This window comes from Pinus tabuliformis, chromosome 9 (genome assembly GCF_031772625.1).
Source record: "Pinus tabuliformis cultivar Carrire ecotype Pingquan chromosome 9, CPIR1, whole genome shotgun sequence".
In the NCBI taxonomy this organism is placed as follows: Eukaryota; Viridiplantae; Streptophyta; class Pinopsida; order Pinales; family Pinaceae; genus Pinus; species Pinus tabuliformis.
In genome coordinates this window covers 1595675157-1595963514 of record NC_142307.1, presented here as the reverse complement: position 1 = coordinate 1595963514, position 288358 = coordinate 1595675157, and the positions used below count along the sequence as shown (strand labels likewise).

General features: G+C 38.2%; 1 protein-coding gene across 1 annotated transcript; it reads left to right on the top strand.

Annotated features, from left to right (window-relative positions):
• Positions 1-98001: 98001 nt before the first annotated feature.
• Positions 98002-266766, top strand: PP7 (serine/threonine phosphatase 7). The gene is made up of 5 exons (XM_089441187.1): positions 98002-98792; positions 136953-137447; positions 197225-197371; positions 265433-265540; positions 266341-266766. Exons 1-5 carry the CDS (start codon positions 98316-98318, stop codon positions 266413-266415), a joined length of 1302 nt encoding a protein of 433 aa, XP_089297313.1. The 5' UTR covers positions 98002-98315; the 3' UTR covers positions 266416-266766.
• The last annotated feature ends 21592 nt before the right edge of the window (positions 266767-288358 follow it).

Sequence of the window (288358 nt, the reverse complement as noted above, 5' to 3'; positions counted from 1 at the left end):
TTGAAATAGAAAGTAAATTCTTGTGCAAACCTAGAACAAAGAGAATGTTGTTGAGGTGGATGTCACTTTCGTCTTCCAGATTTATGGAGGTTGATCCAATACCTTTCATGGGATAGCTCTTGTTGTATCCAAGTTCCACTGAATAAGCAGACATTCCTTTTGATAAGGTCTTTAATATATTGGAATGGCCAATCATGTGCCTTGATGCACCACTGTCAATTACCCAAATGTCTTCATCTTGAAATGTGCCAGAGAAAGTCGAGAAGAGACCTTCATCCCATTGATACCTTATTTGTAGAGAATAATAAATTCCATGATTCCTTAATACCTTTATTGAGATGGCTTGCAATCTTCTTGATGAACTTATTCATTGTAGAGGAGATCTCCATGATGCCCTTAGCGAACCTTAGCTCTAATACCATGTTGAGAATTCAATAGGGTAGTAAGTATGTTAATTCTCTTAACTTGATAATTGTTTGTGTTACCTTTTTACAAATTATATTTTTTCCTTATTAGGACAGTGTGCGATAAATCAAATTACCAAAACAATAAGAATAATGACATAGTATATAAGCTGCAAGGCAGGGCCAACACCCCTCCTCTTGAGGGAAAACCTGTAAACCTCTTTTCTTCTTATAGATTCTTAAATTGATGAATACCATTACCTAGTCACTCATACAAATACCCTCCAATATCAAGATCAACTTGGCCTCCTGCTGTAGTGCCTTCAACCTCCCTCTGTAGATCTGAAATTCTGACACACAGCAACTGCTGCAACTGTTGATGCTCCTCTAGAGACTTCTATCTCCCTCAAATAGCCTTCTATTCTTCTTTGTTTGCCTTCCCTTGAGACTTACTGCTAATAATGTGCCCTAAGTGACTATCGCTTGCCTTTCCTTCTTTATTTCCTTCAAGATCAAACTAGAGATAGACCCAACGCATAAACCCTAACTTTGACTTTCACAAGAGAGATAGATCTAGCCCAAGCACTTCGACTTCCTCCTCTTCGACTTCTTTCTTTCTCTTCTTCACACCCTCTTCTTCAACTTGTTTCTTCCTCTTCTTTGCATAGAGAATGAGATGAGTGAGTGTGTCTAATGGAAGACGGGTTCCTCTCTAATATAGGTTCTTCTAAGGGTGGGCATGGCTCTTCATGTAGGCTGACTTGATCTTGGAGGTATTTTGACACTTTAAAGACAAAATATTTTTTTCTTTACAAGATACAATGTGCCCATAGTGTCTTCAATATATGAAAATGACTCTTAAACCTAGGACAAACCCTAGAAGCATTCAATGGGTGCTTGACCTATAAAATAAAATAACTTGTAATGAAATTCATGCTCCAATAATAATAATTTCTTTATTATTTACAATATTACATTTCATACTTATGATGATCGATCCTAGCTACACATTTTTCAACACCCTGCACCCTCCCTCCCTCCCTTGAGCATAGATCGTACTTGGGAAGCTCAAAGCCTTCCCTTTGTCCTTTGGACTTGCACATGTTCCATGACTTGACTAAATTTTTCCTTGAGCACATGAGAACTCGATGAAGCCCTGAAGCCTTCCCTCCTTAGTCCTTCAGCCTTTCAAACTATGCCCTTGTGCCCTGAAACTCCTTTCACCGTTTTGCACCAAAAAGGCATGAACAATAAAATCTTCATAAAACATGGTAAAGTAGGAGATTTTAAAACTAATAGTTTCTCATCATGAGTGATTGCAGAGAAAGGTATTCTAGGGACATCATGGCAAGGACACATGAGTAAGATCAGGCAAAGAGAATAAACAAAGGAAGCATGAAAAGAACCAAGAACACACCTGAAACATGATCATCGAAGCACCCTAAAGACTTCAAAATTGAAGACCCTTTGGAGGGTGAAAGCACTATGATCAAAAGATGAAAAAAGATAAAATACAATGGAAACTATGTCACCACTAAATAAATTCCATGTCATTAGTCATTGTCACTCCCATTCATCCAAGATAGTGATGTGTCTAGTTTCATCATATGATGATGTGGAATTCAAGATGTATTATTGTAATCATTGTAAAATACAAACAAGTAGAAGTCCAAGAGTCATGGAATTCCAGAGGACATGTAATATCAAAAGTCATAAGTAATTCCAAAAGTAATTTGGAACACCAAAGGTTGCAGAATTCCAAAGGTCACTAGAAAATAGAAATTCAATTGTCATGAGGATGTGAAAGATCACTCCTCAAGTTATAAATAGATCCTCATTTCTCATGTAAAATATGCTTAACCTTGGCTTCTCCCATAAGGAAATAGAGAGACAAAGTTAGTACTTTTGGGGAGCAAGAAGTGGCTCTAACGCTCCACTATTGGAGCTAGTGTTTTCCATTGTATTTATGTATCTTTGGACTTTTACTTAATATTGAAGCCTTCCAAGCCAGCATGTTTCCACACATGGATTGTGAATGTTTCTGAGACTATTCTTTGGATTTTTTTGTTTCATGGTTGCGTTAATTAGTACTGAATTATTTGAACTATTCTGGTTACTTCGGTGCTTCTTGTTGGAAATATGTTGTAATGATAATAATTATCACCGCATATATATGTGAACTATTTTTCTTGATGCTAGGAAAATCTTTCTCTTTCTGTGTGTGTCTCTATTAGGGTAGTATTATTACTTCTCTCTTAGAGGGTCACTTTATTTTTTCGTCCGTAGTGAAAGGACTTAGATATATATGTAATTGGACACTCACAAGGCACACTTGCTTTCTTTTCGAAGGCACATATACGATTCTCTCTCTTGTTGACAGCTAAATCCAAGGCATATCTTTAAGATAATGGAAATCAGGTCGTATCTCGAATGGGAGTCCTATACCAAACAGTGTGAGGTCTAATTGGGACCACATAGTGGGGAGACCCCTTAGAATGTTGGCAGGTGAAGCACTGTCAACAAGAGGTGAAAAATTTAGGTTCAACCTCCATTGCCACAAATGGTGAATTTTGGGGAATGCCAAACCTTCTCACGCATGTGGATCCAAAATTAAAACTTGGCCCATTCACATTGTTAACTAGTTTTTATGGAGTTTGAACTCTCCCTATAAGAAGAGGCCATGGGATGACATTCCAAGAAAGAGAAGAATAGTAGAGGTATGTTGCCTAAATGTTCTTAAAGCTCCATTTTCTATGAGCCATCATTTTGCAAGAGCATATCTACCATCTATGTGTTTGGTTTTTCCATTCAAGGAACCTGATGTAGTCCTTGGATTAGAGATAGGAGGAGACCCAAGGGAGCACAAACATGCCCTCCTAAGGAGGATAGGAGAGGGATCATTTGATCAAACTTCATCTTTTATGATGTATCTCCAAGGCCACAACCTTATCCATTGTTAATAAGAGAGTAAAAGCTTGATCCCATTTATTCTTTCTTGTCTAATTTATTTATTTCTTGTTCCTCACATATTTGTTCATTTATCTTCCATGTTGCAATTTTATTTTCTTTAATGGAATAACTCTAGTACATTATGTAGTATTACAATCTAAGGCTACAAAAAGGTTATTTTTTCTCACTTCAATGGAAAATATCCCATTACATATTAACAACTATATTGTTGTTTTCAACCATAGTTCTCATTCCTTGGTTGTTTAGAACTTCTTCTCTCACATTGCTTGTCTTGTAGATGATCAAACTAGCTTGCTTGTGTCTTGGAACCATTGTTTTGGCCTTTCATTTAATAAGATTTATTTTTTCCATTACATGGAGGGTTTACATGATTGTTGACAAAACAACCATGCAAGTTGTGTGGAGGAACCATTTTTCACTCATGAGATTTGCATAATTGTATCTACACAAATTCTCTTTTGTGCAACTTGTTTCCTTTTTTGTAGTTTTTTTTTTCAATTTTAATGTTATTAAGGTGATAGATAGAAATTTTATGCACCATGTATCCTACAAAGTCCATCTTGTAATTTCTTTCCTACAACTTAGAAAGACAATCTAAATTGGTAGGGGGTTAAAAAGAACCATGTTTATAATCCTTTCCATGTGGATGGTTGCCTAAAAGCATTTGAATTTGTAGCTAGATTTTTTCAACATTAATAAATTTTTTGGAGATAAATGAGCCTTTGTAATATTAATATGCTCTCTACCTCATAGATCAAGTGATCTTGGTACATGAGAAAGGTGCAGAAGGCCCCTCCATCTCCCTTGTTAATCTAAAAAACATACTTAAGAATTAATTAGTTGGAAAGTAACACACCCATAGATGTGCACGCCCTATTATTTGTGTAAGGCTACAACTCACATCTAGTGCTTAATTAAGTCTACAACTCACATCTAGTGCTTAATTGGGACGCAAGTAAAGGAACACACAATATTTGTATGTCTCAATTTTTCTCACATGTGATTGACAAAAATACTTGCACACACAATCACTCACGCATTAAAATTTCCATGAAATCTTAAAGAAGGCTCGGGTTGAGCTTTCACTTGAAAGTATTAGAAACCCATGGGGAAGGAGTCATGGTGTTTGTTGCTAGTTTTGTGCTTTGGTCTTTTGTGATTTGTTGAGCTTAATTTGTGATTTTGTTTATGTATGGTGCAAGGCCTTTCCACTTTGTTGTGGTGTCATGTTGTTATTGGTTTTCATGGTATTCTTCTTGTTTGTTTCTTGTGATTGCCTTTTAAGTTTTGAGTCTTGGTAATTGGTTGGGAAATAAGAAAGTTGATGGAACTCTGGGAGAGTTGTGTGGAACCCAACAAGTAATGAAAGAATCGGATGAAGCTAGTGCATGTATAAGGGAAGCTTAAGGCAAGCTTATGACATCTAGTTGGATTGGTTGGGTCCATTGAAGTAAATGGGCAGCGATAGGACAATCATGAGAAAGGTAAAAAAAAAAGGGTAAAGTAAATGGATTTGAGGTTTCAGATGACTTGGCTATGTTAGGAATTATTGTTCTTAATATTGTGCATGTTGTGCATGAATAAAGAAAGTTCTCTTAACCTTGGCCTTATGATATCTACTAATTATGTTATGATTGTGATTGCTTTATGCTAATGTTTATATGCATATATGTATGTATGTACATTGTTATATGATAGGGTCATCAGGGATCATGATTGTTTTATGTTGATGTTTATATGTATATATGTATGTATGTATGTCGTTGTCTGACAGGGTCACCAGGGATCATTCTTGTGGAGGAATGATTTCTTATGCAGGTGAATGGCATGAAGAGGTTCCTGGTTTATGAGGAATCAAGTGGGAAGAGTAGTCATGACAAATATACAAGGTCAGTATCATGTGGATATGAATTGATATTGTATGATTGTATTACACCGATGTTTATGTTATGACAAGTAATGTTGAAGGATACATCAATGGAATGAAAACAATGTGCTTTGCAACATGTGAGGATAAGCATGGATTTTGGAGAGACACTAGAAGCAAGGTTGCTTGGTAGAGGTAGTATGGTTTTGGATGTCCAATTATATTGTTGTGTATTCAGTTATTGTACATATGGTGATGTGTAATGTTGTATATGTAGTATTGTGTACATATGATGTTGTATGCATGTTGTATATATGGTGTTGTGTGTATATTACATATGCAATGTTGGGTATAGATGGTGTTATGTACATGTTGGATATGCGGTGTTGTGTACATATCGTATTGTGCACATGTTGGATATGCAGTGTTGTGTGCATATGGTGTTGTGCACATGTTGGATATGCGGTGTTGTGTACATATGATATTATGTACATGTTGTATATGCAGTGCTATGTACATATGGTGTTGTGTGCATATTGTACATATGCTACTATGTACATATGGTTTTATGTGCATGACTATACATGTGGTGTTGTGTACATGTTGTACATGCGGTGTTGTGTGCAAGTTGTGTTGTGTGCATGTCATGCATGTGGCGTTGTGTACATGCGGTGTCGTGTACATGTCATGCATGTGGTGTTGTGTACATGTGGTATTGTGTACACACTATACAAATGGTGTGGTGTACATATGGAATTGTGTACACATTGTATCAGTGGTGGTGTGTACATGTGATGTTGTGCACATATTGTGCAGGTGGTACGGTGTGTAGGTCGTACTATGTACATGTTTTACATATGGTACTGATGTACATGTGGTATTGTGTGTATGTCATACATGTTGTGTTGCGGGCATACGATACTATGTATGTGCATTATGTAGTCGTGGTATCGTGACATGTGTATTCATTGTGTTGTACTTTGTGTATGTATATGTATTGTGTTGTATATCGGGTGTAGGTGTATGAGTTGTATGTCAGGTGTACGTGCATGTATTTCAAGGTGTTGTATGTCGTGTGTGGGATGTACACTGTGTGTATGTGTACATGGTTGAAGAGAAGGAATTGGGTGTTTGTCTGGTGTTGTAAATGATCCGGTGTGTGTACAAAAAGAAAAAAGGCAGAAGTAAGGATCGATGAAGGATAACTATTAGTATTTTATTTTAGTTTTATTACACATATGACCTATGATTCTGATTTATGATAGTTGTATGTGATCTATGATTTTGGTTTATGATGATTGCATGTGATTCATGATTTTTATTTATGATGGTTGTGTTTTGAGCTAACCTAATGTGATATGTTTATACATGATGTTTTGGTTAAAAATGCTAGTTTGACTTGTTGTGACAGGAAGAGAAAATAATTGCAAGTATACCTTATTGACGGGCCATCAATGAGGTATGATTTGAAGTTGTTTGATTTTTTAGAATCTAATGGAAATTATGTGCTTGGTATAGGAAAGCATGAAATGCCTAGTTGGGTGGTCGAAACTAACGACAAGCATTAGCAACAACAGTAAAAGAAATTAGAACAGGCAGCAGTATGTTGGTAACGCATTCAGGAGCAGGGCCATTGTGGGACACTAGTACCCAATAGTGTCCATTGATTTCCATGAGCATGCTATGATTGATATGATGGTTTTAAGGCAGGGATATGCCTTGGTTTTAGGACCTTCTAATGCGAGGAAACCTTTCTGAAGGATGGACTGCCTGGGATGGGTGTGCCAGCGGAAATTGGAAGGTGTGTGATTGCACAGAAGGGGGTGACCAGATTTCTTGAGGGATTGTGTAGTAGAGAAGGGAAGGTTAAGGATATATTTGTTTTGGTCATTAAAATTTCCAGATGGAATCAAATGCACATTGGGAGTGTGCCCTGGAACAATGAGGCAATAACTACTGAGAGGACAAGTGGCGTTGTATTGTAGCGTTGGACATTGGATGCAGATTTGATCTTGCACTGGATTCTAGACTTCCTAGGAAGGAGGTGAATCCTAGTATTACTTTGAGGGTGGAGGTGTGAGCCTTTGCATTCCCTTATTGCAGATGCAGGCATTGTATCCTTTTATTTGTTGGTTGAGCAAATGTGCATATGTGTATATGTGTGTATTATTATAAATATTGTATCAAAGTAGATTTATAAAGCTCCATAGACAATATGATTATTTGTTGGGTGAAGCAAATGTGTATGTGTGTATATGTGGTTATTATTGTAAATATCGTAATGGGTTGTGTTATAAATCTCCAGTAAACAGTATGATTGTCATGTTTCAACAATGGTCATTGTAAATACTACAGCGAGATGTGTTATAATGCTCCATGGGAAGTATGTTTGTTTTCAACAGTTTGTTGGTTTATAGGTGTCATTAAACACCGAGGACGGTGTTCCCCCAAGGGGGAAGGTTCTATAACATCCCTGGTTAAAAATCCATGTAAAATGTATATAAGACCACGATCATGGGACATGTATTCCAAGTTGAATGATGGGAAAAACATCCTAGTGAGTGTTCATTTTGGTTTATTATGGCTAAGGAAATTGTTAACGGCAATGGCAAAGGATTTGAAAAGTCAAAATGGCATTTTTGGCACATTTATTTATGAAAATAATGGAAATTAGGAGAAAAGGAAGGTGAAAGGTCACAGGTTGCATGTGAGGAGGAAAATGAAGAAAATAGATGCCTTATTGATAAAAAGGCTTATAAGGATCAGTTGGAAGGCTTTTTCTCAGGCTTGGCCAGTGTAAGTTTTTTTTTTAGTTCAGTGTTGGAGCTCTCATTATATTCTCTCTCTCTCTCATACTCTTGGGCACACAAAGTTTTCTTGGAGCAATCTTGGAGAGTGTGGCATACTTTGATGCTTGGAACAAGAAGGCAAAGGAAGAGAAAGAAAGCGTAAGAGGACATAGGGATTAGCAGCTACAGTGGATTTTGCTTGCAGGTACCGAGTTGCATGTATGTTTTCCACACTAGTTTTGGCATGCAGGGTATATGCACATGATTTCTTGGTTATGATTTGTCATTGGCATGGAGGATTTTCTGGATTGGCATTGGATTTGTCTAGCCTTTCCATTTCTGGGATAGCCATGGTGTTGTGAGTTCATTTCTTTGTTTTTCTGGTTGGTTCTCATGTTTCATTTAGCTTGGGTTGAGTTATTAGTTCTTGGAGCCTTTGTTGGACAAATGCTCTAGAAGCCCTATAACGGCTTGGGTTAAGTTACTAGTCTTGGAGCTTTGGTTGGACAAATGCTCTGGAGCCCTGTAACAGCTTGGGTTGACTTATTAGTCTAGGAGCCTTGGTTGGAAAAACACTTTGGAGCCCTAGATGGTTTGAGTTACTAGTCCTGGAGCCTTAGTTGGACAAACACTCTGGAGCCTGACAACAATTGTGGGCTGAGTTACTAGTCATGGAGCCTTGGTTGGACAAACGCTCTAGAGCCCGGCAGCAGTCGTGGGTTGAGTTACTAGTCCTGGAAGTTGGGTTGGAACAAACGCTCTAAAGCCCTAGACAACTTGGGTAGAGAGCGATCTGGTGATGGTTTGTGATGTTCGACCGTGAGGTGGAATCATTGTTTGATGGGTTGAGGTGGTTTGGCCTCTGGAAGCCTTGGTTCAGTTTTGATGGATTTTTCCATGAGATCCCACATTCATGCTTGGAATATGAAACAGAGGTGACTGGCTAAAGAAAGATTTGGCTCAGCCATGTCTATGGTCGGGTGCTTCGTGGAAGTCCAAAACCTGGTTGGCATTTACATCATTAATATGAGGTTATTTCTCCTTGTTAATTCATGAGTATTATATTGGTTTATATGCGGACTATATAGTTGTTCTATGCTTATCATATCTATTATTATTATGTTGGTTATGAACATGTATTATGATAGTGGCTATGTATGGATTTCATCATGTTTTTACTTATAAATGAATGAACAATGTATCTATGGCCTAATAGATGAAATTGCAACTAATGTGTTAAGGGATGAATGCTTCTTAGCGATTCTTAGATAACTATGAGACCCATGTGCTCAGTTATGTTGTTAAGACCTGTAACTTTCATATTTGTAACATATTAGATGAAATGTATGTCATGTCTAGTAGGGGTCCAGTCTAGTCCTTGTTGATGTTTTTGCAAATGTATCTTTGTTCTACTATGAAATTTTATTTTGGAAGGTGTCATTGAGTTATGGGCAGTGACCTGGGCTCTGGGCCTGAAAACGTGGCACAAATCCCGAAGACTCAGGCACATCACTGGGAAAAATGTCCTTGGAATCTCCCTTGTCCTTGATGTGGGGGCATCTGGAGCCTCCTAGATGCACCTTGTTCAATAGCAAGGGAGCAGGGATTTGATGCACCAAAACTTTAGTTGGTCTCAGTGGCTAGTTACCTGAGTGGTTGGGATGGCTCCTGGGAGTTCTATTGCTGATGTGGAAGGTTTGTGTGATATGTTCCACTAGTTCCACTTCCTTAACTGACACATAGGGAGTCGAATCATAGCATAGTAACTTCTTGTCACATGTTTACCCCAGTTGGTCGGTTACTTGGGTAGATGTGGGAGGAGGGTGTTACAATTTCACTCTTCATTCATCATCGATGAGGGTTTATTTTTCATACCCTCAATCAGTAAATATTGATCTTTTAAAATCAGTATATCTTTCATTTGTGATTTCCATAGGGAAAAATTAGCCCTGCTCAACTTCTCCATATCAATTAATGTTGTCGTCTCCATTCCTAATTAAATTTATGCCTCAAAAATCAAGACACTACTTTAAAAATTTAATTATTACTCTTTTTAAAATAAAAAACCAAAATTGATATCTTTTAAAAATTATTTATATTTTGACTTCTTACTTTCTTTCCCTTTTCAAAATCTAAACTTTATTATTTTTCATGACAATTATAAAACATATATAAAAAATCTAAACTTTATTATTTTTCATGACAATTATAAAAAATATATAAAATATCCACTTCCTTCATAAAACATATATCACGTTTCCACTTTCTTAATAAAAGGTAGAAAGAAGTCTTATGACAAAATTTAAAACAAAAGCATGAAAGTCATTAAGTTCGAATTGGAAACCATTGTTGTGTGACAAAATAATCCATTGTGGTGACATGCATTCCGCCTTCCGGGACCACGTCAATGCTCTATAATCTTCAGCGCTGCAAATCCCCTACGCTTCTTCGCAGGCTTTTGCATGAAGAATTTCAAGACCTTCCACTGCTTCCTCCGACACCAAGGTCAATATATTCAACTATACTTGAGGGTTCTCCATTGCTTTGGCTTGAATTGTTGGAAGTAATGCTTCCATGTCATCTGTAGTTCTCATTGTGATTCCCTAGGCATCAGTCTAGAAGGTGTTGATTCCTATGTAGTGAGTTGGAGTCATGATCTAGATGTGTCGAAGTCAATGTGTTATGTCTTATATATATGTAATTGTTGTGATTAATAAGATCATAGTGTGTGATTTGTGTTGTGAAATTTCTCTTTGTGCTTATCTCTCAATTTCTAACATGGTATCAAAGCTCATCTGAGCCTGACTCTCTCACGAGAGGGCTTGGGAAAATGGAAATATCCGGGGGTTGATCCATAAGATTAGTGTGTACATAGTAATAGTAGATTATTGCATTCTATTTCTTATGTGTTTTGTGTGATATTTCTATGTAATGTGTGGGTATCTTGCCATTAGATATCATTGGATCATTTTTGCTATTCAGAGAATCAAGTGACATTTTCATACGTTGCGTAGTTGGAATTGGGTTTCGCTTCAGAAAAGGCCAGGGCTTTTCTAAAGCCGTTGTCGGACCGGAGCCGAGATCAAAACGTGGTGTGGAGGCGAATCAAATCTCATTCCTGCACATGTCCCAGTGATTCACCACTCATTTGCAGGTCTTCACAGCACACCATTAGATCGGAAGATCACAATTGTAAGGATCAATCGATGGGCATTGGTTTAAGGATGGATCTACCAAGGCTTCCTATATATGGAGGTTGGTCTCGCTTTTTGGTTCTGTGGGACGAAATCTCTGCATCAGAACTCGTTTTCTACTTTCTCATGTTACACGTTGCGTGTTGGGATTTTCTGATAATTCCAGAACAAAAATAACTGAACAGAGAATAATGCTCTGTTTCTTAACACAGAGAAACCAAAAAAAATTGTTTCCAGAGGACAGAGTTTTACACACAAAAACTTGTATTCATTAACAAGACTGTTGTTACAAAATTCTTCCTCTAACAGAGGGATTCTTCTAAATAAAACTAGAAAACTTTTGACCAACAAGTGAAACCCAAATCCTTAATCAACTGGAGCCCTCTGCCTCTACATTGTTGTGCATTACAAAAACACTTTGTCTCTGCTTGCAAATTTTACACTGCTGTGTGTAAAGTTATTTTTCTTCTTACATACACGCTGTTGCGTATTACATTTCATATTCTCAACCAAAACATTGCATTCGCACTGTTGTGCATATTGCTTTTCATATTCAAAAAAAATAGGATATATCTTTTCATTTTTACTTGTGCTACTCTCGTGAATAAAAAAAACAATAAAATTAAAAACCTTTACCTACATTTACCAACCACAGTAAATTTCATTAAATGCTTCATTGATAAACCTGGCCGTCAATGAAAATTTCACTTCACGTCAAGTAATAAATGGTTCTATGGTGCAGACCTATACATCGAACCTTGATATCAATCGGACGGTTGTCAGCAAAATCGCACGACCCTTCTTGCCGCACTTTACGCGCCGGGGAAAGGTTGTTTTGGAAAACTGCTCACGCCACGTGTCAGCCTATGGGTGTGATCACTGCCCTTGGAGAATTACCAGCATTCGGTAAAAGACTGTGGGGGAACTGGCAGTTTTCTGAAAAAGAACGTTGCAGTTGAAATTATCATTTCAACACTCCCCTTTAATTTCAACTACTGGGTTATCAGTCATACCCAAACATTTCCTCAAAAACTCAAAACTTTTCTGCCCCAATGGTTTGGTCAGAATATCTGCAACCTGCTCCTGAGTTCTGAAGTGTTGTAAAACAATTTCTCCATTGTTTACTAATTCCCTGATGTAATGAAACTTTGTGTCAATGTGTTTCGTTCTCTTATGAAACACAAAATTCTTGGATAATGCAATAGCTGAGCTATTGTCACAAAAAATCACAGTTCCTTTTGCTTGCTCTTGGCATAAACTCCTTAACATCCTTCTCATCCAAATTTCTTGACACACTGCTGCTGTGGCTGCCACATATTCTGCCTCTGTTGTAGACAACGCTACAATGGGCTGTTTTTTAGAAGCCCATGAAATGGCTCCTGAACCCATGTGAAAAATATAACCGGATGTGCTTTTCCGATCATCTACACTTCCAACCCAATCACTATCAGTGTATCCAATTAAATCTGAACATTCTGAAACAGTATATAAAATGCCAAACCTTTTAGTACCTTTAACATACCTCAAAATCCTTTTTGCTACCTACCAATGTGCTTATTTTTGCCTCTCCATGAATCTGGAAATCAAACTAACAGCATGCATTATATCCGGCCTAGTTGCAGTCAAATACATTAGGCTGCCAACTATGCTCTTGTACAAACTAGGATCAAAATCCTTGTTGTTGTCCTCTTTGCTGAGTTTTAATCCCATCATTGTGGGAGTGATTGTTGCTTTGCTCTCCTGCATATTAAATCTTTCCAACACTTCATTAACATATCTCGCTTGTGAGATAAAAGTCCCATTTCCATTTTGTTCTACTTCTATTCCTAAGAAGTATCTCATCAAACCCATGTGAGTCATTTCAAATTCTTCTTTCATGACTGTTTTGAAATTTTCAATAAGGTAATCATCATTACCTGTGAAAATAACATCATCAACATATAACACAACAATTAGCATTTTACCATCCTTTTCTTTGATGTAGAGGGTGGGTTCTCCCTCACACTTTTCAAATCCATTTTCCAGTAGATAGGAATCTATCCTATTGTACCACACTCTTGGTGCTTGCTTCAGCCCATAAAGAGCTTTCTTCAATCTGCACACTTTGTGCTCTTGGCCTTTCTTTTCATAACCTAGAGGTTGTTCAATGTAAACCTCTTCCATTAACACTCCATTTAGGAATGCTGACTTCACGTCCATTTGGTAAACTTTCCACTTGTTTTGTGCTGCTATGGACATCACTGCTCTCACAGTTTCCATTCTAGCAACTGGTGCGAAAGTTTCCTCATAGTCTCTCCCATACTGCTGCTTATATCCTTTGACAACAAGTCTTGCCTTGTGTCTTTCTATTTTGCCTTCTGCATTACTCTTGGTCTTGTAGACCCATTTAACTCCAATTACTTCCTTTCCTTTTGGTAGTTCAACTAAATCCCATGTCTTGTTTCTTTCTATGGCATTGATCTCCTCATCCATAGCTTCTATCCATTTCCTATCCTTAATTGCTTCTTCGAAATGAACAGGGTCATCAACATGACAATATAAAGCAAACAAAGAGTTCATACCTTCATTTGCTGCCTCTTGTTCATAAATTTAACTTAAATTTCTGAACTTCTTACCTCTTTCATTTGGTATACAAGTGCTTGAAGAAGCACTTCAATTTCCTCCTTGTGGTGTGCTTGGAGAAGCACTTTCATTTCTCCTCAAGGGTGTCTCTTGCTGCCCTTGTGTTGGTGCTGCTGTTTGGGGATGTATTTCAGCCATCTCCTCATCATCTTCATCATGTGACAAAGAGTTTTTAACATTCACTGTTTTCTCTATGCTTCCATCCCAAGCTTCCTCCTCAATGAACTGAACATCTCTACTCACAATAAGCTTCTTGGTGGATGGGTTATACAACCTATAAGCTTTGGATTCCTCACTGTATCCAATGAAAATACATTTCTCCCCTTTGTTGTCCAACTTCTTCCTTAGTTGATCTGGAATGTGTGCATAAGCCACACATCCAAAAACTTTCATGTGGGTGACTCCTTGCTTTGTCCCACTCCATGCTTCTTTCGGCACTTTGTTCATGACTGCTTTTGTAGGGCATCTATTCAAAATGTACATTGCACGGTGTACAGCTTCAGCCCAATAATCATTTGGCAAATGCTTTGCCTTTAACATACTCCTCGCCATATCCATGATTGTCCTATTCTTCCTTTTGGCAACTCCATTTTGCTGCGGAATGTACCTAGTGGTAAACTGCTTGTGAATTCCATTCTCTCTACAAAAACGTAGAAATTCTTTGGAGATATACTCACCTCCTCTATCAGTTCTTAGAGCTTTGATATGCAGCCCGCTTTGGTTTTCTACAAGTGCTTTGAAATTGCAAAATCTTTCAAACACTTCACTTTTGTTCTTCAGGAAATAAACCCAAGTTTTTCTAGTAAAATCATCAATAAGTGTTAGTATATAGTGGCTGCCTGCAAGTGATGGAGTTTGCATCGGTCCACATAAATCTGAGTGGACAATCCCTAAGTGTGCTTTTGCCCTTATGCTTTTCCCAGATGGAAAACTTTCTCTGTGTTGTTTCCCCAAGATACAACCTTCACAAAGGTAGTCTGGTTTCTCTATCAATGGTAATCCTCTTACCATTCCTTTTCTATTCAACAAGTTAAGACCTCCAAAGTTGAGATGTCCAAATCTCAAGTGCCACAACCAATTTTCATCTTTTGGTTCGCTTTGGAAAGCCTCTTGTGTCACTGCTGCTATTTCTTCTCATTTTTTAAATATGCTTTCATTCTGAGAGGGAACATCCAGTTCCTTGTCATCTTCACTTCAGCAATACATTGTTTGCTGGGTGTTTTATCCATGATGGTGCATACATAATCAACAAAGAAAACATTGTACCCCTTTTGAACAAGCTATCCAATACTTATGAGGTTACATTTCATTCCAAGAACATAATAAACATCTGCTATGGTTTTCTTTTCACCTTTCTTTGTTAAGACATTTACTTCTCATTTTTCCATAACAGAAACTTTATTATCAGTCCCCAGTGTGACTTGTGACTTCACACTCTGATCTAACATAGAAACAGGGCTATGTTTCCTATCATATGGTTACTGCAACCGGAGTCTAGAAACCACACATCTTCACTCTTTTCTTCAGCCATATCATAGGCTAAAAACAAATTATCTTGGCTGATATTTTCTCTAGTGAAATTTGCACTAGTTCTATTACTCATATCGTGCTGCTTCTTCCTACATTCATTTGCATAATGCCCATATTTTTTACAATAGTGACATTGGACATTGGATTTATCATACCTTTGTCCTTGAGCATGATGTTGTCCACTTTGTTGACTGTTGCCTTAGCCTTGGTTCTAATTTGGATTGTTGCCTCTTCCTTGAGCATTTGCTGAACTGTTTCTTCCACCTCTGTTTTGGCTTCTGCCTCTTCCTCTATTGTTTCCTCTGCCTTGAACTCCTCCTCTTCCAAAGAACATCTGGGTCTTAAAGGCATGCTCTAGAGATGAGTTTTCATTTCTACTCAATCTCTGCTCATGTGTTATCAGTGATGCATGTAGTTCATCAACTGAGAAGTTTGTGAGATCCTTTGTCTCTTCTATAGTGGTGATAATCACATCAAACCTTGAGGGTAGGATCCTCAATAGTTTCTCCATAATCCTCTTTTCTTCAAGAATCTCTCCATGATACCTTATCTGTGTGACCAGACCAATCACATGTGTGAAGAATGAGTCAATATTATCTCACTCCTTCATGTAGAGAGTCTCAAAATCTCTCCTCACCAACTGTAGTTTTGTTGTCTTCACTTTCTCCATGCCTTGATAGGCTATCTTGAGAGTTTTCCATGCTTCTTTGGATCTCTTGGCTGCTGCTATCCTTGGAAACACACTCTCATGCACTGCTTGATACAAAAAGTAGAGGGCTTTAGAATCCTTCTTCTTATTGATGTTCAATAGATCTTTCTCTGCCTTAGTTAAATTATTAAACTCATTTTCATCTGCTGGTTCTTCAAAACCATCCTCAACAAATTCCCATAAGTCTTGGGAAGCAAGCAAAGCTCTCATAGTTATTGCCCAATAGTCATAGTTTTTTCCATTAAATTGTGGGAGCTGAGTATTACAGATACTCATGCTAGTGCTGGCTCCAGCCATCCTTACACTCTTAACTATGCTTCAAAATACTTTACTTTGTATTTAAAATAACTGACTGTCTTCAACAGTAACACAAAAAACTAACTTAAGAAATACCTTGGATTCTTTCTTGTCTGAGTCTTCACTCTGCTGGAGAAGTTGCTGCAACAAGAAATCCTTCCTGCAGCTTCTTTGACACCTTCAAAGAGCCTGGACAAGCTCTGATACCATGTTGGGAATTTCTGATAATTCCAGAACAAAAATAACTGAACAGAGAATAATGCTTTGTTTCTTAACACAGAGAAACCAAAAAAAATTGTTTCCAGAGGACAGAGTTTTATGCACAAAAACTTGTATTCATTAACAAGACTGTTGCTACAAAATTCTTCCTCTAACAGAGGGATTCTTCTAAATAAAACTAGAAAACTTTCGCCCAACAAGTGAAACCCAAATCCTTAATCAACTGGAGCTCTCTGCCTCTGCACTGATGTGCATTACAAAAACACTCTGTCTCTGCTTGCAAATTTTACACTGATGTGCGTAAAGTTATTTTTCTTCTTACATACGCGCTGCTGCGTATTACATTTCATATTCTCAACAAAAACATTACATTCGCGCTGCTGCATATATTGTCTTTCATATTCAACAAAAACAGGATATATCTTTTCGTTTTTACTTGTGTTACTCCCGTGAATAAAAAAAACAATAAAATTAAAAACCTTTACCTACATTTACCAACCACAGTAAATTTCATTAAATTCGTCATTGATAAACCTGGCCGTCAATAAAAATTTCACTTCACGTCAAGTAATAAATGGTTCTATGTTGCAGGCCTGTACATCGAACCTTGATATCAATCGGACGGCTATCAGCAAAATCGCACGGCCCTTCTTGCCACACTTTACGCGCCGGAGAAAGGTTGTTTTGGAAAACTGCTCATGCCACGTGTCAGCCTATGGGTGTGATCGCTGCCCTTGGAGAATTACCAACATTCGGTAAAAGGCGGTGCGGGGGAACTGGCAATTTTCTGAAAAAGAACGCTGCAGTTGAAATTATCATTTCAACACTCCCCTTTAATTTCAACTGCGGGTTATCAGTCATACCCAGACATTTCCCCAAAAATTCAAAACTTTTCTGCCCCAATGGTTTGGTCAGAATATCTGCAACCTGCTCCTGAGTTCTGCAGTGTTGTAAAACAATTTCTCCATTGTTTACTAATTCCCTGATGTAATAAAACTTTGTGTCAATGTGTTTCGTTCTCTTATGGAACACAGAATTCTTAGATAATGCAATAGCTGAGCTATTGTCACAAAAAATCAGAGTTCCTTTTTCTTGCTCTTGGCATAAACTCCTTAACATCCTTCTCATCCAAATTGCTTGACACGTTGCTGTTGTGGCTGCCACATATTTTGCCTCTGCTGTAGACAACGCTACAATAGGCTGTTTTTTAGAAGCCCATGAAATGGCTCCTGAACCCATGTGAAAAATATAACCGGATGTGCTTTTCCGATCATCTACACTTCCAACCCAATCACTATCAGTGTATCCAATTAAATCTGAACATTCTGAAACAGTATATAAAATGTCAAATATTTTAGTACCTCTAACATACCTCAGAATCCTTTTTGTTGCCTGCCAATGTGCTTCTTTTGGCCTCTCCATGAATCTGGAAATCAAACTAACAGCATGCATTATATCCGGCCTAGTTGCAGTCAAATACATGAGGCTACCAACTATGCTCTTGTACAAACTAGGATCAAAATCCTTGTTGTTGTCCTCTTTGCTGAGTTTTAATCCCATCATTGTGGGAGTGATTGCTGCTTTGCTCTCCTGCATATTAAATCTTTCCAACACTTCATTAATATATTTCGCTTGTGAGATAAAAATCCCATTTCCATTTTGTTCTACTTCTATTCCTAAGAAGTATCTCAGCAAACCCATGTCAACCATTTCAAATTCTTCTTTCATGACTGTTTTGAAATTTTCAATAAGGTAATCATCATTACCTGTGAAAATAACATCATCAACATATAACACAACAATTAGCATTTTACCATCCTTTTCTTTGATGTAGAGGGTGGGTTCACCCTCACACTTTTCAAATCCATTTTCCAGTAGATAGGAATCTATCCTACTGTACCACGCTCTTGGTGCTTGCTTCGGCCCATAAAGAGCTTTCTTCAATTTGCACACTTTGTGCTCTTGGCCTTTCTTTTCATAGCCTATAGGTTGTTCAATGTAAACCTCTTCCATTAACACTCCATTTAGGAATGTTGACTTCACGTCCATTTGGTAAACTTTCCACTTGTTTTGTGCTGCTATGGACAGAACTGCTCTCACAGTTTCCATTCTAGCAACTAGTGCGAAAGTTTCCTCATAGTCTCTCCCATACTGTTGCTTATATCCTTTGACAACAAGTCTTGCCTTGTGTCTTTCTATTTTGCCTTCAGCATTACTCTTAGTCATGTAGACCCATTTAACTCCAATGACTTCCTTTCCTTTTGGTAGTTCAACTAAATCCCATGTCTTGTTTCTTTTTATGGCATTGATCTCCTCATCCATAGCTTCTATCAATTTCCTATCCTTAATTGCTTCTTCGAAATGAACAGGGTCATCAACATGACAATATAAAGAAAACAAAGAGTTCATACCTTCATTTGCTGCCTCTTGTTCATAAATTTCACTTAAATTTCTGAACTTCTTACCTCTTTCATTTGGTGTACAAGTGCTTGAAGAAGCACTTGAATTTCCTCCTTGTGGTGTGCTTGGAGAAGCACTTTCATTTCTCCTCAAGGGTGTCTCTTGCTACCCTTGTGTTGGTGCTGCTGTTTGGGGATGTATTTCAACCATCTCCTCATCATCTTCATCATGTGACAAAGAGTTTTTAACATTCATTGTTTTCTCTATGCTTCCATCCCAAGCTTCCTCCTCAATGAACTGAACATCTTTACTCACAATAAGCTTCTTGGTGGATGGGTTATACAACCTATAAGCTTTGGATTCCTCACTGTATCCAATGAAAATAAATTTCTCCCCTTTGCTGTCCAACTTCTTCCTTAGTTGATCTGGAATGTGTGCATAAGCCACACATCCAAAAACTTTCATGTGGGTGACTCCTTGCTTTGTCCCACTCCATGCTTCTTCCGGCACTCTGTTCATGACTGCTTTTGTAGGGCATCTATTCAAAATGTACGCTGCATAGTGTACAGCTTCAGCCCAATAATCATTTGGCAAATGCTTTGCCTTTAACATACTCCTCGCCATATCCATGATTGTCCTATTCTTCCTTTCGGCAACTCCATTTTGCTGCGGAGTGTACCTAGTGGTAAACTGTTTGTGAACTCCATTTTCTCTACAAAAACGTAGAAATTCTTTGGAGATATACTCACCTCCTCTATCAGTTCTTAGAGCTTTGATATGCAGCCCGCTTTAGTTTTCTACAAGTGCTTTGAAATTGCAAAATCTTTCAAACACTTCACTGTTGTTCTTCAGGAAATAAACCCAAGTTTTTCTAGTAAAATCATCAATAAGTGTTAGTATATAGTGGATGCCTGCAAGTGATGGAGTTTGCATCGGTCCACATAAATCTGAGTGGACAATCTCTAAGGGTGCTTTTGCCCTTATGCTTTTCCCAGATGGAAAACTTTCTCTGTGTTGTTTCCCCAAGATACAACCTTCACAAAGGTTGTCTGGTTTCTCTATCAATGGTAATCCTCTTACCATTCCTTTTCTATTCAACAAGTTAAGACCTCCAAAGTTGAGATGTCCAAATCTCAAGTGCCACAACCAATTTTCATCTTTTGGTTCGCTTTGGAAAGCCTCTTGTGTCACTACTGCTATTTCTTCTCCATTTTTTAAATCTGCTTTCATTCTGAGAGGGAACATCATGTTCCTTGTCATATTCACTTCAGCAATACATTGTTTGCTGGGTGTTTTATCCATGATGGTGCATACATCATCCACAAAGAAAACATTGTACCCCTTTTGAACAAGTTGTCCAATACTTATGAGGTTACATTTCATTCCAGGAACATAATAAACATCTGTTATGGTTTTCTTTTCACCTTTCTTTGTTAAGACATTTACTTCTCCTTTTCCCATAACAGAAACTTTATTATCAGTCCCCAGTGTGACTTGTGACTTCACACTCTGATCTAACATAGAAAACAGGGCTATGTTTCCTATCATATGGTTACTACAACCGGAGTCTAGAAACCATACATCTTCACTCTTTTCTTCAGCCATATCATAGGCTAAAAACAAATTATCTTGGCTGATATTTTCTCTAGTGAAATTTGCACTAGTTCTATTACTCATATCATGCTGCTTCTTCCTACATTCATTTGCATAATGCCCATATTTTTTACAATAGTGACATTAGACATTGGATTTATCATACCTTTGTCCTTGAGCATGATGTTGTCCACTTTGTTGACTGTTGCCTTGGCCTTGGTTCTGATTTGGATTGCCGCCTCTTCCTTGAGTATTTGTTGGACTGTTTCTTCCACCTCTGTTTTGGCTTCTGCCTCTTCCTCTCTTGTTTCCTCTGCCTTGAACTCTTCCTCTTCCAAAGAACATCTGGGTCTTAAAGGCATGCTCTAGAGATGAGTTTTCATTTCTACTCAATCTCTGCTCATGTGTTATCAGTGATGCATGTAGTTCATCAACTGAGAAGTTTGTGAGATCCTTTGTCTCTTCTATGGTGGTGACAATCACATCGAACCTTGAGGGTAGGATCCTCAATAGTTTCTCCACAATCCTCATTTCTTCAAGAATCTCTCCATGAGACCTTATCTGTGTGACCAGACCAATCACATGTGTGAAGAATGAGTCAATATTATCTGACTCCTTCATGCAAAGAGTCTCAAAATCTCTCCTCAGCAACTGTAGTTTTGCTGTCTTCACTTTCTCCATGCCTTGATAGGCTATCTTGAGAGTTTGCCATGCTTCTTTGGATCTCTTGGCTGCTGCTATCCTTGGAAACACACTCTCATGCACTGCTTGATACAAAAAGTAGAGGGCTTTAGAATCCTTCTTTTTATTGCTCTTTAACAGATCTTTCTCTGCCTGAGTTAAATTATTAAACTCATTTTCATCTGCTGGTTCTTCAAAGCCATCCTCAACAAATTCCCATAAGTCTTGTGAAGCAAGCAAAGCTCTCATAGTTATTGCCCAATAGTCATAGTTTTTTCCATTAAATTGTGGGAGCTGAGTATTACAGATACCCATGCTAGTGCTAGCTCCAGCCATCCTTGCACTCTTAACTATGCTTCAAAATACTTGACTGTGTATTTAAAATAACTGACTGTCTTCAACAGTAACACAAAAAACTAACTTGAGAAATACCTTGGATTCTTTCTTGACTGAGTCTTCACTCTGCTGGAGAAGTTGCTGCAACAAGAAATCCTTCCTTCAGCTTCTTTGACACCTTCAAAGAGCCTGGACAAGCTCCGATACCATGTTGGGAATTTCTGATAATTCCAAAACAAAAATAACTAAACAGAGAATAATGCTCTGTTTCTTAACACAGAGAAACCAAAAAAAATTGTTTCCAGAGGACAGAGTTTTACACACAAAAACTTGTATTCATTAACAAGACTGCTGTTACAAAATTCTTCCTCTAACAGAGGGATTCTTCTAAATAAAACTAGAAAACTTTCGACCAACAAGTGAAACCCAAATCCTTAATCAACTGGAGCCCTCTGCCTCTGCACTGCTGTGCATTACAAAAAAACTCTGTCTCTGCTTCCAAATTTTACACTGTTGTGTGTAAAGTTATTTTTCTTCTTACATATGCGCTACTGGGTATTACATTTCATATTCTCAACAAAAACATTACATTCGCGCTGTTGCGTATATTGCCTTTCATATTCAACAAAAACAGGATATATCTTTTCGTTTTTACTTGTGCTACTCCCGTGAATAAAAAAAACAATAAAATTAAAAACCTTTACCTACATTTACCAACCACAGTAAATTTCATTAAATGCTTCATTGATAAACCTGGTCATCAATGAAAATTTCACTTCACTTCAAGTAATAAATGGTTCTATGGTGCAGGCCTGTACATCGAACCTTGATATCAATCGGACGGCTGTCAGAAAAATCGCACGGCCCTTCTTGCCGCACTTTACGCACTGGGGAAAGGTTGTTTTGGAAAACTGCTCATGCCACGTGTTAGCCTATGGGTGTGTTCGCTGCCCTTGGAGAATTACCAGCATTCGGTAAAAGGCGGTGCGAGGGAACTGGCGGTTTTCTAAAAAAGAATGTTGCAGTTGAAATTATCATTTCAACATTGCGATGTCTGGCATCGGAGATGGATACCCTGGGTTCCGTGAGATCCAAAGCAATGCTCCATAGAAGTTTTAAACCAGGAAAGTGTGATAGACATTTCTTTATATTTTTAACAGAAACTGTGTAAGGACTCTGGACACCACATATCTCCACAATGGTATGATAGTGTCCACTTTGGGCCTAAGCCCTCATGGATTTGCTTTTGGACTTACCCCAAAAGGCCTCATACCAATGGAGATATTTGTCCATCCTTATATACCCATGATCCTCCCCACCTCTAGTCAATGTGGGACTTTGGTCGTATACCCAACAATCCTCCCCTCGAACAAAGGACCATCGAGCCTCCCCGCAAACAATTATCCATCCGTCCACTCTCTACTAACCAGGATTCTTCGCTCTAATGCGTTGGAAGCACACACCTTACATGGAGCACTACCTGCCTCGAGAGCTTGCTCTATCCCAGGTCAACTCCTCTTCACCGTGTTGGGACCAGGACACATCCATGAAGAATCCGGAGCACACCGCCTGTCTAACCGAGCTCATCCACGGATCCCATCGTGATATTACCGGGGCCCACCACCTTCGTTCAGCGATCCGAGGATTCATCCACTTGGCTAACTTCGGGGCATGGCTCCGATACCACTTGTAAGGACTCTGGACACCACATATCTCCACAATGGTATGATATTTGGGCCTAAGCCCTCATGGATTTGCTTTTGGACTTACCCCAAAAGGCCTCATACCAATGGAGATATTTGTCCATCCTTATATACCCATGATCCTCCCCACCTCTAGTCAATGTGGGACTTTGGTCGTATACCCAACAAACTGGATTTAAATGAAAAGACTCTTGCAATTCAAGATTAGACGGAAGAACTGTTGGAATCATGATAATATGATCTGTCATTGGTGCAATATGTTTGTGTTCACAATAGATGGAGATTTCATACGCGAATCGATCACAAGGAAAATGTTGTGTTTGACGTAGTTGATAGTGTCTCCTATGGGATTCATTGTGAAGCTTACTTCAGAGAGTTAGGTCGCAGCGAGATCATGGAGAATTGTTGGTTGTTCCTGCAAAGTTTTGAGAAATTGACTCTGTGTTTTGTTGAAACCAAAATACAGTCCTGCAATCGAGGAAGCAAAATTGGATCTATGGAAAACATATTCTAGTCTTCATTATGCAGTGGGTCCATTCACAGATCGAGGGACATTCATCTCATGCACAGTGAAAATTTTGGTTTGAATATCTTATGGCTGCGGAAGTCTGTGCTACTCCAAAAATCGCAGAGATTGCTCCATCAACTTCAAGTTTTCTGATATTATGTTCAAGTTGTGGTGCGAGCTAAAGTTGAAATTTTATTATTGTTATGTGTAGTATTAAAAAAAATAAAAATGTGAGATTGTTTTGGTGTTGTGTGTTTTAAAAGGACTGATGGTTCTTAAACTGGAAGCCCCGGTGTCCGAAACATCAATTCTTGTGTAAGGTCAAGTTGTTTGATCAACTCTTGAGCACATTCAGTATCCAGACCTCCATCCTATCAACTGGCGGATAACCAAAAGCAAAATATTCGACATATGGTGGTTGGTCCATAGGAAGGCTCATATTGCAGAAGCCCCGACGAGCCGAGTTGTCAATATTTTTGATCCTACAAAGTTTATCAACGATGGTCAAAGGTAGTTACGTTTTAAATGGAGGTCAAGTGGCAGCTCGAAGATGTGGTGGTGAAAGAGAAGTGTTTGTGAGATTCCAGAGTGGATGTGAGTGTTGATGAAGACTAGCCATACAAATATTTATTTATTGTTGTAATATGTGTTTTCATGTTATCCATGTAAGCATTAAGGGAGGGTGTTGGAAGTAATGCTTCCATGTCATGTGTAGTTGTCATTGTGAGTCCCTAGGCATCAGTCTAAAAGGTGTTGATTCCTATGTAGTGAGTTGGAGTCATGATCTAGATGTGTCAAAGTCAGTGTGTTATGTCTTATATATATGTAATTGTTCTAATGAATAAGATCATAGTGTGTGATTTGTGTTGTGCAATTGCTCTTTGTGCTTATCTCTCATTTGCTAACATGAATGACGGCTTTTGTTTCTTCTTTTGACGACTTTGATACCAGTTGTTAGAATACAGATCAACATGATACTAGTTAGAGACAACATAATACAAGACAGAGATCAAACAAACAATGGAGAAAAAGTCACAGGATTTACATGAGATGGCAGGTCTTGCCTTACTTGCATGCTCAGACAAAGGCAAATTACAAATATATAGATGAGGAGAAAAGCTCTAGAATTATCTACATGTGTTTTTAATGACTACAAAATAAATGGATGGTGGACAATCAGTTGCAATTGACATGGATGGTGGAGTTAGTTGAAGAAGTTAGCGTCGATGTGGTTGATGAGCATAGGCAATGTTAACTTCATTGAGTTCACATCTAACACCACAAACAAATCTTAATATAGAAAGTTCTGGCAACTTTGTATTTTACCTATATATATTATTTTTAAACAAATTTTTAATATATATATATATATATATAATTTTTAATAAAAAATATTTTTTTCCACATCTAACAAACTTATGCATAGCTTAGATTTTGAGTTAAGTTTTATGGAAAGATTTTTATATTAATTATAACATACAATATAAATATTTTCAGCACAACAACATGAATATCTAAAAATGATATTAGATTTCTATATATTTATTGGTTCTCTACGAAATAGTGGTAATATTTAATTTTAGCTAAATTTTCATAACAATTTATGATATAAGAACAATTTGTTTTTTTTAAATAATTTTACATAGAATGGTGCACGAATTCTTAATAACATTGTTTATTACTATCTCATGAAATGAGAATTCACCTTAAAAGACATAACGTGGATCCTTATTACTAAAAAGTACACACGAAGGCATACAACCTTGAGCCTTTTATAAATACACAATAACAAAGCTTAAAACATCTTCTCCATAAATAAAGAATAATGTAACGCTTCTTTAGTAAATATCAGTTTAAACTCATTTTACTTCGTAATATGATTTACATGGTAATCATGTGTATAGATTTGGACAAGGAGTTGTCTTTAGTGCGATTTTTTTGGAGATTCCGGTGCTGGAATCCGGTGAAAATTTTGATGTGAAATCTTGATTTGTGTTATTTAGACTAGTTTTTTTATTGTATATATGGATTCAGCATCATGAAAAACCCCTAGGGCATTTCTATTATGCAGTGTTTACCCATCAATCTTATGATTTCAATGAATTCCTGCCGGATTTTAGACCGGAAAATCCATCGGAAAAGCTTCCAAAAAGTCGCGCTAAAGACAACTCCTTTGGACGAAGGGAATTGTCTTTAGTGCGACTTTTTGGAGATTCCGGTGCCGGAATCCGGTGAAAATTTTGATGTGAAATCTTGATTTGTGTTATTTAGACTAGTTTTTTTACTGTGTATATCGATTCAGCACCATGAAAAACCCCTAGGGCACTTCTATTGTGCAGTGTTTACCCATCAATCTTATGATTTCAATGAATTCCTGCCGGATTTTAGACCGGAAAAATCCACCGGAAAAGCTTCCAAAAAGTCTCGCTAAAGACAACTCCTTTGGACAAAGGGAGTTGTCTTTAGTGACTTTTTGGAGATTCCGGTGCCAAAATCCGACGAAAATTTTGATGTGAAATCTTGATTTGTGTTATTTAGACTAGTTTTTTTACTGTATATATGGATCAGCACCATGAAAAAGCCCTAGGGCACTTCTATTGTGCAGTGTTTACCCATCAATCTTATAATTTCAATGAATTCCTGCCGGATTTTAGACCGGAAAAATCCACCGGAAAAGCTTCCAAAAAGTCGCGCTAAAGACAACTCCTTTGGACAAAAAGAATTGTCTTTAGTGCGACTTTTTGGAAAGTTGTCTTTAGTGCGACTTTTTGGAAAGTTGTTTTTAGTACGACTTTTTGGAGATTCTGATACCAAAATCTGATAAAAATTTTAATATAAATTCAACCATATCACATGTCCCCATTTTGAAAAAGCATAACGACAACATCCATTTTAGTGTATGAGAGAGACATGAGAACAAACGCTGAATGGACCACTGTCCCGAAAACCTCACAAAACGTAATTTCCAAAAATATTATGGACGAATGTGTATGAAATTTCGTGGAATGGATGATGACAGGGAAAGTTCCAAGGAATACAATATGCACTGAACCCACAGTTATGTCTATCTGAATATGACATAGGTTTTTTTCGCTTCAAAAATGTGACATACATTGATTCGTAGGACCACCTGCTACAATACGCTACACAACTCCACTCTTATATAGTAAAGAGAAATCTGTAAAAGAGTTTTAACCTATCACATCTTTGGCCTCCGTTGTAACTAAGGTTGGTAAAGGTTGGAATTTCAAAATAGATTTATTTGTTAAATTTAGATTTTTTAAATAAATTTAATTTTAAATTTGATTCTTTTCACACTTCCTCACCTATCTTCACAGATTCAACAAAAAAAAATCTTCATAATTTTATATTTAACAAGCAAATCACTCCCACAAACCAACAATTTACTTATCAAATTCCAGAGCTGACTTCTTGAAGAATAAAACTTTAATTTCTCAGATTCCATGGCTGATTGAAAGAATAAAGCTTTAATTTCTCAGATTCCATGGCTGATTGAAAGAATAAAGCTTTAATTTCTCAGGCTCCATCGCTGGCCGGAAGAATAAAGCTTCAATTTCTCAGGAAACTCGACTAAGAGCCACTTTTCTACTTTTTCCATAGTGTCTTTGTTTGAATTCTTGTCTCCTCATTTTTTTCAATGTGTGTAAAGTAAAAAAAAATAAAAAAATAACATTTATAAGATTGAAAATAGCTTGCCTTTTTTTTTAATAAAAAATGCGCAGTGGTTTTTTATGAAAAAACAATATGCCATAGTATTTTTTGAAAAAACACCTTAGAAATAGCTGTGTGAAAAAATATATGCGAGAGAAAACTTTTATTTCGCGCAGATCCTATCTTCACACATACTCGGCTTCATATACTTATTTTTCTATACAATTACTTCCGCAATTACATTTTTTCTATTAAAAAAAATCTCTATCAATAAATTATGGCAGTTTCCCTGGTTGAAATATTAGTGGGATTCAACGAATTAATATAGAAGACCCGCCCGGACTTTTGATCGGAACCCCTTCCGGATTCAGAAAACGGCAAACAGTGAGAGTTAATAAATGGATAAGTTTATTGAGATTGGAATTGTTTGGATAGTCAAAAGTGGTCGAAATTTGGGTAAAAAAATTTCAACAAATCTTGCAGAAATAGTATTTAAATCATGTTTTTGAAAGTGGAAATGGGTTCAGCGCCATCAAAAACCTCTGGGGCATCCAAAATTTTAAAGTTTGACAACTGACTTACAAAATCTTGAAGTTTGATCACTATAACTTGGTTTTATAAAAATCCCTGCTAAAATTTATTAAAATGTTCCCTGAATTTCCAACCTTTTCGAGAAAAACAATAAATGATATTGCTACTTGATTTATAAATGATAATGCTAGTTGATTTTTATGATTTTATACACTAAATTTTTAACTAAGGTTTTAATGAAATCCTAAGAAATCTATGACTTACCTTGTACACAATAATTTTGTCTTTGTAGATCAAGTATGAACATATGTGTTATATGCAATGTATAAATTTATAATTTATAAATTTATTGAATTTAAATAGAAATATTGGTTTACGTGGATATTTTTTATTGGGATTTTGAGTAAATATAAAACTATAAAGATTAGCATTTTGTATTATACAAAATAACATGTTGTTATTATATGTTATAAATTAGAATTTGGTTGGGTTAATGACTAATTAGAAATTGAAAATAGAAGTGTATATTTTAAAAAAATATTTGCACACACTTAATATATGAGTATCATGTAACTTATGGTGTAATTGGGTGTATGGATGAATACAAAAACTCTTAAACGGTGCGGCTACTTGCTATTCTAAATATACAACTATGTGATTTGGTCTAATACATGATTTTATTTGTAACAGTTTTATTGAAAACAATTTTTTGAAATTTTTGATATTATAATTATCTATTTCAATGATTTAAAATATTGAAAATTAATATATTTGAGTATTTCTAAAGGATATATTTCCTAATTTTTTCTCTATTTAATTTTAAACCTTTTTTATAATGAATTGAATTCGAATTAAAACTCAGTAGCTATTGTCTGATGGTAAATGTTTACAACGATCATTATTCTTTTTACAGAAAAAAATGAAACAAAGTTGGGGAAGAAAATGAAACAAAATTAAACAATAAGTTAAGAGATTGGGGTTCTATGTTTTTCATGCCATATAAATTTTGTAATTTCCTTTACCAACTTGCTTATGACACTTTACTTTAGTTTTTTCATTTTCGACTTGCAGGGAATCCGAAATATATAATATATAAAATATTTGTCCACGTGTGCTCTCCTTGTATTAATCATTACTGTGAATTAATCATCCCAATGCCTAAACTGTGTGTATTGTACACATTTAAACACCTCGTTCCTTTCTTAATCAAATGCTGATGATAGTATCGAGATTTGCTTGAATTGGTGTATCCGTGGGTGGAAGCAATCAGGAATCTGCATGGAAAGCTAGAGCAAACCCAGACTTGATAGGTTTAACGGATCGAGAGCCAGAGCCAGTAATAGAAGCAGCAGTTGAAATAGCAGTTTCTCTGGTTGATTCTTAGCTTGATGCAGCTGCTCTATCCCCACATATCATTTCAACCGAGGATAGGGAGGTCGTGGGTTAGTCGAAGCTCAAAAATCTAGCAGAGTATTCACAGTATTAAATATCACCTTATTTGAATGCATGTAGATTATTAGATTGTTATGGGAAAATGCACTCATTGCAATGGTGTCTCTTGAGACCATGATGAATTATATAATGCTGCTGTTACTATTTACAAAATTAGCTTTTTTCCTTTTAAAATGATTTCGTTATTTACTTCAATTTAATCTTCTCAAAATAAAATGAAAATAAAATGATGGATATTTTATCTATCCTACGTTATTAATAGTGTCAATGTTAGAGCACTTATTATTAGTGTCAATATCAAAGCACTCAATAGAATGGTCATTTACAAAATTAGTCTTTTTTTCATTTTAAAATCATTTTTCAGGCACTCACAAATAGGAAAATAAAAATGCACTCCACCAAGGATATTATGTCTCATCAAAGTGCTAGGCCAATAAGAAAGTTCAAAATTAATTTTTCAAAAATTATAAAATTGTTTTAATAATTTAAGAAAATGCGTAAATAAAACAAAATCCGAAAACTTTGGTTATGCACATGAAAATTGTCAAAATTAATAAGGGTTCTCGACAAACTAATGCACCGTAAAGGGACTTTGACTACAAGGCAATTGTTATAGTGTAGGTTTTAACCCCGTACAAAAATTACCTGCATACGAATTCTAAAACACAGAAAATAAACAATGTGAGAGCATAACACATAAAACACATATACACAGAGATTTTCCCTTGGATCCCAAACCAGGACTAACAGCTTGATTTTTCATTATGTTCCTTTCAATGTTACAATACATATTTATACATGCCGAAGCATCCAATACCATGGACTGAAAACCGTCGCGTCCAAAACCATGGAACAAAAACCATCGTGTCCAAAGCCATGTGCGAAAAACATACACAAAATCATAAGTAGGTCCGTCCAACTTAATATAGAGTCCAAAAAAAAATTCCCAGGGCGCTGCCCCGAACCCCGTAGAGAGGGGCTACCCGCCCCCATCAAAACCCCCTCTAACCCCCCCACTGTGCAATCGATGCAACGGAGGGGGGGCTCCACCCCCCGATTCACTACATAGGCCAGTCGTGGAAAGAATATAACACAACCCAACATTCTCTCACTTGTTGTTTTCTTTCCGCATGAGAGCTTAGTTATTTATCCAGCCCTAAAACGCACATTGTTTCTCTACACCAAGAGAACTTCTCAGAGCTCACAGATTTTGTCAATGCATCTGCAATATTCTTCAAAGCGTCCACCTTTTTGTCTTCTATCATATCCCTCACAAAATGATACTGAACATCAATGTGCTTTGTCTTTGAATGATAAGCAGTGTTCTTTGCCAAGAAAATTGCACTTTGGTTGTCACAATCTATCCTTATAGCTCCCTGTACTAACCCCATACTTGAACACAATATCTACAACTTCCTTACTTGCATGAGTGGTTGCCATGTATTCTGCCTCTGTAGTTGATAATGCCATTACAGATGGTTTCTTACTCGTCCAACTGACTATGCCTCCAAATAGGTTAAACACATACCCACTTGTAGATCTTCTTTAAACCAGATCTCCAGCCCAGTCTACATCAACAAAGCCACAGATATCCAAAACTCTATCCAATCCTGGTCTTCCTTGGTACTACAAACCATAATCACTAGTGCCAGGCAAATACTCGAAAACCCGCTTCACTGCTATCCAATGCTCCTTTCCTAGTTTTGACATAAACATGCTCAATACTCCCACTACATGTGTAATGTCTTGTCTAGTACAGACCATCACATACATCAAGTTACCGACTGCACTTGCATATGGAACACGGGACATGTCCTCTTCCTCTTCTTTTGTCTTGGGACATTGTTCAACAAATAACTTTACACCTATAAGAATAGGAACCTTCACCGGTTTACTATCCTGCATATCAAACCTCTGCAATATTGTCTCGACATACTTCCTCTGGTCTAACCAGAGCTTCCTCTTTTCCCGATCTCTTTTAATTTCCATGCCCAAAATATAGTTTGTAGCACCAAGATCTTTTATGTCGAAGTTGGAGGACAATTGGGTCTTCAGATCCTGGATAATTTCTTTGTCATTTCCAAATCGCAACATATCATCCGCATACAAGACCAGATATATAACACGGTCACTAATTAATTTAAAATACACAAAGTGATCTGCTTTGCTTCTGGTAAAGCCAAGTCCCCGTATAAATGTATCAAATTTCAGATACCACATCCTTGGTCACTGTTTTAACCCATACAGAGACTTCTTTAACTTGCATACCAGTTCTTTCTTACCCTTCACCGCAAAGCCTTCAGGTTGCTTCATGTAGATCTCCTCTTCCAGATCCCCGTGAAAAAATGTTGTCTTCACATCCATCTGTTCTACCTCAAAATCAAAAGCAGTAGCAACAAATAACAATAATCTAATAGAGGTTATCTTAGCAACAGGAGAAAAAATATCACCAAAATCAATTCCCGGCACCTGGGAATAACCTTTTGCTACCAACCGAGCTTTGTATTTCTCCACCTTTCCTTCTGCATTTGTCTTCTTCTTGAACACCCATTTGATGCCAATGGGTTTCCTTCCAGCCAGCAACTCCACCAGATCCCAAGCCTCATTTTTGTGCAAAGATACCATTTCATTAACCATGGTCTTTTTCCAAAGTTTTCCATCCTCTGAATCTACTGCTTCCTTCACAGTTCTGGGATCATCATCAGTAACAGATAAAGCAAAATTTGAACAGAAAGCAGATGGACTATACCTTTTTGGCTACCTTCTTTCTCGAACTCATCTTCTCACACCCGAAGTTTGTGGCTCTTCATCTTATAATTTCTCCTCTGTTGTAGAGTATGATTCTTCCTCCTTAAGCTCAAACTCTATCTTCTCAGGTTCCTTTGGTTGGACTTCATATTTAATAACATTTTTCACCTCTCTGAACACCACATCTCGGTTGTACACAACCTTCCTTGTTACTGGGTTCCAAAGCTTATAACCCTTTAAACCATCCTTATACCCAATAAAGATGCACTTTTCAAATTTACTATCCAACTTTGTTCTTTTCTCCTTTGGAACATGTACATATGCATCACATCCAAATACCCTCAGATGTGAAAAAAAGGGTTTCTTACCAATCCATACCTCTTGTGGAGTCTTATCCTCCAACGTTGATGAAGGTGATATGTTGACCAGGTAACATGTTGTCTCCACCGCCTCTGCCCAGAATTCTTGTCCTAACCTGGCACCATTGAGCATGCTTCTTGCCCTTTCCATCAACGTCTTGTTCATTCTTTCTGCAACTCCATTTTTCTCAAGTGTGTATTGAGTAGTCTTATGTTGTGCTATACCACACTTCTTACAGAATTCTTCAAATTCCTTGCTGCAAAACTCTCCACCGTTATCTGACCTCAACACCTTTATCTTCTTCTCTGCCTCGTTTTCCACCAGAGCCTTAGATTCTTAACCTGTCAAAGACTTTACATTTCTTCTTAAGGAAATATATCCATGTATTCCTTGAGAAGTCATCTATAAATGATACATAGTACATAGACTTACACAGTGATGGAATCGTCACAGGTCCAAACACATCACTGTGCACAAGCTCTAATATCTATTTCGCCCTCTTACCACCAGAGGGGATACTCACCCGATTCTACTTCCCATATACACAATTTTCACAGAAATCAAAATCCAGAGCTATTACTCATACCTTCTACCATACCTTTACCCTGAAGTATTCGAAGGCCCTTCTCTCCAATATGTCCAAGCCTTTGATGCCACAGCATGGTCTTCTCCCCAGAGACCACTAGATTTTCTGCTCCACTTTCAAGAACCACAGAACTGTTGCACCCATCAACAACAGTGCTACCTTGCAGCTTGTACAGAGTTCCAATCCGAACTCCCCGCATCAATACCAGTTCTCCCCGAACCATCTTGCAGGTATCCTTCTCGAACACTATTTTTACACCTGCATCATCCATCTTTTTTACAGAAATCAGATTTCTATCCAATGCAGGAATATGCAGAACACCCGGAAGTGTTCTAACCCTTCCACCTTTCAACTTCAACTTTATTTTTCCGTGACCAATGATTCTAGCCTTCCTATCATCCCCTAAGAAGACATCACAACCATTGTATTTTGCATACTCGCAGAACCACTCTCTATGGGGAGTGAAGTGAAAGGATGCACCTGAGTCAATCAACCATGCCTCATGATCTACATGTGTACTTGAAGAAGCCAAGTACACATCCCCACCTTCATATAAGGTGGTTTTCACCTCTGCAGAAGGAGCATCATCAAATCCCTTTCCTTTGTCAGGAGCTTTAGATTTACAGTCCCTTTTGTAGTGCTCTTCCTTTCTGCATTTCTAGAAAACCACCTTTACAGGTTTTCCTGGAGATTTAGATCTCCCACTTGATAACTTATTTTTGTTTATGTTCTGGGACTGTCCTCGTACAGACAAGGCATCACCATTATGGCTCTCCATATTTTTCCGTCTCATCTCCTCCGTCAGCAAAGATGAGACTATTGCAATAACCAGACTATCCCACGAATCTGGTAGAGAACACAACAAACTGATGCACTTATCTTCATCTGAAATTTTAATATCAACAGATAATAACTGACTTACCATAGTATTAAATGTGTTCAGATGTTTTGTCACCAAATATTCATCTGAAATTTTAATATCAACAGATAATAACTGACTTACCACAGTATTATATGCGTTCAGATGTTCTGTCACCGAGTCTTCATCTTTCATCCTCAGGTTATACAGTTATTTCCATAGGAATAGTTTATTCACCAGAAACTTAAATTGGTACAAAGTCCCTAACTTATCCCACAAAGCCTTTGTCGTAGCTTCCCCTAATACATTCATCAATACTGAATCTGAGACACACAATCGTATTGTGCTCTTAGCCTTTCGATCCAACTTCTTCCATTCTTCATCGGACACTCCCTTTGGCTTAGTACCCGGATCTACCGCGATCCACTGATCTTTATCCACCAACAGATCCTCCATCTTGAGTTTCCACAACTCAAAACTCTGACCATTAAATTTCTCGATCTCTATCTTTCGACTGCTCGCCGTCTTCTTTCACCACCAGAATCGATCCCGCAGATCTGCCACTGAACAGGGTATACCACAGGCCCGAGCGAAACTCCTTAGCAACAAAGGCATCCCCTTGAAGCCAAAATATCTTTTATACCAAATGTAGGTTTTAACCCTGTACAAAAATTACCTACATACGAATTCTAAAACACAGAAAATAAACAATGCGAGAGCATAACACATAAAACACATATGCACGGAGATTTTCCCCTAGATCCCAAAACCGAGACTACCAGCTTGATTTTTTATTATGTTCCTTTCAATGTTACAATACATATTTATACATGTCGAAGCATCCAATACCATGGACCGAAAACCATCGCGTCCAAAACCATGGACCAAAAACCATCGCGTCTAAAACCATGTTCGAAAAACATGCACAAAACCATAGATAAGTCTGCCAACCTAATATAGGGTCCAAAAAAAAATTCCTGAGGCGCTGCCCCAAACCCTGTAGAGGGGGGCTACCCGCCCCCCTCAAACCCGCCGGAAATGGGGGGTTGCCGCCCCCCTGTGACCCCCCCGCTGCCAATCGACGCAACGAAAGGGAGGCTCCGCCCCCCTTTAACCTCCCGGTTCACTACGTAGGCTAGTCATGGAAAGAATATAACACAACCTAACAGATAGTCCCTTTCCAAGGCGGGGACTAAAAATGCATCACTCCTAAATCACATGTGATTTAGCACTTCCTTTAATGACCCACAGGAAAAGAAGGAAATGCATGCCTTTAAAATCACTTGTGATTTAACACTTCCTTTAGTGACCAACAGGAAATGGGGGATTTGATAGTGCTGCAAAAGAGTTTGTTTAGATTTTAATGACTCAATATGGCCAATTCCAGATGTGATTGTTCAATAAAAAGATTATTTGACTTTATGACGGAATGTTCAAAATAGTCTTTGAAATATGCATGCATGCTACCTATTTGTGAACAACCAAACAAATGAAAACATGACTAATAAACTAGCTTTGAGGGTTAGCTCAATTGGTCAAGTTCCCATCGTTAAAGCACCTTTGCTATTGAGAAGTCACAAGTTCAATTCTCTCAACACTCTCGAGGTTGGGCCCCATGGTTGAGCCGGTAGGAAGTGATCCCTTCGGATGGATCTACCTAGTACAAATATTTTGTAGGTGTAGCGGCCATCAATCTCGTGAACCACATAAAAAATAAAAATAAAAAAACTAAAAGTTCAAACAGTGTTACAAGGACGGCTCAAGCCAAAAAAAGATTCATTTGAGGGTATAATAAAAACCATCAAGTGTCAACAACAACACTACGAATCCATTAAAGAAATTACTTACACCCGACACAATGATCTTCCTCCATTTGTGTCCACATCCTACATTTTCAAGTTCTTTCCTGGCATGACAACATTTTAACAACCTTTCCATCAGACCATTTTGTTGTTGGACAAAAGTAAGTAGTTGGATGGGCAGAAGCAATGCAATGTTGGAATATCTATGAGAAAATTGTACACATCATTAGTGTTTGTGATGCGTCCCATGAATTTATGTTCAATCCTATTGATAAGGTTTAATTACATTGAAGCAATCAAATTTCAAAAATTATGCTAGATTTGATCTGAAAGAGAGGGATACAGAGGCAAACTTCAATTTTTAATAGGGGGCTTGTAGAGGGAAAATTCCATAAAGCTTTAATAAACTGCTTAGTGTGGTCAATTCCATAAATTTTCCCTATATTATTGTGCTCTATGTTATATTTCTTTGTGTGTGTTTTATTTTATTTTTAAATGTTCATTTCATTCCTCGTATAACATGGACTATTGACTTAATAGTTTTCTATTTCCTTAACATTTTTTCCATGGTTTTCAGGTCCCAAACTTTTGGGGTCATTTTGAGGTCGTAAATGATGTTTCTTGGCAATTTGGGGGGCCACAAGTTGCCATAGCATGCCCTAACCTTTGTCAAAATCTTTAGTCCTCGAATAGTTCTTTCCAATGAGCTCTTGAGAAATTGATCTACTAACTAACCACATCGGGGTCCACAAGTTATTTGGTGCTTCATCTTCTAGAGTTGGGATTTTGGACTTCTATGGTTTTTCCTTTATGTTAAAATGTCATTATTTCAGCATCTTGTAACTACTCTTGGTAAATGCAGATAGCTTCCATATCTCTCTTTGTTTAGAAATAACTACTAACATTCTATCATATTTATGTTCAACAATACTCTGTTATTTTCTTTATTAATAGAAGTTGGGTTTTGACTATAATATTGTGTTGTCTATTATATTTCTCTGTGTATGAGTTTTATTTCCTTTCATTTCATTCCTTGTAGAACTTGGATCATTCTTGTAGTTTCCACTATAATTTGACCATGTTTGATTGTGGTTCTCACATTACCATAATTAATACATTTAACCATTTTACCTTCCTAGATTTTAGTGGTTTACTTCTTTTTTAATCATATTTTTTAATTTTATTAATACATACGTGTGTAGGGGGCAGGGGGATGGAAAAATATGTTGTAACAAAACTACAACAAAAATTGTCGCAGGTGCTACAATATTGTAGTGTCTCAATGATATATATATTGTCATGGATATCCCATTAGACAATTTCTCACAATATATCTATGAAAAGAAACCAAAATATAAACTATGAAGGGTTAATTCTTTTGGATTCCAGATTTTTTATTATTGTTTTGTGTTTATGCATGCAATAGATAATATGTGGAAAACAAAGAATAGGTAAATACAATCACTTTGAAACCACAATGAACACCAAGATATCCTTTAAGAAACCCTTACAGGAGAAAACCCAGTTGGAAGGTGAAGTTGCTCTACTATTTTTTGTTTGAAATGAAAATGATGCAAATACAATGGAGAAGGAAGTCCCTTTGGAGTTTCCTGAGATCTGTGGTCTATGAGCTGCTATAGAACACAAACACCCTTTGTTATGTTCTCTCTCTATCCTCAATTAGCTACTCTACTCTACCATGGTAAAAAATGCAAGCATATAGAATGAAACCTCTTTTCCTCCTAGTGGACTAATTATAACGTAACCCAATAGTCAACTGGGGGTTAGATTTGACCTATTCAACCATCAACATGGGTTACAGCTCAACCCTTCTAGAGTCTTCTTCATAGTCCCCATGTGGCTAGCCCCTTTTCCATGAGTAACAGGACTAACATGTCATCCTCTCAAATCACGGCGAACAAAATAGAAATGTCAACATCCAGGAGGCATACCTTTTGCATACAGACTTTGTTTGATGTGTTTCTTGCACCGTTGGAAATGTCTTTCAATGTAGAATATCGCTAGGGAATCTCATGTAAGTGAGAGTTTTTAGACCCCAAAAAACTTCATTTAATGCCTCTAATTACCTCCGGAAGGTTTCAAAACCCAATTCACAAAAACTAAAATTCACTAATAAAAATGGCCTTGTAAACTAATTCCTCCACTTTCTCCACTCTGAAAGCATCGAGATGGATGAAAAATAATATAACGATCCAACCTGGATCATACCTCCCCATTTTGGAGAATTTTGGTCCCCAAAATAATTTACTAAATGAGGTGAGGAAACTTTCCCTCTGCCTTCTCTTTGGAGTACCTTTTAGCCTTGCCTGGAAGTTATCATTTCAACCCAATCTACCAAAGGTCATTCTGCCATGTCTTGTAGTTCTAGACATCTTCTGTAAAATTGTATTCTTTATCACTTTTGCCTAAGCATATGACGATAAATCCTTTATGGAAGTGTTGTAGCGGCTACAACCATCCTCCAAAATTTTGCCTTAGCTTTGTTTTGGAGCCTCCCTACCAACCATCCTTAGCATCATGTCTTGCACTTCCCAGGTACTTATGCTTTCAGTTGAGATTTTTTTGGCTTAACAGCTTGTGTTTGCTAATTTGTTTTTCTTTCGCCCACAAGCTGACCTCCCATGACTTGGTCTCAAACTAGTTCTTATGCTGACTTAGAATACTGCGTAGTACTTGAGGGAAACCATCCTTACTCTCCGAAATTGTGCAATGCATCCTGGCAGCCTGCATTGCTCTGTAGAATTGCGCACAGAACACAGGCTGCCTTCCCCAAGAAAATTGTATAGAGCAGTCCATCACCAGGGTTTCTCTCGGGAATTGCGTAGTTCTGAATGACAACCTTGGCTTCAGTCTAGAAATTGTGCAAAGCATGAGGGGTAGCTAGAGCCACTCAGCCCAGAAACTGCACAGAAGTATCTCCTTGGCTTGTTGTCCATTGCATGTGCCCACATGTTGATCGATTTCCTACAAAACTGTGCAATATTTCCTTGCATGCATGGGCAGCTTTTCCCGAAAAAAGGAAAAAAAAAACATCTCTATATATTAGGGATCTATTTTTAGCAGTTGGGAGTTACATGCAAAGTCGTTTTAGAAACCTTAACAAGTGTTGTTTTTTTCCTAGATTTGTGGCATGCATGTCATAAACCTCGATCTTGTCAAAACTATTTATTCAATGCCTCAAAGTTCATTCTTGACTTTCGATCTTGGAGCTCTAGCATTCCCAGTGAATCTAGGAACCTTCGGCAAACTCATCGCATCTTTATCCACGTAAGTTCGCTTTTTATGTCTTTTGCTATTTTTTTGTCGCTTTTCATATTTCAGTTTGTGTGAGTGTTGTTTACTTGATTTTTTTGAACACCTGTTGTCATTTTAATGCATGTTAACTTGTAGAAGTGTTGTTTCGAGTTTTGCATTGTGTTTCCCTGATGTCTCATGCATGACACTATTTCTGCACTACGGTCGTCATTACGGCGACTTGCTTCAAACACTTCATTGTTTTCCCTTTCATTGAATCCTGCACTTACTTTGATCACGTGCATGTTTATTCACTCATGGTTGCACGAACTTTGCACATGCATTTATTCCTTAGTGATTTTCAGTCGCTCGTCAGCAGGTTTGCACTACCTTTCCCGGCTTTCACTGGGCATTTTTGGGGTGGAAGGCTCTGCCTTGCTCCCAAGAATTGCATAGAACTTACGTCCCACTAGCTTCCTAGGCTCTGGTCAGCGCAGTTTTGTGAGAAAGAACCCCAGTTGGCCCCCAGGTTGCGCAATGCACTTTCCCAAGCAACAGTGATGCTGACTGAAACTATGCATTTCTCAGTTCCAGTCCTCAGCAGGCCAAGCTATACTATGTTCTGCGCAGTTTCAACGGACAGTGAGCTCACTAGCAGCCTGGACTGTGCTCTGCGTAGTTCCAGCTATCAATCTCCCAGCCTCTCTGAGACAAAACTATGCAATTTTCCCAAGCAGTCAACCAGGTGTGTTGCATGTCAGTCCTCAAGTTGCTTTTGGTTTTCAACTGACATTTGCTTGCCATGAGTGTTGCTCTGTCTCCTAATATCACAGGTGTTCATCAGTCTCTCAACATAATAGGTACAATGGCTTCCAAGAGAGCAGGGTCAAAGGACACCATTGAAAGCACAATGGGAGATGTAGTCGAGCAAGTGTCTATGATCTTGCCCATCTATGAAGATAGTAAGTTGTTCATAGACAAGGATATCAAGATCACATCGAAAGAAATTAATGACTTCTTTTCAGGCACCTTTGAGGAGAATCTGGAGGACCGTCGATTCTATGTCAACATACACAAGTCAGGCTTGTAACAGGTTACATGCAGGTATCCTGGATTTCCATGCACGGACATGATCCACTGGATTATCTTGTACACTGATCGTGAGACAATGGTATTGAGCAGTATCAATGTCTCACGATCAATGGTGTTCGAACCCTGCGGAGATCCCCCCTTCGGCGATATGTGACGGCTTTGCCGTATCAGCCGACTTCGGCCGTATTCTGTCTGGCTTCGGCCTTATTGTATTCTGGCTTCGGCCGTATTCTGACTGGCTTCGGCCATATTGTAATCATGAGGGCTTCGGCCATATATGGATTTTCTCTCTGAAAAAAAAATTGAGCAGTATCAATGTAACAAAATTTGTCACCTTCAGGACAAAGGAATTTCAGTAGATGTATCATTTGTCACAGTCGGTGAATAGAATGGATGCACTCTTCACCAATCCCAGCTGCAGCGCGAACTCAAGAGACTGATCTTGAAGCGTTGGGTAATAGAGTCGTTTAACATTTCCCTAGCTTGGGTTGGGCATGGACACCTTCAGAACACTTTATGAACATTTATTGTAGGTTGTTCTCCGAGTACAGCTTTCGCAGAGTCATATTGCAACTATCAGACCACTTCGTCGCCACGGTGTACATGATGATCTTTGAGCAGGATCTGCCTTGCATGTCATAGGCAGCGATGGAGGCATTGGTTAACATAGCAGATTGGTATGCCTCACTCATTGGCACCTTCATCCTAATGTACAGCGCGGAGAAGGCTCCGCATGTGTTGCCTAAGTTTGCCACCGACAAGCTGGTCATACAAGAGGTTGCATGCCACACCTCGACAGATTTGTTAGTGAGACTGCACAGGAAGAACAAGGCACCTTGGCCTGCTCTTCCTTTGCGGATCGGGTTGTATTAGGTCTAGAGCGTAATTCATGTTGAGGCCGAGACGGAGGAATTCAAGTGATTCACCTTCGGCACCAGAACTTTCAATCCATATGACCCTCGTTGTTTAGTGAAGGGCCACTGTGCGAGAGTGTATCATCCTTGGGTCCACGAGGCATGTCAGTGGCCTGAGGAAGACCAATGGAGATATTGTTATAACTCCTCAAGGCTCAATGAACCAATCAGAATGGTTGTAGAGTGGTTAGCAGTGCACAAGGCAGCAACACTTGAAAGAGCAGCAACAACATCCGCAGCAGTGAGCAACATACATGCACAAGACAAAGGCAAAAGGATGATTAACGACAGCGCAGAGATAGAGCAAAGTTGCAAGTTCAAGGAATATCCACTTGTAGAAAGAGAAGATTTGGAGATTGAAGCAAAGAGGCGAAAGCACAACAAGAGGATTGCGCAAAGGAAGAGCGAGTAGCAGAGACTAGAATAAGCAGAGAAGAAGGAGGTGGAGCAACAACTGAAGGAAGAACAAGAGCTGCACAAAAGGGAGAAGGAAGCGCAATAGGAATGGGAACAACAGGAAGTGCAGTTTGTACACATTCATGAAATTGCGCAGATACAGGTGCAGGAAGCAGAACAACTGGCAGATAATAAACGGGGTGAGCAGTCGCAAGAGCAGAACTTTGCTCAAGATATTGAACGGATGTTGGAACAGATGGACACGAATATGGTTCAACCGATACAAGATCAGGATACAGATCTCATGCCCAAATAACCAAAGTTCACTCCATAGTCTTCACCAGATCCGAAATCAGAGCAAGTCCCAAGTGATCAAGGAGACATTGTCATCCTTGAGGATGTTCTGGAAATAGATGTGCACAACATATCCTTTGACGAGTCACAACACAAGGTTGTGTAATCATGGAGAGTGCCCACCCCAGATTTCCATGCATCTCCTGCACATTTTCAAGAACAAGTGATCATGTCTGATGTGCATAGAAATCCAATTGCATTTGCCGATGCTACAAAGGCATATGTCGAAGCCACCGGCTCAAGTGTGAGATTCTTGATATCTGAGAATGAGCGCATGATTAAGGAATTGAAAGCAGCGAAGTAGAGAGAAGAACAAGCTACAGCATCCGCCGGAGTAGGGTTGAAGAAAGCGATACTTGATAAAGTATCGTCTCTTGAGATAGTCATGCAGAAGTTGTACTTTAGATATGGACAACAAGGTATAAGGGAGCCCCGTTGTATTTTCCAAAGATGATGAAGCCAAGGGCAGTGGAATTAAAAGCGCACATCCAGATTTAGATACGGAACTATGAGGAAGTCCTGCAGCTCATCACCAGTTTAAAGGCTTCACATGCACATGTGTTCAAGAGTGTGGATGTCATCGTGCACATGCACGCAATCCCTTCTATTGACACACTCACCTAGGCAAAAGAAAAGAACCAACTCCGATTGGAGCTCGACATGTACTTTGAGCAATTGATGTGTATTGCCACCAACACAGATTTGCAGATGAGCGTAGACACCATGCACAAGTATGTCGTTGGTTCGGCTACACTCAATACCATGTTGCGCATGCTACATGACGAGTTGGACAGAGGTGCCAAATCATTGTACTCAGATGCTACGGAGGCAAGAGTTCGCTTCCAAAAAGATGTCACCACAGAGTACGCAGACACCATAGCAGACTACCAAGCTAGGCATCAATTCGCCACCAACGACCACTAAGAGGATGTTGTTGAGTTGATCTTCCCACAACTGTCTGAGTCTCATCGATGTCTTGTATGGCTTACTCAAGCCCATTTTTTGTCTCACATGGGTACATGTGTAGAATGTATTATAAACATGATGTAAAGTGAAACTCTAAGTGTTAATAGTGGAGTGTAAACAGTCATGTGTAAGTTGAAGAGTCGTGAGGTTAGTTCAAGAGTCACAAAGGGAATGTCAAGGGTAACCCCACCCTTTGCTATATACATAACCTCATAACTCATTGTACAGGCTTTTGGGAGCAAACCTTTTGCTAGGCATTTCTTAGAGAGCACTTGGAGAGTATTGTGACAAGCCTTGGCTTCTCCACAGTGCAGAGCAAGCACATCTCTTTGGAGGAGCAGGCGGTGTTGACTGTAACATTCCACTATTAGGGCTAGTGGTTATCATGGTTGTATGTATGGATGGAACTTTCACTTTATATAATATTATAGAGCCAAAATGTTTCATACATATGTTTTTATTGTATTTCGACTATTCTGGTTACTTTATCATTGTATGTAGTTTTACTTATGCATTGATGTATGGACTATTTCGTATGCGATTGTATGAATCTTATTGAAGCATGTTATTGGTTTAACTCATCACTTTGGATTGTCGACCATTCTGCTTTCCAGTTTATGGTGTCATTCAACTCGTATGTTCCTTTCAAGCTGCGTACTATTACAGACTTCTAAGGGACACACTTCTTTTCCCCCTCCATGTATTAGAACCTCCCCATGCATCTCTCTTGACTCACTACAAAGTCACACACTTGCTTTCGACAAGGATATCTTGCTTACCTCTACACACTATCACAGTCAAGGCATAGCTTTACTACCCATTGCTCCAAACGGTCTGAGGTCTAGTTGGGACTTTTTACTGGGGAGATCCCTTGACATGTTGGCGGGTCCAGCACCGTCAACAGAAAGGTAGGACCTGCTCCTCTCCCTTATCCAACATGGAAGTCTCATAGAGTTTGGTGTTTTTCACATTTACGATTGAGTAAATGCACATGTATGGGGGTAGATTGAGTATGTAGGCATTACCTCTGACCTTTTCCAATATCTCAAAAGGAACATATCACAGAGCCTTTATTTTCTTACTAGGACCCTATAGGCTCTCCTTGTTCAAATGTAACCACACTCTATCTGCCACTCTGAATGATGTCTTTGTTGTGTGTTGATCAAGCATGGCCTTGTATTTTTCTTGTGACTTCTTCACTGCCTCCTATATATGTAAATGGATATGTCTGATCTTCTCAACAATTTTTTATATTCTTAAGGCATCCCTTGTGAGGTCATCCCTCACTACTCCTTACTTCCCATATACAACATCTAATGGTGAGAGTGGAAAATATCCAAAATAAGTCTTAAATGGTGACTTACCATTTGACATGTGGACTACTCTATTGTTGGAGTGTTGTATGTAGACTATATTTTCATCCCAGGTCTCTAGATGCTTCTAACTATAACCCCTCCTAAGTTGTACCAAAGTCTTGTTGACTACTTTTATTTACCCATCCGTTTGTGGATAAAATGCTATAGAGATCTTCAGTTTTATGTCCATATTTTCCCACAATGTAGTCCAAAATGCATTGAGAAATATGGTGTCCATTTTTGAAATTATGTTCCTTAGTATTCCAAAGTGCACCTTCTTGATCATTCATAAACCTACCAAAAAGTCCATGGAATTTTTTTTCCAAGGATAAATGGGTACCATTAAGGGATGGTATAAACCTTATTTATTGCTACTAGGCTTGTTATTACAACAAAGCATACATCCTCCAGTGAACATAGTTACATATTCTTGCATCCTAGGCCAATACACATAGCTTTGCAAATTGGAATTGTCTTCCCAACACCAAAATGTGTTGCAACCTTGGAGGTGTAAGCCTCTCTAATCGGTTGCAGTCACTCACCTTTAGGAACACATATCTTATCCAACCTACAGAGTAACTTTTTCTAAAGATGATAGTCAATTGTGCTATCACCATCATCCATATGACTCTAGCCCTGTAGCTATCGATACACCTCCTTGAAGTCCTCATCTTTTGTCTATGCCTATTTTTATGCATAATGGGTGAAAGACTCCATGTGCATTAGAGTTCCCAAAGCTATTATTTTAATGTGGGTGGCCTTGAAAGCATGTCAGTCAACTTATTTATGATTCACTTCTTATACTTTATCACTAAAGAAATTTTTTGTAAAAACCCATCCATTTATAATGCCTAGTCTATTGTAACTCACCTTGGGCCTAAATATTGTAGTGGTTGGTGAACTCTATGGATGATTATCTCATTTCTCATTAGATAGCATTTCCTTTTTTTGACAACTCATAACAGGGCATAGATCTCCTTATTATAGGTATGGTAGTTGAGAACTATTTTGTGAAACACTTCAAAATAGTAGCATACAAGCCTTCCTCTTTACATCAAAACCACTCCCATAACATACCCACTCACATCCCTCTCCACTTTGAAGGGGTGATACAAGAACCGATGCTTGACTGGTTTTCTTCTTCAACCCTTCAAAGGCCTTCTGTTGACCCTTCCCCCATTGAAAACTCTTTCCACCCATTACTATGGTATGGAGTGGTGTAGATAATTCTAGAAATGAGGTTGCGAATTTCCTCAGGTACAATGTTATCCTAACAAAACTCTCATCCTCATAAAAATTTACAAGCACCAACCACTTCATGATGGCCTCCATCTTAGTAAGCTCTATGTTGAGCTCCCCCTCCACTAATCACATAGCCTAAGTACACCAAATATTGTTGTGCAAACTCACATTTCTTGAAATTTGGCAACAACTAGTGCTCCTTCAAAGTCTCTAGCAATTGCACCAAATGTGAGATGTGTTCCTCTTAGGTAGCATTATATATTGGTATATCATCAAATAAACAATAACAAACTTAATATATTATATGGTCACAATATATCATTCATTATCTCATGAACATAGTTGGTGCATCGCTTAGACCAAATGGCATGACTAGCCACTCATACAAACCTTGTATGATTTTGAAGGTGGTCTTCCAAGTATCTTCTTATTTGACTCAAACTTGGTGATACTCTAATTTTAAATCCAACTTGGTGAAGTATTTTTCTTGTTGCAACTCATCCAAAAAGTCATCAATCTTAGGTAATGGGTACCTATTCTTAAGCATAATATTGTTTAACGCTCTGTAATCATTGAACATTCTCCAAGTCCCATAATTTTTTAGCACAATCATTATTGGTGACCCACATGGTGAGGAACTTGGTTGAATGACACCTTACTCTAACAATTGCTACAACTACTTCTTTACCTCATTTAATTCTATAATAAACTGCTTGTACAACTCAATCTTTAGCAATAGAGAGTTTGGCAACAATTGGATCTCATTCTCCACTTCCCTTGTAGGTGGTATCTGTGAAAATTCCTTGAATCTAACACATCAGAAACCCCTACAGCAATTACTGGTTTACTATCTCCTACTTGTTCTTTACATTAACAAGTTATTTAATTGCATAAACATCGAAGTAAACACTATTGCAGCCTTCACAAATATACATATCATGCACTGAAATAAGCTGAAACAATAACACAAGGGACACCGTTATTTTTGGACAATCGTCCTCAGAAAAACCCAGTGCGGGAAAACTGGTGCAGCATATAGAGGGTTTGTATTATTAAGCAGATTTCGTGAATACAACTAGGGTGCCAGAAATGTCTCACCCAACAGAGAATATCCTCGGCAATAGTACCTCTATCCGGAGACAGATATTCCGAAAATTCAGCAACCAGATGATCAAACCCCATAGCGACTCTGGTTGTTCCCTATGCTGGATAGCGAAAGTTTCTCCAAGCACTACTCTAGAACTATGTCACTCCTTTCAGGATCTGCATCTTCTTCTCCTATCTTAGGAAATGATGATTTGCTCCCAGCCTGCCCCACAGAATCTCCCAGTGCTACCTCTGAATCCCTCTACGACTTTTGCGTTAGCCTCTACGGCTTCTACGTCAGCCTCTATGGCCCTCAGCGTCCTCTGCATCAGCTCCTATGGCCTCTGCGTCAGCCCTTCTTGGGCTCGCACTGTCTCTCCCGAAACTGTGTTGCCTCTTTGCTATGTATTCTTCAGCCTCAGATGAAAATCCCTTGTTGAACTACCCCTCACTGCAACTATGATCACTAACTCGATTTCCTCAGCAAACCTCGCCCCAGAAAATCAAATTCTTGATCTCTCTTGGTGTGTCTCCAACTAACCCTCAAGCCTCCTCTTATTCTTTTCCTATTGATGATTCAATGGCCGAGATTAAGTCCCTAATCAACAGCTAAGATTAGAACTGGCTTGATCCTCGTCACTTAGAACTTTATCACCCATATTTTATTAATACACATTAATATTTTTATTTTCCTAAGTTTAGACTTAGGAACTCATTAAAAATATTAATTATTTTAATAACTCTTCATCCAGGTGGAATTTCTCCAAATGATTTATGGGTCTTGGAGATCTCATGTGCCTTAGCCTCTCCACCAATTTTCAAGGCTAGAGCACATCCAACACTACCCAAAATCAACAGTATCCATTTAATCTCTTGGAACACTCCCCTTTATGCTTGTAGCAACTCTTTCAATTGTTTTTTATGTTCCTTAGTGCACCCCCCAGGGATGCATTTACTCTCATGAACTCTTTTACAAATTGATTTTCTCTTAATAATAATAGAACATACTTCTTGCTAGAAATGATCAATTTCTTAGCTTGGTTGGCACTTACCAATGAAATCATTGACTTGGCCTTGTGTGCATTGATGATAAAGGATTTTTCGTCCTTGATGAGGCAGTATTGGTTGGATTTCCACATGAAGATTGCATCTCGCATGTGCATATAGGAACTCCCAAACACAACTTGACATACATAAAGTGCTTCATTAATATAATCAACAGTAGTAGAAAATTTTACTTTTCACCATTTCATTACCTTGATTTCTACACCCTTGTTTACCAATACCAATGGATATGGACTAGGATGATCTCAAACCTTCAATCCTAGTTTGTTGACTAGGTTTGTTGCAATGAAATTTACCTGTGAACTTGAGTTGAAAAGGACATCAATATCTGTCTTCTGGACTTGTATTTTTATATGGAAGAGTTCAGTCATATCCTTCTCTTCTTGTTGACAAAGGCTACTCAGATTCACCTCCTTTTGTACTAATGTGAATACAATTTTCTCATCCATGTTCAAGCTGCTTTCCACCTAAATACTCAAATTTATGGCTATGATATTTTTCTTCTTCGTTTCCTTCTTTTGTTTCTTTTGGTTTACCTCTAGAAGTAATTCCAACACTTCTCCTATGTGTGACCATCAATCTTGCATCAGTTGTTAGGATCTTTGCACTAATGTGCTTGGGTTGCAGTGTTCTTGTCCTTCCCCCCATTCCAATTCTTCTTCCATCCTTGGAAGTTTCCTAGTGTTCCTTCTACTTTGAACCACTTGACTTCCATTTCTTCTACCCTGTGTTTTTTAGGTACTATATTATGTCTATACACAAGCCTCATTCATTGTTTTGGGTTTGAACAATATCACTTGCTTTCACAGATGGCTATGTAGACCCCCCAAATACTCAAGAAGTACATCTAGGTTCTTGGAAGAGATGCCTAACATTATTGCCATCTTCTTGAATTTTTAAGTGTACACTTATACACTCTACCCCTGTCCTTGCCTTAAGTAATGCCACCAGATCCACTAGTCCTCTACATATATGATAGGGTAGAATTGGGACTTTATGAGAGTTTCAAAGTCCTCCCACTTAGTTAGTGGAGGATTCCCCACTAGCTAAAGTGTTTTGGTGTGAATTTCACATCAAGTAAAGGCATGACCCTCTAATTTCAAATGAACAAATAACAATTTATGTTCCTCATATATGTGGTGAACACTAAAATAATTCTCTAATTACTACAACCATTGATTTAATTTCAAAACATTTATCTCACCTTGATATAACTTTATGTACACCTTTGCTTCCATCTTGAAGAGATACTATTAATGGTTGACAACACTTGAAATTGACTACTTTTGTGGGTTCTTTCTTGGACTCCTTTAGATCTTTCTGATCTCTTGATTTTCCCTCTAATTTAACCCTTGAGTTGGAACCCCCGTCTTCTCTAATCAACATAAATTTACTAGTTGGAGCCGCCATGATGAGGTTCACATTATGGTTTACATCTGCAACTTGTGATTCTACTATGCAGACCTCTTCTCTACCAAATGTTGAGGGTTATCATAAAATGATTCATCAGCCATAGGTGGATGTTTTGTGCAATATTTAAGGATATTTATAATTCCAGGCATCCTTTTCCCCATTTTTCCTCATTTGAACCTACAATCTCCCTAGTACAATGTCACTCCCTTTGATAAAGAAGCAATCTTTTCTTTGACATATTATTATACTATTTTCTGTTAAGTATTGAATGAAATGATGCTTTCTTTGGGATGACTAACTAGGGTATCTTTGGAAGAGTTCTTCAAAATGTTTTTCTTCCAGGTTTTGCCATAGCTATTGATAGCCATAGATGAACAGTTGTTACTATTCCTTGTTGTTACATGGTTTGAGTTATTGTTACACCTCGATACACCCCGAGTTTCTCATTTTCTGTTGTACATGGTTCGAGTTGTTGTTACACCCCGGGTTTGTCATTTTCTGTTATACATGGTTTGATTTGTTGTTACGCCATCAAATTGTTGTTACACTGCAAATTGTCAAGACTATAGCTGCTATTTTCAAAGACAGTTGTCAAGGGCCGCATAAAGTAATTCCACGCAGACAGTTAAGAAGATCTGAGCAGTTACAATTGTGTCTAAACAAGAGTGGTGTAACCACAACAAATCTTTATTGAAATAGCTTGTAACAATTTATATCTTTTTATTATTTCTGTTAGCTTAATCAGCATGAGAATTGCAGATTCTCATGACTGATTCGTTTTCCTAATTTTGGGACTCTATAAAGACTTTATAAAAAGAGCTTAGTCTCATGTGAAGGGGGACGAACAAAACAGAGACAATACCGACATTTTGATCTTGTACTCTTCAGCTATTTTTAATATAAGCATATATAGTGATGTTACTGCAATTTCTGTGTTGAATTATTAACTAAGTTTTCGTTTCATTCATGCACCCTCCTAGGGAGGAAGGGCCTCCTCTTTAGCAGGGATCACAATGTGGTTAGGATATTTATTTATTTCATGTGTTAAGTGTGGATTTATTAGTCCGTTGTACATGTTCATTGTGGGATAGATACACTTCTACTTCTAGATTTATTGTGTGCTGTTACAAAAATTAATCAATTCCATGTTATTTAATTCTTGTTATATCTTTAGTTGATAGTGTATGGTGTGCCTATATTTATTCTAAAGTTTTTATGAAGTGTGGATTATTTCCTTGCCGAGTGTGTTTCATTTCTACAGTGTTCCTTTTAATTCCTACAAGTTTGTATTTCCATTCTGCAAGAGTATTTTAATTTTTGCAAGCGTGTTCAACGACATCTTTTCTGTTTTACCTGGTTGTTACATGTATCAGCACAGATAGTGCAGACACCTTTGAAATAAAAATACCTACCCTGGTTGATAATTAATGATTGTGGTTTAGTTACTTTAAGAAGTGATAAAATTGACCAAACATTTTGGCGTCGTTGTTGGGGAAGGTTGTCAATTGATACAATCAGCCAGCACTTTCTTTTGAATTTCCTTTTGATAGAGTGTTTCTAATTTTACAAGCGTTGGGCGGTAAGATGAGAGGTAAGAACCTACGCATCGCTCTAATATACCTGAGCGGGCTCACCACTGTAATAATTAGGACACTTAGGGTGTGTAAATTTTTTAATTTCCTTTTGGTAGAGTGTATTTACTTTTATAGATGTTGGGCGATAAGACAAGAGGTAAGAACATGCGCATCGCTCTAATACACCTGAGCGGGCTCACAATTGTAATAATTAGGACACTTAGGGTGTGAAAAAAATTACACATAGGGTCCATGTGTAGAATGTATGAGTGAAGAAGAAGAAAAACGTAGGAACTCTAATAAATCTATAGGGAAAAGGGGTCACAAAAAGAAAAATATCGATCAAGGGAGAAAAGCGTTCATTCAAGAATTGATCTCCAAAGAAGAAAGAATTCAGTCCACACCACATAGGGACATGAGAATCATTTACTTATATTCGAGTTTTTAGCAGCCTTGCACATCCTCATCTTTTGCCTCCTTTTGTCCCAAATAAATTACTAGCCAAAGAAATTGCCTACCAAACAGTTGGTAATGGTTTGACTAAAGTGCTCAAGGATGCCAAGAAAACTATTTGGCCTCCTTTTCCTATTTCTTGTGGTACCTATATGTTGGAAAATTTCAAGCATGCTCAGCTTGAAATTGACCAAATCAAAGCCTTTAGTTTTCCAACCATCCCAAATAGGCAATACGATCCCAATGGTGTCACGAAATATGTCACAGCACAAGCAAGAATCAGGCAGTTTTCAAGCAAGCCTGATAAATTCGATGATTTATTTGAGATGGTTCCAGAGTATTCTATGGTTGAAAATTTGGCGGCATAACGTCTAACTCCCAAAGAATTGATTAAGTTCAATCAATATCGTAATCAGAGAATAACCCATCTGCCAGAAATTTTGTTAAGACAGTCTCGACAGAATCCTGAAGTTTCAAATACATCAACCTCCTCTTCGAAGAATCCAATTATTTCCCAAGTCTCAGAGATAGCTAATGTAGCTATTAAACAAATGATGAAATTCAAATAAGAAAACAAGTTGGATGAAGTGTGGGAGGAATTTAATCGTGTCTTATCAAATGAAGAAACTCGAGATGTAAATACTATAGTCAACAAAGAAATAGAGCAAGATCTAGAAGCTAAAGGGACAACCTCATTCACTACTGAGGCTCCCAAAAATATTATTGTTCCCGAGACTCCTGAAAAGACTATTGTTGCGGAGGTTTTTGATAAAAATATTGTTGTTGAGGTTATGGAAATTATGTAGAAATTTTGAATAATATAACACTTATTCACAGAGATTATCCTGATTATACACTATTTGTGGAATGCATGCATAATACATAATCTCCTCTACGTTGATCATCAATTTTGCGGAATTAAAAACAATGAAACATCAATTGCATGCGCACATTAACACAATATGTAATGGGGAAAGCATACAGCTAAAAACCCCGCACTATCTGTATATTATAATGATAGAGAACATGTAACAATACATAGTACAATACTCCTCACAAGTACTCAGTACTATCTCCACCTGTTACACACAAACTAGCTTAGATCTGAATCAAGTCACAGGTTCAAATCTCCTCTGATGTCTGCCTGCCTCTACTGCGCAATCCAATGTGAGAATGGGATGATCCAATCTCATTTTCCTTGGCAATCCTCATTGACAATCTCCATCATTGATTGGGCAAATCTCATGCACAGCTATAGTCACAACTGATAGTAGTCTCCACCTCTAACACATGTCTCCACTGAACTATCCATGCACTGAGTTAACTGATGTATTTTTTAGTTGCTTTATGAGTTAATAATGAGTGAATGAATTAATAATTAATTCACATCACTCATCACTAGTGTATTTGCAATTAGACTAAATACAACTAGTTCAACTAAGTCAAACTGAACACAACTCCATCAACTCCTCAATCAACTCCACCAAACTCAATCACTTGAGTTCTAACTGAAGTCCATCATGCAATAGCTCAACTAACCCATAAGAAAATCGTATTTCCTTCTAGCAGTTGCATGTGCCACATCCGTAGCTCAAACTGAAGTGCTCCAAGAGGATAAGATAATGTTTATAGTCCAAATATTATTAAGAGCTAATAATATTCGACTATTTTATTTTTAGACTGACAATCTAAAAATAGACTCCGTCCATATGTCTAAAAATAGAAGTCCATCTATTTTTACCAGCATGACCAATCATCCACAAATAGCATCCTGCAACTCATAGACCATGATCCATATGTCTAAAAATAGACATAGTCTAAAAATAGACTTTGCGCCAAAAATAGCCTACGGGCCCACTTAATGAAGGCGACTTCTTTTCACTAAGCTCCATCATCTTGTTGCATTTTCAACACTCCCTCTCAACAAGATATGGATTATCTGCAACCCCTATCCTGCAACTCTGGAATGTTCTGCATGCAACACATTTGCCCGGTCCACTTGCTCCAACAACACTTGGAACAAAAGCACTCCCAACTGACCACTCCGTTGGGCTAGGAACATACTCTGATGCTGAAGCTCTACCTGTTGCTGACAAGTGCTCCCTCTCTGACATCTGCGCTACTGCAACATCTCCATGCATCTCGCACCATTTCACACTTCTCTGTGCCACCTAGCACTGTGCAAAACACTTATGCCTCTCGCATTGCTGCAGCCTGCTAGCTATGCATTGTCCTGGGATTCCCTACACTGTCGCTCTCTTTGCTGCTCCATCTGCATCTGTCTCTACCCAATCAGTCAGTTGCTGCTACTCCATATCGGGGCTCCCGTAGCAAGATCTCATCCAAGAGGTTGGGTACCTCAAGGATCCTGCCCCTCCTCCTTAGGACGATCACTCTATATTGCCCCACCTCCTACCTGGAGGTATGGCTGCATGTGATCCCTCAGCCCATCTAGCTCGAATTTTCCCCCTACTGGAGGTCTCTACATGAGTAGATGTCTCTACTCGATCTCCTCTCAGCTTCCCTTGTTGTGGCTGCTCCACAACCTCCTAAAGCTGCTGCACCAATCGTGGCTCCTCCACAATCGTCTGAGACTTCTTCTGGCTCTGCATGTTGAGAGGTAATATACGCTCCCTCTCAACCACCAAGTCTCCATCAGTTGCCTCGCTACTCAAGGCTTTGCATGCATCTTGAACCTCAAAAGCATACAGGTTCTTGACCCGTGAACCAATCTGCTTCACTTGTCTAGTGATGATGTGTCCAAGGAAAACCTTTCCCTTACCGAAGACTACATCATAGCCTCTGTCTTCCAGCATCACAATCGACACCAAGTTTCTCTTTAGTCCTGGTACATACTTGACATCGGTCAAGGTAAGGCAAGCTCCATGCTCCCTCTGAAAAATAACTGTGCCTACACCTGAGACACTATACTTCTCATCATTACCCATCGCTATGAGTATCTGGAGATCTTTCTCCTCCAAAGTACTGAACAAACTCTTGTCATCGGTCATGTGGAAAGAAGCTCCACTGTCAAGAAACCAACCACTTCCCACCATGGATGAAACCATGCATGCAAAGAGTATGAAATCCAACTCAAACTGTGAAGCAAGTGCCTCACCTTCAGATCCTTCCCCGAATCCATTCTTGGATTTCCTCCATGGACAATTTGCAGCATAATGGCCCACCTCATGACAATGAAAGCATCGCACTTTCGATTTGTCAACCTTCTTCCCATCATTGGAAGAACTGGATTCTGAAAGAGAACCCTTCGCCTTCCCCTTCTTTGCTTTGGCAGCCAAAGCGCAATTTTCTTCATCAGATGCCTTTGATGAAGATCCGTCCTTGGTATTCCACCTGATCTCCTCTTGCACAAGATCAGACCAAAGTCTCTCCCATCCTGGCAATTTCTCCCGACCATTGACAGAGTCCTGATAGGAATGCCAACTCTTCGGAAGACCAAGGAGAGCCAAGCTCACCAAGTCCTCATCATCGACAGTCACCCCCACACTTCCCAGCCCATCTTGGCATTGGATGAACTTCGTGAGATACTTGGGCATACTGTCTCCATTCTCACACTTAATGTTTCTGAGTTTATCCTTGAGCGCCAACTTCTTATGGTCGCTCTTGCTTTGGAATAAATTTGTCAATGCTTTCCACATCAAGTATGGAGAAGCCTTTCCATGCAGGTTGGATACAATGTGATCCTTCATGCCCTCCAACAGAATCCTTCGACACTTTAATGTCTTATTTTTCCAAGCCTCAACGTGAGCAGCATCAGTAGGCTTTGGGACCTCAGCCTCTATGAACTCCTTCAACCCATTGTCATCTAACACTGCCTCCATCCTGTCTTTCCATGCAATATAATTCGAGCTGCCTTCAAGAGCATACTCCAATCGCAATCCGTTGAAAGACATTTCAACTTTGACACCAAGAAAACACTGCTGCAAATTTGAATTCCACCAGCTCCAAACTCAACCGCTTCTGATCTAAAATTCGTGAGAACAAAGTATTTCTCGTACAGAGATTGACTTTATGGGCTTTTACTGGATATCTCACCTTCCAAAAGAAGGATGAATCCAGAGGCTACCTGGCTCGATTACAAACTCTAACTAAATAAATAAAATGTAATCACTTTCTGAATAATAGATCTGATGATCAACTTCCCCTCTAATACCATGTAGAAATTTTGAATAATATAACACTTATTCACAGAGATTATCCTGATTATACATTATTTGCGGAATGAATGCATAATACATAATCTCCTCTACGTTGATCATCAATTTTGCGGAATTAAAAACAATGAAACATCAATCAATCGCATGCGCACATTAACACAGTATGTAATGGGGAAAGCATACAGCTAAAAACCCCGCAGTATCTATATATTATAATGATAGAGAACATGTAACAATACATAGTACAATACTCCTCACAAGTACTCAATACTATCTCCACCTGTTACACAAACTAGCTCAGATCTGAATCAAGTCATAGGTTCAAATCTCCTATGTTGTCTGCCTGCCTCTACTGCACAATCCAATGTGAGAATGGGATGATCCAAGCTCGTTTTCCTTGGCTTGTACTGCGCAATCCTCATTGGCAATCTCCATCGTTGATTGTGCAATTCTCATGCACAGCTATAGTCACAACTGATAGTAGTCTCCACCTCTAACACCTGTCTCCATTGAACTGTCCATGCACTGAGTTAACTGATGTATTCTTTAGTTGCTTTATGAATTAATAATTATTGAATTAATTAATAATTAAATCACATCACTCATCACTAGTGTATTTGCAGTTAGACTAAATACAACTAGTTCAACTAAGTCAAACTGAACACAACTCCATCAACTCCTCAATCAACTCCACCAAACTCAATCACTTGAGTTCTAACTGAAGTCCATCATGCAATAGCTCAACTAACCCATCAGAAAAGCGTATTTCCTTCTGGCAATTGCATGTGCCACATCCGTAGCTCGAACTGAAGTGCTCCAAGAGGATAAGATAATGTTTATAGTCCAAATATTATTAAGAGCTAATAATATTCAACTGTTCTATTTTTAGACTGGCAATCTAAAAATAGACTCAGCCCATATGTATGAAAATAGAAGTCCATCTATTTTTACCAACATGACCAATCATCCACAAATAGCATCCTGCAACTCATAGACCATGATCCATATGTCTAAAAATAGACATAGTCTAAAAATAGACTTTGCGCCAAAAATACCCTGCGGGCCCACTTAGTGAAAGCGACTTCTTTTCACTAAGCTCCATCATCTTGTTGCATTTTCAACAAATTATCCCAACATTTCCTACTTCGGAGATAGTCCTAAAAATTGAAGAAATCCCTCCTTTGGATGTATTTTATAGTCCAAAACATAAAGCAGTAATGAGCAGGTCAAGGAAGAAGAGAAATATGGAACAAGCACAAGCATTAGTTTCAAATGAGACTCCTTTTCAAGTTCTCTAGAAAGGAGCCCAAACAACCCCTGACGAAGAGTTAAACAGACTTTCACAGTTTGCAGGAGCTTATGCTAGTGCTACTATTGATAAAGCAGCAGAAATTCAACTACTTCTGAAGGAAAAATACCATAGGATTATTCAGTTAGAACAAGATCTCCAAAATGAAAGGCAGGTGATTGAGAAACAATGGCAAGCAAACCTTGTCGAATTATAGAAAATTTTTAATGACTTAAAACTACAATTTGAATTTGAAATCAGAGACAAAGATGCACAAGTACAACAACTACAACAAAATATTAACCAGTTGAAGGAAAATCCAGAAATAAATGAAGTTTGAAAGGAAGCAGGAGAACTGGATACACTCCTTACAAAGCAACAGGTTGTCTTTTGTCACAAATTAACTTTAATTCATGATTTGTGTAAGACTAGTGATTCTTTAGTTAACCAGTTGTCTGATCTGCGGACATTCCGTGAAGAAATTGATGAGAAATTATTTAAGCATATAGATTGGCAAGATAGTGTTGAAGGAAGATCAGTTGATCTTCCTCAAATCGAAGAATCTCAAAAGGATATCATTTTCGGTGAATATGATATCAAAATGAAACAAGCAGAAATGGCTATTATCAGAGCTAGAAATCTTGCTTCAAACTTCACTGAATATATCAGTGATACCTTATTGCAGGCCAATCTAGGAATGCCCAAAGGACACCTTTCCAGATATCAAAGCTCTGAAACAGTCATGGCAGGAAACATCCAAGAATAAGGTCGAAGACATCCAAAGTTTATCAAAAGTAAACCTTGAAAGTTATTGGCATTTCTTGGTGAAGCCACATAGTCAATGGCTAGTGTTGAGGTGTCTCTCTAATGCAATGACTCAACTTCTTCCAGCACTCAGTGATGCAATATTTACGGGGCAGATGTGCATGCATCTGATTCATCCCCCCCAACTAAAGCCAATGACAGACATATGTGGACTCAGAGAACGAATGAAGAATCAGCCTGAAGCACAGTCATGAATTTCTTGTTGCAACAGATTGCTATCTTTATCTTTTCTTTATTTTAGCTTAGTTTGTTGAAGATTTTCTGAATAATTTTATTTAGTTTACTATTTTTGTAATATTAATAGACTATTTAAACCCCTTTCATGCATTTAGAAATGGGTTCTGAATTTTTTATAGACAACTTTGAACTTGCACTATTGTTTAAATCCAAAGTTATCTAATTGAGAAGTTGAACCAGAAGCTATCTTTTTTATGAGCAGAGTACTGATGTATTGGGTACTATTATCTTTATATTGCTGCTATGTTTCATTAAGATAGATAGTGAATTTCTTATAAGTTATTTCATTATATGAATGCTTTGAAAACAGTCAAACATTGTCACTATTGATGTGTAGGATTGTATCATTTGTGATTGTATATGAGATAACAAGATCTTATATGTGATTAAGTTTTAATCAACTAAATTAATTAACTATTTAATTAATTTAGTTTATCTTATTTGTTTTCCTTTCATAAAGTGTTTAATGATCTATATTGTTGCATGATTTGTGAAATCTTTTTATGAATCACATATAAAGAGATATTATTCCCGAGAAGTAAGTAGAATAAGTTTATTTAGTAATATCATATTTAGCTTTTAAATCATTCTATTGGTCTCATTTTGTTTTTATTATTCTATTATATTTCTTTAAACGGGAAACTAGTCCCTTTATCCCTAGTCGGACCCAACAATTCCAACGGAAAATGAGCTGCCGTAAGTTCCCGACCGGGTGCTATTCCCCAATGTTGAGGCAAATATTTTCCAACCTTCAATAGGCCCTTGCCAACCTTGTTGCCAAGATTGGTTTTGGGGTTTAGATGGCCAAGGTTGCCAAGGGAAGGGTGTGTTCCAATTAATTTGAGATGAATGTGCATAACCTTGAAATTCTAAATTAGGTTCTTGCATCATACTAGGTTGACTAGGCTGGCATAGTCTTCTTGGAGCTACATAACATAGCTGCTTTGGCGATTGACTTGCTCCATTGTCCTCTTGGTAAACTTCCTTCAACCTTGGTAACGATGGGAAACATTTAATAACATGTGATTCTTCATGGGCAACACAAATCTCAACATCTTCTTTTTCTTCATCTTTCATTCTTAACATTTCTACTTGTTCGCTTAGATTGCTAAGAATTTATGTTTTGAAGTCATCAAACAAATTTCCAATTTTAGCTTGACTTACCGATCTTGATGTTGGTTTACTTACTCTTTCCCTTCCTCTTGATATGTGTTTGCATTTCACAAATTTCTTTAAATGATAATTGGTACACATCACCTCTACTCATGAGATCAAAGAGATCAATCCACTCATCCCTAATTGTTCTAAGTAAGATATATTTTAGTGTGTCAGGTCCTAAATGATGTATTTTCCCCCTCTTAACATTATACATGAACCTCTCTATTAGATACTCAAGGCTCTCATCTTATTTTTGACTCATTCTAAAGATTTGTTCTTTAAGATCATGATCTTTATATTTTTCTAGAAATATCTTTTGCATATCATTCCATGATATTAATGAATTAGTTTCTAAACTCATGAACCATTTAAGAGCTCTATCCTTCAATGTGGCCACAAACAGTCTAAACTTTTGAGTGTTTAGTAAGTAGTCATAAGATCTACAAAGGATTTCAAATTCATAGAGAAAGGTTTTTGGATCCTTTGACCTTATACCATGGAAGTTGGGAAGGAAATATGGAGGGATGTTATTCAAATGAACATTTATATCAGTATCTTGAATGGGAAATCCAAGAGGATCTTCTTCATTGTTATCATCTCCATCCATTTCTTCTATCTTCTCTGCTACCTCTTCTTCTTCTACCTGCAAAAGTGGACGGTGATGTGATTCTTACTACACCACGTGATCACATGATGGGGGTTGGTGTTGGAGAAGTATTTTTTTTTTTGAATAAGAATGCTAATGCAATGAAATTTTCTGTTTTTGAAATGAAATATGTCTAATGCAAATATTTTTTGTTTTTGCAGAAAATAAAAGAAATGAGTCAACTAGGAAAGAAAATAATGCATGCTTTGACACCTCCCCTCCAACAATGCCAAAAGGTGATGAGCCACAGTATTGAAACAAAAATGATGCAACTCCCAAAGCCACCAACTTAAATTATCAACCTGGGGTTCATACAAACTTAAGAGGTGTCGGCACTATATGTGCAACATACAATGTGTCGTTATTTCATTAATATGTTGTAATGGATTGAATGTCATGAAATCAAAGCCTAAACTAATTACAGAAATGGAAATGTTACTTTCAAAAGAAAGTAATCCTAGGCAAGAACAACAAACTGTAATTGAAATCCTAAGAGAATGAATTCAAATAAATAGGCCTAATCTACTTTATAAAAAAAACATATCGTAATTGGTGTTTATTCTTCCTCAATCATGGATTTAGAGCCTAGGGATTATGATTCAAGCCTAAGAGACAAAAACCAAGTTTTTGCAACAAATCTGGTCGAGTTTCACGTGCTACATGAGGTTGCTACAGGTGAAACATAACTGCTACAGGAGGAGATAATTCGCCGAATGACAAAGTAAATCAAATGAAAATTGGATGGAACAAATTTTGTTATAATTAGGATTTCTTAGGACTCCATTACAAGTGGAATCACTCCAAAATACCCCTGTTAACACATGCTAAAAAATAGCAAAAAATTACTACTCTAAAAACTAGAAATTCAAGAACTAGTGAGCTAGTTAACCTATCAAATGCCTAACCTAATCAAGTGAAAATGAATTGGGGTAAATTTTGTTATTAACTTGAATGTTTTTATGACCTAATCCAAGTGGAATCAACTCAATTGAATTTCATTAACATGTTCTAAAAAATAGCAAAAAATTACTATTTTTTGCTACAAGGGACTTCCAAAAATTCTAGATTTGTGAACTAGTAAACCAATCCAAGTAGCTCAATGATGAATATGACTTTTAAAAGATATTTTAAGTATGCATCATATTTGTGACTCTACAACTAACCTGCAAAATAACTCACTTCAATCATTTAACCCAATCCTACAGCAAAAGAAGCATCAATACTGAATGCAAAAATAGGAAAAACAAGAATAAGATATGCATGTGAATAAGAAGTGTAAAGAATAAAAATAAATTAATGGCTCTCAGGCTCCTGGGATGGCCAAGCACAAGGATACTCGTATTCCTATGAAGAAGACCAAGCTTTAGAAGCTAAAAATGGCACCAAACTTCATTATTTGAATCAATCCAAGTACATCCCTGTTAGAAATGAAAGTGGAGCAGCAAAAATACAAGTTTTCTCCACTAGAAGACGAAGAAATACATGCCCCTAGAGGTAATTCGAATTGGTACTTATACAAAATGATGATGAAACATTCTCCTTGAAAGGAGGAAACTTTCCCCTCCAAAATCCCTCAAATAATGGATCTGGTTCCCAACACTAGGAATTTGCATTAAATGACAGGGAACACATTCCTAGATTTTCTCAATCATTGGAGTTCCAGAATTTGTGCAATAATTTCATAATATCCTGTTGATTTATTATCCAATATTTATCCTCCTATAGTAGGGATAAATTCCTTAGATTATCTCCTCTTCCAAATCTTCATAATCTACCCAATATTCTCACAATATTCTTCAAAAATAAATAATATTAGGCACATAATATGAAATCATCTCTAAACCTTCCTAAGAACACACTAAAGCAAAAAAGCATTATTAAGTGTAGAATGAGAGGTTTAATATAGCCTTCAAGTGCCTAGGAAATGTTATATGGGCCTTAATTTGTGTCTAATTTGTAGGCCCGTCGTGCCCATTGTTGACATAATCAAGGAGAATAAGCAACCATTTAAATGGACTATAACAACTGATAAAAATACTGAAGCAAATGATAACTAAACAACCAATATTAGCATTACCAGATTTTAACAAATGTTTTCAAGTTGAGACAAATGCAAGTGGAGCTGCCCTAAGTCAAGAAGGAAGGGAAATTTCATATTTCAATGATAAAATAAATGAATAAAGGCAAAAGTATTCCTCTTATGATAAAGAGTTCTATGTTATAATTCAAGCTTTAAAAAAATGGAGACGTTATCTTATGGCCAAAGAGTTTGTTCTTCGTACTGATAACCATGCTCTTTAGTTTATCAACAGTCAGGCCAAATTAAATCAGAGGCGTGCTAAATGGGTGGAGTTCTTGCAAAATTTTACACTTGTCATCAAGCATTCAAGTGATAAATCAAATAAGGTTGTTGATGCATCAAGTAGAGTAAATTTAATTTTGCATGAGTTTAAAATTAGCACTTTAGGATTTTGATGAAATGAAGCAGATGTATAAGGAAAATGTTGATTTTAAAGATGCATATGTTGCTTGTAAAAATCCAGTTAGTGGTTATAAAACTCAATGGTTGAGCTTTATGCTGCAGGAAGGATTGTTATTTAAATATAGTAGATTGTGCATACCCAAATGTTCTATGAGAGAAAATCTTATCAGGGAAAAGCATAGCAAAGGATTATTAGGATATTTTGGGTAAGATAAAATTTTGCTCATTGAATGCTTTTTAATTTTTGGCCAGGCATGCAAGCTGATGTGAAAAGGTTTGTTGCAAAAAGTAGGATCTGCCAGCATGCAAAGGGAAGAAGTAAAAATACAGGTTTATATCAACCATTATTGATTCCTACTAGGCCATGAGATTCGGCAAGCATGGACTTTATATTGGATTGCCAAGGAATCAAAGAGGTAATGACTCTATCCATGTCGTGGTTTATATATTCTCTAAAATGACACATTTTATACCTTGTAGCAAAATTAGTGATGCCACCAATGTTGCCAATTTGTTCTTTAAAGAGGTCGTAAGGTTGCATGGATTGCCTAGAAGCATTGTATCTGATAGAGACACAAGGTTTGTCGATCATTTTTGGAGAACATTATGGAATAATTTGGGTACTAACCTTAATTTTAGCTCAACCTATCACCCACAAATTGGTGGGGAAACATAAGTTGTGAAAAGGAGCTTGGGAAACATCATAAGAAGATTGGTAAGTGAAACCCACAAACAGTGGGATCAGGGTCTTTCTCAGGCTGAACTACACCCAACAGAAGTACAGGTATGAGTCCCTTCTAGATATTGTATGGAATGCATCCAAGGGGAGTATATGAATTGAGGAATTTGGGAAAACAAGATATAAAAAGTGCAGAAGGTGAAGAATTTGTAATGAGCATGCAAGAATTGCAAGAAAGAGTTAAGAAACAACTACAGGAAAGCAACAACAAATACAAACAAAGGGTTGATTCAAAGAGAAGGCGGTATAACTTTGAGATTGGTGATTTAGTGATGGTACATTTGAGGAAAGAAATATTTCCTAAAGGAACTTACAACAAGCTAAAACTCAAGAAGATCGAACCTTGTAAAATTTTAAGGAAATTTTCCTCAAATGCTTATGAAGTGGAGCTTCCAAGAAATGTTGGTATTTCCCCAATTTTTAATGTTTTTGATTTGTATTCCTTTCATGGAACAAGAAAATTTTTAGATGATGAGTCTTCCAGTGAAGTAATCAGACTGTTGAATGGCAACTCCAAAGGAAATTGAAGGGCTAATAGATCGAAAAGTAGTGAAGAAAGCTACAAGAATATAATACTTCCAGTATTTGATGAAGTGGAGAAATCAGCCATTGGAGGATGCTATTTGGACAATTGTTGTAGAGATATCCAAGCATTTCACAAATGTTCAAGGGATCGTGGAGAATTTCTTTCCCCGGGAATCTGATGTAAGAGCATCTTACCCTTGAAATTGGAAAAAAAAACAAATGAAATTTGGAAGGAATTAGATTCTTTTATTTTATCAGTAAATTAGTCTTGTTTTAGTTTAAGGATCGAAAAGTTTGGATAGGAATGATGTTAGAAAAAATTAAGAAATCTTATCCACTTTTGTGGATATAGATGGAAGTAGTTTTTTTTATTAAGTTTAGAAAATAGACTAGATTTGTAGAAGGAAAAATCTGAAGAAAGCTAAGATTTTGGAGAAAAACAAGGAGCTTGGATTCCTTTTGGAAAATTCCAACTCATCCAAATTTTAGTAATTTTAGTAATGATAGAAGAAGAATTAGATATATGATTATCTATGAATGTATGTACTCATTTTTTTGCAATTCAGAAGAAAATAAAAAAATATATGTTAGAAATTTGTTGGAGGTTCTGTGAATTGAAAATGTAATTTAAAAGTGAGAATGATTTAATGTTGCTTGCACACTCCAACCATTAATCTTGTTGCAGGTCAAGCAGGATCTGACATAAAACTAAAACAGAGTTTGTATTGCATATTTGAATAAAAATTCCCTTGTAGGGTTGTGTCTCATGTTTTGGATGTTTTGTTTACATGTGGTATAGTTCTCTCATATTTTCATATGGTGCAAGTCCATGGAATTTTAATTTATTTATTTATTTTTAATTATTGATTAGGTTTTTAAATTTATTAGTTGTTATAGAACCTTTGTGGATGAGAGGGTATGTATTTAGAATTTAGAATTTGTTTGATTTAGAATTTTTTATTTTATTTTTTAAATTTGAGTTTCTTCTAGATATATTTTGGTGGTTAAGGGTATATGACATTACCTTGATTTGGTTATGTGACACTATCTTACATCACTCTAAGAGGCTTGGCTAGCTTTCTCTTATTATAATTAGACTGTGCCTTTTCATTTAAGGTTTGCTTATAACTTTGCCTTGAGATACAATTTGTCAAATGCAACTAACTCTTACTCAATCGAGTTCAGTTAATAGTTGGCATTGGTCCAACCGTGACCTTTTAAACATCCCACTAATACTCTTAACGCTTAGTCAATAATTCACTACTTATCCAACACAAAGGAAAACAAGGAACAATGACATCCAACAATCATAAAGAATCCACAACACATACAAAGAGTCCATAATACACATGTATAAGCGGTACCCAAGGTAGGTGCTTTAACTTTATTATATGGAGAGTGTCTTTGATATAAAACAAGGGAGTTGTAGCCTCCTATGTGCAACTCTATTATGGATGTAGAATGAGTTTAAGGAAACATTATCTTATGCTTACTACCCAACAAACTTGCATAATCCAACTCTTACATCAATGTTTAGCCCTGCCTCCTATAGATTTTGTCTTTTTCTTCTTCTCTCTTAGCTAGTGTAGTTCACCATGTTGTGTCTAACCTTAAATTTAGCACAATCACAAAATCTCTTTTACACTCCTTGTGAATCAGTGAATCACTTATGCCTTAGAACTTTTGAGGTGTCCTTATTTTATATAAGACTTCCCTTGCACTTGCAAGCCTTTTTACTCTAAGGTGGACCCAATCGCCATCTATTAACTTTTTCATTTTGGTACCTTCTCCATCAATTATTTGCATTCAACAAGTGTGTCTGACAATGCACCCAAGTGCACCCATGATCGCCCAGTTATGCCCAAATGTGTATAACTATGGGCAAGTGCATCCAATGGACGTGTTCCCAAAGAGTGTGTCCCATTATTGCACTGTGTTGATGCTTGTGGATGAAGGCATCTCTATTGTCTATGGGAACCCCCAAGTGTGGATTGACCCACTCTTTGGATCCACATGTTGTGTAAGCACCTAAGCCAGTGAAATTCTCTATCTTAATATTGTCTATCATGCATAATGCTTGTAGATTGAACTAAGTCATTTTCCATCACCTCCAATTTGCCTTCCCTTATCAACTTTCCTTTGAAGTTTCCATTGGTGTGTCCAACTAGTGCGAGCTACCAAGGTTTGTGATATGCCTAGTGTGAGCAAGAGAGCTTGATACATCCATGATGCACTTTGCCATCATGTAAAGGTGCTCAAAACCAACTCTTCTACCCATCAACCTTATGGCATGTCCATCCATACCAGTCAATAATCACTAAGGTGATCATGCAACAAAATTATATAAAACTAATCAAAATTAAAACTTTATAACCAATATTTTTTATTTAATTTTTTTAATACAAATATATATTTTCTCACCAAAAATCTTCAAAATTAATAAATTACAAAAAAAAAATCTGTTTTTCTCATTACAATATCTTTGATTTTTATTTTATTTTATCTAAAATCACATATCTTACCAAAAAATCTATATAACTTTCAAATGATAGATTATTAAAATTTCAAGATGTTATGAAGGATCACAAATTTCATGGATGGTGGCTCATGACCCATCGTTAAAATTTCAAAATATTAAGAAGGGTCAAAAACTTTATAGGTGGGTCATCTTTGATTTGATTTTAGATTTCTAATGTTATATGTGTACTATATAAAACTTTTACACATGTAAATTGTGTCATTTTAATATCTTTTCAATACAATGATTTTACATATATAGGAAACAACAAATCAAATTATTAATTTTAATTAAAAGTGAATTTGTATTTGTAAAATATATTTACAAATAATTGTTGAAAATAGCAATAAGAAATGTTAAAAATAGCGTTGTTATAGATAGCATTTCAAGATATATTCCAATTTTAATTTGTCCTTGAATTAAAATTTGAATTTAGTCTCACCAGCTATTTGAAAAATAATTAATTAATTCATCTTGAGTTAATTAGTTGAAGAAATTCAAACATAAAGTCTTTGTGAAGACATGCAATAGTTATCCCTTTGATTGAGGAAGTTATCCCTTAATTAAGGAGATAAGGATGAGTTGTATTTGAGTTGTAATTAGTTAGCTCAGTTAACTGACTTAAGTCCAGTTAAATTAGTTCCAAACAGTTTGTGGAACTAATTGTGAGTTCAGTCAGTTAATGCATGCAACTAGTGTTCTCCAGATAACTGAATATTCTCTCATAAATAACTCATACATGTCAGTTCAGGCAAAGACCCACTTGAGATTAAAGGCAGGGACAGTGTACTATTAGTTGCTAGAATATTCCTATGAAAATATCTCTTGCATGCAGAAGGAATTCATTCCTTGTGGATTGCGCAGTTACGGTCAGAGCAGTGTGTGAGGCGAGAATCACACAGGTGGCAGCTAGAGGACCCAGGAGAAATTGCGCAAGGAAATAGGAGGCTTGGAGGACTGAAGGAAGGCATATGTGTTGTCTATTTTGTCTATGAGCAGCAGTGAGGGATTGTACTAAGAGCTAGATATCTTGAGAGCTAAAGCTTTGTGTAATCCTGAGATATTTCCACTTGTATGATAATACAGATAGCGGGGTTTTAGGCTTTCCCCAAAGTATTCTTCTGTGTTTCATGTGTGATTGAATTTTCTTCTCTGTTATATGTGTTCTATTTGATCTTGCTCAGAATCGGTTAAGCTTCCGCAAGTTTGATTGTAGAAGTAGATTAAGTATTTTGCTTTAGTACATTGCATAATCAATTTAATCTATAGTGAGAATTTACATGGTATCAGAGCAAAGGTGATCAGAGCCGTGAACAACATATTGAGAAGGGAAAAGTTCGAAGTTTGAAGTTCTTGATTGTAGGTACAAAATCGATTTCTTATCACATCTCAAAGTTCACCAATAGCGTTCAATGGCTTAAGACTCGAGTATGCCCTTGATGGCAGCTCAAATTATATAGCATGGAAGGATCACATGGAAGTGGTATTAGAAGACAATGGTTTGAAGGACTTCATTAATCAAGAAGTCCCCAAGCCAGCAACAGCTAATGCCCAAGAATTGGCAAAATGGAAGAAATGTGTGGCGAGAGCGAGGAGAATTCTTCTAGAGGGAATTCGAGACCATATTATCTTAAGTTTCCATGGGAAGGAGACTTCATTTTCAATGTGGAAGACATTGAAGGATCTATATCAGAAGAACAACAAGCAGAGCAAGTTGGCACTGAAGGAAAAGCTTTAGGAAATCAAGTGTGAAAAGGGCGACACGATCTCTACATATCTGAACAAGCTCACCACCTACAAAGATGAGCTTGGAAGTGTAGGAATCATGACAGCTGATGATGATATGGTGAGTCTTGCTCTCCTCAATCTTCCTAAGAGTTGGCATAGCTACCAAGACTCAGTGAATGGAAGAGAGAAACTGCCAGATTAGGAACGACTGTGGTCGGATCTGATGCAGGAGGAGATTAGGAGGAGCACCAGAGATGGTTCTTCATCTAAGCATGATGATGAAGAAAATCTAGCCTTAGCAAGTAAGGCGAGGAAAGGGAAAGGGAAGGCTTCCCATTCCAAATCGAGTTCTTCCCATGGTGGGAAGAAGATTGAAAAATCTAAAGTGAGATGCTTTAATTGTCATGAGGTGGGCCATTATGCAACTAATTGTCCATTGAAGAAATCCAAGAAGGGATCCTCGAAAGGATCAGATGGTGAGGCACTAGTCTCACAGTTCGAATTGGATTTTACCCTCATCGCATGCATGGTTTCATCGATGGTGGGTTGTGTTTGGTACCTGGGCAATGGAACTGTTGGGGTAAAGTGATTGCCTGTCATTTAATTTTTCAACCCAGGGATTTTGTAAACTTGTGAAGCATGCGTGCATTGTATGTGCTAGAAATTGTCTTTTAGTTTAGATCAATTTAATTACAAAATAATGAAAACGAGTTCATCTAATCTATGAAATCAAATAATGAAAATGAAACCCAACTAACCTGTGAAATCAAAAACAACTAATGTATGCTTAGTTACTCCAGCATTCAATTATGAAGTATTACCTTCTTGAGATGATGTGTAAGCAACTATTTATACTCTAACTTCTAATGTCCTAGAAAAGCAAGTAAAGTGTGCAGAAAATAACTCGGTAATTGCATGTATCGAATATTCAACCATTCAATCTTGAAATATGATTAAATCAATTTCTTAGAATGATCTTTAGGAATATCAGTTAATGCAATTAGATGAGGATCTTAAAAGCAAATATAAAAGCATGAAAAAGTAAAGCTCAATGATTGCATAGGTTGAACATTCAATCACTCAATTTGAAGTCACCTTCTTGGCCTGATCCTTTATTCAATTATACAATGAATTGATAGTTTGATCTAAGAAAGTAAATAACAGAACATGAAAGGAAACTAAATAACTATGAGCCCTTGCCTCAAACTTAATCCAATTAGAAAATACATAAATCTTCCCTATTGAAATGTTTTTAGAAAAGCAAAGATTACACAGTCATTCTAAAACTAATACTAAGAAAGCAAATGAACTTTAATCTATAAAAGCAATTAAATCTCACAATCATTAGATGGCCATTCCATTGGTGTATGAGAATGGCAAATGAAGAAGCTCCATATGCAAGCAAAACTAAATCTTCAAATCTCCAAGTATAAGTTCAAAATTCTCTATTAAAAACATGAGCATTTCTCCCACTTTACACATGCCTTTCAAAGGAGAAGGCTCTCCTATTTATACAAAAACATAAGAAGCTACCCTATTTAATGAAGATCCACTAAAATCTCATATAGTTACAACCAAATAGCTCATAATGAGAGACATATCCACTAAGTGTCTCATAGAGTTCTAATCCAAATAAGAAATGATGAGACACCTCATAGAGTTACAATCCAAATAGGACACATATACTTCTTTGACCTTTATCCAAATCTCCTTTGAAGGGAATTCGAATTTGAGCATTGGAGGCCACATAAGGGTGCCTTGGAAGCTTCCAAATGACCTACACATGTCATGAAACTCAAGCCACATATATAGATACATGAAACCATGTTAATTTCCTAGTTTTAATCATAAATTCACTTTAAACACATAAAATAAATAACTTTGGTAAATAAGGATCCTAACCCATATATTTATGAAAATGGTGGCTAATGAAAGGTTATATGGTTATGGAGTTGCGACATGTGAGTGAAATGGTGGCGATAAAGGTGAAAGTGAATGTCATTTTGAAGACATTTTGGAGGCCCAACAGGAGCCTCATTCCACATGACCGGCGACAAGAGTTTATTCAGATGGGCATCGAGATGGGCAATGATGGAAAGTACCGTGTTTCAGGTGAAGGTACGGTTGTGTTTCAGAGGGAGCATGGAGCTCCTCTCACCCTGACTGATGTAAAGTATGTGCCTGGACTGAAGAAAAACTTCGTATCGATTTCGATGTTGGAAGACAAAGGTTATGATGTAGTCTTCAGTAAAGGAAAGGCATTCCTGAGACACATAGCCACGGGTCAGACCAAGAGGATTGGGATTCGAGTGAAGAATCTCTACAAGCTAGAGGTAGATGATTGTGTGGCATTGAGTTCCAAAGCAGAATTGGTGCATAGCCAAGATATTGGTGAGTTATGGCATAGAAGGTTGGGCCACTTGCAACATGGGGCCTTGAAGATAATGCAGCAAATTTCTACCGAACTTCCCAAAGGTAAACTTGAGCAAGTGGACACATGCAATGGTTGTACCTTGGGTAAGTATGTGGTGATGCCTCGAAAATCACTGCATCAACATCGGGGAAAACCACCCGGTCCGGACCTTAAAAGCAGCTCCTTTTGCGTTTGGTGTGGTAGCTCCGACTGTATATAATGGGACCAATTTCCCAATGATCTATAAATGGGATGGATAAGTGATTGATTTTCTAATATATAATGGTATTGATGAATGATTTATTCTAAAATGCAATAACATAAATAACTAATCTATCCCGGGAAGTCTTTCTCTTAGTGCAATTTTTGATGGTTCTTATTGACAAGTAGGCATATAGATGACTCTACTTATAAACAAAAATATTCATTCATATGATAATTACCTTGTTCAAGTAGTTGAACAAAGTAATAATTAAATTGTTATCACACTAATCTTTATATATCATTGACATATATATATATATATATATATATATATATATATATATATATATATATATGAAAAATAACAATTCTTAAACATTCAATAGTGATAAGTGAAAGAATTGTTGTAAGAGCATATACATATATCAATAATAGCAAAATTAAATAAATGCTGGTTCACATAAAAGCATGAAACAAAAACATAGATAATAGTACCATATGTGTTTGAGTCTTCTCCGATATAAATCGCATTCAGATCCCGCTTTTCAATTTGGAAACACTTTCACAAGAAGCAATAGTGCATATCACATAAAAGTGTTCTTCATTAAAACGCAGAATTCAGGTCCAGTTTTCATAAAAATAAATATATTGGAAGTACAGTAGTGCAACTTCCAATCCAAGTCTTAATACAAAAAATTGAGGACCCTTTCTAAAACATGAAAGGGTCTATAAATACTATCTAAACTAACAAACTATGAAATAAAAATTTTATGTGTTGGTATTAACCAAATCACAGAAATTGTGATAATCTTCTCAAAATAGGCATGTTGTAGTCGGTCAGAGTGATTCACTGTTTTGGCTAACTATCTTGTGTTATGAGCTGGCAAATGGCAAGCATCGGTTGCAGTTCTGGCGGATGACTCATGCGCGAATGTAGCTGGGAAGTGTATGTGGCATCAGTAATTTCAAGAATCATATAACCGATTGCATCGGTGAGGCATTTCATCGCTGTTCGCTGACTGTGTGGTTTAACAAGAAAAAACCAAAAGGTTTCCCATGTCAAAGTTTGAATGCCTTCAATTAATCTTTCCCTCTGTTCCAGCTCATGTTTCCATGTCTGTTCCAATGTTTTTATTGATGGAAGCTTCCGTGGAGAACACTCTGTAATTAAGTTTGACAAATAAAGAGTATCATTAATCAATTCAACTAGATTACTTATTGCCAATTTGCATCTTGATGTCGCCCTTTCTGCTTTCATAAGTTGAGATTGCCATTCAAGGAATAAGATTTCTTTATGCGATTCCAGAATTTGGGGTAGGTTTGCAACTTTTCCTTCTTTGGTTTCTTGCCAAGAAAGAAACTCTGTTAATACTTCATCTGCTTGCTCCAATTTCTGTCTCGCATCAACTGACTTATCAATCATAGATGACGAAATTTCACATAGGGGAAGAACGAGAGAGATATTATGACATAATAAACTCAACTAATTAGACAATGCTTTGGTAATTTGGAGAGATTCCGATTTGAATTCTCCCACTTGGGGATATCCTTTGAATCTTTCCATCTGGAGTGATAATTGAGAGATCTATTGTTCCTTTGATTTTCTCAACTATTCATTTATTGATTGCAATTTGCTCAATGCTTGTGTTAATTCCTATTGCCTTTGAATTGCATGTTGATCAATCATTTGTTTTTCTTTGAGCAATTGCTCATTCAATTGATAATTTGACTATTTCTGGGTTGCTAACCGTTGTTCCAACTGCTCTATCTTCTGCTGCTTTTCTTGTACTTGTGTTTCCAGTAAAACAATCACTTGGTCCTTTTCTTTAAGCAAGTTACTTACCTCTGATGCCCTGTCCATTGTAGCTGTTGTGTATGCTCCAGCATACTGAGAGAGTTTAGTGAGATCTTCAAAAGGGTTGACTTCCTCTCTCCTTACCACGTTTGTTATCTCCATTTGTGAATTTAGAAGAGGAGATTGATCAATTTTCCTTTTTTTCCTTTGTCTCTCGATTACAGCCCTATGCTTAGGGCTGTAGAAGACATCCAAGGGTGGTATTTCTTCTACATGTAAAACAATTTCATTAGTTGGATTTTCTGGAATTATTTCTACATCCTTTTGAGTTATGGGTGGGCTGCTAGTTCCCTCAGTCGGAACTGTATTGAGTGTTGATTTTTGACCGGTAGTCACCTCAGGTGTGTTGAATCCTTCTTGACTTTCAGTATTACTGATAATAGAATCAAGTTGCTGCCATTCTTTGAGCAGTTTAGGATCAACATAATGGCTTGTGTCCATTTGATCACCACTTTTTTCTTGTCCCTGCTCCTGTTCTGGCGATTTTTCTTTTTCGTGGATCTTCTCCACTACAGGAGTCTTATCGGCTGCTTTCTGTTCAATTTGACTTGGCGGTTGAACTGTAGGGGTTGTAACTAATAGGTCCAAAGGTAGAGTTTGCAACCTCTAGGCTCTGAGTCTATTGAACATTTCTAACCCTTCTTCTCTGTATTTGATTCTAGCCAATCCTTTAACCTGAAAAAATATTTCAGCTGAAGCAAATAAATCATCAAAGACATCTGCTTCATGATCGAATTTGGCAAGTTTAGCTTGAGCGGTGACATTATGAGCAACCTTGTTTGGGTCATATTGCCTGTTAGGAATGGTGGCAAGATTCAACATTTGAATCTTTTCTGCCTCTTTTTCTGCATGCTTGTAGTCATGTAAGGTGAAAATGCCACATTGTAAGGGGAATATGGGCCACATCTGTTTCTTAGAATCCCTAAGGGTTCTTGATGTCCCTTCAACAGTTATCTGATATGCCAATTCCCGTGCTAACAATTTATCGGGCACATATAGAGGGAGAACATGGGGTTTAGTGAGACTGCCAAAAAGCCTTACATAGGTAAATTTCTCCTCTCCGAACCAGCTGCCTACTACTGTCAGATCAGTTGCTGCATCTTGGGATATCCTGGGAGCAGGCTTATTGAAAATAGAATAATATACAGGTGAAACAAAACCATTGCAAATTTTGTACATTTGATTTTTATAGTGTGCCTTCCACAATTGCTTGTGATAAATATGAATCGGGTTGGGATCCTAGGAAGTCCACTTCTATCCGAGTATCAGGAATTCAAAATTAAAACAAATAATGTCCATAATATATGCATTGTAGTAAAAAAGGGGAATAATCTAGGAAGTTGTAAATGAATTCCTTCTGTATTCTAATATCTCTGTGGCTAGTCTGTCAGACAAAATATTTGCCCAATCCATAACATAACCATTAATTGTTGCTTCCATCAACGGGACCATTTCTATAGTAACTTTGGTAGAATCATGTTGTCCCCACAATGTACACATCATAGCTCCCACATAGCAGTAAGGAGAAGCTAATGAGTCGACAGAGTACTTACCCGATGACTCGTGTTTGTGCTTTTCCGGGAAATGCCTCCATTGCTTGATCGAGTCCGACTCCAAGTCGTTTTCCTTTGCAAATGCTTCCAGGAATGCTTTGTTGTAGCGCTTCTTGGGCTCCGGTAGATGGTACATTTTCCTGAGATCTTGAGGCTTGAATGAGCCAAATATCCTCCCATTAGTTGTGCAAAATGTTCTATCCAAAGTCAGGATTTTCTCCACCACCCATCTTACCACATCAGTATACGACAAAACTTTGGCTCGTGCCGCTATCCTGTGAAGATAAGAACAAGCCAATTCCTTGAGAGTTCCCTCTGACTTGTTGGTTGAATCGGCAGTGGCTTCCTCTGATAATTCCTCAGGCTCCTCTGCTTCTATCAGATTATAAATGCTTTCCCAGCTAGTATTTCCCAGGCCAAGACATGTTGTATCTGAGATTAATCCTTTCTTGCTTGGTGTTGGATCTTTAGCTGCAGGAGTTGTTGTGGATTTCTTTGATTTCTTCCCCATTTTCTCTGGATTTATGGGTTCGGAGAGACTCTACACAAACAGTTGCAAACCGTAATACAGAGATAGTGTTGCTGCAAGCCAATATGAAAATGAATAGGATTACATTGATTGACATACGATAAATGAAATACAGTTGAGGATTACCACGGATAAAATATTTTAAAGGATCTACCCTTAACTGTAAAATTTAATAGTCGTTCGAACCGCCAATCGTGGTAAATTAATATCATAAATACCCATCTCGTCAATCGTATACCGAATGATTATTTCAAGCGTGCTTTAGATTTCATTGATCGGCGATCGACGATAAATCACAAATCACAATCGGGAGTGTCAAAGGGAAGGGCTTTAGCACTTGCAATGAATATCTCCGATTGCCGAAAGGTAATATTATAATATAATGGAGTGGGGTATTATGCATGCAAACCGTTTTCAGCGTGTATTTACCTTTTGGGATGCGAGCCTAATTAATTGATCGCAGTCAGGATTTGGCTTAAGCTTTTATCCTTTTGTCATATGACTCCGCCGATTGTTGATTGCGATTTTCTTTATCACATCGGGAGATTTGATAAGGCCTTTACGTATGTCCCTTTATCAATGAATATCTCCGATTACCGATTGCGATATCGGATCAAAAGATATGATGAGCCCTTGTGTGTGTACCTTTGGCATTTGACTTCTCCGATTGCCGATTGCGATTTCCTTTTCGGATCGGAGGATTGGGTGAGGTTTTGTTTTGTATATTTCCCTTTGTCATTGCGATATGCGATCTCCGATCGCTTTATCGCAATGTAGAATGGTTTTATAATTTTTTAAAGGAACACTTTGTTTTTTATCAAAAGGCTTTATAAAATGATTTATTTACATCAGGCCTTTTAATAAAGATTTTCCTTATTATGAGGTTAATACCAGTTTTATTCATTAATTCACAAATTTAACTAAGTTTTGTTTAAAAAGGGACCCATTTCTTATTAAAAGTTTTACGTAAAGATTTTTTTAAGAAATGGGGGGTTGTTGTACAGCACAACAGTATGCAAAATCTTCATTTCATGATCAAGACAGTCGAGCTGAAGCAATCTTGGAGCGAGTTCATACAGATGTGTGTGGACCATTCTCGACAGCCTCCACCACTAAACAAAGGTATTATGTTATTTTCATTGATGATTTTTCTCGTAGATGCTGGATCTATTTCTTGCAGAAGAAGAATCAAACCTTCTCAAGGTTTTGTGAGTTCAAAGCCTTCGTTGAGAAAGAATCAGGAAAGAAAATGAGGGCCTTGCGAAGCAATAATGGTGGAGAGTATGCCTCTCAAGAGTTTAAGGACTTCTGTGTTGCAGAAGGAATTAAACGGGAGTTGACGGCACCCCATAACCCACAACAGAATGGGGTGGCCGAAAGGAAGAACAAAACGATTGTGGGAGCAGCTCGGGCGATGCTGCATGACCAAGGCCTACCATTTCATTTGTGGGCTAAGGCATGCAACACAATGGTTTACTTGCAGAATAGAAGCCCGCATAGCATACTTTGGATGAAGACACCAAAGGAAGCTTTCTCCAGGAAGAGACCAGATGTGAGTCACTTCGGGATCTTTGGCTCATCGGTTCATTGCCATGTGACCAAGGATGCCTGGAAGAAGCTAAAGCTAACAGTAGAGTTGGGGATACTTGTGGGGTACACTGATACTCCCCATAGCTATAGGGTGTATTTGCCTACCAGTCAAAGGATAGTGGTTCGCAGAGATATTAACTTCCATGAGTTGAAGGCCATGTGAGTTTCCATTGGGAGGGAGCTCAAGATGCAAGTAGAGGAAGAAATTTTGGTTCCTAAGGAGGAGGAGCCTTAGACTAATGCGGAGCAACCGCATGCAGAGGTTTCAGGAGTGGAGACATCCACTCATGCAGAGTCTTCCATAGATAGGTGGAAGCCCACGAGAGAAGCTGACAGATTGTTGTCGGATGCGAGAGAGAATGTGGGAGAACCATCTTCTCAGTGCAAACAGAGGAGGTCACCTGAGCGGTACACTAGTTACATGGCCCTTTTTTGGGATTATGTAGAGACCGAACCATCTTCCTTTGAGGAAGCAGTGCAACAGCTAGTTTGGGTTGATGCTATGGTGGAGGAGTATGACTCCATAGTTTGGAACAGTGTTTGGGATGTGGTTCCAAGACTGGAGAACAAGTCAGTTGTGAGTTCTCGTTGGCTTTACAAGGTAAAGCAAGCTGTTGATGGTAGTGTGGAGAAACATAAGGCAAGGTTTATTGCCCGTGGTTTCTCACAGGTCGAGGGGATCGACTATGATGAGACTTTTGCTCCTGTAGCAAGGTACTCATCTATCAGATTGATGTTGGCACTATCAGCACAGATGGGTTGGAAGATTCATCAAATGGATGTGAAGTCTGCATTCCTCAATGGCAAGATTTAGGAATAAGTGTACATAGAGCAGCCGGAAGGATTTGAGACCTTCGATCATGAGTCGCATGTGTGCCGACTCAAGAGAGCTTTGTATGGGCTGAAGCAAGCACCTCATGCTTGGTACACCAGGATCAACAACTACTTCACCGGGTTTGGCTTCACAAAGAGTGAAGCGGATGTGAACTTGTACCACATCATGGTTCTTTACGTTAATGATCTGATATTGACAGGTGATGATCAGTTGATCATGTCTTGCGAGGACCTTGCAAGAGAGTTTGAGATGAAAGACACGGGTCTCATGCACTACTTTATAGGCATGGAAGTGTGGCAGAAGGATGGGGAAGTGTTTGTGTCTCAAGGCAAGTATGCCAAGAGATACTCAGGAGATTCCACATGGAGGAGTGCAAGCCCATGCAGACTCCTCTAGCAGGTAACTGGAGGAAGGAGGATGCTACTTCAGGAGAAGTAGTAGAGGCTACTGTGTATCAGCAGCTCGTGGGTTCATTGATGTATTTAGTGAACACACGACCAAAATTTTGCTTTGCGGTGAACCAGATGAGTCAAGCTATGGTTCAGCCTACCAAGCTGTTTTGGAAGGCAGCAAAGCATGTTTTGAGATACCTCATAAGCACATCTCAGTTTGGATTATGGTACAAATGGTTAGAGGGAGTGAAGCTATAGGGCTTCACAGATGCAGATTGGGCAGGGAGTCCATCAGATCGAAAGAGCACATTAGGAGGAATTTTCAACCTTGGTTCAGTTACAGTTTCTTGGTACAACAGGAAACAGAGGTCAGTTGCACTTAGCTCAGCAGAGGCTGAATACATGGCTGCAAGTCAGGCAGCATGTGAGGCCATTTGGATGCGGAAAATTCTAGTTGGTTTGTTTGATCAGAGGATGGATCCAACTGTGATCTATTGTGATAATCAGAGTTGTATCAAACTCTCTGAGAATCCAGTATTTCATGACAGGTCCAAGCATATTGACATTCAGTATCATCATCTCAGAGACTGTGTGGCAAGGAGGATCATGTTGTTGTAGTATATTTCGACCGAGGAGCAAGATGCTGACATTTTGACTAAGGCATTATCAAAGCATAAATTCGAGTTCCAAGAAATGCTAAAAATAACATTTCTATAGATTTCATTTCAGGCTATATTCCAATTTTAATTTGTCCTTGAATTAAAATTTGAATTTAGTCTCACCAGTTGTTTGCAAAATAATTAATTAATTCATCTTGAGTTAATTAGTTGAAGAAATTCAAACATGAAGTCTTTGTGAAGACATGCAACAGTTATCCCTTTGATTGAGGAAGTTAACCCTTAATTAAGGAGATAAGGATGAGTTTGTATTTGAGTTGTAATTAGTTAGCTCAGTTAACTGAGTTAAGTCCAGTTAAATTAGTTCCAAACAGTTTGTGGAACTAATTGTGAGTTCAGTCAGTTAATGCATGTATGCATGCAACTGGTGTTCTCCAGATAACTGAATATTCTCTCATAAATAACTCATGCATGTCAGTTCAGACAAAGACCCACTTGAGATTAAAGGCAAGGACAGTGTACTATCAATTTCTAGAATATTCCTATGAGAATATCTCTTGCATGCAGAAGGAATTCATTCCTTGTGGATTACGCAGTTACTACAGAGGTCAGAGCAATGTGTGACGTGAGAATCACACAGGTGGCAGTTGGAGGACCAGGAGAAACTGTGCAAGGAAATAGGAGGTTTGGAGGACTGAAGGAAGGAATATATGTTGTCTATTTTGTCTATGAGCAGCAGTGAAGGATTGTACTAAGAATTGGATAGCTTGAGAGCTAAAGCTTTGTGTAATCCTGAGATATTTCCACTTGTATGATAATACAAATAGCAGGGTTTTTAGCTGAGGCTTTCCCCAAAGTATTCTTCTATGTTTCATGTGTGATTGAATCTTCTTCTCTGTTATATGTGTTCTGTTTGATCTTGCTTAAAATCGATTAAGCTTCCGCAAGTTTGATTGCAGAAGTAGATTAAGTATTTTGCTTTAGTACATTGCATATATCAGTTTAATATACAATGAGAATTTCTACAATAATAATTTATTTTGTATTCATTGTAAAGATAAATATAATGTTTATAATCAATTGAGTGGTTCAAGTCTTATTTGTTGAAATATTTAAACTTTGAAATAATAATCTATGTAGAATACTAATGTGTCTCTTATCTTGTATGTGTTTTTAGATATATAGATATATTTTTTTAAATTACTATTTTCTTAGTGAAATAAGAAATTAGAGAGATGTGTGCACACTCTAAAAATGCATTCTTGTCAATAATATTCTTGAAAATGCATGTATTTTTTATTATTATATAAATTAAGTTATATTTTATTATTAATGCAATATATATTTTAAGGAGAAAAAAATATTACATATATATATTATAGATTGTTAAGTAGATATAATTAATTACATTGTAAGGCATTTTTATCTGGGAAGAACTCTCCTAGCTGCGACTATGTACTATTGTTGACCGTCATATCTATTGTCAGATGATTGAATAATGGTCTGTCTTTGCAACAGGAGGAGGGGCAATTGGAACGAGTAGTGATTCAACAATCGCATTTGCAGCAACAGTAGGCGCAACTGCAAGGAGTCCTCATTTGTCAACGCTTCCTTGCATTCGAACAAGGCGGTCTCTACATCACAAACCCTTTATGATGACGACTTGGTAGTTATTAGTTAGGGCCAAGTTTTCCAGAATTTGATTTAAATAGTTGCATTCCTTTCTTTCTTCTATCTATTCTGTGTTGCGTTCTCTAATTTCAGTTTCTCCACGAGCATAAGCTTAACCCATTTACTTAGCCAGTGGCAAAGAAAGCAACATAGCTGATTACAGTTCTAGATGCATATCCACAAGTGAATTCCCGATAGTCGAGTACCAACATAAGAGGCGAGAGAAACAGAAACAAAGACATAAGCTAAGGTGTAGGCAGCAAAGCGATTGTTGTCTTCGTCTTTGTTGTGTAAGGTAAGTCATATAACTTCAGTGTATATTGAATATCAGTACAAAACCCATTCATGTGAGGCATTTGAAAATTTTTGTATGACTATCAAGTGGCCCGATGATTTGTTACCCTAAGCATTGTGAATGGTTTTGTTCCCTTTTTTATAGCATGTAATAGACGCCGTCTAAGGTATATGATCATTTTCTTTTCAAAACTAATCGTTATCTACTCTGCAAGATGATATTACATGGGTTTAGTTGTACTCATAGTATATTTAGTGTTAAAGGAATTAGGGATGCATTAGTAACAATAACAGAGAAATGATTAAAAAATGACGAGGTTTAAAGAATTTTATGATAAGGATGTTATTTTCCAGAGGACACATGATATCTTTATCATTCTATGAATCCAAAAGGTAGCATAATAGTAAGCCACGCCTCAGTGCACCCTTAATCAACTATCAGATCTATGGATCAGGATTGCATGAATGGCAGCTCTAATACCATCTTGGAAATCCTATTCTCTAGTGTTTAGGCACTTAAGGTTGTGTTGATACACAAACACCTCAAAATTTTCATGGCTCAGAATTGAACAATGCAAGTATTACAATTGGTGATCACAGCCAAACTCAACTCTGATACCACTAGCAGATATAGTCTACGAAGTAATCACATGTTAGATTTTAAGCTTCTGTGGAAGTTTTTTTGTAGTGTCATGATCCTGATTATCCACAATTTCTTGTTCATTCTGCCGACATTTCAAACCCCAAAGGGGGTCCATCATCAGGACTGAATCAGATAGAATATGAATGAAAGTTTATTGAGAGAAGAGAGCCTTGCGACCTGGATATAAATAAACCAAGAACCCTAATTTTATAAAGAAACCGACACATGATTTCTTATCTTTATTAATTATTATTTTATTTTTATTAATTATTATTTTATTTTATTTTATTTTTATAATAGTTTTATAAAAAAAAATTATTTATAAAAGTTTTATAAAATATATATATATATATTTTTTAATTATGTAATTATTATTAATTCAGGTTTAATTATTATTTAACCATGAACAAATAAGTTTAATTTATTTATTTTGTACTTCTTTTATTAATTATTTTAGTTTTAATTGGTTAATTCTTTTTATTTTTATTTAATTAATTAGTTTAATCTTAATTATTTTAACCTTACTTTTAATTAATCAATTTTCAATTAATCAATTAACTAATTAACTACTATATTAATTAATTAATTTCTAATCTTTATTTATTTATAAATTAAATGTTAGTTTTTGGCTATTTATTATTTGTTTAATAAATTGACTATTTTTATTTAATTTCCATTTTTTATTTAGAATTAATTAAAACTAATATAATTAAATAATTAAATTAATTTGTTTTTAATTAATTAATTAATCTCCATTAAATTTAATTAAAATCAATTAAGAGATTAATTTATAATTCTCTCCTGCTTTAATCTTTATTTAATTTAAATTTTTTTATTTGATTAATATTTAATTTTTATTTATCTCTTTCTTCTAATATAATTAATTAAATAAATTAAATTAAATTAATTCATTTTAATTAATTAATTTTGATTTAAATAATCTTAATTAAATTTAATTAAAATCCATTAAGAAATTAATTCATAATTCTTTCTAATACTTTTATTTTATTTTATTTTAAAAAAAATTATTTGATTAATATTTATTTGAGTGATCTTATTTAATTCCTATTTCTATTAATTAAAATTAATTTAATTTAATAATCAAAGTTATTTTTCTTGGTTATTATTAATTATTTGAGTAATTTAGTTTAATTTCTTTTTTATTTAGAATTAAATAAATTAATTTAATTAATTAAATTAAATTAATTAATTTGTTTTAACTCATCTAATTAATTAAATTTTTGAAATGAAAAACCCCTTTTCTTTTCTTTTTTGAAATGAAAAACCCCATTTTTTTATTTTTTATTTTTTTAATAATTAATAAAGATAAGAAATCATGTGTCGGTTTCTTTATAAAATTAGGGTTCTTGGTTTATTTATATCCAGGTCACAAGGCTCTCTTCTCTCAATAAACTTTCATTCATATTCTATCTGATTTAGTCCTGATGATGGAGCCCCTTTGGGGTTTGAAACGTCGGCAGAATGAACAAGAAACTGTGGATAATCCGGATCATGACACTACGAAGTAATCACATGTTCATCACTATGTAATCAGTTTTGCCAAAGTTACTACTTAATAACTTATGTGATTGTGCTATACTTAAACCTAGGATGCCTGAAATGTTTATCACCTCTTCAATGTCGCAATCCATTGAATCAGGCTCACCATCATGTTGGCTGGCCCTTTCCACATGTTGGACTGGCATTGGACACACCTCATGTGCAGGAGACGTCCAATGCAAGTCTGACTCACAGAAGGACGGGTGCCAATGCATTGGATTCATGGGATGGGAAAAACATGCTCATTTGAGAAATAAAGGGGTATTTTACCCCATTTTACACACAAATTTTCACAGAAACCCTAGCAGGAAGGAGAACAGAGAATGGTGAGCAAGATTGCTTGTGTTTGGTGCAGCTACATACTACCATTGTTTTGTTGCATTCTATTATTTCTTGAACAACAATGTTCTTTTACAATCATCTTACCGAAATTACCAGTCAATCACTTATGGTGTATGCTTGAGACTTGTATGTTTAATCATTGATTAATGTCTATTTGAAAGTTTTAAAAAGTACATATTTATGTCTACACAGGTATATTTCATTTTTGTAATTTATACCTACACACACATCTTTGTCCTGTTTCGGGGTTCTGTGTTCCATATTGGATACTTGAATCCATGTATCATTGTGTCAAGTAACTTAGCTAAAAAATAGTCACAACATAACATATGTTCTTGGGGTTTGCGTCGAGACACAAAAATTTAAAAAAAAATCCACCATTGTCCAAACAACACAAATGTTCCAATTGTCAATCACTGTCAAACCCAACTCCAAGACTACACATATAATCCATGAATGAATGACTTATTCAAAAGTGGGCAACCATATCTGCCAGAGTTACTTTTTAACATCTTCTGTAACTACAGTCTTTTTAAAACACAGTCACAACAAAACAGATGCCTATGCCTATACAAACATCCTCCTACACAAGGATCTCAAAGAAAACTCAAAAAACATGACAGTATCACACAGAATTTCCCTGAGAAATATTTGTGAAAGCAGTAAAATATATTTAATGAAACATTACAAATACAAGTACAGTATAAAGCACAAAGGTGATCATCTGTTGGTGGCTCGAATTACCCAAATTCAAAATTGTATGACTCTGGCCAAGTCAACTCAAAAGGTTTACAGTTCTCTGGCTCACAACAATGTGTGATTCTCATGCCAGTAATGTACAACTCATTAGCACAAAATTCTCTCAACCTATCATCCCTGCATAACAGATTAGCTAACCTAAAGGTGCTACATCACACATATTGTTAGTTTAAACTTGATCACTAGGGTTTACTTTGACTTGGTCTTCAGGTCTCTTTAGATCTGTGCTCCTGGATCCATGCTCTGCTACTTGATCACCAAGAGATTCTAGTTGTAATGGGTGTTAAGGTTGGCTCCATGTAACTAGTTCCTCAGATTTTGATGGATGCACTCTTCTTGGGGATCAAAGTTGACTTGTTTTTTATCAAGGTTGAGTTGGTCCAAATCATCTTTCCAAGTTTTGCACTATTGTCAACTAATCATTGCAATTTTAAGTATGTTTTTTCACCATTATCCACTATAGTTTTTGCTACCTTCCTACACAAGACTGCAGTTGTGGGTTCTTCACACTAAGCCGAGATCGGCACTTGAAATTTTGCACAAAGTTGCACTCAACAATACCCAATTATTCATTATTTCAAGAGATTTAATTATAGGAGATGCTACAAAGAAGTCATTGGTTTAAGAAATTCAAGATCTAGACATCCTTAAACCTACATTGTCTTACTTATATACTACTGAAGATTTACTCATCATTCTCTTCCTAAGAGCCCCCAAACCAATTTTCTCCCATGATAACCATTGATGGTGCCAAGTAGTGCACCTTGCCCAATTTGCAACCATTAAAGAAAACCTTTATTCCTTAACTACTATATCTTCTCCTAAATCCTCTAAAGCTTCTTATTGTGGCTCATGATTTTATATAGGCAATGGTCAAATACAGTACTTGTTAATCTTACAGGTATGATAGCCATGGAATCCTTTGGATTTCAAAGGTGTTCTTTACACTATAGCTTACTAATTATGGCATTCTATGTGTTTATTTAAAATACATTTGTAATAATATTTGCACTGTGGACAATCTCTAGAATAATACAAAACTTGTTGATGTAGTTAATTTTTTTTGTCTCTTTCAGGGTTACCTGGCACGTATTATCAAAACCATAGACAATCAATCCTACAGAACGAGATTAGAAGATCAATAACATTGTGATTATGTTCTCTGATGATTGGTGATTTCAGGGCAGCCTACTTCTTCCGACAAATTTCTTGTTAAATCTCTCTATAGAGGTATACTAGTCGACTTTGCTGTTAAAAATGATACTGGAGATCTCAACATGGTTTACGTGCAACATGATATGGATGATGAATGAAGTTTTTATATTCTATGTTATATCTTTTTACCCTTGCATGGTGGAATTTGTAGCCAATCCTGATAAGTTGTTGAAATGCTTATTTTGACCAAAATTTACTGGTTGAATCTAAAACTAATGCCCGTAAGGTGGGTCGATTGACTGTAAATGAATAGAGATAATATCACTACAGTCACTACAACCACAATGTTTGGTATTAGAACTCTGCCATTTGCAAATGGGAGACCAAGATACTATTTTCTGTAGAAGAGGAGGATAATTGTATAGTTGTAGAAACAATTTTAAGGCACCAACATAGATGCCCCTATCCTTATTAATAACTAACACAAAATTACAAAGGGTGTTTTGGGGCAGGCTAAGTAGAAGGCATATTGGTCCTGTAGGATCAAGTAATAGGCTAATAGGAGGTGCCACTCCACTGTGGATGCCCCCATCAGCATAATCATCATGGCATGTGAGGAGATTTTATAGTTGTAGAAATAATTCCAAGGCACCTATAACATAGTTACTAATCAAACGGGAACTATTACCTCAAAACAGGTACTCTAGCCCAAAAACCCCAAAAAAACATGAAAAAACAGGCTGAAAATGAAAAGTTATGATGCTGGAATAACATATTTTTTCCCAGGGTACATTTTCAACATTTTTTAAAAATGTTAGTAAAAACCAACATTTGTTGTGCAAAAAACACCCTGAAAACGAAATGTTTTGATGTTGGAATAACGCCTTTTTTTTCAAATTGTTTAATAATGACGTTAAAAATAAAATGTCATGACTCTAAAAAACTTTGAATTTCCAATGATTTTCAAGCATAACATTAAAGATAAAATATCACGTCTTTGAAAATCCTTAAAATTCCAACGATTTTTAGACATGACATTAAATTTAAAATATCACGTCTTTGAAAAACCTTAAAATTCCAACAATTTTCAGACATGGTGCTAAGAAAAAATACTTATCACTATTTTCAACCACAGCATTAAAGATAAATATCATGACTTAGAAAAAACATTAAAATCCCAACAATTTTTCAACCATGGAATTAAAACCAAAGATTATGACTACAAAAAAATTTTAAGTTTTCAAAATATTTCAAGCACGACATTATGGAAAAAATTTATGACTAAAAAAAACTTTAAAAATGAACATTTGAATGAAAGAGTTATTATACCAAGAGAAATTTATTTTTTAAATGCTAAATGTATAACGATTTTAAAATCTTAGCCTAAGACAACTTGATACATTGCAACAAAAATTTAAAAATCAACCATCAAATTGACATGCAGTGTAGGTGAACTCAACTCATTGTAATGAAAACTTAAAGACCAACTATGAAATTGACACATTGTGGGGGCATACTCGATTCATTATAATGAAAATTTTAAAATCAACTATCAAATTGCACATAATGGGATCAGGTTGCTAGATGAGCATCGACACGCACCTTGCGCACACACACACACACACAAAACTAAAAATACAAAAGAAAACAAAGATTTTAATATTGAAAAAAAAAAACACAAAAAAAAATACAAAAGAAAACAAAATTTCAAATATTGAAAAAAATAAAAACAATAAAAAAAAACACAAAAAATTTAAGAAATAATAACAAGTAATAAAACATAAAACAAAGTTTAAAAAACATGACAAAAAAATCAAATATATATATATATATAGAACATTGAAAAAAGAACCTGTAAAATTTTAAAATTTAAACAAAATAATAAAAAAAAATACACATAATTTAAGAAGAAGAAAAAAATTACCCAAAAAAATAAAAAAATCATTATTTTAAGTTAAAAAAGTAAAAAATAAATTTACAAAAATAAAATAAAACATTAGAATAAAAAATAAAATTAAAAATTAAAAAACCATCAAATTTTTAAATAAATAATTCCCGGAATCGGCCCCTGGTCATCTTGCCCGTTGTCCCACAATTTTTATTTTTATTTTTTTTTATTATGAGATTTTTTTTTTACAAGTTATTTTTTTATTTTTATTTTACATTTTTATGGGTTTTTTTGTCATGGTTTTTTTTTTTTTACCAACATGAAAATCACCAACATTTAAAAAAAATATCCACACTTAATACATTAGAAAATTTAAAATGTAAAAAATAAGGCCTCTAAACAAAAAGAGTTGATGTTGCATCAACACTTTTCAAAATCAAGATGAAAATCACTAACAAAAAAAAATGTTCATACTTGATACATAAAAAAATTTAAGTGTCAAAAATAAACCCTCTAAAAAAATGTGTTGATGTTGCATTAACACTTTTCAAAATCAGCACAAAATCACGAACATTTAAAAAAAATGTTCATACTTGATACATAAAAAAATTTAAAGTGTCAATAATATGCTAAAAAAAGGTGTATTTTGAATCACCACTTTTCAAAATTGAGTGATTTTTTGTTATCTCAAAAAAACAGGCACTAGGTAATTCTCGTTTGATCAGTAACTATGTTCTATGTTGCATTTGTACCTTACTACTATTTAACACACATGCATAAGAAAGATGGACACATAGAGGGTCAAGGAGGGGGGACGTTGAGTAGAAGGCATATCAGTTTTGCACAATCCAAGGAATTGTGTGTATCTTTTCATGTTCAGAACAACAATATTTCAACCTGAGCTTACCAACCATCACATCTTGAGTCTTGAAAATACCCATTAAACAATAATGGGTTGGCATAACCTGTTGAACAATATCCTTAGGACCTTAGCTAATCAGAACTTATATTTAGAGTGTTGATCACTCAAAAAATGGAAAGTGGTTGCAAATATCTTGTACATAGCATTTTTCTTTTTGTTGTTTTATCCTTCTGTTATAGCCCAGCATGCAAGGTAGGCATGGAACTTATGCTAATCTTGTACACATTAAATATGTATCCATTATACCCTTATAAGTACTCCCATATAATTGTAGAGTTTGTTTTTCAGTCCAAAAATTATAACAGAGTAGACAAATAATTTTAGAAAACAATACTTATTGGTTCTTCTTTGATGATATTTATTGTACCACGGGGAATGTTATTATTGTGGAATTTTATTGTTTACTACCATTTTGGAGCCATTGGGCTTATTTTCAGTCAAATAAAAACTTGGACTGCACTCTTGCCATCCTCTATCCTTGAAACATCAAATAATTGAGCTTCATGGTCATGGATAAAATTCATGGTGATAGTATTTGGATTGAAAAACTTTAACTACTACACCTATGTTGCATCTGACCTTACTATCCAAGGCACCTATGTTGCATCTGACCTTATTACTATCTAACACACATGCATAAGGAAGCTTGGCACATAGAGGGCCAAGGAGAGGGGAGGTTGAGCAGAAAGCATATAAGTTCTACACAATCAAAGGAATTATGTGTATCTTTTCATGTTCAGAACAACAATATTTCAACCCGAGCTGACCAACCATCAGAACTTATGCTAATCTTGCACACATTAAATATGTATTTATTGTGCCCTTATAAGTACACCCATATAATTGTAGAGTGTAAAATTTGTACAGGTGGTTGTAGGCCTCACCAACAAAGCTCCCAAGGCTCCACATGAAATCAAGTAAAAGGTTTTCTCAGTTATTCTCATTGCCTATGCAATCAACATAGGTTTATTGAATATTCTCAGCAGGTGCTAGGGCGTCTGTCTGATTGTTTTTATCATGGGTAGGTTTATGAAATTTTGAATTACAGTTTCAACTATGTTTGGAAGAGGATGATCATATGGAAGTTGTTGTGATAAATCTCTTCATTTTTCTGTTTACAAGTCTAGATAACCACTGAATTACAAACAATATGAACATGCTTGATGCCCTTTAGTTCGTAACTCTTCATGTAGTGTTATAGGAATCTTATTAATGGTAAACATCTAACGTGAGAAAAACCACATATAAACAATTTTAAAGAAAAAACCACCTTTATGAATTTTGCTCTCTATAGTACTTATTTTGTTATCTCTACTTTCAAAAAATGACAACAAAACTTACTAAGAATGTTATTTTCTCAATGCTCTCTGGATCAACTCATATTCAACCATAGCTACAAATTGTTGAACTTGACCCTATTCAGTCGATGCAAAGTTCAACTCACGATATCGTACTTCCATCTCCGATGGCACACATCTGAAATGACTTATGCTTCCAACATATTTCAATGACCTCGTTGCAACAAGCTTGCTGCAAAAGGGTTCTAGTATACATGTTAAAAGGTGGACTACTTCAACTATCGGTCCATCAATGTAAGTTTGTTACAATTTTCTTATTTCAACTTTACATATTTTCTTAATACCACTTATGAGTCTAACAATTACTCCTATGACTATCATTTACCATGTAGGTCTATAACGCTACTAGACTTCGAGATTTCTACTTCATCTGCACCCTTAATTGGTAATCCAAAAAATTTGAGTATTTCAATCACTTCTCAAGAAGACACTCCCTCCTCATCGAACCAAGATCCTTCATCGAAAAGACATTGCCCCCTTCCTCCTATTCCAACCCCATCTGTCATGCCAGTCCATATTCCCATAAGAGCACTAAACCATTACCATTTAAACTGGTGCATAAAAGGCTATGTTCAAAGAAAAACACCTCTTCGATAATTTCAAAATCAATACAGACCCGGTAAAGTGTTTAGCTTTGACCTCTTCGATACAGAAGGTGGAGAAATACACATTACTGGTTTCAACAATGTCGCCGAACAAAATCCAACTTGGAAATGTCTACATTGTCTCAAAAGGCAATGTGAAAATGGTTAATAAGCAATACAACCACTTAAACAATGACTAGGAAATTTTGTTAAATGCAACATCTACCATAGAGCATGTTTCCAGCGAAAGAACATGCAACCCAACGATGCATTTCAATATAAAACCAATCAATGATATTAGAACAACAAATGTCAACTCAATTGTTGATGTTCTTGGTATTGTTACTAACATTTCCAATCCGTGCACTATACGTAGAAAAGGCAGCTCTAAAGTTACTAAACAAACAGTACACCTTCAAGACATGTCTGGATATAACATGGATGCGATCTTTTGGGGAGGAAATTTTGATGTTGTATCACAAGAAATTTCCTCCTTATGTGCTGCAGGAAATAACCCCATCATTGCAATCAAGTCTACCCGTGTTGGAGAATTTAATGGAAAAAATGTTGGCACTACAACAAGATCCATTATTCTTGTAGATCCTAACATTGAAGAGGCCCACATGCTAAAGTCATGGTTTAAAAATGAAGGTTCCACTACAACTTATACATCCTTAACAACAAGATATTCACCTTCTTTTGGTCGTCAACCCAAAAAAATAACAATTGCTAATATTTATAGTATCGATTCCTCAGAGAAACCTACATTCTACCAATTGAAGGGCACAATAACAAAAATTTGGATGGATAGTTTTTACTACCTTTCTTGCCCGTCTATCGTTGATGGAAAAAATGCATGAAAAAACTTATTCCAAAAAACACAAGCATATGGTATTGCCCAAAATGCAACGTTGAAGTAATTGATTGTGATTACATATACTTACTTAAGATCAACACACAAGATCACATTGGTGAGTTAACTTCAACAGTTGCTTTCGAAGACGCGACATCTACAATTCTTGGGATTAATGCAAAGGACTTCTATTTGTTATCCTCATACCTAGATCTAATCAAGGAAATTGTCTCCAAAACACTCTGGACAGATCACATCTTCATAATATTAGTGAAGCTAGAAACATTTATAGGAATATCATGCTCGAAATGTGTTATCATAAAAGAAGAAAGCTTGCAATTCACAACAGAATGCAACAACATCCTTCGAGCAATCGATAACATGTCGATATCATAGATAGATATCGTTACATGTACTTTTGGCTTTTTGGCAATTTGTATTATTTTACTTTATAAATACAATTTTAGACCATATAGTATTGTATGCCTTCTCAACAAATTCTCTTATTCAGTATTGAAATAAATATGCGTCCTTCATTGTATCTATTATTGCATTGTGTACATACACTTATTCACATTGTTTTTACTTTCTTTCTTTTAACAAATGAGGGAACTTAATGCATTACACATGTAATTATCTTCATGTATAGTTGCAAATTACTGAAATGTTCTTTCAAACACATTGTTCTAATCATAAATTAACATAAAAATATTCAAAACTTCATTTTTTTTCTTTTCCTTTTATACAACAACATGGTTGTTTTATCTCCAAATAACATTCTCGTTTTCCCCTCTCTTGCATATAGGTACCTTAACTTGTGCAAATGTCTGCTTCTTGTAATTATAAACGTGCCCAAAGATACCATGCAACAAATAAAGAACGAATAAATGCACGTCAACGTGCGCTTTATCATGCTAAAAAAGGCGTCACAAATTCCAAAAAAAAGAAAAGAAAAGAAAAACCAACATTCATCGTCTGAAACATATGATGCAAATTCACTTTTTCCATCAAACCTCTACGTATTTAACACTTTCCACCTCGGAAGCAATCCTCTTTTACAATTTTAAGACTCTCAATATCTTTAGAAAACCACTCAAACAAATACATACATAACTCATTGCCCCACCCCTTCCATTGCACATGCTTTCAACAATGTTCACACTAATGATGCACATCGTGAATGTTGTGCAAAGATTGATAAACTTGCACCTAAATGTCCATGCTCCATTTGTCATGAATCATATCCTGGAATACATATCCACAATTCGAATCAAATGTACTGCTACTCCAGATGCATGTCTGAAACAAAAGGTCATCACTTCTCATTATCAAATAACATGGGCCTTTGTCCTCAACCACCCATCCTTGCTTCTCTTTCAAAAATAGAAGAAAATATCATTGTTAGGGTTATCCCTATACTTCAAGTAACACGCACACGTGGTGGCCAATATAAATACACAAGCCACACAATTTGTTTTCCACAAGACATTACAAAAATCACAAGCATGTTGCCACGACGTGTTGAAGACTTAGACATTCTAATTGTCACTCGTCATAGTAATGACCATCGTGCTTATGATTGAATTGTTAGTAGACATCGTGTGCTCGCTACATTAGAATACAAATTGGCAAATGACCCATACTATAAGAATGATCGCGTTGATAACAACGCACTAGCATCCTTACCAACATTCCCCACCGATGTCTCCTCCTCCCTTTACCATTCCAATACCACAGATCCAACTGCCCACCTATCACCTAAAACACCACTTGACCCCACTGAAAATTCTGTGAACTCATACCCATCCCACACATCCTCATTTATACCCACTATTTCCAATACAAATACAAAAATCCAAGAAATACGACAATATTTACATGCCTACAACCACCATTCTGATACTATAATTGAATGGCCACCAATTGGCCTATCCCAAATCAATGAATACAACATAGAAGGTCTCCTCTCTATGACTTTCCCCATAGGAGTTGCAATGCCAAATCAAGCAAGAATGAAAGCAATGCAATTACATGAAAACACACTTCATCTCATACGTTACCACGATAACAGGTTCGGCAAGCACCCACAATTTCACTACTACATCTACAATCTCATGATGCTACATCTCAATTAAGAAATAACCTCCGTTTTTGTAAAAAAAAAAACATTGCGGATAACTTTCCAACATCTATCCATGATCTCAACATCCGATTAGAACAATTTCTAGATGAGAAGTTGGCAGAACAAGTCATGCGATTCAGTTGCTCTCTATGTGGCACAAGGTCTTTTTTGGAACAAAGCTAAAAATGAACTAACAAACATGATATCTCAGCTCGATTACCCGATGTTGTTCTTCACATTAAGTGCAGCTGATACAAAATGGCCTAATCTTCATGCAGTCATGCCAAGATGTCAACCTCCTGATGTTGCAAAACAAAAAAATGGAGAAATGATAACATTATCTCTAACCCCCATTTAACATCACTATATATGCACCATAGATTCACAACATTCTGTGAAGTTATCTTAGAGAAACACTTGCAGACAAAAGACTATTGGTACAGGTACGCACTCTACCGCATTACTTTCGTAATTCTCTAAACATCAAACCTCATCTAATGCAAAATTATCTGACAAAAATGCATATTTCACGGGTATGAACGGAAACATAAAGGATCCACATGCATCCATGGCTTCCTTTGGATAGAAAAGTCACCTGATATGGAAAGCCTCAACTAGGATGACATAGAAGAAGTTGATAATGCTAAGCAATTCTTCGACAAATACATATCAATTTGGAACCCTCGCCTTTCTACACTTACAAACCAACCCATTACTCAGGGAAATTTAGAAGACCCTTGCCTATTGTCCACGTGACATATTTTCAGACCCAATCCTTTTAATGATTATGAAAAACTCATCAATTGCATTGAACGAGACACAAAATGCACCGAAAGGACACGCCTAAGAAAGAAATGCTCCTCATTCGAATGTAACTATAAAGCACCTTGGTAATTACATCCAAAATCATCCTTGTTCATTGATTCCAATGGCCAAAAGACATACACCCCTACTCGCAATGATGATCGACTCAATACCCATAACCCTACCATCCTATGTATTTGACGTGCAAATGTTGATCGCCAACCAATACTTTCAATACATGTAGTACAAAAATAGATCGCAAAATATGCATCCAAAGAAGAAAAAAATATGAAAGCTTCCACCACATGCTACATAGAATTGTCGTGGCTTCACTTAATGTTGACCTATCAACATCCGCATTTCAAAAATTCCTTGCAAAAACCCTTGTTGATCATGACGTTGGAGCACAAGAACCCTGCCATATTTTGCAAAAATTACCATTAACATTGTGTAGTCGATCCTTCTTTTCTTTAAATGTAAGCCAAAAAAATTATATGCATCTTCCACAAAATAACACCACCTGTTCTCCATCACCACGCATCATGGATACATACATCCAACGCCCATCTTCCGTAGAATCCACATCACTTATAGAACTAGCAAGATCTTGGTCATATGATCCTTATTGAAAGACAAACAAATGGAAACTTAGACCTGAGAAAGCAATTGTTTGGGTCATACCACGCTACTCCTCAATACCATCCACAATAGAACCTTGTAGCACTGATTTTTGTCGAGTTGAACTTATGCTATACAAACCATTTCGTCATATTGCTCGAGATATAGGAGATTTTGCTGAAGAATTCATCACAAATTGTAAAACCTTTCGTCCTTTATACAAACCTTGGCATCAACACCGCACACTATCTGATATTGAACCTATTGCAAATGATAACTCAACTATTCATGAAACCCATCCTCTAGACACCATGGACTTAAATGAATGGGAATTACTCTCCCAATTTCACCCTACAAATGAGCTCCTCATAAATGACCTTGACATGCTTGGCCTTTGTGGTTTTGATGACAACCATAATTGGACTCATACCACTATCCCATTATATCTACAAGAAAAAGGCATACAATTCATTGAGAATAACCGCTCTGTCGAACACATTCTTCAAACAAATAAACATATCCCAACGAAACTTAACTCATTATCTCCAATGCAAAGAAAATCTCTAAATATTATTTCTAATCAATTTTCTAAGAAGGATATTTTACCTGCGCTAAGAATGATAATACAAGGCACTGCTGGTACTGGAAAATCCCACCTTATAAATTGCATCAAAGAAATGCTCATAACCCTTTCCAACTCAAGACCTTCATCGATCATTCTCCCCACCCCTACAGGCATTGCAGCCTTCAACATACATGCATCAATAATCCATTTTGCGCTCCACCTTCCTATAAAGGATCTTATGCCATTAGAAGGCAATGCTCTTGTAACATTCCAAGAAGAACTTAAGCATATTCAATACATACTAATTGATGAAATGAGCTTCATTGGGCCAAATCTTCTCAGCGAGATTGGCAAACATCTTCAAGAGGCATTTCCACTACAAAGAAACACTTTGTTTGGTGGTTGTTCCAATCTATTGGTTGGTGATCTCAGTCAGTTACTGCCCGTCAAAGGCATACCACTATATGTAGGCACAAGCCACAAAATCACATTGTGGAACACATTCAACGCAATCATCACATTAGACACAATATTTCGTCAACAAGGCGACAACATCACCCAAGTTACTTTCAAAAACATCCTCCAGAACAAATTCAACAATTGACGATTATAACATCCTCATGTCACGAATAGACTCCTTCTTATCAAAAGATGAAATACATTCTTTCCATGATTCCATGCATCTATTTCCAACCAATGCTCAAACATTGGTCCATAATAAGCAAATGATAAAATCTTTAAACACTCATGTCGCAAGATCCATTGCAGAAGACGACAACACATATTTCAGCCTTTCCTTAGAAGACGAGCAACTTGAGTGAATTGTCTTGCTATGCAAAGGCCAAAAAGTGATGTTAAATTCCAACCTTTGGGTTTTGGCCAAATTTGTTAATGGTTCCCTCATGGAAAGTATATCCTTTTACAAAGAATCAACTGCACCTCCATAACTTCCAACATTTGTTGTTGTAGCTTTTCCCAAATACATCTGGCCTCCTTGGGATGAAGGAAATCCCACTCACTTGCCTATTTCAGTAATAAAAATAACTCGACATACGCAAATTCCACTAAAGATGGCTTTGGCATTAACTATACATAAATATCAAGGTATGACATTGCCAAAAGCAACAATAAACATTGGAAAAATTGAACATCAAGGTCTCACATTCATAGCAATTTCAAGAGTCCCTTCTCTACAAGATCTTTGAATTTTCCCTGCATTCACTTTCGATCATTACATAAAAATGAAAGACAACAAAAACATTGCTCGCAAAAGAAATTCTTCGTTCAATGCCTTCTGCAAACAATATGCTCCAATCCATACATTAACATCTCCAAAATGTTTCCCATATTTATTAAGCTCAATCTATTTTTATATATATTAACAATAGCCAAATCTAATGATTATTAATACATGGTTGCAAATATTACATTGTTATTTTATTTTTTAAGTACTTGCTTCTAACATTATCTGTCTTTTAGAACATAACATATGGACTCACAAATATCACAACTATATAGTTATTGCAACGAAATAGAAGCATCAATAATTACATTACAAAATATAGAAAAAATATTTCTACCATTTGCTAAATCCAAACTATACCGTCTTCGTCCAACTTTACAATTATTACTAAAAATAAAATCTACTCCGAAATGTATAATCCACATACATCAACGTGACAGAATGCGAAAAATACAAGCGGACTGGCAATCAAGAAATATGCATCTTCAACTACGCATAAATCTTCAATGGTGTTCAATATGCCATCGTTCGCCTTGCATTTTCGACTAGAAGTATTTAAATTCCCATGACAAAGCTAAGTTATTTTTCATTTGTTCCAATTTCACTATAACACAATTCGCATGCAATCTCTTTCTAATCAATTTCAATAGTTAAATTCCATATCTAAAATAACAGTAATTCTTCTACATATTTTGAACAAAATATTCCTTTTGCAGGTTCATTATTGCTTCCTCGAGTCTCCGATGTCTTCAACAAGTTGTGATGCAATTTCACATGTGGAAAGATAACCATCATGTTGTTCACGATGTCATATTTTTTTATTTACCTCTTCCCTTATAATCTAGTACTTGCAATTTTTTTATTGAAACTTAAAAAAATATCTTCGAAGATCAAGAGGCAATCTTTGTTACAAACATTATACTATCTGTAAATTTCACATATAATGTAAATCATTTACCTTTATCTTCCACCTTTACATGCAATCTTGTTTATTAATACTTATTTTCAATGACTATTTACATGTCACGATTGTTCCTCAATTTATGCCTTACAACATTTCCTTTGCCACATCTAGTGCATAGTTTAATGGGCTTGGAGTATGCCTTGAAATTACTTTTGTTTGGCTAAGAGCTTGTCTTTCTTGGACATAAGGAAACAAGTTATAACATATGACCCAGAGGCATTTGGCAGGAGTAAAATCCTGCCCCCTTATGGACCATCAACGGTTAATTCCAAGTGGTGTGGTTTTTCTTGAATGCAATAACAATAGGGTTCCTTGAATAACAGTGATGAGTCAACCTACAATTGTGAATAACATCTACTGATGACTATCCCACTGCTCATTTGACAACTAAATTATGATAAATTCTCCCATTATTTAAAAAAGAAGAAGATATAACCAATTCAATAAACATTCCACTTGCAATAACTCATTCCATACTCCTTATAAGATAAACTAGAGATTATTACTCAATTTAACAATATCAAAAAAGCAAAAAATGATTTTCAACATATAGCAAAAGTTGATTTTTAACACCATCTATATGGTATGAAATTCTATGTTCAGTATAGATTCCTCCATATTTTCATTACTTTAATGTAAATTTTTTATATTCACATGACTGAGATAAAGTTATGATAATCTGAATGTCTCTTTATATATTTTATGAAAAAAACAATATAACTAAGGTGAGTAAAGCTTTTCACTTACTGTATTTTTAAGCCAATTATTTATCTATAAATTTGATAGGCTATATGAAGAGGTGAAAGTCAAAATTAGAACTTCAACAAACATTTCTGAAAATTTTAGAAGCGATATTGGGGTCAAGCAAGGTTGCCCACTGTCTCCTAACCTTTTTGGTTTATATATCGACAAGCTTGAGGAGTGGTTAAATTCGCAAGGGGGTGATGGTATCTATTTGGGCAAGTTTGTTATAAGGTTTCTTTTGTATGCATATGACCTTATTCTGATTGCTAAATCGGCTCTTGGTTTGCAAGAGCACTTACTATCCGTTGAGCATTTTTGTAGAAGTGTGGGGATGCAAGTCAATATCAACAAAAAGAAAGTAGTGGTTTTCTCTAAAGCAAAGAAAACATAACGAGCATAAGTTCTACTTTGAAGGCAACATTATGGAAGAAGTTGCAAATTACAAATACCTCGGAATTGACTTCAACAAAAATCTAAGCTGGGATGGTTTTAGAAAGGAAAGAACGTTGGGGGATTGGAAAGCATTTTTGCTTTTCAAAACAGGTGTAGAGAGACAGAGTTATGGGACTAGAAAACACTCAAACTCTTTTTGGGCTTCTAATGATTCTGGTGATTCTCTATGGTTGTGAACTACGGGCCAACAATACATCCGACATGCAGTGGAGACAAACTGAGAAAATTCAGAAGCGTTTGATTACAAACAAATTCAAGATTAAAAGTGTAGTTCCTTATGCTATCTTGTTAAGTGAAATAGACGTTGCTCCTATTGAAGCAATTGCTATGGTGTGAGTCATAAGGTATTTAAAAAAAATGAGCAAATGGAAGAGGGTAGATGGCCTAAGGTTGTCTTAAATGACAGATTGTGTAACAGGAAAAAAAACTTGGATACAACAAAATAACAAATGGTTTAGTAAATGGGGTATTTGCTTGAACATGGGTCCTATAAACAACAAAGAGATAAAAACTTTTGTTATGGATAAGTTCCACAAGCATACTTGGGATAAGGAGTTAAAGAAAAAGTACTATATTGAAGTGTTTAATCCCACTCATAGTCATCAACCAAAAGCATACATAGAGGCCAATATCTCCTGGAGAGCCAAAATTCTTATTGCTCAGTTAAAGACTAATTATCATCAACTCCGTTGTGAAACAGAGCTGGAAAATGCCAAAAGAAGTGTGGGAGGAAAGAGTATGCCTTTTTTGTTTTTCTGGAAAAATGGAAACAGAAAAGCATTTTATTTTAAAATGTGAGGCCTTCAAAGACAAGTGGGAAAATTATGCACATATACTGACAGCTAGCTGTTGGGATAATCTATTTAGCTTTACAGAAAAAAGCCAAATTTATATTTTAAATCTTACAACAACAAACATTCTATCATAATTCACTTATTTTATATTATATTAACATATTTAACATTTATTTGTTTTCACAATTTCCTACATTATATTTTTATATTTCTTGCGGAATTAATTTTAAATTTTTTTGTCCGGAATAAAATAAAATCCAAAATAGGAAAACCGTAAAAAAATATTAGGTTTTAACACATCAATTTTTTTTTCTCGCAGCGTACTTTTTCACCATTAAAAATAATTGGTGGTATCATAAGTCTCCCCTCCCACATTTCTCCTCCTCGCCCTCACATGAGCAGATTCCGAGACTGGTTGGCCATTACTATAATAAAGTCTCAGACTTAATTTTATTTGTGCCAAATTGACCTTTTGAATTACTTATGAAGAATGGCATTTCTTTTTAGTCGGCTGAGTGCTGCAGAAATGAGAGAAAATCCAGGGAGGCAAACCACGTGGGTCGCGTCTGGCAGTAGAGAGAATACTTAAATTTCATTCTGCAAGCAAAGGCAGGCAAGTCCGACATCGACACCCTGCTGCGTCTATCCATCCGACTTCTCTTTTCCTCTCATGGCTTCTAGCTCCATAGCCTCGCCCTGCAACAACGACGAAGATGGTGAGAATATCAATACACAGGCAACCAGCGGTGGCCCTCCACCGCCACCATTTGAGATACCGATAAAATGGCCTCCGCAGGGAGCACTGAGCATAGAATGGGTAGAGTCCTTGGCCGCGGTGTTCGATTGGTCATCCCGACACGTTGCTCCCTCCGAGCTCCCGTCGGTGCTTCCGGTGTCGGTATTTGACAGTCTTGCAATGTCGGCATCCAAGATCCTCCACAGAGAGCCCAATTGCCTGGAAATCGACGTCGACAGCAATTGCAGCGTTGTGGTGGTGGGCGATGTTCACGGCCAGTTGCACGACGTTCTTAACCTGCTACGAACCGCAGGGCCTCCGTCTCCTAGTCGGTTTTTCGTCTTCAATGGAGATTATGTCGACAGAGGGGCCTGGGGACTCGAGACTTTTTTATTGCTCTTGGCCTGGAAGGTACTTTACTTCCCCATTTCCTTGTCTTTTCTTCTTCCTCTTTGGACAGGGAACCGTGGTAGAATCTAGCTCCTCGGATTCTTTGGTTTTCTGAAGTGGGCAGAGATCCGAATCCCATACTCTTCCTTTTCCTTTTCTTTTCTTCTTCCTCTTTGGATAGGGAACCGTGGTAGGATTTATCTCTTCGGATTCTTTGGTTTTCTGCAGTGGGCAGGGAGCCCAATTCTATGTATTCTGTTATATAGATCGTAAAGGCGGGCGTCTCTGGTTGGTGCGCTTAAAATGATTCCTGGGATTCGAACTCGTGACCTCATGTGGCAATTGACACTCTAATCGTTAACCCAAATCCGCCTCGTCGATACGGGAAAACAGGATGCAATTAAAGTGGAATTGTAATTGAATTCCCCCAGAACAACCATCTTAAACAAATCAGGTTGAGATCTAGACTGAAACTACAGTATAAGTGCCCACTGACGCACCTGTCACAGGAATTCTGATTTGCAGGTATGGTTGAAACTCAAAGAAAGACTGGCCTGAGATACCCAACTTGAACAGATTAGCTCAGCTACAGGCACTGTCATATCAGAAAATTTATTAAATAATATAGTTAAACAATGTTGTTAGTTTTTAGGATGATTCCAAGGGAAGAGTTTTTTATTTTATGGTTTGATGCTGATGAAACTGGGGTCAAATCCAGCTCTGCGTTTAGGCATCCACACTCTTATAGCTGCTTTACACATTCTTAATAATGACTGTCCAGTGTCTATCCACTTACAATTTGGCTCATCACGCCACCTTTGTGTGACTTGAAGAGAGGGTGCCCTACCTGTGTAGGCTGCTATGCATCACACAGCACGTGCCCTATATTAAGTCAACAAAAATAGAGTGGGGTTAGCATGTGCAGTCTCGGGTTTACTGCCTCAAATAAGGGTAACGGAATTATCCCAAAAGGCTATGCCTAACTTAAACAGATCATACCAGTAAGGTAGCGGAGTTCTTCCATGATCTATAGAACTGGCTTCTGTAATCTGTACTTTTGTTAATGAAAGCAACATTGCACTCATACTCTATTTCAATTTCTATATATTGATCTTCATGCACATTATAAGCATGTTCTGGATCTCTTAATAAGCCTATCATTAGTCCCATCTGTGCCACAATACGTTCTAATGTTTCTATTGGTATATGAGCATTGTATAAGAACGTATCATACCTCCATGCTAAGAGAGAAGAGGTTTGGGCTAAGTTGTAGCATGTATCTCTAGGAACCATTCAAATGATAAACTGCATGGTTGATATTTATTATTATCTAGTAAACTTTTACAATGTTAAGAGGAAACCAGTTGGATAAATTTGAAAGTTTTGACAGGAATCAATATCACATGTAAAGAAAGTATAGATCTTTACAATTAAGGATTGATTATGGAGCATACATTGCAATTCTTGATATAATGATACAGTCATGAAGTAAATGCCCATTTTTGTTGTTTAATCCCTTGCATATAAGGGTAATGTTATATTGGATACCTTCAAGAGAATCAAAACTTTTCAACAGGTTCATGGAAGCATCTTCTTCCTGGGCACTGTGTCCTCAACATCGAATCATGGTCACTTGTTAGTGCTTCGATCTTTCTAATATGATCTGACTACAGAATTTGAATGGTCATTACTATGGTTAGGATAGCTCTTCTTAGTCAGAATAGGTCGTAAAAAAGAAAGAAAATGATAAAATAAAAGAAACAAGAGAAAAAGAAAGTCTAAGAATCCTGTTCTCTACAGTTTTCCCCTGCTCCACATTTCTGTATCTAACTCAGCCCTTTTGCTAGACTTAGAAGCATTACTTTTTGTATCAAAACCTCCATAGGTGGATCATGTGCTATGTGTCAAAAGAAGCCAGAAATATCTAACTAGACACAGAATTTGTACATTCAAATGAATTATGATAACAATTCTTGTACAACATATAAAAAGTACATGGAATGGTCCATCCCATTTTTGAAGTCTGATGTGTGGAAATGAAACTATTCTAGGGATGAACATTGAAAACTTTCAAGAGGCCAAGGTAAACAAATATGAACAAAAAGCAGCAGAGCTGTATTTTTAAATGAGATTATCTCTACGATATGACAATAAAACTCATAAAGCCACTGTTTTAGGTACAATCCAGTTGAGAGGGTTGATTCATCCATTTGACCAAATTATACTGCTTAAATGGAATTGAAGGTACTGAATATGGAATAAGATTGAATTTTACAGTTGGCAAAAGGAGATCCTAATGGGGATCTGGAAGCTTTCACCATATTTCCCCATCATATCAACTTAATATGGTTGGGTCTATATCAACAAACCAACACCTGAGAAAAAACCTAATCAGACTTGTTACACTAATTATATGTCTTGGTTGGCCGGGGGACAGAAAGCCTTAACAAGTATGGTTAGGTAATAATCTGGATACTTATGAAGAAAATAAACACATCAAACTCAAAATAAAGGTTCATAGTACATATTCATAACAAGCTATGCCTCCTAGGAAAGTCCTGTGCCCTAATGTCTATGGCACTGACTTCTCTCATCAAAACGATGGATCTCAGTCATGAGGTCCCCTGTTCTTTTGCTGATAAGTCTTATTTCATGCACCTTGCAACATTATTACTGCTGGATATTCTATCTAGGAGCCTAGAACACGTGCTTACAGTACACTTCCGGATTAAGATTTCTTAACAATGGCCCCTTATTCATGTATTTACTATTAACCAATGTTGAAAAAATTTGAATTGGCAAAAAATTGGGAGGGTCCACAAAACATCGTTTCCAAAAAATTGGCAAACTTAAAAAAATACATAATATATTCGTCTTTTTTTAAAATTATAAACATATAAAGCAACAACATCAGATAAACACATTGGCACATAAATATGTATAAAGCACATAGTGGATGCCAAATAAAAAATGATCCATCATAGTCAATATTGAATTCTGAAGTCTGATAGTTGTCCAGTCAAGGACTCGTAAATAGAGAACCGATATAAAATGACATGACATATATAAATGTATCTCATCATAATGAGGTAGGTCGGCTCGTGACCTAGATTGTTACTTGACCATTATTTTATTATTTTGAGGGGATAATAGGCTAAAATAGAATTTGGATTCCTCATATAAGTAGAGGAACCTTTCATTCTTGTTAGACATCATCACACACTTGGAGATTTCGGCCTCTCTCTCTAGGTGTTCATCACGAAAATTGAAATAAACTGCTATAAGCATAGAACATACCTAAAATTAACATGGTATCAGAGCTGAGGTGAAGACAATGCCCAAGCAAGAGTGAAAGAGCAATCACTGAAGACAGTTGGGAAAGGACAAAAGGATCAGTGGATTCCTCATCCCTCTTCAAATTCACCGAGGGTGAAGTCGAAGCAGAGAATATTATCATAATGGCGCAGCGGAAGTTTCTGATGGCCTACCTAAAGATCACTTCATTGGGAAGTCCGGATCTAAGGGTGGAAGGAAAGGCAGATGCCTTGGTTGTAATAAGTTCGGCCATTATGCGAAGGAGTGTCCGAATGGCAGAGACACATCTCTTGATGAAGATAACAATCATTCCAGGGACATCTTCAATGATCAAAGGAATGACAGGTAATGCAGGTCATGAAAGAAATGGCCGACTCTTCAAAGAAAGCAAAGAACCCCAGGTATGAAGAATCAAATGTTGTTTTTGATAAGATAAAGAAGTGTTATCTTGTATTGGCCCTCTCCTTCAGATTCTTTGGGAATCTGGTTTATTGATTGTAGTGCTTCAAGGCACTTCATCGGATAGAAGGGTGCACTCTCTAATTTGGTAGAGATGGAAACAATCGTGGGATTATACTTGGAGCCAATGCCACCTATCCTGGAAAGGGTGTAGGGAATGTTACCCCTCAATTGAATGAGGGTAACTCGATTCATTTACAGAATCTCTTTTATGTACTTGATCGCAAGAAGAACCTGGTGTCCATTTCGGCAATGGAAGTCAAAGGTTACAGGGTGGCACTCATCGATGGAAAGGTACGTGTTAAAAAATAGAATTTTCAAAGATGCTTTTTTTCATGGGTTCAGGGTTGGCAATTTGTATCAAGTTGCAGGAAGTCCACTAGGGACTATGTCCATTAACACATAGCACCGGAGGTCTGTGAGTCAGATGGTGATAGGGATGCCTGAATTCAAGAAGAGCATGAAGGTACATGTCTGAGATGTACCGAAGGAAAATCTTATAAGGGGACCATTCCCCTCATGCAGCAGGACCACAGGTTTGGAACAACCCGAGGAGTTTGAGATTCATGATCGGGAATCTCACGTATGCAGGTGGAAGAAAGCCCTCTATGGCTTGAAGCAAAACTCCCTGCGCGTAGTATGAGAGGATTGATAGCTGTTAGATGAAGCTGAGATTCACTAAGAGTGAAGCCGATCTAAACCATTGTTTGAAGGTTGTGGATAATAGACTTCTCATACCAGCACCTTATGAGGATGACCTATTTCTGACAGGTGCAGACCCTCTCATTTGCAAAAGTAAGAGGGAGTTGGATTCCGGATGTGGAATGATAAATTGCAAGCCTGTGACTACCTCAAGGATCTTAACTTTCAGAAGTTATATGGTAGTGATGTCAAACCAGATTTGGGAAATGCCTCTGAGTTTCATAAACTTATTGGCGTTGATGTTCTTGGTGAACTTCCGTCCGGAGATATGTTTTGCAGTTAGCATGGTGAACTCATATTTGGATTGGTGCCAAGAATCTTCTGAGATATCTTCGGGGCACAATCTCTCATGGATTGAGATACACTGCCGGAAATATGAAATTGCATGATTATTCGAATGCTGACTGGGCAGGCAGTGTGGAGGATCATTAGAGCACTTCTCAGTGCTAGTTCTCTTTGAATTCTGCTTCGATATCATGGATGAGCAGGAAGCAGTTGCTATAAGCACCGTTGAGACCGAATACATAGCTACGAGTATGATCTCGTGTGACGCTGCATGGTTGCAGAAGCTCTTAAGTGAGCTGTTTGTACACATGATGAATACCACTGTGATTGTTTGTGACAATCAGAAGGGGGATTCGATAATTGAGGAATCCCATATTCGATGACTGCTCCAACAGATAGACATCAGATACTGCCTTATCTGGGATATGGTAAGTCGATGAGCGAGGAGGCTCCATCACATTGAGATTGATGTACAGGTTGCAGACATTTTGTCAAAGCCCTGGGGAAAGGTCAAATCTGTGACTTTCTTGAACGACTTGGAGTCATTGAGAGACCTTCTTATAAGGGTCCTGCATGTTGCATGCATTGAGCTCTGGGAGCTCTGGGGGGCTTGGGGTACTTACTGGAGCAACATACGACCACAAGGCGACTCACCCTCCCCTGGTGGTGCGCTATGTACAGGATGACAGGTTCAACCTTCCCCTGTGATACCCCGTGGTGACTGTGAAACAGGATGATTAGTTCTCCTGTGGGCCGGGATGATTAGTTCTCCCGTGGCAACTATGAAACAGGATGATTAGTTCTCCCGTGGCAACTGTGAAACAGGATGATTAGTTCTCCTGTGGGCTGTGATGATTAGTTCTCCCATGGCGACTTTGGGGCAGGATGATTCGTTCTCCTGTGGATAGGATGATTAGTTCTCTTGTCGAGGCATCCTACCCATGCAGTCTGGGACTCATGGGAAGTACCTCTCATCTGATCAGTGACCAGGGAAATGGGGTTAGGGACCATAGTAGTACTATCGATGGACGCATCGATGTATCTACCATACTCCCTATGCTAGGATAACCTCCATTGATCTGGGATCAGTATGAGTGGCTTGAGACACTCTCTTGTGATATTGATTCCGGATCAGTAAAACTGACTTCGGGCCAGTAAGAGTGATGTGACACACTCTCTTCAGATGACATTAACTTTGGGTCAGTGGAGAATGGTATGAGACATTCTCGATCAATTCTTCTTCTTCATGGTTCAGCAGAGCAGAGCAAAGCAGAGCTCAGCAGAGCAGAGCAATGCAGGGCATTGATGGCAGAGATAGTATAGTCAAACATATGGATCAGCGGATGGAGTTCTCCCTAGTTGAGAGGGAGTGTTAAAATTGGCAACTAGGGCCAAACTCCATGTGGGTCATCTTATTAATGGAAGATGATATTTTTCTTGGATCCCTCTCATCGAGAGGTGTAGGATTGATCTAAAGATCATCCGATTCCGATAAGTATTCATGGAGATATGAATTTATTTGTGTTATGGGACAATTCGTCAAGGTCGGCCAGCAACCAAATAAACCCCACTTGTGCTCAACGTTTTAGTATAAATAGAGGTGGCCTTCAAGTCATTTCAACACACTTGGGATCTCTTCCTCTCTACTTGTCTTTGGGTTTTAGTAGGAGGAGAGATCCTAAGGGATAACATTGCCCTAATCCACAGGGCAGAAGCCGGAACTGTTGGGAATAGCCGGAACAGCCGGGAAAGCTAACGTAGAGGGCAGAAGCCAGAACTGCTGGGAATAGCCGGAACTGTCGGGAACTGTTGGAACAGCTGGGAAAGCTGACGCAGAGGGCAAAAGCCGGAACTGCCGGGAAAAGCCGGAATCGCTGGAATAGCCCGGAATTGTCGGAAACGCTGGAACTACCGGGAACTGCTAGAACTACCAGGAACTGCCGGAACAGGCGGGAAAGCTGACGTAGAGGGTAGAAGCCGGAACTGTCGGGAATAGTTGGAACTACCGGAACTGTTGGGAGTAGCCGGAACTGCCGGAGCATCTGTCTCCGAAGGAGAGCAACATTCAAGGGACAACTAACTAACATTGGGACAGTTGTATCGTACTTAGCAGCAAATACACCAAGCATGCAATGTTACAACTAGCATGCAACAACAAGCATGCTAAGGAAAACAAGCATGCTAGGGACAACAAGCAAGCAAGGGACAACAAACAAGCAAGATGCAGCCAACACATAGGTCAGTATGGCAACATGGTGTAGCTATAGCACATAATGCAATACAGTGATGGGTACAGTTATGATTAATGAAGCGTGATGAGATGCAACATAGTGATGATGGGTGCAGCATGGTGTAGCGCGGTGAGGTGTAGCATGATGTCGAAATGCAGCACAACGATAGGTGAAGGAGTCACCTTGGAGAATCAGTTGAAGTAGCATGTCTTTAACTGATCTCATGTATCATCTTCTTAGAGATGATCTATGCTCTTATCTAGATAAGTCAAAGTGTTGACTTTTGTTGTAAATGTACTATCTTTCTCTCTCTGCTGAACTATTGAAGAACATATAAGAAGAATTGATCAAGGGTTTCCCCACAGTGGGGTTTGTCCCTGGCTAGCGCCACATCTTGTGTCCTCTTGTGTTGACTTGTCTTCTGCGATTTATGTTTATGTTCTATCTGTAGTTTACTTTAATGCTGAAGTGATTGCTAATCTAGAAAAGATATTGAGCTAACTGTGAAAATTGAAATAAATGCTCTAAGCATAGAACATACCTAAAATTAACACCTTTTGATTTTGTAGGTTTTTCATTTTCTCACATTAGTTCAAGGGCTTTTGCGCCTCTCCCATTTCCCAACATTCTTTTCCATGGCTATTTTTAATTTATATTTTGTTTTCTTTTTGCAAAAAAGGATATGTATAGGTTTGTCCTCAACTGTGCACTCCAGACTAACCAAATGAGAGTGGTAATATATCAGATGTTTTCTTTGAATGGGGATTGTGCTCTCTTAAACTTTGTTGTAATTGTGCTACTACTCTTGAAATGCTCTTGTCATTGTGGTCTCCAAATCCTTGCAAGTGCTCTAGAAGTTTGCGAATGCAAGTGAAAAATGAAGATTAGGGTTTCCTTTTGATTTTGTAGGGTTTTCATTTTCTCACATTAGTTCGAGGACTTTTGCGCCTCTCCCATTTCCCAACATTCTTTTCCATGGCTATTTTTAATTTATATTTTGTTTTTTGTTAAAATTTAATTTGTTTGTGGTGTTCAAAAATGGATCTTGACATTTTGTAAGGTTTTCCTTTTCTCACATTGGTTGTTGGGAGGCCATGTGGGCCCCTCTCCACCTTTTTTTTGAAGTACTCTTGTATAGCATTTTTTTTCTAAATTTTTATGTTCTATTTATCAAAAAGTTGGAATGAATCGAGCATTTTGTAACTATTTCTAGTCACCCAAGCTGCAAAACCTTAAAAATTTGCGGAATCTAAAATGGATATGCGGTTCTTGTTACTACAATGTTTAGCACCTTGGTGCAAAGCCTCACCAGGTACTCTAGGTTAAGGGCAACAATGGGATTAGTCACCATTGTCACCTTAGCAACTGTTCCCCAAATGTTTTGTGGTTGGATATTATCCCCACAAGAGAGGCTTCCCCAACAAATCTGAGATATTGGATTGTTGATTTTTCTACAATATACATAGTAGAACTAATCTTTTAAATTGATAATTACTACCTAATAATCTTCATACAATTTATCTTCTGCCACTGATATTATTGAGCAATTATACACAAAAGATTTCAATAGTAATGTAATGAAAACAGTAAGATCATAAAGAGACAACCATGCACAATAGAGACAACAAAATTTTCCCTGGGAAACCCAAACTTGGGAGAAAACCCAACAACTCTTCTTCTAGGAGAAATTCTTCTTCAACAAGGTTTACAATAAATTGTCTAGAAATCTGTGCCAAAAAACCAAGTCCAAACTGAAGCGACTTCATCCCTTTTCTGCTTCCATGAGTGTCTTCTATAGAAGAGAGATGATGATAAGTGAGTGATCAAATGAAGTGTCACATCATGTATCTATGTACAAGTCGAATGGGTGCATCTACCCCAAGGGACACACCTTTTCATGTTGGTGTCAACTTGCCCCTTTTGAGCCTACATGAAACCCAAAAATTTATTTTATTTTATTTTAATTTCTATTATTTTTCTAGGCCGACTTAGGAGGCCTCTTGGCATGCGGGAATACCTCTCGATGCTACACAAAAATCATCCTTGGCTGCAACAAATTTCCTTTAGTTGAAATTTCTACTTCCTTAAGAAAAGTTCATGAGCTTGTCATGCATGTCCATAACTCCATCCTGGAGTGGGCATGTAACTCCTCATATGCACGTGAGTATCTAGGGCTTTTGGCCAAAGTCCTTTATGACTCCTTGGGCAAATGTATCAATCTCCTATGGTCAAAGTCCTTTATGACCTAGCCAAGTCCGTCTGGCTTCTTAGGAGAGAATTTACCTTTGGACCATTCACCTTTCTGGTCAAAGTCCTTGATGACCTAGCCAAGTCTTTCTGGCAGCCAAGTCCTTATGGCTTAAAGGTAAGTTACATTTATCTCCTTTGGTCAAAGTCCTTTATGACCTAGCCAAGTCCTTCTGGCTTCTTAGGAGAAGACCTGTCCAATCCTATAATTTCCCTGGGTCATTTACCTCTATTCAAAGTCCTTTATGACCTAGCCAAGTCCCTCTAGCTTCAAGGGTGAATGAATCCATCTCGCCTGGTCAAAGTCCTTTATACCCAACCAAAGTCCTTTACGACTTTAGGAGATGGTTAGCCCAATCCTGAAAAGACCTCATCATTCCCTTCCAATGAGGGAGCCATTAAGCATCATACTAAGCTTATCTTTGAAGTATGTCTATAATCTGCTTATCTGTAGATATGTACTAGAGCTCCCTTGCTCCTCTTTGTATCATGTTTCGGATGAAGTGGCTCGAGTCCCAATGTTGCACGATCCTTCCCCCCTAAGGATCCAAGGCTAGAACCATGTCCCTCATCGATCCTTAGGCGATCCTTTGGCAGAACCACGGATCCAAAATTCGGATCCGCGGTTTCGCTGTTTTGAGGCGATTCCTGGAAATCTAGAACTGCACGAGCCCGATCTGCGGTTCAGGATTCCCGATCCATGGATCCAGAAAAGGATCTGTGAAGGTTCAGGCACGGATCCGCACGGATCACCAACGGATCCAGAGGGAGATGGACGGTTTCGCGGGGTTCTAATTTTTTTTTTAATTTTTTCTTTGACGTAAGTTGGGTTGGGGCTTCTCAAACACTCCTAAGGTGCTCCCTTGATGCTCCTTAGGTGCTTCCTAGATGCTCCCTCATGGTAATGTTAAATTCTTAAAGTAAAAGTGACGTTTTCCTTTATCTTTCATTTTCATCTTTTTACTTAAATTTTTAATATTACCATGAAATGACTCAGGATGCTTAATAGTGGTTCCAACCTCATCGGACTTCATATGGAGAAAATATAATTTCATATCCTATTCAAAATTCAACAGACTTAACCGTTTTCAGGAATTCAGGATCAATGAGATTGTAGCATTTCATTAGATTATATCATGTATGAGAGTATCTGATTGGCATTTAATCAAGAGCACCAAGCCCTATATGTGCTCATGTACCATAGTGTTGGTGGTGTTAATTGTTGAACTCCTTTGTCATGGCCTTAGCAAAAAATTACCTTTCAATCAAGTCAAAATCATTGATCAAGCATGTTAAGCTTTTTCCAACATATTTTAAGGCTTGGATTAGGTGGTTTAATCAAAATTGGGCAATTTTGACTAATATCCCTAGACAATCAAGGTAGAGGCAAAGGCGAGACAAAAGGAGAAGAATCTAGATTCTAGATGGTTGATGCATCTAGATGATTGATACTTGAATAATTAATCATTGATGTACAATGGATGCCATATCTATCTTGATTTTTGTACAAATATGCATGTTTTCATATCTTCTACAACTAATTTGGTATTTTGGATGTTTTTTGTAACACACACACACACACATAGTAGACGCTTCGCTTCGTAGATTTTTTGGGAAATGACGCTTCGGCGTATCCGCTTCCAAAAAACGTCCCCGCTTCGTGCAATATTGGACTCGACCATGTCCTTATAGCTTCTGAAGTAGGTCTTCTTGTGGTAGTATTGGCTACTCCTTCTGTCACGGAAGCAAATCCTCTTGTTATTGTTGCTCCCTTTTGTCACTTGAGCAAGTCCTTCTGCAACTGTTGCTGCTGCTCTCTCTTACTGGGAGAACCCTCTTGTCACAAGTCTTGCTTTTTTCTTTCCTGATGCTGCCATTTGCTACCAGAACCATTGCCTTGGCAACCTTCACGATGTACTCACAAACCTCATTCAGGAGGCCATGGAAGAAGCAATTATTACCAAGCAAAAAATACAAAGACAAGAGGCTCACCGCAGAAAAATAACAATAATCAAGGGGGAAAGATATGAAGTACTTATCTCTTGATTAAGGAAGAAATTGCAGAGGGTTGTAGGAAATTGTCGATTCCTTCTTGATCCCTGCCTCCTTAATGAAGTCCATTTGCAATCTCATCAAGCTTGGATTCCTTAGGCTTCATCTTGCAGATTAGGCTTAGCAAGCCATTTATCGAGCTTATGACTTTCTAACTCTTGTACCAGGTTGTTCTTTGCCTCTAATGCTCACACAGGGATCAAATCCTTTAGACCATGATAAACTTCCCACCTAGCAGACTTCCTTGATCATCTTCTCAAGTCCGGGCTTATCCCTTCAACCCACACACTACTTGCTGTCAAAAGAAGATTCCTCAATGAGCCCTCTATCCTACTATCCTATCCTCCTTTGGATCTCAGTCAACTGTTCTAACTACTGCTAACGGTCCCTACACTACCTTTGCTGTCGTAACTTATACAACAACATGTCAACACACTCTCTATATCAACAACTAGCCACTCTTTCTGCTCATCAAATAGATCAAACCCTAGCCGCGATATGTTCTTGCTCAGCCATACTCTCAAGACTCAACAACATACTATGGCCTCACTAGAACCCTATGAAAACTACAATTTATTTGAAGCAATACAATACATCGGTAGCACAATATATGAGTGTCTACACAATACTCTGTCTAGCAATATGCTACTCAAGACTTCTGCAACAGTGATCCTCAACATCAATACACTCTTGCTAACTCAACTATACAAAGTTCTTGGTCAACATCCATACAATAGACAACAACATACATACAACAATATCAAGCAAACACTCTGCCTTTGACATTAGCAATGCATCTCAACTCGCTACTTGGAGAGACTTAAGGGGCTAACTTTTTGCAATTAATTTAATGTGTTCGAGTTTACTTTAAGCGGGCTGAAGATGTGGACAATGCTCATCAGTCCATTGTGTAAGTTAGAGTTTCAATTAATCCGACGTGTCATAATTTGATGCGTGGTTCTTTCCTCTGGCTTATATACTATGTCTATGAAGATAAACGATGATTGATCCACGATTGATCCTGAGCTGTAGTGCCACGAAGCTCCTATGTGTCGGTTACACAACCAATCAGATTTTGCTTGTAATGTGTCTCAGCTAGTCTGTATTACTGGTCCTTACTTAAGTGCCATCGAAACTTAATATTTGAAATCTAGAACTTATAATTGAGATTCTTTCGCCGACTCTGTCAAAATCTTGAATGTAATTGCTGGCTTATGCCATAATCATAACCAAACAAACAAATTTGGGCTATATTGTTGCGACCAAACTTCCAATGATTAGAAGATATAACTGAACATATGCAGCCACAATAAATTAGTGATTAGAATAACAACTTGATCTTCCTTTGGATTCGACCGCTAGATTGAACTCTTGTTCGATGTTCATTGAGTTTACAGTGAAACCCTCACAATACAAAAACTTGAAACTGAACCGAACCAGAGTTTCACAATGTTTCAAGGAACTGGATCAACGAACTCAGAACGAAGTTGAGACTATTTAGAAAAGAATGTCACTTCTCTGTCAGGAAATTTAAACGACCACCAAGAAATTAGGTCACGAAGACCACAAATTATAACCTAAAAATCATGATGCCTGACGTTGCTCGACCTTCAAATTTTACTGTTAGGCTTTCCATAGTTGCATTATGACCAGAATCGACCAACGCATTTGTGACCAAAATGAATGCTCCAAACTCAGAAACCCAATCAATCTTTGTGCCATAGAACCTTCTATGTTCTCTGCAAGATGTGTCCTTGTTCTTGCTCTTGTATGGTAACCAATCATCGACTAGATGGCCCATTTCAATGTTTTGATCCACGTTACACAATACATGCAATGCGATGACATACAAGTTTTGACAATGGTGAGGCTCAACTATGGATCATAAATATAACCTTTGCTAGATATTGTTATATCTATGTATATAGATTACTCGTATTCATGTTTTGCCACTCCACTAGAACTGAAGTCTGCGTCTGTAAATTCAAGCTTGGACTCTTGCGGAGACTGGACTTTGCTTATTTCCTTCTTCCATTACCTATGCTACCTACAATCGACCTCTACTATGTTTGATCTGACCTTTAATCCTTTGCAAAACAATGAAATCTGTCATAGATGGCTGCCCTTTGCAAAGGTCGTGCTATCACAACTTTGCCAGACTTATGTCAAGACTTTGTTACAGAGTACTGCCATTTCAAGCCATGACGTATTTCGACATTATGTCTTTGTTCGAATCATATCATGTAAACAATTCATGGTATACAACCCTTGTCTTATGAAGCCAACCATGTTTCATTTATAACTTGGTCGAGAACCCTCCAAAACTTATGTAACAAGTTAATCACCGTATTGTGACCGGATCATATCGAAAGCCTGCAACAGGTCAATCACTATACTACAATAAAATCAAGGTCAAGTTCCAACGAAATTCCGCATACAATTGTAAACAATGAACTATGGGACCATGACAATGAGACCACAAATCATTATCACTACCTCATGTATTTGATTGTTTCTCTGTGGTTAGCCCTTATCTAGCTTGGTTCTCCAACGTAAAGTCACCATAGGGTCTGTGGCCTAAATTAGGTCACAAACCAACCCTAAACATACCTTCCTTGATTCGTCCATCAACATAGATCCAATTAGAATCCTCAACCTTTTTCTAGTTGTGGCTATGTCCTTGTAGCCTTCACAACTCTTAGAATTTGGCCTCTTTGTAGCTACTCTCTTAGCCTCACGCTGATACCATGTTGATTTTTCTACAATATACATAGTAGAACTAATCTTCCGATCTGATAATTACTACCTAATAATCTCCATACAATTTATCTTATGCCACTGATATTATTGAGCAATTATACACAAAAGATTTCAACAATAATATAATGAAAACAATAAGATCATAAAGAGACCAAGATGCACAAGGGAGACAACAAAATTTTCCCCGGGAAACCCAAACTTGGGAGAAAACCCAACAACTCTTCTTCTAGGAGAAATTATTCTTCAGCAAAGTTACAATAAATCGTTTAGAAATCTGTGCCAAAAACCAAGTCCAAGCTTCAGGTACTTCATCCTTTTTCTGCTCCTATGAGTGTCTTTTATAGAAGAGAGATGATGATAAGTGAGTGATCAAATGAAGTGTCACATCATGTATATATATACAGTCGAATGGGTGCATTTACCCCAAGGGACACACCCTTTCATGGTGGGGCTGACTTGTCCCTTTTGAGCCTACATGAAACCCAAAAATAAAATTTATTTTATTTTAATTTCCATAATTTTTCTAGGCTGACTTAGGAGGCCTCTTGGCATGCGGGAATACCTCCCGATGCTACACAAAAATCAACATAGATAACCTGTGTATTCCTAGGCTAAAGGTTTTGCCAATAAAATCATCCAAGAATAATGTTTAGCCTATGATAACCTGTGTATTCCTAGGCTAAAGGTTTAGACTAAAGGTTTTGCCAACAAAAATCAACATAGATAACCTGTGTATTCCTAGGCTAAAGGTTTAGACTAAAGGTTTTGCCAATAAAATCATCCAAGAATAATGTTTAATAAGTAAGATTCTGGGTGGGATGAGATGTAATTCCAAGGTAATAGGTACAATAGAACTCGTGGCTAGATCTAAAGGCCTTAATAATTCTTGGAGAGGCTCAAATAGGTTCCCAAACACATCTTATCTTTAAATTATCAATCATTGTTATAAATTATGGTTTCTAGCAACACAATTTACAACATGCAAAATTTACAACAACAATAAATAAAATAGCCTAAAATTGATAATAAACAAGTGGAAACAAAGGCTACTTAATGGATAAACAAGGAAATAGGTTACAACAAATTTCAATGGCTGAAAATGCATAAAACAACAATGAAACCCTAGACGTCAACCTTAATTAATGGTTGAAAAATGCATGAAAAATGATATTTATGCTTTTCCAATTTAGTACATGCAAAACCTATTACTAAGACTATAAGGTCCAAGGTATTTTATACTATTAAATGCATATTTTGTCATAACCTAACCCTAATTTACCCTAGAAAATATAAAAGAAATAAAATATAGAGTTTTAAATTTTATGTAAGATGATTGACACACTAGTGGACTAGTGCCTTTCTCAATCAATGGGCCAATGGAGTCAAAGGCGAGGTCTATGGAAGAGGACCGATTGAAATTTTTTTATGAGAAAGAAAAGGCTACTATGAGGTTTCTTTGTATCAAAAACCCTAGCCACTTTCAATCTATTGGAGATAAAAAGGAAAGGAAGCTATACGAACGTTCTTTGATGGAAACTTGACGAAGGTCTTGCAAAAGGAGATGTTAAAGCCATAAAACATTCAACACATATTATGAAAATTTTAGTGAAACCCTAATTCTACAACAATTACAAGGTGGAAGAAGATACTTACAATAAGCTTGCACAAAATCACCATAGAATCACATTTATCATCTAGGAGAAAATTCCTTCTAATCACAATATCCTCCCCAAGACAATTCGCTTATTCAATGTTCCACAACGACAAAGAGAAAAGAGACAACTCATGCTCACTCTCCAAATACGTGAGTGAGTGTGTTAGAATGATCTTTCACTAAATCGACTTCCCTCTATTTATATGAGTGCAACCAAGTCAATTTAGCTTTAGATTGATTAAAATCCTGCAAATAATAAAACATATGATTTTTTTTTTTTCTAAGTAAATGCTACTTCTATATTAAAAGAGAAAAGTATGTACAGAGCTGTAGAAATTACAAGGAGGCCGAGGCCAGTCCGCGAACTGAGAAGGCTTGACTATTCTGTCTATCCGCCTTTGCTGGGTACCAAAAACTCCATTCTTTCACATGATTTCTTGATATTATAGAACCTAGACTCCTACTGACATAGATACTATGGCAACTAACAGGATAGTGCCATGTTACAGTATAAAGAGTAGAGCAAAAAAAGCTGGCTGTTGTGGCATGAAGCCAGCAGCAGTAACTGTAGAGAGCCTGAAAATTGAGAATATCAGAGAGAGACACTAGATACGAAAACATTAAGACAAAAAGACAGAAGATTTCACACCGAAGTGAACTAAGTATGCTGGCTAGTCGATTCCGTCTGGACGCTGTCACCTTGGCTAGGAGAATCTACCCAGATGACCATCCCGTCTTCAGGATCAGGAGGAGCTTGGGTTCCTGAGACTTCTGCAACAGCATTCAAATCTGGCAATTGCATGATTTCCTGGATGGACAGATCGTTGCCCGAATCCTCCCTAGGTTCTGCCGGCTGGGCGAGTACACTCGGAGCAAACATCTCAGAATCGCGGCGTGTTCTGTAGACTATACCCTCCATATCCCCGACGAAAACATCACTGTCATGAGCTCTGGAGGGGGAACCCGAATTGATGCAGCTAGGGTCCTCCTCCGTTATGAAAACAGAGAAATTCACCACTACCTCTGGACGAACCAGGCGACTTGGGAATCGAAAACGGAAGGACTGATAAGTTCCCTGAGGGAGCCAACATTCCTGCTCAGAATTGTCTGTATCAGAAGGAGAAGGGGGCGCTTCATTGACAGGAGAAATGGGCTGCACACTGCCCCTTTCCGAGCTAACTCTTACGCCGGATCTTCCCCCTCTTCTGGGGATGCCTCTATCCCGCGGCATTTTGCCAAAAACTTGAGAGCCGACTTCACTGTAATACCCAAGGTTATGAATCTGCCATCGATGAGCCAGATATCGGTTACTGGTCTCAATTAATAGGAGAATGATCATAATTGCTGCGTGTGAGAGGCTTTTGGCGCCTCCCCTGCTCTCCTTAGAACTCTGCGCCCACATACCAGGCATAAATGCCTCACCACTCCTCTTCTGCGTTCGCCTGAAGGCAGTGTCCCTTCGGCTCTGCGTTGAACTTAATGCTGCCGTCCTGCAGCTTAAAACCTTAATATAACCACCGCCTTCCACGCGCGGGGGCTGGCTCCTCCTTCTGCCTCCATGTGGCTGTACCATGGAGCTCTTAATTACAAGTGTGGACACCCGCATCCGGGTATAATAAAACATATGATTACATGTTAAGTAGGTCACAAAATGATCTCAAAGATAGCTATCTCAATTATAAAACATAACAACAAGCCTCTTTTTAACCCACGTGTGAGCAAAAAGGCCTTTGAGGGTGATGCCACCCTCTAAAAGTATGTCTCCATCAAAATATGCTATAGATTAGTAAAAAAAAGGGTGCTCCTCACCAAAAGCCACATCTCCTTATCAAAAGGTGACCAATCATCAAGCAAGCGCTCCTTCAACAAGACATCATCATGAATCAAGCCCATGTCATCAATACTGGCTACATGAAGAGGATGTCATAGGGTAGGGCATGACATCATCATCTAGTGTACCCTTCCCTCCAAAGGGATCTCAAGTAGTTGTCATCATCAAATCAACTAAAAAATAAGGCAACATCCATCAAGAAGGTGCAGTGCCAACCTAGGGGCATCTTGTTCACTTTGGGTTACTTTGTCTCTCTAGGCAACACCTTAGCTCAAATGTGCAAGATTTCAGGCTCTGGAGGAAGAGGAGAGGGTTATCAATAATGTTGGATATATCCTAAGGTCAACGCTCCTCAAAAGGTGGTCAATGTCCTAGCTTTAGTGGCTTGAACAATTATCAAATGTTGCTGGATGTCCTCTTTGAAGTGTTGGAGAAGCATCACACAATCCCTCAAGGGATGGCAGGTGTACCTGGGAGCAAGCATATAAAACATACTTATAGAATCAAGTGAGATCAACATAACAGACACAACAACCACATATAAGAGTGGGCCATATCTAATACAAAAGGCATTAAAATACTTCACACAAGCATCATCTTCAAATATCTTCCTAGTTTATGATTTGTAAACAAGTTACCATGCTTAAATATGGGAGGGTTATCAAAAGGCCGTGTTACCCACCAAAATTAGATAACCCCTAGGAGAATTATTTTCTCCCCATTGGTCAACCAACTAGCTAGCAGAGTTATGATTATTCACATATAGCTTTACTTTAGAGCTCTCCACCTATGCTCCAGTTAGTGCTCTCTCCCATCTAGCATATTTCTTGAAGGAAGGTGGGTCATCTATTGGAAGGTACACTAACCATTTTTGTAATCATGTTCTTTCATTTAATGTTTGGGGCATACTAATATGGATCATTGGCCAAGCTAGATGATTGACAACTCCTGATTGTACCCTTGTTCTGATGCTTCACCTGGGAGATTATCTTTTGCCCCTAGTCTAGTGTGACCTACCCTAAGGCCCTTCCTTAAGGAAAGGCGCTAATAGGAGGCACTGATTGGTATAGTGTACCCAAGGTAATCCACACTTGCCACCTTCCATGTTTCTCTTATATCCACTTGGCACCCTATATCCACATCTTTGAGTCAGGGCTCGAAAATTTGCCCCAAGAGGTTGATGTAACTGAAAGAAAGATAAAATCATAGGAAGCCACAAATAAAGAAAATAAAGAATGCGAAAGTTTGCTAAGACACAATAAACATGTGGGCAAAAGCCGAGCATGAGCTCTACTCCCCTCATTAGCCATTATCTGGTTCATAAGCATTTCATGCTCTATCTAAAACAAAGGAACTTATGAATGTCCCAACCTCGATGAGTGATAAACTACTACATATTTAAGGCGCATTAGAAAAGCATACAACACGCTGGGTCTCCTAAGCTATATAAGAAAGAAAGACAAGTCATTAAAGTAAAAGGCACAATAGAGGGGTGGAAAAAGTAGGTTGAGAAAAGTGTTAACTCATGCCTTCATGGCTGCTCTCTCATTTCATCATTATACTTAAGATATTGGACCTCCTTCAGTTGGTACTGTTGTCGCTCAGATTGTACAGGCATAGTGCAACAACGACTCAGGTTGGGCGCTGTCACCCTGTCCCAACCTCGATGAGTGATAAGCTACATATTTAAGGCGCATAAAAAAGCATACAACAAGCTAGGTCTCCTAAGCTATATAAGAAAGAAAGACAAGTCATTAAAGTAAAAGGCACAATAGAGGGGTGGAAAAAGTAGGCCGAGAAAAGTGTTAACTCATGCCTTCATGATTGCTCTCTCATTTCATCATTATACTCAAGATATTGGACCTCCTTCAGTGGGTACTGTTGTCGATCAGATTGTACAGGCACGGTGCAACAACAACTTAGGTTGGGGGCTGTCACCCTGATCCTCGACCTCTCCGTTCTAGTTGTCTTCGAACAATAGGCTATGGGGTGTAGTCCCTATGGAAGATAAAAATGCAAGACTTGTTGGCAACCAATGAGTCCGAGAGACACGATTGAATGGCCTAGCCACTTGGTTGATTTAACAAGATTTATAGATTAGATTAGATTTAGATGTGAGACCAGTGCCTTATGGAGTCAATTTCTTGCTTTATATCGATTAAAGACCAAGTAACCGGATGAACAATCACTGCTTGAATGCTTAACTATCCTATATGATATGCAAATCCTAAGACTTAGGTGTGATGCAAGAATCTTGGTTGCTTTTAATTAAATGCCTATTCTAGGTGTATCCTTCCTCTTAACTATTTTGAAGCTAGTCTCTAGAGTAGGTTGTGAAAAAGAGGTCAAGGGGAAGCAAACAAAGACTTGATTAACGATATCTCCCCATAGGTACTAACCACATAGTGCCTCCGGCGCAATGGAGACTGTGGCTTTGACACTGCAAGGTCATCGTGTTAACCACTAAAGTGGTGCTAGGCTCCTCAAGCTAAATGAGAAAGGTGGTCCTATTCTCTATCAACCAAGCTATGCTTGGAGGTAAGTCATTAAATGCAAGACTAGCTTAAGATGCTAATGCAAGATTATTGAGTGTTTTCTTGAGTTAAGATTGTTTAGGTTAAGTACTTTAGTTATGATTAATCTTTAATTATGACAATAAGTACTTATCAATTGAAATTAAGAGACAATCTTTAATCACAAGAGAATGTGCCAATTTAACAAGTGCCAACAAGATACAATAGATATCCACGATGCAATATAAATCACCAATATGCTCAAGATAAAATTATCATCCACAAGAAGATGTTAATGATGAAACGATAATGACAAGTAAGCGAGAAATAGAGGACTTATCCACTTATAGCAATTAGCCAATGAGACAATTATCAATGTCCTTATGTAATTAGAGGCTCTCCAAATTATATTTCTTAATGCCAATTAATCAAGAGATATTCCACAAACCTTCAAGTTAAGAACACTTAGATCTTAAGTGCTAATGAAAAGTTATCATTCACAAATAGATATTGACGATGAAACAAGAATGACAATAATGAAAGCACTATAGTCTATTCACCAAAGGTCTTATGCCAAATATAATAGATACCAATATCAAATGACCTCTTAGATTTATTCACGTAGGCAAGTATTCAATAAAATTATGATATTAATGTGCTTTAGAGAGCGAGCTTGTTAGATGTGAACTTGTGGCTTTGTATATCATCACAAGAAAACACAATGTTAGATTCCAAATAATCAATGCTAGCGACCTTCTTTGCAATAGCACATACAACCATGAAACAAGGAACAATTATTATCAATAGAGTATGAGCAAGGAAGTCTCTAATGTTACCTATGTTCCAATGTTATCCAAATGAGTAAATTAGTGACTTTTATGACAACAGTGAATTTCTTATGCTTTAGAGCTCTTTTAGGTGCCAAATGAAATGCATATGCTTGCCAAATATGAGCAATAGGAACTCAAATGTCAATTTACTTTTTCCAATACAAGATTTTGAAATGAGCTAGTTTTTTATGATGCAATCACCACTGTTATATCAGAACTGATTATACCTATGACAGTTAGCAATAAGACATGAAACAAGCCCAAATAACTAGCCAAATGATGCAATGAATTATTGATTTTCTTATTTGACTTATTAGATGATTTTAGGGCATTGAAATAGACCTTATACCACTGTTATGAATTAGTTATCTTGCTGAAGCAAAACAGTGAGGAAATTTAGGGTTTAAGGATCAAACCCTTAGGCTTAAGGCCTTGAAGGAACTTGTCAAACTTCTCTCAATGATTAGGTCACCTGCAGCCACCAAAATCATGATCAACACTGCTACAAAACACCATAGATTAGCTCAGGACTTGAAAGATCACCCTCATAAATTGAGAGAGGCAAATAAGACAAGGATGAAGGCTAGAAGAGGGGAAACAAGGCCTATTAGGCCCGCGGCTAGGTCAAATAGGTCAAGGAGACCTCACAACAGGGGAAAAAGAAGCCCTAGAGGCCACGACAAGCCTCCTAGAGGTTGCGGTCAAGGGAAGGGAGGGCTTCTAGGCTTGCTGTGAAGAGAAAGACCCCACAATGGGGCTGTTGTCAAGGAGGAGAGCCCTAGATGGGCCTGCGAGAGGCAAATAAGACAAGGATGAAGGCTAGAAGAGGGGCAACAAGGCCTGTTAAGCCCGTGGCTAGGTCAAATAGGTCAAGGAGACCTCACAACAGGGGAAAAAGAAGCCCTAGAGGCCACGACAAGCCTCCTAGAGGTTGCAGTCAAGGGAAGGGAGGGCTTCTAGGCTTGCTGTGAAGAGAAAGACCCCACAATGGAGCTGTTGTCAAGGAGGAGAGCCCTAGATGGGCCTGCGACAAACCTATAGAGGCTGGCTGAGGGCAAATAAAGGAGGATGGAGGGCAATCAAGGAAGGACGAAAGCCAAAAAGAGGAGAATGAGGGCAGTCGAGGAGGAGAAACGAAAATCCGAAGGGAAAAAGAGGGAGAGGAGGCAACGGGAGAGGGAGAAAGGGTTGAGCGGAGGGGAAGGAAGGCCCCAATAGACCTGTGGCTAGGCCTAGAGGGAAAATGACAAGGAAAAGAGGGCTACGCTAGGGCCTTTGAGGCCAAAATAGACCAATGACTAGGGGAGAGAGGAATAAACTAGGTCTAGAGGCCCTAAATTTTTTTGAAACCCTCACCAAAATGTGATTTTGCTTCAAATCTTTAGTATTTGCCCAAATCACTGGAAAATTCCTTGATGCTGACCATGCAACAATTTTTAGAGACTAGATCTTACCCTCAAGGGCCTAGATCTAACTCTAATCCAACAAATTTTCTTGAAACTCACTTGCACAAATGAAAACACAAGTGCCCAAAACTCCAATATATATACAAAATTGAAAAATAAATCCCCAAACCCCAACTAGCTACAGAACAAGGGTTCGAAAAATCATTTACAAAAATTATTTTACAAAAATAATTTACAAAATATACAAATATACAATGCTTGAAAATAATTTTAAAGACTAATTTTTATGACAATGACAATAGCTTAATGTATTTTGAAAGATAGATGTTAACCATAGCCTTAGCGAAGTAAGAAAATCACATAAATTTCTCGAAGTCCAAACAAGGTCAACCTATGCCCACAGTCTGTGAACTTGGAGCCCAAGGGTCGGGGAACCTGCAAACTATATATTTCTTAAGAGAAAATTGTTAGATCATACAATGAATCAGATCACCTAAGATAAGCCCAAAACTTACCAATAGAATGTTCCTATCATCTACAAATGAAATAACAATTCATATAATATTGAAGCACAATATAGGAAAGCACATACCCAACACATACCACAGGTCAATGAGACAAAGACACCATGAACTATACCCAATAGTCTTCTATTATGAATTTCAAACTTTCTCAGCGGATGGCTTCACACCAACATTACAAAATTATATTTAGACCATAGTCACCATCATTGTGTCTTGAGAAGCAAATGGCTTCTAATTTATAGATAAATCCTCCAAGTGGAAAATAACGGTTAGTTGGCTTGATCCCCATCAAAATAATTTTGATTGTTGATAAATACTTGATCAACTTTTAATCTCTGCCGTTGAAAATACTTATTTTTGAGGAATTTTCGAATTTCTCATTAAAACCATTTTTTATTAATCCAAAAATAAAATGCTGGATTAATTTCCACGAAAAAATGACTTTGACTTAACCACCAAGGTCCAAGGGCTTAATTTTTCTCAAAAAATCCATTTTTGCCTTGGTAGGGGATCTCCAAAATTTGATTTCTTCATGACCCACGATTTTTTTGGTCATCGTCCACTTGGATAAATTACCTTCTCTAATTTTTATTTTTTGTCTCTAAATTAATTAATTTTCTGGCTTAGGATTTAATTTTATTTTTGCCAGAAAAATGAGTTAATTGACACAAGAGGGGATTAATTATTTTTCCACCTTCAAATACTTTAGCCATGGTGTCTGATTGCGAGGGACCATGCACTAAAATATTTTTACAATATATAACTACACATTCAACCCTCAAAGGGGGAATACTCGTTCATTATAGACGCTCATAATTTTTACCCAATTTTGCGACACAATATGATCTAGTAGACCAAGGGATCTATAATAAAATAATTTAGCCAAATAGCTTAAATTATTCCAAATCACTTTTACAATAAACTCGACTAAGAACACTAGGACTCACCTAAGACCTCGACAATAAATTCCACCCTAGCTTTGGGGTTAAGTTGGAGGGAAAAACTCCGCCAAGTATCTGTGTTTAGAAATACACAGATCGGTGAATCGAAAAACCTCCTAGGATGAAATTCATTGCAAAAATCATAGGCTTACCTAGGTTGTTACATAATTAAACAATCGTACTAGCATCAATTTACATTACAAATTTGGAGAATGGGTTTTACAATGACATGACAACTAGCTGGATGATGATTCTGAACTTTGAAAAAATGTGTGCAACTACTTCCTTGGACTTGTAACAAAGTATGTGCAACATTTGGCTCCATATGGGGACACGTTGCTTCAACAAAGTGACTTGAGAATCGAGAATCCTGTATCCAAGAAAACAAAAGTCTATCAAATAGATATCCATTCAAAATCAAAATCATCATGCGTATATATAATATCTACTGGAATAGAAAAATCTACTCTAACAAATTGAAATGTAAAGACATATAATATAAATGCATAAAAGGAAAATTAACTAATGACATAAATAAAAGGGAGTAGGGTTAGAGATACCCATGGCATCAGATGTCATCCTTGTGGCACAATCTGGAACATCTGCTTGCTGACAGGTAAATCTATAGGTTGTTTATCATATGTCCCTTGCTGAAACTTGACCCTTTTTGGTTGGTGTATATTTTCATCACTGTGTTGCAAATCTCTGTCAAATTGAGACTTACAACTTTTCTTGCTTGGAAAGTGAGACAAAAGATGATATGAAGAAAATTGGTAAACCGGTTGAGTGAATTCATTCTCATACTACGATGGATGACCTTGTGGTTCAATTTCTTCACCATTCTTTGCCCCCTTGGGAACTTCTACATGGTATTTTCTTTCAACTTCCTTGTATACTCTGACCATACCACCTGCTGCTGCCAGAATAGTAGCATATGAGAGATCCATTTGAATATATCCTCCTAAATCGATTGCAAACTTCCTTGAGAGAAGCATTCCCCATACATCCGAAACATTGATGACTGCTATATCCATGGTGATGATTTTGTATGGATAATTAGCTAAGGACCTGTAGGCCTTTAACCACACCAAAAACTTCAATCCTTTTAAAATCCATTGAGCAAATTTTATGATATGGTCTTGAGATTTAATTGATCCATAACCTTCTTAGTCATAATATTCATCAAAGGGTCGGAATCCAACATACACTTATGAAGTAAATGGTCATTAATATCCAGTGTGAGAAAGAAAGGTTGATGATCCTCATTAGTCATGTAATAGTTTAAATCCTTAAACTTAATTTCTTCATCCTTTGGATGTGAATCAACCTTATCCTGTTGGGCCATGCCTAAAGCCTTGAAAAATGCTGCCCTTTGAGAAGGAATCTTTAAGAGTTCAAGTATTGGGACAAACATTTTTATACTGTTAATCCATCCAACCCAATTAACTTTTAATCCCGATTTATACCTTTTAGATGCAACCTGTTTATTCTGACTTTGCTCTTTACCTTTTCTCTAATAAGTATAACCCTTACTTTTAGCAATCTCTAGAATTTGTTCCTGAGATCGAGTTTCACCATAGATTTGAGTCATAGGATCCTTTTCGTCACTGAAGTTATTTATGGTGAAATATGAGGAAAACATATCCATGCAATGACCTTCCTGACTTACATTATTTATATGTTCCTTTGCTGCTTCATCCAAGATTTCTCTAGCAATAGCACACGAACTTCCTTCATGGAAACTTTCACATGGTCTGCAAAATGGGATAGGTTGATCAACAACATTGGCAGACTCAAGTGGAGTAGGAGGTCTTTGATCATTAGGAGAATTCCTTCTTGGCCATGGATTATTGTTTCCTCTATTATTATTATTATTTCTAGGCTACACATTCTGCACTTGTTTTTTTCACAATCGAATTAGCCTAGACTGCATATCACTTATCGTTCTAGCATGCTTAGTTCTCATTTCCTTAATTATTTGAGTTAATTCTTTAATTGAGTCACACTCTTCTTCCTTAATTTCTTTTCCTTTAGACTTGACTGGACCTCTTTCAAAACCAAGGATCTCTGACTTACCTGAAGCTTTCTTATCCTTTTCTAACTCCTCAGCTGCATTCTGAGCAACAATCAAATTGGCAGGCTTGGTATGTCTTATCTCATATTGAGTGTCAACACCAAATGCTTCAAGATATTGTTCTAACACTGTCTTGTCAGGTGGCTTGTAATCCTGAGTCATATCCTTTAGAAGACCATTAAATCTTTGACTAAATTCCTTAACTATTTCATTTTCTCTTTTCTTAATAGAATTGAGCTCTTTGACCAAATATTTTCTTTCTCTTTTATCCCCAAATTTATCTTTGAATGCATCAGTGAGGGCTCGCAAAGAGTCAAAAGCATTATCTGGCTTGTCATGAAACCAATCTAATGTGACTTCTTCTAATGTAAGGACAAACAAATTCATTTTAACATCCTCATGATTATATGCAGTCGCATGAGCATATCTTTGCAAAAAGGTGTTGAACTTCTTTATGTGCTCAACAACATTGATTGCATTGCTCCCTTGGAAGATTGGAAGCTTGTCTATAACAACATTTGGAAGATCATGAGGATACCCTTGAATGTTGGCAAAGTTGCAAGGGTTGTAATAATCCATGAAGTCTTGATTGGCGGGATTAATGAGAAGCAAGTGGATATTAGGGAAGTCTTCCTACCCGAGAAAAAACAAATGCTTTCTAGAATGTAATTTGTTTAATTGAGCTCTTAAAGCCTTTTCAGGATTGGGAGTAGGGTTAACCAAGCTACCAAGATTTCTTCTAGAGTAAGCTCTTGTAGATGGATTTATAAGTGGAGTTGCCACCCAAACAGGAAACCAACCGAAATGTCTAGGTGCTAAAGGTGCGGATAGAGAAGATGAAAATATTAGTGAGAGGAAAAAGGATAAAGTGATGAGAAGATGAAGAGATCGCAACGACGCTTGAAAATGTGTCGATGGTCAGGCTAATGAAAAGATGAGGAATGATAAGATGATAGAATGTCGCGAGGACCAAGGACAGAGAAATCTATTCCCAACAACGATGCCAAAAATTGTTGTCGCTCAGATTGTACAGGCACGGTGCGACAATGACTCAGTTTGGGGGCTGTCACCTTGATCCTCGACCTCTCCGTTCTAGCTGTCTCCCAACAACAGGCTATGGGGGGTAGTCCCTATGGAAGATAAAAATGCAAGACTTGTTGGAAACCAACGAGTTCGGGAGACACAATTGAATGGCCTAGCCACTTGGTTGATTTAGCAAGATTTATAGATTAGATTAGATTTAGATGTGAGACCAGTGCCTTATGGAGTCAATTTCTTGCTTTATATCGATTAAAGACCAAGTAACTGGATGAACAACCACTGCTTGAATGCTTAACTGTTGGGCCTCTGTTTTGTCTTGCCCTATATCACCTTTTACTCAAAATTCCTCATGATTTTGTTTAGTTTGAATGGTTATTGTCGCAAGTATTTACTATTTCCCTTGTTTTAACTGAATTTGAACATCATTAATAATAGTTTGTGTGTTTGCAGGTTTAGAATTGAGTTGATCATATTTTTATGCATATGCAACAAGCCTTGATCCTGCATTCACCTCCCTGCACTATGCAATAGATTCTTGTACCAATTGGGATTCTTGCACCAGCTTACGGTGGGATTCCCACACTCTGAAGAGTTCCTGGACTACACTCATGTTCATGCACTGGAGTCAAGGAATGCATAGATTATGTTAATCATTCAAATCTGGGTGCCCTGATCTTGTGTACAGTTCCTGTTCTAGTGTTACATCAATTCTTAGTTGGGTTTCATGGATCCAATGATTGCGCGTTGCTGTTCTTATTGCTTCACCAGAACACAATGCATATATGACATCTTTTGAGTCTATTACGAGAAGCACATGATTTGGAAACGAAGAAAGAAGAATGCACAAGGAATTCCTTTCAAATATGGGTACACGGTCAGTATTGATATCATCAACGTGAACCATTCCAGAATAGCATTTGATCCCATTGTTTTTGATATGGAGCAGCGCCAAGAGGATAGGGATTGGGAAAGGGAGCACATCAAGCAACACCACCCAAAAATATTACAAAATTCTTCGTATCGCATGAGTGGCAAAGGATGGCACGATGACCAAGACCAGACAAAGGCCCATGATACCTGGAACGAGCTCCATTCTCTCGACTATGGTGATGAATATTATTTGAATGACCACGAGAGATTTAACATCACTCATCGGCTCTTAGCTCTTTTTCCACTTGTTGATGTGAAGCCCCTTGATGGTTTCATTAGTTTGGCAGAGCTGGAGGACTGGCATGTTCAGATTGTTGTCAAGAGGTTGCTGCATCGCACTGATAAGGAGTTGGAGACAGTCGATGCCAACAAATATGGGTTGGTCACACTCAAGGAATATCTCTGTCATCTTATAGATGAGGAATTAGCTAATAATAGCATGGAGCATGGTGAACCTGGCTGGTGGAAGGAACAATTTAATTGTGCTGATGAGGATGGAGATGGAGCTTTGAATCACACTGAGTTTTATAAATTTTTGCATCCTGGAGATAGTAAGAGTTCTGACACCCAAAAGGATGAGGCAAATGCGTATATACACCCAATACAAAGTGGCATCACGACAGTCAAATTATTTCTAGAAGCCATGAAGATTAATAGCAGCGTGATATGCCCATGGATATGATGGCGAGGGCTCGATCTTTCAATACCAAATTTTGTATTTGTATGGAACCTCATATTGATGGGAATCCGGTCAAATACGCAGACTCCTTATTTTGTCCAGGAATCCGTTAGCAATTCTAAAGTTGTATGCATGTTTAACCTCCGATCCAGATAATTAGAAGCTGTTGTTATAAATATGAAGATCTTGTATTGTAGAATAGACAGAGAGATTGAATATTAAATTTTAGAATTGTATTTTAGCAAACATAGGTCGATTCTATTAGGAAGGAGGGGAGGAGACGGTCCCAATGTAGCATTACGCAAGCATAGTTCATCTGCAGATCACTCCCCCTGTTTGCTGGAGTCTGATCCTTTCCTGCACAATGTAAAGACTGAGATTCCAAGGATTAATCAAGGCATTTCAAGCTATGTTTTGTTTAATGATTTTATGTGTTTTATGATTTTAACCTCTGTGTGAACTAGGTCGTTGATAGAGGGTGCGAGCTGGCTGGGTTGGCTGCCAAACCAGCTCGACACCGCTCTGAATCTTTCAGGATTAGGTTGGATTGCGTTTAATTTGTCATTTGTTGTGTGGGAAATGTGTGGAAGATCAGATTATAATATTTAATTCTTTTCAGTCTCTTTCCTTATTTAAAATTGGTGTCATTTGATTTATTGCGTGAATATGATGTTGGAAGAATTGTTCTTGCAATTTAGAAAGGTTTCTTGATATCGAATACTAGATCAGATTGCGTGTCATGATATGTCCCTCCAATGGTTCTGTATTCACAAGGTCGGCTTATGCAATTGATACCCTGCCTCTATAAGTTTCTAATGCGCAATTCAAATTCTTTAAATTGGTCCAGATCCAACAGGTTCATGCTCCAGAATATGAGATCGATTTCCCTCTTTCTGAGTAATTATGGTTTTGGAGGTATCGAAGTATTTATTAAATCTTAAATGACTATGCTTACAGAGGCCACATATTACTCAGAAGCAGAGACCACATATACATTTCTGTCATTCGAAATTGTGATTCCTGTATACTGCAGAGTCGACATTGATGAAAGGAAACTACATTATGTTTGAAATCGACAATGTTTCTTCCCCATTGTAGTTGCCTTTAGACTTTTGGTCAGCTTCCCAAGATTTATTTTTAGGGACAAAGAAGGTGAGAGAATTTATATTAAATCAATTTCTTTCATAGATTTGTTTACACAGTAAATTTACTTGCCAAGCTTTAATTTCTTGAAAAGGATTTCGTTACGCAGAGATAGATGAGGCAGAATTAGTACAAACTCGTTATGAGGTTTGCTTTGAATTGATCTTGAATTTATTCTAGCATTTACAGTCTTTTCGATGTTGTTCAAGCATTGCTTGGTTTCTAGTCAAACAATAGTTAGGATTTACCTTTTGTTTGCCCATAATTAGGATTTCCTTTCGCAATTAGTCAGTGTGGAAAAAGTCGGGAAAAAATGGGGATTAAATCACCAAAATGCGATTTTTTTGGCTGGCCGATTAAATCGGCCAGTTTTTTGCCGATTTTTTCCCAGTTGAAAAATTCGTGATTAAATCGAAAAAGTCGAGATTAAATCGGGACTTTTTCCAAAAAATCGTGAATGAGGTTGTTTCTTTAACGATTTTTTAATTTTTTTTTTGAAAAAATTGGGATTTTATTGAAAAAGTTGGGATTTAAAAAAAATGAATATTTTTGTATTTTTTTAATTTCGTCGACTTTTTCAAAAAACTCCCGACTTTAATGACTTTTTCAACTTCTGGACCCTTGCCGATTTAATCCCGACTTCGACTTTTTCCACATTGGCAATTTCTAATAGTGCAAGATTTCCCTTTTATTTTTTTTCGCATGTTTTCAATTGTCAGGATTGGTGTTTCCTCAAGTTTCCTTTGAAGTGCAGGATTTCATTTAATTTGTTGAGATTAATGTGCAAGTTAGACTAGAGATTTATCTGCAGGTTGCTGGGGGCTCTCTATGGCATTTCCAGTGCTGCGTCTCGAAGTTCACGAACTCCCAGATTGACAATTAAATGTTGGTCCATTAATATGCCCTGTATTGCATCTAGCATTAACTATCCTATATGATATGCAAATTCTAAGACTTCGGTGTGATACAAGAATCTTGGTTACTTTTAATTAGATGCCTATTCTAGGTGTATCCTTCTTCTTAACTATTTTGAAGATAGTCTCTAGAGTAGGTTGTGAAAAAGAGGCCAAGGGGAAGCAAGCAAATCTTGATTAACGTTACCTCCCCTTAGGTACTAATCACCCAGTGCCTTTGGTGCTGCAAAGACTGTGTCTCTGACGACTGCAAGGTCACCGTGTTAACCACTAAAGAGGTGCTAGGCTCCTCAAGCTAGATGAGAAAGGTGGTCCTACTCTCTATCAACCAAGCTTATGCTTTGAGGTAAGTTATTAAATACAAGACTAGCTTAAGATGCTAATGCAAATTATTGAATGTTTTCTCGAGTTAAGATTGTTTAGGTTAAGTACTTTGGTTATGATTAATCTTCAATTATGACAATAAGTACTTATCAATGGAAATTAAGAGACAATCTTTAACCACAAGAGAATGTGCCAATTTAACAAGTGCCAACAAGATACAATAGATATCCATGATGCGATATAAATCATCAATATGCTCAAGATAAAATTATCATCCACAAGAAGATATTCATCATGAAACAATGATGACAAGTAAACGAGAAATAGAGCACTTATCCACTTATAGCAATTAGCCAATGAGACAATTATCAATGTCCTTATGTAATTAGAGGCTCTCCAAATTATATTTCGTAATGCCAATTAATCAAGAGATATTCCACAAACCTTCAAGTTAAGAACACTTAGATCTTAAGTGCTAATGAAAAGTTATCATTCACAAATAGATATTGACGATGAAACAAGAATGACAATAATGAAAGCACTATTCACCAAAGGTCTTATGCCAAATATAATAGATACCAATATCAAATGACCTCTTAGATTTAGTCACTTAGGCAAGTATTCAATAAAATTATGTTATTAATGTGCTTTAGAGAGCGAGCTCGTTAGATGTGAACTTGTGGCTTTGTATATCATCACAAGAAAACACAATGTTAGATTCCAAATAATCAATGCTAGCGACCTTCTTTGCAATAGCACATAAAACCATGAAACAAGGAACAATTATTATCAGTAGAGTATGAGCAAGGAAATCTCTTATGTTACCTATGTTCCAATGTTATCCAAATGAGTAAATTAGTGGCTTTTATGACAACAGTGAATTTCTTATGCTTTAGAGCTCTTTTAGGTGCCAAATGAAATGCATATGCTTGCCAAATATGAGCAATAGGAACTCAAATGTCAATTTACTTTTTCCAATACAAGATTTTGAAATGAGCTAGTTTTTTTATGATGCAATCACCACTGTTATATCAGAACTGATTATACCTATGACAGTTAGCAATAAGACATGAAACAAGCCCAAATAACTAGCCAAATGATGCAATGAATTATTGATTTTCTTATATGACTTATTAGATGATTTTAGGGCATTGAAATAGACCTTATACCACTGTTATGAATTAGTTATCTTGCTGAAGCAAAACAGTGAGGAAATTTAGGGTTTAGAGATCAAACCCTTATGCTCAAGGTCTTGAAGGAACTCGTCCAACTTCTCTCAATGGTCACGCCACCTACAACCACCAAAATCGTGACCAATACTATTGCAAAACACCACTAGATTAGCTCAGGACTTGAAAGATCACCCACAAAAATTGAGAGAGGCAAATAAGACAAGGATGAAGGCTAGAAGAGGGGGAAACAAGGCCTATTAGGCTTGCAACTAAGGCAAAGAGGCCAAGGAGACCTCACAGCAGGGGAATAAGAGGCCCTAGACGCCACGACAAGCCTCTTAGAGGCTGCAGTCAAGGGAGAAGGGAGGCCTTCTAGGCCTGTTGAGAAGAAAAAGACCCCACAATGGGGTTGCTGTCAAGGAGGAAAGCCCTAGATGGGCCTATAGCAGAGCTATAGAGTTTGGCGAGGGCAAATAAAGGAGGACGAAGGGCAATCAAGGGAGGACGGAAGCCAAACAGAGGAGAATGAGGGCAACCGAGGAGGAGATAGGGAAATCTGAAGGGAAAAAGTGGGAGAGGAGGCCACGGGAGAGGGAGAAAGGGTTGAGCAGAGGGGAGGAAGGCCGTAACAGGCCTGCAGCGAGGCCTAATCAGGCCTAGAGGGAAGAAGACAAGGAAAAGAGGGCTAGGCTAGGGCCTTAGAGGTAAAAAAAAACCAGCGGCTAGGGAAGAGAGGAAGACGCTAGTCTAGAGGCCCTAAAAAAATTTGAAACTCTCACCAAAATGTGATTTTGCTTCAGATCTTTAGTATTTGGCAAACCACTGCAAAATTCCTTGATGCTGACCCTGCAAAATGTTTTAGAGACTAGATCTTACCCTCAAGGGCCTAGATCTAGCTCTAATCCAACAAATTTTCTTGAAATTCACCTTCACAAATGAAAATACAAGTGCCCAAAACCCTATATATATACAAAATTGAAAAATAAATTCCCAAACCCCAACTAGCTGCAAAACAAGGGTTAGAAAAATTATTCTGCAAAAACAATTTACAAAATATACAAATATACAATGCTTGAAAAGAATTTTGAAGAATATTTTTTATGACAATGACAATAGCTTAATGTATTTTGAAAGATAGATGTTAACCACAACCTTAGCGAAGTAAGAAAATCACATAAATTTCCCGAAGTCAAACAAGGTCAGCCTGTGCCCAAATTCTGTGAAATTGGAGCCCAAGGGTTGGGGAACCTGCAATCTCTATATATTTCTTAAGAGAAAATTTTTAGATCATACAATGAATTAGATCACCAATAGAATGTTCCTATCATCTACAAATGAAATAACAATTCATATAATATTAAAACACAATATAGAAAAACACATACCGAACACATACCACAAATCAATGAGACAAAGACACCATGAACTATACCCCAAAGTATTTTATTATGAATTTCAAACGTTCCCAGTAGAACAATGGCTTCACACCAGCGTTACAAAATTACATTTAGACCAAAGTCACCATCATTGTGACTTGAGAAGCAAATGGCTTCTAATTTATAGATAAATCCTTCAAGTGGAAAATAACGGCTAGTTGGCTTGCCCCTGTCAAAATAATCTCGACCGTTGATAAATACTTGATCAACTTTTAATCTCTGTCGTCAAAAATACTTATTTTTGAGGAATTTTCGAATTTCTCATTAAAACCATTTTTTATTAATCCAAAAATAATTATTTTGGATTAATTTCCTCAAAAAATTGACTTTGACTTAACCACCAAGGTCTAAGGGCTTAATTTTTCTCAAAAAATCCATTTTTTCCCTGGTGGGGGATCTCCAAAATTGAAGTCTTCATGACCCATGATTTTTTTGGTCATTTTCCACTTGGAGAAATTAATTTCTCTAATTTTTTTTTTGACTCTTAATTAATTAATTTTTTGGCTTAGGATTTAATTTTATTTTTGCTAGAAAAATAATTAATTGATACAAGAGGAGATTAATTATTTTTCCACCCTCAAATACTTTAGCCATGGTGTCTGATTGCGAGGGACCATGCACTAAAATATTTTTACATCAGATAATTACACATTCAACCCTCAAAGGGGGAATACCCGTTCGTTATAGACCCTCATATTTTTTACCCAATTCTGCGACACAATATGATCTAGTAGACCAAGTGATCTGTAATAAAATAATTTAGCCAAATAGCTTAAATTATTCCCAAATCACTTTTACAATAGACTCGACTAAGAACACTGGGACTAACCTAAGACCTTGACAATAAATTCCACCCTTGCTTTGGGGTTAAGTTGGTGGGAAAAACTCTGTCAATTATCCATGTTTAGAAACACACATAGATCAGTGAGACGAAAAACCTCCTAGGATGAAATTCGTTGCCAAAATCATAGGCTTACTTAAGTTGTTACATAATTAAATGATCGTTACCAGCATCATTTACATTACACATTTGTAGAATGAGTTTTACAATGACATGACAATTAGTTCGCTGATGATTTTGAACTTTGAAAAAATGTGTACAACTGCTTCCTTGGACTGGGAACAAAGTAGGTGCACTAGGTACCATGGCCATGGCCATCTTCCTTGAAGTATTTCCCATTCCATTACCACATTATCACATGCATCTATGGATTGATGGGTCTACCTGTGAAATTTCCTTCCCCTTAGGGGCTGGAAGCACCTAATAGGGCTAATTGCATAATCATCCCTAACATAAGTGTGGTAACTTTCTTACAAATGCTGAGTTAGAAAGACATTTGAAGGCAAGGTTTGCATGAACTATTTTTGTGCCCCTAACATTGAATATGGTCCACTATGATATTTTAATGGTTTTTGTCCCTAATGATGTTGATCTCACTTGATCTTGAGGGTATGTTTTAGGTGGTTCATCAGACATGCAATGGAGATCCCTTGAGACATGACTTGACACCTCTCCAACACCACATAAAGGACATCTTGCGGAGGGATAAAACAGATGCCTTGATGCCAATGGTTGATCCTAGGGATGCCACATCACTCATGCATGCCCTAAGAAGGTGACTTGAGCCTACTTGATGAAGATGTCATGGTGGAGGAGATGCTACTTGGACATGTACCCATGCACTTTGATGGTGTCCCCTGGAGTCAAAAGCATTCTTGAACCCACTTTGTCACTTGCTTGATGGAGATTCCATTTTGGAGGATGCCATCATGTTGGTGAGCCTTTCCTCGCACACATATGGAGGATTTATGATGTATTTCTTATGTTTTATCATTTTGTAAAGCTATCTTAAGGTCGACTTGTGACCTTTAGGCCTAGTTGAACGCTCCAAGCACACTTTTAGGGTTTTCTTTTGTAAATGAGTGAAAAGTAAATTGTTGCCATCATATAAATAGAGGGAAGCCATTTTCACTTGTTCATCATCTGACGCACTCCTCTCTTCTCTCTTGAGTGAGTGCACACTAGCCTTCTTCTCTTTTCTCTTGGTCGCTATGGATGAATGATGGAGCAAATTGTCTTGGGAGGGATATTTTTGCATGGAGAGACTATCTTTGGATTGATGAAGTGATTCTTGATTGAATGGTGTAAGTTTATTGCTATTTTTCTTCCATTTTGCATGCAATTTTCTGAAATTAGGGTTTCTATTGTGCCATATTAAAAAGTGCAAAATATTTCATGAAATCTTGTTTCTATATGTTATGCAAAATTTGTCATTCAAGAATCCATCAAAGGAACTTGTTGCATGCATCCTTTGATCTTAAATCTCCTACTACAAGAAGTCACTAGGGTTTCTAAGAGAAGATATTTAGGCTTCCACCCTCTTCATTCAAGTCCTATCAATGACACCCTCTTTGACTCCATAGCCCAATTGAACAGAGGCACTAGTCTAGTTGTGGGATCACCTCTTAATTCTTTATATTTTCCTTATTTCTTGGCGGCTAGGGTTAGGGTTTGGTTTTTATTTGCAATGTTATGGTATTTTTTCTTCTATATATGTTATTGGCAATTGCCCTATCGATAGGAATTGCATTTAATGAATTCAAAAAGGCAAAATCTAGCATTGTTTGTATTTTTAATGCCAAAAATAGGGCTGATGTCTAGATATTTATTGTTGTTTTATGCATTTAGAACCATTAAAAACCTAAGGTTTCCTTATTTATTGTTGTTTTATGCATTTAAAACCATAAAAAACCTAAGGTTTCGCTATCCCTTGCTTACCTCTTTGATAGCCTTTAATCCCTTGTTAAGCTTATCATTTATAGGCTATTTCCTGGCTGTTTTATGCTTTTGAATGCTGTAAATTTGCATATCATAAAAGCCCTAGTTTATAAGAGCCTTCTTCTAGTTTACTAGGGTTGGTGGAAAGGGTTACTTGGTCACTTGTAAATCTTATCTTGGCCTTCAAGGTTGTGCCAGTACCTTCTCCCATAACCCTTAGATTCTTATCACCTCTGAACCCTACTTTGTTGAAGATCTGTTTAGGTGATTTTATCTGCAAGTACCTAAGAGAATAATTTTCCTTATGATCCCTTGGTCATCTATCCTCTAAGCCTTGCCCAGGATGTATCCCTTATGGGGATAACATCCACCACTAAATAGCAAGAGAAAAGCCATTGAAGTGACAGTGGTGGCTGATCTCATTGTTGCCATAAGACCTGGGTTGTTTAGTGAGGCTTTGCACTAGGCCTAGTAGACTTTGCAGTAACATATTTGGCACCATTCCCGGGGAGGAGTTGAGTTCTCTACGTAATCCTAAGTCTATGCTCAATCTCTTTGAGTGAGATTGTCCCAAAGCCAAGGACAAATCTGTTTATTTGGTGAGTCCATTGGAAGAACAAAGCCCTAGTTCTTCATTCATCTTCAAAATTTCATGCTTGTAGGCTGAAGCAAGCATCTTTTAAGGCATTTAAATTCACCCTAACAATTCCAAAATTGCATGTTATGCAAAGTTCAAGAAAATGGCTCCTTTGAATTTGTATGAAATATACCGTGCTTTGTATGTTAAGGATATTCTTGGATATCCTAATCGCTATGAACAAATTATATAATAGTGTTCCGAAATTTGATGTTGATACTTCTTCAGCTATTGATCATGTGGTAACATTCCTCAAATACACTTCAGAGGTCAACATGACTCATGAAGATGCCCTTATGAGCTTGTTTGTTGATTCTCTTGAAGAAAGTCAGAGGCAATGGGTTAAGTATACTTGTGGTCCAAAAAGCATACCTTCTATTGGACTGTTCATTGAAAAATTTCTTCGAGCTGTGGGAGCCAGTGTTTCAAAGCTATGGAGATATCCTTCAAGAATTAACCAAGGGCCTTCAAGAGGCCTTTTGGACCTTTTTGAAGGGATAGAAGAGGAAGTTGATGAAGGGGATTCCTAAGAGCAAGAAGAAAAGATCCTTCCTGATCCTGTTAGTTCGAATGGTTCACTGCCAATCTATTGGTTTGTAGTTTCTGTTATTATATATGCAAATTTTAATAGTTTCTAGTCTTGATAACTTCTAATGTAAGATGCATAAGAATTTTATAACTCTTCCTTTCTTCGTCATGAACTATCTATCTGGAAAATCTTGTTGCATCTATTCTTATCTCCATAACTGTTCAGAGCTCATGTCTCTGCCAAACTCTATTTGTACAGGGCCTTGATGTTTGCTGTCTACTGGTTTTAGTGCTCTCAACATATCAGAATTTAACTAGTTCCTGCAGTGTGCTTCCCCTGCCAGTTCAGCTCCAAGAGCTTAGTGTTTGTGAAGCTTCCCTGAAATACATACATCACTTCTATGATACTAGACATGGTATGAATACAAGATATGGCAGGGGCTGAGGATTCTCATCTGCTGCGGTGTTAATCCTTGCATAACATATATGCAAGTTGCAACTGGAGTTGCTTTTGCACTCACTCATGACAGACACACATTATCCCTTGGGAGTAGTTTTCCTCAAAAGTGCACGGGTGAATGGCGTTGCTTTGTGGAGTGGAGGGAGATACAATTTAAGTTATAATAAGTAATGCTTTGTGATTTACAGATTGAGTATTTATGTTTGCTTCCAAAATTGTGGAGTGGAGGGAGATACAATTTAATTTATAATAAGTAATGCTTTGTGATTTACAGATTGAGTATTTATTTTTGCTTCCAAAATTCAACGCTGCAGGTTCTTCTCCCTCATAGAGTATTTCTTCTCCGCGGGAATCATGAATCCAAATTCTGCACAGCTTTCTATGGTTTTGAGCAGGAAGTGATGGCTAAGTATGGGGATCAAGGTAAGCATATCTATCGTAAATGCTTAGGCTGCTTTGAAGGCCTTCCTCTTGCTTCTATCATTGCTGGTTGTGTTTACACTGCACATGGAGGACTTTTTCGCAACACTGAGTCTCCCTTGTCAAAAAGATCAAAGGGGAAGAAGGGACGCAGATTAGTCTCATGCTCTGATTCCAAAGTCTTGAGGCTTGGTTCTTTGGGTGAATTAGCCAAGGCTCGGAGAGTGGTTCTTGACCCCCCTTGGGAGGGTTTGAACTTGATACCTGGCGATGTACTTTGGTCAGATCCCTCTACACATCCAGGACTGTCACCAAACAAAGAAAGAGGGATTGGTTTATTATGGGGTCCAGACTGTACAGAAGAATTTCTAAACAAGAACCATTTAAAGGTTAGAAATGCTCTATCCATGCCATTTGCATATGTAAGGTTTGAATTTGCTAATTTTTCTTTTTTGACAGGAATAATATTTTATTTTAATTAGCTTTCTCAGTTCAGGATTTTTAAATTTGGTTTGGTATGTATCAGCTCCTCTTGTTCAGCATAGTTTTCACTATTTAGTATTTATGTTGTATTTAATATTCAGCTGTTTACTCTTGACTTCTACTACAGCATTTGCAATAAAAGACATAACTTGTATGCATTTTTTATAACAATACTTAGATTGAATTGGAAAGTTATGTGACATGCACAAATTTGTGCTGTTTCATTTTCGAGTCTATTTAAATTGGAATCAGCAGGAGACTTTTTTTCCCTAGGCAGGTATAATACCCTATTGTGATTGCTTCCTGTGTATTCTTAGACACATGGATTATTTGTGTGCTTCTTTAGTTGGGTGAAGATGATTCTTGTTGTCACTCAGATTGTACAGACACTGTGACAACGACTCAGGTCGGGCGTTGTCACTCTGGTCCCCGACTTCTCCGTTCTAGTTGTCTCCCAACAACAGGCTATGGGGGGTAGTTCCTATGGGAATGTGAAGGCGAAGGACAAGTTTGTATCCAACAAGTCCGAGAGACACAGTTGAGTGGTGTAGGTACTTGGTTAAATTTAGCAAGATCTTAAGGATTAGCTTAAATTCAAATATGAGACCAGTACCTTATGGAGTCAAACTTCTTGCTTACTATTAAATTAAGACCAAGTAACTGGATGGACAACTGCTACTTAGATGCTTCACTAATTTAAATATGACCTTCCCTTAATTGTTTTGAAGCTAGGCTCCAAGGTAGGTTGTGGGAAGGAGGCCAACAAGAAGAAATAAAAGGCTTGATTAACGATACCTTCTGTTAGGCTCCTATCACCCGATGCTTCCAGCGCTGCATAGACTGTGGCTCTAACAACTGCAAGGTCACTGTGTTAACCACTGAAGAGTTGCTAAGCCCCTTAAACTAGATGAGAAGGGTGGCCCTAGAAGTCTATCAACCAAGCTTATGCTTGGAGGTAAATTATTAATGCAACTAGGCCTAGAATGCTTATGCCAAGAATGTGAGTGAGTCTTGAATTAAGATCGTTTATGTTCTTTAAGTACTTAATGTTAATTACCTTATAGCAAGAGTACTTAGTAAGACAATCTTTAAACAAGACAAGTGCTTAATGATACAAGTGCCAATATTAAACAATAGACCAATCCACAAGATGCTTGGCAATTTAGAACACTTATCCAATTTACAAAATTCTTCCAAGATATGCCAATGACCAATGTTAAGAGATTCTCACTTAGAAAGATAACCAATAAAACTTAAGATACCAATGCTTAACAAAATTACTGTAACAACCCATCTCGAATCACGAGTCGCATGGCAATATTAGCATGCATATGATAGCTACATATGCATGCACCACATACATTGCACTAGTATATATGTTAATTACTCATGAAGAATGTCTAAATATAGGATAAATAAATTAATAATCAAAGGTGCTAATTAAACACCTAACCCTTGTAAATAGAATGAATATATATATTAAGAGATATAGTGAATATATTGACCATAAGTTTACCACCCCGTATATATAACTATACCCCAATACACAGATACACTTATATAACCCTAAATATATTTTAAATGATTTAATAAGCTAAACTCAAAATTTTATTGTTAAATCTTATATGTTATAAAAATAAATATTATTTAATCATTATATGACTATATACTATTTTCCAAATCAAAATAATCCAACCTCCTAAATTAAAAGAAAGGTGATGTCACCCTATGTTATAGTGTCATCTTACTCAATTGAATGTAGAAACATGACAAGGCAGCCATTGTGACTCAATTGAATGCAGAAACATGACAAGGCAACCACCGTTTAACAAAAATAATATCCTTTTATAAGACGATGGACGAATGCGTAGAAGGGAAGGAACCTGTGCTATTTAAGAAAGGAAAGGGGGGTTTTGTAAGGGGGTCTACAACAGTGTTAATATTTTCTTTGGAGTTGGAGGAAGGAATTTCAAAGAGAGTTACTGATAGAAGGAAACTGAGCCTTGGTTGTTCTTGAAGCTTTTGGGCACGGGGCCAGAGTGTTGAATTTTGAAGTATTCTGGAGTTGGGTACCGAGGTTGTGCCCAGTTTGGCAGGGAGGATTTGGTCATTTTGGTAACGAGAGTGGATTTGGAGCTACAACATCTCAGGATCGACTTCATACACGGAAACCAGGTAGGTGTCTGTGTATTAGATTGATAAATTCTTGCTTAAATTGTAGTTGGTAAATTTGGATGAATTTAGGAAATTAAATATGAAATAATATTTTGGTTTAAGCTCTGCATTTGCATTTTGGGTATCAGACTAATTTCATTTGGGTATCAAAGTACGACAATTACCAAAGTTCTTAAGATTGTGAAGGAGAACAAGATTATGAGCTTAAGTTAGAGCAATTATCAAATAATTTCTCAGCAATGTTTCAACAAAAATGCCAATTAGATCTTAATTCCCAAAGTAACTTACACTATCATCAAGATTAGAAGATTTAGAGCTTAGATGTTTGAGTGATTTTAGTGCTAAGTTTAACAATCCTTAGATCTAACACAAGACAAGTAAACGTTAGATTTCAATAGCATAAATCACAATGAGCCAAATTAATCATGAAAACCACTTATGTGACATATAGGACAACAACAATTAAATCACTCTAAATCAAGAAATTATCAAGCATATGAAAACTAAATATGACCAATGAGATGCCCAATGACTTGTCAAGCAATTATATGAGTTACTTAACCTTCTTATGATGAAGTATTCAAAGATATATCAGATCTGGTAACACTTATAACAACAGTAAGAAAGACATGCAAACAATGAGCTACCAATGTGGAAGTGTGTGCCAAATTGTGCCCAAAAATTGCAAAATACTAGAACAAGCTTGACAAATTGAAAAAAATGATTTTTTGGCCTTATGAGATGTGATCTTCAGATTTATATCAAATATGATCTACTGGTTATGCAAAGATATTTCAGTCACTAAACAAGTAGATCTATGCTCAAGAAACAATGCCCAAGTCACCAAACAATCAGCAAAAATTTACCATGAAACTTTTAGTGTGTTTGGATTACTTAGATATGATTTTTAGGGCACTTAATCATGAATTTTGTCACTGTTATGGAAGATTTATCACAGCTGTAGCAAAACAGTGAGAATACAAGGGTTTAGAGATCAAATCCTAGGCCTCTGGCTTTGTAGATCACTTGCCCAAGTAGCCCAAAAATTCTCCAAAGTACTTGGCACTTGAAAACACCGATTTTGAGCCAATTTTCACCTGCAAAGCTCACCAATATTCAGTTCAGAAAATTTAGGGATGGACAAAGGGCATACTAGGGCCAAGGAAGGCTAATGCTAGGTCCAATAGGGCTAGCGTTGGGCTAGAAGAGGCATAGAAGGCCTAGCGGCTAGGGAAGAAGGCTAGAGAAAGGCTGAAAAGGGTCAACAAAGAGGCCAAAAGGGAGAGTGGAAGCAGGAGAGGGATGAACGGAGGGCGTCAAGAGGGAAATAAGTGCTTAAAAACCCACGACAAGCCCTAAGGGCTTCCGTCCAAGCCAAAGATGGAAGGCCAAGGCCCTCTAAGCCTACATCCAGGCCAAAAGTGGCCTAAAACTCTTGATGCAGGGGGCGAAAGACGAGTCCGAGGCCCTCTAGGGCTTGTGGCCAACCTCTAGGAGGCTAAAAGGGCTGACACAAGCCTTGAAATGGCTAGCGCTGGGCCCTTTGGCCCTAAAAAATTTCTAAAAGCTTGCTCCAAAATAATTTTGCTTAAAGATCTTTAGATTTACTGCAAATTTTCTTTAGTAGTTGGCCCTGCAAAATTTTTAGAGGCTAGATCTTACCCTCAAGGGCCTAGATCTAGCTCTTATCCAGCTCTTCTCACTTGATCTCACTTGCACAAATGAATTTACAATAACCCAAAATCCCAATTTATACAAAAATCCAAACAATCTCAAAACCCCAAAAGCCCGACCTGCAAACAAGGGTTACAAAATAAAATTATTTACAAAAATCTATTTTACAAATATATTTACAAAATATACATGTGAAAAATGCTTGAAGGAATTTTGAAAGATTAAATTTTTATAAATCTTTGATAATGGCTAAATGTATTTCGAAAGATAAATGTAGAAACCACAACCTTAGCGAAGTTAGAGAACCATAAAAATAATTGGGATCCAAACAAAGTCAGCCTCTGTCCACAGTTCGTGAACTTGGAGTCCAAGGGTTGGGGAACCTGCAAACACTATATATTTCTCAAAGATAACCGTTAGAACATACAGTGAATCGGATCACCTAAGATAAGCCCACAACTTACCAATAGAATGCTCCTATCACCTACAATGAAATAACAATTAATAATAATTACAAAGCACAATATAGGAATGCCCGTACCCAACACATACCACAAATCAATAGATCAGAGACACAATGAACTGCACCCCAAAGTCTTTATTATGATTATTCCAACGTTCCCAGCGGGACAGTAATTTACATCAACTTTTCAGAGTTACATTAGCCAAAATCAGATGGCTTGAGACACAAATGACTCTCAATTTATAGATAAATCCTCTAAGTGGAAAATAACAACTAGTTGGTTTGATCCTTGTCAAAATAATCTCGTCCGTTGATAAATCTTTGATGATCTTTTAATCTCAGCAGTTGAAATAATTATTTTTGAGGAATTTTAGAATTTCTCATAAAACCCCTTTTTTATTCGCTAAAAAAATGATTTTGAGCTACTTTCCTAAAAAAATTAACTTTGACTTGACCACCAAGGCCCAAGGGTCCAGTTTTTCTTTAAATTTCCAATATTCCCTTCGTGGGGATCTTCAAAAATTAATTCATTTGATATCCACGTTTTTTTCCACTTGGAGAATTTAATTTCTCTAAGACTTTAAATTTGACTTTAATTAATTAATTTTTTGGCTTAGGATTAATTTAGTTTTTGCCAAAAAAATTAATTAATTCACACATAAGGGGATTAAATATTTTTTCCACCCTCTAATATTTTAGCCATGGTGTCTAAGTATGAGGGACCATGCACAAAAATATTTTTTACATAGTTCAACTCTCAAAGGGGGAACACCCGTTCGTTATAGACCTTCAATTAATTATCCAATTCTGCGACACAATATGATCTAGTAGACTAGGTGATTTGTAATAAAATAATTTAGCCAATTAGCTTAAATTATTCCCAAATCACTTTTACATAAGACTCAACTAAAACACTAGGACTCACTTAAGACTTTGATGATAAATTTCACCCTAGCTTTGGGGTGAGGCTGGAGGGAAAAACTCTGCCGATTATCTGTGTTTAGAAACACAAATGAATCAGTGAGACGAAAAACCTCCTAGGATGAAATTCGTCACCAAATAATAGGCTTACTTAGGTAGTTACATACATACACTGTCTTACTAGCATCATTTACATTAAAAATTTGCAGAATGAGTTTACAATGACACAATAGCTAATGGATGATGATCTCGATCTTTGAAGAAAAATATGGTACCACTACTTCCTTGGATCATTGACAAAATGTGTGCAACACTTCTAAAGTAAGCAACCAAATAGCATGCAATAGAGATGGCTTAAGAGTAGCTTTCTGGGTCACGTATCAGAGAATGATATTTCACTCCTTGTGTTTTTCATAAATTACTTGTCATATGGTGTAGAGTCTAGACTCTAGACGATATAAAGTGATGAGTTTCCTTAGTTGCAGGGAAAACCATTTCCTTTTGTCAAGCAATAAGAATTATTCTTGCCACGAATAATGTCAAATGCTTTTGTGTTCACTGTTATCTAAGATGGCCCATGGATGGCTCATAATTTATTTATCATATTAATTTTTCACATTAAGAATGCAAGTTCGCCATGATGTTCTTAAATGAAGAAAAGCCTTCCTTTTTAGTACTTTTCTTTGTTCGTACGTCATTAAATGCTTAAATTTGTGCTGCAGGCAACATGAATGTTTGTCATGATGTTCTTAAATGAAGAAAAGCCTTCCTTTTTAGTACTTTTCTTTGTTAGTACGTCATTAAATGCTTAAATTTGTGCTGCAGGCAGCATGAATCTATTTTTGTTTTCTGTGATAGTTTCTATTAATTTCTAATTTCCAATATATTAATATAAGGTTCTGTCTTCATAAAGGAAGTGAGTCAAGTGTTTTGTTTGTAGTCATGACAGTTGGCTTTATTTGAGTTTATTTGTATGCTCTATGAATTGGATGGATGAATGGAGTATTGATGGCCCTTCCGAAAGGATTCCAGGAGAAGTGTCTATAAATGTTTCAAAAGAAATCCAAGCTGCATCTTGATCTCTATGAAGTGAGTTCAAAATATCGATATTGCAAATGCGATTCCTTGTCACTTTGGTTTTCTCTCGGAACTGACTAAGAGCAAAAGATTCCTAAGTTTTTCTTCTTCTATCAATTGGATGTGTCTCATTTTCTGTGGAGAGCATTTATTGTAAAGCCATTCAAACAAATTTCTACATGTTTAATGGACAATGAATTTTCAAACGAAACTTAAAATTGAGAAACAAGTACTAGATTTTAGTGGTCATTTGTTATCTTATCTTACCTCATCTTTCTGTATGTATAATGACCAACTTTTAGATTTCTAGCTGAAATGAATCTACAGATGAATTAATTGAGCAACAAGTACTAGTGTAGATCCAGTATTTGAAATCCGGAATTATCAAGCATCGATAGGGATCAAATCTCATAAGGTGTAAATTTTAGTTTGTTTCATTTCGTTTGTTTGTCAGTTGCTCAGTTTGCTCTTCATGCCAGTTATTTGATGATTTTAATTTTGTTAGATATAGTTTCCTATTGTATTATTATTATTATTATTTATATAGCTCAGAATTAGTATATATAATTATTGTAGTATTATTTTTTTAGATGGGTGACAAGTATTTTGAGCAAAATGTATTATATATATGTATGTATGGTTTTTAATTTTAGATTAGGGTGGACACTGTAACTTGTTGAGCAGAGAAAGGGTTTATGCATCTCCCTTATACTGGGCTGTAGAACACACCTCTTGGCACAAAAAGATTTAAAACCATTAGTCTTGAATTACATATATGAAAAACACTTTTTTATTGATGGATCCAAATTTCAAAGACCATGAAGTTGTAAGCAAATGCCCTAGGCTATCGTGGCTTGTGTTTTGATTTTATCATTTTCTTCTGCAAGCACATTTTGAATTTGTACATAAGAATCTTTGGTGTGGACAAAAAGGAAAAAATGCCAGCTTGATCTGTATGTCTCGAAGAATGGGAAAAGGAAATGATTTTTAGATAGTCCAGATAGAGGTTGTAAAAGTTCATACAGATTTTAGCGAGCTTATAATTCACATGTTAACTGGTCTTTGTGCTGTTTGATAGGTTTTTGCCTGAGGGCAGGATTATGGACTTGGATCCGTTACTAACTTACTACCATCTTGTCTTAATTCTAGTGATGCCCTGATCTCTCTTAACAAACCAAGGAAATCTTACTTGTATTCTGCATACGTTGTCCCTAACTTAGTGAATTCTGGTTTAGTGTGATGCTTAGAAATGCTAAATATATGACTTCAACCATTTGCATTAAATTTCATTTTTTCTAGATCTCTTGGGTATTTAGTAGTTATTCCTTGGGGACCGTCTAAACACATATATATAGACAGATGGATAGATAGATAGATATGTATTTAATAATTGGAGGGGGAAAGTAAACAGTGATAACTCAATAGCTCAAATCCTAAACTTTCACATATTGAATGAATAAGCACCTCCGTACTTCCTTTCAGTTATAGAAGAAAATAGGATAGGGTTTATAAAATGAAGACATCCCATGCACAATGCCTAACTTAGAATAGTTGACCCTAACCCTAAATTTTCTTAGGATAAAGTGCTTTATTAGTATGAGAGACATTGCCAAGAATAGAGTACTTTCTTCTTGCAAAAGTGCAAGCTAGATTTGTGCCTAAAACAAAACCGAGAATATCACTTCTAAATTAAGAATAGCCATCATTTAAATTAAATTAGAAAAGCATGCAAAAGGACTTTACCCAAGTCTAGAAAACACATCTAACCTAAGACAAACATGCATGTGTACAACAATCATAAAATGCCTATAATTGTTTCTCTTTTACTATTGTTGTGCCCACACACCCAAATTGCAAGCTATTGCATGGATTGAAAGGCTATGTAGATCTACTTAAGCATGCTTTATTGAAGAAGAACACCATTAGAAGAACTTGTAGACTCTAAGAGGAACGAGTCAAATATGAGCTTGCTAGTTCACTAAGAAAAACCACGAGGTATAGAAAGATATATTTGACTTAGCTTAAAGTGTAAGCAACCTCCAATTGTAACTACTCCATCAATGAAGTGCCTATGAGACTTAGCTTAGGAAATAAGCTATTTCATTAGGATGAATTCGAATGTTGACATCTCTTGAAAGATGGTTGATTTGTCTCACAACAATGTTGAAAATAATATAATCTATCTCTCAAGGTAGTGAACAATAGGTTGCAATGTCTCTCTGCATGTGTCCAATGATGCCCTCATGAAAAGTACCCTTCTCCAAGATTATATGGTCTTCTAAAAGGTTTGAAATCTCGCAAAAAGGCTAACATGAACTGCTGATATGAGGTTTAGGTAGGAGTGTTAACAATGGCCTTAACTTGGAAACAACTTTCCCCTGCAGGATGTTGAGAATCCTAGATCTCCACTTGTTTCAACAATTGAACTTCTTGCAAAAACTGACCTTTGACTATGACAATGACTTTGACTTATTTTCAGTTAATAACAACAAACCTCAGAGGCAACTTTAAGACCCATAAACCCTAGATTATGCCTCTTAAGATTTATGAAGAACATGTGGGACACAACTTTTGACCCTATAAGCAAGTGACTATAACTTTAAGCAAGAAAACAAAGTTTGATTTCTTTATACATCATGTAAATACTAAAATATGTTTCCTTTTTGCATGACTTAACGTCTCTAACCATGAAGATTGTGTTATTATGACACTTATTTTCATTCACAAAACATTGGAAACTGAAAGCATAAGACTTCACTCAAGACTCAAAAAGCGACATAAAAGTTGATCTCAAATCGCTAAATCGTACTCATGAAATCAAAGACAACTCGTTGCACTTGATAGAAAATAAAGCTACAATAACTAATGTTTTTTTTTTGTTTTATTCTTTCCAAAGGAAAAATCGTAATGTTTCATTATGTGGAAAAATTACATGTAGTAGATGCCCAAGGCATTTGTAGCTTTGTTGGCCTATGGCCGTTTCAAAATACATATCAGTAAGTTTGTTGGCGAAAGCCATTCACTGTGGGTATTGTTCAATAAAGGTAAACTTGTACATAATAACCTCGCAGAGGTATTCATTCTATTGAGCCATATGTGCATATATATTGTCAAAAAATAGATACATAGTTTTTATGAGTATCCAAAAAAACATAGTAAAATTAGGGCCTTTCCACCCTATGATATTCATGATCTATATAGGGACGGTGATGGTATTGATACTGTTCAACTCCCATCTGTTCCGTGATCATCCACAAGCCTCAGGGTAGTAGTGTGGCCTCCTTGGAAAGCCTGTCAGCACTTTCGTTATATTCCCTGTATATATGATGACATGAGATTGTATTAAAAATTGCTTTGAAGATGATGACTTCGTCCAATATATTTCTAAGTGAATGAGCATGACAATGATTTTTATTGTTGAACCAGTTAATTATGATTTTAGAATCCCCAAAAATCTGAATGGTTGTGCAATCATGAGCTAAAGCAAAGTGCAGCAGATGTCTGAGGGTGATTAGCTCGGCATAATTGTTTGTCCCCTCCCCCAATCCCATTTGAACTTTGAAAGAGTGCTGTTCAGAAATATACAGAATGAAACCCCCTCCACATCCGTGGCTTTGGGCTGCGCCATCGAAGAAGGCCCATGGCCGGGATTTGTCGATCGAACCAGGGGAGGTAGTTCGACGGATGTGGGAGTTATCAACTTCCGGTATGTCATGATAGGCTGCCACAGCCTTGGCTATGATGAGAGGCCAACGAGCAGTTGCTTCATTAAAGATGATATGATTCTGGGTGAGCCATATAGTCCAACAGAGGATGAGGGGTAGACATTGTTTTTTAGAGCCGTGGTGTGCAGCGAACCATGTGTTCCAGGCTTGTGGGATTGAGGGTCCCTGCCATATTTCTTGTATGGATAGGAGTTGAGTAATAGATTGCCATAGCTGGACAACGATTGGACAGAGCAGGAACAGATGCTCATTTGATTCAGAGCCTTGTTTACACAAGACACACCAATTCGGGCCATAAATAGATCTGTGCATGAGGGAGTCTCCTGTGGGAGTTTTATTGCTGAGGACACTCCACATGAATAGTCGGGCCCGCGGAGGTGTTTTCAACTTCCATATCTGACGCCACCATTCCTTTACTATCTCTGGTTTGCGATTCGAGAGAAGAGAGATATAACCGAGTTTCGGGGTATATTTACCATGCTCAGCTGGAGTCCAAATGAGTTCATCTGGACCTTCTTTTATATGCACATGTGCCTCAGTCAAAGCATTTAAGTACCCTTCCCAGTTCTGTTGCCACTGTACAGGGATACCCACATTATGAGCAGACATCCATTCTTGTTTGAAGACAGTGCTATGTTCGTGATCAGCTATTTGTGCAATCACATTGATGTTCCTTTGATGTAGAAATTGTATCAGGTCAGGTGGGAGCTGATAACTGTTTCCTCCCCCAATCCATGGATCTATACTGATGCACACTAAGTTGCCATCATTTATACGCCAAGCCAGGCCAGATCTGATGAAAGGCATAGTTTGAAGGATTGATTTCCAGACTATAGAGATGCCAGTTCGTGGCCAAGCTGGTAGGCGAGCCCAATCCAAGACTTGCTGCAGCCAAATGTATTTGTGGTATGTAACCGTGGTCTAGAGATTCTGAGCAGTGAGAAGTGTCCAACTCATTTTAGCTGCGAGGGCTTGTGCAAATACAGTCAGATCCTTTAATCCCCAACCTCCCCATTTTTTTGGTAGGACAATTTTCTTCCAGCTAACCCAAGCAAATGTTTTTCCCTCTTTTTGTCCGTTCCATAGATATTTGCAGCATATCTGCTGAATACGGGCGAGTTGATCCAGGTGGATGTTGGTGGCCACCCACCTATCCCATTTGGACCCCCACAACTGTCTCTTTCAGTTTTTCTGTTTCCTTAATTATAGCACAGTTTACTATTTTTAGCAGTTTTTCGGGTCTTAAACTTCCGGAGCCGTTTTGAGGCCCTAAACGACGTTTTTTCCGTCGTAGTCCTCGGAGAGATCTTTCCAACGGGCTATCATGCGCGTCAAACGGAGATAATACGACCAATTTGCGACCCCGGGAAGTTGGCTGTCCAACTCACCCCAAACGGGGCCCACAATTTGGTGTTTCATCTTCTAGGGTTAGGTTTTGGAATGTGAAGGGTTTTCCATTGTTTCTCAATAATAAATAGGCCTTCGAGCCTCATTGTAAAGACAGTTCGAAACAGTTCAGAGGCATGTAGCCATCACATCTCTTCTCAGAGATAAGCTACCATCGCCCTAGCTGGTTTATTTCCATTTCTGGTTGTAAGCATATTTCAGTATTTTCCATTAAGGAAATGAAGTATTATTTCCGCTGCATCTCTGTTTTTATGGTTATCGCATCTCTGTATTTATGGTTATCTCTGTAATCTATTGTGTTCCTGCTTAAATTCGGATCACGAGTATTCCCCGAGGGATCCAGGCAAGCGACATCCAGTACACAGGTGTGGCTTCCAACACAGATTTGATGAGGATGAGGCGCCCAACGTTGGATAGAAATCTATGGTTCCAGATTTTCAGTTTTTTCTCGATTTTGATCACTAACCAGATCCGATCAGCAATCCGTTAGCTATGAGGTTTGATCCAGAACCCCAGGTATTTCAGGCCATTTTCAAGGTTATGCATTTGATAGTGGAAGAAAAGGAGGGCGACTCTGTCTTCCTGAGGGGAGGTGTGTGTCAGTGAGATAGTTGACTTGGATTGGTTTGCGACCATACCAGTGGCTTTTGCAAAGAGAGTAAGGATGTCATGGAAAGTAGTAGAGTCCCGGATGTTGCCATCAAGGAAGATGAGAACATCATCAACAAAAAGGAGGTGAGTGAGGTGACAGAGGTCACTCATTTTCAGTCCTTTAAGTCTACCTTCCCTTTTTGTAGATTCAATGGGCCTGTTGAGACCCTCCATCACAATCAGGAACAGTAGGGGAGAGAGAGGGCATCCTTGTCGGAGTCCCCGTTCAACATGGAAGAATTGGGAGGCAGATCCATTTATGAGTACAATGAAGGATGCGGAGTTGATGCAGCACATGATCCACTTCGTGAATGCCAATGGGAAGCCTAGATGAATTAGAATCATCTTTATGTAGAGCCAGCTAACACGATCGAAAGCCTTTGCAAGGTCAATCTTGAGGATAATGCTTTTCATATTACTTACTTTGATAGAGTGTATGGCCCCTGTGCAGTTCCTATGGCCTCATGGATTTGGCGGTCTTGTAGGAATGCAAATTGCTCTAGGGAGATATGGTGAGAGAGTATGGGGCGGAGCCGATTTGCAATGATCTTGGCAATGATTTTGTAAAGGGTATTGCAGGGAGAGATTAGTCGAAAATCATTGAATGATGAAGGGGAGTCGTATTTAGGAATCAGGGCAATGAAGGTAGAATTGATGGCCTCATACAATTTTCCTGTGATCCTGCATTCTTCGACTACATTGAGGAGATCGTTCCCAATAAGCTCATAAAAAGCCAGATAGAATTCGATAGTCCATCCGTCCGGGCTAGGACTTTTGTCTTTTTTAAACCATTTCAAAGTCCCTTCAAGTTCTTCTGCAGTGACAAGTGTAGTTAACTCGGTTGCTGAATCCAGATCTACAAACCTTGGGAAATGCCCTGCCAATTGAATTATATCTGCAAGATTTGTAGCCGGGGGTTCTTTGTAAAGTTGTTGAAAGTGAGAAATTCCTAGCTAAGAGAGATGGCTGAAAGTATTAGTTGTGCCACCGTCCTGAGTGGGCATCTTCCAGATAGTGTTTGAGACTTTCCTCCCCTTGGCATAGTTCTGAAAGAAACTCATGTTCTCGTCTCATACTTTTAGCCAGAGCACTTTGCTCTTGAGGCGCCATGTCTCCTCTCTTTCCTTCAGGATTTTTGCCTTTTGATTTTCTAAATCAGTAAGGTGGATCTTGGATTATGCGGATAAGAAACCCTTGTTCTTGTCATCCATAAGGAGGGCCAAAGAGGACTCGACAGTGGCGAGGGTATTGTCATCCTTTTGGGTTTTTTCCTTTGCCCACTGGATAGTTAATCTCTTGAGTTGTAGGAGATTATAGCAGAAACCTTCAGCTCGGGTGTGACCCCTTGTGGGAGGGTTTGCCAGCCAGAAATCTAAGACTAGTTTGGAGTAGGAGGGGTCCTGAAGCCAAGTTGAGTTGAATTTGAACGGTGCCTTGGGCTTTATAGGAGGGCCGGTGATTTCTAAGAAGATAGGTGAGTGATCAGAGATACCTCCTGAGCCAACCCATTGCCTATAGTGGGATAAGCGCTGAAGCAGCGGGGTCTTTATTAAAAATCTGTCCAGCCTTTTGGCTAAGGCCGCCTCCCCAACTCTCCTGTTCCTCCAAGTGGGCAAAGGTCTGTTCATGGGGATATCAGTCAGTTGTGCCTGTTCCAGAAGGTTTTCCATGGTAATAGAGAGCAGGTCGATCTGTGCCGATGAACCCCAAGACTCGCTAAATCCAATGGAAAAGTTTAGATCTCCACCAATAATGATGTTATCAGGCGAGGTGATGGAGAGGTTTAGGAGCTGATTCCAGAAAGCCTCCCGCCCCTGGCAAGGCCCATATATGTTGATGACTTGGAGATCCATTCCCAGGTCAGCAGAGAAGATATCTATCCCAATGAAACCCTGCCCTCCCCAAGCAGATTTTAGGTTGATGGAACGAGGGTTATAACCTAGAGCCAAACCTCCAGACCTCCCGATTGCATCAAGGGAGAGAAAGGCCCAGCTTGGCTTCAATTTCCCCAAGATACTGTTAATGTGATTAGCTTCACCAAGGGTTTCTTGAAGAAATATGATGTCAACAGGCTCAGATTCGAAGAGCCTTCAGAGGGCTAGTTTTTTGGGCGAGCTAGCCATGCCCTTGCAATTGAAGGATAAACACTTCATGGGGGTAACATGTCATGGGTGTTCGCTGCTCTAAGAACCCGATCTAAGGAAGATTGCCTACCAGAGGCCACCTCAGCCCCTGCCCGAAGGATAGCGTGCGAGAGATAGGATTTGCGGCCACGAAGAGGTTTAAGGGGTATCGAGGGCATGGATAAGCCAAGGCCAGAGTGTTGAGAGGGGGATTTGGATGAGAGGGAGCGGGGGCGTAGATTGTAGGAGTGGGGAGGGGCAGATGTTGATGGGGGTGGACGAGCAGATGCCTCCAGAGGGAGAGACGGGGAAGTAGTAGAAAAAACACATTGATGGGAATTCAAGGGACAGGGGATGGGAGGGAGGATGGTGGATTGATCTAATACTGATGCATTATGTAGATGGTGTGCAGGGTATGCATAAGTAGAAGATAAAACAGGGAGAGGTAGAAGAGGAGTACCCGAGGTACGAGCCGCTTCAGCTGCTGCCCTAGCTCGAGTCAACGACAAAGATGGAGGTCGCGAGGAGCTGCCAGGAGAATGCTGAGCTTGCTAAATTGTGGTCGCTTTCCCAATCGAGGAGGGTGCTGCTGACAAAGTCTTCTTGGGGGTGACTGCGGTGGTCGTGCCTGTCCTGCCCGTTTTTTCCATTGGCGCTTTAGGGGATTTTTGCACCAGAGGGCATTCCTTGTACAGGTGCCCGACTTTGTGGCAGCGACGACATCTGAATGGCACTCCCTCGTAATCTAGGATTTGAACCCTAGTAAAATTTCGCCATTGAAGTGTAATCTTCTCCTCCAAGCCCTCTCGAGTATCCAGGTGCACTAGGATGTGGGCTAGAGTGCGGTTCTTGGACTGGATGATAGATTTATCATAGTCCAGAAATGTGCCTAGGGTGTTTCCAATTCGCACGAATACCTCTTCTGACCAGTACTGAAGGGGTAACCAGGTAAACACATCCAAAGGGGTCCGGCGCCGATCTATTCTCTTTCTGGATCAAAGAGAGGGCTCCATCTTTTTAGCAGGACAGGGGCCATTTCAATGTGCCAATACCGGGTGAGCGCCATGTTTGTATATTCTTCAAGGGCGAAGTGGAGCGCAAACCATCCTCGTGGGAGGATCTGTACTTCTAGAAGTTGTATGAAGATCTTCCCCCAAATTTCTTTTACCCATAACCCTAGACGTTCTGCCGAGTAGGTTCTTCCTCGAACCCTACCCACCAGAACTTTTCCTGCCGTGTCTGCAACTTCTCCCATGGTGAGTCCTTCCCCAAATTTGATGGTGTAGTCCTTCCCTGAGGCCTTTACACACTTAGCTTTCCTTTTCCCTGATCTCGGCGTTGTTGGATGGTCTTGCAATGGGTCCGAGGGGCTCAGGGTTTCTTGCTGGGATTGTTGAGCCGCAGTTCTTACCTTGATTACAGGGGTTTCAAAGCATCCTGAAGGAGGGGCCGAAGCGTGTGCTGCCGCGCAGCTGCTGGGAGTGCTGTGATTGACAGCCTGTGCCTCTGCTGCCTTAGGAATCTCACAACTCGGGGAGGAGGCAGGATAGGTAGGGAAGAGATGATCCATAGGGGGCGAGGGATCAAAGGTTGGGGACGAGCAAGCAGCCAGGAGGTTGAGGGTTCCGGGAGAGAGCGAGGGGCAGTCTAGGGCAGGGGAGTCAATGGAGAGGGTCGTGATGTGGAGGGTGGAGGCAGATAGCTTGGGGAGCATGACAACTGATGACAGGTTCGAGCAGGACGGATCTGCGGAGGAAGCGAGTGCCGGCTTAGGGTTTGGGTGGCAGAAAATGGATTGTTCTGGGAAAGGGTCCGGTGAGTAATCCACCGCTTCCAAGTCCATATCCTCCATGCTGAGCCTAGGAACGGTAGACTGTAACTATCGGAATTTGGGAGCAGGTGCAGGCGGGGGCAGCTGGTAGCGGAGGGAGCTCGGGGGATTATGACGTCTGCAGTTAACCGTAATCCGAATCATGGCTAGGGTAAGAAAACCGGAGGAGCGCCATTAGTCCCACAATAAATAATGTTAAATTATGCAACTACGGTCAAATTCCACTTTGGACAACTTATTTGATGGAGATGATGATTGCATTGAATTCCTCTTTTCAAGAGGACCAAAATCGACCTAAAGATCATCAAATTTGGACAAGGGAAAGTGTACTTATGAAGAAAAGCCCACATATGCACATTTGGACAAGTCGGCCCTAATGGTAAATTGGTCACCCTTGGAAGCCTATAAATACAAGTGACCTCAAGCTCATTTGGACATCACCAAGCATCTTCTTCTTCTCTTCTTCATTGATTGGTTCGCACAGGTCTGAGGCTAGGACGACAAAAGAAGTTCGCAAAGGTCCAAAATTACAGGGTCTGAGGCTCGCATCTGTTTTAGGGTTTTTGGGTTACAATCATTGGCTTGTCATAGGAGAAATTAGACCACAGTCACTGGCTTGCAGGCTCAAGGGAGCGATTGGAAGCCTTCAGTCGCTTGCACAACTCCTCCTCCATGCGACCGGGAAGTTTGACTGAAATTTGACCGTTGATGCAGACAGGAAAAGTTGCCTTTGATATATTTTGATGTTGGAAACATATTTATGAATGTTATTGGGTTGTTAGATGATATTGTATTGGGCTCATTGTACTCTCCGTTGAACATTTTATGACAATCTAATAGAAGAAGAATTTCAAAGGGTTTTCCCCCTTGTGGGGTTTTTCCCTGGTCTTTGACCAAACTTGGTGTCTCTTGTTGATGTGTTGATTGTCTCCTTTGTCATTGCATTTATTGTTCTATCTTCAATTATTGTTAATGATTGGAAAGACTAATTGTTATTGGAAAGATTGCTAATTGAAGTATTGAATTGGGCTAAAGTAATTGATATAGCATAAAACAACTTGAAAATTTAACATGTTATTAGAGCTAAGGTAAAGGACAAACCCAAAAGGAGACAAGCATTGAAGCAATCATCTTTGGGAAAGTTGAAGGAGCCAATCTAGTCAAGTCAAGGTGTCTTCCTTATTCAAGAAAAATGAGAAGTTGGGTGACTCATCCAATTTTGCTGCATGGAAAGTCAGGTTGGAGATCATCGTTGACAACAATGATGTTTTGGAATACATTCAAGGAAAAGTACTTGAGCCTCCGAATAATGCTTTTGCTACTGCCAAGAACAAGTACAAGAAAGGTGAGTTGAAAGCAAAGCAAATTATAGCTGATGGTTTACAAGATAATTTACTTGCATATGTTGGAAATTTGAGGAAGTCTAAGGACATGTATGATAAGATAGTTGGCATGTATGAAGTCAACAATTTGAATGAAATCATCTCCTTAAAAGATCAACTCAAAGACACAAAGATGAACAAAGGAGAATCTGTGCAATCCTACATAATGAGGATATCTCGTCTTAGAGATCAATTGCAAAGAGTTGGGGAATTTGTGCCTGACAAGGAATTGGTGATTATGACTCTAAGAGGTCTCCCTCCTATTTGGGAAACCTTTATTACTACTATAAGCAACAACAATGTCCTCCCGTCATTTGATGAAATTGTTGGAAAGCTCACTCAAGAAGAATCAAGGATGATATCAAGAGGAAGGATTCAAAAGCATGAAGAAGGAGAGCTAACTGCATTCATCACTTATGAAAAGAAGAAGATTGGAGGTCGATCAAATCCAACAAAGCCTCCTCCTCAAAATCCAAATAGAAGGAACTATTGCACATTGAATGCTACAATTGTCATAAGAAAGGCCACTATGCTCGAGATTTCCCCGAGAAGAACAATGGACCACGCTACAATACTAGAAGCAACAACAACAGGTTCAATGATCAAAGAAGGAGAGATGATTGAAGGAATGATCACAATGGAAGAGATGAAAGAAGAAGAAGAGATGCTCCAAGTGATCATGAAGAAGATCTCCATTCACAAAAGAAGTCAAGATTCTCTAGGTATGAAAGTAATGTTGCGAATCAATCTGAATATATTCTTATTTCTGCCCTTACTAGTTCATCTCCTCTGTGTTTGTGGGATAGTTGGTTGGTTGACAATGGGGCCACTCATCACCTCTTTGGTTATAAGGAAGTTCTCTTTAATTTGGTAGAGAAGGAGTCAAATTTGAAAATCATTCTTGGAGACAACTCCACTCATCTCGTTAAAGTTTTTGGATCCGTGAAATTTCATTTGAATTCCGGGGAATCTATTTTGCTCCATGATGTGATGTACATGCTAGGATTGAAGAAGAATTTGGTATCAATATCCACTTTGGAAGAAAAAGGGATGAGGGTTGCCTTCATTAAGGGAAAGGTTTTTACTTTGCTTGTTGGATCACCTATATGAGAAATGCATTCACATTGGGATCAAGATATGAAAGACTCTACAGGGTTATTGGAAGACCACTTCTAGCATTGGTCCATGATACTAATCATCTAAGCGAGTTATGGCACCGAAGATTGTCCCATCTACATTATGATGCTCTTACGAAGTTGGAGAAATTGGTCTTTTGGGATTCCAAAGGTTCAAGCCCATCATGATGGAGTATGTCCAGATTCTGCCAGTGGAAAGAAGACAAGTAGATTGTTCCCCTCTAGCGAGAACAAGACAAATGACATCATCTCATTCATTCCGATATATGTGGTCCAATGCCTGTGCATTCTATTGGCGAGCATCTCTACTACATCACCTTCATTGATGACTTGTCAAGAAAGACATGGATATATTATTTGAAGCACAAGGATGAAGCCTTCAAAATGTTCAAGGAGTTCAAAGCTTTGATCGAAAATCAAACAGGGAAGAAAATCAAAATATTCAGGTTTGACAATGGTGGAGAGTACATATCAAAGGAGTTCATTGATTTTTGCAAGAAGGAAGGTATCAAGAAAGAGACAATTGTGCCCTATACTCCTGAACAAAATGGAGTGGCTAAAAGAAAGAATAGGTCCATTATAGAAGTTTTCCGTGCCATGCTCCATGATCAAAATTTGTTGAAGTTCCTTTGGGGAGAAGCAACGAATGCTGCTGTATATGTTCAAAATAGGGTACCTCATCAAGCATTGGACAATAAGACCCCCAAAGAAGTGTTCACATGTGTCAAGTCTGATGTTGGTCATCTCCGTATCTTTGGTTGGCCTGTATACTTTCATGTGCCGAAGGACAAAAGAAGTAAGTTAGAAGCCTCGGGAAGAAAAAGGTACGTTTGTTGGATATAATGAAAATTCTAAAGCATTTAGAATATATATTCCTGGTCAAAGGAAGGTTGAAATTAGTAGGGATGTTACATTCGATGATGATGCCGCCCTTGGAAAAGTAAGGGACCTTACTGATGAGCCCTGGTATTGCACCAAGGATGTTGCAACTCTCAAGGGCTTCTCAACTTAAATTATCAACCCAGGGTTGGTACAAACTTAGAGGGGACAGTGCTATATGCACTACAAGTTAGGTTCTACTTATGTCACCCTCATTCATGAAATCAGATCAAGGTGTTTAGAGACCACTCCTCCAACTAATTACAATGAAAACTTCTTATGAAAGCATAAATGAATATGATTCTAACTACAAAGGTGAAAATGCCATTCATTAAATGTAAATTCTAATTGAAATTGCATGAAAGGAAAAGGCTAGTCTATTTGCAAAAGTAAATCATGTTACTCTGCTTGCACACTTAATCAAACCAATAACCTACCTGCATGCATCATTTGTCTACACACTTGCTTGAAAATGAGGAATCCAATCTTCAACATACCTACAAAGAAAAACACTAATTGTAACTTTGTTTTGGTATCTAATGGTTGCATTGAGGAAAGGATGAGGTTGGAGTGGTCTTAGAGTCTTCCCAAATTATCAAATCACAGTTTGGGGGCCATTATTCAATTTAACTATGCTAGAGTCGAAGTATGGAGCAAAACTGGTTGAAGAAAACAATGCTACAGGAGGCCATGTATTGCTATAGGAGGTCCTATTTTGCGACACGAGGAGGGTCCGAGAGTTTTTTGAGGACATAAATTGTGTCTTGAAGGTAGAGGAGGTGTATGAAGGTAGAAGGAGTTGAATGAAGGGTGTGGAAGCCCCTTAGCCAAGCCTAGTACCCTTCAGAGGTCTATCTTGTACCAACTTTGATGCCCACGGTGTCCTTCATTTACCTTAGCAAAGTGACTTCAGAGGCAAAATTTGGAAGCAAGGTAAGGTGCCTAGGAGGAAGATGGAAAGGTCTAGGTGGATGTGGAAAGGTGTGCCCACCCTTGTAAATCAACACAGTGCCTGCAGCTAGTCAAATACATGCATCAAATGATCATTATTGTAGCACAGTAAATTAACATGGAAAAAATGAGTTGAATTTTATTCAAGTCTACTCTAACCTACAACACAATTCCAATTGTAAAACCAATGCTGCTAACTCCTAAGTTGTAGAGATTAAACATGCAAAAAGATTGCAATACAATACTTAACAGTTTCCAAGAAATCATAAACAAATATTTTAGAGTTGTTATTGTGAATCTTTCCAATCACTCTTCCCACAAGAGAGGTGATAGACAAGCTTTCAATTACGAGTTTTTATGATATAACATCTACTGAAACAAGGAAATAATTGCAATGCTTTGAAACAAGAACAAGAAAGAAATACAAGAGAGGGACTAAAGCCTATGGGTTGGGTCCTGTTATTGGTCAAACTAGCAGGGGCCTAAAAGGGACTCCTAAAGGGACAACTGTTAGATCAAGGGCAACAATGGAGACTTAGCCCATTGTCACCTCAGCGAAGACTCCCTACGCTTTACGGACTTTCACCGATGGGAGGAGACCCGATATATGAAAAGTCACTTGTGAAGGATGAATCAACAAATGGATGTGAAGTGACCTTAGTGATCATTTTTCTAGTAGGGGGTTAAGAATGGAGCTTGCTTGCTCTTCAAGCAAGGTACAAAGCTTTCTAGGAGAAGTAGGTGAGGATTTAAGGGCTAGGTTTAAGGAATGTGTGTAGCAAAGAAGTTTCCCAATCCCTAAAATCCTTATTGAACTTGTTTTCCTAAGTGTTTCTTGAAGAATTAACTTTTCAAAGGTATGGGACCACACGGAACTGTGTGGACCCAAGGTTAGGTCAAGAGGATAGGATTTAGCAACCAATGATATACTTGACCTACTAAGGGAGGAGAAAGGGATCAAGGAATGTATTTTCAATGAAAGACAATGCAAGGATCCCAGTGAGGTTTCTAGCGTAAGGGAAACCAAGGGCTAGAATTGGTCTTCGAGCTAGGGCTTGTAAGTTGTGATATCTCAAGATCCCACCGTCGGAATCTCGAGGGCTTCTTGAGGACACATCAACACAGTTGTGGACCAAAAATCAAAGTATTCAGATGGCTAGATTGTGAGATAATTGATGCCATAGGTGACCTACGTAGGCTAGGCCTAGAAAAAGAGAGGAAGGTGAAATAAATAAGCTTTAAAGTGATCACTAGAGGAAGACCAATGCTTTGTCCTTTGGAAGAGATGGAGTCATGGAAGATTTAGAGTTTGGATTGATTTCCACTTGTCAAGGAGGCCTAAAAGACAACTTTGTTGGACATTAGGCCTTAATGGAAGTAGCTTCAAGGTCATTTATACTCCGTTCAACAATATTTGGTGACTTGTCAAGACATAGATGTCTCTAGGAACATTCATTCATTCAAACATGGCCCAACCATGATACGACACTATTTAGAGATTTAATTTCCACAATTTTGTTCCAAGAAAAGCAGCAAATTAACCCTAGAATAGCAAAAATCCCAATTTCATGAATGTAGCAAAATAAAGAATCAAAGTAACATTAACATAGTACTTACATGTAAGAAGAATATTTCCAATCACCAAGATATGCCAATCATAGAAGCTCGAAGACAAAGAAGAATAACCAAACATCGAAATCCATCCATTCATCCCAAAAATCACACCCTCAAAGATAGCGAAAATCTCACAAGGAGATATGATCCAATCGAAGTGATGATGCTAAAATGAATTCACATCACTTGTATTTATACACTTCTAATGAGTTTGATTTAGCTAATTAGGCCTACATGAGCCCCTACAATAAAATATTGTGCAAAATAACTAACTTTTGGTGACAAGCCCACCAAACTAGCTCATAAACAAAAGAATAAGCCTTTCAAGAGGTCGAATAATGAATAGTTCATGTCGTTGGGCCTTAGAGGATGCCTAATGGAGTCGATATGTGCCATAATGTGTAGTTGAACTCCCAAAAGTAGTGGACAAGAGGTTGGCTCCTTATAATAACTTGTAGTGCTCCAAATGACATGTGGGGGCACACAAATGTCCTCATGGGTCTCCAAACAAATCGAAGATGCCTGTAGATTGCCTGCAAGGGCTAGGATGATGGTGTAGGTGATGCCAGATCATTGTGCATGTCTTGGATCATCTGCCAAGTGTATGGTGCAACTCTAGGGCCAATTGGGCATGATTGATCATGTTCATCTTCCTTGTCCAATAAGTGAACCACGAGCAATCTTTGAATTGCTGTGGGGATCCATGGAGTGTTGTTTGCTACTGTGGAGGCCCATGGCTCTCTACACACAACCTACATGTGCCAATGCAATCCTCTGAGGTCAGGACCCTGTATAGGGAGACCAAACCCAAATGGAAACCACCCGCAATCTTGCATAAGATCCAACACCTCCTCATGCCTTCGAGCACACCAAGTCATTAAAGAAATCAGGTAAAAGAGTTTATAAACCATGGATAACAAGTGATCACTTCATAATGGCATGTCCTTCCATAGTGGGCTTTGGCATGTGCTAATGTCTCACAACTCCAAATAGGGTTAACCAGGTATCTTATTAGGTGGTTTCTACCTCTAAAGGGGGTGGTATGTTCATGGTACATCCTTCAAATGGTGGTGTCATGTGGCATAATGATGGAATGGAGTAGGGAATAAAAGGGGGCAACCTGGATCACATGCCTTGGTACAAGGGTAGCTAATAGAAGGGAAGCCCACACTTGGGTAAATAATGTGTAGGAGGGAGCAATCGTAGTGCATGAGTTACCTCGGTCTTGATTTTTCCACCCTTCTTCATATGCCTTTTTCCTTTTTATGATTTTCTTTAGTTAACTGCTCTGGGCTCTAGGTAATGAGAGCATGATGCGTAAAGTATAGCAATGGATACCCCCTTATAAGGTGGGGCAATTCATCGCCCACTAGGGGTTGGGACAATCATGGGTTCCTGAATGATAAAGGAGGCTCATCAAGGGTCATGTAGGAACTAGGGTGATGGCCATGGAATGGAGTAGAGCTCATGTCATGGATTTTTCCCACATGGTAAATTCTTTTGCCCCGACCATCTTTTGCATTTTGTGGTACAATTTCCTGTTGAATGTGGCCAATTATGCTTTTTCTTTTTCTTTTAGTTGCATCAACTTTCGGGCATCATTCCAGGACCGACCCAAGATGTGGGGTTAAGGGGAGGGGGTCGCTGACCCTTTGTGGACCCAATGGAGGAATGTGGACCCAGGTGGGAGGAAAGATGATTGGGGGTGTAATGAGTGGAAGGGGAGTAATATATGCGAATCGCGGAGCGGGACCACACAACCAAAATTAGGATTTCCCATGTAGTACCATCCCTAAAACCAATAGGTCAGTAAAAGAGATCCCACGGGACTAGGATGCAAGGTTAACATCCCGAAATAGACCTAGGGACAAGAGCACAAACCTAGACTACTTTTTCCGCCGAATCCCCCCATTAATCCATGCCCAAAGTTTCCATGATAAATAAACTAGAATATTCAATTACCAAATAACAAGGCATACCTTAGGTTTGGGAGGCCCACCTTCAAACATACGAGCATAACAGATGGGTGAGGGACCGCATGGTTGGCTCAGGTGACGAAGAAATAGCACATCGAGCTAGTTGGTGGCTGGTGGTTGTCGGCTGAGGACCATCATTGAGAAAAAAATTTCTCCTAGGGATATCACCCACAAAACGGTGGGTAACAGGCCCAAACCCAAGGGTTTCAACCCTCCAAAACTAAGTCAGATGCAAACCCAATGGTAAACTTCTCATTAACAGAAAATGATAGTCACATACATCATATGAAGGGTAAGAATAACAATGTCAAACACTAGGCTCTCAGTAGCTACCCCTAGTTGCAACCAAAATTCGAATCCTAATGAGCCTTTCAGTTGGTTTATTTATACAAATGTAATTGAGGGGCAACTCCCTTGAAAGGAAGAATGGTCCCCTCCAAAATCTCGAGAGTTGTGGATCTGGTTCCCTTTTACCTTGTCATGCACTTGGAGTTCCTCGGCTACTAGTGAATTCGAGTTGTTGGTGAGGATTCTGTGATCTCATTCGAGTTAGGGAGTTAATGAGGTGGACAAGCCCCCTATATTCTCTCTAGGTGTCTCCATCAAGCCCCTGCATGGTAAATATCTCAAAAAATGCTTCTTTTTCTTGCATATTAACCACATTAGGCCACACAATATGATAAACACCCTTTAGTCTTCTACTAAGCATATTATGGCTAAAATGCGAATTAATGTAAGAAAAGAAGAGTTTTAAGGGCTGGAGGATAGCAGAATGAACCTCAAAATATACCTATTAATGGGCCCCATCATCACTCCCCTACTGACGTTGTTGCTCATCCTTTGATCAACTTAGTCATTGATGTGAAGTTCATGCATAGCCCCGGTGGCCTCTCTGACATCCCAAGGCATCTCAGATGGTGTGTCTTCCTGTGGATAGAAACTTGCATCTGCCTCTATGCCTGTCCATTCTTTTGTTCTTCTGCCTAGTTCCTTTTCTCTTGTAGGCCCAACGGTAAGGGAGGACTTAGTTTAAGTCCTATCCATTTGATCTTCAACCTTTGCATGATCCTTTTGTATAATGGGGTTCTCTCCAAGGCATTTCTTAGTCTTTCTTGAGAGTGATACTCTCTGATTTGTAAATTGTGAGGCAGGGCATGCCACCTTCTTTGACAAGCCTGCAAACTCTCAATTCCCAACATCCTAAAGGTGTCCTCAAAATGCAGGATGGATTGTTCTTGGGCTGCCATGTACCTAGGTGCTAAATCAGAATAAGAGGAGATGAGATTGTGGTTACTGATGACAACCTTGGGGCTTACTAATTCTTCTATGATGTATAAGGGCTCCCTTTCTTCTTTTGCCATCACCTTCTTTACTTCTTTAGCTCTTGTTTCCTCATGGGTCAACCAAGAGGCTAATGCCATAAGTTGCATGTCTCCCAACTTTGAGTTGTGGTCCCAAAATTCATATATGTTAGGATTAGATTATGCATGTAAAACTTAGCTAGTTTTGCCCTATCCTCAATACTTGCCTTTTTGCAAAACTCAATGAATTGTCTGTAGTCCTGGAAAGGTAAAGACCCATACTATGCTAGTGTCTTTATCTGGAATTGCAACCACTGCTCCTTGAGGAAAATGGCATAGGATTTGGATGGCTTCCTGCATTGTATGGCTTCCATAGATAAACTTGCCATAGTAGCAAGTTGTGTCTCTTTTTCTTGTAGCTGCTCTCTTAGCCTTGTGTTTTCTGCCTGTAGTTACTCTCTCATGATTGACTCCCTTAGTTTCAAATCATTCAATTCCTTGCCCATTTCATTGACTTTCTCCTCCATGAGGCCCACATCTTCTATCTTTTTGGATTTTGCAATTTGCATCCATCTATGTGTTCTGCCTCTTTCCTTCTCCAACTCAAAGAAGAGTGGTATAGCAAATTTCTCAGGTATAATCCTACCTCCCTCAACAAATTTGTAGTAGGATTCTAGACTGGGTTGTGGATCAGGCTCTTGGAGCTCTTGGAGGCCTTTTTCATCTTCTTTTGGGATGACTGCCCCTTTCTGTAGCACCCCATGTTTCTTCTGTAGCAGCCCCTGTTTCTCCTGTAGCTCTTCTTTTTCTTCTTGTAACAGGGCAACTTGTGTCTTGAGCCTCTTAAAGGTGACTTCTCTAGTGGTGGGCCTTCCCATGGGTAGCACATGTTGCTTAGTTTTGGCCTTAGGAGAGGTAACTTCTTCAATCTTTCCCTCACTAGGTCCCACTTCTCCCTTTTTGCTTGCTGACTCATCAATGGTGATAGGGATTTTTGAAGGAGGCTGAGGTTTCCCTTGCCTTATCCTGGTGCTCTTCCTTGTTTTAAAGTATAAGGGACCTTGCCTTGGATGCCTTCTTTTGGGCTTGACAAGTGTGCCCAATGTGGCCAATGTAGCAACCATTTCTTGCTCTGTGTTTCCTGGTGAAAGGCTTATTTGCTTGCCTTCCCTACTTGTCTCTTGAGGTTTAGGGGGCACCTCAGGGTTCTCCTTCCTCTGTTTTTGCTGCCTCCTCTTCTTCCTTGGTTTTTGCTTCCTCCTTCTCTTCTCTACCCCCAATACTAGAGGCTGGTGTTCCCTCTTGCTGTGTGGAGGCAATGGCTTGTGTTTCAATGAAAATTTCCCTGTCCATGTCCACAAAATCAATCCATAGCACAAGGTTCCTTAGGTGGCTTAAGGCATCCATAACAATCAACTTAATGAGGCCATGGTGAGAAATGTGTTGGTGTTTCCCTTCCCTCACTTTCTGGCTCATTTCAATGATAGACTGTAGGAGGAAATGTGGAACACTGAGTCTTTGTGGAATGGGTAATTCTGCTTTGAATCTTAGCTCATGGAGCAGCCTAAAATGATAGGCATATACAATGCTCAACCTCCCCTCACAGGATATGTATTTGAGAATGTGATAGGCCACTTCATCCTAGGGGTAAGGTAGGCTTTCTCTCCTCACTCCATTTTTATCTTCTATAGGATTTTCTCTATGGATGAAGAAGTTCTTCTTGGCTTGTGACCCCTACTACCTTATCCTCCTTGCTCCATCGAACTCCCAAGGGTAGGGTAGTCACTCTGCTTATGAGTTCAACATTTAAAGAGATGGCAATTCCTCTAACAACAATAGTGGCACTATTTTCTCCCTGAGAATTTAGTGCCATGGAAAATTCCTGAGTTATGTCATCATCATACCCCTTCAACTGTTCAAAGAAGCCCATCCACTGATGTCTTAGAAAAATGTCTACCATAGGAGGATGTTGATGAATTATTTTTGTTTATGTGGGTTCTCTTCTGTTGAAACCTCCCTCCATTTTTCCTACTGCTCCTTCTCAGGGTTACTTGGGTGTATTTTTAATTTTGGCCTTAAAGTAGTCTCAGGTGTGTAGAGACAGTGTCAAATTTTCCTTTTTATCAGAAGGATGTTAATATTTTTTTATCAAAACAAACTTTCCTCTGTCCCTATCTTGCCTTCACATATAACAATTTTCAAATGGAACTACTGCACAATTGTTTGCTATAGGGTACTTAATTCAAGCAGAATTCTCCATGCAGATGTATGGAAATTAAAGAGGGAGAAAGCCACTTACTCCTTTCAAGATAACTTTGTCATGTGCATGAGGGTTTGAGGACAACTTTGGGTAGTTTTGGCTCCCTTTCTCCCTTCAATTCTCTCCTGTAGCTTCCTTTCTGGCCTCTTGTAGCAGTTCAGATCCTCCTGTAGCTTCTCTCGTAGCACCTAAAAACACAATTTGAAGCAGCTCGGTGGCACCCTAGGTAGTCTCTGAGAGCACTAGCTTGTCCTTCTCCAATTGTTTTCTAGGAATGAGCGATTATGCAAATGGAGTCGAGCCTTATACTTATTATTCCTTTTTATGGTAAAGGCTCAGATCGCTTTGGTGACATGGATCTTGCACAAAATTCCCTTTTTTAACTGTTGCCCCCACTCCTTGTAATCATCACCCTGCTCCTTGTGATCATCACCTTTCTCCTCATAATCACCACTCCACTTAAGTTGACTTTTCCACATTGCATATGTGACTGAATGAACTTTAGTTTACTAATTGAAGGTGGCCAAGTTTACTGGCCACCTCCAACCCATAAAAATTCCTTTCTCAACCATTAACACATTTTATCATTATATGCATAGGAAAGAGGTGAGGGTTGTCATACCTGAGCCTACTTGTGATATCGAATTGTTGGAGATGCTTGCATGTTGGAGCTGGACTTCATAACATGATGATCTTGAAGGTGTTGATTTCCTTTGCTTGCTTCTGCATAGGTCTTCATAACTTTGATGATTCCTTGGTTGATAAAATTGTTGTCTGTGCATGCTTCTTCCTAGTTTCCAATTTGTTGTTGGTGGAATGGATGAATTATCTGATATCTACTCTCAAGGATGGTGTGTCCCTTCTCAACTTTAGAAATGGATTCATGATGCTCAAGGTGGCTGGATCTTTTGCTCTGTGGGTGTAAAAAAAATTGATTATGGATTCTGTTGTAACTGTACAAGCTGCTACAGGAGGAGTCTCCTTCTTGTAGCAATCACTTAATTCCTCTTCGAGACCTCATATTGCATGTGGGATCGAAGGCAAGTCATAGGAGGTATAAGGACATGATTAAAATCATCAAGAGGTGGTGTAGGTAGTGGAAAAGTTGAAGGCAGAGTTTTTTTCTTTATGTAGGGAAGAGTGGAATTTGAAGATGAATTTTGGCTAGATGGAGTGGATGAGTGATGAAGGGGTGTTGGTGGACCTCTCCCAACAATTTCTAAAGAAAACATGACCTTTGGACCCCTTTTCTCCAATCAGATCTGCCTCCTGTAGCAATTCAGGTTGCTCCTGTAGCAAAACAGGGCCTCCTGTAGCAACTCAGGACAGTCTTGTAGCACTTCAACAAGGAGGCAAAACATGGTCCAATTGTTGGCTAACTGATGGAGGTGAATGAAGAGGGTGAAAATGCAATGGATGGCTGGAAAAATGGAGGAATGAATCTGTAGAATCTATTTTGTAGCCATGGTTCTTTTGACTGTCTGGAGTCCTGCAAAAGAGAGATGTTAGCAAAATTGGTGTAAGAACTCCTTGTGTTTCTTTTTTTGAGACATGCAGGCTGCCTCTGCAGAGGTTTTCAACCTGCATGCCTGCCCTAGGCGCCTCAGAGGAGGTTTTCACCTGGGGATCTTTTCATATTTTTTTTTTCTATTGTTTTTTTTTCTTTTGCTCTTGGGCTGCCTCAAAGAGGTTTTCAACCCTAGAGTTGGCCTTAGATGCCTCATAGAGGTTTTCACCTAGGCCCTTTATTTCTTTTTTCCTTTTTCAGAAGCTGTGTGGATTGAGGACTGTGAGCCTCCCAATCACATTCAATTCTTTGTTGATTGAACTAATAAACTCTTCCTTGGACAAAGGTCTTTTATACAACTTCAACCTATAACCATTGACAAGTAAGGGAATCCCTTCCTCATCAATTGTTCTGATCTGGACAGACCCATTCTCATGACATTTCTCTACTAGGTAGGGACCCAACCATCTTGTCATTAATTTTCCCTTGAAATCCTTGAATCTGGAATCATACAGCAGGGCCCAATCACCTTCTTGAAAATTCTTCTCTTTAATGTGTTTGTCATGCCAAATCTTCCTCTGTAGTTGGATTACCTCAGTGTGTAGGAGAGATTGCAACCTAAATTCATCTAGACCATTGAGTTGGAGCAACCTCTCCTGTTGTGCTGTAGTGAGGTCCAAGTCTAACTGAGCTGCCATCCTTAAGGTGTTGTATTCAAATTCAATGGACAACAGGGCCTTCTTCCCATAGACTAGTTCGAATGGAGTAAATCCAATGGTGGTCTTCCAAGTTGTGTTGTAGGCCCAAGTGGCTTCTACAAGTCTGTTTGCCCAATCTTTTCTGCTGCTACTAACAACCTTGGTTAGAATGTTCTCCAATGCTTTGTTTGTGACCTCCACTTGCCCATTTTCCTGAGGGTGATAGGCAGTGGATGTCCTGTGCTTGATGTGATGCTGCCTCATGAGATCTTCAATCAAATTTGATGTAAATTGTGCTCCTTGATCAATGACTAACTCCCTTGGAAAACCAAACTTGTAGAAGATGTTCTCTCTCAGAAATTCAACCACCTTTTGCTCAGTTGCTGCCTTTACTGCCTTTGTCTTAGCCCATTTCGTCGGTAATTAGCGCACAGAATGATATACTTCCTCTGTCGTTATGGGAGATCAATGGGCCCAATGAAATCCATGCCCCACTTCTCAAATGGCCCTAGATTCACTTAAGGTTATAAGGGCATTTCATCCTTAGGTGTGGGCTTACCCATCCTCTGGCACTGATCACACCTGGTGGTGTACCTCCTTGCATCTTGATGTAAAGTGGGCCAATAGTAACTTGCTTGTAGAACTTTGAAGGCTATCCTCTTAGCAACAAAGTGGCCCCCACAAGGTCCATCATGGCATGCTGAGAGGATGTCAAAGACCTCTTCCTTCATACATCTCCTCAGGATCTAATTTGGCCCCAATCTGAAAAGATTTCCCCCAATCTAAGTGAATGGGGCACTCTTCCTAACAATCTTGCTTTTCTCCTTGGAGGATAGGTTAGGAGGGAACCTCCCAACAACCAAGTAGTTGGCTATATCAACAAACCAAGGAGAAAGCACCAAGATGGCGAAGAGATGTTCATCTGGAAGTTGATCATCTACCATTTCTTCCTTTTCTGCAGGCAGGGTTAGTCTTGACAAGAAATCTGCAACCACATTCTCTTTCCTTGGTTTATCAATAATAGTCAAATCAAATTGCTGCAATAATAACAACCATCTAATTATCCTAGCATTGACATTAGGTTTATTCATTAAATACTTAATGGCTGCATGATTAGTGTGAACAAAAGTTTGATAACTAGTGATATAATGCCTAAACTTGTTCAAAGAATGTACCACAACCAAGAGTTCCTTTTCAATGATTGTATAATTCAACTCAACTTTAGAAAGGTTCTTACTGATGAAATAGATAACATAAGGAAATTTGTCTTCCACTTGTCCTAAGGCAACCCCTACAACTTTATCTGAGGAATTTGTGTGTATATGGAAAGGTAATGCCCAATTGGGACCTCTAAGGATGAATGCAGTGGTCGGGTTGTCTTTTAGTACTTTGAAGGCTTCTTAACAGTTGCTTGTCCAAAAAAAATCTGAATTTTTAGCAAGTAGTCCAAACAAGGGTGAAGCCAGTTTACTAAAGTATTTAATGAAACTTCTATAATACCTAGCTAATCCAAGGAAACTCCTGACATCTCTTTGTTTTTAAGGGATAGGGACCCTTTTGATGATGGCAATTTTGTTTGGGTCAACCTGTATCCCTTCCTTGGATATAGAATGACCAAGGATAGTCCCTGCATTCATAAAAAATTCACATTTCTCAGGACTTAATGAAAGATTCATTTCAATGCATTTCTTTAAGACTTTGCATAGATTAGAAAGAGCTTCTTGGAAGTCACATTCATAAAGGGTGAAATTGCCATGTATATCTCAACAGAGTCATGAACAAGTTCAACAAAGATACTTAGAACTGCCCTATGGAAAGTAGTAGGGGCATTGCATAGACTGAATGGAAGGACTCTATAGGCAAAGGTACCCCAAGGACATGTGAATGTGGTCTTATCTTGGTCCTCAGGGATGATCTGTATTTGGTTGTATCCACTAAATCCATCCAGGAAGGAGAATAATTTCTTCCCTACAAGGCCATCTAGGACTTGGTCAATGAAGGGTAAAGGAAAATGGTCCTTCTTTGTGGCCTTATTAAGTTCTCGGTAGTCAACACAGATCCTCCACTTCCCATTTTTCTTGGGGACTAAAACGAGAGGTGACACCCACTCACTATATAAAATGGGATATATGAACCCTGCATCCAGTAGCTTTTGTAATTCCTCTTTCACAATGTCCTTGAGAGCTGGGTTCACTCTTTTTTGGAATTGGTGCACAGGCTTGCATTCCTCGTTGATGTAAATATGATGACTACAGACTGAGGGATGCACACCTTTTATCTCCTTATAATCCCAAGAAAAAGCATCCAGGTGTTGCCTCAGCACATTGCATAACTGTTCTTCCTGCTCGGCTGAGAGAGAGGGGTTGATCTTTAGAGTTTTGGATGGGCCAATCTCCACAATCTTGGCATGTTCTAGGCTAGAGTCAACAAAGCACAAATTAGTCCAAGAACTACTCTCGGATTCTTTCATCAGTTCATCAACTAGTATGGTAGTGGGGGGTTGATTCTGTAAGATATGGTCAATAAGGTCATCTTCATCAAGCTGCCCCCCTCCTATAACAATATCTAGAGTGCAGACTAGGTAGAGGGATGTCTGATAAAATTCTTCCTCTTCCTCATCCTCTAACCATAAGGGTAAATCATGCTCAATAGAAGGTTGAGCAGGAGGATACAACACAAGTTGTTTTGATAAATGTCCATTCTTAATAGTCATGTCCCAGCCCTGCAACTAATGTAGGCATCAACAGTGGCCAACCAAGGTCTTCCTAGGATGAGAGGATAGCCATTAAACTTTGTTTTGGGCTAGAGGACCAGGAAATTAGTGGGGTACTCCTAGGAGTCAATGGAGACCATCACATCCTCAATAACTCCCTCAGGAGCTACTGTGGATCTATCTGCAAGTTGCAACACTGTAGTGGTCTTCCTCAAAGCCCCTTGGAGATTGAGCTTCAGCATGGTTTCCTTGGTCATTACATTGATTGCAGCCCTAAGATCAATCAAGGTATTAGGGACCATAATGCCATCGATGTGCACATCCACTATTGGGCTACTAGGATCCAAGTACTTAGGGGAGATTACTCTCCCAAGCATCAGATCAGATAGTTGTCCAACAACATTGATAGTGGGGGTATCTCTTCTTCTTCTCCCAAGAATTTTGAAACATTCCTCTTTAATAAGCTTGTTGTAAATGGGAACATCTTTGATGGCTTGGAGAAGGGGTATCTTGACACACAAATTCTTCAATTCTCCCAGAAGTTCAACCTCTTCTGGGGTGTGCTGGTTAGGGTGGACCAACCTTTCAGGATAAGGAGGTGTATTGGCTTGAGGGGCACTCTCTTCCTTCTCTTCTTCAAGCTCTTTAGGTGGAGAAGGTGGGTGATTATTTGGGAGCACCTTCCCAGACTGAAGGTTGATCTCTTGGATTTCCACAACATAAGCAGGATAGGATGTCTCCCCATTGTAAACTTGTTGTGCCTTCTTATTGTTTGGGTTCATATTAGGTTGAGCAGGCATTTGAGGTTGCTTAGGCAGAGTATGGTGAGGAAGCTGTGGTGGAGGCAATAAAGCAGGGGGTTAAGTTGTTTGAGGCCTCCACCTTGGTGAGGGGTTGCCCCATGGGTGGATATGGCTGAAAAGAAGGATTGATAGGCTGAGGAGGATATTGAGGGTATTGAGGAGCATAAGGCCAAGGAGGAGGTGTGGACCATGATGGTTGAGTGGAAGGGTACCAAGGCTGGAAAGGTGCATTCTAATTTGGATTGTAATGAGAATAATGTGCACCTTGCATGCCCTATTGATATGGCCGAGGACCTTGAGGCCTTCTTTGGTTAATGAAACACAACTGCTCTAACCCACCTTCTACCCCTCCTTGGTATACAACCTTTAGACCTGGCAAAGAGGGACATTTGTCTGTTGCATGATTCTCTTCACAGATTGAGCAAACTTCTATGACATTTAGTGGGCACTCATTCCTAGGATGTCTCTTAGTACATCTAGGGCAGAAGATAGCTAGTGCCCTTTCTACTTCCTCTTGTTTCCTTTTAATTTGCATAGTATCCATCTACAGGGCAAAGGTATGCAACATTTCACTCTTAAAATCCTCCAACATACTTCCTATCTCATGCTTGATGGCTGTTGTAGAGGGAGAGGAACTGACCAAGCCTTGGCTAGACCTACCCTTTTTCCTAGCAGCCCTAGAGTGATTCCTGAATACAGTTTTGATGTCATCATAAGGCAACTGGTAGATATCTCCTCCAGACAACATGTTGAGGGTTTCCATTACATCCTCCCTGACCCCTCGGAGAAGAACTAGCTTGAGTGACTCAAGATCAAGGGTACAGTTGGCCCTCCTATAATTGAGTTGGAATCTTTCCTCATAGTCCTCTAAGGATTCATCAGGTCCAAGGGTCATCCTAAAGATTTCTTCCTTTGTTTCTTTGGACCTACAATAGTCCCTGTATTTGCCATTGAAGGCTTGTTGCATTTGGGCCCAAGTAGTGATGTTGTCTCCAGGTAAACTCATAAACCAATGCAAGGTTGCATCTTTGAGGGTAGATGGAAACAACTTCAACTTCTGTTTGTCAGAGTTATAGTCATAGGTCCTATAGACAACAACAAATTCAAACATGAAGGTGTTAGGATCCTCAGAGGTTAGGCCATGGAAGTGTGGAAGGGAAGCAGGGCTTATATTTTTCATTCTAGCCTCTCCATTGGTTTCTCTGATAGGGAAAAGCTCATTGTGCCTGTTTTCAGCCATGGTTTGGGTAGGTGAGATAGGTTCTTCAAAAATTTCAGGTTGCTCACCTAAAGGGTTTTCTAACTCCCCTGTAGTTAGAGAGGGAAGTTCACAGTCACCAAAGAAGAATGAAGGTTGACTGCTTGAGGGGGTGGGGTTTTTTGGTAAGAATTTCCCTTGGTTATCCCTACTCCTACGAGGCATGAAAGAACAAGTTTCTTTTTGAAATTTTCACTTTTTTCAAAACAATAAGACTGATGCAAAACAAAAAAAAACAAGCAACTCTTAAGTAGAAACAACACCTACTTAGACACCTCCCCGACAATGACGCCAAAAAGTGATGAGCCCTGGTATTGCACCAAGGATGTTGCAACTCCCAAGGGCTTCTCAACTTAAATTATCAACCTGGGGTTTGTACAAACTTAGAGGTGACAATGCTATATGCATAGCAGGTTAGGTTCTACTCATGTCACCCTCATTCATGAAATCAGATCAAGGTGTTCAGAGACCACTCCTCCAACTAATTACAATGAAAACTTCTTATGAAAGCATAAATGAACATGATTCTAACTACAAAGGTGAAAATGCCATTCATTAAATGTAAATGCTAATTGAAATTGCATGAAAGGAAAAGGCTAGTCTATTTGAAAAAGTAAATCATGCTACTCTACTTGCACACTTAATCAAATCAATAACCTACTTGCATGCATCATTTGTCTACACACGCTTGAAAATGAGGAATCCAATCTTCAACATACCTACAAAGAAAAACACTGATTCTAACTCTGTTTTGCTGTCTGATGGTTGCATTGAGGAAATGATGAGGTTGGAGTGGTCTTAGAGTCTTCCCAAATAATCAAATCACAATTTGGGGGCTGTTATTCAACTTAACTATGCTAGAGTCAAAGTATGGAGCAAAACTAGTTGAAGAAAACAATGCTACAGGTCTGCTACAGGAGGCCTTCTTTTGCGACAGGAGGAGGGTCCGTGTAACAAATAAAATATATATAAATAATGTAAAATAATATAAATGATAATAAGCATAAACAATTATTAGTTAAGTAGTAATTAGGTTGAAGAGGCATGTCTAATCGAGACATGACTCTTCATGAAGAGACAATTGCTTGGTATATAAGCAAGTCTCTCGTTATCATTTGTAAATCATTTATTTTATTCTCATTCTCATTCTTATTCGCATATTTAATATAATATTTGTATCTTCATGGATATCTTGATATTCCAAGTCTTTTGGAGTAATTAATTTATAGAAGGAACTTTGTTCGCTTCATTTGGTACCAGAGCAGTTCGGTCCTCTAGGTTGCTTAACCAGTGCACAGAGCTCGCTCTCCGATCCAGGTCCTTGGCTATCGAAATTCGTCAACCGTGTTGCCGTTCAATTGAAGCATTTTGCTTAGAATTTGGGAGTTTCTCCTTTTCTCCGTTTTTCTAGGCCTTTGGCCATAAAAGAAAATTAATTAACAATATATATATATATATATATATATATATATATATAAATAAATAAATTAAAAGAAGAAGAAGAAAAAAAAAGTAAAAGAAAACAAAATGGATACAAAATCTCATACCAAGTATATTTAAAACTTTTTACGTGGAGAAGCCAGTGGTTTTAAAAACAGCCCATGGTATTTTAAAAAGTTAAAAAAAAATAAAAAAAAACAAAAAACAAAAACAAAAAAACAAAAGGAATACGTTTTACTTTTCACGTGGAGAACATTTTAACGGAGGTTTTAAAAACAACCCATGGTATTTTAACATTGTGACCGTGTCATATGAAAAGATGTGACCTTTATATTTATTAAGTGGGGTGACATTAAAAATTTATGAAGGGAGTAATTAAGTGTATTAAAAAAAGGGACCAATTTATTATTTAAAAAAAAGAAGTGAAACTATTATTATTATAAGATAATAAAGTTATTTTGAAAAGGGGTTTTAATATAAAGAAATACATACATATATAGAGGGCAACAATATAAAGGAGTATTCTTTTTAATAAAAGGGTATTCAAGTTTTAACAATCCAAATTAAAGGAGAATATTTGAAAAATATATATAGAAGAAATAAGTGATATTTTATAATAAAAATAGCTCCAGTTGACATATTGTTTACGTAAAAGCATCAAGGCGAAAATGGAGACTAGTAATGAAAGGTTTCCTGAAACCCATAGTACATGTGTTTGCACACTATTTAACATCAAAGGGTCACTCGCAGGAAGAGACATCATAATCTCTATCAGTCCTACTGAAAGGAGTAATTATGTTAGTCCTAAATGTGCTAATCAATTGGTGATTCCTGAATCAAATATAGTTGAAACAAATATTTTTGGCAAACAATATGATATAAGCAATCTACACCTAATTATTGGAGATTATACTTTTACCTCACAATTCACTGTGCAAACCTTATCTTTTAACGATAGTGACATTGTTTTGGGATCACCATGGATGAAAACTCTAGGGTTCTTTATTCTAAATACTAAGAAAAAGTTTTTATTATTTTCTTACAAGAAAAAGAAAATAACACTCCAAGATGTTACACTGAAACCTAATTTAGTAACGCTAGAAGATATATCGGATATTTCAAAAGTAATTTCTAAAGAAGGTAAAAAAGTATTATAAAATATGCAAAATGAAATTGACAAAATCACTATTGACAAAAATGAAGAAGTTTCTCGACTTAAAAACCATAGTGAAAAATTATTGACGCAAATTAAGAAACTTAAGAAGGATAAGAAGTCATTAGAAAACAAGGTACAAAAATTTATCAAGAAAGAAGTATCAAATGTAGGAATTCAAGTTGATGACAAAACAAAAAATACCGATCCAGTGAATATGACAACTCAAGAAGACAAGTCAGTTGAAGAAACGACACATGTAGATGTTGCAGTTTAGACAATGAACATCCCAAGTGAATGTTCCATAACCATCTCAACAACATCTTTGCCAGAAGAAAATATAAAAATTGGCACATGCCTAGTAAGGAGAAATCAAACCAAAAAAGTTCCATATCAGCATCCGAATCATGAGAACAGACGAATCAACCATGCTACGTATCGGGACTATTCAGATCAGAAACAACATATTGATGTTTCAGGGAATAATGGCGTAAAATCAATCTAGTCTTATGCTAACAAGTCATTACAAAATTCCAGTGATCAAAATACTATACAGAAGATTAATCTGGGATGGTCTGATCCCTTCTCAGTGTGACAATTTTGTTTGTCACTAAGAAGATCATATCAACTTGTATCAATGAGGATGACTATTCCAAGAGAGAGACATTCAGAGCCGAAAAAGAGATCAAGTCTTTTTTCATCGACAAGCTTTGAGGACAAAGCTTTTTGAGGAAAGAGGCAATGTAACAAATAAAATATATATAAATAATGTAAAATAATATAAATGATAATAAACATAAACAATTATTAGTTAAGTAGTAATTAGGTTGAAGAGGCATGTCTAATTGAGACATGACTCTTCATGAAGAGACACTTGCTTGTTATATAAACAAGTCTCTCGTTCTCATTTGTAAATCATTCATCTTATTCTCATTCTTATTCTTATTCGCATATTTAATATAATATTTGTATCCTCATGGATATCTTGATATTCCAAGTCTTTTGGAGTAATTAATTTATAGAAGGAACTTTGTTTGCTTCAGTCCGAGAGTTTTTTGTGGACAAAAATGGTGTCTTGAAGGCAGAGGAAGGTGGATGAAGGTAGAAGGAGGTGAATGAAGGGCGTGGAAGCCCCTTAGCCAAGCCTAGTACCCCTCAAAGGTCTATCTTGCACCAAAGTTGATGCCCACGGTGTCTATTTACCTTAACATTGTGACTTCAAAGACAAAATTTGGAAGCAAGTTGAGGTGCTGAGGAGGAAGATGGAAATGTCCAGGTGGATGTGGAAAGTGCTTCCCATCCAAGATTAGCAAGAAGTCTACTAGAGGTGAGTTTGTTTAATCTCCTTCTACAAATCCTTTTAGGCTCAAGAATGAGATTAACCAAAAAGATTGGGTTGCTTCTAGTAGAGTACCTTGCAATGTTTTGATTTAGTAGAGTCACCACTTGGACACAAACCAATTTCTAATGACCAACCATGCATAAAACAAAGCAAAAAATAAATAAATTCAAGAAACAATCAGTTGTATTTCGGGTTTAAAAAGATTTATCCCCAACAACGATGCCAAAAGAATGTTGCCACCTGAATCCACACTTGGGATTATCGTGGAGAAAATCTTTAACTTCACTTGGTGTGGCCTTGGGGGAAGTCTCTAGTTGAGTTGCTATCACTCAAATCTCAACTCCTTCGTCTAGGCTAAATCCTAGCGAAGCCAAGGGGGGTGGACCCTATGAAAATAACTAAGCTTCAACTAATCTAAAGCTAGATAAGTTAAGTTCTAGGAGTTAAAATGAAATGATCAAAGATGCATCCAATTAAATCAATATATAAATTGCTGCAAATGAATTTAAGCCTCATAAGAGTAATAAGTATAACCATCCACAAGCTAAGATATTGCAATAATAGACAAGGTGGATCAAATTAGACCAGTGCCAAATATTAAGGTACTTGCAAAGTAAATATTCTAAGTAAAGAGATGTCTTGAAAGTAATGCTTAGAAGGAAATACTCAGTAAATAAATGCCTCAAAGCAAATGCTTGGAAAATAAATGTGGCAATAAAGAGAGGCAAGTACAATGATGTCAAATGTAAAATACTTAGAATAGTGAATGCTTAGAACAAGATGCTTTGTAATAATAACAATTGCTTCAAAGAGATAGATAAACTTTATGAACTTAGGAAGCAAAATGAAATGAAACTCCAAGTATCAATGTTGCTAGCTGAATGTATTGGAATATAATCTTGATTTATTTTAAATTAAGTTAGATTGAAAATGGTGAGCTGCAAATTGAACAAGTTTCAATTGAACTTCTTCCCTAGACGTTATCCTCAACGAGGCCCCGATCTCAGAATAAGGAGTCAATAGGGGATGAAGGGTCCCTAAATTACTACTTCAACCAACAAAGTTGGAGGTAAATTTGATTATTGCAAAAACAAACTTAAAAGATTTAAATTGAATGCACAAAATTGCTTGAAGTGTAAAGTAAATGACTAAACTAGGTAGCAATTGCAAGACACAAGTAAATTGCAAGTGAGAGTAGATTGTATGAGGTAAAAATTTAACCCAACTACTCTAATGATGATTATGCTACACTATTTAGTTCAGCCAACAATGGAAATTATTCAAGCACCACAAAAAGAACTTCCCCAAATGGGGAAGGGGGATGCCTAGGGGAAAAAATCCCCTAACTCCTAGGCAAAATGAATTCTGTCAAGCCAGGCAGTAACTCCATGAGGAAAAAATGATTCGTGTGTTCTATTCCATCAGGTAAGTCTTCATTATATACATGAGGGAGAGACTGTTCAGTGCATCCCCCGATGACTGTTCATATTTCTTATTTATCTATTTACATAAATTCACCCAATCACAAGGATTAGGTGTCAACATGCCCCCCCTTAATTTGAAGGGATGTTGGTGAGTCCAAGCATCATTCTGAATCGTTCAAGCTTTTCTCTTCCAAGCGCTTTGGTGAAGATGTCTGCAATTTGCTCATTTGTGGAACAATGACAGAGATGGATTGTTTTGGCCTCAACATGATGTCGAATCAGATGATATTTAGTATTGATGTGCTTCGTTCGACCATGGAACTTTGGGTTCTTGGCCAACTTTATTGCAGAGGTATTATCAATCATGAGTGGAGTTGATTGTACTTGTTTTACCTGCAAATCTGCAAGAATTTTCCTGAGCCACACAATTTCTTTTGTTGCTTCAGTTGCTGCCACGTATTCTGCTTCTGTTGTGGAATCTGCTGGAACTGATTGTTTGCGTGATCTCTAGGAGACAGCTCCTGATCCAAGACTGATAGCGTATCCTGAAGTTGATACCCCAGTTTCTTTGTCTCCATCGAAGTCTGAATCAGAGTATCCAATCAAGCTGAAGTCGTCCACCTGTGTATACTTGATTCCAAAGTCTTGAGTTCCCTTCAAGTACCTTAGAACTCTTTTTGCAGCAGACCAATGTCCCTCACAAGGCTTTTGCATAAACCTGGAGAGGATTCCAACAGCAAACGAAATGTCTGGTTTGGTAGTAGTTAGGTAGTTGAGACTTCCTACAAGCTGTCTATACTTTGTTGCATCCTCAAATTCTTTTCCTTCAATAGATGTGAGCTTTAAGTTTTGTTCCATTGGAGTAGTGAGAGGATTGCACTCTGTCATGCCAAACCTGTTCAACAAATCTCCAATGTATTTCTTTTGAGAAAGAAATATGGACTTCGGATGTTGGGTTAATTCAATGCCAAGATAGTAATGAACATAGCCCAAATCAGTCATTTCAAAACTTTTCCCCAATTCCTTCTTTATGGTTGCAATGTAGCTTTCATTGTTTCCTGTCATCAAAAGATCATCTACATATACCACAAGATATACAACTGTTTTGCCAACTTTCTTGACAAATAAAGTTGCATCATCAAGATCATAATGTTTGGAATTGAGTTTCAGAAGATGTTCAGTTAGTTTTTCATACCAGGTTCGCGGTGCTTGTTTGAGGCCATACAAGGACTTCACCAGTTTGCATACTTTATGTTCATGTCCTTTCACAACAATTCCTTCCACGCTGGGACATAAAAACATTCTCTTTTAGATCTCCATTTAAGAAAGCAGTTTTTACATCCATTTGGTGGACTTTCTAACCGTTCTGAGCTGCTAGTGCAAAGAGTGTCCAGATGGTAGCCCATTTTGCTATGGGGGCAAAAGTCTCCTCATAATCGACCCCTTCTTTCTGTGCAAAACCTTTTGCCACAAGCCTAGCTTTGTGCTTGTCAAGTGAGCCATCAGCTTTATACTTGTTCTTGTAGACCCACTTGCAGCCAATTGGTTTGGTTCCTAATGGAGGATCAACTAGCTTCCAAGTGCTGTTCTTTATGAGGGCATCATACTCCTTTTGCATTGTTTTTTTCTATTCATCATGAGAAACAACTTCTTTGAAGGAAGTTGGTTCAAAATCTGTAGACGAGTTCAATTCACAATCATAAGAAACATCCACATCAATAGGTGAATTAGAGTCATCCACATCACCTCCATTTTGCCGGTTTGAATTTCTAGTTCCTGTCTTTCCAACTTCATCAGGATTAACACTTTCAAGTCTCTTTGTTAGCCACTTTGGGGGACCTTTCTCAGATGGTCCAGGCTGCTCCGTTGATTGAGTTGGGACTGAATCAAGATTGAGTCTCCCAATTCTATCAATCACATCACTTAAAGCATCATCCGTTGTTGGAGTTTCATGCGGGGGAGAGTGTTCTTCAGAAAAAGCTTCCACATGTTGATCTAGTATAGGAATTCCCCCTTCAAGATGTGGAATCTGATTATCAAATCCTTGAAATGATTTTGCTTTTGCGAATCTATCCAACCGACCAAGTTGCGGCTCAACAACATTGTCAGTTTTGGATGATTCAAGAAAAATTACGTCTCTAGATACAACAAACTTCTTATTTACTTCATCATAGAGGCGGTATGCTTTGGAGATGTTTGAATACCCCAGAAAGATACACTTACGACTTCTAGCACCAAGTTTGTTTCTATGTACCTTTGGTATCAAGGCATAACAGGTGGAACCAAAGACCCTGAGATGCTTTACCGAAGGAACATGTCCATACCACATTTCATATGCAGACTTGTTTCTTATAGCATTAGATGGACATCTATTCATTATATATGCAACACATAGAACAACATCAACCCAAAACATTATCTTTACATTTTTGAAGAAAAGCATGGATCGTACCATATTTAAGATTGTCCTATTCATTCTTTCAGCTACACCATTCTGTTGGGGATTATAAGGCACAGTTGTTTGATGTTTGATCCCATGTTGGCGAAGATAGTTTTCAAATTCATTTGATGTGTATTCTTTTCCATTATCAGTGCGAATAGACCCAATATGAGATCGTGCATCATTTTCAATCCATTTAGGAAAATTCTTGAATGTTTGAAAAGCATTAGATTTGTTCTTCAATAAATAAACCCAACACATTCTGGTGTAGTCATCAATAAATGTCATGATATATTTATTTCCATTTGCAGAAGGAACAAGCATTGGACCACATAAATCTGAATGAATGAGTTCAAATTTTCTATGTGCTCTTGAATGTGAATCATGAAAACACTGTTTGCTATGCTTTCCTAGAATGCAAGCATCACATTGGTTAAGTTTCCTAGGAATTGTAGGTAAACCAACAACACCATTTTTCTTCAACAAGCGGAGGTTGTTCTAGTTCAAATGTCCAAATCTAGCATGCCATAATAAACTTGATGAAAGAGTACCTTCTTCATGATGAGAATTGTATGAGAAATGTTGTGCACGAGCAGAGGTTCCTTGTAGCTTGAGAAGCCTTTCTTCTTCTATTCCCCTCATGACAAGTGAGTGGTCAGATGATTTTCTCACTTCAAGCTTGCCATCAAACATATGAATGGAGTGACCTTGCTGGCGGATGTGAACCAAGGACAACAAGTTTCTCTTCAGCTGTGGGAGATATAGAACATGGTGCAGAAGAAAGTTTGGAAGACCAGGCAATTTAAGCCAGATTGTGCCAAGCCCTGATGGCTTGATTTTTGATTGGTCTGCAAAGTATACTGCTCCATCAACATTGTCAGTGAAATCTTCAAAAAAATCTTTTCTATGAGTCATGTGGCAGGTTGCTCCTGAATCAAGCAACCAATCATTTTTCCAAGAAGCAAGTGAAGCATTAAATAAATCTTCATTTACTCCAATGTTACATTGTGCCACAACATAGTGAGCAGATTCAGGTGCTTTACCTTTGTCTGTATCATCAGTTTTACCTTTCTGTTGGTTTCTTTTCTCCTCAATTTCGTCCCATGGTAGTTTGCATGTAGAGGCATCATGTGATCCATTTCTTTTGCAGCGTATGCAGTGCAAATCTACCTTTTCTCTTTGAGAATGTCTGCCCCCCCTGCCTCTGAAATATGTTCCTCTTCCTCTTCAACCACCTCTTCCTCTTGTAGAATCTTGAGCAGGATGCTTTTCTTTATGAGCAAGGCACACAACCTCTTCAGAAGATTCAGGGGCTGTCTTCTTTCCAAAAGCTTTCTCTCTTTCAGCAAACTTTTTCACAAGAGAGTCAAAGGTTTTATCTTTGAGATTTCCATTTGCTTGCGATGACTCAAGATAATTGGAGTAAGTAGGATAAAGTGCCTTGAGAAAAGCGATAAGAGGAATATCCAATTCAACCTTAGTGGATTTGATGTCATGCATTATAGACTTTACTTCAGATGCAAGAGCAAGAGGATCATTATTTTGTAGTTCAAGAGTGAAGAGTTTAATCATGAGTTGAACAACTTCAAGTGCAGAATGTGAGTCATAGAGTTCTTTCAGCTTTTGTAAGGCTTCAAAGGCAGTTGAATATGACGAAATATGGCGACTCACCTCTTCATTTACAGATGTTGCGGTTAATGCATAAGCTTTGCTGTTCTTGTTTTCCCAAATGACGAGCTCTTTGTCTGAGGTAGGCTATACTGGTTCATTGTCTCCGTCTCCGACACACACTCCTTTCCACAACTCATTGAAAATGAGGGTGTGTTTTATCATCCGGGACCATTCAGGATAGTTCTCCTTGCCAGTGAGAACTATTCCCACCATGGATATGATTGAATGCATTCTGTAAAAAAAAACTTCTGCTACAAAATTTTACTCTTAATGGGAAAGAAAAATATAGTGTTAATACACAAAACTCTGTAAATATACAAAACTGCACAGTGTATTCAACTGGACAACGCTCCAACAAAGGTACATTTACATCTTCTCAATCACCAAGGGGCGGTGAGCGTGGATTGTAAGGCGCAGTTGGCATTCTCGGCTGGTGCACTCACATGAAAATGAGAAAACGAGTCTATATTCCCAATAAGAGACCCTGAGCTTTGATACCTCCTTGGAAACTTGAATAGATGAGGCCCACAAAATGTAACTAATTATGAAAACCAATCGCACAAATGAACGAACTTCGAAGCATGTGTTTATAGTGAAACTCTAATAGAAAAAAGGCATCATCAAAATTTTCGCTTCAAAATGTTTCATGGTGCCTCCACGCATGAGCTCGGAACCCCGGCGCTAAGGAAGTGAAACAGTGTGCTGTCAAAGATGAGGTCGTGGGTTTACCCGCATGGTGCAGTGGTAACATGACTTGGGTATCCCTCTTCCGCCCCTCAGACAAGAACCAGCAGGCAATCGTAATGTGAAAAACTTCAAAGCATCATTCACACAACAGCGTTCTGTCAGCCAGCGTTAAAAAATACCGGAGCATTTATTCGAAAGTGTAAAGATTACCAAAAAACAACCCTTTCCGGGCCAATCGACTGCGTATATGGAGCAACGCTTTGTATTAGCGTTCAACTCTTCCAGTGTTCAACTCTATTAGCGTCCAACGTTCAACTCTTCCAGCGTTCAACTCTATTAGCGTCTAGCGTTCAACTCTTCCAGCGCAACTCTTCACGTCGGGTTCAGGTCACATTTCTTTCGAGCTATTTAGGTCATGTCGTCCCCAAAAACAATGTGCAGAGGGCTAACGCTGAGCACCTCGCATTGCTGCGGCGGAATCATTGTATATACACTATCAGGTTGCTCCATTCCTTCATAACTTTTGTGATTAGATTCAGGTTTCACCCATAGTTCCTTAAAATTGAGTGCAGAGCGCCACAACAAGGCAAATGGAGAGTATTTTGTCGGCAATGGAGGGCACGCGGGGTTTGAACGTATCAGACATAGCGAGTAATCAGAATCGCATGGAAAAATGAAATTCCAGAATGATGATGCTACTCAGCGTTCAGGCCAATAAAAAATCAGGCCACTGACACCAACGTTTATGAAGTAGCGCTTTGTATGAAACGTTTATGGACAGTCCAAAGAGCCAGAGAGCGTAGGTAATGCAACGTTTAGACCTGGCAGCGATTGTGGAGAGGGCAGGTCTGAATATATGGAATATGGCAGACAGAGGGCGCAGGCAGTGTCAGGAGCAGCTAATTATATGGAGCTAGCTCTGATACCATGTCAGGCCAGGCAGTAACTCCATAAGGCAAAAATGATTTGTGTGTTCTATTCCATCAGGTAGGTCTTCATTATATACATGAGGGAGAGACTGTTCAGTTCATCTCCCGATGACTGTTCATATTTCTTATTTATCTATTTACATAAATTCACCCAATCACAAGGATTAGGTGTCAACAAATTCTTTATTAGATCCCTCTTATAGAAATGAGGGATAGAAAGATAATTTACAACGAATCCCTTCAAGAAAAGGGTTTGTAGAGATGCTTTGGAGAGAGTTTACAATATGACCCCCTAAGGGGATCAAACACTCTTTTCCAAGGACTTATAGCAAGTTAGAAGCAATCTAAGAAAAATATTACAATTGGCCCTGTTACCATTCAAGCCAGCAGGGGACCTAAAGGGGTTCCTAAGAGGGCAATTGCTAGGTTAAGGGCAACAGTGGAGGCTTAGCCCACTGTCATCACAACTAAGTCTCCCTGCTCTTTACGGACTTTCACCGATGGGAGGAGTCCCAGTAGTGTAGGGATCACTTGTAAAGTATATGTCAATGAATAGGTGAGAAGTGACCTTGAAAACCCTTTCCCAAGGATGGAGTGAAGAATGGAACTTGCTTGCTCTTTAAGCAAGGGACTTGGTCCACCATGGGTAAAGGGTGAGGATTGGAGGGTTGAGGGAGAAAGGATAGGATTATAAACAAGGTTCTCAATCTGTATAATCCTTGGGAAACTTGGATTCCTAAATGGTCCTTGACAAATAATCTTTATTGAGAAGTGGGACCACACGGGGCCAAGTGGATCCAGCCCAGGTTCGGGGATGGATGATCTGGATTTAAGCAGGAACGCAATAGATTACAGAGATAACCATAAATACAGAGATGCGATAACCATAAAAACAGAGATGCAGCGGAAATAATACTTCATTTCATTAATGGATAATATTGAAATATGCTTACAAATAGAAATAACCCAGCTAGGGCAATGGTAGCTTATCTTTGAGAAGAGATGTGTCGGCTACAGCCTCTGAACTGTTTCGAACTGTGTTACGATGAGGCTCGAGGGCCTATTTATTGTTGAGAAACAATGGAAAACCCTTCACATTCCAAAACCTAACCCTAGAAGATGAAACGCCAAATTGTGAACCCCGTTTTTGGGTAAGTTGGTACATCAACTTCCCGGGGTCGCGAATTGGTCGTACTATCTCCGTTTGACGCACATGATAGCCCGTTGGAAAGATCTCTCCGAGGACTATGATGGAGAAGACGATCTTTATCAGAAAAATCGCTGGCGGTGGATTTCCCAAAAACGTCATTTAGGGCCTCAAAACGGCTCCGGAAGTTTAGGACCCGAAAAACTGCTAAAAATAGTAAACTATGCTATAATTAAGGAAACTGAAAAACTGAAAGAGACAGTTGTGGGGGTCCAAACGGGATAGGTGGGTGGCCACCAACATCCACCTGGATCATTCCTCCCCCCTTAGGAAGCAATGGTCCCCATTGCGTTGAGTTCCTCCCTGAGATGAGGAAGCTTCTGCTGAGCTGGGTCTCTGGTGAGCTGTTCTGCAATCTCCGATGTGTCTAGAAATGGTGGGGAGCATGGTCGGCGACGGTCCACATTGAACACTCGGTGCAAGCGAAGGAATGGAGGAATGCTGTGCTTCAAAGCATTGTTTCCCGTAGCCTTGTTACTGTTGTAAGGACCATGTCGAAGTGGTCTGAGTTTCTGATGGGTTCTGGTAAGGCGCTCCCTCTGCAAATGTAAACAAACTTTGTCGTCCACCTGAAACTTGTGTGGTACCCCTCCGGGTAAGGAGAAGTTGTTCCTGTGTTTTGTCACGACTGTATCCTTCTGTTGTTGCTGCTGTGTGGAGGAACCCTTCGCGGGGGTCATGGATGTAGCAACGATCTTCCCCTTACTTTGGGAGCGAACTAGACAGAAAATAAATTTCCTAGTCTGTGAGATGAGCTTGCTGCCTTTCTTAGCAGTGATCAAAGAGGTGGCGGTAGGTGGGGCTACCTCCGGTATCCTGTATAATGAATTATCCAAAGAAATGATGACAGCGCGAGGCCTTGACTCATACACAGCATGTCGCCTCCACAAGTATGGCTGGCCTAATAGTACATCACAAACATTCAGAGGTGTAACATCACACAATACCTCGTCTCTGAAGGGTTGATGCTATAGGGAAGGCGGCACTGCTGGCGAACTTTGAGATCTCGTCCTTCGTGAAGCCAACTGATACTGTACGGCTGTGGGTGTGGTGTAGTTGGTAGGCCCAACCGCTTCACGACCTATGCTGAAATGAGGTTCTTTTGGCTGCCACTGTCGACAATGAATTGCAGCGGCGAACCCTTCACCCACATCTGTGAGTGGAAAAGACGTTCCCCCTCCTCTGGATCTTCAGGCTCATTTTTCTGGATCTTGGCAGTAGCAACAGTGGCGCTGGGATCCGCATCAATGATCTGCTTCCCTTTGTCATTCCCCTTGTCGGGTTCTGACTCAGAGTCGGAACATGCATCTGATTCGGAAGCCTTCAACTCGGCCACCAACGACTGCTTGGTTCGACACTCACTTGTGTTATGAGTGGGACTCTTGTGGAACTCACACCACTTTCCTGTGTCCTTCTTCGGCTTCGTGGTGTTGTTCTTTTCTTGCGGCTTCGACGGGTTGTCTTGGGTCACCCCGCCTTGGCTTTGTCCTTTGGGCTTTGGATTTGCAGATCCAAAGTCTCGCTTCTTCTGTTTGAACTTTTGCTCGATTTTGACAGCGTATCGGTATGCTGTGCCGAGTGAGGAGATGTTCAAGAACTCCATCGCTTCCTGGATGTATCTGTGTAGGCAGCCGCGATATTTGAGTACCAGATGCAACTCAGAATCTTTGATACCCAATTGTGTGCGAAGGGTATGAAAAATGTTTGTGAACTCCGGCACATCTTGGTCTCGTCCCTGCCGCAGTGTGGTCCATTTGATGTATTTGTCTTCATAGCTTTTGACAGGGTAGTACTGCTCCTTGATGGCATCTCGGAAGTCATTCCAAGTGGGTGCGGCTGAAAACAGTGAGCCTGTACTTTCATCCTTCTGTTCACAGTAGGTTTCCCACCAGTCCTTGATGTGGGGGGCTGCTTTGAGAAGAGCGAAAACAATCTTTTCCCGACTTGAAAATTCATGAACAAAAAAATACCCATCGAGCAGATTTAACCATTTATCTACGGCATCTGCGTCTATTTGACCCTCGAAGATGGGGTTTTCAAAATTTACTTGTACCTTAAACGGTGTGGCATTTCTAGAGTAACTGTTGGAAGCCGATGCGTCGCCTCTAGGTAGCCGTTGAAGGATTTGGGCAAAGCTGTCCATCATCGCGTTCCTTTGCCGCTCGAGGGCTTCTTCGAGCAAGATTCTGATAGGATCTCCTGCCCCCTCATCTTTCTTCTCATCCGCCATGGGAGGTCGTCGAGATTTGCGAGGCTGGTCTTGCAAAGGTTCGACTAATTCAAGCCCTAACTCCTTATATCCCGACCTCGTTGGGGACATGCAAAGAAAAACAGAGAAAAAGCAGACCGCTCTGATACCACTGATCCGGATTTAAGCAGGAACGCAATAGATTACAGAGATAACCATAAATACAGAGATGCGATAACCATAAAAACAGAGATGCAGCGGAAATAATACTTCATTTCATTAATGGATAATATTGAAATATGCTTACAAATAGAAATAACCTAGCTAGGGCAATGGTAGCTTATCTCTGAGAAGAGATGTGTCGGCTACATGCCTCTGAACTGTTTCGAACTGTGTTACAATGAGGCTCGAGGGCCTATTTATTGTTGAGAAACAATGGAAAACCCTTCACATTCCAAAACCTAACCCTAGAAGATGAAACGCCAAATTGCGGACCCCGTTTTTGGGTAAGTTGGTACATCAACTTCCCGGGGTCGCGAATTGGTTGTACTATCTCCGTTTGACGCACATGATAGCCCGTTGGAAAGATCTCTCCGAGGACTATGATGGAGAAGGCGATTTTTCTGATAAAAATCGCTGGCGGTGGATTTCCCAAAAAACGTCATTTAGGGCCTCAAAACGGCTCCGGAAGTTTAGGACCCGAAAAACTGCTCAAAATAGTAAATTATGCTATAATTAAGGAAACTGAAAAACTGAAAAAGACAGTTGTGGGGGTCCAAATGGGATAGGTGGGTGGCCACCAACATCCACCTGGATCAATGGAATGCAGCAACCAATGATGTTCCTATCCTGGACAAGGCGAGGGGAAAGGACCCAACAAGAATATTTACTTCAAAAGGTTGAATTGATCCTATTGAGGTCTATCCTTGGGGATGCTTAGGCAAAATTCGATCTTAGAGCTAGGGCTTGAGATTCCCAAAGCTTCCACCATTATAATTGCCTCAAATTTGGAGGAGAGGGAGGGGACTTGCCAGCGCAATAACCTGTAGGGGTCAATTCCCGGGAAATTGGTACCCTAGGTGACCTAATGGGGCTAGACCTGGGAAAAAAAGGGGAAAATGGTAAAAAGAGGGTTAAAATGATCACCCCTTTAAGGGACCAATGCCTAATTCACTTGGGGATATGAAGTCAAGGATGGTGATGAGTAAGAGCTTGGTTTCTTGATCAAAGAGGCCCAAAAAGTCAACTTCGTCCGATGTTGAGAGAAAGAAAAGAAAAGTGACCTTCAAGCATTTATACTTCAAAGAAAACAATGAAAGCTTATCGAGACAAATAATCTCTAGGACATTTCATTCATATAACATTGGTCCATACATTAAATTGGCTAAAACATGCTCAATTCCACATTTCGATTATGCAACAACTAGCCCTAATTTTAGCAATATGCAACAACAAGAATAATAACATCAAAATTCACTTACAATGTTATACAATATATCCAACCAACATTTCATTCACAAGACAAAGCTCCAAGACAAAATAAATAACCCAAATCCATACGTCAAAATTCATCCATCTCTAGAAAATATCCCCCAAGGAAAAAATGCGAAGTTCTCTATGATTAAAAAGATCCCAAGTCAAGTGATGATACAAATGAATGTATCTAACATCAATATATAGTCTCCTAAGGAATTCGAATTGGCCTATGGGCCTACATTAGCCCCTAATGATAAAATAATGTGCAAATAAAACCCCTATTGGTGACAAGCCCACCAAACTAGTTCACAAGTGTAAAAATAAGACTCACAAGGGGCCAAATAATAATATGTACATGTCGTGGGGCCCTCCAAAGGCCCAATAATATCCTGAAGTGCCATATTAAGGAATAAATTCCTCGGAATATGATGAACAAGGGGGTGGCCCCTTGTTCTCCAAGGAGGAGACCTGTGGTGCTCCCAATGGGACTGATGGCACAGAAATGACCCCATGGGTCTCCATATGAATTAGAGATGCCTGTAGATCCTTTGCAAGGGTCCAAGTGGTGGAATGAATGTTTCCATGACATCGTATAAGTCCTGGGACACCTGCCAAGAATGTGGGGCTCCTGTGGGGACCTGCTGGGCATAATGTATCGAGCACATCACCATCACCCAAAAGTGGATTGCTAGTAGTGTCTGAGCATCCATGAAGATCCATGGAGTGCTGTCTATTGTTGTGGAGGCCCATGGCTCTCTATGCACACCCTACATGTGCCAATGTAGACCTCTAGGGGTTATGATCCCACATAGGGAGATCAAACCCAAATGGAAACCACTTGTAATCCTGCATAAGATCCAATGCGTCCCCTAGGCTTCCAATACAACCAATCATTAAAATAATCAGGTAAAAAAGCTTACAAATCATGGATAACAAAGTGGGCACTTCATAATGGCATACCCTTCCATAGTGGGCTTTGGCATGTACTAGTGTCTCCAAGCTCCAAAGGGGGTTAGCCATGTACTTTATTAGGTGGTTTCAACCCTTAAAGGGGATAGTATGTCCAAGGTACATCCCTCCAATGGGGGTGGCAAGTGACAAATAAGTGGAATGGAATAGGGAATGAGAGGGGCAATCTTGGGCCAGATAGTGGGGCATATGGGTAGCTGGATAAGGGGAAGCCCACACTGGGTATGTAATGTGTAGGAGGGAGCAATCGTGGTACATGAGGTGCCCCAACCTCGATTTTCCACCCTTCTTTATATGCCTTTTTCCTTTTATGAATTTCTTTAATTAATTGCTCGGGGATGAAAGGACAAGAGCATGATATGTAAGATATAGCAATGATTACCCCATTTAGGTAAGGCGGTTCATTGCCCTCTAGGGGTTGGGACAATCATGGGTTCTTGAATGATAAAGGAGGCTCATCTAGGGCCTATGGAACCAGGGTGATGGTCATGGATTGGGGTAGAGCTCATGCATTGTCTTTTGCCCACGTGCTGATTATATTGTCTCGACCATCTTTTGTATTTTGTGGTACAATTTCTTGTTAATGCTTTTCACCTTTTCTTTTAATTGCTTCAACCTTCGGGGCATCATTCTAGGCCTGACCCAAGGTGGGGGCAAGGGGATAGGGAGGTTGGCCCTATGTGGACCCAAAGTGGAAATGTGGACTCAGGTGGGAGAGAATATGAATTGGGGTATAGTGAGTAGAAAGGGAGTAATATATGCGGGTAAAGGAGCGAGACCAGGCACCCAAAGTCAGGGTTTCCCAAGTAGAACCACCCTAGAACCAAATGGTCAATAAAGGAGATCCCACGAGACTAACATCCATGGGTAACAACCAAAAGAGATCAAGGGGACAAGAGCACAAACTAAGCCCACTCTTTCCGCCAAATCCCTCCATCAATACATACATGGAAGTATCCATGATAAGTAAACCCAATACTCAATTACCAAATGACAAGACATACTTTTAGATTTGGGAGGTTCACCTTCAAACATACGATCAATACAGGTGGGTGAGGGACCACATCGCTATCTCAGGTGGCAGAGAAATGGCACAACAAGCTAGTAGGAGGCATCAAGGGGCTGCCGGCTAAGGCTCATCATGGAGAAAGATTTCTCCTGGGGATATCACCCACAAAGTGGTTGGTAACAGGCCCCTTGGGCAAATCCCAATATTGAGAGAAAATGTCTCTTTACAAAGTTACAATGGATTTACAAGAGGCTCTTTTGGCAGCCTCAAAAGAGAGCCCTTTTCTACACATTTCAAATGGTTTCCTTGAAGTGATCTTTGGTTAGAAGAAGCCCTTTAAAGGGGTTTTACAGAGTGCAAAAGGAAGTTTTCAATCAACTGTCCAAAGGTGGCCTTCAATCAACTGTCCAAAGGTGGCCTTCTTTGAGTGTTTTTTTCTTCCACAAACACTTCCTTTTGAACGGTCAAAGTCTGTAAAAAAATCAGCAACCAAACTAGTTGGTAAAACACTCAAGAAAGATGACCTAAACGTATTAAAATTGCTATCTTATAAAGAAAAAATTCTAAGTACCAAAGATCAGATTTTTGTGGTGTTTTGCTAATGAATGACCAAGTAAACTTGGTCCTTCTTAGCAAAATAGATTGTAGTTAAAACAACAATCAAAATTTAATTTTATTTGCCTGATTTTTTAATGAAAATTATGAAAAGATCAAGAAGTTTAAGGTTTGCTGGTAAGGGATATGAGAGTGAGTCTTGATGGTTTTAATTTTCAAGGCTTGGTTCAATCCACCAAAGCTAGTCCTCGTGGAACTTATGATATGCAAAATAAACCAAGAAACAATACATAGTGATAGATACCAAAGGAAACTTTGGATATCTTTAATATGATATATCAGTACTAAATCTTGATCAAAATTTACCAGTAAATCTTAGATGAACTATATGAATTTTTTTGATTTAAGACAGCCAAGAAGAGTTGAGTTGAATCAACTCTTTTTGGCTGATTTGTGACTGTTATGACAATCACAAATTCAAGCCTTTAGTCTACTAGATATTCAATAAAGCACTTGAAAGTGGAACCAAGACTTTTGAAGCCTTTGAGAGTATTTGGGCCAAGGGGGACTAATGTCTTTTAGGATCCTTGGAGGTGGATGGTTCAACCAAGAACTTTCCCAACTCCAAGCTTGAGATACCTGTAAAAGGCACTTAAGATCTTGCCCACAAGATTCGCAAAATAGGTGAAATTTTACACAATGTTAAACTAAATGTGAAAATTCTATTACTGCAACAACTGATTTATTGTACCTACTTATTCTTCAATAAGTTATTTACGAAATCCCTTCAGTAAATATTAAAATAAATTCTACTGCAGACATCACACCATTAAACATAAACAAAGACATGCACAAGAATCAAACACATCAACACAGTTATTTTTGGACAATTGTCCCCAGAAAAACCCAATGCGGGAAAACCGGTGCAGCAGAGGAGGATTTTATTAATCAGCTTTTCTTGAGTACAACTAGGGTGCCAAACTGGCTCACCCAACAAAGATAAATTCTCCGGCACCACCCCTAGGCTCAACGTCAGTGCAACTAGCCTCTGCACAGCTCCCAGACCCTTTGCGTCAGCGCTCTGCATCACTGCGTCAACGCTTGGCCTCTCTGTGTCACCCACGCAGGCCCTCCGATGACTGCGCAGTCATGCGTCTTCCTGAGTGGCTCTGCGTCTTTCTCTCTGATCTCTGCGTTGATCCTCCAGCACTGTTCCTGCCTCTCTGTTCTGTACTCGCTACCTCTTGCTGCAATCCAGTCTTCTAGTTCGAATTTCTCAGCAAGCCCCGCTCCAAAAATCGAACTGACTGGTCTCCCTCAGTGTATTTCCAACTGACCCTCAAGCCTTCTCTTATACTTTTCTTGTTGATGAATGAACGGCCGAAATTAAGTCCCTAATCAATGACTAAGATTAAAATAGACTTGATCTTCGTCTCTTAGAAGCTTCTCATCCCTATCTTTATTAATACCCATTAATATTTTTATTTTCCTAAGTTTAGACTTAGGAACTCATTAAAAATATTAATTATTTTAATAACTTTTCATCCGGATGGAATTTTCCAAAATGATTTCTGGGTCTTGGAGATCTCATGTGCTTTGGCGTTTCCACCAATTTTCATTGCTAGAGCACATCCGATGCTACCCCAAATCAACACTAAACATGCTATTCAACTGAGAAACACATGTAGGAATTAAATCTAGAGTGTAAAAAATTTCAAAAGAATAACAAGTATTTGCTACTCTTTTCCTTGGACAACAATGTCCCTATCAAGGCCTGTGATAACCAACTTGAAAGCAAATAGCAATAAAACCAACAAGGTTACCTAAACATAAGCATATGGCAAACCACACAAAGCAAGAGACCATTGATCTCCAAAGTCTTTGTATTATAAAAAAAAGTGTAGTAAAATTACAATATGGTATGCCCAAACTCTCAAGCTTCTAACCTCTCCAAATGAGAGAAAATGACTACAATTTATGGAAAAAAGAGAGACTGAAGAGGCCCAACAAACTCCTCTCGTTAGGCTGAGTGTATACCTTCTTTTTGGCTGAGATAACAACCCCTAATTTGCTGCATATCAGTCCCAAAATTGATGCATATTAGTCCCTAAAATCTGGCTGAATATGGCTGTCATAAGCAGCCCCAAATCTGCTGCCATATCAGTCCTAATTTGGCCCCTATTTTTAGCTGTTAATGGCCCTCAAAAAGTTGGATTTGGCCCCCTTTTTTAGCTGTTGAAAAGGGCAATTCCCCCCAATGTGGCAGCCAATATTTTTCCAAATTCATGGGCCCATTTAGCATTCCAAATCAGCTCCTTAACTCCACCTTTATGCCACATCACTTAAGTTGATTCTTTGATTTGGAATGATGACTTTAATAAATTCCCCACATTAATTCTTGATTTTTCATCCACACTTTGGAAAAGTGCGATTTCATGGGGAATTAATTATTTTTAGACCCCCAAAGTGGGTACTAGGAGAATCTTGGCATTGTGAGCATGAATTTTGAGCTCTTATATGCCACCAACATTTTCAAAGGCCACTTATTTACAATATTACATAGAAATTTAATTAAAAATCCCGTTTTGTGGGAATTTTCAAGTTTCATAAGACTCGAGATATGACCTAGCATGGTAATATACATTGACCCTAGACATTAGGACACACTAAAGGCCCAGTTATTAAGCCACTCTAACCTTGGAGGTATATTGGGTGAAAAAACTTGACTAGTTATTTATCGCAGATCCGCTTCCAAAAAACGTGCCTATCTATCAATTTATAGCACTTTAAAATAAGAGAAATAGATTGATTTATAAGTTTTTCACAAGTAATGACTAAGAAGTTCTTGCAACACTCGTTAGATAAATCTTTGGGGAGAAACAAAGTGCGCTATTCAATCTCTGACTTGGGATTTGGTTGGTCCAACCAAAGACTTCCCCTCACGCCCAAGATTTGAAAATGATTGGTCTGTACACAGCTGAAATACAATTGTTAAATCACAGGGGTCAAATAACAAAATTGAAAGAACAAATTTAGAGATACCTGCTAGACTTATTAAATTCAAAATTGATTCTCTAACCCAAAAACTAATACAAGATACCTGTGTAAATAGTTAGTCCACAACTGGCTAGTGAAATAACAATATATCAATTTAGATCTAGTAGAGCATTAAGAGCATTATTTAGAATACATTACCACAGATGAAAGAAGAGAAACACCACCATGAATGAACCCCAAAGACTTTTGCTTTATTATTCCAGGAAAAATTACAGATTCCCACAGAGCTTTGCTAGTCAAGAGCTTGATTACAATGTCTTACAATGAGTCTTGAGCTCAATTTATAGAAAAATGAGAGGTCTAGATCCCTCTCCAAGTGAAAAAATGACCAGGTCCAAGAATATGCACAAATTTGACTTTATCCTGGCTAGTTGAATGCTTGATCCATGGCAAAATAATCTCCACCCTTGATTGCTTGAGAAAAAAATCGAATTCCTTGATGATGGTTTTTTTCTTGGTCCAAAATATATATCTATATATATTTGTTTTTTTTTTTGTTTTTGTTTTTGTTTTTTCCGACTTTTTCTCCTCGAAAAATCTCCATTCACTAAACCAACTTGGGCCACAAATTCGATTTTCTTTAAAAAAAGTTTTTTCTGAGAATTAATTCCTCTTTTCTGGCCCAACGATTTTTTCTTGGATTTTTGCTTGCCTGATTTGTAGGGATTCCTTTCTTGGAAAGTGCACATTCTCTTTTTTAATATTTTTCACTTGGAGAGAGTTTTATTTCTCTCAATTTTATTTTCTGATCAATTTCCAGCTAATTATTTTGCCATTTCTTGCTGGAAAATAAAAATAATAATAATTTGAGGGGATAGACATATTTTCAATCCTCAAAAAGTGTCTAAATAAAAAGTTGAGGTGTATAGGTCTAATCAGTGTTACTTGTGAGCGGGAGCGAAAGCGGGTGCGGGAGCGACATTTTCAGAAGCTCCCGGTTTGGGAGCGAATCCTGGAGCGTTTTTTATATAATATATATATTTTTTATATTTTTATACATATATGTCAACAAAAACATGTAGAATGATGAATTAGATATAAAAAACATAAAAAAATATAGATTGAACCGTATAACAACAATCATCTAGAAGTTATAATCTTCATCAACCACGTCCACAAGTTAGTAACATAGTAACATACAACATATTTAGTCTCATGATTCATCAATCTTAAAGTTTCAAGCTTTCAAAATTCAATATATAACATTTATCATCATTGGTCACCAAAGTTGTACTTGTAAGCTAAGTGTAACCATTACAACAAATAATATTTATGAAATGAAATGTTATAAAATGAAATGAAACAACTTTCAACTTTCATGAAGAATCATATTCATAATTCATTACTAATGAGTTATAATTGCCAACTTCAAACTTAAATTGTCATATATTGTTTAAAAAAATATCATAATAAATATGAAAGAGTCAATAATTATAAAAACTACTAGAAACTAGAAAAGACAAGTAACTCTATTATCTATTGCTTATGCTTGGGCCTCTTGCCACCACGAGAAATATCTAATTTTTTAGTCTTGTTGAAAAATCAGGATCTTTGTCATTAATATCACCCTCTAAGCATTAATATCCAGAGGTATCTTTGTCATTACCTCTGTATCTGTATAGGGATCTTTGTCATTAATATCACCCTCTAAGCATTAACATAAGATAGAAAAAGCATAGCATGTCAAGTCAAGATTTTGTTTAAGTGATGCGGACATTTTTAGGAGGGTCATGATAGAGGAGTTCGACGACCAATGTCACTAACATCAAGGTACATAGAGGGATTGGTGCTCTTGATTAAATACGAGTTCCAAACCCTAATACATGACAAAATTCAATGGAAACATTGCAGTCCTGAGCGCAGATTGGGAGCGGGATCGGGGGGGGGGGGGTGAGCTCCCCCGCAACACTGGGTCTAATTATGATTACTCATACCCCAATCAACTTTATAAACATTAAATTTTACATTTTACATCAAAATAATCATTAAAAATTCATACCAGTGAGAAATTTTAATAATTAAAATTAGACACTTAGACTTAACTAAATTCTGCAAGACCTTAGATAGGAGCTAGAGACTTAACTAAATTCTGCAAGACCTTAGATAGGAGCTAGTATGACATTATACATTGACTCTATACACTAGGACTCACCAAAGACCTTACCATCAAGCCTCACTCTAGCTTTGGGGTGTTTTTGGGAGAAAAACTCTACCAATTATAAGTGTTGAAAAACATAAATAATTAGCGGAGGAAAAAAAACTCACTAGAGTGAAATTTTTTGGGAAAAATTCTTAGGCTTACCTAGATGTTCTACATGACTTTATAAACATACTAGAACCATTTTTACATAATGGTCCACAGGGTTGCAGAATTTGGGTTTTACAACTTTGAAGAATAATGATAATCTCTGGATGTGTGACTGCTTGAACATGATGGAATGCTTGAAAAAATGTATTCTGCTATAGGGTAGTTGACACTTAGTGGTCAACAGGGCCGACCTGTCAAGCTGGGGCCGACTTGGACAACTATTTCTCCTTTGATTTTTTGAGAATGAAAATACCGACCGCAGCTACAATTTCTCAATGCTTATTAGATGCTTTCGTGCGAGCTGTTCATTTACTTTACCTAAATGGACCTGCGAGATGCTTGCATGGATTATTTAAATTAGAGACCTATTGATCTCAATCTAGATCAGGCATACTTATTAGATGCCTTTGTGTGAGCTATTCATTTAATTTATTGGGCTCTTTTATATCCGTTGGTCTTCTAACGATAAAGCATTGCTCATTGTTGTGATTATATTGTTATATTCTTACAAGTGTCCATCATTTTAATTGGACCAGAGCCTCTGGATTTTTATGAATTGATTATTGGATGTCGGACAAATTACATCTTAGACAGAAACAGATATTCTTCATTAGATAAATGACAAACTATTCACAAGGTTTAGCAGATTAATTAGAGAACTGAGGCTACCCAGATTTAGGTTGTTTCAGCAGAAGTAGAAAGCTGAATTTCCATTTGATGAGAAAAGAAATGGATCCATAGGTCATTTTATATATTAAATGGCCAGTTAAAGGAGTCTGGTTGAAATTTATTTCTGGTTGAAATTTATTTGTTATACTTTGAAATATGCTGTACTCAGTCCCATAGGCTGGAGGCTAGTGAAGCATAACGAATCTAGGGAAGCATAACAGCCTAATTTGAACTAGCAAGCTTTGTTTCTGCTGCCATATTTGAGCCATATCTTTAGTTTGTTACAGTATAAGCTTTAAAGCAGCTTACAATATTTTTGATAAGTGCATGTTCTGTACCCAAATGTGTGAGTAGACCGTAGATGTATTGCATTAATTCATCAAGATTTAATCAAATTTTTTAGTGTTTGAGTGTTTTGATTGTCGGAGTGACACTTTTGGTGCATGTATATTATAAGATGACTGCAGCTTGTTTGTAATGACGTATTGAGGTTGCAATAAGAATCTTGATTAACTTATTTTTGTGTAATTAAATGAGTCAAGTAGGTTGTTTTCTAATTTATTGTCTATCATCATTTTATGTTTCTACCTATAATGTAATGTTGAAATGCTGCAGTTTATTGTTGGAGATGCAGTTGATTATCAGGTCACATGAAGGTCCTGATGCAAGGGAAAAACGACCTGGATTAGCAAGAATGCATAAAGGATACACAATTGACCATGATGTGCAATCAGGAAAGCTGATCACTCTTTTTAGTGCTCCAGATTATCCACAATTTCAGGTTTGTGCTAGCGCAAACAAAACTTTTGGGAACTTATAATTTGTGGAGTATATGGCATATAGATGATTTTTCCTTGTTTTCCTGTACTCTTTATTCTCAAGCTGTACTACTTTTTTTCTCACACATTGTTTATTTAAGTTATAACATATGGCCGAGGCATAGGTAGGACAGTATGTCATGTACAATCTAGAGGCCAATTTGGCAAGATGGGAGTCTGGGTGTTATCTTTGTATTAGCCAGACTTCGTGGAAACTTTTCAAACTCATGAGAAGTTGGTTATTAAGAGTCATCACTAATGCTTGTGGGAGATGGGTTGTTCATGATTGGCTTAATGTGCGGCCGTGGTAGCTCCACTCCTTAAATAAGGAGTACTGACCTTTGAATGAATATTCATAAGGCACAATACTTGTATAGGTTTTGCAAATGGGGTAGCAAGATAAATGGGCTAGACTATGGGGAAAAATTCCATGGCTAAGTGCCCTTGATCTAGAGGAGTCTTGGAATGGTGACCTTCCTAGGAAGTCTTGATTACCAGGTCAAGGTCTTGGAGATGGCAATTGATGCTGTGATTCATTTCACTAGTTTTAGTCATGCTTCTTCACACCATGAGCATCACCCAATGCAATGAATGCTAGGTGGCCTTCAAACTCATGAGAAATTGGTCATTATGACTAATGCTGATGGGAGATGGGTTGCATATGACTTGATACTTTATGTAGTTAATTTGAAAAAAATGATATATCATAATGCTGGACTGTGGAAGCCCCCACATTCTTAGATAAAGGGTAGAGATTATTGAATGAATAGTTCATAAGGAACAATACTTTGGGGGTTTTGGAAATGGGGTACCAAGTTAAGTGTCTTTGAGTATGGGGAAATAGTGTATGATTAAGTGTACTTGAGCCATAGGAGTCTCAAGATGGGTGATCTACCTGATAAGTCTTGGTTACTGGGTGCAAATCTCCAAGGTGATGATTGATGCACTGTGACTCATTTTGCTAGTTTCAAATTCAAACCCACACTTCATCCCTATGAGCATCAATTGATGTGATGAGTGCTAAGTGGCTATTTAAAGTCATGAAAATTTGATCATTATGACCAGTGCTCAGGGGTGATGGGTCATGCATCAATGACTTAATAGTCTAATTGGTTATCCTGAAAATTGATATATTTGAAATCACGTTTCACTCAAATGTTGATGGGCAAACTATTCAAGAAAAAGAACGAAAAGTTAAGATGGTAGTTTTTCTGATTACAAAGTTCACAAATGGAGTGTTCTATCCTTTCTGTATGTTTATAAATAATCGAAAAGAAATAAAAGGACATGAAAAGACGTCCCTCATATATACAGATTTCTGGACTAGTGTACATGTCATCAAACTTCAAAGTATGATTTGTTCCTTTTCCAGCTTGATCACATAACAGCTGGTGGAGGTTGAAAATCATGCAGAGATTTTGATTAGAAAATTTATAGTATTTAATATAACATTAGTCAGGTATAGGACCTAAGAAGTACTTATGTCCATTCTCCTGCCTATTTGGGATTTGAAGATTTCATCCTTACCGAGATAGTATCATAGTACCACGGGAATAAAGTGTTCTGATTCATCTTGAACTATTTCGTTTTTTATGTTATTTCAGTATGAATAGAAAGTAAGAAGACTATATTGGTCTCCTCAATGACTTGCCTGATCTCTTCAGTTCCCACATCGGACCTTTAGGCTGACCCTTAAACCATCTTATGTTAAATGCGTATGGCTAAGGTTTAAGACTTGCTCTGTCTTTTCTATGCACAATAATATTGGAATACCACTTCATGTATAAGGCATACAAATAGAGTCTAAGTCCTATATCTCATGGTTTGGTTTCGACGAAAAATCAGTGACATCGCGATTTTTTCCTGCAGCCGAAAAACCGTCGGGTAAAAATCGTGATTTTCCCGATTTTTTTCCAATTTTGAAAAAATGAATATATTTTGTGTTTTTTAATATGTGCTGGGGTTTTCGGATTTTTGCTGATTTTTTTGCCGATTTTGCCGAGGTGTTTTCTCGACCCTTGCCGATTTTTTCAGCACTGGACCGATATATATATATATATATATATATATATATATATATATATATATAGAATAAATTATAGATTAACATATCTTTAATGAAATTGATATATATTACTCATTATATATAGAAATAAATTTATATTAATCTAAAAACCTTGTGAAGTGAATTACTATTTTGTATAAATAATATATGAGTTCATGTTCATATACAGAATTTAAGTAATAATTTTTATATCATGTAATATACTTTATAGAGTATTGCCAAGAATAGTTGGACCCTCAGTTGGAACCATGAGTAATCTCCTATTGATACCACGATCAATGATTGGTTTCCACACCCACACTCGCTTCGCTAGGGTACTCTATTTTTCCATGTTTTATGCTTTCGTGCAACTAAAGTGGGTTCCATGCGATGCCAACTGTTGGGGCTGCTTCATTTAGTGAATGATAGAGGGGTCACAAGCAAAGGTATTCAATGAGGTTTGGATTGTGAACAGAGGCCTTGAAGTGAGCGAACACTTTAATACTAATAATAATAATTGTTGATTTGTTGAAATCAAATCCAAAATCAGCTAGTGAGGATCTGGTCTTATTATACTAGCGATGATTGGTTGAAAATGATTTTTTTAAAAGGAAACGAGGGTGGACCTGAAGCTAAATTGAAACTTAAGCAAATTTGAACTTTGTTTTGAGGTTCGTTGAACTTCGTACCTCAAGGTTTAAGTTCGACGAACCCTGTGACATAGGAGTAGTCTTTGATAGAAAAGGATGTTCCAACCTCTAGGGTCACTTAGTGACAAAAACCTAGCCTTTCCTTTTAATATTTGAACTAGATCTTCAAATGATATGAATGTTACCGGCCAAAAAGTGGGTAACCCCTAGGAATTTTTTTTGCTTCTCTTTTGACAACCAACCAACAACCTTATGATGATCAACACAACAATATGATAGGACTCTCCACCTATTGCTCTAGTCAGATCTCTCTCCCATCTAGCATTTCTTCTTGAAGGAAGGTGGGTCATGTATTAGCAAGTACTTCAACTGTTTTTGCAACCATGTTCTTTCATTTAATGTTATGGGCATACTAATATGGATCACGGGGCAAACTGGATGATTGACCGATCTCGATTGTATTCTTGTTCCCACAATTTACGTGGGAGGTAAGTCTTTAACTCTAGTTGAGTGGAGCCTCCTTTCAGGCCTTAGGGTTTAGGAAGGGCATTGCCAAGGAAGCACTGGTTGATGTAGCATGTCCGAGATAATCCATACTTCCACTTTCCATCTCTCCCTCTTATCCATTTCCATTCTTTGGGTTGGTAGTCATTGGGATTGGCACCCTTCATCTACATCCTTGAGTCAGGGCTTGAAAACTTGGTCCTGGAGGTTGTTGCAGCTAAAATAAAGTTAAAAGCATAAAAAAATCCATAATGAAAGGAAAATGTAAAATTCAAAAAATCGCTGGGACATTATTTAGCGTGTGGGGAAAAACCTAACATGAGCTCTACCCCGCTCATTAGCCATCACCCATTTCCTCAAGCGTTTAATGCTTCATTTAAAGAAAGCAACTCTTGAAAGTCCCAACCTTGATGAGTGAGAAACTGCTACATTTTAAGGGGGTATTGAGATACAAAACAAGCTTGGGCTCTTGAGCTATGCACATAATAAAGGAAAAACTTTAAAAGTAAAAGGCGCAACAAAGGGGTGGAAATAACAGGCTGAGGAAAGGGGTAACTCATGTCTCCATGATTGTTCCCTCCATACATCTATACACTCAGGATGTTGGAACCCCATTAGCTAGTCCCATGACTATGGCACTTGCCTTGAAGTTTTTTCCACTCTGTAATCATCACTATCAGAAACACGTATGGATTGATGGGCTAAACTAAGACATGTCACTCCCCTTGGGCGATAAAAACACGTAATAGGGTTTTTGACCTTGTTTTGGCTCAAATTAATATGTTGGAAAAGTTCAACCAAGAGTGCTACACGGTAAGCACTATTAGGAATACACCCAATTTTATCTCAACGTATTCCTCTTGCTATAGGCCAAATCCCATTAAATGCCACGGGTGGTATTCCTACATTCAACAACTCAACCAAAGAATAAGTAGACCAATGCCAATATGGAGTATGTGGAAGAGGTAGGAGTTAGTTAAATGACCAAATTCCTATCTGATTTATGATATAATAACGGATTAATATTGCATACCGGTGGTGACAATTTACTCAATATGCTAGGAAAATAAGCTTGAAACACTACAAATTGAGTACGAAAGCTTCTTACCCCAATAGAATACAAAATAGAGTTGTTATGCCGTTCTATATCGTTGTAAGAAGACAAAATACTTGTTGTTCAGACTTGTAACTTTAATATTCCTGAAGAGTGCAGCAGACCAACAAGCATAGGGCCACTTCAGGGGCCTGAAAATAGCCTTTAGTGAACCTGAAACTCAAGGGACTTTGTTGGAAATGTTAGTACTATCAAAGAGCTTTCCAATGAGCACAAGAACACTAATTTTGGACAAGTAGTTTGAAAGATATTAAATATGCAATACAACTTCCCAGAAATAAGCCCACAACTGTGACGGCTGAAAATTGACTTGGTCAAAAACTGTGATTTTTTTTTCTTTTGGATAGTCAATATATGATCTATAATATCAATAGTTAATCAATGAAAAACCTCTTCAGATCAATTTTAATGGATACAAAAGATTTTAGCTTGTTTTTCACATATCCCAAGGGAAGGGTTTGCCTCCAAACACTTCCAAGTGCATTAGATTATTTCCAAGACTTGTGATTAGCTTCAAAACACTTGTAAATGCAATTACTATAACAATATATAGCAAATTAGAGTGGGTCATACAACCTTAGGGCTTAGGGTTTCCCAAAATTGCAAATTTTGTGGTGATTTTACCAATGAATAAATCAATAAATGTAATGTAAACCACAATTGAGTGAAAAAATTCACTATTGAAATATTTTTGGAATTTTTTTTGTAAGAAATAATTTGATTTTTTTAGATATATAATTTTTTTAGGGTTTTATATTTTATAGTAACTACAAATTTACGAAAAATACAAGAAATTTTGAGATATAATTTTGTAAATGAAATGATTTTAAATTGTTGGAATAAGGATATGATCCTTTTTCCACAAGAGTTGAGGATAGGGAATTATGCCCTCTCTTGTTTCGTATCTCAATGCTTGAAGTTTTGGAATACTAGGTGGTACACCAAGGATACAACCCTAGCATCAAAACAAGACAAATAATAGAACCAAATTCCACTAGGAGGGCCTTCCAAGAAGAGAATCCTCCAACCAAGCAATCAACAATTATTGAAGATAAGGTTATTTACTTCTAGAGGGAAGAGCGAATCATGTCCCAATACAAAACAACAATACCTTGAGTGAATTAAGAGAAGATGTGAGATGAACCGTGTTGTCGCAAAATCTAGCATGCCTTGGAGAGGGGTACCCTACAAGCATATCACTAGACAAAGTGACAACAATAAGGTAGTAGCCCATAGTCTCCATAGCTACTACCCTTTGATCTTTATGGATTTTCACCAATGGGAGGAGTCCCGGTATAAAGGTCACCTAATAGGGATTCTAGGTTTTAAAGGTATGAGGTGACTTAAAGGCTTCTAAGGGAAAGATGTGGAAATTCCACAAACTGGAACCCTATTGTAGCAACTGATATTATTTCTCCTAATTGTTAATTAATTAACAATTTATCTGCTACGACAAATATCAAAATAAATACATTGCAACCTTCACAAATAAAATTCTATGGAAAAAAATAAAATGCTGGAAGCTGAGAAATGCTAGCACACACACATAAAATTAAAACAATTATTTTTGGACAAAAGTCCCTTGGAAAAACCCAATGCGGGAAAATCGGTGTAGTGGCTGAGGGTTTTATTATCAGGCAGTAGTGAGAAATTCTGAGTACAATTAGATGCCGAAATATGGCAATCCTACAGAGAAAAATACTGGAGAAAATATAGTGAGGAATTTCCTCACCCCACAAGCAATCTCCAACACAACTTCCCTTCAGAAACTCGGCCCTTTGACCCTCTGCGTCAGCCTCTGCGCAACCTGTTTTTCATCAAGTCTTTGACTGGTCTTTGATGAAGTCGTTCTGCCCTTTGCTGGCTGGAAAGATGCTTCTCCGACACTCTTGGACTCCTTACCGACCTCTAGAACTGAAGATGTCAATCCCTCTTAGCAAATCAAACTTGCCTCTAGAAGCTGTTGCATTGCCCCAACGTCAGCTTATCTGTGGCTCTTCTACATCTTTGCAAATGCACTCACTGGATTTGGAATACTTCCTCGAACCTCACTGCCTCTGTCCCTCACACACTGCTTCGATCTCTAGCTCTCTTCGACAACTGACTGCTGCTACTCTTGAAATCTATCTGCCAAGAAATCAAATTGCCCAAGTGTCCTCTCCATCACTACATCAACCTCCTCTTATAATCCTCCGTTGGAGCACCAATGAACAAGATTAAAACTTAATTAATGGCTAGGATCATCTCTGGATCGATCTGTGTGAGTTTCTAGGTGATTCTCGCCTTGACTTAATTAATATTGATTAATTAACCACATTCAATAAGTTTAGACTTATATTAATTAACCATTTTCCCTAAGTTTAGACTTAGGAAATATTTAAAATCCGGTTAATAATCTAATTAAGTCATTTCTAGGCGGAATTTCTAGAAACGATTTCTGGGTTTTGGAGATCTCATGTATTCTAGCCTCTCCACCAAATTTCGTGGCTAGAACACATCCGATGCTACAAAAACTAACTCACTCTTAGCGAGGAATGTGTTTTAGTGCTGCACACCCTGCCACAACACCCTGTCTTTGCATCATCTCATGTCACGCTGTTGATGTCTGGCTGATGCTGCCCACCAACTACTACGCAACTCTGAGATACGCTGCATCTATTCCACTGACCCTATTGAACTGCTTCCAACACTGCAACTCCCTCTCATCTGTTACTGCTGCAACTGCAACTGAAAAACATCCAAAATACTGAATCAATTGTGATCAGTATAATGCATCTGTCTATCGAGTCTCCAATTGCTACTAGCCTCTGCATTGTCCACTAAAGACTCTGTGCTGCTGCTGACTCTGCACTGTGCCAACTGCATCACTGCCAACTCTACACTGCGCTCCCCAACATCTCACTGCTACTAGTTTCTGCACGGTCACTCGGTCTTTGATTGCATCTACTTCCACTGAATACTTTGGGCCCCCGTAGCTATGTATTGATCTAAGAGGTGGTTTCCTCAATGACCCTACCCATTTGTAGTGCTTTGGGGCTTTAACACCAAGTCACCCCACCTCACTCTTGGAGGTATATCTGCAAACATCGCGACGTCTTCCTCAAATCTGGAGGAAAGCCTATCGATCTCAGCTGAGGTTGCCTGTTGGTCCTGCTTCTCCTCCTTGTCCTTCTACCTGAGAGGACATTGGGTATTGTAGTGACCAAGCTCACCACACTTGAAGCACTTGACCTTTGAGAGGTCCTTCTTCTTCTTCTTCTCTCTCTGTCCCTGACTATGACCCTTTGATGCAAGGGCCACATTTTCCTCCTCCTTCACCATCTTCTGTCCGCTGCTACTGCTACCACTGATGGAGCTCTTTAACAGAGCTCATCTGAACTCCTCCTGTTGCAAATCGGCCCACATCCTGTCCCATCTTGGCAAGTATCTCTGCCCAAGATACTTTGGACGAATACCTTGTTGAAGAATCTAGGGCAAAGTAGTGTAGTGCGATTCTTCGTTACTTGATAACAATTTGTGAAGGATTTTTACTTTTCCTTGTTATCTTATTCTTCTTCTTTTTCTTATTAGTGCATGTGTGTGTACTTCATCAAACTGTTACCAAAACATAAAAAAAGAACACAAGATGTTGGCTCTCTGCTAGGGCCAAAACCTCTCTTCTCTTGAGAGGAAAACCCTTGAGTGAATTTCTCTTATTGAAGCTTCTATTGATCAATGCCAAACCTTAGACCCCTGACTAGAATATCCTCCAAGCACAAGTCAAGTCCCCTCCTCCTCTTTGCACTTTGTTCCTCGGCACATAGGCTTCCTCCTTTTGGCACTTCGTCCTCCTCCTTTGCTTATTGTCTAGAGATAGACCTTCCTTGAGTGAGCCTTCTAGATGAGGTGTTCCTCTTCTATCCCTTGCTCAAGTAGACTTCTTAAGTGAGATCCTTCTTGATGTATGGGTGTATGACTGTACCGCTGTTCTTTTGCCCTGGTTTTCTTTATGTGTGGAAGGTACCCTTAGTGAATTAGGGTCCTTCCACCTTTGCTAGGTTTGGGAGTCCTTGTAGACTTGATTTCTTACCCAAACAATGATATGTCATGAAATGTTGGCAGAATGAACTAGAAACTGTGGATAATCCGGATCATGACACTACAAAAAACTTCCATGGAAGCTTAAAATCTAACATAACTTCCCTGTACGGAGGGGAAACATGGAAGGAGATCTGTCTTCTCGAAGTCCCGAGGATAAAAATTGAGAGGAGAATTGCAGACCTGCAATTTCTGAAACAATGTAGGAACAAGAAAATCATCTGATTTGTCCTGATGATGGACCCCCTTTGGGGTTTGAAACGTTGGCAGAATGAACTAGAAACTGTGGATAATCCGGATCATGACACTACAAAAAACTTCCACAGAAGCTTAAAATCTAACATGTCATGGACTGTTTACTAGTTGCAGACTTGTCCTCTTCTTTTCTGCACGTGTGTATGTTTCTAGCCCTAGAAACAGTCCTCTTCTCCTCGGCCGTATTCCTTCTTCCTTCATTTGTGAGGGTCTCTTCTTCGCTCTTAGAGGGAGGCCTTATAGACCTTAATTTCTAGCCCAAGCAGTGATAAGTATTGGACTAATGTACTGCTGCTGTTATGACCGCAGAGAGACCTCCTTCCTTCACGTGTGGCTGTGTTTGACCCTTAGAACAACCCTCTAAGCTTCGGTCTTGTCTTCTCCTTCTTCGCTTGCACTAGAGGCTCCTTAAACTCATCATCTTTATCTCCTTTCTCGGCTTCTCTTACTCGCTGATTTCAAAGATGAGTTGCATTATCTTGGAGAGGTGTAATGACCCTTATATATAGGTGTCTGCTCCTTCTTTTAGGCTGACTTGAGGCCGACTTGACTTTTATGCTTCAAATTTCTTCTTTTTAGGATGTCGTTGCTTGGAGGAGGCTTGTGACTTTGCTTGGAGGTATTCTCTTGACCATAATACATACAGATACAAGGTGTAACATGCCCTTAGGGTCTTCAACCTTTTCTTTTGACTATTTGACTCACCTATAACACTTTAACTAGTGCTAGACCTATTTCAATGAGCAAGAAACTCATTAACATATATTATAAAAATAATATTTCTTTTCTTGAATAAGTACAAGTATCAAAAGTACATTTATGAACACTGAACCTAGTTACATTTCCTTCAAGACTCCCTCTTAACTAGGGAGGTATTCATACAACATTACAAGGTATTTGGCTATTATCAATCTTTGAAGAATTCACATAAGAGGAATCAGATTTGCAATCCATCTGTTATAGCATCATATCCATCAACATTGTTATAGTGCAAGGATTTGACTAACAACTCCATCTCTTCATGAGATCATGAGCTACAATGTTGGCGAGACCAATGATTTATAGATACCTTCATCATTGTCTCTCAAGGTACATACCCACCCGAGTGTTCATTGAGTATGACCTTCTAGGACTATTCTTATCTTGGGTTCCCAACCCTCAAAGAATATTGGTCGTCTTGCCTACTCTTGTCTTGGATGCCCTACACATCCTCAAAGAGTATCAGATGCCAAATGATTACCCAATCCTCCCATTCTTTCTTCCCAAGTGAAGACAAGAATGTTGTGTCTATCTTGTGTCTACATTTCCATTCATGGCCTTCATCTAGACTTACAACTGTTAGTCCTGGTTTAGTGCATGACCCATGAAATGGAAAAACACAATTGTCACTCCTTTATAATAAGGGGTGATCCAAATTCCCTCTTGATTAGGGACTTGTCAGATCTCCCTCTTAACTAGCGACTCTTTCATTCATCAACAACTTCTTCTTCATGGGTCCTTCAGCTGCTTGCTCTTCTTCCTTGCTTGATGTCATGAAGTCTTTGTTCGAACTTCTTCTAGGTAGGGCACCATCCATCAATCACTTTCCTCCTTGGTTTGTCATGTCATTGCTTCCTTCGTGGAAAGTGGCTTTCATGTCATGCATCAAGTTTTCTTGTAATCTTGGCTACTCTTTTGTCATCTTGTCCATGCTTCGAAATATTCTTCTCATGGATGCTTCGTTGTACTTACTTGTTTACATGCTTTGACCAAGTAGCCCATTATGACTTCATCCTGATATTGCTTCAACATTGCTTTTTCTTTTGTTGGATGGCTTCTTCATGACATCTTTGTAAAGTAGAATCAATTATCTGCATCTTTTCTATCTCCAAGGCCTTCATAGGTGTCAAGGTCCTTCCTTCCTTTGTTAGATTTGTCCTGCCTTCTTTCAGGGGATATCTTCAAAGTATAATGCCAGATAGTGATTCTCGCTGATCATGGTGTTCTTCACATGCTTGATCTCTTTCTTCATTTGCTTCTTCTTAGATAGATAGGTCAACCATCTTATGCTTCTTGTGAGAGCATTTCTTCATTGCTTGCTTCCTGGACTAGTCAGCGTTTCTTCTTGTTTTGTAGTCAACAATCTTATACTTCTTATGTGAGCATATTCTTCTGTTTGATCTTCATTGAATTGTAGTACATGCCTTTGAGCATGTTCTTGGTGAAAGAGATTCTTTCATATTTGATCATGTTATAGAACTATTCCCATGACTCAATAATATACCAATGATAACATGACTTAAAATTTGATGCATACATACCTCATCTTGATTCTCCTTTGATCATCTTAGCTTCATTTGGTTGTCCTTGGTGTGGCCCTTCTTGCTTCATCTTAGCCTGCCTGCATATCATCTTTTTCTTGAATCCCATGAATGAGATTCCAAATGAGACATCTGCTTTGGTTCATGAACCTTCTTTTGAAGATTCCATTATAGGATCTTAAAGACCCTTGCCTTGCAAATGTTTCTTTTCTTTTGATGACGGAGGTCTTCTAAGATTCTTAATCATGATCAATTTTTCTTTCATCATGGATGAGGTCCTATACTAGGTATGCTCCTTCTATATGAATATCTTGAGCTATATCTACCAAGCTCCTATATTCTAGAAGATATTTCTACTCATGCATTTTTACTCTCATTATAAATGCTACATCATCATGAGTATCTAGAACTCTTATGTACATCATGCTTCTAGATTCTAGAAGATGTTTCTAGTCATGCAATTTTATTTTTTTCCTACATGCTCCTATCCTACTCAAAAATTTGAAAGAAGACTTGAAGTAAAGAGTTTGACCTAGTCATAGTAGAGATCTTGAGGATCTTCCTTCTTTTGCTTCTTTCCTTATTCTTTCACCTCTTGAGTTATGTGAGCTTCTTCCCTCTTTCTTTTGTTGTTGTTGTCCTTCTTAAGCTTAGGACAATTCCTTTTGTAGTGTCCATATTCCTGGCATCCAAAACATTGGATTTTGGATATGTCTTTGTTGTTTGTTTTTCGTGGACCAAATTTGCCAAATTTACCCTTTCTCTTGGCCATGCTAGCAAATGCTTGCTCCTTTAATCCCACATCTTCTTTTGCTTTGAGTTTGGTTTCATTTGTCCTGCATAGAGACCACATTTCACTGAGAGTAGTTGCTTCCTTCTTGGCATATATGCTTGATGTGAAGTTGCCCCAATCCTCAGTTAGAGCATTGAGTACTACAGTGGTCATCTCTCTATCAGAGATGACTTCCCCAAGCTCTTGAAGTTGATCTCTCATTTTAGAGATTTTCATGAAGTAGGGAGCTATTCCTTCCTTTGTTATCTTCATCTTGTACAATTCATTCCTCAGAGATATTACTTCTTCGGTTGTGGATACCGAGAATAACTCTACTAGCTTATCATAAATTTCTTTTGATGTATCAAACTTGGAGACATAAGGAATGAGAGAGTCTTTGATTGATTCTATCAGAATCCTTTGAGCTCTTGTCTCATCCTTATTGTATTTGGCTAAGGCTCGAGTTTGTTCCTTAGCAGGGATAGTGATATTCCCTTTAACATGTTCTAGGAGTTCATTCTCCTTGAGAAGTAGGTCAGTCCTCTTCTTCCATGCAAGAAAGTTATTGGTACCTACCAATTTATTGCTTTCCTTGCAAAAAGACATTGATGTATATTCAAAAGGGGACATGTACTTACTTGATAAATTTTGAGATGTAATGGATTTGCTTCCTCGTTGAAGACTTTATGGCTTGCCTTCCTAGGATCTTGATGTTCTTCAGGTTGCCTTCTTCAAGTGTACTTGCTTGATGACGAAATTTGCTTGATGACTTGTAACTTGATGTAGGTCCTGCTTCAATCTGATCTTCTTTGTAGGTGCCTTTATGTAAGGCTATTCTTCTAGCTTTGTAGACCTCCTTGATGAATAATGGATTGTATACCCTTCTTGTCCTTGAAGTGATCAAGACTTCTAGGCTTGATGTTTCAACTTTGTAATGCTTCTTCTTGATGAGTGTTCTTGAGTTGCCCTTTCCTTGATGTGTCACCTTAGCTCTGAAACCATGTTGAAGAATCTAGGGCAAAGTAGTGTAGTGTGATTCTTCGTTACTTGATAACAATTTGTGAAGTATTTTTACTTTTCCTTGTTAGCTTATTCTTCTTCTTCTTCTTATTAGTGCATGTGTGTGTACTTCATCAAACTGCTACCAAAACATAAAAACAAGAACACAAGATGTTGGCTCTCTGCCAGGGCCAAAACCTCTCTTCTCTTGAGAGGAAAACCCTTGAGTGAATTTCTCTCATTGAAGCTTTTATTGATCAATGCCAAACCCTAGACCCTTGACTAGAATATCCTCTAAGCACAAGTCAAGTCCTCTCCTCCTTTCTGCACTTTGTTCCCCGACACATAGGATTCCTCCTTCCGACACTTCGTTCCCCGACACTATGTTCTCCTCCTTTGATTCTTGTCTAGAGATAGACCTTCCTTGAGTGAGCCTTCTAGATGAGGTGTTCCTCTTCTATCCCTTGCTCAAGTAGACTTCTTAAGTGAGATCCTTCTTGATGTATGGGTGTATGACTGTATTGTTGTTCTGCTGCCCTAGTTTTCTTATGTGTGGAAGGTACCCTTAGTGAATTAGGGTCCTTCCACCTTCACTAGAGAGATAGGCTCCTTCGCTAGGCTTGGGAGTCCTTGTAGACTTGATTTCTCACCCAAACAATGATATGTCATGGACTGTTTACCAGCTGCAGACTTGTCCTCTTCTTTTCCGCACGTGTGACTGTTTCTAGCCCTAGAAACAATCCTCTTCTCCTTGACCTTATTCCTTCTTCCTTCGTTTGTGAGGGTCTCTTCTTCGCTCTTAGAGGGAGGCCTTATAGACCTTAATTTCTAGCCCAAACAGTGATAAGTATTGGACTGATGTACTGTTGTTGTTATGACCACAGAGAGGCCTCCTTCCTTCGCACGTGTGGCTGTGTTTGACCCTTAGAACAACCCTCTAACCTTCGGTCTTGTCTTCTCCTTCTTCGCTGCACTAGAGGCTCCTTAAACTCGTCTTCTTTATCTCCTTTCTCGGCTTCCCTTACTCGCTGATTTCAGAGATGAGTTGCGTTATCTTGGAGAGGTGTAATGACCCTTATATATAGGTGTTTGCTCCTTCTTTTAGGCTGACTTGAGGCTGACTAGATGACTTGAGGCTGACTTGACTTTTATGCTTTAGATTTCTTCCTTTTAGGATGTCGTTGCTTGGAGGAGGCTTGTGACTTTGCTTGGAGGTATTCTCTTGACCATAATACATACAGATACAAGGTGTAACATGACCTTAAGGTCTTCAACCTTTTCTTTTGACTATTTGACTCACTTATAACACTTTAACTAGTGCTAGACCTATTTCAATGATTAAGAAACTCATTGATTATATTATCAAAATAATATTTCTTTTCTTGAATAAGTACAAGTATCAAAAGTAAATTTATGAGGACCGAACCTAGTTACATTTCCTTCAACATACCTGCCACTCCTCTGAGACACTGTTGAGTGCCAATCACACTAGCTTCGTGGGTTGAGGTGCTGCCCCAACAACTGCAAGCTGATATCGAACTTCCTGAATCCTGGTGAGGAAGGGATCTATGCGTTCCCCCTTCTGCATCCTAATGCATCTCAACTTCTCCTCTAGGTACATCTTTCGCTGCTTGGAAGTACCCTGGTATAACGTAGAGAGAGCATCCCACATCTCTTTGGCCATTCCCTTGGCTGCTATATGTGAGACAATATGGTCCTGGACTCCATCCAGGATCAACCGCTTCCTCTACGCCATCTCCTTCTTATATGCTTTGAGCTGATTTGCATCTATGGGAACTGTCACTACAACATCAATGTAGGCTTTCAAGGCATATTCATCTAGAAGGAAGGACATCCTTGCCTTCCAGATGACATTGTTGGAAGCTCCATCCAACCTGTCTTGTTCACGAAGCCTAGCTGTGGCCATCTCAATGAACTGTTGAAAATTTCCTCTTTCCTTCTGCTTAGTTGTTGCTCTGCTATTCCCACTCCCTTCTGGAGTAAGAAGATCTGCTCCCAACTACTGCTGATCTGCAAGGAAAATTGAACTTCTTGAGACTAGAAGTTCCGAGAGGAAAATTTTTCCTTCTGTGTGTGCTCATCTCTCTTCCACCCCAACACTGGCTCTGCACTAGCAAATTGCTGCAAAAACTTCTGCGTCTAGCTAGAGATCCGCCCAACGGAAAATCTGAGTTGCTCCTCTGCCTTTGGTATCACTCGATCTGGAAGGATCAAATTTTTCTGCCTCTCAGAAAAATTGGTCTTCCTCAAGCAACTCGACCTCCTGGCAAAAGACTGCGCTGCCCTTGGGAATTTCGGCTTGCTACCCACACTAAGGAGTGAAATTCCTTCTTTTTGCCTTTGAGCTCTCTAGCTGATCAACTGCACTCTAATACCATGTGAAAATTCCACAAACTAGAAGCCTATTGCAACAACTGATATTATTTCTCCTAATTCTTAATTAATTAACAATATATCTGCTACGACAAATATCAAAATAAATACATTGCAACCTTCACAAATAAAATTCTGCGGAAAAAAATAAAACGTTGGAAGCTAAGAAATGCTAGCGCACATAAAATTAACACAATTATTTTTGGACAAAAGTCCTTAGGAAAACCCAAGGCGGGAAAACCGGTGCAACAGTTGAGGGTTTTATTATCATGCAGCAGTGAGAAATTCTAAGTACAATTGGATGTCGAAATCTAGCAATCCTATAGAGAAAAATACTGGCAAAAATATAGTGTGGAATTTTCTCACCCCATGGGCAATCCCCAACACATCGTCCCTTCAGAAACTCGACCCTGTGACCCTCTGCACTTCTCTGCGCAACCTGCTTGACATCAAGCCTATGACTAGTCTCTAATGAAGTCGTTCTTTCCTCTGCTGGCTAGGAATATGCTTCTCTGACACTCTGGGACTCCTTGACCTCTAGAATTGAAGACTTCAATCCTTCTCAACAAATTGAACTTGCCTCTAGAAGCTGCCGCACTGCCCCAACGTCAACTTCTCTGTGGCTCTTTTGCTTCTCTGCAAATGCACTTGCTGGATCTTGAATACTTCCTCCAACCTCACTGTCTCTGCCCCTCACACACTACTTCGATCTCTAGCTCTCTCCGACAACTGACTACTGCTACTCTGGAAATCGATCTGCCAAGAAATCGAATTGCTCAAGTGTCCTCTCCATCACCACATTGACCTCCTCTTATAATCCTCCGTTGGAGCACCAACGACCAAGATTAAAACTTAATCAATGGATAGGATCGTTTTTGGATCGATCCGTGTGAGTTTCTAGATGATTCTTGCCTTGACTTAATTAATACGGATTAATTAACCATATTACCTAAGTTTAGACTTAAGAAATATTTAAAAACTAGTTATTAATCTAATTAAATCATTTTTAGGTGGAATTTCCAGAAATGATTTCTGGGTTTTGGAGATCTCATGTATTCTAAATTCTCCACCAAAATTCATGGCTAGAACACATCCGATGCTACAAAAACTAACAAAAGACACAACTTAGGTACTGTTGCCGCAAAATCTAGGAGGAAAGAATGAGGGATGCCCTACAAGGCTATCAGTAGATCAAGTGATAACAATGAGGTAGTAGCCCATTGTCAACACAACTATTGCCCCTGCTCTTTATGGACTTCCACCAATGGGAGGAGTCTTTGTATAAGGTCACCTACAATAGATATTCTAGGTTTTAATGTATGAGGTGACTTAAAGCCTTCTAAGGGAAGGACAATTTAGGTGCTAGGCTCCAACTATGAAGAGGATGCAATTCACTTTCATTAGAGAGGCCAAAATGGGGCAACACAAGACCCAGGGTTTGATTGATATGTTGTGATTTGGGATGGCCAAAGGTCAAAGTGTCAAGAAAGGGTTTCCCATAATGTGTTTCAACAAGGTTATGGTACATGAAACCCTCAAGAGGCCCTCAAGTTCAAACTATAACCAAATTAGGGTTTTACACTAGGGCAAGAAAAATTATGGATGAAATTGGAGTGAATGCCCAAGAAGGGGAATGATTTTGACGAAACCACTATAATCCTCGATGTTCATACTTTCCAAGACCAAAAATGCCCTTCCTTGTCAATTCACATTAAGACCTAGTTGGCTACTTGACCGTAAGAGAGCCGAATTAGAGAGAGAGAAAATTCAAATTTATGGATAAAAAGTAGTTGAATCACTGACAAGAGTTGGCCAATGCCTAGTCCTTGGGTTGATGGAGTCTATGGAGGTGATAGATTAGCCAATTCTCGGAAAGGAGTAAGGATGTTTGATGCCCTAGCACAAATCCTAACTATTGCCTTTGTGAGGGATTACAATCACTTGGGAGAGCTATAACCAAGATCACCAAGGGGAATGCCGTTAACATATCATATAATGAGTAATGCTTCCAATATTGAGACCTAGCTTCCATATAATTGGTATTTAATAAATTAGGACACAATAAAACAAACCCTAGATCATCAATTTATTCCATACGTTACACATAAGCATAAATATTTTTCAGAAATAAGCACACTTACAAGATGAAAATGCATGAACATTCCATTATCAATCTAAGACAACTTCTCCAAAGTCAAGAACGAGCTCCAATAACCAAGTATACTCCATAGATCACATCTTGCTAAAGAGAAAAGAGGCTGAAATTCTCCTAAGAGAGGCTGAAAATGTCCAAGTGATGAAGATAAGAATGAAATAGTCCTCTTCTCTATTTATGTGAGGAGGATGAGTTATAATTTAGTTTAAAAGCCGCTAAATGACAAGTTAAATCACAATTATCCCTTGGGTTACAAGCCAACCCAACTAGCCTCAACATAAATGCCAAAGAAAATCCACACGTGTGAGCTGTGAGGTCTTCTAGGCTGATGTCATGCATCAAATGAGCTCCAAGTGTCAAGCATTGAGGCTTTTGAGTGCCAAGTGTGGCGTAGAAACCTCCAAAATCATCCTTTGAGGGTTGTCCCTTAGGTCTCTGTCAATATCCCTGTCTGGACCCCAAAATCCAGTTTGGGGCACCAAAGGTGGTCTCCTGGGTCTCCAACTACTCAAAATGCACATCTCTGCTCCAATGTTGAGGGCTTTCCAGGTGCTACTAGCCTTCCCATGTCTCAAAAGCTAAGACCATCCTCATCTGGGCCTTGAATCAACTGCCATCCCTCATATGGTGCTAGGTCGGCCTAGGGCATGATGGGTCTAGGTGTATCATCTTGAAGAATCATTAAATGTAGTGCAAAATGGCGGAACGATCTAGGTGTAGGAGGTGCACTGGGATAGGTATGATGCGCTGCTACTACTTGGAGACCCAAGGCTCTCAATGCTTCACTTATGAGTCCCAATATACTTCTCATGGGCTTGGGTACCTATGGGTAAGGTGCCCAGGTCATGGGTCGCTGAACCACATAAAGTCTAATGAAAACAACCAGTCATCAGGGACAATAATCATTTTTACATCTAAGTGAACCAAGTTTGAATGTAAAGGGCTATTTAATACTTCAAATAAGGCTTCCCTTCCAAAATTGGGGCTTTGAACTCACAACGGTGTTTCCTCCCTAAGTAGGAGTGGCTAAAGGACAATCTTATTAGGTGCTAACAACCCCTAAGGGGAAGTAACATTTCCTCAGTCCACCCTTCAATTGATAGGTGTTAGTGAATAATGATGGTACAGAGGGGAGAAGACTTCATGGCCAAGTGCCATGGTCAAAGGGACCAACATGATGGGAATTCACATCCTGAGTGTATTGATGTGTGAAGGGAGTAATCATCGATGCATGAGTTACGAATTTGGCCTTTGTTTTTCCACCCCTCTTGTGTGCCTTTTACTTTTGCTTGTTTTTTCTTTGTATTATTGCTTGTAGCTCAAAGGGTTAGAGCTTGCTTTGTATGATGTATAATAGTTGTATTACCCCTTAATGATGAGGCAACTCATTGCCCATCGAGGTTGGGACATGCAAGGGCTCTTTTTTATGATGTAATGGAGCAACATGTTTTCAGGAACTGGATGATGGCCATAATGAGTGAGGTAAAGCTCATGCTAAGCTTTTTCCCATGTGCTAATGTGTATGTCCCGACCATCTTTTGCATTTTGATATCCTTTTGTTTTATTTTATGGCCACAATATGTGTTTTCCTTTTTTTTAGTTGCATCAACCTCCCAAGGCATTGTTTCAGGCCCTACCTAGGTATGTGGGTGTATGGGTGCCAAATCCCAAAGAACTAATGGTTAGTTGAACCTAAAGAATGGAGGTGGATAATGGGCTTGTATTGTAAGATGGAAAGTGGTAAGTATGGAATAGGGATAGATGGAACAACCCTATCTCAATCAGGGGTTCCCAAGTAGTGCCTCTCCTATACCCATTAGGCCATTAGGGGAGGTCCCACTAGACTAGGATTGAAGATTAACCCCTAATTTAAGGAAAGGGAACAAGATCACGGTCATAACCCCTCTTTAAATCCCAAATACAAACAAGCATAAGCACCTGATTACAAAATGAATAGAGTACCTTTTGATCGAAAGCCCACTTTTGTCCATGTGCTCTTATTGAATGGGTGAGAAAGTATATGACTGATGCAGGTGGCGGAGATGCAATGGCACGTTATCAACTAGTGGCGTCTGTTAGGGGTTGCATGGCTGGCTGGTTGGATGAGAAGAAGAAGAGAAAAGTTTTCTCCTATAGGGTCACCCATTTTGGTGGGTGTTGTCCTTTGTAGACAGTTTTAGGTTGAGGAACTGTGCGAAAGCATCTAAGGTAAGGTTTTGATTTTGAATGGATGACCAATGCTTTAAACTTTTAAACAAATGCAAATCCTATGTATGTCTGAGAAAACGGAAGGGATGATTCTTCATTCTTAACAAAATTAAGCTTTAAATTGATTTGGAAAGCAAAATTTAAGAAGATATATAATTCTTTAAACATTCATATTGAATATCTAATTGTTATATACAACAAATGCGTATAGAAGTTTTCTATAGCCAAACAATACATGTGCAAGAGATGACAAAAACAACAATTAATTTTTTTAGAGGAATTAACTAAGACAGATAGTTTCAGTTAATTAATCTCTTTTAATAATGATAACTTTGCAGGGGCTTTCAGAGAGATTGACATTCAATCTAGTCCTACCCAAACTTCTATGTTACCTTGAACATGTGCAGAGAAAATAAAAATGAAAACATAATTGAATAACCAAAAGAACTCACAAAGATACACAAGCTGCTCAGAATGAATCCAGAATCCTTCTATTAACTTTAGAAATAGCTTAGAAAGTTACAAGCATGTCCACTGGTTCATCACAAGGGTTCAACCCTTTCTTCTTTGAATTACAAAATACTTATAGAGTTCGACTCAAAATATCTAAATTTGAATTAAAATTTATTACAAAATATAATATCATCCAAAATAATTGGGATATTACAAAAATAGTACTAAAAAATAGTAAATCTGAATTGATTTGAACACTCTGCACATATTTCGAGGGTTGCTGTTTGATGACTGTAGCTAGAAATCTTCTTTTTTGTTCACTGCTCCTTTTAATCTGCTGTCTGCTCCTGAAATTTAACATTCCGTTCTATTCGATTAGCTCACATAATTAATCCCATCTCTTTTCATCAGGGATAGAAAAATTTAGCAATTTTTTGTATGACTCGTCAACTTTTTTTCAAAAGTAGGCCTAGTTAGAAACAAATTCTTAATTTCATGCTGAATGAACAAATCATAACTTAAACCTTCGATGAAAGCTTTGCTAGTTATAATTCCTCTGACTTTGGCAAACTTAGTCTTGTCCATTACTATCTCATGTAACCTGTGTTGATAATCTTCAAGTGGAATCAATTTTCCACCTATACCTTGCAAACTTGGGAGTCCTTTTTGATGTAGAGCATTGAATTTTCTGTGAATTTTTTTTATCTGAACCTCTAAATTCTGGCACTTATTCTCAAGCTGTAACATCAAATTCCTCTTGGTTAAAACTTTTCTTACCTCCAAGACAGCTTCAGTTCTGTCTTCAATCCCGAATTCTTCAAGTTCATCCTTTGTTTTGGAGTTTAAGACTTTAATTATCCTTGTGGCATCTCCTGGTTTGTGGTCCATGTCTTCTTTTATTTCTGCTACTGTTGCTTTTGATCTCTGCAATAAATCTTCTTGTTCAAAAATAATTTCAATGGAAGGCCATAACTCAGTCACTGATGCATTAATATCAATCCATATATTTTCTTTGGCCTGAGCAATAGTTTGTGCAATCAATGATTCATTCTCATAAATTTCTAATTGCTGAGTTAACTTATAATTCTTTTGAATCTCAACCAAATATGCATTATCAGACTTGATTTTCTGTTCTTGAATCTTTTGGAGTTGCATCTTGAGTTTTTCAATTTCTTGATCCTTCAAAGATAAGTCTCCCATGGCCTTTAACAATTGCTCTGCTGAATCAGCGTACTATGTTTTTATTGTGATCGCTGTTGCTGTAGATGTCCTTGCTGTTGAAGTAACTATTCTAGAAGGTGTCACTATGGGAATGGCAGCTGTAATATTGAGTTGCTTCTCTTTTTCTTTCAAGAGTGTTTCCATGTCATCTTCCATCTTCTGAATTTGGACATTTTGTTCGACTATCAACTTGAACATATTTTCCTTTTCCTTTTCTAATTGACATACTTCCTTAGCTTGTGGATGCTAGCAGCTTTCTCAATGCTTGAATGTCAGCATTTTTATTCTTTATCATCTCTTCTGCTGCTTTGATATGACTAGGATCATATCCTTGTTTGATTACCAAATCTTCAAGTGCTTTGATTCTGGTATCTTTAGCTAAGGATGACATTCTCTCCATTTTTAACTCTGTGTGAATATTATTCAAGGAAGCTTGTAGCTTAGAGGCTGCCATGGCTAAACTTGTCAATGTAGAATATATCATTTCACCTGCTTGCTTATGAAGGTCAATTTGATCAATTGCATGATTTTGCTTAGTATCAAAAACAAAAATGGATGTTTTATAATCTTCTGCACTTTTAGGGACTGGAACCTTAGGTTCTAAAAAGGCTAATTGAAATTGTTCCTTTTCAGTATCAAGTGCAAACAAAATTCTATGCTAGGTAGTCAAACACTGTTTCCAAAATTCAGAATAAGTAGAGGCCTTTAATGCTTCATTCTTCCTTTTTATTTCTCTATATCTAGAAAAAATATTTTGCTGCACTGTATCTTGAGAGATAGATGACACAGGAGAATCTGTTGTGATCTCTTCAATTTGTGGAAAGGAAGTAGTAGGAAATCCTGACAACACTACTGTAGCCTGCTCTTGTGAATTCTTTCCTTCTGAGGACTCTTCATTAGTGTTTGTTTTCTTTCTCCTTTTGAAGACTGTGAAACCTGTAGCTTGAGTTTCTGAGTCTATAGGAGATAGAATTTCTCTTGATATTTTGGTTTCTTTTTCTTGAGGAACTGGAGTTTGTGAAGCTGTTTGACTAACAATTTGTTCCTCGGCTTCTTGTAATGTATTTTCCTGCCATTCTTCTTGATTTTCATATTGTTCTATCTTTGGCCTGGCTGTATGTGCATAAGGTGTTGTTTTCTGCTCAACTCTCAACCTTGAAATAATTCCCAAGGGATCATAGGACCAAGTAAAACAATGAAAGGGCCAATCTGTGCCTTTAGCTTGAATTGTGCTTTCTGCTTCCTGGATACAAAATGCAAATCATCCATATTCATCATTTTCTTGATGTATTCTAAGGCAAAGATCCTTATTGGCACAAACACTGGTAACTTGTAGGGAGGGAGTTCACAACCATATACTCTGATCTCTGTATAATTCTGGTAAAGGTACCAGTCTCCAACTTTAGCTTGCTTAGTAAGGTGTAAAATTTTTCTGATTTCAGGTGAAATCCTTGGTATTACATCACTGCTGAGAAGACATAAGGACATATGCAAAAACTGGTTTACAAAGTCACTGAAGGAGTACTCTTTTGTGTTCTTCCTTACCAAGGAAGTCCAATGAATAACAGATTGAGGCTTTCCTTGTGCATCTAACTTCTGCAATGGGAATTTAAACCTTTTTGCTTGATGAAATAAAAGCAAATATACAAGAATTGATTGATGTTTAAATGAACCTTTAGCAGAAAACTTTATAAATTGATCATGAATAATATTTGACAGAAACTGATTGTAATTAAAAATCAATGAAGGCTTATTACCCACAGAGAAAACTGACAAAAAATCTAGTATCACTTCATCTGCCCACTGATTGGTAGGATAACCTAACAAACAGGTGACCATGGAAATAACTTGCCTTGAAATTTCTGGAAAAATTGCAGTGGAATAGGGCGGATTAGTTCTAGGCAATTCAAAATTTTCAGGTAGGAATGACTAAAAAATACAAGCTCACTAGGGAAATGTAAGTTTCTGATAGATCTCCATGAGGGAATCAATAGAAAAGGGGTGTAGAGGAGCTTGGAAATGGATTTGTAGTGCTTGGCATATGGATTTAGGTGTAATGGCGAATAAAACTTCATTGTTTTGGGCAATTACAACCCTCTGACTGGGAAGATACTTGAGATGGCACCAGGTGACAAATTCTGGGAAGGGATGAGTTTGGGGAAAGACAAATTGGGGCAAGAAAGACTCCTAGATATTCAATTCATCACTAACATCTTGGAATTTCTGGTTTGCCCAGTTGTGGAGTTCATATAGATCGAACTCGCATTGGGTCTCTGAGATTTTATATTGGGTATCGACCAGAGGGAGCTCGTCTAGGTTAATGACAGAGGGTAATGTAGGGCTTTCTACAACTACTTTAGATTTGCCTTTGTGAGAAGACATTTTAAACAACAAATTACCAGTTAGGGTGGCAAATTACCAGGCTATTGATGATCATTGACATAGGAAGATGGTTGCACAATTGTGAAATTCTGGGCCACACTTGTGCTGCTAAAAGGAGAAATGGTGAAAAATGAGTATGTAGGGTAATGAGATCTTTTAAAAGAGGAGATTTAAACAGATGGTGATTATAACCGTTTTGGCACATCTAATTAATAAAAATAGAAATTGGCGGGAAGGATTTAATTACTTAATGGTCATATTGCTGTTTGGCGAGAGCGAGTAGAAGAAAGACAAGTGGCAGCGTATGAGCGGGAGTGGGAGTGAAGGTGGGAAGGAAAAGTGGTTTGTAGAGTGGTTAATGGTATTAGAGTGGGGGGTCCCAAACTTCATGTGGGGTTTGCCACGTTTGGTTGGGTGGTATTGTCAAATCAATTTTTCAGACCCCCTAGTTAACCTTCGAAAGTGCGGTGGGGTCCCAAACCTATCGTCTGCCATTGATCCGGTTGGGGACAATCTCGTCTATTGATTGCCACTCAAACATTATTGCTGATCGACAAAAGTGTCAAATCACTTATTTACAATTTAATAATCCTCTGAAAAATACAAAGGATTAAAAAAATAACAATAAAAACAAATTAAAGCGACATTTTAACTAGCACGCCAAGCTAAGGATATATTTATTCTATTTTTTCATATATATATTTTTCTTTTAAATTACCTTTTTCATTCTTTCTTTATTCTATCTTTTTCTTTTCATTTCTTTCTTTCTTTCTTTTTTATTTTTATTCTCTTTTCTCTTTTTTTTATTTTTAATTCTTTTTTCAACATAAAGGGAAAAGTAGAAAACAAACTAGAGTAAAAATAAGTTATAACAGTGGGTAATAGGTACTAAGCTTGAACTCTGAAGGAAATTCGCTTTCCTTAGAGAGGCCAAATTAGGGTAACACAAGACCTATGGTTTGATTGATATGTTGTTAGTTGGGATGGCCAAAGGTCAAAGTGTTAAGAAAGGGTTTCCCACAATGTGTTTCAACAAGGTTATGGCACATGAAACCCTCAAGAAGCCCTCAAGTTGAAGTTATGACCAAACTAGGGTTTTACCCTAGGGAAAACAACTAGGGCAAGAGAAATTATGGATGAAATTGGAATGAATGCCCACCAAGGGGAATGATTTTGAGGCAACCACTACAACCCTCGATGTTTATACTTTCCAAGACCAAAAATCTCCCTTCCTAGTCAATTCACACTAAGCCATACTTCGCTGCTTGACCCTAAGAGGGTCGAATTAGAGAGAGAAAGAAAATTCAAAATTATGGATAAAAGATGACTTGATCACCAACAATGGATGGCCAGTGCCTAGTCCTAGGGTTGATGGAGTCTATGGATTCTTTAGGTTGGCTAAAACTTGCAAAGGAGTAAGGATATTTTGATGCCCTAACATCAAAACCCTAACTATTACCTTTGTGAGGGATCAAAATTCACTTGGGAGAGCTAATGTAAGATCACCAAGGGGATTGTCATTCACATATCATACAATGAGTAATGCATGCAATAATATGACCTAGCTTCCATAAAATTGATATTCAACAAAATTAGGGCACAATATTTAACTTAGATTGCCAATTTATTCCATGCATTAGACATGAAAATATAAATTTCCAATAAAAGGAACTTAGAAGACAATATGCATGTACAATCCAATCATTAATCCAAGGCAATTTCTTCGAAGACAAGAATATAGCTCCAAGACAAAATATGCTACATAGATCACGTCTCTCTGATAGGTACAAGAGATCGAAATTCTAAAGTAGAGAGGTCAAATTCACAAGTGATTATGATGAGAAATGAAATAGTTCTCTCCTATATTTATATGAGGAGGACAAGTCAGTGATTAGCCTAAGAGCCCCTAAAAGACAAGTAAAATCACAATAGAACTTTGGGTTACAAAACAACCCAACTAGCTTAGACATAAAATCAAATGAAATCCCACATGTGTGAGCCATGAGGCTTCATAACACCGACATCATACATGAAATGAGCTCCAAGTGGCAAGCATTGAGGTTTTTGAGTGCCAAGTGTGGTGTAGAAGCCTCTAAAAATCATTATTTGAGGGTTGGCCCTCAAATCAACATCAATATCCCTCCGTGGTCCCTGAAATCCACTTGGGGTACTAGAAGGTGGCCTCCTGGGTCTCCAACTACTCAAAATGTCCATCTTTGCTCCAACATTGAGGGATTTCTAGGCGCTACTGGCCCTCCCATGTCTCTGAAGGTGAGACCATCGTAATCTCAACCTTGAATCACCTACAACCCTTCAGAAGGTGCTAAGGTTGGCTTGGGTGCATGCTGGTCCAGGTGTATCACCCGAAAGAATGGTTAAATGTAGTGCAAAGTGGAAGAATGACCTAGGTGTAGGAGGTGCCCAGGGGCAGGTACGATGTGCGGCTACTACTCAGAGATCCAAGGCTCTCAATGCTTCACTTGTGGGTGCTAATATACTTCTCTGGGGCCTAGGTACTTGTGGGTAAGGTGCCTAGATCATGGGCTGTTGAACCACCTAACAATCACAACATAAGGTCTAGTGAAAGCAACCAGTCATTAGGGACAATAATAATTTTTGCATCTAAGTGAACCAACCTTGAATGTAAAGGGCTATTTAATACTTCAAATAAGGCTTCCCTTTCAAAATTGGGGCTTTGAACTCGCAATGGTGTTTCCTCCCTAGCTAGGAGTGACCAAAATACAACCCTATTAGGTGTTTCGAATCCCCAAGGGGAACTAACATTTCCTTAGTCCACCCTTCAATTGATAGGTGTTAGTGAATAATGACGCTACAAAGGGGAGAACACTTCATGGCCAAGTGCCATGGTCAAAGGGACCCACATAACGAGGATCCACATCTTGAGTGTATAGATGAGGAGATAGCAATCGTGGATGCATGAGTTACCAACTCAATCTTTGATTTTATACCCCTCTTGTGTGCCTTTTACTATTGCTTGATTTTTCTTTGTATTACTGCTTGTAGCTCAAAGGTTTAGAGCTTGCTTTGAATGATGTATAACAATTGTATTACCCCTTAAGGATGAGTCATTTCATTTTTCATTGGGGTTGGGACATGCAAGGGTTCCTTTTTTATGATGTAATGGAGCAACATGTGCTCAGGAACCGGGTGATGGCCATAATGAGTGTGGTACAACTCATGTTAGGCTTTTTCCCACGTGCTAATGTGTATGTCTTAAACATCCTTTGCATTTTGATATCCTTTATTTTATTTTGTGGTCATAATATTCTTTTTCCTTTTCTGTTAGCTGCATCAAATTCCTATGGAAAATTTCTGGGCCCTACCTAGGTATGCCGATGTGTGCATGCCAAATCCTAGAGAACCAAATGGTCAGTTGTGTTGAGAAATCGATAGGGCTATACTTAGGATGATTACTCTGATACTTGATAACTGCTTGTGATGTATTTTTACTTTTTTCTTGATTATTAGCTTCTTCTCTTATTATTATGTTGTTCTTATCATCAAATAGCTACCAAAAACATGAATATTAAGAAAACCTCTCCACTTGAGAGGAAAATCCACAAATCTCTTCTCTTCTTATAGATTCTTCAAGTGACAAATTCCAAGACCTCTAGACCAAGACCAATTCCCTTTCAAGACCAAGCCAAACCTTCTTGATTATGTGCTTCTTCTATCCAAGTCAAACCTAGTCAAATCTCTTCCAACTGCACAATTTTGACCCCCAACTACTGAATTTCGGCCTCAGGTTTGAAATCTTCTGCCCCTGCAACAGTTGCTACTTCCACACGTGAGCGAATTAAGGGCGTCCAAGGCTTCTTTCCTCTTTCGGTTGCGTTTCTTCTCCTTTAAGGGCTAGTAGGTGACCTAAAAGTCCTTTCTTCGATCTTCTTTCTGCAACTTGATAACTTCGACCTTGCAGCTGCAAAACCCTAGCCTTATCTTTGCACGTGAGAGAGAGAGAGAAATAACCCAAAAACTTCATCCTTCGTTCTTCTATCCTTCTTTGTTTGCCTTTATTCTGCCTCTTCTTCACTTAGATGATGAAAAGTGAGTGAGTGTCCATAGGATGCCGAGTTCCCTCCTATATATAGGCTTCCAAGGAGGATGGCATACCCTAATGAGGCCGACTTCTTAGCTACCAGATCGACTGTGTTTTGGAGGGGTATTTTGTTAGTTTTTGTCTCATCAGTGGTGTTCTAGTCTCAAAACTGTGGAGAGGCTAGAATATAGCAGTTCACCATAACCCAACAATTGTTTCTGGAAATTCCACCTAGAAGTGTCTCAATTAGATTATTAACCTATTTTTAATGTTTCCTAAGACTAAACTTAGGAACACTGGTTAATTAATAAGTATTAATTGAAATAGGGTGCGAATTATCTAGAAACTCGCGAATTATCTAGAAGCTCACGAATTATCTAGAAACTCACACAGATCAACAGGGAAATAATTTGGGCCCTTGATTAAGTTTTAATCTTGGTTGTTGGAGGTCCAACAGAGGATTATAAGAAGTCGATGGGTAGATGTGGAGAATACACTTGAGGAGTTCGATTTCCTTGGAGAGTTCGATTTCCTTGGAGAGCCAACAGTTGTCGGAAGAGTTCGAGCTTTAGAAGGAAGCGGAGACAGTGAGGGGTAGAGACAGTGAGAACATAGTTATCGATCAAACGAGAAAACTACTGATTACCCGTTTTTTTGAGGTAGAAAAAGAAACATCCGATTTTGAAAAGTGGTTATTTAGAATAACCTTTTTTTTGGAGCATATTTTTGGCACTTTAAATTTTCTTATGAACATTTTTTTGTAGATATGAGTGATTTTCATGTTGATTTTGAAAAGTGTTGATGCAACGTCAATCCTTTTTTTAAAGGGTTTATTTTTGACACTTTACATTTTTTAATGTCTTCTTCTTCCCTGAGATATTTATTTTTAAGTGTGTTTATGTATTTGTGTTTTTTTAATTTTTATTTTCAATTTTTTTTTGTAATAAAATCTTCATTTTTTCGAATAGTTAAAGAAATTAAAAAAGGGTCAATATTTTAAAGTTAGGATTTTCTATATGTTTATGCATTGTTAATTAATATTTCAATGCACATCAAATAATTGTCGCTAAAAAACCAATATTTTTAAACATATGACAAAAAAATACACATTTTCAATATAAATACAATGAAAAAAATACACATTTTGAGACTTTTTGTTAAAAATGACATGTTAAATAAACGATTTTTATGGGAAAATCTTAACAATAAAACTTAAAAAAAAACCACCTTTTTTTTTTTTTCTTTATATGAATTTTATGTCAAAAATTAATAGTAATCATTGTTTTTTTGCAAAAAATAATGATTCACATAAAAATTAAAGTGAAAATTAGATAATACAAATATTAAACGTATAACAATAATAATGAAATACTCATTCTTCTCATAAAATCTCAAAGTCTAAACATTACAAGTAAAACTGATGAATAACTCTCGAAATTGAGCTTTATTTGCAAACATAACTTAAACTTAATCAATAATATCAACTAATCCATGTTCAACATCTTCTAGACCTTCATTAATGTCTTCTTCCACAATATTTTCTGCTTCAATTTGGTCATTTTCCTCTTCTAATGGATCTTTCATGTCTGCAAATCTTCCAAAGTGTCATTTTCCAATCATCCCATATAATGATGGTTGAGGTTCTTTTACCTTTTTGCCACACGTGATTCATTAAAATTTCCTTTTCCTCAAACCAATTTCTTGCATTCCATCTGGAAGAAATTGAAGAGCATTAACTCTTTCTTGAATAAAATTGCATTGTGGTAAGTCTTTTTCAATGGCAATGCAATTTCTTCCTTTTTGTAGGCAACATGCTAGTGTTGTACTTAATCATCAAGCACAAAAGAAATAATTAAGTAAATTAGTATAAACACATAAAAACTAAAAACTAAAATATTAAAATTGAATTTTATATAATAAAACTTACCTGAACCTGAGAATAAATCCAAAACCCAATCTCCTTCATTTGAACATAAATCTATAAGATAGTTAATCAATGTTTGCGGTTTTTGATAAATGTTAACTATCTCTCCTTTTGCATCTTTATCCTCATATGTTAGTTTTCTTACGACAACATCATGAACCAGTACTTGACTATGACTCTTTCCATCTACTTGATTTAGAAGAATAGGCTTATAGTTATCATCTTTTGTCCAACATTCAACATGGATGAACTCACAATCATTTATAATAGCTTGATCTTTGGAAGAAACAAGATTTGACTTTTGCCTGTAACATGACATACTAAAAGTTCAATTAACTTGTACATAAATAATTTTTTTTACATTAATCAAACATACAATTTAATGTCTTACCATGTAAGCTGCATCCTTGAATTTGCTTTTCCCTTGAAGCTTGTTAATAACATTGCGAATTGTGTGTCTGAATGAAATGTCAAAAATTTCCAAAGTAGTGATGTCGTGACTTCTTGAAAGCCCATAACTATTTTACTAAAAGCTTGATAAGTATAAGGTTCACTATCATATCCAATGTCTGAGAAATTGAAACCATGAGGAATATCTGCAATAACTAGGGCATATTCTCTTTTAGGTATGAGTTTTGCAATGTCTTCACAATCACCTTGTATTATTTGATATTGGATAGTGTTGAGCCCATTCCAAATGAAATGAGTAAGAGTAGGATCAAGTTCAACATTCTTAAGACGCTACTTTCTCAACCTTTCCATCTTAATTTTTTCAACAACGCTTTTGAAAGTACTTGGTACTCCATATGCATTCTTTTTCGACATCTTTAATGAAATAAAAAATACATGTATAAGTAATAAAATAAAAATAGTTTACATATGAATAAAATGAATGTATAAATCAACATACCTTATTGAATGCAAGATAAAAATCTTTAAGTGTTGTTGTAGAACTTGATTCTAGGTAGTTGCGCACAACATCATCCCAACTCTCTTCATTCAACATTTTAACCATATGTTTTTCTATTTTCATATAAATCTTTTGATTGAATAAATAAAGTAAAAATTGTTAATATAGTGATATGTATAACAAATACTACCAACAACAATATGCTATATTTAAAAGAAAATTATAATCCAAGAAAAAATAAAAATAATTCAACAAACTTACTTTTGAAATTCTGCGCACATTTCATCCATTGATAATTCACCTGACTTCACACGACATAGTATTGATTTGACTAGTTTCTCATCCTTCACTCCTTGCATTGTTCTCCAAAATGTGATAGTCATATCATCTGGAAGTTGCTTCATTTCAAGACCCGTCTTACTGTTGGTACATATTATGGGTTTATATTTTTTAACCCTCTGATTTTTTATGGAAATATTATCCCACTGGTCGAAAATCTCATCAACAAATTCCCATATCTCCCTATTTCTAAATGCCAACTGAAAAATGTTATCCATGCCTCTGAATAAATCTGAATTAAGTTTGCCACCTTTTGAATTGATTTTATCTTCAATCTGATACTCTGTTTCCATTAAACATTCCTTCTGAAAGCTTAGACTAACTTTTGTCTTATTCCCACCACATTTTTCTACAAATTCATTATGAATAAATCTGTCCCTTTGGATGAAAGTGATAGACATTCTATACTCTTTATTTGCATTATGATCCCATGCCAATAACTTTGATTCTGTTTCTCTTAAATCAACGTAAATGATGCATTTCACTGTTCCAAAAAGAGAGTTATTGGGATATTCCTCAATCAATTGTTTTTTTTTTCTTCTGCTGAATGGTTCCCTCCAATTACATAATATTTATATTTAAAACATCATGTCATATCAAATGTTTGTTTGTCGGAAACTTCATTTGGATCAACAAGAACTACATAATCCACCACATGCGCATATGGATTGAACTTGAACAATGTTTTCAGATTATGCATATGTAGGTGATGTGCTTTTTTAATTTGATATTGAGATTGTCCTTCATTTGACTTATAGAATTGACTGACATTAAGCTGAAATGTTTGGTCACCATTAATTAATTTATTCTTCTTCAAGTGATCTTGAATGACATTTTGTTTTGTTTTAATAATGCCATCCTCTAACTCAGCGCTTGGTGTTATGATTTCTCTGCTTCCTTTGGAGATTTCACTTTGTTCTTCATTGTTGCCCATGATTTTTACAGATTGACCAATATTTGATTTCTTCTTCTTACTGGTTAATATATCATCTTTTTGATAAACAAACTCTTCATCATCAGCTGTAATAGAGATGTCTGTGACCATTTTTATTTTTGGTGTTTTATTTCTTTTCTCTTTTGCAACAACAATTCTAACCTCATCCTCACTAATGATAAGATGTTTTTCAGCTTCAACTACCACATCTTCAAAAACAACATGTTTAGCTTTACTAGTTTGACCCGCTTTAATGATTCTTTGTTGATCCCCTGTATGTACTATTGTGGTGTCATGATTTATTGCTCTTTGTTTCCTTCTCCTTTCTTCTTCTGTCTCTGTGTGGAAACTGTTGTTCACAGTCATAATATTTGACTCCATATAATAAATACTCTCCAACATGATTGAAAGACTCTCAATAAAATCATGTGAAACAAAATACAATATGTTAATGATCAATAATTTATAAAAATTTTAATGATCTTTACAATAATGCATAATACATAAATATAAATAAGCATACTTACAATGTTATTTGCAATGTTGCTTGCGATTTCTTCACACAACACTGTAGATTCTTCATATGTGTCACATTGGACCTTCGAGAGACGATATTTAACATTTTCATGTGTATTGGCCAATCTTGCAAAAACATAAACAATGTTTGTATTCAGCACCAAACATATGTTTCGTACTCTGCCCATCACCTCATATGATTCACCAAAGTTAATCATACCACAATACAGATAGATATGTACACCATCATCGGTTTCACTGTCTTTAAGATGCCATGAAAAACTTATTTTATTTATTTCTCGTGCATTCCAAAATAAGTTTGATTGTACCTGCTTGACTTTTATTATATTTCTCAGTTTGGGTGTGTTCAACAGTATACATAGTGCGTCACAATATATATATATATATTAGTTAATTAAAAAACACATATCTTAATTAAACGATTTTTTTTTTTAAATTAACAATATAAATTAAAAAAAAAATCAATATAAATTACAATTTAAAAAAAAGTAATGTTTTTTTTAAACTATATAAATATATATATTTTTAAATAATTATATATATTTAAAAATCCAAATCCAAATTAAAATTATATAAATTAAAATTTCAATTTTTTTTTTTTTAAACCATGTAAGTTAAAATTAAAAAAAATAACTATATATTTAAAAAAATAATTATATATTTAAAAGAAAATAATTATATATTTAAAAAAATAATTATAATTTTTTTTTAAAATTTAAAAACAAATACAATTAAAAAAAATTAAATATAAATTAAAACTTTATTGTTATATATATTTTAAAATTAATATAAAATTAGATTTTAAATAAATTATATGTAATTTTGAAAATAATAAATGTTTTTTGTTTTGTTTTTTAAATTCAATTGTTGTCCGCTTGGGGTAGCTCAATTGGCAATGGCCGTGGAAATGAAGTCTCAACGAACCGGAAGCCTTAGGTTCAAATCTTGTGCTATCCCCCTCGATCGGGTTGAGAAGTTAGACATGATAAAGATGTAGTCCTACCAAGCTTAAAAATCTAATTTTTTTCTAAAAATCCTACAAATTTGAGTTTTTTTTTTCATCTTATTCGCTATAAAAATATAAAAAATAGGGTTTTTTTATGTGGTTTTTTCCATAAAATATGATATTGTAAAAAAAAATAACAATAAAAAGATTAGGTTTGGAGCATGAAAACCATACAAGAACAAATTTTCTTCAAATTCATCTTTAAATGGCCAAAATAGAAGGAAAACTAACCTTTCAAATGCAAAAACTCCCATTCAATGTGTTATCGATGCCAATGCAACGCCTCTGCAAATTTGCTCCAAATGTTTTAACAAAACCTAGAAGACTTGATGGGATCAAATTAAAATTGAGAAAATTAATATGTAGTTAATATTATAGGTTTAGATTAACTTTTATTCAAAGTCGGCTAAAAAATAAAATATAAATTATAAAACTTAATTTAATTACATAGTTAATGTTAAACAATTTAAATAAAAAATTATTTTAGTTTCTAAGGAATGCATTAAAGGAATATTTTGAATAGAAAGTAGGGTGAAAATTTTCGATCCCAAAAGTTTAGTAAAATGTTTTCAAATACATTTTAGATGAAAATTTTGAAGGGAAATATTTCAAATGAATTTTTTAGTGAAAATTGGGGGGGGGGGGGGGGGCGGAACTTTGGAGGGAAAATTCTTAGCGAATTTTTTTTTTGGGGGGGGGGGATTTTCAATCTTTAAGTTACATATTGTCCTTGGGAGAGAGTGCATTTGTATCATTCAACATCTTCTGTTTGAAGGTCATGGATTCTTCTAATAGTGAAGTTTTTCTTTCTGCAGCATCAACATCTTCGTTACACAACAACTCTATTCATATTAATGAACATAACAGGAATTCGTTAACTATGAATAGAGAGTCAAATTTTCACTTGGTCCTAATTCTAAGGATGATGAGAGCAACATTGATGAAGGGCAACAAAAAGAAACTCTTGTAAATCGAGAGTCAATTATTCCACTTTGTCCCAATCCTAAGGATTATGAGAGCACCACTGATGAAGGGGGGGATGAAGAATTTCCAGAGTTAAATTTTCCACTTCATCTTAATCTTAATGATTATGAGAGCACCACTAATGAAGAGGGGATGAAGAATTTCCAAAGTCAAATTTTCCACTTCGTCTTAATCCTAAGGATTATAAGAGCACCACTGATGAAGGGGGGGATGAAGAATTTCCAATAAATAGAGATTCAAAGCTTCCACTTAGTCCTAATCCTAAGGATTATGAGAGCACCAGTGAGGAAGGGGAGGGGGAGGATGAAGAATTTCCAGTGAATAGAGATTCAAAGCTTCCATTTAATCCTAATACTAAGGATTATGAGAGCAGCACTGGCAAGGGGAGGATGAAGAATTTCCATTAAATAGAGATTTAATGTTTCCACTATGTCCTAATCCTAAGGATTATGAGACCACCACTGATGAAGAATTTCCTGCAAATGATAATTTGACTAAAAATAGAGTCATATTTTCCAATTAGTCATAATCCTAAGGATTATGAGAGCACCAGTTATGAAGGGGAGGATGAAGAGTTTCTTGCAAATGATAATTTTAGAGGCACAAATGTGAATAATGCATTTTCTCTAAGTGAGCGTTTCAAAGGCACTCATGGTGATGAAGAATTGAATCCTCCAAGGGAAGATTTCAAAAGCATGGATGAAGATGGTGAAGAATTTTGTCCGAGTCAGGATTTGAAAAGCGCAAATGATGGTAGTGAAGAATTTTCTTCAAGTGAGGATGGTAATGAATATTTTCCAAGCAATGATGGTGATGAATTTCCTAACTATGTTCAAAATGATCATAGTGAGGGTAATATTTCTCCTAATGGTGATGAAAATGCTTCTACAAAGGATAATGAAATGATGAAAACGTTGCAAACATAGGAGTAGACTTTTTCATATCAATCCAAAGTATTCTAGTTATACAAGGCTTAGGACAACATATCTCACAAGCAGAAGTTCTATTGGTGATCTGATTTCAAATGAATGTCGTCGAAAGGATTGTTTGAAACATGGATTTCAAGTTTGCTATCGAGAAAAGGCAAAGATATTTGTCAACGAATAAAAGCATGCAAAATTCATATTTAGTGGGTTGCATGCAATCTACACTAGTAGGTTATGATTATCATATTGAGAATATATTGCTCTGCAAAAAGGCTTTCAAAATGTAGCATCCAATTGGTAAATTTCATTTGTCAAGAATCCAAGAAAGACTGTGAAATGATCCCGCATATTATTCAGAAGTACGTTATAAACGAGAGGTTGGGCCGTTAGCAAATACTGCAATGTTATGGCTAAAAGACTTCTTTTCAAAGCATGGAGAGTGTATGCCAAATAATGACACAATACATATTCCAAATAATTTCTCTAGACGAGACATCTACAACTTATACAAAGAATATGCAGAAGGTGCTAAAGGAGTTGGTAATTTTATTACCTATTCATATTTTATAAGGATATGGAAGAACGAGTTCAACAATGTTCATATTCCTAAGAAGACAAGGATGGGGGTTTGCAGTACATGTGCTTCTTGTTGAAGAATCTAGGGCATATATGTTATAGTGAGATTCTTCTGACGATGATAGCAGTGTGTGAAGTACTTTTATTTTTCTTTTATCACGATCTTATTATTATTATTATTATTGTATGTTCTCTTACTTCATCAAATAGTTACCAAAACACAAGAGACAAGAACACAAGATATTGGCTCTTAGTTAGGGAAAAACCTCTCTCTCCTAGAGAGGAAAACCCTTCTACAAATTTCTCTTATTAAAGCTTCAATTGACAAATGCCAAACCCTAGACCCTTGACAAGAAGATCCTCCAAGCACAAGTCAAGCCTTTTTCCTTTTACTTCTTTGTAGCACTTTGTCCTCCTCCTTTCGACGACCGATGGTACTTCTTTTCGCTAACTCCAGAAACCCTAGATTGTATGCCCTAGAGAGAATCTTGTCCTTTTCTTCCTTCGCTTGAGATGGAGCCTTTCTAACTCAAGAAGATGACCTTGTTACCACCCAACCGAGCTTTCTTTTCTTCACTAAGATTGCAGATCTGGAACAACAGTAGTATGTCCTTCTTTTCTTCGCACGTGTGGGGTATACCTTCAAGAATATGATGCTTGATTCCTTCTCTTTCCTTCACTTGAGTAGCCTCCTTCTTCGCTTGAGTAAGAGGCCTAATAGGCACTCTTTTCTAGCCCAATTAATTCTCTTGTTAGACTGCAATAGGAGGGATGTTATGACAGCAGAAAGAACCTCCTTATCTTTGCACGTGTGACTGTAATAGGCCCTAAAACAAGCCTTGAAAACTCGGTCTCCAATTCCTCCCTCTTCGCTGTGATAAAGACACCTTTCTTCATCCTTCTTGAATGCTTTACTCGTCCTCCTTCTTTGCTGATTTCAGAGATGAGATTATTGGTCTTTGTTGAGGTCGAATGGCTCTTTATATAGGAGTCTGCCTCCTCCCATTAGGCTGACTTGAGGCCGACTTGTTCTACATGATTCGAATTGCTTCCTTTGATGATGTTGACATGTGGAGGAGGCTTGGGACTTTGCTTGGAGGTCTTCTTTTGACTCTAATACATATTTTTACATGGTGTAACAAGCCCATAAGGGTCTTCAACAATTACATTGACTCTTTGACTTTCCTAGAAGCACTTAAATATGTGCTTGACCTATTCAATGAGCAAGAAACTCATTTTTACAAATGACAAAAATAATAATTTTTTTCTTTACAAGTACAAAGATCAAAATTACATTTATGAAGACCGAACCTAGTTACACTTTCTTCAACACTTCTTCTAAAGCAAAAAGGGATAAATGTCAAGGGGCAGGAAGAGATATGCATTCATAACATTATTTTTAAATAGTTATCAACTATGAAAATATATTTATTAATAGGTTTCTTTTATTTTGAGTGCAGATTCCGTTGTCAAAGCACTTCAAGAGCATCACTATCAACAAACAAGTGAAAGGCAAAAATTGTATAAACATCGAAAGAAGTGTTATGATAATCCAAATAAATATTTGGGTTTGATAATTGATGGTATGAACCAAAAGAAAACACTTCTACCACATTTTGTCTTCACACCAAAACTTTACAAGAGGAAATTTTTATTCAGTTTCACTTGGTTGGTTGTATGGTCATTAATGGGAAGATGTTGCCAAGGCTTTACTTCATAGCTCCAAATATTCATAATGATGCAAATTTGACCATAACTATAATCCATGATGTGGTTTCTCATTTGTCTGGTATTCTTTTTGAAGTTCTGTATCCGCAATTAGACAACACAAGTCGTGAAAACAAAAATCAAGTTTTTTTTGGGTCTTTAAACATGCTCGTTGATTTGGGAATTTTTAAAAAGGTAAAGGTTGGTTTCCTTGTTGGGCATACTCATGACCATATTGATAAGTTGTTCAGTCATTTTTTAGTAACATTAAGAAGGAAAGATGTTGGGAGCTTGCCATCATTAATTAAATGTATTAAGAAATCATACATTCTAGAGCCTGTTTTTCATGTGTTGGAAGAAGCTATTGACATGCGAAGGTTTATTTTGGGATTGCATGGTGAGGAGAAATGCATTGAACAACTTAATGACATTAGCTTCCAACATCAATTTCGTATCAAAAAATTTGATGGAAAAACACTCATATGGGGCAGGAAGTATTCCACTGTTGCAGAATGGGGCCTATCATCAGGTTTAGCACTTTTGAAGTTCATTCCAGAGCATCCAATATTTGCATCAAAGATATTGTTATTACAATCAGTTGTTGAACTCCATAATGCACGAAGGCATAAGAGAGATATCAATTATTTTGAATGCTTAGAATAAATCAAAATATGTATTAGAGATACATATGAGTACTTTGATGTTGTTGATTTAGTTTGGTGGGAGTCTTTTTTCAATAATCAAAGTGATATGATTTCAAGATCAATAAATGAAGATACACTTTTGAAGACTCCATTTATTTGGCCACAAAATATGCCAAATGAACATGAGGAAATACACATTGTTGAACAACAACAATCTCAAGGTATTATTAATTCTTCACAGGTAGAGGAAAGAGAAATCTATATTGGTTCTAGAAGATCGCGTGCACAATGTGAAGCCATGGAAGACCTTTACAAGGGTTCTGTGTAGGATGTTAAGGAGGGTTGCATGATAGCAGTGTTAGCAAATGGAGATCCACTTGGCTATCCATTATGGGTTGCCAAGGTTATAAAGGTCATTAAAGAAAATGAAGATGTTACAGTTGTTGAAGTACATTGGTATGCCACAAATACCCACCCATTCAATGGTGTGTACAAGCCAGAGATGGTAGTTGATAAACAAATTGGCAGAAAGAGAAAAAGAAAGGGTACAAATATAAATCGTCGCCACACATACCTCTTAAAATTGGAGGATGTTGACATACTTGTGTATGACTTCAATTTAACAAAGAGAAGAGCGAAGCAATACCATAGAGATTTTGAAAAAATTGCTACCAAAAGAAATGGTGTTGAGATGGGAGTCTACTGAACCTAGTCATAGATCTAGAAGACTTTTGAAACCTGAAATGGTGGGCATGCATGTTGACTCAGATGGGGCACTAGTTGATGAAAGAGAAGAATATGGATCATCTTCATTTGTATCCAATGATTCATCTGAAGATGTAGATTGTAATGGTGTGCCAGAACCTATCAGTGATTTTGAATAAATGCCTAAGACATTTTATGTAAATGATGTTTGCATGGTAACTTGAAATAAATATTTTAACTTCCATATGATCTTACATGAAGTTATGAGTCATTTCTATGTTTGTTGGATTATATGTTTTAATTATGAAGAATTCATCTCTTTAGAATATCCACAATGCAACAATGAATTGCAAAAATAATTTATGTTTATTCAATCTATCAAAGTTGATATTTTGATTAAAAATAAAATAAAAATTAGAAATTAACGTTGAATTTTAAAATTATGCAGTGATATTGCCATGGTATTATTTATTATTATTTTGATTAAAAGAAAAAAATATGAATTAATGTTGAATTTTTAAATTATAAAGTGATATTGCCATGATATTATTTATTGTTATCATTTGTTCATATTTTGATTAAAAGTAAAAAATATTAGAAATTAATGTTCAATTTTTAAATTATACAGTGATATTGCCATGATATTATTTATTGTTATCATTTGTTCATATTTTGATTAAAAGTAAAAAAATATTAGAAATTAATGTTCAATTTTTAAATTATATAGTGATATTGCCATGATATTATTTATTGTTATCATTTGGTATAAGATACTTTTAAAAATGTTGAAAATTTAATGCCTCATTGAAAGGGGGCACTTCGTTTTGATGGTTGATTTTTAGGTTTTTGTCGCAATAAGATAAGTTGTCTTAGGCTAAGATTTGAAAAGAGCTATACTTTTAGCCTTTAAAATAAAAATTACTCTTAGAATAATGAATCTTTCATTTACTTGTTCTTTTTTAAAAATTGTTTGTCATATAATTTGTCCATAATTTCATGGTTCAAATATGTTAAAAACTTAAGGTTTTTAATTCCATGGTTGAAAACTTGTCAAAATATTAAGGTTTTTTTGAGTTATGATATTTTATCTTTAATGCTATGGTTGAAAACAATTACAATTTTAGGGTTTTTTAGAGTCAAGATATTTTATCTTTAACAAGATGGATGAAAATTGTTGGAATTATAAGGCTTTGAGACATGATATTTTATCTTTAACATCATGTCTGAAAATTGTTGGAATTTTACGGTTTTTCAAAGTCCTAATATTTTATCTTTAATTCCATTGCTAGAAAGTGTCAAAATTGTAACTTGTTTTTTTTTTTGTTATTCTAGCATCAACACTTTTTGTTTCGAGGGTGTTTTTTCAATCCTTTTTGCAAAAAAAATATGGTTTTTAATAAAATGTTGAAAATTTACCCTAAAAAAACATTGTTCTGGAATACACACTTTTCATTTTTGGGTTGTTTTTTCATGTTTTTTGGCATTTTTGGGCTAGAGTTCTCATTTTGAGGTAATAGTTCTTGTTTGATCAGTAACTTTGTTTGAGGCCAGAGGAAGTTTTCTAGATCCGGTGTAGTGCATTGTAGAGAAAGAACGAGATTTCTCCGGGAGGTTGTGTAGACCTTCAAAAGTGCAGTTCGATTTTTGTTGAGGGGAAGATGTCTTCAGTTTTTCAAGCTGGGGAAGAGGTTCTAGAGTGTCGGAGAAACATTTTCCTTGTCAGCAGTAGGTAGGACGACTTGATTAGCAGGCGATTTGGGTAGCACATGTGGCAGGCAGCTTTAGGTTGACACAGAGCCTGTGTAGGCCCAGTTGGACGACTTGCTTTTCAGTAGCATTCAAGTGTCGGGATTGCTTAGAGTGAGGGTAATTTTCCTCGAGATACTTTTGCTAGTATTTTCTTTGCTGGATTGCCAATTTTCGGCATCCAAATTGTACTTAGAATTTCTCATTATTGCATAATAATAAAAACCCTCAGTTGTTGCACCGATTTTCCCAAGTTGGGTTTTTCCAGGGACAATTGTCCAAAAATAACTATGAAAATTCTTATATGTGTGTGCTAGTGTTTTCTCCGTTTCCAACGCTATTTTCTTCCTCAGTTTATTTGTGAAGGTTGCAGTGTGAATTATTTGGTATCTGTTGTAGCAGATAAATTGTTAAATTGATTAATGATTAGAAAAATAATTTCCAATTGCTGCAATATGTTTTCAATATTAAAATTTTCACATGGTATCAGAGGGCGAGTGATCAGTCGGGAAGCTTAGAAGCGGAGAAGGGAATTTCACTGTTCAGAGGGAGCAGTAAGTTGAAATTCTCAAAGGCTGCGCAGTACCCATACAAGTAGATCAAATTGTTGGGGAAGGGTTCGGTTTTCAGTTGCAAATTGGCAGAAAGATTGATTTGCCAAGAATAGTGATTCCAACAGTCAGAGGGAGCAATAACAACTCAGGTTTTCGCTGAGTAGATTCCTGGGTTGGATGCAAAGGGTTTTGCAGTAGAAAAACCAACGTTTGGTGGAAGAGAAAAACACACACTGTGGGAAATTTCTCTCAGGGGACTTCAAGTTTCAGAAGTTCAATTTTTCGGTTGCAGATTTGCATTAGCTGAGAGCAAATTTTCTCACTGCAGAGGGGAGTGCGAATAGCAGAACCAACAACGAAGTAGAGGGAAAGAGGGAGTTTTCAACAGTTTCAGAGATAGCCATAGCTGGGCTTAGAGATCAGGATAGATTGGAGGGAGCCTCCAACTATGTCATTTGGAGGGCTAGGATGTCCTTCCTTTTAGATGAATATGCCCTGAAATCTGATGTGGACAATGTTGTAATAGTACCCCGGGATGCAGATTAATTGAAGGAGTACAAAAGAGAAAAGGCGAAGGCGAAGCGAATGATCTTGGATGGAGTCCGAGATCATATTGACATATAGCTGGGAAAGGGACTGCTAAGGAAATGTGGGATGCTCTCTCCATGCTATATCAGAATCCTTCCGAGCAACGAAAGATGTTTCTCCAAGAGAAGATGAGAAGCATAAGGATGCAGAAGGGCGAGAGCATATATGGCTTCCTCACTAGGATTCAGGAGGTTCGTGATTAGCTAGCAGCTGTTGGGGAGGTGCCCCAACCCACAAAGCTTGTACGATTGGCACTAAACAATGTCTCAGAGGATTGGCAGGTATTTGTCCAAAGTATCTTGGGCAGAGATACATTGCCAAGATGGGACAAGATGTGGGCCAATCTACAGCAGGAGGAGTTGAGGCATGCTCTGTTGAAGAGTACCATCAGTGAAAGTAGCAACAAGGGCGTGAAGAGTGAGAAGGAAGAACAAAATGTTTCCCTAGCATCCAAGGGTCCCAGTCAGGGGCAGGGGTAGAAGAAGAAGAAGAAAGACTTGTCAAAAGTCAAGTGCTTCAGACGTGGTGAGTTCGATCACTACAGTATGCAGTGTCCTCTCAGGAAGAAGGACAAGTAGGACTAGGCTACAACGTCAATCGAAATAGACAAGTTGTCCTCCAGGTTGGAGGAATACTTCGCTATGATGGCAACCATACCTCCAGGAGTGAGGTGGGGTGACTTGGAGCTGTAGTCCCAGAGATTGCAGAGATTGGATAGGGTCCATTGAGGTGTCCTCCTCATGGATCATTACCTTGCTACAAGGGCCCACAATGTTCAGTAGTAGGATGGATTAGTGCTAGTGATGCAGTCAAATCCAAAGTGACAGTTATAGAGTAGTAGCAGTTAGATGCTGAGGAGCACAATGCAGTTTTGACAATAGAGCAAGTGGATCAGTGCAGCGTTGGCAACAATGTAGATTATTTAGTAGAAAATGCAGATGCTAGTAGCAGTCAAGACTTAGGGGACAGATCCATCATACATAGATGACTCAGTATTTTAGATGCTTCTCAGTTGCAGTTTGCAACAACAACAAATGAGAGGGAGTTGTAGTGCAGATGTAGAGTTGGCAGCAATGTCAGCAGCAACATAGATGCAGCATCAGAGTTGCGTAGTGGTTGGTGGGTAGTGACAGGCAATGACAGTGGCCAAACATCAACGTGACAGAGGGTGATACAGAGACATGGTGTTGTAGCACTACGACACTAGAACACCTTCCTCGCTAAGAGGGAGTGTTAGTTTTTGTAGCATCAATGTTCCAGTCTCGAAACTTTGTGGAGAGGCTAGAATACAAGAGTTCTCCATAACCCATAAATGTTTATGGAAACTCCAACTAGAAGTGTCTCAATTAGATTATTAACCTATTTTTTAACATTTTCGAAGTCTAAAGTTAGGAAAACTGGTTAATTAACTAGTGTTAATTGAGGTAAGGTGTGAATTATCTAGAAACTCACACGGATTGACAGGGAATTAATCTGGGCCCTTGATTAAGTTTTAATTGTGGCTATTGGAGGTCCAACATAGGATTATAAGAAGAAGTCGATGGGTAGATGGAGAATACACTTGAGGAGTTCAATTTCCTTAGAGAGTTCGATTTTTCCAGAGAGCCAGTAGTTGCCAGAAGAGCTCGAGTTTCATAAGGAAGTAGAGCTAGTGAGGGGCAGAGACAGTGAGGCTGGAGGAAGTTTTCTAGATTTGGTGTAGTGCATTGTAGAGAAAGGCCGAGATTTCTCCAGGAGGTTACGCAGACCCTTAAAAGGGTAGTTTGATTTTTGCTGAGAGGAAGACATCTTCAGTTTCAGAGGCTGGGCAGAGGTTCTAGAGTGCCAAAGAAGCATTTTCTCTGTCAGCAGCGGGCAGGACGACTTGATTAGCAGACGATTCAGGCAGCACGTGTGGCAAGCAACTTCAGGTTGACGTAGAGCCTACGCAAGCCCAGTTGGACGGCTTTCCTTTTAGTAGCAGTCAAGTGCCGAGATTGTTTGGAGTGAGGATAATTTCCCTCAAGATATTTTTTCCAGTATTTTCTCTATAGGATTGCCAATTTTCAACATCTTGATTGTACTTAGAATTTCTCACTGTTGCATAATAATAAAAACCCTCAGCTACTGCACTGGTTTTCCCATGTTGGGTTTTTTCTAGGGACATTTGTCCAAAAATAACTGTGTTAATTTTTGTGTGTGTGTTAGTATTTTCTCAGTTTCGAGGGCTATTTACTTCGGTAGTTTATTTGTGAAGGTTGAATGTCAGTTATTTGGTATTTGCCGTAGCAGATAAATTTTTAAATTAATTAACAATTAGAAAAATAATTTCTAGTTGTTGCATACAAAAATAATTCTTTTGACATGTTACAATATGCGCACTGGGGTCTTCTTCATATGACAATGACTTTATTGAACTCTTGACTTTATGACAAACCCTAGAAGCACTCAATCAGTGCTCGATCTCTATATAAAAAGACGTTGAGCATGAAATCCATGCTCCAAAAACTAACAATAATAATTTTTTCTTTATTTTTACAATATAGAAGAATCAAGAGTACATTTCATATTATGAAGACCGAACCTAGTTACATATTTCAACACTCCCTCTTAACTAGGGAGATATTCATAATGGTAAATGGACATTCTTAAACTGAAGAGATCTCATTAGAAGACTCGGATTGGTAATCCATCTTATAAGCTATTATTTCAACTTATCTCATTGCATTTCATTATACAAACCAACATTGTCACATAGCAAGGCCTTGACTAACTGCTCTATCTCTCCACAAGATTAGAGCACAATGCTGGCGAGACAATGACTGATAGACACCATCATCATTGTCTCTCAAGGCACATACTCTACCCGGGTGTTCACAGGGTATGTCCTTTTAGGACAATTACTGTCTTAGAATAACACATCCTCAAGGAAACTAGATGCCTATCCAATCCTCCATTCTTTCTTCACAAAGTGAAGACAAGAACGATGTGTCTATCTCTCCTTCTCAACTAGGGAGGAGATATCAACTAATCCAAGCTTGCTTCTCAAATATACAAGCTTCTTATTAGGAAGAGATTTTGTTAAAATGTCAACTACCTGCTCATCGATGGAGATATATTGTAGCTGCAACACTCCATCTTGCACCAACTTTCGTATGTAATGATACTTGTTATTTATGTGCTTTGTCTTTCCATGGAACACTGGGTCTTCAGACAACCTTATGCAACTGGTGTTATCACAATGTATAATTGTAGGGTCCATCGGTCCTTCAAACAGGTCGGACAACAACTTCCTCAACCAAACAACTTCTCTACTTACTTCACATGCTGCAATGTATTCAGCTTCAGCACTACTCAAAGCAATTGACTCTTGCTTTCTGCTAATCCATGATATCATAGAGGACCCCAAGTTAAAACATCCTCCAATAGTGCTTCTTCCATATGTCTCATTGCCTCCCCAATCAGAATCTGTATATCCAATCAATTGGACATCATTCTTTCTATCATACTTCAGGCAGTAATGGATTGTTCCTTGCAGATATCTCAGTATATGCTTGGCTTCTATCCAATGGTCATACTTAGGCTTTATTTGGAATTGACTGAGAATATTCACTACAAAACAAATGTCTGGTCGAGTATTCACAAGATACATTAGAGAGCCAACCAATTGTCTATACCTTGTAGGATTCATGGGGCTTGAATCAAAACTTCTTAGCCTCTTCAAATTTGTGATCATGGGGGTTTACATAGATTTGCAATCCATCATGCCAAATCTCTGCAACATCTTAATCACATATTTTCTTTGACCTAGGTATATCTCACTAGGTCCTTGCCAAACTTCCAACCCCAAGTAATAATGCATCAACCCTAGATCCTTCATATCGAATTTTGTTGCCAATTTCTTCTTGCACTCTTGAATACAACCTTCCACACCTATTATGAGAAGATCATCCACATATGGAAGAATGATTACTAGTTCATTCTTCACTACCCCTATATAGAGATTTGGATTAGCAAAACTCTTCAAGAAGCCCAGCCTTTGTAGGTATGTGTCCATCCTTGCATACCAAGCCCTTGGAGCTTGCTTAAGGCCATAAAGTGCCTTCTTCAATCTACAAACGTGAGTCTCTCTATCATTCACTTCAAATCCCAAGGGTTGTTCTATATAGACTTCTTCATCGATAGTACCATTCAAGAATGCTGTCTTGACATCCATTTGATGGATGTTCCATCCCATCGATGCTGCCAAAGAGACCAATGATCGTATAGTCGTGTATCTAGTTGTAGGTGCAAATGTCTCTTCATAATCAATGCCTTCTTGTTGGGAGAAACCCCTAGCCACAAACCTTGCTTTATATTTATCAATACTTCCATCTGCTGCATGTTTAATCTTGTAGAGCCATTTGGAAGTCACCACAGATTTGTCTTTCGGCCTAGGAACGATTTCCCAAACTCCATTCTTCATTATTGATTGATATTCTTCATTCATAGCATCTTTCCATTCTTGATGATTGACAACATCTTCAAAGGTGGATGGTTCTGCTTCAATCAACTTTGTCATATAGGTTGCATACCCTGAATATCTTTTAGGCTTCTTACTTTCCCTGAATGTACCCTTGGTTGCTCCATGTCCTTCTGCATCTTGAAGAGTAGACTTCAACCAATTAGGTCTCTTTCTATTTTTAGGAATGCTGACTTGTTGCACAGGTTCACTGGGACCTTCTTCTTCATGATTGGAATCTTCTACCTCCCTAGAAAATTCTTCAAATATCGATAGTTCTTCATGTTGGAAAATGTAACTAGGTTCAGTCTCCATTAAATGTATTTGAGTCATCTTGTAATGTACTTGTCAAAAGAATAAAGAAAAGAATCTATATTATTATTATTATTATGACTTATTAAAGCATGGGTTTCATGCTTGGGTCATCATGTTTTAGGTCAAATTCCCCATTGAGGACTTCTAGGATTTATTCTGAGTCAATAGAGTCATTGTACTTTTAAAGAGACCCTTCTTGGGCTTTTGAATCATGTAAAAAGGTTAAGTATTGAGTCAAATATGAATTATGTTGTCTCCACACCAAGTCGGCCTCAAAGGAGGCTATTCGACCTCACCAAAGGGCTATAAATGAAGCCATTTGAATTCCATTTGAAGCACTCTCTCTCACAAGCAAGTTTGATCTCTCTTGAAGCCAGAAGAAGTGCGAAATAGAAGGAGGAGGAGAAGGAAGTGCGAGTTTGGTTTAGGAGAAGGAGAAAGGGAAAATCGAACCTTTGGTGCAACTATCTCTCTCTCGTGCCCTAGTTTGGAAGATTGAAGTTCTCTTGTTGATGCCGTAGCCAGTTGCTGTATGATGTTGTAGCTAGTTTCTGTGTTGATGTCGTAGCCAGTTGTTGTGTTGATGATGCCACCTCAAGAGACTGTATTGGGCCAAGATCGAAGGTTCTGAATAAAGATCAAAGCCCTTCAGTGAAGATCGAAGTCTCTAAGGCAAGGTCGAATTTGCTGGGTCGAAGAAAGCGATGCCATTGTTGTTGCTGCTGTTAGGTCAAGAAGGATCATCTGCAAGTAAGGAAGAAGGTTGATTTGGTGTGGAGGATAATTTGTGTCAAGGTCAAGAGTCTTGGAATATCTTCGGAAAACTATTGAAGGAAGAATTACTGACTGGGGTTTCCCTTAGAGAGGGGTTTTCCCTCGCTGTGAGCCTACATTTGGTGTCCTCTATTTATGTGCTATTGCTTTGGTAATTGCTTGATGAACTAAAAGAAAGAAGATTTAAAAGAAACCTAATAAGAAGTCAAGAACATCACAAGTAATTATCAAGTATAAGAAAATCTTTCTACCTTTCTGATTTTCTAACACTTCATCATCAGAGTCAATCGGGAGATCGTTAGATTTCTTATATGCAACACTTGCATCAAAGATTACATCTCGCCTTACTTCGATTCTGTGCCCTTCCTTTATGTAGATCCTATATGCTTTTGAAGTGTTACTATAGCCAACAAATATGCCTTTTATGCTGTAGGATCCAACTTCTTTCTTGTATCTTTTGGAATGTGAATGTAGACAGGACAACCAAATATCCAGAGATGGTATACAAATGGTTTCTTGCCAGTGAATGCTTCTTCAGGTGTCATGTTGTCAAGTGATCTGTGAGGACTTCGATTTTGAATGTAGATAGCTGTTTTGGATGCTTCACCCCACAAAAATTGAGGTAAGTCTTGATCGTGTAACATGGATCTAACACTTTCTTCAATTGAGCGCTACTCCATTTTGCTTTGGATTATATGGAACTATTAGCTCTCTCTTAATTCTAGCCTCCTTACAGAAAGCTATGAGCTCCTTTGATGTGTATTCTCCTCCATTGTCAAATCTCAATATTTTTATCCTTCTTTTTGTAAGATTTTCTACTTCAGCTTTGAATTCTTGAATTTTTTCGAATACTTCATCCTTGGACTTCAACAAATGGATCCAAGATTTTCTTGAGTGGTCATCAATGAAAGTTACATAGTATAGACGACCTCTAAGAAATTTTGTAGACATAGGACCACAAACATCAGAGTGAATGAGATCCAAAATTTCTTTTGATCTTGAAGCATTGCTTCCAAATGGTTTCTTAACATTTTTACCTAATGCACATCCCTTGCATACTCCTTCATGATCCTCCTTAAGTTTAGGGATGCCATTCACCATTGTTTTTAGAGTTGGTAAGATTTTGTAGTGAAGGTTCAAATCTCATTGAGTATATATATGACCTGTTGTGTCTTGGCTAGAAGAGGAGGAGACCCCATAGCGGACGTCTCGGCTCTTGTTGAGGCATAAGTTTCCTGCTATTGTGTGGCTTGCAGGCGGTTGCACGTAGCCTAGGTTTATAGTGGCAGCGAGTTAGATTTGATCCTGGGTCTGTTCAGGATAACTCTCACCAGTTACGGATTATCCTAGATTAAAAAAAAAAAAAGGAAAAAAAGATTTTGTAGTGAAGGTGTCCAAACCTTCTATGCCAAAGCTCACATGGGTTGACTTCAATGTGAACCAAGGCTTGAGAGAGAGGTGTGAGTAACCTGTAGAGTCTTCCTTCATGAATCCCAATGATTTTTGCATTGTTGATGCTAGAGCCTTTATCCCATACCATAAATTTTCCATCTATAAAAGTGACTCTATCTCCCTTAACTTCTAGACATGAGAGAAAGTAATTCTTTTCAATGTTGCATTAATCGTTATCGGGAAAATATCGGCGCGAGGAAAAAATCGGAAAAAATCGTAATTATCGGAAATAATTGGAAATAATCGGGAAAAAATCATTTGGTACAAAAATATTCATTTTTTTTCAATTTTTTTAATATCTAAACCATCTACAACATAAAATAAATACATTGACACATAAATATGATAAAAGAACTAATATATAAGATGTTTAATATCATTTCTAGTGCTAAAATCACACATAACATTGAATCATGTCCTGAATAGTAAGTCCTGACTCCTGAGTCCCAACTCAGCCTCAAAATATCAACAAAAAATATAATAATGTATCTCATCATGTCATAATGTCATATACAATAAAATGAAGAAAATAACTAAAGTCTAATCCTATTGATTTCCTATGCCCCTCTTGCGAGAAAATGCCACAGCTTTCCCTTTCCCTCTAGATGTAGATGCTGGTGTTGGTGGAGTTGGTAGTGGAGTCTGCTATGCTCTAAAAGCTGAAGAACTAGAAGTAGGAGCTATAGGAGGCAGACCACGTCCTCTACTGGTGGCAGGGGTAGCCCGAGCAGGTGGTATCACCTGGAAACATTACAATCTCCCAATCCTGAAATCCTGAAAAACTGATAAGTCTGCTGGATTTTGAATGAAATCTAAAATTCTACTTTCTCCATATGAAATCCAATGAGGCCTGGAACCACTCTCAAACATCCTGAGTCATTTCATGGTAATATTAAAAATTTAAGTAAAAGGATGAAAATGAAGATTAAGGAGAATGTCACTTTTACTTTAAGAATTTAACATTACCATGAATAGCATATCAATACTAGGGCCTAAACTTGATCATTAAGCTGCCCCACTCAAAAATTATTTGTTTCTTTCAAAAAAAATTGCATTTCAAACATTTAGCATCCCTTAAAAACAAAAAAAAAAAACATTATAAAACCTCTTTGCCAGAGACCCCCACGATAATTTCGATTGCTATTGCGATAAATTCGAATTTATCTTTGATAATTTCAAATTATCGCGATAATTTCATAAAAATTGTGCAAAAAAAATTACCGGCGATAAATTTGTATAAAATTCGCGATAAAATCGTTTTATCGAAAAAATCACGATAAAACGATAAAATCACGATTTTCACAATAGTGAAAACATGGTACAAATAGAATGTTGTTGAGATGTATGTTTCTTCCATTTTCCAGCTCCAGCTAGGTTGATCCAGTCCCTTCTTACAAGATAGCTCTTCTTGTCACCAAGTTCAACAGAGTAGGAAGATTTTCCTCTTGATAGGGTCTTTAGTTGTTTGTGCTCACCTGTCATATGTCTGGATGCTCCACTATCAATTACCCATATATTTTCATCTTCAAACGTACCTGTAAGTGTTGAGAATAACCCTTTGTCCTTTGTAGTAGAAGTCTTGGTCATATGATTCTTGATAGATAATAGGAGATCCCAAAATGCTTTGATGCCTTGCTTGAGATGACTTGCCATCATAGAAAACTGCTTCAATGACTTCTTCAAAGATGTAGTGATCTTCATCATGCCCTTTGTCAACCTTAGCTCTGATACCATGTTGAGAAATCGATAGGGCTATACTTAGGATGATTTCTCTTATACTTGATAACTGTTTGTGATGTATTTTTACTTTTTTCTTGATTATTAGCTTCTCTTATTATTATGTTGTTCTTATCATCAAACAACTACCAAAAACATGAAGATCAATAGTACACAAGAACACAGGATGTAGGCTGCAAGCCAGGGCCAAAACCTCTCCACTTGAGAGGAAAACCCACAAATCTCTTCTCTTCTTATAGATTCTTCAAATGACGAATTCCAAGACCTCTAGACCAAGACCAATACCCTTCCAAGACCAAGCCAGACCTTCTTGATGATGTGCTTCTTCTATCCAAGTCAAACCTAGTCAAATCTCTTCCAGCGGCATAATTTCGACCCCTAGCTACAGAATTTCGGCCTCCACTACAGGTTTGAAATTTTTGGCTCCTGCATCAGTTGAAGCTTCCGCACATATGAGCGAATTTAGGGCTTCCAAGGCTTCTTTGCTCCACTTGGGTTGCTTCTCCTTCTAGGGCTAGAAGGTGACCTAAAATCCTTTCTTCGACCTTCTTTCTGCAACTTGATAACTACAACCTTGCAGTTGCAAAACCCTAGCCTTATCTTCACATGAGAGAGAGAGAGAGAGAGAGAGAGAGAGAACCCAAAACCTTCGTCCTGCGTCCTTCTATCCTTCTTCGCTTGCCTTTCCTTTGCTTCTTCTTTGCTAAAATGATTAGAAGTGAGTGAGTGTCCTTAGGAGGTCGATTTCCCTCCTATATATAGGCTTCCAATGAGGATAAGATGCCCTAATGAGGCTGACTTCTTAGTTGCCATGCCGACTTGGTCTTGGAGGGGTATTTTGACACTTAAAAGTTAAAATACAAAAGTAATTCTTTTGACATGTTACAATATGCTCAATGGGGTCTTCTTCATATGACAATGACTCTATTGACTTATTAACTTTATGACAAAACCTAGAAGCACTCAATGGGTGCTTGACTTCTATGTAAAAAGACCTTGAGCATGAAACCCATGCTCCAAAAAATAACAATAATAATTTCTATTTCTTTTTACAATATACAAGAACCAATAATAAATTTCATATTTATGATGACTGAACCTAGTTACATATTTCAACGAGTTGAACCCAAAGAATGGAGGTGGAATATGGGCTTGTAGTGTAAGATGGAAAGTGGTAAGCATGGAATAGGGATAGATGGAACAACACTATCTCAATCAAGGCTTCTCAAGTAGTGCCCCTCCTATACCTATTGGGCCATTAGGGGAGGTCCCACTAGACTAGGATCAAAGATTAACCCCCCATTTAAGGTGAGTGAACAAGGTCACGGTCAAAACCCCTCTCTCTTCCTAGTCACCCCATAATCCATATGAAATGTCCAAATACAAACACGCATAAGCACTCGATTGCAAAATGAATAAAGTACCTTTTAATCGGGAGTGCATCTTTGCCCATGTGATCCTTGCCAGATGGCTGAGAAAGTATATGATTGATGTAGGTGGCAGAGATAAAGGGCACGTCATTAGCTAGTGGTGGCTGTCAGTGGCTGCATGGTTGGCTGAATGGATGTGAAAAATAGGAGAAAAAATTTCTCCTATAGGAACACTCATTTTGGTGGGTAACAAACCCTAGACCTCGTCTTCCAAGATTCCTTGGATTAATTAGCTTTAGACTTGTAGTAACTTTGTGTTACTCTAGAAATTGCCTATGAAAAGTATTTGATCAACTAACAAAAGAAGAGAATTCACATGTAAACCCTTTTGTCTCATGAAAAAATTCACGTTTTGATAGATCCCAACAAATTCACAATGATTTTCCAAGGAGGAGAAGGCCTATATTTATAGATGAGGCTCTTCAAAATTTCCTCCTTGGCCTCCCACAAAATGAGAAGCTTGCAATCCACAAAATACTTGGAGGCTAAGTTAATTTTTTTTTGTTAATTTTTCAAATTTATGTTGAGTAAACCCCAAAAGGAGGCAAAATGCTACATGGATGAGGCCAAAAGGGGCCGTTTTGATTTTAAATGATCAAAATTTCCACTTGTAATTACATCGCTGGGTTTCTTGTAAAATCAACTCTTCATTGATGGTCCTTTTATTGATCCGATTAGCAAGGCTGCTAAGGACCTGACAACGTCACTGGATTGGCACACACAAGATGAGGATCCACTGTCACCTTGGCCCTTGCCCACACTCTTTAAGCCCAACACCTCCTAAATAGCTAAGGGAGGCTTCCCTGAATACTCTCCACTGCTTTGGATATATGACCAGTGCCTTTAGTGGAGTCAAATGGGTGAAGTTGTTCTTTGTGTGCTTGTTGTCTTGTTATAAATAAACATTTTTTTCTTCTATATAATACTACCTTAGCACCCACAGGGGATTTGAACCTTTGACCTATCGCAAGGAGTGCCTTAACAGAACACCCATTCACCATCAATCCAAAGCCCCGTGGGCTTGTTATAAATAAACATTAAAGAAAGAGAAGATTTCTAATGGAAAATTATTAGTAGCCAAATCACTTGATATATAGCGTGTAATCTATGGATTTTGGTCTACTGAGAATACTCTAACCGAATATGTTATTATTTTTCTAATTGAGTGCACCGTTTTAGAGTTATAAGCTAAGTCACTTGACACGACGACACAAGACACGAAGGACATGAGGATTCGAGTGTCAGACATGGACATGTTGACCCCCTAGAACAGGACACGTTAGGACATGTTATCTATATATATATATAGAGAGAGAGAGATTAAAAATTAGATATTTCTTACACAAATTCTCATTCATGATACAAATTCATTGATTCAAACATAGATCTTCATCTAGATGTAAGTTTTACAAAGTAACATTATGCATACAAATACAATTGTGACATAATACATATTCATCAATGATCCAATAGGAGAAAGACAAGATACTATAGTTTTCTCATTAAGTCATCAAAATCAAAATGTGTTACATAGGTAGTAGCAATGCCAATGGCAAATAGAAATAGCAAATACAAAACAACTACAAGCCTCAAGGCAGTAGGTAGCTCATGAGTCATCAATCCTCATCATCAAAATCAGCATCACTGTACTCATCATCATGGTCACCACTACTCTCCTCTGCTGCATCCTCCTCCTCTATATCCAGTGTCATCTCTGCCATCACTGTACTGATCATCTTGGTCAACACGGCTCTCCTCTGTTGCATCCTCCTCCTCTGTATCCAATGTCATCTCTGCATCTGCATGTGTGGAGGATGACCCCTCTACAGCATCACCATCATCAAAAGTGATAGGCTCTAGCACTGACTCCTTAAGATCCAAGTTGGCCAATGCCAACTCAACATCGCTATCCAAACCCATATCATCAAGAAAGACATCCCACATCTTTTTCTTTCCCTTCAACCACTCATCCCTCTCCTTGTAAATAAGACGAAGGTTGGTGTGCACATACACCATTGTCTCTGCCTTGGACTGCTCAAGCTTGCTCTTCTTGACACTATACAAATTCCCATATGTGCTCCAATTCCTCTCGCAACAAGAGGATGAAGTCACCTGAGAGAGGAGCCTCATGGCTAACCGGTGTATAAGAGGGCTTGTTGTTGCCCCATGAGTTGCCCATCAAGAATAGGGAAAAGGGCTTCTTACCCCCTGTCTCTAATCACATCATATCCTGCAAATTGACCGATGGCAGTGGAAAACTCTGCAAAGGCGTCCTCCACCTCATCAAGCAATGATCTATCCCGAAAAATCCACCTCAATGCATCTTTCCTCCCCTGTGAAATTTCACCATGCATGCGAGGAGGGAATTTGCGGGAAGGTCCACCATTCAACCACTCATGGCTGTAGTATTTTGGGTTTAGTGAGTGAGCCAAACAATGTAAAGGTGTGCAATTTTTGTCCCATCTATTGACAAGAATATCCTATATGGTGGTGAAGAAGGCCTCCGATGATGTCTCATACTCGGGGCACTCACTCTGTAAAATAATGCTCCTCACAGACTCAATCATGGAATCCCATCCCTCATAAACCTCTCCCAGGATGGGTTGGTCTGTTTATGCAAATCGAAGCAAAGAAATGATAGGGTCCATGATCTGAATAAGTAGATCTACCCTCTTACACCAAGCATCATCTAACACTGTGTCCACTCTTTTTGAGGTTGCTTGATCTGTCATTCTCTAAAAAGACCAAAACTCTGAAATAACCATGGCCCCAAGAGTGGTCTTGACCTCCCTCAACCTCTTCAACACGATGAACGAAAAGGAAAACCGTGTATTTGCAATCTTCAACAATGATAGATTGGTGTACTCCTTGTAGATAGTGAGGGCATTTGTATGATTGTGTACAAAGTTGCAGATATGATGTGCATCCTCAATAATGCTTCCAATCCAAAGCACATCAAAAGCAAGAGATTTAAGTGCTAAATTCAAAGAATGGAGAATGCAAAGTGTCCAAAATACTTGTGGATATTTAGTTTCCACAATCATGCCAACAACCTTGCAAACAGGTGCATTATCTGTAATGATTAGCACACAAGAATCAACACCTACATCTTCAGTAACTTTAATAAACAACTCACCCATATATTGTGCATCCTTCTATTGTCCAAATGCATCCACTAATTTCAAGTTAACTGGACCATTCAAGGAAGACACCATGAAGTTGATGAGTGGGTGCCGTGCTAGATTTGTCCATCCATTAGAAACAATGCTAACCCCAGATGTTGGCCATGCTGATTTAATAGGCTCAAGCATTTTTTCCATCTCTTTCTTTGCCTTCGTCAACAATGTGGTTCTAAGCTTCTCTGACCCAGGAGGCACATACCCTAATGGAGCCCCTTGAGTTAGAGCTCGGCACATCTCAATAAATAAAGGTGAGCGTGCAACATTAAAGGATATGAAGTTCTGGTAGAAAACAAATGCAATGGTGAGATCAAGCTCTTCCCGTTTCTCTTTCTAAAAATTCTTGTCCATTGGACCAAGTGCCATTGCCTTTCTTTTTGCTACTTATGTCCCACCAGAACTCTCAAATGGAAATATGTTGCTGAAGTCTTTTTCCATTTCTTTCCTCTTAGCTAAAGACGCAATTCCACAACTTGGTAAAGCCAACAAATGAGCTTTCACACGGTAATATGTGCTCATGAAATGATTGTTGCAATAGTTGCATTTCCAAGCAACATTGCCTCCTCCCTTCATCTTGTTGCCTGGCCCTTGCTCTCTTGTGACATATTTCCACAAGGGATATTTGTTATCTTGAGGCTGTTGTCTTCCCTCAACATTTGAAGCCATTGTTGCAGCCCCACTTCCAATAGAGGGAACACTTGCAGACCCTGATGAAATTGGAAGAGGAGGGGCATCTCCAATGGGGACATTCTTCCCCTTCCTTTGCCCCTTCCCTGCTGCCCTTGATTGAGCCATGAATGCTGTAAAAAAATAAAGAAAAAATGCACAAATTTGTAAAAAAAATGCACATGCAAACTGTTGTAATAAAAATGCAAAAAAAATAGAGACAAAATGCACTTACTTGTTGCTTGAATCGCCTCCAAAATGCTCCCACACCCTTTTCTCTTCGCTCTCACACACCCACAACAAACCCATAGCAAGAGAAAATGAGTATTGTGATGTTAGAATGGCCCAAATCGGCCTTTTATGGCTGCACAGAGGTCAAAAAAGCGGGACACGTGTCCCAGAATCGGGACACGTTCGTGTCCCGATGGGACACGCTCGAACACGATCCAGAGGACACGTGTCCGATTTTCCCAATTCGGGACATGTGAGGGCTGAGGAATGAATCCGGTTTCATAGGTTATAAGTGAAAACAACTTGCTGTCTTGTTGGATAAATTGCAAAATTTGCGTTAAAATGCAGGGGCAGAAAGCTATTACCCGTGTTAAAGGCCTCTTATTGTGTTAAAAACCTCTTCACAATTACCCAACAGTATAAGAAGGGTAGAGGGTAATTCTTGAGGCTTTTGAGGCCTCCCCTCCAATCATTGTGACAAAAAACTTTATCTCCAGGTGGCTGGAAATCAATTTTCAGAATTTTGGGTTATGTAAAATACACCCAAAAAATTCTGGGTTTAAGAATAGGCGATTAAGGTAGCTGGAAATGATGGAAATATAGAGTTGAGTATAACCAAATCTAGACAATATAGTTGGGAAAGTGCGGGATTTGGTTGTAGGTGGCTAAAAACGCAGGTCCAATGAACAAAAGCTCTTTGAATCTGCGATCCTACAACTTATTGTCTAGATACAAGTGTCAAATTGATCCAGGTGGATATTGGTGGCCACCCGCCAATTCCACTTGGACCCCCACCATCGTTTCTTTCAGTTTTTCAGTTTCCTTAATTGTAGCACAGTTTACTATTTTTAGCAGTTTTTCGGGTCCTGAACTTTTGGAGCTGTTTTGAGGCCCTAAATGATGTTTTTTGGGAAAACTAGGAGCAACATGGGTCCATGTACCAATATTGCTCTTCCCAAAGTTGTATTCCTCAGATAGATCTTTCTAACGAGGTATTGTGTGCGTCAAACAGAGATCATATGCCAAAGTTACGACCCCGGGAAGTTGATGTACCAATTTACCCAAAACGGGGTTTGGCGCTTCATCTCCTAGGGTTAGGTTTTTGGATGTTTAGGGTTTTCCATTGTTTCTCCACAATAAATAGGCCTTTGAGTCTCATTGTAAGACGGTTGAAAGGCATGTAGCCGCCACATCTCTTCTCAGATATAAGCTACCATCGCCCTAGCTAGTTTATTTCCATTTTTGTTTGTAAGTATATTTCAGTGTTTTATAGTAATGAAATGAAGTACTATTTCTGTTGCATCTTTGTATGTATGGTTATATCTATAATTTGTTGCGTTCCTGTTTAAATTCGGATCAGTGGTATCAGAGCGGTTTGCTCTTTCTCAGTCTTTCTTTGCATGTCCCAAATGAGGTCGGGATATAAGGAGTTAGGGCTTGAACTGGTCGAACCTTTGCAAGACCAGCCTCACAAATCCCGACGGCCTGCTATGGCGGATGAAAAGAAAGACGAGGGGGCAGGAGATCCTATCAAAATCTTGCTCGAAGAGGCCCTCGAGCGACAAAGGAACGCGATGATGGACAACTTTGCCCAGATCCTTCAGCGGCTACCCAAGGGCAACACATCTACTTCGAGTAGCTACTCTGGAAGCGCCACACTCCTTAAGGTACAAGTTAACTTTGACATTCCCATATTTGAGGGTCAGATAGATGCAGACGCCGTAGATAAATGGATAAATTTGCTAGAAGGGTATTTTTCTGTTCATGATTTTTCCGGCCAGGAAAAGATTATTTTCGCTCTTCTCAAAGCCACCCCCACGTCAAAGACTAGTGGGAAACCTACTACGAGTAGAAGGATGAAAGTACGACCTCACTATTTTCAGTCGCACCCACTTGGAATTCATTTTGGGCAGCCATCAAGGAGCAGTACTACCCTGTTGGAAGCTATGAGGATCAATACATAAAGTGGACCACGCTGCGGCAGGGAAGGGACCAAGACGTGCCGGAGTCTACCAATATTTTCCATACCCTTCGAACAAAGTTGTGTATCAAGGATTCAAAGCAGCATTTGGCACTCAAATACCGCGGCTCCCTGCATAGGTACATCCAGGACGAAATAGAATTCCTGAACATCTCCTCGCTTGGCACGACATACTGATATGCCGTCAAGATCGAGCAAAAGTTTAAACAGAAGAAGTGAGGCTTTGGATCTGTGAACCCGAAGCAAGGGAACGGTGCCCCCAAACCGCAGAATGAAAGACAAAGCCAAGGCGGGGCGGCCCAAGACAATCCGCCAAAGCTGCAAGCAAAGAACAACGCCGCGAAGTCGAAAAAGGACACGGGAAAGTGGTGTGAGTTCCATAAGAGCTCCACTCACAACACAAGTGAGTGTCGGGCCAAGCAGTCACTGGCAGTGTTTTAAGATTCGACTGGCTCAAAACCGATTCGGCTGAGTTGGTTCGAGTCAAGGCCTCATTGGGTCGACTCGGCCAGTGAACTGGTTCGGCCAGCCGGGTTATTACTGAGCCGATCGAGTTGTCTAACAACTTGGCCAACTCGGTAATAACCCGGCCGGCTTGGCTGAGTCCGAGCCTACTCGGCCGGGTTGGATGACAGTGGCCCGTGAACTAAAAAACAACGATTTTTATTTTTATTTTTTTTCTTTCGGGGGACTCCAAAGTTTTCACTATGATATTTTAATGGTTTTTTGTCCCTAAATGAGTTTATCTCGCTTGATCTTGAGAGGTTTGTTTAGGTGGTATCACATATGTAGTAGAGATTCCTTAAGGGATATCTTCATTCTTCTTCAAAACCTTCCAATAGGTTCTTTGCCCCTTTATTAAAGCAAACCTAACTTTGTGGCCCCAACCTTGGCCCTCCAAAGAGGAGCATCGAGCCTTGAGTTGATTCCACGTGAGGCTACACCCCTTGATGAGCCTCCAAATGCTAAAACACTAAACTTAAAAGCTTGGACGTTGGACTATTTGATGATATGCCCAAATGGACTGAAGATGCCCCCTCGCTAGCCTTGACCCTGTTTTGGTGGATGGTGCCTTCTTCCAAAGCACAATTGAGGATGGTTATCATTGAGATGACTTAGGAGGGCTAGCACATCCCTCTTTGATGCCAATGCTTACCCTTAGGGGTGCCATGTCACTCACATGCTTGAAAAGGGTGACATAGGGTCTCTCTTAGATGACAACATAGTGGAGGATGCACCTTTTGAAGATGTACACATGCACTTTGGAACTTTCTTGGAGTGAGGAACACTCTTGGACCCTTGTATTAGTTCCTTGATGACTTACAATCTATTTTGGAGGATAACGCCATTTGTAGCCTCCTTGGTTATGTGTTTTTGTTATGATATCTATATCTTCATCATGTATGTATTGGACAGTGCACTGGGTGCCATTTTGCTATAATGGATATATTCATGAGCCTACTATGATCATATGTTGTCTTCTATCTATATTCTAATGCTGTGTGTTTGGAAACATGAATGAAAATCTTTAAAATTATGTTTTTTTATAAAAAAAATAAATATTTAATGTATTTTTTACAATGATTGAGTCAAAGAAATCGAGCCGACCAAGTTGAGACCGAGTTGGAGTTAGAGTCGACCCTTGGCCGAGTTGGAGTCGGAGTTTTAAAACATTGGTCACTGGTGGCCGAACTAAAGGTTTCAGAATCAGATGCATGTTCCGACTCTGAGTCAGAACTCGACAAGGGGAATGACAAAGGGAAGCAGATTATCGATGCGGAGCCCAACGCCACCGTTGCCACCACGAAGATCCAGAAGGAGGAACCCGAAGATCCAAAGGAGGAGGAGCGCCTCTTCCACTCCTAGATGTGGGTAAAGGGCTCCCCGCTACAGTTCATTGTCGACAGCGGGAGCCAAAAGAACCTCATTTCGGTAGAGGTCGTGAAGCGGCTGGGCTTAATGACCACAACACATCCACCACTGTACACCATCTGGTGGCTTCACTAAGGACGCCATCTTTGGGTGAGCTAGCAGTGTCGCCTTCCATGCAACATCAAGCCCTTCACAGATGAGGTATTGTGTGACGTTGCTACCCTTGATGTTTGTGATGTATTATTAGGCCAGCCATACTTGTGGAAGCGACATGCTGTGTATGAATCAAAGCCTCGTGTTGTTATTGTTACTTTGGGAAATAAGTTGTACAGGATACCAGAGGTAGCACCGCCTACCACCATCTCTTTGGTTATTGCGAAACAATGCAATAAGCTCATTTCCAAAACTGGAAAATTTGTTTTCTTGATAATACGCCCTCAAGGAAAGAAGAAGACGGTGGCCACGAACTCCAAACAGGGCCCCTTTGCATGACAACTATAGATGGACAAGGTCGTGGAGGAATACGAGGACATCTTCACCTCCCCCGCAGGGGTTCCTCTGCATTGTCAGGTCAAGCACTCCATTGATCTGACCCCAGGTGCGCTGCTGCCCAATGGACCAATCTATCAGCGCTCCGTTCTGGAGAATGATGAAATCAAGAGGCAGATTCAGGAACTGCTGCAGAAAGGTCACATCCGTCCGAGTTCATCGCCCTGTGGGAGCCCGATCGTGTTGGTACAGAAGAAGGATGGGACTTGGAGACTCTGTATTGACTATCGAGCGCTGAATAAAATCACTGTCCGTAATATACCCGATCCCACGGATTGATGACCCCTTGGACCAACTGAAGGGGGCAATATATTTTAGCAAGATCGATTTGAAGTCAGGATATCACTAGGTACCAATCGGACCCTCCGATGTGTGGAACACTGCCTTCAAAGCCAAGGAGGGCCTTTTCGAATGGTCGGTTATGCCTTTCGGGTTGACGAATGCTCTTGCAACCTTCATGACGCTAATGGATGACATCTTGTGGCCATTCAACAACTCATTTGTAGTGGTATATTTGGATGACATCCTGATCTTCAGCCAGAGTTGGGAAGATCAGCTCCACCACATCTGACAGGTTCTCCAAACATTGTAGCAACACAAGTTATGTGAAAATTTGGAGAAATGCACTTTTGGCATGACCCAAGTTCAGTATTTGGGATACATTATTAATGAACGAGGGGTGCATGTGGATCTAGCCAAGATCCAAGTCATTCGAGATTGGCCATCTCCAGCCATTCTGACAGAGCTCTGTAGCTTTCTGGGTCTTGCCAACTTCTACCGCAAGTTCATGTTGGGATTTTCTCATATCACTTGGCCCTTGAGTCAAGTCACCAAGGGAGGAGCGAAAGCAAAATTCTTTTGGTCTGAATCTTAACAGAAGGCATTCACAGAGTTGAAACATCACCTCTGCTCGGCACCAGTGCTCGCATTACCAGACTTGCAACAACCATTTGAGGTCGAGACAAATGCCTTTGACTATGCTATTGGGGCAGTCCTTACTCAACACAGGCATCCAGTGGCATATCACAGTGAGACACTTTCAGACATAGTCCGGAAGTATCCCACTTATGACAAAGAGATGTATTCCATTGTGCAGGCCTTCTGACAATGGAAAAATTACATTTTGGGGAAGCAAACGGTCATCCACACAGACCACCAACCCCTCTAGTTCATACAGACCCAAGGGAAATTGCAGAATGATCGCCATCAAAAGTGGTCCACATACCTGCAATAGTTCCATTTGAATATCAAGTATAAGAAGGGCAGCGCCAATAATGTTGTAGATTGCCTCAGTCGACCACTGATCATGGCATTAACCATCGTTCTTAACTCTTGCGGGCACGATATTTTTGATTGGCCACTTCCCTACAAAGGCGAGCGAGAATTCAACCACACATACCAGACACTCTTGGAGGGTCGGCATGTTCCAGATTTTAACCTCCAGGATGCCTTTTTATGCCACCTGGATCACCTTTGTGTTCCTTCAAGCGAGCATGCCAAGATGATTTGTGAAGCACACTACAGTCGGGCTGCTGGGCATTTCGAGGTCGAGAAAACGGTGGCAGTACTGCAGAAGTATTTCTATTGGCTGAATCTTCGACAGGATGTCGGGAAGTACATCAGATCATGCACTGCCTGCGCCATTGCCAAACTGACCATCAAGAAGCAAGGCCTCTATACCCTGCTGCCTACCCCTAGTTGACCTTGGGAATCCATCTCCATGGATTACATGTCGGGCCTTCCTTCTACTAAGCATGGAAACGACTGTGTTTTTGTGGTTGTCGATAGGTTCTTGAAGATGGCCATTATGGCGGCTTGCAAGAAGAATATCACAGCAGAAGCCACTGCTAAACTCTTCTTTGAACGAGTGTGGGTACACTTTGGGATCCCACAGTCTATCATCTCAGATCGAGACAACAGGTTCCTCAGTACATTTTGGTCTAGTCTCTGGTCGATGCTGGACACCAAACTCACTAAGTCCACAACCTTCCATCCCCAAACTGATGGCCAGACAGAGGTTGTCAATAGGATGATCGTACACATTCTACGCATGTACAACTCAAAGCATCCACGCTCATGCGATGAGAGCCTCCCCTATGTTTAGCATAGCTATAACTGGGCTCTCCACAGCGCGACTGGCCACAACCCTTTTCAGGTGGGCTTGGGATTCTAGCCACTATCTCCCATCGATGTGTCCATGCCATTTGTAGCTACTCAGGCAGATTCGGCTCATGTCCAGTCCGAAACAGATAAGGCAAACAACTTCATTGAGCACATCCAACATATTCGCCAGTAGGTCCATGACATTCTGGAGAAATCAAATGCCAAGTACAAGCAGCGACATGATCAACATTGGGTGCCACACAAGTTTCAGGTCGGTGAAAAAGTCTGGTTGCATTTGCAAAAGGAACACCTTACCGGATCACAAATATGCTTCAAAATAACTTATACCTAAAAGGTGATCTTTAGATCCAACAAGTTATGATAATTTACCGCGAAATCACTTGCTGAAAATGATAGACAAATGAAAAATGCAGCAAACTAATATTAAATGCGGAAAAGGAAAAACTATTTTATTGTTTAAGAATTTTTTATAGATTTTTTGGTTGTCAGATTTATACCTATGTGAATAGAGTTTCACCTTTTGACCGTAGTGTGAAGTTGATGCTTCCTTAAGTCGCTAAGCACGATTTATGATAACGATCTAACCTGAAAAACTTTCAAAACCTCCTTAGGAGTGGCCACCTCTTGGAGTGGCCCCAACCTTTGCTTTATATGCTTGTTAAAATACGAGATTCTTGAAGTGACATAAAGCTTCCTTGCGAAATGGTTTGAGACAGCCAATCGACCTTACCTGCAACACAACAAACAAGTGGAAAATCCTAGTTGCTCATTGCCACATAGTATAGTAGCTCCTCAATGGTAGAGAACATTTAATCTTAGGATAATTTTTATTGATTTGCAAATTAGAATTAATTTCAATAATTATTTTTGAGAACATTAGCAAGAAAAGAAACATAAACAAAAAACCACTCCATAATATAAGCACAATGTTTGCAAAAAATATGAGCTCTTGTATCATGATAACACTTCTTGATAATACTTCGTATTATAGTGCATAGCTCAAGGATCAAAGTTTTTCTCTTTATGATATAACATTTAATTTACCCCTTAAGATGAGGCAGTTTATCGCTGACCAGGATTGGGACATGCAAGGGTTCATTTTGATGAGAAGGAACATCAAGTGCTCAAGAAGCAGGTGATGGCTAATGAGGAGGGTAGAGCTCATGCTAGGATTTTTCCCACACGATAACGGATGTCCCAACCATCTTTTGCATTTTGATTTTTTTTTTTCTTTCATTGTGGCCATATTATGCTTTTCCATTCTTTTAGCTGCATCAACTTCCATGGCAATATTTTCTGTCCCTACTCAGGATGTGGATAAGAGGGTGTGCCAAATCTCAATGAACCAATGACAAGTTAGACCTGAAGAATGGAGGTGGTGGAAAGGGTTTATAATGTGACACGAAAAGTGTTAAGTATGGTAAAATGGAGAATGAACACACTACTTCAATCCAGGTTTTTTCAAGTAGTGCCCCTCTTATAACCCTAAGGCCTTGGGGGAGGTCCCGCTGGACTATGGCTAAATATTAACCCATGGTAAGGTGAGAGAATAGATTTACAATCAAGATCGGTCAGTCATCTAGATCGCCCCTTACATCCACACTAAATGCTCCAAACATTAAGTAAAAGCACCCTATTGCAAAATGATCAAAGTACCTATTGCGCAGTAGCCCATCTTCAACTAAGAGGAATGTCGGATGGCGAGAGATGTAGTGACTGGTGCAAATGGTGGAGGAGCTAGCATATCATCATCATCATCAAGCTAATGTGTAGGGTTGCTGTCTAGCTGGTTGTCCAAAATAAGAGAAAAGTTTTCTTGTAGGGGGTCTCACACATTTTGGTGAGTATCATGACCTATATTTATCTCCAAATTAGTCCTTTGCAGATTAAGTGTTTTCGAGACTGATTTTGGCTTTGTTATAGGCTAATTGCTTTTCGGCAAATTTTCTAGGTTTAAAACCCTAGTTTATGACAACCATAAAATTTCTTAGGGTTTCTTGCTTCTGGGACTTTCCTTGTGGTGAATGGTTGAATTAAGTTATCCTAACACTAACAAGACACTTCTTGGCCAAAATCAGACGATTATTATCCATATCCACTAAAGCCCTAATTTGCGAAGCATATTCCAAGTGGATATCTCATTGTAAACCTTCTAGAGGGCATTTAGCTTGGGTTATTCCTGGGTTACTTGATCTCTAATGCTTATCAGGAAGCCAACCGTGTAACGGGCATTTCCTTACTAAATATCAGGGGAATAGCTTTTGAGGTTATAGTGGTCATTTTGCTGAAGCTTACGCATCTTCTAGGATATTGCCTAGTGCAACTTTGTCCTAGGCATGCTAGATTTCGCTGTAACATAGCACACAAGGATAGATCAGACCTTGACAACAGACTATGAACATAATGATAGATCAAACCTTGAGAGATGACCTTGATAAATCAGACCTCGAGAATAGATCTTGACACAAGGATAGTTCAGACCTTGAGCAGGAATGGGGTTTAGGGTTTTGGGCATTTAGTTTTTTGTGATATTTTCTTTAAAAGGTTCAATTATTGGGAATTGGTGGGTCGAAAAAGCATTGGAAAATTTAGGATCCATTTCATTTTCCATAGGATCCATTTCCTTCTCTAGGGGATCCGTGCTTTGCTTCCATGACGGATCCTTATGGATCTGGATCCAAGGATCTGTGGATACTACACAGTGGTGGCAGATCCAGTAACACATGCTATATTGCACAATGACTATTGTGCCAAAATTCGTAGGTTTTCCATGTGTTTTGTTTTTCTACACTCTTGCTATTACAATGAGAATGGCCCAATATCATAATAGTAATATGGCATAAAATGCATCTTTTGTTTTCTCATAGGATGCTTATTTTTCTTTTAATACATTTAATTTGATTTATTTAAGCACAGTGTTAATTTTAGGTATGTTCTATGCTTAGAGCAATTTATTTCAATTTTCACAGTTAGCTCAATATCTTATCTAGATTAGCAATCACATCAGCATTAAAGTAAATTGCAGATAGAACATAAAATAGATTGCAGAAGACAAGCCAAGACAAGAGGACACAAGATGTGGCGCTAGCCAGGGACAAACCCCAATGTGGGGAAACCCTTGATCAATTCTTCTTATATGTTCTTCAATAGTTCAACAGAGAGAGAGATGGCATATTTACAACAAAAGTCAACACTTTGACTTATAATAGCATAGATCATCTCTAAGAGGATGATACATGAGGTAGCTGAATTTAGTTGAAGACATGCTGCTTCAACTGATTCTTCCAGGTGACTCCATCACCCATCATAGTGCTGCACCTCGTCATCATGTTGCACCTCACTGTGCTGCATCGTGCTGCACTCATCATCACTATGCTGGACCTCATTACCATGCTGCACACATCATACTGCTGCACCATGATTGCTTGCAGTCCCATGCAAGCACCATGTCCTTGCTGTCCCATCTACCATGCTCCACCATGATTGCATTTGCTGCTGTCCCACTGTTTAGCATTGCTGTGCCATGTCATAGCTTGCTGTCCCCTGCAGCACCATGCTGTTGTCCCACTGTTTAGCATTGCTACTGCTGTCCCAATGTGCTTTGGCTGCCACATGTCATTGCTGCTCCTATGATTGCTTGCTGTCCCATTTGTGTTTGCAGCACCGTGCTTGCTGCTGTCCCATTGTAACCTACAGCAACCCAACAATCATGCCCCAAAACATACCTTGAACAACCTTAATGAACTGCGGCCTAGTCAAGGTAGATGGTTGCCTTCTCATGCTGCTGTTCTGAGCATATGGCAGCCCCTAACACTTCCACGCTGGCCTGTGGCCTACCACAGACCTCTGCTGCACACTAACAGCCTTCTCAAACAGTCTTACCTTACCTTTTGCTGCCCTCAAACAATCCGTAATTCTCCTTTACAAAGTCGGCCTCTTTGTAAGTATGAACAGACCTCATTTAGAATAGCGTATGGCAGTGAATGACTGCGTCTAGGGTATTCTAGGACAGCAGCATTAGGCCTACGTTTAGGCCTCTCCATACAGCATTATGTTCCTCCTTTACTCAGCCTAGGAGCTTGCCCTCTTGGTCCTAGAACCTTGGCCCTCCATCCATCAATTTGGTCACTTGAAGTGGCCTGCAGCTAGGGCATCATGCAACCCTCCTTGACTGCGGCTAGGTAGGCTTTTAGGACTGCGGCTAGGGCAGCTTGTTTACCCCCCTTCATAGCTGCGTTAACCCTCCTTCCATGATTGCGTTAATGGTAAGGACATCTTCTTTAGGTCAGCGTATAGGTTCCTTCCATAACTGCGGTTTGATCTCCATTAGGGCAGCGTAGATCAGCCTCCTTCCCTCCTGCGTTTAGGGCTTCCTCTCCTAGATTTCTCTTCAACTAAAATCCAAAGTGAGTGGAGAGAAATCAAGAGTGAAGTTTGTGTGAAATGACTCTCAAGTCACCTCCTTTTATACTAAAACGTTGAGCACATGTGGGGGTTATTTGGTCGCTCGCTGACCTTGACGAATTGTCTTATAACACAAATAAATTCATAACTCCATGAATATTTATCGGAATCGGATGATCTTTAGATCAATCCTACACCTCTCGATGAGAGGAGTCCAGGAAAAATATCAGCTGCCATAAATAAGATGACCCACATGGAGTTTGGCCCTACTTGCCAATTTTAACACATAGCCATGAGTTCTTGTGAAACTGCATTTCTCCTATTTGTTTCTCAATGGATGTTCAAGGATTTTTCTAAGCGTTAAACAAAAATGCTCCACCCTTGCTGGAATCTAAAAACGTAAATCTTGGATTTCTGAATGATCCATGGCTGGGGTTGTTTTTTTGACAAACTGGGTTGTTTTAGAGACCCTAGAAATCCCATAGATCACATCTGAATTTGGTTAAATTGTGTTTTTGGTGTGGTGGGATTGCCGTGTACAGATTCTGGCCAAAAACATGCCAGAAGAAGCAGCCTGAAAGGGGGTGTGAAGCACTGGAAAATGGGGCCTTTTAGTTAACTCTTAGCTCTTGTGATGAATTGGTTTGTTATGATAATTAATTGAAAGCAGAACTGAAAATTTGCAAGCCATATTTAAATTTACAGGTAGACATGAAAATCATCAAACATCTTCCTGAGCTGTTCTTTGCTAGGTCTGTAGTAATAATATATCCAAATTTAAAAATAATATGGAACCGCAATTCAATAGGTGTTAATGATGGGACAGGTCACGAATAAATTATGGTAGGTCTTTTACTGTAGTTCGATCTTTTTCCCTCTGCTAATTGCTGCTTTTGTTGTCAAACTTCTAATAAAGTTTACCTGCTCCTACATTTAGGAGGTTTTATCAATGGAAGCGATGGATAGTTGTGAAACAATAGGAGAACAAATTAAGTGTCCTTTGTTTTGGATCAAGTGTTTATACAATAGAAACTTATGAAACAGATATTACTGTATATGCATAGTTGAATGCAAATATAGTACGTGCATGCATTGTTCAAATATCAATGTAGGTTCTATTTTTCCTTGAGCACTTATCTTCAGGTGATTGAACATGATACAGGCCAGCACGGAGCGTTACAATAATCGGGGTGCATATATTATATTGGAGCCACCTGATTTTGCTAATCCAAATTTTCACACATTTGAAGCTGTAATGCCTCGGCCAAAGGTGGGGTTCTACATCATACCTTTTATATTTCATTTCAGCATCTCAATCATGGTTCTGAGGTGAAAGCTAGTGCATTTATTTACTCATGCACAAGTACATCGAGGGGTTTGAGAGTGTGTCGAGCTTGAAGAGATGTTAAAGATTTTCATCTCACAATGTACACAGATCTTTTGCGGGGCTGCTAGTAAACCGCTCAAAGCAGTCTTGAGTGCTTTTAATATTTTTCTGTTGATTAGAGCTTAATCATCTCCTTTGACATGGAATTCTTAATGAAGAGCATTTGCTTGCATCAATTTCCATCCTCTTCTGGTGAAGTATGGAGGAGATTCTTGGCTTATTTCATGGAGACCCACTTACGTGCCCTTTTCATGGAAAGTAATTGGATTCTCACTGGCATACAATACTCTAATTGGAGTGGGTTGGGGCTTATTGAGTTTTTAATGACAAACTAGCCTTCCTCTGAAGGAGAGTAAACTGCCAACCTCAGGCTAGCTAGTGAATGAGAAATGATTGAGGCGTATGTGCTTACTGTTAGAGCTTAAGCCAATCTCTTGACGGTTCAGTGCACAGAGATAGACATCTCCATAGATATGGTTCTAAGAGAGCACCTTGGAGATTTCATATCACGTTTATGCTGCTAATCGTTAGTAAATGAGACGGAAATTTTTTATCATTGTTATTAGTACATATAATGTTTAATTTTCTGGTTACTGAGGGCTAATGCTAGGTTTGTGATTATTTATATTTGTGGGTAATTTCCATGTGTTTGAACTTTTGACTGATTTTATTGATCTTTGCAGGTTAATGCTTATTATGACTATGAAAATGTTATTGATTCAGATGAAGAGCTCGATTTGGATTCTATTTCAGCGTAATGGGGATATCCGATTATTTTGATTGTAATATTTATAAACTATATGTACGTTTCTAGTTTCAGTGCTATTTATTTCAGCTATTTCAGGCAGATTTTATCATTTATGTAGTGGAATGCCTCTTTTAGAGGTGAAGAACATATGGAGATAGTAGTTATTCTCAACATTTTCAAGGAAGATGTTGACACATCTGGCTTAAAGTAATGTATCATCTATGCAGTGGATGTTCTTGTTTTGGAGGTAAATGATATATTAAAGATTTGGCAATAGTTATTTTCAACATCTTCAAAGAAGATGTTTTGTCACCAAGCATTAAGTAATGAAGGATATGGGCTGTCATACCATTTTTTGGAAGTTATGTTTACTGGTTTGTGGAAGCAAAAATTTGGGAACCTTGAAATCAGCTCTCCGTGGAAGAAGGTGATTAGTTAAGGATGGATTGATTTCTTTTTAACTAGGAATTATTTATAACTGTCTTCTCTTATGGGACTGTGCTAAAGATTTTGTCGCTTCACGGACCAGAATCTGTTTTGGGAACTGAATAAATATATTATATTTAACAGTGATAGCTTGAGCAATCAACTCTCAAACAAGTTTATGCTGGTTGATATCACAATAATGAAACTCTCCTCTTCAATGAGGTTTGATTAATTTAAATATGAATGATCATGTTTCTTTGCAATTTTTTCTTGGATAATACACGCAACAATAGCAGAAATTTTAGTGACAAAATGAGTGAGGTAACAACCAATGATAGCTTGAACAATGAACTCAAACAAATTTATGCTGCTTGATATCATAACAATGAAACTGTACATCTTCAATGAGGTTTGATCACTAAAAAGATGAATAACCTTGTTTTTTATTCAAAATTTTGTTAGATAAAACACATTACAATCGTTGAGATTTCATAGTAGCAAATGAGAGACAATCTAACCAATAATATTGCATTGGTGTTGAACATTGAGTTTAGTGCTCCCCGTGTGTTTTGTGACATGGACTAAAAGGCTCTAATCCTGCATTAAATGCATATTAGACTACAAAGCAAAATATCAAACTCTAACTCATCTCATAAACAAAATATAATCAAAAGTATGCAATAAGTCGTGAGAATAGTTGGTTTGACTAAGCTAGGAGGTGAATTAAGGCCCATATAATTATCCAATGATGAGGATCATCATCACCCCCTACTGAAAGTGTTGCTCATCCTCTGAGCAACTTAGTCAATGTCCATGTCTTTCATGGCTCTTGTAGCCTCTCTGACATCCCATGCATTTGCTGTGGTCTTTTCTTCTTGTTCATAGAAGCATGCTTTCTTTTCTACCTCTTCCCATTACCTCTTTTCTTCTTCTTCTTTTCTCCCTTCTAGCATCCATAGGAGTAGTGGTGGACTGAGTTTTAGGCCTATCCAATTGACCTTCAACCTTTGCATTGATTGCTTATACATAGGTGTCCTGATGAGTGCCTCTCTCAACCTTTGAGGGGAGTGATATTCTCTGATCTTCAAGTTGTGTGGCAGTGTGTTCCATCTTCTTAGGCAGGCATGTATACGATCATCTCTTAGCAGCCTAAACATATCATCAAAATGTGAAATTGTTTGCTCTTGGGCAACAAGATATCTAGGTGCCAGCTGAGGATCATTTGCAATCAAATAATGGGTGTTGATTAGGGCCATGGGATTTGATTGTTCAGCTCTGATGAAAAGAGGTTCATTTTGCTCTTTTTCCAAAATTCTTTTCATCTCTGCAGCCCTTGACTCCTCATGGGCCATCCATGATGTCAAAGCCATTAATTATAGATCTCCTAGCTGGGCATTAGGATCCAAAACATTCATATCTGTGAGGGCCATGTTGTGCAAATAAAACTCGGCCATTTTGGCCCAATCCTCTAGTGTACTTTGATAAAAAAGATCAATAAACTGCCTGTAGTCTTGAAATAGCATGGTGCCCCTTTGTGCTATTGTTCTTTGAGATAAAGAGCATAGGATTTAGCTGGCATTCTACATTGGATGGCCTCCAAGGAGAGGCTGGCCATACATGCTAGTTGGTTCTCTCTTTCTTGCAATTGCCCCCTCAGCCATGCACTTTCCCTCTCAAGTTGATCTCTCATTATTGCTTCTTTGTCCCTCAAGCCACTTAGCTCTTTGCCCATTTCTTGGAGCTTCTCTTCCATGTGTCCAATGTCTTCCACCCCTTTTGACTTGGCGATTTACATCCATTGGTGGGTTCTAGCCCTCTCCTTCTCAAGTTCAAAAAATAGTGGGATGGAAAATTTTTGAGGTATTACCTTGCCTCCTTCAATAAATCGGTAATAGGAGTCCAGGTTAGGTTGGGGGCTTGGTTCCTTTGTCTCTGGGTCTTCTTTTTTTGTTTCCTGCTGCTCCCCTACCTTGCTTTCCAATTTCTGTGCTTCCTGTAGTTTCAGCAAAATATCCTGTAGGATTGTTTTTGCTTCAGCAGAGTATTCTGTAGCACTGTTTTTGCTTCTTGTAGGTTTAGTTGTGGATCCTGTAGGATTGCCTTACCATTTGAGGAAGTTGATTTAGTATTAGGCCTCCTTACATATGTGATTGGTGACTTAGGGGAAGGCATTTTGTCTCTTTGAGTAGGGGAATCTTAAATCTCAATAGGAATTTTTGTTGATATTTGTGGCTTCCCTTGTTTGATTCTTGTGCTCTTTCTTGTTTTGAAATATAGGGGGTTTGCCTCTTTTTTTTTTTTTCCTTTTTGTTTGACTGGGGTGCTGAGAGCAGGGAGGGCCGTTGTTGCCTCTCTCTCAATGGCCTCTGAGGACACCCTAGGTGACTCCTTGTGTTCTTTCCCCTCTGTTTCAATGCCTTCTTCGTCTCTGTTTTTCCTTTCTTCTTCCTCGTGGTTCTTCCTCATCTCCATCAGTTTCTTCCTAAGTTTCTTCCTCTGTTTCACCATCATCCTCCTTCTCTTCTCCCTCTTCTTCTTCTGCGTTATCATGTTCCTCTATGTCAACTTCTTCTTCATCCATCTCATTCTTATTTAGCTCTGTATCTTCCTCTCTCTGTTTGGCCTCCTCCTCACTGACAGAAGGACTAACATCATAAGTGAGGGTTTTGATGTCATCCTTTGCTGGCAAGTTTCTGAAGACTGAACATGTTATAGGGATTCTGAGGTTTTGGAGGGCATTCTCAATGAGGATCCTAATCAACCCATGGTGAGCCAATTGTTGGTAATTTCGTTCCTTCACTTTGTTGCTGGAGTCTATGAGTGATTGCATCAAAAAATAGGGTATGCTGAGTCTTTGGTGAACTGGTGTTTCTACCCCAAATCTTAATTCATCAAGGATCCTGAAATGATAGCGATAAACAATACTATATCTACCCTCACATGAGATATACTTGATGATTTGGTAGCCTACCTCACTCCATGGGTATGGCAAGCTGTCCCTCCTTATTCCTTTTTTTCTTCAGTGGGTTCTTCACCTTCTAAAATGAATTTCCTTTTTGCCACCTAACTGTCTCCTTTGTCTTTTGTTCTCCATGGAATTCCTAGGGGAAGTGTGGTGACCCTAGTGATGAGCTTAGGAGTGAGATCTATAGTGAGGCCTCTAACTAAAACAGTGGCATGGATTTTGCTATGTGGACTGAGGGAATGAGCAAATTCTTAAGCCACCTCATCATCATACCTTGTGAATTTTTCGAAAAACCCCATCCAGTTGTGTCTTGTAAAGATTTCAAGCACTTGGGGGTGTTGTTGTATCCTCACAGTGTTTGTGGGATCTCTCATATTAAACCCTCCTGTCACCTTGCTTATGAAGCTTGACGAAAAAATGAGAGGGTTGACACAATTTTTTTTAAAATGTAGGAGCAAAACAGAGTTGACTGTGTATGGAATTCACCTCTCACAGTTGCTAAATTCACTAGATTTTAGAGTATTTCTGGTTCATTTGATTGTACATGGGGATGGAATTTTAGAGCCTACCTCTTTAGAATGGTGGCAGTGGACAATTCCCATGATATCCCTTCTTGAACTCTTCTCTGCCTATCCTGTAGACTGCCTCTGTGTATCCTGTAGACTGATCCTGTAGACTGTATCCTGTAGGAATTCCTATGCATGCTCCTGTAGGAATTCCTATCCAAAACGATGGATCCTTGCTTTTGGTGGGTGGCCAGATTTATGAGAGCGACTTGAGTGAGAGAGTTTTGAGGAGGTGGAATGCACTAATGCATGCGAACGATGTTTTATTTCCCTTTATGGTGTTTCGGGGTGAGGTGGTGTGTTGGTAGCAAAGGTACGTTGCCATTTTTGGACCCTTGGTCTCCACTACCACCTCATCATTTTCCACTCCTCGTAATCAGCTCCCACCTCGTAGATCCGTAGTTTAACCACTTCTTGTCCCATTCCTTTGTCTTTGAGTTGACTACAACCATGTGTGAGGACACCTAGTTTGCATGCACTGGCTGAACAAAGGTGGCCAAGTTAACTGGCCACCTTTTCACTTATAAACCAACTATCTCGTAACCCTTACAACTTTTGATTAAATGATTCATATGAGTGAGCAAGCGGGATACTTACCTCTGGTTTCGATGCCATGCTGCAGTTGTCGCGTTGTTTATTTGCTGCATGCCATTCTTCTTCCTCCTGTTGTTGTCTGCTAATGGTTTCTTAGCTTTTGTAGGTATCTGTGACTGAAGATTTGATGTTGTTGTTGCTGTTGAGCTTTTGGATCATCCTAGTGAAGACTTGTAGATGTTGATTGGCATTTTGTGAGATATGCTGCTACACGATTTCTTATAGGATGTGCTGTCGCTGCTTCTCCCTCAGAATTCTTTAATCATGTTGCTGGCTAGGGCTATGAGGATGGTGCAATGAATGGACAAAGGGAGTATGAGTGTGTGTAGAGCAAAGGAAACTTAGTTAATGCTCTTACTCTTCTTTGTTTTTCTTTTTTCTTTTTTTTCTATGATTGGCAGAAACTGTTTTTTTTTGTTTGTTTTGAATGGTGAGTGCAAGGATGATGATGGTGGACGAGGTGAGGTGCTAGATCATTCCTAGGATGAATTTTAGGGACCCAACAAACTTACCATGTGCCCTCGGATTGCTTCCTGTAGGTTTTCCGAGCCACTGCAATTCCTACAGGATCATCCTGTAGGTTTTCAAGAGATCCTGTAGGAATACAGGGGATCCTGTAGAAAACACAGTCTTTACATAAATCGAAGCAATGGAGTGGAAAAATGATAGAAATGGTGGAGGGATTCATGGTGAGTTGTGGGGGAGATGAATATGTGTGAGACAGGGTTCCCTTTGGATCCTCTTTTTGTTCCTTGGCTGTCTTTCTCACCCACATGCAAATAACAATTTTATTTTTTCCTCTCTCTTTTTTTTTTGAAAAACAACTAGGCTGCCTCAGAGAGGTTTTCACCCTAGCTGTTTTCCCTGGGTGCCTCAAGGGAGGTTTTCACCCAGGGATCTTCTTTTTTTTTCATCATTGGGCCACCTCACGAGGTTTTCAACCCAAAGATGAGACTCAGGCGCCTCATGGAGGTTTTCACCCGAGTCCTTACTATTTTTTCTCTTTTTCAGTGACTTGATGAGGGAGGAGCTGGAACTTGCTCCACCATCATCACTGTTTTATTGATATTGTCAATGCACTCTCGTTTTGATAAAGGTCTCTTGTACATTTGAACTTGGTGCCCATTAACAAGCAACGAAATGGCTTCTTAATCTATAGTTCTGATTTGCATTGAACCATTATCATGGCATCTTTCCACAACATAAGGTCTGAGCCATCTTGTCCTTAGATTTCCCTTGAAGTCTTTATACCTAGAATCATATAACAATGCCCAATCGCCGTCCTAAAATTGTTTCTCCTTAATATGTTTATTATGCTAGATCTTCCTCTGAAGCTGAACTATCTCTGTATGTAGGATGGCTTGCATTTTGAATTCATCCAAACCATTTAATTGGAACAATCTTTCTTTTTGTGCATGACTGAGATCCAAATCTAGTTGGGCTGCCATCCTCAATGTGTTATATTCAAACTCAATGGACAACAAGGCCTTTTTCCCATAGACCAACTCATAGGGTGTAAATTCAGTGGTGGTCTTCCATGTGGTATTATAAGCTTAGGTGGTCTCAACTAGTCTCTCTGCCCAATCCTTCCTGCTGCTGCTCACTACCTTGGTTAAGATGCCCTCCAGTGCCCTGTTGGTCACCTCCACTTGCCCATTAGCTTGTGGATGATAGGGAGTGGAGGTCCTATTCTTGATTTTGTGATGGCTGAGCAGTTCTTCAATCATGTTGGAGGTAAACTAGCTGCCTTGGTCTGTGACTAGCTCTCTAGGGTACCCAAATTTGTAGAATACATTCTCCCTTTGGAACTCAGCGACCTTCTCTTCTGTTGTTGCATTAATTGCCTTGGTTTCTTCCCATTTAGTCAAATAATCAGTGCACACAATAATGTACTGTTTTTGCATTGAAGGAGGGTTGATAGGCCCAATGAAGTCCATGCCCCATTCGTCAAATGGCTTGAAAGTCACTTCAAGCTGTAGGGGCATTTCATCTCTTGGAGTAGGTTTTCCCATCCTTTGGCACCGATCACATTGACTAGTGTACTTTTTTCACATCTTGATGAAGAGTGGGCCAATAATAGTATGCTTGTAACACTTTGAATGCTGTCCTCCTTGTTGCAAAGTGACCTCCACGAGGCCCATCATGACAGGTCAGAAGGATGTTAAAAACTTCCTCTTCCCTTACAAACCTTCTCAAGATTTGATCTGGGCCAAGTTTGAAAATATTGCCCCCAATCCAAGTGAAGGGGGCTCTTTTCCCAACTATCTTGCTCTTTTCTTTGGAGGGCAAGTTTGGTGGGTACTGTGTTGATACCAAATAGTTTTCTATATCAGCAAACAATGGAGAGAGAACTGAAATAGCAAACAAGTGCTCGTCTGGTAACTGGTCATCCACCATTCTTTCTTCACCTACAGGGAGATTCACCCTAGATAAAAAGCTTGCAACAACATTTTCCTTACCAGGCTTATCAATAATGGTTAGATCAAACTGTTGTCATAAAAGCAACCATCTTATAATTCGAGCATTCACATCTTGTTTGTTCATTAAATATTTGATTGCAGCATGGTCAGTATGCACAAATGTTTGATAGCCTATAATGTAATGCCTGAATTTGTTTAATGAATGCACAACAGCCAGGAGTTCCTTTTCGGTCACTGTATAATTTAGCTCAACCTTTGACAAGTTCTTACTGATAAAATAGATGGCATAAGGCATTTTTTCCTCTACTTGACCTAAGGCTACTCCTATGGCTTTGTGTGAGGCATCAACATGAATATGAAAGGGGAGGCCCCAGTTCGGGCCTCAGAGAATTGGTGCAGTGGTTAACTTACCCTTCAGAATGTCTAAGGCCTCTTGACAACTTTTTGACCATATAAACTCAGAATCTTTGGCCAACAACCGAAATAAAGGAGAGGCCAACTTGCTGAAGTCCTTTATGAACCTTCGATATCATCCAACTAACCCTAAGAAACTCCTAACATCTCTCTGCTTTTGCGGAGGTGGGACCCTTTGGATGATCGCTATTTTGTTCGGGTCCACCTATAGTCCCTGCTGAGATATTGCATGACCTAGCACGGTCCATTCAGCCATTAAGAATTCACATTTTTCAGTACTGAGAGACAGGTTCATTTCAATGCATTTGTGCAGTGCTTTGCCTAGATTAGTCAGGGCCTCTTGAAAATCATAGCCATAAGGTGTGAAATTATCCATATAAATTTCCACCGCATCATGTACTAATTCGGAAAAAATATTCAAGAATGCTCTCTGGAAAGTGGCAGGAGCATTGCATAGGCCAAAAGGAAGGACCCTATAGGCAAAAGTGCCCCAAGGACAGGTGAATGTGGTCTTATCCTGGTCTTTTGGGCAGATTTGGATTTGGTTGTACCCATTGAATCCATCTAGGAAATAATTTTTTTTTTTCCTTGCCAGGCCGTCTAGCACTTGGTTAATGAAGGGTAGGGGAAAATGATCCTTCTTTGTGGCTTTGTTCAATTCCTTGTAATCGACACAAATATTCAACTTACCATTTTTCTTGGGAACTAACACTAAAGGGGAGACCCATTCACTGTCGGAGATAGGGTAAACGAATCCTGCATCTAGCAGTTTTTGCAGTTCTTCTTTGACTATATATTCGAGAGCTGGATTCATCCTCCTTTGTGGTTGCCGGACCGGCTTGCAACCTTCTTTGATGTATATGTGGTGAGTACACACTGAGGGGTGTACTCCCTTCATTTCCTTGTAACTCCAAGCGAAGGCTTCTAGGTTTTCTTTTAACATGTTGCATAGCTTTTCCTCTTCGAGAGAAGAAAGGGATGGATTAATTTTCAAGGTTTTCTCTGGGTCGAATTCTATGGTTTTGACACGAAGTGGGTTGGAATCGACCAAGCATAAGTCAATTGGATGATTGTTCTGGGTTTCCCTTACTTCTTCTTCTAATGGTAACGAACTAGGAGTTGGACTTTGGAGCAGGTGTTCAATCAAGTCATCCTCATCTTGTTGTCCTCCTCCTATGGTTGCTTCTAAAGCATAAAGTTGGGCGGAATAAACCTCATCTTCTTCCTCCTCCTCCAACCATAAAGGTAAATCATGCTCTAGAGAAGGTTGAGCAGGAGGGTATAGGACTAATTGCTTGGACATATGCCTGTTCTTGATGGTCATATTCCCAGCTCTGCAGCTCATGTAAGCATTGTCTGTGGCCAACCATGGCCTCCCAAAGATGAGGGGGTAACTAGTAAGCTTAGCCTTAGGCTGGAGAACTAGAAACTCTACAGGGTACTCCCAGGAGTCAATGGAGACCATCACATCCTCCACAATTCCCTCAGGGGTGATTGTGGAATGGTCTGCAAGTTGCATAATTGTTGTGGTCTTCCTCAATGACCCTTGGAGGTTGAGCTTGAGCATGGTGTCCTTGGTCATCACATTAACGGAAGCCCCAAGATTGATCGGAGTGTGTGGGACAATGGTGCCATTGATGTGCACATCTACTACAGGGCTTCCAGGGTCCAAATATTTCAGACATATTACCCTCCCGAGCATTAAGTCGGACAATTGCCCAATGACATTAATGGTTAGGGGCATCTCTTTTTCTTCTTCCTGGATGCTTGAAGCATTTCTCCTTAATCAACTTATTGTAAATGGGAACATATTTTATTGCTTGGAGAAGGAGGATCTTTACACATAGATTTTTCAATTCTTCCAGAAGTTTAGTTTCTTCTGGGGTAGGCTGGAGTGGTTGGGCTAATCTCTCAGGAAAGGGTGGATTTACTTTAAGGTTGCTTTCCTCTCTTTCTTCCTCAACCTCCCTATGGGGAGGGGGCGGTTGGTTATCGGGAGGACTCTCCTAGATCTTAGGTTAATCTCCTGGATTTCCACAGCGTAAGCTAGATATGACGTCTCTCCACTGTATACTTGCTGAGCCTGCTTATTGTCCGGGTTTGGATTTGGCTGGGCAGGCGTCTGAGGTTGCTTGGGTGGAGCAGAGTGTAGGAGTTGTGGTTGGACAGGTGGTGGAGGCAATAGAGCTGGAGCATTGTTGTATTGGGGCCTCCACCCCTGGACTAGTGTATTCCACTGAGGTTGTGGCAGAGCGTAAGGTTGAAATCAATGGCTGGTTGGCTGGGAATGATACTGAGATGCATAGGACCGAGGAGGGGGTGTAGACTAGGAAGGATGAGTAGGGGGTCTCCAACAAGGTATAACTGTGTTTTGGTTGGGGTTGTAATATGCATGGGATGACCCTTGCATGCCCTACTGGTATGGTCTAGGCCCAGGAGGCCTCCTTTGGTTAACGTAGCAAAGCTGCTCAGTGACCCCTTTAGCTCCTTGATATACAAATTTGAGTCCGGTTAACAAAGAGAACTTTTTTGTGGAGTGGTTCTCTTCACAGACTAAGCAAATTCCAATACAATTTAATGAACATTCGTTCCTAGGATGCCTCCTGGTGCATCTAGGACAAAAGATGGCCAAGGATCTCTCTGCTTCCTCTTGCTTCCTTTTGATGTTCATGGTGTCCATTTGCAAGGCAAGAGTTTGCAGCGTCTCACTTTTGAAATCTTCCAGCATATTTCCAATTTCACTCTTGATAGATGAGTTGGAAGATGATGTATTGGCCATATGTTGACTACCCCTACCCTTTTTCCTCACTGCCCTAGAATGGTTTCTAAAGACAATCTTGATATCCTCATAGGGCAATTGGTAGATATCTCCTCCTGCTAACAAGTGTAAGGTATCCATAAGGTCTTCTCTTACTCCCCTGACCATGACCAGCTTTAGTGATTAGGGTCAAGTGTACACTTGGCCCTTTTGTAACTAAGCTGGAATATTTGTTCGTAGTCTTCTAAGGATTCATCCTAGCCTATGGTCATCCTGAAAATTTCTTCTTTAGTATCCTTTGAACTACAATAGTCCCGATATTTGTTTTTAAAAGCCTGCTGCATCTCAGCTCAGGTTGTGATGCTATCTATAGGTAAGCCCATGAACCAATGCAATGCTGCATCCTTGAGGGCAGATGGAAATAATTTTAACTTTTTCTCATCATTCGTATAGTCATAGGTTCGGCATATAACAACAAACTCAAATAGGAAAGTGTCGGGGTCTTTTGTGGTCAGGCCATGGAAATGAGGTAGGGCAGAGGGGCTTATATTCTTCATCTTAGTATCCTCGTTGGTTTCCTCGATGAGGAAGGCATCCTCAACTCTCTCTCTATTCCCTCTGTCATTTCGGTTTTCAGCCATTGGTTCAGTAGGAATGGGTTCCTCTTCTTCTTCTTCCCCTATAGGCTCTTCAAATATGTTAGGTTGCTCACTTAAAGGTTCCTCCAGTTCACAGCCACCAAAGAAGAGAGAAGGTTGGCTGTTGGATGTAGTGGGGGTATTTGGCAAAAATTTCCCTAAATTGTCCCTATTCCTACGAGGCATGAAAGGAAATGTTTTTGGGGTGGTTTTGTAATTTTTTTAAGCTGGAAAGTACTTTGTAGAAATGAAATTGCTGATTGAATGAAAATCACCGACATAATGAAAAAGCTACTTGCTGAATTGAAATTCTACTTGCAGAATGGAAAGGAAAGCAGATAATGAAAAATGAAAGAAAGGAAGCTACTAGATTACTTTTGCAGAAATAAACTAATGGAAGAAAATTGAAGACAAGAAGTAGAAGAAAAGAAAGCAGTAATCACATTCTATTTAGACACCTCCCCTACGACGCCAAAAAGTGATGAACGCCAGTATTGCAGCAAGGATGTTGCAACTCATGGGCTACCAACTTTACTTATCAACCCGGGGTTCGTACAAACTTGGAGGTAACAGTGCTATATGCATAAGTAAAAGTGAAGGTCTTGCCTGTTGTCACTGTTCATTCGGCGAGAGACCCCAGGGGTTCCAAGTCAGACTTCTATAGAGTCAAAAGAAGCTTGATTCTTTAATGGAAGAAGAGAAAATCTATTCTAAGAGAGCTACACTATTGCAGTAATGAAGAAAACAACATGTAATCCTAAATCACACCATATCCTAATTAACCATTTAAACAGCTGTGCTAAGAATAATCGTTAAATCTTAACTAACCTAACACTGCTATCTAAGCTACAGAAGTAAAGAGCATCAAACCATACTAATGTGTAAGCAATAAAACTAAACTAAATCTGTTTTCACTTTTTTGGGTTTTTAGGCAAAATCAAGTATGCAAATTAATTGTTCTCGTGGATGTAACAGGTGGATGGAAGGTGATTGATGATAGATAAAAGGCTTATGGAGTGGTTGGATGGTGTGGAATGGTCCTAGGAGGCTTTTTGTGACTTCCTAAAGGTTCCTTATCAATTCGGCCTCAAAACAGGTCGTTTCAGGAAAACCTACATGATGTACTAGAAACCTACAGGATGATATTGTAGGAATTACAGGAAACTTACAAGATATGGCCGAGAGCTAATTGCGAGGTGTTGGGAAGCTTGGAAAAGGTGTGCGATGAGGTGGATGGGGTGTTATAAGGTCTAGGACACTCAAGAGTCAATATCCAAGATCAAAGATGGCTATATTCACTCAATGTATCTAGGGGAATTTTAATGAAAGATGACCAAAAAACTAGTGAGGTTGATGGTGGAACAAGAGATGGCTAGGGTGGATGAAGTGGAAGGTGGCTGCTGGTGATGAAGTCTGGGTCTCCTCCTGAAGTACCTTCTGTGCTTAAAACATGTGTGTTTTCCAAGAACTATGCAACAAGATACATTTTCATAAACTGGAAAAGCATGAATCAATTGCCTATATTATGCATGAAGAGAATGCTGAAGGGAATGAAAGCATGAGTGAGATCTTATTGCATAAATGGAGTAATGGAAAAAGATGATAATGAAATGAACCAAATGCTGAATCAAGACAACAAACTCCAAAGCTCATGCAAGAACTAGAAATCTATGTTTTTGGGGCTGTTGAAGGGTCTCTTCCTCAAGTCATGGTCCTAGAGGGAGGAAGTGAGGCCAAGACACCTGCTGACAACTTTATGGTGATCCTTTTTCTCCTTGCTAACTTGCTAATTGAAAGAAGGCACAAATGGAAGCAAACTAACATACAACCAATCTAATCTACACTGCTGTAATGGAAATGCAACTATTAAGCAAATGAAAAATTAAACTATGAATCTATGCTAACATACATGTACAATAAAGAGGACCCTTGGCTGCTAGGGTTGGGCCCTAACCCAAGAGATTCAGCCCTCTGAGTTAACTCAGTGGTGGCTCAAAACAAAACTCATTCTTATTATCAAAACAATGGATAACATCAAAAACTGTCACAAGTCTTGCAGCTCGAAAATAGAGTAGAGTTTTACAATAAAAAAGCCGAATCCTACTGAGGTCCTAGGCTTCTCTACTTATACATCTGAAGTCTCCAACGACTTCCTTAAAATTAGGGAGGTTCCGCTCCCAAACTCGAGATAAACTGGTGCTTTTTCTTTCACTTGCTTGGCTGCTTTCTAGTCCTCATGATTTGACTGTTTGCACTCCGAGCTGATGGAGGAATATTCGAATGGGGGAGTAGTAAATGAGGATTTACCTCCTATAATTCCTCTCCCTTGTCCCATTTGAGTTTTGACCAAGGTGTTTTCCAAAATTCCTTGCCTTTATCCTTTAATCCTACATTAAATGCACATTAGACCACAAAGAAAAATATCTATCTCTAACTCATTTCATAAACAAAATATAATCAAAAGTATGCAATAAGTTGTGAGAATAGTTGGTTTGACTAATCTAGGAGGTGAATTAAGGCCCATATAATTTCCCAATGATGAGGCTCATCAAGCATCAATATCTCAAGTAAGTCTATGACTATATCTGATAATAACAAAATGTATTTTTGTAAGGAAAGCAATAAACTGGTTGGGGCTGCAAATTTCTTCGCATGGAAGAAAAGGACAAACCTAAATTTTATTGAGAATGAGGTCATGGATCACATTAAGGGATCAATAACCCAACCTCCAAAGGAAGATACTCAAGCACATGCTAGATTCATGAAGGGAGAAGTGAGGGCCCAAAAGATTCTTATAGAATCCATAAAAGACTCTCTAATGCCATATGTATCAAAGTTTGAGACTACAAAAGCTATATATGACAAATTGGTAGAGTTGTTCTCTGTAAGTACTGCAGGAGAAGTAGTCTCATTAAGGAAAGAACTCTACAGACTGGAGATATCCAAGGAAGATGTAATAGCCTCACACTTTATGAGGATATCAGAAATACGAGATCAACTACAAGAGTTGGGAGAAGTCATGTTTAATAGAGAGATGACCACAATGGTGCTAAATGCACTACCAGAAGAATGGGGTAAATTCACTTCAAGTTTATATGGAAAGAAAGAAACTACTCCATTTCAAGATCTATGGTCACTCTGTAAGATTGAAGAATCCAGAATGAAGGCAAAGGTTGATGTTGGCCCAAATGAGCAGAATCAAGCATATGTTGCTTTGGCAAGAATAAAAGGGAAATTTGGAAAGTTCGGTCCTCAAAATAAAAGGAAGAACATGGATAAGGTAAGATGCTATGGATGTCAAGAACTTGGACACTATAGAAGAGATTGTCCTAAATGTAGTAAGGACAAGAGGAATAGGGAAGAAGCCCGCATTACTGAAGAAGTGAAAGAGCATGAGTCAAAGAAGCTTAAGAATGAAGAAGTAAAAGATATCTACTATGATTGAGATGGTATTCTTCGCTAAAAGGTACTTTTCACTTGTAATTTATAGATAGGAAGTAATGTAAATAAGATATGATGCATCAAACTAGAAAATAACATCGTGTTAGAAGCATTAGAAGTAAGAGCTCGTGACATGACAGGAAGAAAGAATGTATGGAATAAATTATACTATTTACAAAGAATGAGAGCTCTTGGAAACCTCACTGAAATCACAAGTGATAATTATAAAAATAAGTAGAGATCATCATCGACTAAGATCATCATAATATAGTCAACATATTCCAGGCGAGGATATGAAAGATCCTCAAGTTTCTCTGATGGAATCCTCATCAAAGGATTCATTGATTTAAAAACGAAGCAAGAGTTTCATTGGGAATTCCAACTCATGGGATTCAAGGGATGATGGTTTGATGACATAACATGAAAGCAGGTTTAAAGGATAAAGTTATTTCGTTCAAATGAAACTGCTACAGGAAGTCTGGATGACTGAATGAAAGATGAGGTGTGTATTCTTACATAGGTCATTATGAAAGTCATGTCATATGGTTGAAGATAATATGGATTACTATTTCCATCCTAGGAAATATTATCAAGAGAAGAAAGGATCTCCTCCTCTGAAATATTGCAGAAAAGCATAAGTCACAGTAGATGAAATCAACATAATATGTTCTCATATGAATCATGAGGACGCTGACTACAATTGAGCAGTTATGATTGGAAGCTCTTGGGAATAAAGTGTGTGAAAATAAAGGAAGAGATCGTAAAATATGAAACAAGGGTAGAACACATTCAACATCGAGACCAAGAAGAGTTGACTAGAATATCTCCCAGAAAGATATGAAGACTTTGATAAGAGTTGGAAAAATATGGAGACCTTTGACAATGAATATCATTGGGGAATGTGTCAACCTATATGTGAGACGTTGATACCTACAAGAATATGTCATGATGAAATACCATCACAAAGGTAATGTTTGATTTAAGTGTTCATTTATTTTTTAACTAATATATGGATGGGTTTATGTAGAATTGCCAAAGGGAAGATCTCTGGATAACTTCCAAGAGGAACATATGTTATGCAACCAACTCACAACATAGAAGAAAAGATAGAGCAACGACTTCAAAATTAGCCTCTTCGAGGGGGCAACCTCGTTTACATTACACAAATGAATAATTCTTCGATGATATAAATGACAAAACTTCCTTTCTATATATAGGACTCTAAGGGGTCACAATATAATCAAAGTCGACATAACAATAACAATATAAGGGCACAACATTGATAATAGTGGGTTTCTATGGGTCACAATAGTAACAATATGGGGACAATAGGGGCACAACAATAACAATAAGGGCTACAATGACAATAGTAATGGGGGAACCACTAGTATTATAGGGACCTAACATGCCCTTCTCCTTCAAAAAAGTGTTGTCCTCAATGCTTGAGTAGTTATGGATTCTTCTGTATAAAATTCTCATCCTCCCATGTGGAATCTTCAACAGGTAGGTTCTTCCACTTGATGAGATGCTCTAAAATTGATCGATTTCGTCGCTGTCAAGTTCTTGTTTTTGTGACTGCTTTAGGTTCCAATACGATTTTCCTTCCTGGTCAAGTTCTGGAAATATTGTTTGAACTGGGAGCTTGTCACCTATAACCTTTTTTAAGCATGAAACATGGAAAACTGGGTGCACTCGGGAAGCTGCAGGAAGCTCCAATTTGCATGCCATAGTACCGATCTTTTGCAACACCTTGTACGGACCATAATACTTTGGTGATAATTTATTATCCTTCTTAGCTTGCTTGAGGGACAATCTGGCATGAAATCAATATGACACGAAACAAAGCCAGATGGAAATCTGATGGATCACTTTCTGATGAAATGAAGACATGACTAACTCATGGATGAAAGTGATGCATGGTCTGTGCCCTATGAAGGAGACCCAAAATATGAAGACTCCATGACACAATCAATTTATGACATCAAAAAAGAGTGGAGTTCTTCAAGAAACTGGTTGTTCCACGTGAGGAGCTGTTGTAGGTCCTTAGTTAAGAGGGATCCTGAAAAGAAGCTTCTTACTTGGAAGAAACTTCAAAATTCCTAAGCCAAGAGGGAGCTTAGGTACATTCCTTTTGGTAGGAATGAATACATTGCTTTATTGGAATATGTCTTCCCTATTTGAGATGGAGAGATAGACATGTCATTATGGTCTTCACCTGGGAAGACAAAATGGAGGATTAGGTAATCATTTGGCATCTGATGCTCTTTGAGGATGAGCTAGGGCATCTAATAAAAAGAGTAGTTGTGGAGGACCGATATTCTTTGAGGGGTGGGGAGTTCAAGATAAGAATAGTCCTCATGGAACACACCCTGAGTACCCAGGAAAGGATGTTCTGAGAGAGATAATGATGAGGGTGTCTATAAATCATTGGTCTCGCCAGCATTGAGCTCAAATATTGCGGAGATAAGGAGTTGTTAGTCAAGGAATTTCTATACAGTAACAATGCTAGTTGATACGATGCTATACAAATGAGTTACCAATCCGAATTATTATTATGAGAAATTCTTCAGATTGATAAAGTCTAAGTACCATTATGAATACCTCCCTAGTTAAGGAGTGTTGAAAAGTGCAACTAGGTTTGGTCGTCATAATGACATGTAATTATGATTTTATGTAATGAGATGTAAAGAAGAAAAAATCAAAATTATTATATTAACGTGCTTCATGGGTTTCATGAGCAAGAGATTTTATTTTTGAGTCAAGACTCCCATTGAGAATCTTAAGGAATTATTTGACATCTAGTTATAAAATATAGAGTCATTGTCATGTAATGAAGTCATGTTACACTTTGTATAGAGTCAAAATTGTGTATGTAAGGTGTCCTCCAAGACCTTGTCACTTATCCTCTTGAAGTCAGCCTACAACGATGGAAGAACATGCTAGAAGAAGTTGACCTCATGACAAGTAATCATGTCGGCCTAAAGGAAATGAGGAAAGGCATATATATAAAGCCACACTCGACCTCACTTAGAGCAAGCAACTCGACAAGCATTCATTGAAGAAATAGTGTGAAGAAGAGAGTAACAAGAGAAGTGCGAAAACAAAGGTTTTCTTCTGGGACAACGAAGAAAGATTCTTTTGGGGCAACAAAAGTGCATTATTCTAGGACAACGAAGAAGTATTCTTCTGCGGCAACGAAGGATGCTTATTCTGGGGTCAACGAAGGAGAGTTTCTTCCGGGCAAGCGAAGGAGAATTTTCTTCTGGGATAGAAAAGAAGGGATTCTTCTTGATACTTGTTTTGCGTAACTGAGATATAAATCTAGAGATTGATATTCTCTAGATGAAGCGAGTGAAATAATAGAGACTGAGTTTCTCTAGGATAAGTCAAGAAGAAGCAGTGTGAAGGATAGAGACCGAGTTTCGTTAGAAGGAGTTGAGGAGAGCTGTTCCAGATCAAGAAGAAAGTCAAGGAAGAAAAGAGGCAAACCATCAAGGTTAGTGAAAAGGTTCTTGGGAGGATACTAGAGTCAAGGGTTTGTGTCATGGTCTTAGTACTCTTTAATTGAAGATCTAGAAGATGAATTTTGATCGGGTTTTCCTCTCAAGAGGTGAGAGGCTTTGGCCTTGGCTGACAAGCCTACATACTGTGTCACTTGTATTTTATTGTGCATATTGGTAATTGTCTTGATGAAAAGAACACAATAATAACATAAGGAAGAAAAGACTATAAGCTAAGAAGTAAAAGTATATCACAAGCAATTATCAAGCAGAGAAATCTTTTAACTATTCATGTCCTAGATTTCTCAACACCTTCTGTTGAAATTTCTAAGTTAGACACGTCAAAAATCCATACTGCATTATCTGGTTTATTTTCTCCTACTTGTTCTTTTAATTAACAAGTTATTTATAAATATAAATACCAAAATAAACACAAATGTAACCTTAACACACATACAAATTAGAAACTGAAATAACTGAGACAAACACACAAGGGACAACATTATTTTTGGACAATCGTCCTCGGAAAATCCCAATGCGGGAAAACCAGTGCAACAGATATGAGGGTTTTATTATTATGTAGTTTCTCAATACAACTAGGGTGCCAGAAATGGCTCACCCAATAGAGACTGACCTCGACAGTAGTACCTCTCCTCGGAGACAGATATTCTGGCTAGTCAACGGATGATCGATCCCACAACAACTACGACAATTCCCTAGCTAAATAGCGAAAGCTGCTCCAAGCTTTTCCACTGCTCTGCATCACTCAGCTAGGGATTACATCACCCTCTCAGCTCGCTAGCTCTTAGTATGCCCCACGAAAATCACCCAAAACTTCCTCTTAGCCCTGCGTCAACTCTGCTAGCCTCTGCGGAGCTATTGAAGCCTCTACATCAGCCCCTTGGCTCTCTTTGTCAGCCCTCTGGCCCTCTATGTCACCCATGTTGGCCTCTTCAGCCTCCACAGGCTCTGCGCTATCTCTCTGGCACTATCTCTACCTCTTTGTTATGTATTCTCAACCTCGTGCCGAATTTCCCCTCGCTGCAACAGATCACTAGCTCGATTCTCTCAGCAAAATCCCGCTCCAGAAAATAGAACCGACTAATCAATTTGGTGTATCTTCAACTGAATCTCAAGCCTCCTCTTATACTTTTCTTGTTGAGTCTTAAACCACTGAGATTAAGTCCCTAATCAATGAATAAGATTAGAGTTGGCTTGATCCATGTCATTTATAGCATTCTCACCTAGTTTTATATTAATACCCATTAATATTTTAATTTTTCTAAGTTTAGACTTAGGAACCCCATTAAAAACATTAATTATTTTAATATATCTCCAACCGGGTGGAATTTCCCCAAACAATTTTTAGGTCTTGGAGATCTTATGTGCCTTAGCCTTTCCACCAATTTTCATGGCTAGATCACAACCGATGCTACCACAAACAAACACTCTCTCTTAGTGAGGAATGTGCTCTAATAATGCTCCATCACTGAAACATCACACTGATCCTCCGCACTGGTGCTTGTGGTGATGCTTGGCTTGTTGCCTCACATCATCTGCACTGCTGCTTCTTGTACTACTAACCATGACACTGCCACTCCCACTACTACATATTTACTGCAGCTCCCTCTCAATATGCTGCCCATGCTGCCCCTAGCACTGCCATTGCTAATTGCTGCACTGCAACTCAATTACTGAGAAGTAACTAACTTCTCCCAAATACTGACATCCCAATCATTCTGGAAGCCTCGTGAAACTAAAGCTCCCTCTGCTTCTATCTTGTGCTTCCTCTGCTATCATTGCGTTGCTGCATACACTTTTGTGCCTCACGCACTATTGCAACCTCCATTGTGCTACCTCAGATTTCTGCACCCAAGCACTGCCTTGTTGCTCCACTACAGTTTGCTCCAACCGACCCTTGTCATCCTGCTACTTTTGTTAAGGGCTCCCGTAGCCATATGTGATCCAAGAGTTTCAGCACCTCAAGGGTCCTACCCCTAATATGTAGTCCTCCTGACTACAACTTGATGTCTCCCCACCTCTTCTCTAGAGTTGCATGAGCACTCATGGTATAGTCGTCATCAGTCTCGACCTCTTTCTTCGCCTTAGCTGGAGCTGCCTTAGAATTGGAAGCCTCTCCCTTGTTTTTCTTCCTGGGACACTCGGATGCATAATGTCCCAGCTCCCCACAGTGGAAGCACTTCATATTGGATATGTCCTTCTTCTTCCTCTTCCCTTGCTATCCTACAGATGCTAGAGCCGCATCCTCCTCGTCCTCTTTCTTGATTCGACCTCCCTTGCCACTACTCCTCGCATTGGTCATCCGCCTAATCTCTTCTTGGTGAAGAGCTGCCCACATCTCCTCCCATCCTGGAAGAGTGGCCCTGGCTAAAATACTTTGGAAAAATGTCTCCCACTCCTTAGAGACTGCATTTAGGGTAGTCCTAACCATAAATTCTAGATCTGGTGTAGACCCCACGGAAGTAAGCTAGTCGTGAATCTCCTGCAACTTGAGAAGGAATGGATCTATTTGCTCTCCCTTCTGCATCTAATATGACCGCAGCTGATTCTCCAATAGCATCTTCCGTTGCACAGAAGTGCCCTGATACAAGGTCTTCAAAGTATCCCACATTTCCTTCGCTATGTTCTTTTCGGAAATATGTGGTATGACATGATCTTTTAACCTATCTAGGATCATGCATTTCGCCCTCGCCATTACATCCTCATACTTCTCATTCTCGGCTAGGTCGACCAGGATAGCCATGGTTCTCAAGGCAAAGTCCTTGATGCAATGTCGATCCAGGACTGCCAAGATCCTGGCCTTCCAGATGAAAAAGTTGGAAGCCTCATCCAACCTGTCCTGATCCCTCAGTCCGTTCCTTGCCATTTCAGCTCCTCTTTTGGACTCTCTCTGGGTTTCAACTTCCATCTTGAAAATATCCCTTTAAGTCCTGATTTCCCTCCTGGAAATGCTCTGGCCAGCTGTCGAACCGCTCCTCTCCAATCCTTCTTGCAACTGCAACTCGGAATTGGATTTCTTGGCTAGAAATCCGTCAAGGTAGCGACTCCCTCTACCTTGGTTCTGTCTCCTTAAGTACTATTCTACATCGAAAGAAACAACACCCCACCATATTTTCAATCACAATCTTCCCACAACTCCCAAAGCCCCAACAACTGAAGAAACTAATACTTTCACGCTCTGTGCAATCCCGACAATGGCAGAATTTTCACCTCCTGGCCACAACGTTGATCCTTCTTGGCTGAGAAAGATGACCGAGCACTGCGTAGGTCTGATATTCCCCTCTTTGCCTCTGTGTCGACCCTCCTCTTGGCTCGAAATGATGACACAGGCCCTCTACGTCAGAAGAAAGGGAAGAAGTTCAGGTGGTCAGAAGAATGCCAACAAAGTTTTGAAAATATGAAACATTTGCTTACTACTGCTCCCGTGTTGAAAGTTATGGATCCAAAAAAGGAATTCACATTTTGTACGGATGCGTGCCAAGAAGGTGTAGGGGGAGTCTTAATGCAAGAAGATAAGGTGTTTTCTTACAAATCTCGTAATTTAAAGGAACACGAGAAAAGGTACTCTGCGTATGAATTGGAGCTAAAAGTTTTAGTCCATGCTTTGAAGGTGTGGTGACACTATTTGTTGGGGAAAGGATTTATGGTGATGACGGATCACAACAGTTTAACCAATTTCTTTAAGCAACCCAACTTGAATGCACACCAAGCCAGGTGGACTACATTCTTGAGTGAGTTTGACTTTGAAATAAAACATCTTAAAGGAAAGGAAAATCGTGTGGCTGATGCATTAAGTAGAAGATTGCATCATGTATATGAGATTTCGTATGGTTGAGTGGAGTTTAATTTTTCTGAACAGATTAAGGAAGTTGCCTTGAAAGATCTAAAATATGAATATCTTTGGCAGAAAGCTAAAATTGCACAAAATTATGGGAAACAAACTGAATATGGTATCAGTAATGAAAATGTGCTGATATTTAAAGGAAGAATGTATGTCACTAATCAACTCTCAATGAAGCAATTTATATTGGATGAATTCCATAGAAGTCCCTATACCGCCCATCTAGGGCATCAAAAATTGTTTTCTACAATTAAAAAAGATTATTATTGGCCTGGTATGAGGAAAGACATCGCAGAATACTTGGGAAAGTGCTTAGAATGTCAGGAGGTTAAATTTGAACATCAACACCCTGTTGGTTTACTACATCCC

What these genes read in the sequence shown, in the direction of transcription:
- PP7 (XM_089441187.1), top strand. Translation starts at nt 98,316, where the DNA reads ATGGCTTCTAGCTCCATAGCCTCGCCCTGCAACAACGACGAAGATGGT. An exon ending in TATTGCTCTTGGCCTGGAAG is followed by an intron (nt 98,793 to 136,952) that starts GTACTTTACTTC and finishes TCAACGCTGCAG; the next exon opens with GTTCTTCTCCCTCATAGAGT. An exon ending in CTGTAATGCCTCGGCCAAAG is followed by an intron (nt 265,541 to 266,340) that starts GTGGGGTTCTAC and finishes TGATCTTTGCAG; the next exon opens with GTTAATGCTTATTATGACTA.